This window comes from Pituophis catenifer, unplaced genomic scaffold (assembly GCF_029215685.1).
Source record: "Pituophis catenifer annectens isolate HBS135680 unplaced genomic scaffold, rPitCat1.0.hap2 SCAF_4, whole genome shotgun sequence".
Taxonomy (NCBI): Eukaryota; Metazoa; Chordata; class Lepidosauria; order Squamata; family Colubridae; genus Pituophis; species Pituophis catenifer.
Window position 1 is genome coordinate 123,196,604 of NW_027256884.1, and position 237,990 is coordinate 123,434,593.

Sequence of the window (237,990 nt, forward strand, 5' to 3'; positions counted from 1 at the left end):
TTGAAAGCCTCCAGTGATGAAGCTTCCACAACTTCCAAGGGCAACTTTTGTTCCATGGGTTGATTGTTATCACTGTCGGAAAATTTCTCCTTATTTCTAGGTTGAATCTCTCCTTTATCAGTTTCCATCCATTATTCCTTGTCTGGCCTTTGGGTGTTTTGGAAAATAGCTTGACCACCTCCTCTCTGTGGCAGCCCCTCAAATATTGGAAGACTGCTGTATTGGAAAATTGCTGACAGGTTTGACATGAGGGTCTCTCTTTGCCGTAATAAAGTCCCAACTTGATGGATTTTGATTCCCGTTATCCTTGCGGGAACTAGGATTGGAGAAAGTGGAGAAAAGAATAACAGTATCTTCACACTTCTGGCACAAAACAGAGTCATTCCAATGTTTTTGGAGTTAGATTAGTTCAATGACCTGGTCCAAGAAACTTCCCGTTGCAAAACAGGCAATAAATATGTGAGCACCATAAAAAAAAACGGCATGCCTCTTTATGACCATAAATGACTTTGTATAAATATACAAAAGTATGAAGGCTATTGCTTAACGCATTGTAAGCCACCCTGAGTCTCCAGAGAAGGGTGGCATATAAATCAAATTAAAAAAAAAAAGTCACTTCTGTAAAATATGATGGAGTCATTTCTTAGCCAGCTCCATCCACTTCACGATTCGTTTTTTTCAATGTAAGTATATCAAATCTTTCCACCCAGTGGTGGGTTTCAAAAATTTTTACTACCGATTCTCTGGGTGTGGTTTGGTGGGCGTGGCATCACTTGGTGGGTGTGGCTTGGTGACGCCGCTGTGATGACGTGGGTTTGACACCCCTGCAGGCCTGAAATTCTACTGGTTCGGGCCGGTTCGCCCAAACCATTAGTAAAAAATGCTACTGGTTCGCCGAACCGGTAGTAAAAAAAATTTTTTTAAAAAAGTTCTCACGATGAGCTGAGCGATGCGCGATCGTCGGAACTTTTTTTTTTTACTTTTTAAACATTTTTTAGTACCGGTTCAGGTGAATAGGTAGTAAAAAAATGCTTTAAAAAAGTAAAAAAAAAAAAAAGACTCAGACGATTGCACGGCACAGCTGTGATTGTCCAAGCCTTTTTTTTTACTTTTTAAAACCATTTTTGCTACCTATTCACCCGAACCGGTAGTAAAAAATGCTTTTAAAAACTTTTTTAAAAGGTTCCCAAGATCACGCACCACAGCTGATTCCCCCCACTTGCTGTTCTACTTACCTTCCCAAGCCTTCTTTTGGCGTGTACTGTGCATGTGCGTGCATAGCGTGCGCTTGGCGCGCAATGCTCATTCGCGGCCAGCAAACCGGTAACAAACTGGTTCAGATTTCACCACTGCATCCCTGACATAGAGCAAACAGAAATTTTGGGCTTCTCCATTACCAGGGGATACTCAATCATTGTTGTGGCCCGCCAGCGGCCTGCATGGATTGTTCCTGATCCCGACGAGGAGGAGGCTGGTATGGTGTCGCGCCAGCAGCCTGTGCAGCCGGTTCTCGAGTCGGACAGTGAGGAGGCAGAAGAAGATGTAGTGCCACATCTTATAGTGCAGGGATTCAACCAGGGCCTTCAGAACCTCCAGAGGCTCCTTTAAGTGAAGAGGATGAAGTGGAGGAGCCTCTTCTCAATGCACGGGCATGCAGAGCTGCCAAAAGGCAGGAGTGGTTACTCAGGAGGAGGTCTTCTCGAGAGTAAGGCTTGGGGCTAATTGGCCACTTCCTTAGCCTATTTAAGTTCGCACACAGCTTGTAAAAAGCTGCAGGAAACAACGTTCGTTCGTTCGCTGATCATTGAGTTTGGATTTTCTCTGCAAACCTGGCTTCTGGGCTTTCTGCCAACTCTTGTAAGACTCTATCTTATCTGTAGAATTTCTGTCAGGTTGTTGAGAACGTTTTATTAACAGCCTGCATTTGCAAAAGACTGTGTTTTGAAGTAAACTGAGTTTTGTTCGGAGTTTGTGTGTGTTACATTCTTTGGGATCCGTAGCTGGGGCAGAACAATCATCCAGGTCATGGTTGTCCCAAAGGTGCTTTTTGAAAAGGCAACTGGACTTCTTTTTTTCTTTGAAAACATTTCGCTTCTCATCCAAGAAGGTTCTTCAAGTTCAGGTTCTGAACCGAAGAAGCTTCTTTGGAGGAAAAGCAAAGAAAGAAAGAAAAAAAACCCAAGAAAGTTCAAGTATCTTTGGGACTACCAGGTGACTTCTACAATTTGCTAAAGCTTTTTTTCCCCTCTTTTTTTTAACTTTTGTTTCTCTTTTCAGTGTGTCCCGCTGTTTTTATAGAAGAAAATATTATTCTGTCGTTGCAACAACATTGGTTTTCTTTGTGCCTATTCAAATAATGGAATGTGGGAATTTCAGCCTGAAGAACAGAAAACTTAGGACAGACATCATAGCTGTGTTCAGATACATAAAGAAAAGCTCTAGGAAAGATAGACAAAAATTATTGTCCATGGCAATAGAACAAGGGTCAGCAACCCGCGGCTCTGGAGCTGCATGTGGCTCTTTCATCCCTCTGCTGCGGCTCCCTGTCACCGGTCGGCTCCACAATTGATAGGGCTTTCGGTTAGGACAGGTAGAGGAAAAAGGACGCCATGCTAGGAGGAGACTCTATGGTGGAGGAACGGACTTCTGGTCATCAAAGAAAAAAGGATGCCATGCTAGGAGGAGACTCTATGGTGGGGGAACCGGACTTCTGGTCATCAGAGAAAAAAGGACGCCATGCTAGGAGGAGACTCTATGGTGGGGGAACCGGACTTCCGGTTGGCTCCAGAATTGAATGAGGGGCTTTTGGTTAGGACCTTTGTGGCTCTTTGAGTGTTTAAGATTGCCGACCCCTGGCCTAAAAAAAAAGGGGGGATCAGAAATCATAGATATCAGTTAGAACTGCCGATATTTTATCTAAATATAAGAGTAAAACTTTAGGACAGTAAATTTGTACAAGCCTAGAACAATTTGTCAATGCAGCTTGTGAGTTGTTCATCCCTGGTGTATTTTTTTTAAAAAAAAGAATTTATCTCTTATGAATGGTATACAGCTAGTCAGCAAATCACAAAATTGTAGGGCTGGAAGGAACCTTGGAGGTCTTCTAGTCTGACCCCCTGCTCAAAAGGCATTTGACTATTTTTCACACAACCATTATGGCACAAGATCAAAATTTGGATGCCTTGCAGCTGGCATGGATTTAGGACCGGGTCATACGATAGGCTTTTGTAACTTTCCAATAAGCAAAGTCAATGGGGAAATCCAATTCGCTTAGTCACCGTGTTGCTAATTTTAACAACCGCGGTTTTTCATTTAATGACGGTGGCAAGAAAGGTTGTAACATGGGGCAAAATTCACTTCAACGGTCTCGCTTAGCAAATGAAATTTGGGGCTCCATTGTGGCCTGTAATTGATTCCAGCTTTGGCTATACTATAGATTTAACAGCTTAACAAGTGTTTTCATAAGATCTAGGTAAAACCTGAAACCCAAAGACTTCAAATGAATTTTTTTGCCTGAGGAACTTTGAAAGCCAAACCAAGTCAAATATTGGCACAAAATCCCATCTTTGCCACCTGGAACAGAATGTGGCAATGACGAAGGCTTTAAAAATTCCATGGTTAGCTAACATCTATTGTAGGAGATGAACATGCCAGGGTTTGCCAGATTCCAGGGGTACCAGCTTCAGCACGTTGAATCACCAAGATAGCAGAGAGATCTAATTTGCCAAATGTAGGTTCAACATCTGGCTCAGCCCAGCAAAGCTGTTCCATGGGTTGATTGCTGTCACTGTCAGAAACTTTCTCCTTATTTCCAGGTTGAATCTCTCCTTGTTCAGTTTCCATCCATTATTCCTTGTCTGGCCTTCAGGTGCTTTGGAAAATAGCTTGACCCCTTTCTCTCTATGGCAGCCCCTCAAATATTGGAAGACTGCTATCATGTCTCCCCTGGTCCTTCTCTTCACTAGACTAGCCATGCCCAGTTCCTGCAACCGTTCTTCATATGTTTTAGCCTCCAGTCCTCTCATCATCCTGGTTGCCCTTCTCTGCACTCTTTCTAGAGTCTCAACATCTTTTTTATAGTGTGGTGACCAAAACTGAACGCAGTATTCTAGATGTGGTCTTACTAAGGCTTTATAGCATGAGTCCTCAAACTACGGCCTGCAGCCTGCCTGCAGCCTGCCAAACCCATTAACCTGGCCCACGGAGGACCACGAGACTGCCCCGCCCACATTGCCCCACCCACCCTTTGGCCAAACACAGGACTTTCCTTCCCTAGCCCTGCGGGCTGGAACTGAAAGCTAAGGCCAACAATTTTGGCCTGCAGAGACGTTCTGGAGGTAGGGAAGGTGAAAAACGGGGTGCACAGATGCCCTAAGAGGCCAAAAAATGGGTGAAAATGGCCTGTTTTTCACCTCTCCCACCTCCAGAAGATAGATAAAGAGAGATAGATAGACAGAGAGAGAGAGAGAGAGGGAGGGAGAGACAGAGAAACAGAAAGAGAGGGAGAGACAGAAAGAGAGACAGAAAGAGAGAAAGAGAGAGAGAGAGAAAGAGGGAGAGACAGAAAGAGGGAGAGAGAAAAAGAAAGAGAGAGAGACAGAAAGATATATATATATATATATATATTCTGTATATATATATATGTATTTCTCAGGCTCCTTGGAGCTGAGAAGAATTGCTGCAAAACTGAGTTTCCTGAAGTGGACCACTAGACTCCTAAACAACTGAAAAAATGATCTAGTAAAAAGAAAAGTCAATCAAAAGAGCAACATGCAAACAGAAGCAAATAAAACACCCCCAGGAGCAAAACAAATTAAAGTTTAATTTGTGCGCATTGTTTAATGGATTGTTAAATTGGCCACGCCCATCTAGTCACATGACCTAGTCACACCCACCCAGCCAGTCCGGGCCCCCCCAACAGTCTGAGGGACCGTGAATTGGCCCCCTGTTTAAAAAGTTTGAGGACCCCTGCTTTATAGAGTGGTATTAGTACGTCATTTGATCTTGATCACATCCCTCTGTTAATGCAATTTAGGATTGCCCACTTAGGTTGGCAATCACGTGACCCTGGGGCATTGCAACTGTTGTACATACATGCCAGTTGCCAAGTTCCCAAATGTTGATCATGTGACTGTAAAGATGCTGCAACCATCACAAGTGCAAGGATCGGTCGTCATTTTTCAGTGCCGTTGTAGTTCAAATGATTGCTGAAACAAATGGTTGTACGCTGAACGCTCCCTGTATAGGAACTGAGTAGTGAGTACATATTGCTCAGGGGTGAAATCCAGCAGGTTCTGACAGGTTCTGGAGAACCGGTAGCAGAAATTTTGAGCAGTTCGGAGAACCAGCAAATACCATCTCTGGCGGGGTGGGAATGGGGATTTTGCAGTATCCTTCCCCTGCCACGCCCACCACACCATGGCCACCAAGCCACGCCCACAGAACCGGTAGTAAAAAAAAATGGATTTCACCACTGATATTGCTCCATCTCCATCTGGCCTCTGAATACCCAGAGCAATATCTGCCAAGCAAACACTTTCTTGGTGTTATAGATTGCAGGGCCCATAAATGCCAAACAATAAAAACCAATCTGAAAGGGAATTATTGGATGAGGTTGTCCGCCATTTCTGGAGGATATCAGAATGGAGAAATTGACTGGAAGATTCTATTATAGGTTTTTCCACAGTTGCTAAACAGGCCATTCAGAGCATTTTCCAAGATCAGAAAATTCAAGCCTCTGGAGAAAATCTATTTATGTGATTGCTAGGTGTCAAATATGACTTAACAGCACATAATTGAGAGCCAGTTTGATCTAGTGGTTAAGGCACCAGGCTAGAAACCAGGTGACTGTGAGTTCTAGTCCCGCCTTAGCCATGAAAACCAGCTGGTAAGTTTTGGCCAATCACCAGGAGACAATGAGTTCTAGTCCCGCCTTGTCAGCTGGGTGATTTTGGGCCTGTCATTCTCACTCTGCCCAACCTACCTCACAGGGTTGTTGTTGCGAGGAAAATAGGAGAAGGAAATAGGTCTGTCTGCTGCTTTGAGTTATTTGTAAAAACAATAATGGCAGGATACTAACACACAAAATCAATCAATCAATCAATCAATCAATCAATCAATCGATCAATATAACAGAAGGATTTCTGTACATGACCCCCAAATCTTTATTGTAGATATCTTTGGAGCTCACTCTGGCCACGTGTTCTAAAAAACAGTATATTTTTCTATTACTTACGGTTGAAAAATAAGCCCCAAACTAGACTTAAAGTATTTTTGTTAAATACTTTAAACACACACTCCAAACAATAATAACAAATGCAAAACATGGACTTGCCCACATTGCTATATCCACTACAGCTGTTATCGTCGTAAAAAGAAATGAGTCCATCTACCAGCTGTCCATCAAAAAGTTATCCAACTTCTAATATATGCCATCCATGTTTGCATAATTTAGTTACTTAATCATTAACTCTGAATTGGTCCCACTTACTTATTTAAGCATGTGTAATCTGCAAATCTGTAAATTCATTAAAAGCAGAATTGGTTTGAAATCACTGCATCAGAGATAAACGAACAATCATTAATAGCTAACGTCCCATAAAATGGAGTTAAAATACAATGCACACTTATTTTACACATGTCCACATTGAATTGAAAAGTTGGCACAATAAATCGCATATTTCTGCAAGAATTTACCGGGAATCTATCCACACAAAATCTACTTTTAAACATTATTTTTAAAACAGTTTACTTCAGATTTTGAAGAATTGTGGGTCGTCCCCCAATGAATATGCACAGTTTCTGAAATAGCTTCTGAAGTATGAAGGAAACTTAAGAATTTCAGATGTTTCCAAAAGGAAGGTGTGCGAATTTTGCTGTGGTTAATAAAGGTAACTAGTAACTTAAAACCAGTTTATTAAATTGTCTCTCTGAAAGAATACAGTAATATCTTTTTCTAGAATTCAATGACACTGGATCTTATTTGCATCCGTTAAATTAAAAAATCCTGGGGTAAATTTCTCCCATTAACATAGACAAACTGAGAGCATGGGTCTTTTATGGACTTTAGCCTAATCTTAAAACCCTTCAGCAAACAGTGAGATTCAATGCCTGAAAAGAACACACTCTCTTCCCCTATAGAAACCATTGGAGAAAGGACAGAGAAAGAAAGGAAATTAAGAGAAACGTGATTGTGGGGGATGCTGAAATGGTTTTAAGGGTGAAGACCGGTTGCAAATCACTTGTTTTAGTCCTGTTGTGACTTTGGATGGTCTCTAAACAAATAGTTGCGATGCAAAAAAAGGATCACGTTGAAAAGAAAGAACCAGACAGATAATATGGAACAATAGAGTAAAGTATTTTTTGGAGTATAAGATGCTCTGGAGTATAAGACGCACATTAGTTTTTGGGGATGAAAACAAAAAAAAATAAAATTCTGTCTCTGCCTACCAGCATCCACCAGTATTCATCTGGCTAGCGTCCTTGCAGCAAACAGCAAACAGTCTGGTCAGCTTTAACATGCTATTGCAGCCTGATTCAGCATGAGCAGCTGATTGGCGGATGGATAAGCCTCCCGGTATGCCACCGATCAGCTGTTCCAGACTGTGGGGATCGCCACAGCCCATCGCCGCCTCTGCGCGTCGTGTTTTTGACTTCCACCACCTGGAATATGATGCACAGAGGCCAAAAAGGAGGTCGAAAACGCGATGTACGGAGGCCGAAAATGCGACGCACAGAGGTGGCGATCAGCGGTGATGTGCTGTGGCGATCCCAGCAGCCTGGAACAGGTCGAAAATGGAGCATGCAGAGGCTGAAAACGTGACGCATGGAGGCCGAAAATGGTCAAAGGGTGGGGGCTGGTGGGTGGGCGGGGCTTCAGGAATATTTGGTATATAAGACGCACCACAATTTTCACCCATTTTTGGAGGGGGGAATTGCATCTTATTCTCCAAAAAGTAAGGTAAGTTTTGGAGTGTGAAATGAGCAGAGGTTGACCAAGGATAATAAAAAAAGAGATGCTTCAGACATAAGATCAAGGGATTTTAGTAAAGAGCACTGTGTTTAGCTAATTAAATAAATGCGGCCTGGGCGGGTTGAAAATTAAGTGGATACATCACAGGCTTAAAAATTACACTCATCACTGGTCCTTCATCAATCTGGAATGATTTGTCGAGTGGAGTGCCAAAGACTGGATCTGGTTTTACTAATTACTTCAATGAAGAAATGGAAGAATGCTTAACAAATTTGTGGATGACCTCAAATTTGATGAGATTGCTAATAACCTTGAAGACACAAAACTAAAAACAATCTTTATAGATTAGAAATGTCAGTTGAAAGTAACTCCCTTTTTGTGACCCTGTAATCCCTTTAATTCGGGGTAGAGTCGGGGCGACTGGATGGGGCTGAGCATTTACCGGTCGGATGCCCTTCCTGACACCACGTGGAGTTTGCAGCAGCAGATACGGTATTTTTTTTCTTTGTGCTCTACGAGAGAAATATCTGCCACTACCTAGGATTGAACTCTCAACCTTCTAAATGGGAGGTGAGCATCTTCCCCACTAGGCCACCATTCCACCTTTGCGGAGCCGGGGTGGGTGTGGCCTGCGTGTGATGCATCCAGCCCGCAGGCCACCATTTTGGCAGGCCTGCCCTATACCATTTCAGACAAACACTTTGATCTGGATTTCTCTCACTGAGCATGAACTTGGACTGGATGGAGTGATCAGTCCTTTCCAATTCTATAATTCTAAATTCGAGCCTGGTGATGTTGAGAAGCGAAAGACCAAGCCAGGAATCAGAGCCAGGAAGTAAAGTCAAGGATTACAGAAAGCCAAGTGTCAGAGCCAAAGAAACCTTGACGTGTCCTAGCAAATTTCCAACTTCAACAGAAACCCTCCATCTCCTTTTCCATTAAAGAGACAAATGGCCAGATTGGGCAGAGGACACTTTCCCAGGATAGGAAGAGCACCTGCGTTGCTTAAAGCAGACTTTCTCCAAGCTGGTGTTCTCCAGATGTTTTGGAGAACTCATAAGCCATATTGCCTGGAGGCTATGGGTAGTTTTGAAGTTTAATATGCATCTGGAGAGCAGCGAGTTGAAAACTCTGCCCTGGGGAAATTTTGGGTTGAAGATCTGAGGTGGTTTTAGCAATGGAGAAATTTCTTGGAGACAATGCTGAAGTGTGAAGATTCATCCAGATATTCATTGTCATAAAGAAGGAAGAAGTTATTGCAAGGTCTCTTCTGTCAAAGTGACATCTTCCCAAAAAGCAGCTGTCCAAATGCCCAATGCTTTTCAAAAACCAAGCACATATACAGGCAGTCCTTGATGTATGACCACAATTGAGCCCAACATTTCTGTCGCTGAGCGAGACAGTTGTTAAGTGAGCTTTGCCCCAGTTTACTTGCCACAGGTGTTAAGTGAATCGCTGCAGTTGTTAAGTTAGTACAGGTTAGCCCTCCACTTACAATCCACAATTGAGCCCAGAACTTACGTTGCTAAGTGAGAAATTTGTTAAGTGAGTTCTGCCCCCATTTTATGACTTTTCCTGCCGCATTTGTCAAGTGAACCACTGCAGTTGTCAAATTAGTAACGCCGTTGTGAAATGAATCTGGCTTCCCCGTTGACTTTGCTTGTGAGAAGATCACAAAAGGGGATCACATGATCCTGTTGTGGCCCGTCAGCGGCCTGTGCAGCTAGTAGCTGATTCCGACAGCGAGGAGGCTGGTGTGGTGATGCGCCAGCAGTTTGTGCATCTGGCACTTGAGTCAGACAACGAGGAGGCTGGAGAAGATGTGGTGCCAGAGGCAGGGATTCAGCCAGGGCCTTCAGAACCTCCAGAAACTCTGATAAGTGAAGAGGAAGAAGAGGAGGAGCCTCTTCTCGATGCATGGGCACGCAGAGCTGCCAAAAGGCAGGAGTGGCTCCTCAGGAGGAGGTCTCCTTGAGAGTAAGGCTTGGGGCTAATTGGCCACTCCCTTAGCCTATTTAAGGAAGGACGACAACTGAGGCAATTTGCAGGGAACAACTTCGTTCACTCTCCTTCGCGTCCTGATCTTAGTTCTCTTATCCGTTTCCTGCAAATTGCTTCTGGGCTTTCTGCCAACCATAGTAAGATTATGATTATTTATTCTTTGGATTCTTGTAGGCTGTTAAGAAAGTTAATTAACAGCCTTTATTTGAAAAAGACTGATTTAATTTAGTAAACTAAGGTTTGTACAGACTTTGTGTGTGCTGCGTTCTTTGGGGTCCGTAGCTGGGGCATAACAGATCCCTCGGACTCTGCAACCGTCAAAAATATGAGTCAGTTGTTAAGCATCTGAATACAACGGTCGTTCGTGTAAAATATGGTCATAAATCTCTTTTTTCAGTGCTGTTCTAACTTTGAACAGTCACTAAATGAACTGTTGTAAGTCGAGGACTACCTGTAACGTGGTTGTTAAGTGAATCTGGTTTCCCCCATTGACTTTGCTTGTCAGAAGGCCTCAAAAGGGGATCACATGACCCAGGACACGGCAACCATCATAAATATGAGTCAGTTACCAAGCATCTAAACCTTGGTCACATGACCATGGGGATGCTGCAATGGTCGTAAGTGTGAAGAATGGTCATAAGTCACTTTTTTTGGTGCTGTTGTAACTTTGAGCGGTCACTAAATGAAGTGTTGTAAGTCGGGATCCTCCTGTGGTATGATTTAGATTTTCTCAAAGTTCATCTATCTCCGTGGGCTTTTCACCACAACGTAAAGTGCCACCATATGTTTCTCAGATCTTTCTGGAACTGCTAGACGGGTCACTTTTGGTAACATAAATTCCTTAACTACCAGAATCGTGAAGTGTTTCTGGTCAGCCTCGGAGCGATCTTTTCCCCGTTTTCCCTCATTACGATTATATATTCTATCAATGTATTTATAAAAACTTGCCTTTCTTTATTCTTGGATCGCTGGAATCCTGGACTGGCCCTGTTGATATAAACAGCTCATTATTCTAAATAAATGAAGTTTACCTGCTGATGTCAAAGCAGTCAAGTTCCTTCATTGGCTGCCAGTTAGAAGTGAGGGCTTGAAGGAGATTCCTGATTAATCACTCACAAATTTTCCGAGGCTGGTGCCAAATGAGTTATGCGGAATTCCCCCACCTAAGTCTGTCTGGAATGAAAACAACCAGAATATTGGAACAAGCGTTTCTTTCATTACTAACTAAAGCAAGACTCCACCATTTATTGCTCATTCTGCCCCCCACCCCAACTCAAGCCACAGAAGTTGGTTTGAGTCGGGGGACCCCCAAATTCAGCCGATCTGTTCTACCACCTATCTAGAAGATAAGGGATGGGGAGAAACAGGCTCCGACTCAATCCTTCCAAGACCGAGTGGCTGTGGCTGCCGGCGTCCCGATATAGCCAGCTGACGCCATCGCTGGCTATTGGGGGCGAATCACTCGCCCCCACGGAGAGGGCTCGTAACTTAGGCGTCCTCCTGGACACGCGGCTGTCTTTAGAAGAGCATATGACAGCCGTGACCAGGGGAGCTTTCTATCAGGTTCGCCTGATTCGCCAGTTGCGACCCTTTCTAGATCGGGACTCCTTATGCACAGTCACTCATGCCCTCATCACTTCCCGTCTGGACTACTGTAATGCTCTCTACATGGGGCTCCCCTTGAGGTGCACGCGGAGGCTCCAACTGGTCCAGAATGCAGCTGCGCAGGTGATATTGGGAGCGACATGGTGCTCACATGTAACACCTCTCCTACGCGAGCTGCACTGGCTCCCGGTGGTCTTCCGAGTGCGCTTCAAGGTGTTGGTTCTTACCTTTAAAGTGCTCCATGGCTTAGGACCTGGGTACCTACGAGACCACCTTCTGCAACCAATAACCTCCTACCAACCACCACGCTCCCACAGGGTGGGCCTCCTCAGGGTGCCGTCACTAAAGCAATGTCGACTGGTGGTTCCCAGAGAAAGAGCCTTTTCTGTGGGAGCACCTACCCTTTGGAACAGGTTACCCCCAGGGATACGAATGATCCCAGATCTTCGTACTTTCCGTCGTGCACTTAAGACCTTTCTGTTTCACCAAGCCGGGCTGGCATAAATCTCTTCTAATTGTTCTAAATCTTTATGCTGAAGATTCTTAACCGATGAACCAAATTGGCTTAATCATCTTATATTCACATTTTATATGTATGTTATTTTATCTGTTCACCGCCCTGAGTCCTTTGGGAGAAGGGCGGTATAAAAATTAAATAAATAAATAAGGAAAATTGTCAAGATTGTTTAAATCAGGGGTGTCAAACTCAATTTCATTGAGGGCCATATTACAGTTGTGTTTGACTTCAGTGGGGGGGGGGCAGAGTGGGCGTGACAGGGTGGGTGTGACCAGCTCGATGTTACACATGTCGGGGAGGGGTGCCTGTGGCGGCCCGAGCGTTCTGCCAGTGAAAATGGGCTCCCGAGCTCTGTTTCGGCTGCGACGGCCTCCTGCAATTCTCTGCCAGTGAAAATGGAGCTTGAGAGTGCCACCTAAGGCTCTTGCGAGCTCCGTTTTCAGCTGCGATGGCCTCCTGCAACCCTCTGCCAGTGAAAACGGAACTCATGAGGGCCGCAACAGAGCCCTCCCAAGCGCCATTTTTGCTGGCAGAGGCACTGCAGGCCGGTCCTTCGCTGTTTCCAAGTTGGCCCCACAGGTCAGTTCTAAGCACCGCACAGGCTGGATCCCAATGGTGGGATTCAAAAATTTTTACTACCGGTTCTGTGGGCGTGGCTTGGTGGGTGTGGCAGGAGAAGGATACCGCAAAATTTCCATTTCCACCCCACCCCACTCCAGGGGAAGGGAAAGATACTGTAAAATCTCTACTTCCATCCCACTCCAGGGAGAAGGATACTGTAAAAATCTCCATTTTCACCCCACCCCACTCCAGGGAAGGGAAGGATACTATAAAATCCCCATTCCTTCCAGTGGTGGGTTTCAAATTTTTTTACTACCGGTTCTGTGGGCGTGGCTTGGTGGACGTGGCGTGGCTTGGTGGGCATGGCAGGGGAAGGATACTGTAAAATCTCCATTCCCACCCCAATCCAGGGGAAGGATACTGCAAAATTCCCATTTCCTCCCAATCAGCTGGGACTTGGGAGGCAGAGAATAGATGGGGACAGGGCCAGTCAGAATTTTTACTACCGTTTCTCCGAACTACTCAAAATTTCCTCTACCGGTTCTTCAGAACTGGTCAGAACTTGCTGAAATCCACCTCTGATTCCTTCCCCACCCCACTAACCTACCTTCCAGCTCCATGTGCAGGGCAACAAAAGAAGACTAGACAATCAGCTAGGACTCGATCAGCTGGGACTTGGAGGCAGTGAATAGATGAGGGCGGGGCCAGCCAGAGGTGGTATTTGCCGGTTCTCTGAACTACTCAAAATTTCTGCTATCGGTTCTCCAGAACTGGTGAGAACAGGCTGAATACCACCTCTGCTGGATCCGCACCCCCCACAGCCTGGAGTTTGACACCCCTGGTTTAAATCATCCCAGGAAAGATAAGAGCTTCTTGGAGGGTTGTCGAAGTCTTCAGAAGAAGTGGCATGCAGGGGAGGGAGGGAGGGAGGAAGGGAGGGAGAAGTTTCTGACCCGCTTCCACTTGTGTTTTAAGGGGTGTTTTGTGTTAAACATTAATTTTGAGGCCATGCAACTTTCAAAGCCAAGCTAGTTATGGGGTTCATCCAAAAGTCAAGGCCAACAAAAGACTCTGAAGAGGGACAATCTGGAACTGAAAAGCCAAATCATTGAGTGAGATTATATTTCATGGGAGGAGGAGAAGGGAAAACAATAGTACAAAAATAAATAATAATATATTAAATTTGCATTGTGAGACCTGGGGAAATCCGAATAGTTTTCTCCCTCCTTCTTGTACTTCCTTCTGGAGAGGCCAATAGATACTACTTTGAGATGCTTGACAAGTTCACAAGGCACTTTTCCCCCTTCAAGGTTGAGAATTGTGTAGCCCTGGACTTGTGTCTACCTACGATGCAGAACTGTGAAGTCAACAGAGTTGGAAGCGGCGGGTGCAGTGGTGAGTTTCAAATTTTTTTACTACCGGTTCTGTGGGTGTGGCTTGGTGGGCGTGGCATGGCTTTGTGGGCGTGGCAGGGGAAGGATAGTGTAAAATCTCCATTCCCACACCACTCCAGGGGAAGGATACTGTAAAATCTCCATTCCCTCCCTACTCCAGGGGCAGGATGCTGCAAAATCCCTATTTACTCACAATCAGCTGGAACTCGGGAGGCAGAGAATAGATGGTGGCGGGGCCAGGGGTGAAATGCTCCCGGTTCAGACCGGATCGCCTGATCCAGTAGCGATGGCGGTGGGTAATTCAGAGAACCGGTAGCAAAAATCCCTGCCCCCCACCCATGCCTAGGTGAGCCACGCGATCATCAGAGGCTTTTTTTTTTACTTTTAAAAACATTTTTTCTATAACTTTTTCGGCAGAAAAAATGCTTTAAAAGTAAAAAAAAAAGCCTTTGATGATCGCGCGGGTCAGCTGGGATTGTCAGAGGCTTTTAAAAGCATTTTTTCTACAACCTCTTCAGTGGAAGAGGCTGTAGAAAAAAAAATGCCTTTAAAAGCCTCTGGCGATCCCAGCTGAGTTGCTTGATCGTCAGAGGCTTTGAAAAGCATTTTTTTCTGCAACCTCTTAAGGTTGTAGAAAAAATGCTTTTAAAAGTTAAAAAAGAAAAGTTGGCCACGCCCACCCAGTCACATTACCCCCACCACCACCAAGCCACGCCCACAGAACCGGTAGTAACAAATTTTACATTTCACCACTGGGCGGGGCCAGTCAGAATTTTTACTACCAGTTCTCCGAACTACTCAAAATTTCCGCTACCGGTTCTCCAGAACTAGTCAGAACCTGCTGAAACCCACCTCTGAACAGGTGGCCTACATTGCGTGATGGCCTTTCAGTCTCTCTGATTGAATATATATTAGAATGTAATGGGGGAACTTTGGGGCTCTCTGTGTTAAAAATTTGAAAGAGAAAAAGTTAGAAAGTTAGAAAGTTAGTTACTACTGCAATGCTCTCTACATGGGGCTCCCCTTGGGGTGCACCCGGAGGCTACAGTTAGTCCAGAATGCGGCCGCGCGGGGAATTATGGGAGCGACGGGGCGCTCACATATGACACCTCTCCTGCGTGAGCTGCACTGGCTTCCTGTGGTCTTCCGGGTGCGCTTCAAGGTGTTGGTGACCACCTTTAAAGCACTCCATGGCTTAGGGCCGGGGTATCCGCGAGACCACCTTCTGCCACCAATAGCCTCCCACTGACCGGTTCGCTCACACAGAGAGGGCCTCCTCAGGGTGCCGTCGGCCAGACAGTGTCGGCTGGCAACCCCCAGGGGGAGAGCCTTCTCTGGGGCAGCACCCGCCCTCTGGAATGACCTACCCCCTGAGATACGCACGATATCAGACCTCCGGACTTTTTGTCGGGCCCTGAAAACACACCTATTCCATCTAGCCGGGCTGGCTTGATCCCATCCTCTCAGTTTTTAATTGAATTCGGTTTTAATTGGGTTGTTTTTAATATCTTGGGCCGAAATTATTTAATTGTTTTTTAAATTGTTTTTAAATTTTATATGCAATGTTTTCTCTTGGCTGTACACTGCCCTGAGTCCCGCAGGAGAAGGGCGGTGTAGAAATAAAATAAAATAAATAAATAAATAAAAATAGAATGCTTCCACCCGTTTCATAAAAAATACATTTTGCACCCTCCAAACTGTGACCCCATTCCCCAAGCCCTTCTGCGCCTGTCTCCCTAATCATATCCAGCCCACATTGCGGTGAAGTTTACCTTCACATCACCTGTGTTTCCATTCCACTCTACAGAATACACATTCCTACCTCACCCTTCATTACTAAATTGCCAGCCAGGAAATGGCCTGAACTCATAGTTCCCACTCCAGAAGTCTCTTTTTTCAGCGTTATATTCATTAGCAAGCAATCAACCCAAACAAAAGGTTGATTGAGTCTTCCTTAGCAAACTGTTTCTTTAACCTATTAATTCAAAACAGGCCATTCTCTGATTAAGGATGCACGAGAAAGTTCCACAAATTCGTCATTTCAGGTTCCAAAATTTATTCTTGGAAATATCCATCATTCTGTGGGATGGCATGGATATTTCTGCTTGCCCAGTGTCTTACTTGGTTACATGTGGATGGTTGGATTGTTTGCCATCAAGCCATCATCTTGGTGACCACATAAATAGATCAGGGGTGGGTTCTAAATTTTTTTACTACCGGTTCTGTGGGTGTGGCTTATTTTGTGGGCGTGGCTTGATGGTCATGTGACAATTCTTTAGGATTTAGCAGTGGTACTGGTCTACCAGGCTTTTAACTGCTTGCAGAGCTGTACCGATCTACCCATTTATTTTTGCAGGCACTGATCTACTCATGTATTTTTGCAGGCACCAGTCTATTCATCTGTTTTCTTTTAACACTGATCAGCTGTAGGGCGGCCCTTTGAAGCCCCGCGGCAAGAGTTTAAACAGTTTTTTTCCCTCTAGCCATCAGCTGGGACTCAGGAGGCAGCAATAGATTGGGGGTGGGGCCAAATAAAAGGTAAGAATAACGCAGGGCGGGGCGCGGGGGGGCAGAACCGGTTCGGTGATGTCATATCGTCACTCGGGAGAACCGGGCCGAACCGGGAGGAACCCACCACTGAAATAGATGTTCTCCATGCTGATTTGTCCCTAACCTGGTCTTTCAGCTATTCCATAAGTGTATTTGTCTCTTCTGATAACTGAGTCTCTACACCGTGTTCTCTTTCTCTTCTCTTTACTTTCACTCTTCTAGGGTTAGAGCCTTATCCATAGACCTGGATGTTTCCATTTTTTTTCCATCAAGTTTTTTATTTTATAACATATAAAAATTCCATTTTCAATTAAACAGTGGGTTGTCTGAGTACAACTCAGTAGTTTTAGGAAATAGTAATCAAAATATTTACAACAGTGTTCATTACATTAGTATTGATTCTATAATAATAATAATAATAATAATAATAATAATAACAACAACAACAACAACTACTACTACTACTACTACTACTACTACTACTACTACTACTTAACGATTTCAACATACCTCCCTTATATCATTGATCCTTTTCTTATATTTCCCCGTTTCTAACTCCTGTTTTTATCAGCTAACCATTGATAAAATAAATCCCAGGTCAAAAAGTATTCAGTTTCTTCCTTGTCCTTAATTGTAATTGTTAGCCTGTCCATTTCTACACATTCTAATATTTTTAAAATCACATTTTCAACTGTAGGGATCTCTTCACTTTTCCATTCTTGTGCAAATACAATTCTAGCTGCAGTCAATACATGTAAAATCAGATATGCATTCCCCTTATTATATTTATCCGGTAAAAATGCCCAACAAGAATATTTCTGGATTCAAATCAATCTGTTGTTTTGGTCTTCACACAATGTTTCTGAAGCAGGATGGCTTGAGTGAGAACTATGGGTTCTTGGTCTATTTTGTCTCATGGTCCATTTGTTTGTTTTCTTGGCTGTCCACAGGCTTTTCAGGAATATTCTTGAATAGATCCCAGTAGAAAGTCAACTGAGAAATGGTCATGCCATTTTTTTTTCAGTGTCGTTGTAACTTTGAAAGGTCACTAAATGAGCTGTTGTAAGTCAAGGACTACCTGTGCTCCTTTCTGATGGATCATGGATTTCATCTCTTGTTTATTTTATTTTATTTATTTATTTTGTCAAGCATGTATAAGATAACAGGTAAAAATATAAACAGAATTTGAATACATGAAAAGAGTAAGTAAAAAGGAATATTAGGACAGGGACAGTAGCAGGGGTGGGTTCTAAATTTTTTTACTACCGGTTCTGTGGGCGTGGCTTATTTTGTGGGTGTGGCTTGGAGGTCATGTGACTAGGTGGGCATGGCTAACTGGTCAGAGTCATTTCTGGAAGGTCCTCGCACTTACGACCAGTCCTCGCACTTACGACCCAACTCATTTGTTTGCTTTTAACACTGATCAGCTGTAGGGCGGCCCTTTGAAGCCCCAGGGCAAGAGTTTAAACAGTTTTTTTCCCTCTAGTCATCAGCTGGGACTCAGGAGGCAGCAATAGATTATGGGTGGGACCAAATAAAAGGTAAGAATAACGTGGGGGGTGGGGGGGTGGGAGGGTGGGGGGGAGAACCGGTTCGGTGATGTCATATCGTCACCGCTACTGGCTCGGCCGAACCGGACCGAACCGGGAGGAACCCACCACTGGACGGTAGGCACGCTGGTGCATTTATGCACGCCCCTGACAGACCTCTTAGGAATGGGATGAGGTCAACAGTAGACAGTTTAAGGTTAAAGGTTAACCTTACTTTTTGTAAGTACTTTTTGGATTTTTCACCACAGAATTTCAGCCGGTTGGCTGATTGCTTTATTTTCTTTAATAATAGATGGAAAATTCCCATTATCCCTAGAACCCTGCGTTCCTTTTGTGACTTGGTTGGCCACTGACCATGAATTCTCTTTAATGCCAGCTGGGGAATGCTTGGGCAGCAGAGAGACAGAGAGTCACAGCTTAACCTGGAATTGTCTTGGTTGAGACTGAAGGTAAAATCTGCCCTCCATCCTTCTCATCAGATAACTGTGCCTCAAATGACAAAGGCATGTAATCATTTGCTAAATTGCTGCTTTATTTGCCATTATGCTGGGATAAGCAGTCTGGAAATGACTGCTTTTTTTTTTTTTTTAAACAGATCAGATACTACACCCCTATACAGTCTGCGCCCAAGGATTGCAAGCACTAACAAGCAGAATGTCATTAGAATGACATTTTTTAAAAAACTTCCTTGGTTGGCAAAGTTCAAGGCAGGGCAGCTTGAAGCAAGTCCAATATGCAATGGTTTCTCTTGGCATGGTCTTATTTTCTCATTGGCATCCATATGTATCCCTCTATCTATCTCAATATATACCGTATTTTTCGGAGTATAAGACGCACCTTTCCCCCCCCCAAAAGGGGGTGAAAAATTGGGTGCGTCTTATACACTGAGTATAGCCCCTCCCACCCACTGGCCCCCACCCTTTGGCCTCTGCCTCCCAGCAATTTACCTCCTTGCAGTAAGCAGCAAGAAGAAACAGCCCATTTCAGCTTCAGCACAGCCTAATTAGCACAAGTTGATTGTCCCCGACTATCAGCTGTTTCAGGCTGCAGGGATTGCCATTGCCTATTGCTGCGCAGGCCTCTGCTGCTTGCTGCAAGGAAGTAAATTGCTGGGAGCAGATTTTTTTTTTTCTTGTGCTAATCAAGCTATGCTGACAACAAAAATGAAAGTAAAGCAGGCTATTTGCTGTTTGCTGCAACGAGGCAAAATTGCTGGGAGGTAGAGGCAGATTTCTTTTTCTTGTTTTCCTCACCAAAAAAAGTAGGCATGTCTTATAGTCCGGTGCATTTTATACTCTGAAAAAGATGGTAATTCTGGGTGGTTCACAAACAATAAAAACAGTATAAAAAAGACCAAAACCGTACAATATTTTTTTAAGTATTAAAAAAAGATCCCAAGCCAATACCCAATAGTAGCTCTTCTGATATTTTTTGAAATGTTAGAAACATTATCTATGCTTCTAACATTTGGTGGTCTAGTGGTAAAGACACCCACCCCCGACTCGGAAGATTGAGAGTTCAATCCTAGGTAGCAACAGATGTTTCTCTCCTAGGGCACTACGAAAAAATATTTACTGCGAACTCCACGTAGGCATCAGGGAGGGCATCCAGCCAGTAAATGCTCAGCTCCATCCAGTCACCCTGACTCTAACCCGAATTAAGGGATTACAGTGTTGTTTTAAAAAAGGGAGTTAGAAGCATTATGCAAACTATATTAGTCCTAGATAGAAGCTGCATATAAAATAACATGAAGCACTAGACTGTTCATGACATTTAAATGTGTTGGATTTCCACATAGTGCAACTAACACAATCATACTGCTTAGAAGTTAAGATGCTGAGCTGTTTACCAGAAAGTTGGTAGTTTGAGACCCAAGCACTGTGTGAAGGGATGAGCTCCCATCCTTGCTCCAGCTCCTGCCAACCTAGCAGTTCGAAAGCATGCAAATGCAAGTAGATAAAAAGCTACCACTTTGGTGGGCAGGTAACAGCATTCCAGGTTCCTCAATGTATAGTCACATGAGTTGGCACATGACCACGGAAGCATCTTAAGAATGAATCTGGATTCCCCCTTGACTTTGCTTGTCAGAAAGTCACAAAAAGGTGACCCCCGGGACACTCTAACTGTCATAAATACGAGTCAGTTGTGGCTCTCGGCATTCCTAAATTTTACCAATGAAATTATTCATTGCATTAGTTTGACTCTAGCTTGAATATTGTGTCCAGTTCTAGGTATCATGTCTTAAGAAGGATTCCGTCAAAGTGGACCGGTGTCCAAGAATGGTGTGAGGATGAGCAACGGACTAAAAACAAATGAAGAGTTTGAAGAATCTGGGAAAGCTTCTCCTTGAGATCAAAAGGATGAGGAAGGGAGATAAGAGATATGAAGGGAGAAACTTCAAATATCTGAATGCATGTCATAAAAGAGAAGACCTACGAAGTATTTAACGCTTGTTCTCATGCAGTCAGTACTTGCTTATTCTCACTCCAAGAAAAGTACACAAGTGAGCCATTGCTTCTCTCATGTCTGGGAGAGGGAAGGAACACATTTGGACGTGCTAAGAAATTTTGATATATGACAAAGTCAGATGTTTACTCAGCATTCCTGCTAATGGATTTCCACAGAGGTTTATCTCATGTTTATGCCTTTTCTGAACTATCTACTTCACTTAATTCCCACAGCACTGTCTCATTTCTCATCTTTTCTCATCCTCTCATCTATCTTCTCCTATTGATGTATTACGATTTATCAGTTGTTATTTGTAACTTATGATTTATGATTTTTTTTGTAACTATGATTTATCATCTATGGCCTATTACTTGCTGTTTATATGTACACTGTGAGCTTATGCACCGGAGACAAATTCCTTGTGTATCCAATCACACTTGGCCAATAAAGAATTCTAGTCTAGTCTAGTCTAGTCTAGTCTACTCTAGTCTAGTCTAGTCTAATTCTAATTCTAATTCTAATTCTAATTCTAATTCTAATTCTAATTCTAATTCTAATTCTAATTCTAATTCTATAATTCTATTCTATTCTATTCTATTCTAATTCTAATTCTAATTCTAATTCTATTTTATAATTCTATTCTATTCTATTCTATTCTATTCTATTCTATTCTATTCTATTCTATTCTATTCTATTCCATTCCATTCCATTCCATTCTATTCCATTCCAGTCAGTGGTGGGTTTCAATTTTTTTTACTACCGGTTCTGTGGGTGTGGCTTGGTGGGCGTGGCACATCTTGGTGGGCGTGGCTTGATTGGTGTGGCAGGGGAAGGATTGTAAAATCTCCATTCCCTCCCCACTCCAGGGGAAGGTTACTGCAAAATCCCCATTTCCTCCCAATCAGTTGGGACTCGGGAGGCAGAGTGGGGTGGGGCCAGTCAGAATTCTTACTACTGGTTCTCCGAACTACTCAATATTTCCGCTACTGGTTCTCCAGAACTGGTCAGAACCTGCTGAAACCCACCTCTGATTCTAGTCCTCTATTCTAACAAGTCTCCAAAATTCATACGCAAAAGAAGAATGAGCATGTAATCCTGTGGCTAAAATGGCTCATGCCACTTAAACTACAGTGTGAAGGAAGTGAAATAGTTTGTCAAAACCAGGCAGTTCCTCTACAGGAGACATAATGCTCCTTTTCTTCTCTTGTCACGCGCTCCAAACAAATATGATGAATAGCCGGTTAGGTTTGTATTGTTACAAGGCTGAGGAGTTGGTGTGTGGGGCTGCTTGCTCAAAATTGTGGTCGGCCACAGCTCGCCGGGACGGAGCTGGTAAGATACCAAAGGGCTTAGCTCATCTTGTGGCTATTCAACTGTGTCTCAATGTTTTCTTCTTAATTGAGGCGGATTCCCATCAAGGGTTCCCTCAAGCAAAACACAGAAGGGTGGGCCAGAGGTCATGGGAGAGAGAGGAGTTGTCATTTCTCCCCTGGGCGTGAATGGAGATCTGATGCCTGCCCATACTTGGCAAACTCCAAGTGGCTGGGATGAAGGCAGCGGTGGTGATTATGCATGAACTCCAAAAGAAGAGATGGACCTCCTAAAAAAAAGGAAGATAAAACATAACATGATGGTGGAGGTTCGTTCTCGGAGCTTGTGGGTTGGCTTCCGAACGTTTCGTTACCAGGCTAGGTAAGATCTTCAGCAGAGTTTAGGGGATGGCACTGTCCATGTTCCTCTGCCTATAAGAGCTTTGTGTGGTGAGGAGGTCTTGTGATGGGGAGGTCACATCAGGTGAGGGTTCCTCACATAGAATAGAATAGAATAGAATAGAATAGAATAGAATAGAATAGAATAGAATAGAATAGAATAGAATAGAATAGAATAGAATAGAATAGAATAGAATAGAATAGAATAACAGAGTTGGAAGGGACCTTGGAGGTCTTCCAGTCCAACCCCCTGCCCAGGCAGGAAACCCTACACCACTTCCGACAAATGGCTATCCAACATCTTCTTTAAAAATTCCAGTGTTGGGGCATTCACAACTTCTGCAGGCAAGTTGTTCCACTGATTAATTGTTCTAACTGTCAGGAAATTTCTCCTTAGTTCTAAATTGCTTCTCTCCTTGATTAGCTTCCACCCATTGCTTCTTGTTCTACCCTCAGGTGCTTTGAAGAATAGCTTGACTCCCTCTTCTTTGTGGCAGCCCCTGAGATATTGGAAGACTGCTATCATGTCTCCCCTAATCCTTCTCTTCATCAAACTAGACATACCCAGTTCCTGCAACCCTTCTTCATATGTTTTAGCCTCCAGTCCCCTCATCATCTTTGTTGCTCTTCTCTGCACTCTTTCTAGAGTCTCAACATTTTTTTTCTAGAGTCTCAACATGATCTCTGTAATTCTGAAATAAAGGACGAACATCTGGATAAATAGGATAACAGAGTTGGAAAGGACCTTGGAGGTCTTCTAGTCCAACTTTTTGCTCAAGCAGGAAACACGATGCCATTTCGGACAAATGGTTGCCCAATCTCTTCTTTAAAATGCCCAGTGTTGGAGCACCCACAACAGAGCTGGGTTTCAGCAGGTTCTGACCAGTTCTGGAGAACCGGTAGCGGAAATTTTGAGTAGTTCGGAGAACCGGTAGTACAAATTCTGACTGGCCCCCATCTATTCTCTGCTTCCCAAGCCCCAGCTGATCAGGAGGGAATGGAGATTTTAGAGTATCCTTCCCCTGCCATGCCCACCAAGCCATGCCATGCCCACCAAGCCACACCCACGAAACCTGTAGTAAAAATTTTTGAAACCCCCACTGACCCACAACTTCTAAAGTCAAGTCCACCAGTTAATTGTTCTTACTGTTAGGAAATTTCTCCTTAATTCCAGGTTGCTTCTCTCCTTGATTAGTTTCCATCCATTATTTCTTGTCCTGCCTTAGGTTAGGTCCAAATTAATATAGTTCTAGGTTGCTTCTCTCATTGATTAGTTTCCATCCATTGCTTCTTGTTCTTACTTCAGATGCTTTGGGACATAGCTTGAATTGAGTGTATTTGAAAAATACCTAAATTCCAAAGCCAAAAAATGAAGAAGAAGTCATAAATATAAGATGATCCAATCAGATATTTATACAGTGTGAGCAATGATTGCTAAAACAATATGTTCTCCACACCTTCCTATTTTAAGCAGGATGTTGGCATTGAATTCAGCGATGATATCTTTCTGGTCCCATTTAATTTGGTAATTTTCATTATTTTTCTTGCTGGCTGCTCTGTATCCTGCTGGAACAGTTTAACCAAACCTATTGGGAAATCCAAATTTTGAGAGGGTGTTATTGTTTGTCATACCTTCCATTTCTGCATGCACTTTTTCCACCGACCTCCTCCATCTGTTTCCGCATCCACTTGGCGTTGGAGCAGTGGAATTGCATCCCACAGATCATTGTTAAAAGTTACAGTCTTAGCTGGCTCTCTGAAATTCCTGGGATTTTTCCTTATAAAAGTTCGCCTGGAAGCTCCACTGGATTTGAAAATGTGTCTTGGATGCAGTTCTTGGAACTGACTCTTTCTGACATAGGATGGCTTTAGGGAATCACTGGTTATCTACAAGCAAAGGCAGTTTTGAGTGCACATATTATTTTTTTCTTTGAGAATGAATTTCTCCAGATGTGTGAACATCAACTCCCAGAATTTTGAACAAGGGCCACGTTGGCTGGGAATTCTGGAAAAATAATTCCATACATCTAGAGATCAGCTATGTTAGAAAGAAGGGGACCAACCTAATGTTTGGAGCAATCACCACCTCAGAATGGATGGAAGAGAGTATTTGTAGCTCAGAGTTGGACTGTGTGGTCCTTGAAGCTCTCTGAGCTTGGCTGTTTTCTTGCAGATGTTTCATTGCCAAACTAGGCAACGTCATCAGTGCTAGTAAGGGAGCAGGGTTTGCTCTCATTTTCATATATTACAGCAAATAGTACATAACTGATCTTGTCATGCTGGTGAATAGAATAGAATAGAATAGAATAGAATAGAATAGAATAGAATAGAATAGAATAGAATGGAATGGAATGGAATGGAATGGAATGGAATGGAATGGAATGGAATGGAATGGAACGGAACGGAACGGAACGGAACAGAATAGAATAGAATAACAGAGTTGGAAGGGACCTTGGAGGTCTTCTACTCCAACCCCCTGCTTAGGCAGGAAATCCTACATCACTTCAAACAAATGGTTATCTAATCTTTTCTTTAAAACTTCCAGTGTTGGAGCCTTTACAACTTCTGGAGGCAAGTTGTTCCACTGATTAATTGTTCTAACTGTCAGGAAATCTCTCCTTAGTTCTAAGTTGCTTCTCTCCTTGATTAGTTTCCACCCATTGCTTCTTGTTCTTCTACCCTCAGGTGCTTTGGAGAATAGTTTGGCTCCCTCTTCTTTGTGGCAACCCCTGAGATATCGGAACACTGCTATCATGTCACCCTTTGTCCTTCTTTTCACCAGACTAGACATACCCAGTTCCTGCAACCCTTCTTCATATGTTTTAGCCTCCAATCCCCTAAGCATCTTTGTTGCTCTTCTCTGCACTCTTTCTAGAGTCTCCACATCTTTTTTACATCATGGCGACCAAAATTGGATGCAGTATTCCAAGTGTGGCCTTATCAAGGCATTATAAAGTGGTATTAAGTCCAGGTGGAGCTATATTCTTGGCCTAGCATATTCCCTATACGGATACATTCTTTCATGCTTGTTAAACATATTTTTTCCTTCACCAGAAAATTTCATTACTCTATTATTACAAATTTGCCGTTGTAAACACACTTCACGTGATCTTGATGTTTTATTGGTCTGTGGGAACTGAAGTCCAATAAGATCAGGAAGATGACAGGTCTCTCAAACTTTGCTGTATATATCACAGAATGTAATAAAAGGATTTAGTTTGGTAACAGAAACGATTACAGCTGCCACATCTATCTCTGTCCATGAACATTCATTTAATCCCTTCCTTATCCTGGTGGTCTTCAGATCTGCTAGATTTCAACTCTCGGCTAGGAATTCTGAAAGTTAATGTCCAACTTATTCCAAGCTAGGAAAGACTATTCTCTATAATCGATGTTGCCCCCCTATGCTGTTTTGCACAACATTACAACAGAATAACCGAGCTGGAAGAGACCTTGGAGTTTCCTGCTCAAGCCGGAACCCTATACCATTTCCAACAAATGGTTGTCCAATCTCTTCTTAAAAACCTCCAGTGTTGGAGCCCCCACAACTTCTGGAGGCAAGCTGTTCCACTGATTAATAATTCTAACTCAGGAAATTTCTCCTTGGTTCTAGATCGGTTCTTTCCTTGATTGGTTTCCAAACCATCCTTCAGATGCTTTTGGAGAATAAGTTGGCCCCCTCTTCTTTGCGGCCTCTTCTTTGTAACCAGGAGTGTGCTGTGGGAAACTAGATCCAATGCAGAGATGGGTTTCACATAATTTTAACCACCGGTTTGCTGTGCACCGAAAATCTGTACGCGCGCCTACCACTCATGCACGCCGCCTTCTGTGCATGCACTTTGCTCATGTGTGAGGCTTGCACGCATGCACGGGGCTTAGAAAATGTGGCTAAATAGGATGGCAAAGTACCGGGGCGTGTGGGCAGGCCCACCCCCAGGTCGCCAGTACTGGTTCACCCGAACCAGTCCAAACCAGCAAGTCCACCTGCAGGTCGCCACTACCGGTTCACCCAAACCAGTCCGAACCAGAAGGCCCACCCGCAGGTCACCACTACTGGTTCGCCCGAACCGGTCCGAACCAGCAGATCCACCCACAGGTCACCACTGCCGGTTTTCCCGAACCAGTCTGAACCAGCAGGCCCACTTGCAGTTCACCACTACTGGTTCACCTGAACCGGTCCAAACCAGCAGGCCCACCCGCAGATCTCCACTACAGATTCGTCTGAACCAGTCTGAACCAGCAGGCCCACCCGCAGATTGCCACTACTGGTTCACCCAAACCGGTCTGAACCAGCAGGCCCACCCACAGGTCGCCACTACCGGTTCACCCAACCCATCTGAACCGGCTGAATACCACCACTGATCCAATGGTATTACGCAGCCCAATGAAGTCATGTTCTAAGAGCTGTTCTAGAACAGGAAAGGGGGAAACTGTCCTCTCTTCACCCTTCTTCTTCCAAACTAGACATTCTTATGTTGGTAGCAAACATCTAAAATATGCATTCTATTGCCAAGACTTTAAATCGTTAAAAATATTTCCATGGGAAGAAAACAGCTATAAGAATAAACATTTTATGACCCAGTGCTAAAGAGGAAGAATCACACCACTTTATAGTACTCTCTGAACTTTAGGCTGATGTGATTCACAATGATGACATGTTGGCCACAGTCCAGTGTGTACATAGGCCCCACCGAAAGAGATAATGCTTAACGTTACAAAACCCAGGAATTGCATAAAACTTTTCATGCTCCTATGTCATCTCAGGCTGTGTTTGCAAGTAAATTGGAATAGTATTCTTTGGGCCTGAGCTTCTTATTCAAGTATAGAAGGAATTTGATTATCACTCTATGACTGGTGGGCTATATGGAGACTGAAGTAGATAAACTTGATATAAGAAGCCTTATCACAAGTGAAGGCAAATATACGTGTCCCAGGATAATGTTGCAGGATCAGGGCTGGTATTCACTTACCTTCCCTACCGGTTCGCAAATGTGCGCACGCGTGTGCACTAGCTTGGCTCGCACACACCTTGTCCACGCATGTGCACGGCCTTCCACCCATGCGCTTTGCTCACGTGCGTGGCTTGCACGCATGCACACAGCTAAAAAACATGCCTAAATAGGATGCCATAGAATCTGCAATTTCCGCTACCGGTTTGGACAAACTGGTCCGAACCGGCTGAATACCATCTCTGTGCAGGATCCAATCTGGGTCAGTCACCAGGATCAGAGGTTTTGTCTTCTCCATGCTGGAGCCCATCCTCAGGGGACACAATAGGCACCATATAAATACTACACAAAGAACAGCCTAGAGCAGGGGTGTCAAACTCGATTTTATTGAGGGCAGCATCAGGGTTGTGTTTGACTGGCCAGCCAGCTTGACATCACTTGTGTTGGGGGTGCCTGTGGCGGCCCGAGTGCTTTGCCAGAGAAAATGGGCTTCCGATCTCCGTTTTAGGCTGCAATAGCCTCCTGCAACCCTCTGCCAGCGAAAATGGAGCCTCGGGAGGGCCGCTCCATTTTCACTGGCAGAGGCACCACAGGCCAGTCCTTCGCTGTTTCCAGGGAGGCCCCTGCGGGCCAAATTGAAGCACCAGGTGGGCCAGATCTGGCCTGTGGGCCTTGAATTTGACACTCCTGGCCTAGAGCATACAGAGAAGTTCCCTGAGGATGGGCTCCAGCACAAGTCTGGAGACTTGGAAGACAAAACCTCTGGTCCCAGTGACCAACACAGATTGGACCCTGCATGAAGGCTTCTCACTATGCCTGTTCAAGAGAGTTGAAGCTTCTTCTTGCTATGAGCACCAAGCAAAACTTCACAGATTTGAGGTTGGGGATCATATCCTCTCACTCCTGAGCAGTTCTTGCTCCGCAAAGACCAGAATGGATTCTGGCACTTACCTGTGCATAATTTCAGCTTTGGCATCTTTTATTCATTCCACATTTTTTTTTATCACTTGGTGATTGCTCGTGATGGTTTGAACCAGGGGTGCTCTTCAGCAGGTTCTGGAGAACCAGTAACGGAAATTTTGAGTAGTTTGGAGAACCGGCAAATACCACCTCTGGCTGTGTTGTGACTCCGACCCCCGAGCCCATCTTATCGGAGGGAGAAGACTCCGAAAGTGAAGGAGAGGAGTTGGCAAGGCCTCCTTCTCCAGGACCCTCCTCTCTGGCAATGCCTCAGGTGTCTTCCAAAGGAGAAGAGATAGGCCAGGAGCCAGGCACTTCCGAGCAGCCGCAGTTAGACAGCGACGGAGATAAGTCTTGGCTGGATCCCCGACAGCGTCGGAAAGACAAGCGCACGTAGCAGAGAAGGAGGCATGCCAGAGATTAAGCTGAGTCACTGGACCACACCCCACAGTTGATAAAAGGGGGTGTGGTGGCCATTCAGGCTTTGTGACGGACAAAACTGAACAGCTAGCAAGTCATACTGTGTTCCTGGAACTTCGTTATATGCCTTCCTTGGATTTATTATGGACTGGATTTGACAATTCTTTGGCTTTGTGAACTTATTTTGGTTTATCTGACGGAGGAGGAAAACCTCCCTTTGTGAGTAATGTCTTTGGCAGGCAGCTACTGGGTTGCTGCCAATGGTGTTATCTCAAAGAAATTCCTGACTGCTGGTTTTATTAACTCCTGGCTGACTGTTTGTGTGCATGTGTGAGACGGGGACAGAACAGGCTGGCCCCAGAGTGGGGTGGGAATCAGGGGTGGGTTCTACTTACCTTTACGACCGGCTCGTTTCGCTCGCTTGCGTGTGCACCTTGATTCTGCACAGATTGCTGATGACGACATCCAGGGCGGTGGGTGGGGCCTCCCGCCAGTTTTACTACTGGTTCTTGCGAACTGGTCCGAACCGGGGGCAACCTACCATTGGTGGGAATGGAGAGTTTGCAGTATCCTTCCCCTGCCACACCCACCAAGCCACACCCACACCACACCTACCAAGCCACGCCCACAGAACCGGTAGTCAAAAAATTTGAATCCCACCACTGGTTTGAACCAATGTGGGTGATCTCAATAATGAAATTTGATTGAGAAAGGAGGTCATTGAAAGAAAATTGGAAAAATTCTTTCTGAAGGTTGAGTTGCGGCAACTGGACTTATTTTCTTGTTAGTTTGAGATGTTTTGCTGCTCATCCAAGCAGCTTCAGCAGTCAGACCAAGTTAGTTAGGCAGATAATTGTTGGAATCTACCAACTCCTCCTGCACAAACCTCAGAAGTTTCTTTCCCCAAGTCTGTTGCAATATGTCAATGGAGATTGTCACTCATCTAGGTAGAGTTGTCTGAAAGTTGAGTCATGGCAAATGGGACTTATTTTCTTGTTAGTTTGAGGCATTTAATAAATCCAGCTGCCATGACTCGGAATAACTGAATGACCGAGTTGGAAGGGACTTTGGAGGTCTTCTAGTCCAACCCCCTGCTCAAGCAGGAGACCCTATACATTTCAGACAGACAGCTGTCCAATCTCTTCATAAAAACCTCCACTGTTGGAGCACCCACAACTTCTGGAGGCAAAGTCGTTCCACTGATTCTAACTCTAGGAACTCTCTCCTTAGTTCTAGGTTGATTCTCTCCTTGATTATTTTCCATCCATTGCTTCTTGTCCTGCCTTCAGGTGGACTCAACTTTCAGGCAACTTCGTCTGGATGCCTGAGAATCTTCATCGACGTTGGAAAAAGTTGTTTGGGACTCTTCCATATTGTGCCTCCAAGAAATAGTGTTCTGGTGTTCTGTTTTTTGATCTTTCCTCTCCAAGCTAGAAATTTATGGGCAGAGAAAGTTTTCTAGTTCCCACAGTATGGGATGTGGGAACTGCAATGTGAGCTTGCAATGTGTCAAGCTCTATTAAAAGCCACCGCCCTGTCCCCATCTCTCTAAACGTCCATCATATGATTCAATCACATTGTATTCCTTCAAACTCCGTCTTTCCAGGCTCCTCTTGGCTCCATTATTTAGTCTCCAAACCAAGTCCACATGCTTCTCATTGAATGTGTTCAATTTCCTTTCTCGCTTTGGACTATTATTTGCATGCATTTCTCCATGCTCATTTTGCTGCATGAATAATAATGAGAGCGTGGCCAGATTTCGCACATTTTTCCATCCGTTTCTGAGCAGTTTGAAGCCAGGGAGAAGTGTTATGGAAATTGTGCAGAAGAGTTGAAATGAATTTAAGGAGTACGTCTGCCATGGCAATTTCTTAAGAGAAATTGAATTGTGAAATATCAGAAGTTGTTCCAACACTGTTGACAATAATTAGCACCAGCTGTCCAGGTTTGAGAATGAATTTTTCGAGTGCTAGGCAGAAGGGGCTATTAGATTTGAAGGCTCCAGATAATGCCTCAGTCGGGGACTATATAGGTAGTCCATGCTTTACAACTAGTGGTAGGATTCAGTTGGTTCGGGACAGTTCAGGCGAACCGGTTGATAAATTGCTGGCTTACCTTGCCCCTTCTAGGAGTCTGCATGTGCCCTGTTTTGGCTCTCAGGAGGCTACAGGGAGGCCAACTAGGCCCAAAATGGGGCAGAGGGTGCGGTGCAGGGCCCCGCGGCCCTTTTTTGCTCCATCAGCCTGCCGCAGCAGACGCACACCAACCGCTGGGCCATTCCGGATGGCGAGGAGGCCTGTTGCTGCCAGAAGGATGCCAGACCTGGTGGTTACCATGGCAGCCAGACAGGCACGGCCCCAACAACGATGGGCACTGGATGGTGGCTACCAGTGGGCGTGGCAACCGGATAGACAGGGGATGGGGCCTAAATACTTGGTGCTGGGAGGTGGATGCTCCTAGTGCTGACTTTACAAGGAACCTATTACCTACTCATCACGTTCTGAGGCTCTGGCCTGTTTGTGAGGATTAAAGCTCGGTTTTGCCGCTTTTGAAGTCGTGTCCTGGCTCTCTTGGTTCCCATCAGGCCTGGCCTAGACAGGCTGAGACCCCAAGAGATGAGCATTGCTGGAATAATATGTCCAGTTTCTTGCCAGGTGTTCCCGTCCCATCCATCCTGACCTCTGATCTTGGCCTTGACTTTTAGATTCGTCTTTGGACTTTATTTGCATTCTTCTTGGATTGAGTCTTGCCAAGTGTTCATGCCGTGCCAGATCCACTCAACATGGGAATTACCTTGGAACCTGCTTGAATAAAAAACCCTTGAACTCTCTGCTGTGTCAGTGGGACAGCCCACAAAGTAACCTCCCTAACGTCTCAAGTTGTAAAAAGAGATGGTGGGAGATTTGTACTTTCAGAGATTCAAGATCCTGTTACATTAGCCTTACAATAAAGTACAGTTAGCTCATCTGGTTAGCGTTTCCTGTCTGGTCTACCTGGGAAGACTGACAAGTGGTAGAGGCACCAGGCTAGAAACTGGGAGACGATGAGTTCTAGTCCTGCCTTAGGTACAAAGCCAGCTGGGTTACTGATCTTGGGCCAGCCCTTGTCTCTTACGCATGGGAAGAAGGCAAGGGCAAACTGTTACGTTCTGACAGAAGACGCATGACGAACGAGACACGCCAGAGAGTGGCACTGTAGCCGGCGGGAAAAAGACTCGTTCCCATTGGTTAAGACGCTGACAGCTCGAGTATAAAAGAGCTGTCAGATCGTGAGGTAGCGCTCGCTCTCACTGTTGTTAGCTGACAGAGCGAGTCACAATTAGTGTTTACTGTTAGCTAAATAAATGGTTGATTACTGTTAACCTGTCTCGCCTCAGTCCTTGCCTGCCTGTTCCAAGAATTGAACACAAACCACTTCTGAAAGTCTTGCCAAGAGAACTGCAGGGACTGGTCCAGACAGTTGCCAGGCGTCAACACTGACTCATATCTCTCCTTCTATCCATCTTTCGATATGCCACTGGATTTGATGGTTGTTTCCCTTTACTATATGTTGCCTAAGGCAGTGCCTGATCTTGGCCTGCCTCCAAACTTCTCAGTTATTCATTCTTCACTAAGCGAAGATGTGCAAACCATGCAGTTCTCCCATAAATAACCAGTGATCTTTCAGAATAACAGAATAATGAAGTTGGAAGGGATCTTGGAGGCCTTCTACTCCAACCCCCTGCTCAAGCAGGAAAGCCTATAACATTTTAGACCAGGGGTCACCAACCTTTCGAACCTCAGGGACCACTAAATTCATAATTGTAAATCCCGTGGACCACTAATATGAATTTTTAAAAAGATATTTAGCGCAATATTTAAAAAGGCAAATAATTTTTCTGCGGACCACCGAAGTTTTCTCACGGACCACCAGTTGGTGACTGCTGTTTTAGACTAATGGTTGTCTAATCTCTGAATAGACTAGACTAGACTAGACTAGACTAGACTAGACTAGACTAGACTAGAATAGACTAGAATAGAATAGAATAGAATAGAATAGAATAGAATAGAATAGAATAGAATAGAATAGCTTTATTGTCACTTTGAATGTACACTAATTGGCATACATTAAAATCAAATTACATTGCATACAGCTCTTAAAAACCTCCAGTGTTGGAGCACCTACAACTTCTGGAGGTAATTGTTCTAACTTTTGGGAAATTTCTCCTTTTTTCTAGGTTGCTTCTCTCCTTGATTACTTTCTATCCATTGCTTCTTATCCTTCCTTCAGCTGCTTTTGGAGAATAGATTGAAACCCCGCCCCCCATCTTCTTTGTGGCAGCCCCTTAGATATCAGAAGACTGTTATCATGTCACCCCTGGTCCAGTAGTGGGTTGCCCTTGGTTCGGACCAGTTCACAAGAACCGGTAGTAAAAGTGGCGGGAGGCTCCGGCATCTGGCTCCACTGGGAACAGGAAGATAAACCCTAGCAAACAGGTTTTCATGCAGATTATATTTATTTCGGGTATCCTCAAAACATAGACTTACAATCATGGTGAGTCAAGGTGAGGTTCATCCAAATATTTCATAATCTACCCCATTTCCTAGTGTAAAATGACGGTAGTTCTGTCCCCCTGTTCAGAAAGCATGCTTCTCTCTTCTGTGGTAGTTCAAAATGCCCGGGTCTTTGTTCTGCACCCAGGCAGAGAGCCTCAGTGGCCAATCAGACACACAGATGTGGTCACATGTCATGGACTACATTTCCCATAATGCAATCTCTCTCTACATCTCCCACAATGCAATCTCTTAAGGAGACAGCTCTTAATCCTTAAGGTAACTAATTCACTATAACTCACTATCTGAAACAGCACAGTAAAGGTAAGTATAACGCACCTGTGTCCTGGTCCTTCTTTTGATTAAACGAGACATACCCAATTCCTGCAAACGTTCTTCATACGTTTTAGTCTTCATATGTTTCAGCCATTCCTCATATGTTTTAGCCTCTAAAATGGTCTTCATTTTTCAAGCCTGAAAGAATAAAACCGCTTCAAGTTGTGCGTATACAGAGCAAACTTCATGAATCATAGAACAGACATCCCAGTGAGAAATTCCTCCAGGATCTTAATTTTTCATGTTGGACTAAAATGAGCCTGGGCTTGATTTAGAAAGGTTGTTCTTAAGTTCATGGATATTTGGATTCTTAGCTGGAACTGCCACGGGTTGAATCTGGGATCTTCTACAAGCAAATCAGGGAGTCTCCCTAAAAGAGACCTGTTGGATCAGGCACTTGGTGCATCTCATCCAGCCACTTCTTTTGTGGCAACCACATCATATGACACCCAACCCCTTAACTTAATTACGAGAGGTGTGAAGAAGCTCTTTTTGAAGTTTTAGTTGCAATTCAATGTTCAGGCATGTTTTTTTTTTCCTTTTCTTTTTGCAAAGTTTGCCAGAACAATGAATTTTTGGATGCAGTCATATATAGCTGAGTGAAGAAATATCCATCTGATTCAGTTCCAAGCTGGGAGAAAGTCACTGGAAACATGGTGGCTGATTGGAAAGATCAATTTTACACATATTGACAGCTGCAAGGATTATATTCGCTAAATACTGGAAAAATGAGAACACCCCGCCAGATGAGGAAGTAATTCGAAAAATTTGAGACTGTGCTGAAATGGATGGGCTAACTTTAAAAATAAAAGATAAAGAATATTAATTTGATATGGAATAGATTTTATGAGTGGTTAGAGAAAAGAGGTAGAAATTAAAGGAAGAAAGGCTACAAATGTTTGTATCAGAGGTGGGTTTCAGCAGGTTCTGATCAGTTCTGGAGAACCGGCAGCAGGAATTTTGAGTAGTTTGGAGAACCGGTAAATATCACCTCTGACTGGCCCCGCCTCCATCTATTCTCTGCCTCCTGAGTCCCAGCTGATTGGGAGGAAATGGGGATTTTGCAGTAACCTTCCCCTAGATTGGGGAGGGAATGGAGATTTTACAGTATCCTTCCCCTGGAGTGGGATGGGAATGGAGATTTTACAGTATCCTTCCCCTGGAGTGGGGTGGGAATGGAGATTTTACAGTATCCTTCCCCTGCCCGCCCACCAAGCCATGCCATGCCACGCCCACCAAGCCACACCCACAGAACCGGTAGTAAAAATTTTGAAACCCACTACTGGTTTGTATGATTAATAGAGAAGGTTTATAACTACAATCATTATAATTAACAAAAATATAAATAAGCCAATATAAAAAGGAACTCAGTTAAAACTATTTGGTTATATTATTACTATTATTCTCAGTACAAGTGTTATTATATGATTATTGTTGTGATTAGTTCATGTGTTAATATCTATTACTATTTTCTATTCGGCCTTTTTTTCCCCTTGTAAATGGTATACCCTGATAATACACTGTATTCAAAAATGTTTATGAATAAAATAATAATAATAATAATAAAAATTTTAAAAAAAGAAAAGATGGTTTAATGATGAAGCAGAACCACATGGATGGTCCTGGGCAGCTGACCACATGGAGTTGAGAGTGGGTGGGTTTTTATACCTTCTCTTGGGCTTTGCACTTGAGCTTCCTGTTCCTGTGCAAGAACATGTATTCTATTGGCTGTTGTAGGGGTTATGTAGGGGTCACAACTGGCTCTATAGGCAAAGTACAAATCCTAGGTGTTTGTCTGAGCTACGTTTGGTTGAGGTTTCTGAAAGTGGTGCAGTGAAGGGGCTTATGTTCGGAAAGGATGCTGGGCAATTCCTATTATGGCTTAATATCTTTGTCCTGGTTTGGATCTTGAAAGTGAGGGCTAATCCTATCACTCTGCCTTTGTTCAGACTTTGCTGCAAGGAATTTCAAAATATCCTGTCTTGAATGGATTTCTACCTGCAGGATTTGTTTTGCCTATGAATAGAGCTATCTATCTCTTTACCTCTTAAGTGCTGACATCTACTGTGGGCTATTAAGAAAAGGTGGGGGCCTCTTTCTCCCTCTAAAAAAACAACATGTTTCTTCATGTCTCATCCAGAGAAATATAATATTCTTCCTTTTTTACTATTTCTCAAAATATTTCATTCTCCTAGGAGAGGGGTGAGTGCTAAACTTTCTACATAGCTCAGGATGGCCAAGATCCATGTTTATATTATGGATTTCTTGAAGAAGTCTCTGATTTTTGTGGGGCACTAAATAAATTGATTCCACATGAGATATGACTTATTTCATGGCACATTTTATGCACTCCGTGGCCTCAGCAGGGGATAAATTATCAAGAGTAGGCAGCACCAAGAAATGTTAATACACTCCCTTCTGGATCTCCAAAGGGTTTTTATAACAGTCATTTGGTTTGCTAATGAGGGACATTGAGAACAGAAAGGAAAACATACAGAAGCCAACAGCGGTCAGTAGCTCAGCTTGTTCCTTCTTATCTTCTCCTAAGAGGAATGGCTTCACTATTTGCTCATGGGAAACAAAAGAGAAGCCTTCTGGCTGCAAATGTTTCGTGCAGATGTCACTGATGTCAGACCTGGAAGCCATCTTTTGCATTGGGCCACATTTACTGCTGTGGGAAACTGGGAGGGAGGATTGTATGGAGCAGGGGTGAGATGTAGTCATAATAACATTCCTTTCTTAGAGAGTCAAGGACATCTTGCCCTGCACCTGGAGGGCTGGAACTGGGAGGCATCTCCAGTTGGGACGATGCTTGGATTGGACCATGTGATGGACCTGTGGGTGCTGGGCAGGGACTTGGACTTTCCTTTGGGTGGGGAAAACCTGGAAGCTTTCAGATTCGGGTTTCCCCAGATGTGCCAATATGACACCTCTGATAAAATGTAACTTTAAGGAAACTCAAGCCTCTGAGTTTTCTTTCATTGGGGGGTGTTAATTGGAAATCTGACTATTGGTCAGTCTTCAGATATAGTTTGATCGACATGGATTTTTATACTGGGACAAAAGGGACAGTAAAGATCTACTGTTCTTTTCCTTGTGGAGCAGAAGCAGACAATGGTGGTGGGGGGGGGGAATGGAAGTTGTGGTGGCTGTATTTTGAGTTTGCTTTCTTTTGCGGTTGAGAATTGTGGGGCAAAAAAGGACGATGCACAGTAATGGCAGGAGCAGAGACACAGAATAATAGAATAACAGAGTTAGAAGGGTCCTTGGAGGTCTTCTATTCCAACCCCCTGCTCAAGCAGGAGACCCTGTACTATTTCAGATGAATGGCTGTCCAATCATCTCTTAAAAACGTCCAGTGATCGAGCACCCATAACTGCTGAAGGCAAGTTGTTCCACTGGTTAATTGTCCCCACTGTTAGAAAGTTTCTCCTTAATTCCAGGTTGCTTCTCTCCTTGATTAGTTTCCATCCGTTGCTTTTTGTCCTTGTCTTCAAGTGCTTTGTAGAATAGTTCAACTCCCTCTTTTTTTGTGGCAACCCCTGAGAATAAGAGGATGTTCTGTTCAGATTTTCCCCTTGCGGTGTGAATGAACCTGAACCGATGCATTAATTAGCCTAACGTACAGATAATCCTCGACTTACGACCACAACTAAGCCCAACATTTCTGCTGCTAAGCAAAACATTTGTTAAGTGAATTTTGCCCCATTTTACAAATGTCCTTGCCACTGTTGTTAAGTGAATCACTGCGCTTGTTAAATTAGTAGCATGGTGGTTAAGTGATCCTAGCTTCTCCAAATTCTCATCACATGACCACGGGGATGATGCAACGGTCGTAAGTGTGAAAAATGGTCCGAAGTTGTTGTTTTTTTCAATGCCGTTGTAACTTTGAACAGTCACTAAATGAACTGTTGTAAGTCGAGGTCTACCTGTACTAATTCACTAATGGTAATTGGTGGCAATTCATACTGCAATTGGCATTTCGCTGCTAATTTTGGTGACGCAATCGAGGGGGAACGGTAACATTTGCAGAAACAGCTGGGAGATCTCAGGGGACCAGGGGTGGGTTGCTGGAGGTTCGCAGAGGTTCAGGAGAACCTCTAGCTAAGATTCTGTGCAGTTTGGAGAACCCCCAAATCACACTCCTGGCTGGCCCCGCCCACCCCGCCCCTCCCAGGAGACCCCACGCGACCCATTTTGGATGCAGGTAAGTGGAGGGTACGCGTGGAGGCTCGGGGAGGGTGAAAAACAGGCCTACCGGAAGTTCGCGAAGGCTGGAAATGCACCCATTTCCGGCCTCCAGAGGGCCTCCGGAGCCTGGGGAGGCTGTTTTTTGCCCTCCTGGAGGCTCAAGAAAAGCCTCCGGAGCCCGGGAAGGGCAAAAACGCCCCCTCCACTGTGGTTCAGGAGGTCGACTAGGCCATGCCCACCGTGGCCACGCCCACCCAGCAACCGGGCAGAGAACCCCTTGCTAACATTTTTGAAGCCCATCCCTTTATGGGACTCATGGACCAGATAATATCCAGCCCCACTGCCCAGCATTATGGGCATGGAGCGTCTACTGCGCCTTTTCAACAAAAGATCCGATTCATGGTTTTATCATCTCCTGTCTTAGTTCTGGCAGTACAATTTATGACTGAAAATATTCTGACTATAGACCTCCACAGAAGAATTAATGGCAAATAAGTCTTTATTAAATATAAGGGCAACAATTTCAAGAAATGATGAATCCTCAAATACAGTGGAATGTGGAAAGCAAGCCAGCAAGCCAGCTGGTCAGGAAGGAAGGAAGGAAGAGAAAGAAAGAAAGAAAGAAAGAAAGAAAGAAAGAAAGAAAGAAAGAAAGAAAGAAAGAAAGAAAGAAAGAAAGAAAGAAAGAAAGAAAGAAAGAAAGAAATGCTTTTCCACACGGCATCTATACATACCCAGCTATACCAACACTTCCCTTTTGTGAAAACTAAGCTCAGTGGTGGGATTCAGCCAGTTCTGTCTGGTTTTGTCCGGTAGCGGTGACTGTGGTAGGCTCCGCCCACCTGCCCGGATGTAATGATGTCCTATTTAGCCATGTTTTCAAGGCCGTGTGCATGCGTTGAAGGCGCACACACGAGCAAAGAGCATGTGCAGAAGGTGGCGCTTACAAGCGAAGCGACCGCCTACCCCCGCGCACTCACATTTCCAAACCAGTAGGGTTTGCACCTCTGATTAAGCTGCCTGACCAAACAATTTTAGCAGAGGTGGGTTTCAGCAGGTTCTGACCAGTTCTGGAGAACCGGTAGCGGAAATTTTGAGTAGTTCGGAGAACCGGTAGTAAAAATTCTGACTGGCTCCGCCCTCATCTATTCTCTGCTTCCCGAGTCCCTGCTGATTGGGAGGAAATGGGGATTTTGCAGTATCCTTCCCCGGAGTGGAGTGGGAATGGAGATTTTACAGTATCCTTCCCCTGCCACGCCCACCAAGCCATGCCCACCAAGCCATGCCACACCCACCAAGCCACGCTCACAGAACCGGTAGTAAAAATAATTGAAACTCACCACTGACTTTTAGGTAGGAAGAAAATCATTGCAACACAGTGCTTCCCTCTCCTCCCCAAACCTTGATGGTTGTCCAGAAAAATATAAAAGATGGCATTGAAACTTGATGGGATATCAAGGAACCTCAGGAGGACTGCCTTTCTCCATCCCAGTTCCACCAGAGATCATCCATCAAGGTCACCTCTGTCCTGTGCCCAGGTCTGAAAGACAAGTGATGTGCTATTGAATGGGTACAAAGTTTTGTAATTTTTCCCCCTCATTTAATATGGGCTCACTCCAATGATTTTAAATTTGTCTATTTGATCATCCCCTCCGTTATGCGTTTAACATTCTTGTTCTGTTAGAAAAATTCTAACTTACATTAAATTAGCATTTGGCGAACTTGTTTTGGCTAATGCTATGTTAGGCATCCATCCAAAGAATAAAACATGGACTTAATTCACTTAGTTACATTTTTCTTCCTTACGCACTGGAGTTTTTTTTTTAAGCTGCCCAGCGTGATGTTGATGCATTCTTCTTTTTTAGTTTTTTTTCACTTTTGACTTGCAGGAAGTTGAGGTCAAAAACAGTGCATTAAGACTGGGTCACCGAGTAATGAACTTAGCATAATCAGTTCATCAAGGATAAACTGTTATAGGATGAACAAATGAACGAATGCATGATGATGACATAGGCTAAAAATGTTGGCCATGACATAAAGTGGAACAATGGGAGAAATACATAAGTGGATGAAAGGATAGAAACTCATACCATGTTATGATCTGAAAGAGAACATTATAAAATGATGCATTGTTGCATCTGGAAAAATTGTCTAAAATGTAGTATAAAGGTACTTCAAATTTATGCTGGAAATGTGAACAAGCAGGGACTTTTTATCATGCTTCGTGGACATCTTTAAAAGTCTAAAAATGGGCTCATATATATTACTGTAATTAAATTAAAGATTAATATACAACTGTAGCCAAAGATGTTGCTTTTGGGGCTGATTGATAACATGTTGGAGATATCTCATGGAACTTTGTTTTTTATACATGATAGCAGCCAGATTTTTGCATGCACAAGAGTGGAAAGATTTGACATTACCCACAATGGAAGCATGGGTGGTGAAGACGATGAAGCTTGCTGAGATGGCGAAATCGACAGTTTTGATTAGGGAAAAAGATATTAATGAATGTTAATGGTGATTGGAAACCTCTTTTGGATTTTTTGTGTGAAAGAGAAAAAAATGAGAATGTTCTAACAACTCTAACTTTAGAGTAAGAAGTCAATTTAAATTTTTAACTATTGTAAAAGAAAATCACACAAAGACATTTCTTTATATTTCTTTTTTCTTTCTTTTTTCCTGTACTTTTAGGAAGGAAGGAAGGAAGGAAGGAAGGAAGGAAGGAAGGAAGGAAGGAAGGAAGGAAAGAAAGAAAGAAAGAAAGAAAGAAAGAAAGAAAGAAAGAAAGAAAGAAAGAAAGAAAGAAAGAAAGTTTTTTTAAAAAAAAAGAAGGAAGGAAAGAGGATATTCTGTTCAGATTTTCCCCTTGGGGTATGAATGAACCTGAATCGATGTGTTAATGAGCCTAATGTACAGATATTCCTCGACTTACAGCCACAATTAAGCCCAAAATTTCTGTTGCTAAGTGAAATATTTGTTAAGTGAATTTTGCCTGATTTTACGACCTTTCTTGTCACAGTTGTTAAGTGAATCACTGCACTTGTTAAATTAGCAGCATGGTTATTAAGTGAATCTGGCTTCCCTGTTGACTTTGCTTGTGAGAAGGTTGCAAAAACTGACCATTGGACACTGCAGCCATCATAAATACAAGTCAGTGGCCAAGCATTCAAATTCTGATCACATGACCATTTACAATGGTTGTAAATGTGAAAAATGATCATGTTGTTTTTTTTGAAGGGAGGGAGGGAGGGAGGGAGGGAGGGAAGTAGAACTCAGTACTTTAGTAAATGTCATATAGATCAGGGGTGGGTTCTACTTACCTTTACTACTGGTTCACAACGGGAGCGCACAATCATCTATAATGACGTCCGGGCAGGTAGGCGGAGCCTCCCACTGGTTTTACTTCCGGTTCGCAAGAACCAGACCAAACCGGGGGCAACCCACCACTGATATAGACCACCTTGGCTGAAGATGGACAGAGAGGCTGAATAGCATATTCTAGAGAATGCTGTAATGGTGCCTCCTGCAGTGGCAATTGACTAGATTGGACGTTCCCAATATTTTTGTCACTCCTAGCCCTTTCTGAACCTCGCTTACCTCTGTGACCCTCCCGCACAGTCACAGTTACCTGGAAAAAAGGTACTTTACCACCTTCACTGGGAGCCCCTAGGAATATGGCACGGATCCTGAGGGGCCATATGGCTTATGGTAACAACCAGGGGTGAAATGCTACCAGTTCGGACCGGTTCGGCCGAACCGGTAGTAGAAAATGCTGCTGGTTTGGGTGAACCGATATTTCCAACGATCAGCTGTGACGCGCGATTTATATTGGCTAGAATCATCGGATTTCCAGCTTTCTAGTTAATGTAAATCATGTTGCACAGCAGATTCTCACCCCCTTGCTGTTCTACTTTCCTTTGAAGACTCGGAAGGCTTCAAAATGTTCCTTTTTTAGCGCTGTGCGCTCGGTAGCAGACTCACAGAACCGGTAGCAGACTTCAGAGGATTTCACCCCTGGTAACAACCATTAGTCCAGAAGTCTTTCAAGACCTCTTATAATCTTCTGTTCTTTGAGTTTATCACCATGGGGTCCTTGGTGCTCTCTGAGCTTGGTGGTTTTCTTGCAGACGTTTCATTACCAAACTAGGTAACCTCATCAGTGCTGGACCCCACATTTCAACTGAACTACAAATATTCTCTTCCATCAATCTATAATTCCAACATACAACAGCAACATACCAACAGCCAGTTCAAAAATGAGTTGAACATTCAAACAACCAGATCCCTCACTTCATTGTAGAGTCAGTCCTGCTTGGCTGAGAGTAGGAAAAGAGAAAAAAAAATCAGGGCTTACCATTCCCTCCCCCCAAAGGTCTTGATTAATTCAATTCAATTCAGAATAGAGCTGGAAGGGACCTTGGAGGTCTTCTAGTCCAGCCCCCTGGTCAAGCAGGAGACCCTATACCATTTCAGACAAGTGGCTGTCCAGACTCCTCCTCCTCCTCCTCCTCTTCTTCTTCTCCTCCTCCTCCTCCTCCTCCTCTTCTCCTCCTCCTCCTCCTCCTTCTCCTGTTCCTTCTCCATCTCCTCCTCCTCCTCTTCCTCCTCCTCCTTCTCCTCTTCCTCCTCCTCCTTCTCTTCCTCCTCCTCCTCCTCCTCCTCTTCCTCCTCCTCCTCCTCCTCCTCCTCCTCCTCCTCCTCCTCCTCTTCTTCTTCTTCTTCTTCTTCTTCTTCTTCTTCTTCTTCTTCTTCTTCTTCTTCTTCTTCTTCTTCTTCTTCTCCTCCTCCTCCTCCTCCTCCTCCTCCTCCTCCTCCTCCTTCTCTGCCTCCTCCTCTTCTTCTCCTCCTCCTCCTTCTCCTCTTCCTCCTCCTCCTCCTCTCCTCCTCCTCCTCCTCCTCCTCCTTCTCCTATTCCTATTCCTTCTCCACCTCCTCCCCCTCCTCCTCCTTCTTTTTTTAAAAAAGACATGGTTTGACTTCTCCAGTTTAGACATTTTCATCAAGTTTTACCTTGCAACAGATACACTTCCTAATCGCTAAACAAGTTTATACTATTTATCACATTTCAAACACCTAAGTGCTTTAATCTGTGAAGGTTACATCAATACCATTCCTATCTGTCACAGAAAACTAACAGAAATTTCTAAACATCCAACTCATCAATAATCCTTTATCCTGGCATTCCTCCTCCTCTCCATCCAATAATAAAATTTATTCCAGATTTCATAATACTCTGTTTCGCTCTTATCGTTGAGTTCCAGAGTCAACCTGCCCATTTCCGCACAAGTTAATATTTTAGCTAATACTTCAGTCTCTTCTTAAAAACCTCCAGTAATGGAGCACCCACAACTTCTGAAGGCAAACTGTTCCACTGGTTAATTGTCCTCACTGTTAGGAAATTTCTAGGTTGCTTCTCTCCTTGATTAGTTTCCATCCATTGTTTCTTGTCCTGCCTTCAGGTCCTTTGGAGAATAGGTTGGCCCCCTCTTCTTTGTGGCAGCCCCTCAAATACTGGAATACTGCTATCATGTCACCCCTAGTCCTTTTCTCTACATGCCTTTTTTAAAAAAAAAATTCCATGCTATTTTATTAAGCCTTTGCAGGTCTTCTGGTGCAAATCCCCCACCCTAAGATATTTCTGTGGTTTCTCTACTTTCTTTTTTCCTCCAGTTTTCACATCAGCAGCAGGGGCATTTCCCTACCCCAGCCTATAATTTATGCCAAACAAACAAGCAATAAAGATCTTCTGAAGAAAGAATGACATTTGTTTTCTCTTCATGCAAGTTTGGGGTTTAGGCCTTTATTGCCGTATTTTTCGGAGTATAAAATGCTCCGGACTATAAGATGCACCTACCTTTTTTGGGGAGGAGAACAAGAAAAAAAAAATCTGTCTCTGCCTCTCAGCAATTTGCCTCTTTGCAGCAAACAGCCCGTTTCAGCTTCAGCTTCAGCACAGCCTGATTAGCAGAAGAAAAAAAAAATCTGCCTCTGCCTCCAAGCAATTTGCCTCCTTGCAGCAAACAGCCTGTTTCAGCTTCAGCTTAGCCTGATTAGCACAAGAAAAAAAATCTGCCTCTGCCTCTCAGCAATTTGCCTCCTTGCAACAAACAGCAAACAGTCTGTTTCATTTTCATTTTCATCACAGCCTGATTAGCACAAGAAAAAAAAAACTCTGCCTCTACCTCCCAGCAATTTGCCCATTTCAGCTTCAGCTTCAGCTTCAGCACAGCCTGATTAGTACAAGCAGCTGATTGTCGGTTGGATCGGCCTCCCAAAGATCAGCTGTTTCAGGCTGCAGAAATTGCCATTGCCTATTGCCACCTCCACGCACTCCATTTTCGGGAGGGATGGACAGGGAGCTACATTCAGTGTATAAGACGCACCCAAATTTTCACCCTCTTTTTTGGGGGGGGAAGTGTGTCTCGTACTCCAAAAAATACGGTATATCATGAGAAGGATGAAATGCATTGAATATTCTATCTTTCCTTCTTCTTCTTTCTTTCTTTCTCTTTCCTTTTTCTTTCTTTCTTTTCTTCCTTCTTTCCTTCCTCCCTCCCTCCCTCTCTTTCTTTCTTTTTTTCTCTTTCTTTCTTTCGCTCTTCTATCCTCAATCTCCTTTCTCCCCATCAAAATCCATCCTTTCAACAAAAGAGGGGCTGAGAATTGCAAAATGTTGCTGCCGACCGGCCAAAGGATTAAAGAATCAGCCAGGAGGAAGAGAGGAACACCACGTCCCTGTCTCCCAGCCAAATTGCTGGGATGCAACATTCAAGATTTACCACAGAATTTGAGATGGTGGATAGCGACCACCTACGCATCACTTCTCCATGTGAATTTCCCAACTCCTTTCCTCCCCCCCCGGCTCAGATATTTCTCAGTCATGAATAATAGCCTCGCACTTTCACAGATTGGCTCACTCAGAATCTAAAAGTTTTTGCAACGTATCACCATCTCTGCTGTGGCCATCAACACGCCAAATTGGAAAATACATAAGTGGTTAGAAAAGAGGATAGGAAAATATGTAGATTTGAAACCTGAACTGTTTTTATTAGGCATAACATCAGTAAAACCAGGAGGTGGAGATTAAGAATGTAATCTGTATTGTTAAGCAAATTAAATAACCGAGACAACATGATGTTTATTAAGCATTAACAAAATGTAAACAATAGAAAATCAATAAAATCTATTACAAACACACACACACACACACCCCAAAACTTCTGGGGTAGGGCACGAGGTATTAATTCGGCTCAACAGACCGAAAGCTAGGGTTTTCTATTCCAGCTTTTCCATCTTTTTGCTTTCTAAAGATATTGGACTGCAACACACATCCCTTTCTGATTTTTTGAAAAGGACTTTTAAAAAAAATATACCGTATTTTTCGAAGTGTAAGACGCACCTTAGTTTTTGGGGAGGAAAATAAGAAAAAAGCTGCTTGGTGGGTGGATCCGCCTCCTGGAATACCCCCAATCAGCTGTCCCCAGAGGTGAATTTTAGCAACAGATTCGTTGGTTGTGAGCTCTGTGCCTTGCTTTTTTTTCTGCCTCTGAAACTTCTGAAACTCTATTTCAGAAAACACCTTTTTTTCTGCCTCTGAAAGCCTCTGAAACAGAGCCTCAGAAAAAAAGGCTTTTTTTCCTGAAGCTCTGTTTGGAGGCTTTTTTTCTGAAGCTTCTTTCAGAGGCTTTTTTTTTTCTGAAGCTTCCTTCAGAGACTTTTATTCTGAAGGACTACTTGTACTCTGTTCAATCTCCTTTCTTTGGTATTGGTACATAGATTAACCTCTTCTGATCTCTTGGTTATTGTGTCATTCTCCAGATTTGTCATCATAGTTTGGTTAGAACCTTTATTGATTCTTCTTTTGTTGCTTGCCATATTATTTTAGATAAAAGCCTTTCGGAGGGTTTTTTTCTGAAGCTTCTTTCAAAGGCTTCTTTCAGCCTCTGAAATCTCCGTTTGCAAGGCTGGGCGGGGCTACATTTGGAGTATAAGACGCACCCAGATTTTCACCCTCTTTTTGGGGGGGAAAAGGTGCATTTTATACTCTGAAAAATATGGTATGTACGATCGTCCTTCATTTGGACACTGTTGGGGTCATACATTTCAATGATTGACACAACAGCCTGAAAAAGGTCAGATAAAGACCTAGGAAATGCTAGGGAGTCCTCGACTTATGACCATAATTGGGACAAAATTTCCATTGTTAAACAAGGTGGTTGTTAAGTGAGTCCTGCCTGATTTTACAATCTTTTTGCTATGGTTAAGTGAAACACTGCAGTTGTTAAGTGAATCACACCATCATGAAACAAATCTAGCTTTCCTGCATTGACTCTGCTTGTCAGAAGACAGCTTGGGAAGGTCACAAATGGTGATCAGGTGACCCTGGGATATTGCAACCATCATAAACACATGCCCATTTTAATTAACAAGTTAATTAAAATTTAAACAAATTTTCAACAAAATTAAACTAAAATATTAGAAAGCAATGACCAACCCCTTTTCTGTTATTGTCCAAAAAACACACAGCCCTTCCAGGAAATCTTAGAATATATCTATATATATAAAAACGGATGTGTGTGTGTGTGTGTATGTTCCAGCATAACTCTTGAATGCCTTGAGCAATTTCAACCAAACTTGACACCCCTAAGAGCCCTCGGGGTGTGTGTTCTGTTAAGATATAGCCTGTAGTGCCTTAAAATGGCTTCTACTGGACTGTCTTAAAATGGCTTCTACTGTACAGCACAGTGGAATTGCCATGGTAACGGCTTCACAGTACTCCACAAGGGGGCTCCCTCTGGTAAGGGGGAAAATCCAACATTAGAAATTACATTTGGTCCAGACATTTTGAACAAGGCGTACATAAGAGAAAAGAACTACAACATCCCACAGCTTATTGCATATATCACAGACAAGAAGCCACTGCTAAATCAAGATCAGAAAAAAGCATACCAAATGATCATGGATCAACTAGCAAAACAACAAGGTGGTATTTTAATTGACGCTTCTGGGGGCACAGGGAAAACATTTCTAACTAATTTAATTCTCGCTGAAATCAGGGCTCAGGGTGAAGTTGCTCTTCCTGTCTAATACAGGATTGGGATAAATAAATGCCCGGTTATCAGCTAGTTATAAATAAGGTCTCCTTTAACTTGACCTGGTTTCCAGTTCATTTCATGGGCCACGGCAAGGAACGGATTCGCTATTGATCTCTTCCAAAGTTTTGCACTTTTCTGTCCAGCCTATAGCCCTAAAATAATTTTCCATCCAATGGTCAATCAAACCTGATCCAGCATCATTTCTGAGATCAGCTAAAAGCCTACTAAATACCCCCATCTGCCGAAGACTGGAATGGGTGACTGGAGACAGAACAATAATTGATATTTAACTGCCATAACCAACAATCTGCAAGATAAACTGTCCTAAGGTCTATTTTTATACTTTTTTTTTTTTTTTTTACACTGAACCAGAGGCCCTGAATGTTATCTTCTCCTTTGAACTTTGTCCAAGGTACACAATATGAATTATCAGTGGATAAGGACTTCTACAGAACTCTTCCAAGCACCAAAATCTTTTCCAGTCATATAAAAGCCACTCCCATAAAAGCTCTTTCACCTTTCTAACCTTCCTGAGCCACTTCACACTTTCAATTTGTTTGTTCTTGTTATCAGCTTCTTATCTTGTTTTCCCGTCCTCTGGACTGTTTGCTTTTCAGGTTGCGGCAAAACCAAGATACTTTTTGTAGATGGGCTGCATGTACAACCTCCTTGGTAGAATCCCTTTCATTCATCAACAATGAGAGACCACAGACTGAATGCCTTATCATTTTAGAATAGAATAGAATAACAGAGTTGGAAGGGACCTTGGAGGTCTTCTAGTCCAACCCCCTGCTTAGGCAGGAAACCCTACACCACTTCAGACAAATGGTTACCCAACCTCTTCTTAAAAACTTCCAGTGTTGGAGCATTCACAACTTCTGCAGCAAGTTGTTCCACTGATTAATTGTTCTCAATGTCAGGAAATTTCTCCTTAGTTCTAGGTTGCTTCTCTCCTTGATGAGTTTCCACCCATTGCTTCTTGTCCTGCCCTCAGGTGCTTTGGAGAAGAGCTTGAGTCCCTCTTCTTTGTGGCAGCCCCTGAGATATAGGAAGACTGCTATCATGTCTCCCCTAGTCCTTCTCTTCATTAAGCCAGACATACCCAATTCCTGCAACCCTTCTTCATTTTTACAGCCCTGATACGATAAGGTAATATGTTGTGTAACAATGTCATCCTGCCAACATTGGGAGAAAAACAATATGGTCGTTGATCTTTGATTCAGCATTGTTCATGTACAGGCTATGTTATGACCTTCCATTTAACAGAATAACAGAATTGGAAGGGACCTTGGAGGTCTTCTAGTCCAGCCCACTGCCCAAGCTAGAGATGTACCAGTGATGGTTAACCTTTTTGGTGCCAAGTGTCCAAAGCATGCGTGTGCGCTTGCAAATGTGCGCACATTTGCCCGAACCCCAAAATGCAATGCAAATGCCCCCTGTGCATGCGCCCCTCCCCCACGCATGCACGCGTGCCGTTTTGGTTTCCAGGTTGGTGCAGGAGACCTTCCAGGCCCAAAATGGGGCATGGTGTGGGGGGGGGGGGGCAGATGTGCAATGGGAATGCCATGGGGCATGTGCCCCACCCCTGCGCATTCATGCCCCTCACAGGCCCCCCGCCTCCCATGCATGCACGGCAGAGACCCGTTGACCAGCTGGCCAGCAGGAGGTGCATGTGTAAGTGCGGTGAAGCTGGACTGAGGCAACGGCTGGCGTGCCCGCTGAAAGGACTCTGCGTGCCACGTGTGGCACGCATGCCATAAGTTCGCCATCATGACCCTATACTATTCCAGACAAACGGCTGTCCAGACTCTTCTTGAAAATCTCCAGTGTTGGAGTATTCACAACTTCTAGAGGCAAGCTGTTCCAGTGATTAATTGTTCTTTGTCAGACCTGGAAGCCATCTTTATACCTTTGAGACTTCAGGCCTGCCACAAATTCTACTGTGGGAGGGGGATTGCATAGAGTGAAGAGGATATGTAGTCAAAATAACATTCTTTCTAGAAAGTCAAGGCCATTGTGCCCTGCAGCTGTGCTGAGAAGAATGAGGAGGTATCTTCTGTTCCGGAAGATATCTAATTGGTTCATGTGATAGATGTGGGTGAGGGGCAAGGACTTGGATTTCTTTTGGGTGAGGAAAACCCAGAAGCTCTCAGATTCAGGTTTTTCCAGATGTGCCAATATGACATCTCTAATAAAAGTTAGCTTTGAGGAACTTCAAGCCTCGGAGTTTGATTTCGTTGGGGGTGTTACTTGGAACCCTGACATTCTCACTGTCAAGAAATTTCTCTTTAGTTCTAGGTTGCTTCTCTCCTTGATTAGTTTCCATCCATTGCTTCTTGTTCTGTCTTCAAGTGCTTTGGAGAATAGGTTGACCCCACTTTTCTTTGGCAGCCCCTGAGTTATTGGAACACTGCAATCACGTCACCCCTACTCCTCCTCTTCGTTAGATTAGACATATACAGTTCTTGGTTTATTTATATATTTATTTATTCATTATTTTATTTTTATACCTTTATATATAAAGGATAAAGCAGATCTCTGTTGCAAAGAATCTATTATTCTGGTGCAGAAAATTCCTTATCAGGCATACAGGCAGTTGCACAATAATGTGAAAACTTTATATAATGAAATAGGAGATATGTAAATTGGTATATAGATTAAGGAATTTATTACTTATTAACTTGAATTTGACGCAAATGTTAGAAACAAGAGACGTTGAGCAATGTCCATTGTTTTACTTTTAAGACTAATAAAATATTTTTTAAAAAAATAATAAGGTGAAAACTTGGAAAATATATGGGCAAAACCACATCTAGGTATAAAACTATTAGGTTCTTTTTTAAATATTCTCTTCAATTGTGTTTGATTCTCAGTGACTGCCTGCAGTTTTCTTGGTGAAGTTTTTCAGAAGTAGTTGCCATTGCCTCCTTCCTGGGGCTGAGAAAGAGTGACTGGCCCAAGATCACTCATCTGGCTTTGTGCCTAAGGTGGGACTAGAACTCACAGTCTCCTGGTTTCTAGCCGGATATCTTATCCACTACACCAAACTGGCTCAGTGGATTGAAGCCCCATCTTTTATGTAAGGAGTTGTTGTGGTCCGCCAGCAGCCTGCGGAGCTGGCAGCGGAATCAGACAGTGATGAGGCTGAGGAAGAACATGGGCAAGTGCTGAAGGCTTGGGAAGGCCCGGATGAGGGCTCTGCGTCGGAGGCAGAGATGGGGCCAAGACCATCGGGGAGTGATGTGCGGACTCCGGAGCCTCCAGAGGCTGACAGTAGAGAGGCAGAGGAACAGGAGGAGCCTGTTCCTACTGCACGTATGAGAAGAGCTGCCAGAAGGCAGGATCAGATAAAGCAGAGAGGACGACTCGGGAGTAGGGCCAAGAGATGATTGGCACCTCCCATAAGGCTTAAAAGACCAGCAACAGCTCTTGGCCTCTTTGCCGGAAAACAACGTTGAGAGATTTGCTTCTTGTTTCACTGTATTCATTTCTTGTCTGCATCTTCTGCTTCTGAACTTTTGCCAAGAAAAGCCTTTTCTTTGCCTAATTATCCCAAGGTCGGTGATAAACTGAGGAATGGTATTTTGAAGAATTTGCTTTAATTTGGTTTGGACTATGCTGAGAATGAGTTAATTCTCAGCTGTTCTAATAAAGTCTGTTTGTTTTTGAACTGTTTGTATTTAATACTAACCACTTGGGCCTGGGTCACAACAGGAGTTTGAAAGTTCATATTGCTACAAGCACTACAATTGCCCCACAATAATAACAATATATAAAGCACTACAATCGCCCCACAAAAACAGCAACCTTTTGAGGTAGATTGGGCTGAGAAGACACCACTGAATTGGACTGAGGGACTTTGCTCCAAAGTCCCTCAAGAAAATGTCTGTGTTGAAGAATAGACTTGAACCTGGTTGTCACCAATCCTAACTCAACGCCTTCATCGCCGCACTTCGCTGGCATTCTCTCAAGATTAAGGAAGATCCAGATAATTTTAAAATAGGAGCAGCTATTTTGGAGGCCAAGAAAACCTACTGGCTGAATGGAAGTGGGAAAATAAGTCCATGGTTTAGGAGCTGGTTATTTACGGGACCGTCTACTACCACAAGCAGCCTCCCACCGGCCGGTACGCTCTCATAGAGAGGGGCTCCTCCGGATGCCGTCAGCTAAACAATGTCGACTGGCGGCCCCCAGGGGGAGGGCCTTCTCTGTGGGGGCACCCACTATCTGGAACGAGCTCCCCCCAGAGATACGGAGGATCCTGGATCTACGCACTTTCCGCGTGCTCTTAAGATTCTCCTATTCCAGCAAGCTGGCCTGGCCTAATTTTCTCCCCTGTTTTAAAATTCTTTTAAATCGAAATTTTAATCTGTTTTAAATTATTGGGATTTTTTAATTGTCTCGGGCTAAATTATTTAATCTGGTTTTAATTATGTCTTTTAACTTTTGTACCTATGTATTTTATTCTGTGCCTGTTCACCGCCCTGAGTCCTTCGGGACTAAATCTAATAAAACTAAACTAAACTAAGCTGCCCTTTATGCAGACTTGGGCTGAAAAGAGCGTTAAAACTGTGAGGGATTCGGAAGGCTTTGGTTACACAGTAATCCGTCACCTCCTGCAGAATTTGTTATGGTCTGGAGTCAGAAATACACACCATCTTCACAAACACAAGCCCAGGGAGCAGGAGCCCCATGAATGCTTTCTTTGTTCTGCTGAAGGACTAATTAGATAATGCCTTGCGACAGTGATAAATTATAAGGTTGGCCAGCTGTTAATGGGCAGTGGGCCGATGTTCACATAGCGCTTGGGGGTTTTCATCCCACTAGAAGTTTTGTAGATGCTGGCCACATCTTCAGATGCAACGGACAGACAAGGTCATTTATACCAAGATACAGAATAACGAGAGTTGGAAGGGATCTTGGAGATCTTCTAGTCCACCTCCTTGCTTGAGCAGGAGACACTATGCCTGTGATGGCGAACCTATGGCACGCGTGCCACAGCTGGCACGCTGAGCCCTCTCTGCGGGCATGTGAGCCATCGCCCAGCTCATGTCCACTGTGCATGTGCATGTCCCTCCCACCAGCCAGCTGATTTTTGGGATGCGCAGGGGGCGGGGCGCCTGCAAGAGATGCGTGCGCATCAGAGGTGGGTTTCAGCAGGTTCTGATCAGTTCTGGAGAACCGGTAGTGGAAATTTTGAGTAGTTCGGAGAACCGATAAATACCACCTCTGACTGGCCCCGCCCCCATCTATTCTCTGCCTCCCAAGTCCCAGCTGATCAGGAGGAAATGGGGATTTTGCAGTAACCTTCCCCTGGATTGGGAGGGAATGAAGATTTTACAGTATCCTTCCCCTGGAGTGGAGATTTTACATTATCCTTCCCCTGCCACACCCACCAAGCTACGCCCACCAAGCTATGCCACGCCCACTGAGCCACACCCACAGAACCGGTAGTAAAAAAATTTGAATCCACCACTGGTGTGCATTCACGGGGGTCACGCATGCATGCATGGGGGACGGGGGAGAGCGCGGGAGGAAGCGGTGTGCACATTCCGGAAGTGTGGAAACAGGGTTGTTTCTGGTCTCTGGAGGGCCTCTGGAGCCCAGGGGAGGCCATTTTCACCCTCCCGGAGGCTCGAACAAAACCCTCCAGAGCCTGGGGAGGTTGAAAACTCACACACACATGCCGTGGTGCAGCTTGCTAAAAGTTTTTAATCCCACCCCTCGTGCACATGCGTGGAGGGGCAGGGATTGCATGGGGGATCGCGTGCGCATGCATGCGGGCAGCATGAGAGGGGGGCACACGCATTGCATTATGGGTGCCGGCACACCCAAACACTGTTGTGCGCACTTTTGGCCCTTGAAGAGAAAAATGCCAGCAGTCCCCAATCTTTTTGGTATCAGGGATCGGTGTTGTGGAAGACAATTTTTGCAGCTCCCCCCGGAGATACGGAGGATCCTGGATCTGCGCACCTTCCGTCGCGCATTCAAGATTTTTTTATTTCATCAAGCTGGCCTGGCCTAAATCTTTTCCCCTTTTAAATGTAAATTTTAATTTGTTTTTAAATTATTGGGTATTTTAAATTTGTCTCAGCCAAATTATTTAATTCTTTTTTATTCTATTTTAAATTTTTGTATTTATCTTAAAAACAAAACAAAAACAAACAATTTTTCCCACAGAGTTCTTAAGGTTGAGAAACACTGGATTAAGGTGTTTTGTTTTTTTTTTTAATTTGATTTATATGCCGCCCTTCTCCGAAGACTCAGGGCGGCTTACAATGTGCTCAGCAATAGCCTTCATCCTTTTGTATATTTATACAAAGTCAGCTTATTGCCCCCACAAACTGGGTCCTCATTTCACCTACCTTAGAAAGGATGGAAGGCTGAGTCAACCTTGAGCCTGGTGAGATTTGAACCCTGCAGTAATTGCAGGCAGCTGGTCTTAATAACTAGCTTTAATAACAGGGTGCCTTAAACCCCTATACTACCAAGGCTATTGGTGTTCAGTGATACAGATATGAAATTAGGGTAGGAGCACGTTTTGGTAAACATCTATTTCTAGGTTGGAATGATGTCCTTGGACACATTTCCCGGAACTCTCTGGAACTTGCTTTATGGATTTCTTCCTGGGATGACAGTTCCTGGTACCTGAAAGGTTATTTTATATTCTAATAGCCTGAAGCAACCGAAGGTTTAAAATAGGTGTGAAAAGCCAAGACCCTTTGGGAGAAAGAAAATATATCTCTGGGCAAAACAAGTACTGGATACTCTGATTGCTTAGAGAAGGTGGAAACCAAGCAGGAGAAACCCAACAACTTGAAGTTTGCAGTCTTCTGCCACCCTACTTGGAACCAAGATTAGGGGACTGGAGACTAAAACATACGAAGAACTGTTACAGGAACTGGGCATGGCTAGTCTAGTGAAGAGAAGGACCAGGGGAGACATGGTGGCAGTATTCCAGTATTTGAGGGGCTGCCATAGAGAGGAAGGGGGTCAAGCTATTCTCCAAAGCACCTGAGGGCAGGACAAGAAGCGATGGGTGGAAACTAAACAAGGAGAGAACTAGAACTAAGGAGAAATTTCCTGACAGTTAGAACAATTAATCAGTGGAACAACTTGCCTCCAGAAGTTGTAAATGCTCCAACACTGGAAGTTGCATAACCATTTGTCTGAAGTGGTGTAGGGTTTCCTGCCTAAACAGGGGGTTGGACTAGAAGACCTCCAAGGTCCCTTCCAACCCTGTTATTCTATTCTATTGGACTGCCATTTGTCAGAAATGATGTGGGGTCTCCTGTTTAGGTGAGGGGTTGGACTAGATGACCTACAGGGTCCAACTCTGTTAATCTTTTAAATCCATTAAAGATTGGTATGTTTCAAAATGTTGGGTTACATTTCTGGAGCACATCGTTTGGTTTAGAGTTAATCTTTGCAAAATAAAAGAAGTCCAATTCATCATTATTGCTTGCCCCTTTTAATTGTTGTGTCTGTATGCTGCATTTTTTGGTGCATCTTCCTCTAAATTAGGGGCGATTTTCTGTGAAGCTTGGATATTGCCCGAGATCAGGCAGAGAAAGAACCCCTTAAAAGAAAGTCCAGTGGCATACAGAAAGATAACTGGTGGATAAAACTTTCTCCTAGTTTACTTTACTTTTATTTGATTTGTATACCGCCCTACTCGCGAAGGACTCAGGGCGGTGAACAGCCAACAATAAAATACATACATACAAAATTTAAAAAGCAGAAATAAAATCGAATTAAATAATTTGGCCCAGACAAATTAAAACCCCAATCAATTTAAAACAAATTTAAACTTTAAGTATTAAAAATATTAAAAATATTAAAATATTAAAATTGTTTAAAAAGAGGAGAAAGTTAGGCCAGGCCCGCCTGGTGAAATAAAAAGGTCTTGAAAGCGCGGCGGAAGGTGCACAGATCTGGGATCCTCCCTATCTCCGGGGGGAGCTCGTTCCAGATAGTAGGTGCCCACACAGAGAAGGCTCTCCCCCTGGGGGCCGCCAGTCGACATTGTTTGGCCGACAGCACCCGGAGGAGCCCCTCTCTGTGAGAACGTACCAGCCAGTGGAAGGCTATTGGTGGTAGTAGGTGGTCCCGCAAGTACCCAGGTCCTGAGCCATGGAGCGCTTTAAAGGTGGTAACCAAAACCTTGAAGTGCACCCGGAAGACCACCGGGAGCCAGTGCAGCTCGCGCAGGAGGGATGTTACATGGGAGCGCCATGTCGCTCCCATTACCACCCGCGCGGCTGCACTCTGCGCCAGTTGGAGCATCCGGGTGCTCCTCAAGGGGAGCCCCATGTAGAGAGCGTTACAATAGTCCAGGCGGGAGGTGACGAGGGCATGAGTGACCATGTGTAAGGAGTCCCGATCCAGAAAGGGACGCAACTGGTGAATCAGGCGGACCTGATGAAAAATCCTCCCGATCACGGCCGTCAAGTGCTCTTCTAAAGACAGACGTGAATCCAGGAGGATGCCCAAGTTGCGCGCCCTCTCCGTGGGGGCCAATGATTCGCCCCCAATAGTCAGTGATGGCACCAACTGACTATATCAGGACGTCGGAAACCACAGCCACTCGGTCTTGGATGGGTTGAGCCTGAGCCTATTCCTCTCAACAACCTACTAGTTTATTCCGTCTGAAGTCTCACATCCTCCAATTACGAAAACCAGGTTAATGCTTTGTACGAAGCTGATGAGTTTGGAAATGGATGTTTATATTATATTACTTGATTCCCCCCCTCCCCCTTTAGAGCTGCAGAAAGAAAATCTGTATGAGCTATTATTCTCTTTCAGAAAATTAGCTACTGTGATTCTGTGGCGGCTAAATTCTTAGCTACCCGTTTCTTTCATCTACTGTATATCTCACGTCTGGTGCATTCAAGGGCATTTTCACGTTGCCTACTTGGTAAAAGAGGTAGTCCTCAACTTACAACCACAACTGAGCCCAAAATTTATGTTGCTAAGTGAGAAATTCGCTAAGTGAGTCTTGCCCCATTTTACAACTTTTCCTGCCACATTCGTTAAATGAGTCACTGCAGTTGTTAACTTAGTAACCCGGTTGTTAAGTGAATCTGGCTTCCCCATTGACTTTTGCTTGTCAGAAGGTATCAAAAGGATACCACATGACCCCGGGACACTGCAACCGTCATAAATAGGAGTCAGTTGTCAAGCATCCAAATGTAAATCACGTGACCATGGGAACCTTGCAACGGTCGTAAGTGTGAAAAATGGCCATAAGTCACTTTTTTCAGTGCTGTTGGAACTTCGAATGGTCACTAAGAGAACTGTGGTAAGTCGAGGAGTACCTGTACCTTTTGAGACGTTTCTTCAATTTTTTAGTCTTCTCCACAGGACATCCTAGATCCGTGATGGCGAACCTATGGCACGCGTGCCATAGGTGGCACACATAGCCATATCAGTGGGCACACCAGGTAAGCTCTGGCGCACAAGCACGTGCCGGCCAGTTGATTTTCGGGCCTTCTGGGCTCACCAGAAGTAGGGAAACAGGCCATTTCAGGCCTCTGAAGGGCCTCCGAGGGAGTGGGAAAGGCTGTTTTCGCCCTCCCCAGATGCACAGAGAGGATCTGGAGCAAGGTGAGAAAGAAAAATGGGCCTACCCATTCGTGTGCCAGGAGCGGGATGGGGGTTGCGTGCGCATGTGCAGTGTGGGGCAAATAGAATTATTTTTCTACTTGCATTTTTTATGTGCTTTCGAACTGCTAGGTTGGCAGAAGCTGGAACAAGTCACGGGAGCGCACCCTGTTACACGGCACTAGGGATTCGAACTGTTGAACTGCCGACCTTTCGATCGACAAGCTCAGCATCTTAGCCACTGAGCCACCGCATCCCTCAAAAAATACATACTAGGTTAAGCTAAAATACATAATAGGTTAAGCCTGAAAGTAAATAATTTTTTCCACAACTGTAATTTAATTACATTGCTACTCGATGTATACAGTGCGTGACACAATATTAACCAATTTTCCAAAAGAAGCATTAACCATAATGCTTTTTCCGATTTAATAAATGATTTATAAACTTGTAAAGAAATATCCTGGTGTTAACAAAATCTTATTTTGTTCAGCTTTGGCTTTTATTCAGCTTCATTTTTAAAAGTAATGTAACTCAGAGCCTACCTCCAGAATTTAAAAACTCTGTACCGTGTGCAATTTTTCATCATTTTCTTTAAATTATGTCTCATTTCGTGGCGGCTCCGGTATCTAACAAACACAGGATGTGTTAATAACTCCGAGGCCTCTAAGAACATTTTTGTCATCCTAATTTTAGCTTGGCCGAGATGATAACCAATAACTCTCAGGCAGAGAGATGCATAAGAGGCTTTAGATTTCGTTCATTCTCTGAAGCCTGTCCTGGACTCGGTTTGACTGGATGACCTTGGACATTGGCCAGCTTTCCTTTTTAAATCAGTTGCTGCTTCCACTCGCTTATCTTGCCTAATAAACATAATAGATGTGTTTCAAATGAAGCATGCAGTTTTCAGAAGATTTACACAAGCGTGCTGCCTTTTTCATCAAGATAATGATTTTCTTTCAGGAACAATCTGACAGGTAAACCCAGGAATAAAAATCCCGACTGGCATGAAGTTTTTCTCCTGCCAAATTTTACAAACCCAGTTTGTTGTTGTGGACAATGGAGAATTTATTTTTCGCCTGACCAGTTAGAAAGGAGCTCTGCTTATGGATGATAGCAATAAAATTGAATTATTATTTTTTTAAATTTGATTTATATGCCGCCCTTCTCCGGAGACTCAGGGCAGCTTACAATTCGTTAAGCAATAGCATTCATACTTTTGTATATTTATACAAAGTCAGCTTATTGCCCCCACAAACTGGGTCCTCAATTTACCTACCTTAGAAAGGATGGAAGGCTGAGTCAACCTTGAGCCTGGCAAGATTCGAACTTACTAATTGCAGACAGCTGGAGTTAAATTACAATGCATTAGTCTGCTGAGCTATCCAGGCTCCTATTTCTTTATTAATGGGATGAAACCTATGACTGGAATCAGTGATGGAATTCAAATTTTTTAAACTACCGATTCTGTGGGCATGACTTGGTGGGCTTGGTGGGCGTGACAGGGGAAGGATGTTGCAAAATCTCCATTCCCACCCCACTCCAGGGGAAGGATATTGCAAAATCTCCATTCCCACCCCACTCTGGGGCCAGCCAGAGGTGGTATTTGCCAGTTCTCCAAACTACTCAAAATTTCTGCTACCGGTTCTCCGAATTGCTCAAAATTTCTGCTACCGGTTCTCCAGAACCTGTCAGAACCTGCTGAATAGCACCCCTGACTGGAATGGACTGATGGATGGATACAAATTGTTCAAAAGAATCTACAAAAAGAGGAGTTGCACTATATGTACCCTTTTCCCCTGAAAATAAGACCCAACTGGAAAATAAGCCCTAGCATGAATTTTTTCCAGGATGCTTGTAATATAAGCCCTACCCCAAAAATAAGCCCCAGTTAAGATCGTCAACCAGACGGAGGCATTTAGTAATGTATTTCCCTCAAAATAAGACCTAACCGGAAAATAAGCCATAATGCGTCTTTTGGAGCAAAAATTAATATAAGACCCGGTCTTATTTTGGGGGAAACACGGTAAGAGATTATTACATATCTACAGAAATGCACATGATCAAAGATAAAACCCCTCCAGAATGTATATGGGTCAATATAAAAGGGGGGAAAAGAGTGACATTGCCAGTGTCGAGCGTCAAGCAACACTCGACACCCTGATGTCTTGACAGGAGGACAATAGGCGATGCGGGAGGGGGGGGTCGATGGGCACGGGTGACCGTGAGGGTGATATTATACGGCTAGGTATTATATGCACTGGTTGTGGGAATTAGAAGGGCTCGTGTCGGGACCTCCAGAAGCTCGTGTCGGATAGCAGCCAGCCAAAAACAGCGGAGCCCCAATGATGTCATAACCCTGCGACCACACTGATTGCACCGGCGGCAGATTCAAAACAAACGCCCTCCAGCTGGAAATGGTAACGGATATGCGCACACTGGCAATTAGCATGGGGCGGAACTATAAAGAGGTGCTGAGCGGCAGATGCCCTCAGCGCCGACTTTGTTCATGTTATCGATCCGGCGTCGACTAGAAGCTGTTGTGTAGCAGGAGAATAAACCAGGTTTGTCGACTGAAGCGTTGGCGTCTTGTCTTTCCCGGGATTCTGCACTGGCAGCCTAGCGGAGCCAAAAGCCAGAAGTGTATATTACAGGCCACCCAACCAATCAGAAGAAACATGAACTCTTTGCCAACCAGTTAACAAATGTATGCAGGAAGCACACCTACATTTAACTACCCAGATATCAACTGGGAGACAAACTCAGAAGCAAGTGGGAGATCAAACCGATTCCTAACCAACCTAGCCAACAATGTTGTCATCCAAATGTAGAGGCGGGAACTAGAAGTAAAGCTAAAGCTGTATCAAATTTATATAGCCACCCATCTCACAGAATGCAATTCTGGGCAGTGTAAAACAATCCAATAAAGCAAGACAAAGTTGTTCTATTAGTTGTTTTTAATTTTTATCTATTTTTTTCCTGATGTTTAGAACATAGATAGAGCCTTGGTGGCGCAGCAGATTAAAGTGCTGTTAAGTAACACCAGCTGCCTGCAATTACTGCAAGTTCGAATCTCACCATGCTCAAGGTTGACTCAGCCTTCCATCCTTTCGAGGTAGGATGGAAGGTAGGATGGAAGGTAGGATGGAAATGAGGACCCGGATTGTGGGGGAAATAAGCTGACTTCGTATAAAAAAGAACACCGCTTAGGTGGGCCCGAAAGCCCTACTAAGCAGGTATATACAAAAAGTATGAAGGCTATTGCTTAACGCATTGTAAGCCGCCCTGAGTCTCCGGAGAAGGGCGGCATATAAATCGAACCAATAAATAAATAAATAAATAAATATTCATGCTCCTTCTGACCTACTTCCAATCAATCAGTCAGTCAATCAATCATCTGCTGCCACTTCCCTTCATTTCCCTCTAGCACAATTAGCCCAGGTTAAATTGGCAGCATCCTCAACCCGAGACCTCCCAACCTGTCCTGAAAAACCCACCTCCCTGTTTTCTGAGAACACACTCTGCAACCCCCCACCCCCACCCCACCCCGTCCTCACAGGATGAAGAACAAACCAGAGATGATGCTCCAGATCCAGTCAAGCAGTCCTTCCCTTCATCACTGGCTCCCAGTGGTCTTCCGGGTGCGATTCAAGGTGTTGGTTACCACCTTTAAAGCGCTCCATGGCATAGGACCCGGGTACCTTTGAGACCGTCTTCTGCCACCAATAGCCTCTCACCGACCAGTCCGCTCCCACAGAGAGGGTCTCCTCAGGGTGCCATCGGCCAAGTTATGTCGGCTGGCGACACCCAGGGGGAGGGCCTTCTCTGTGGGAGCCCCTGCCCTTTGGAATGAATTGCCCCCGGAAATACGCAAGATCTCCGACCTCCGGGTGTTTCGTTGCGCATTGAAGACCCTGTTGTTCTGCCAGGCCGGGCTATCAACTTAATAATTTTAAATTGGGGTATTTTAAATTTTTGGGGTTTTAAATCGGCCAAATCTATTTAATTATTTTAATTTTTAATTATTGTTGTGTCTTGTGTTTTTAAATTGGCTGTACACCGCCCTGAGTCCTTCGGGAGAAGGGCGGTATAGAAATAAAATTATTATTATTATTATTATCTTGACCCCCCCCCTTTCCCCTCCCCCGCCCGTCCAGGCCAAATCTGGGGAGCTGCTGCTTTCCAGCTACAGGCCGCGGTGGACCCCAGATTCCTCCATCTCCTTCCAAGGCAGGGCCCGGCTGACCATCCGTGGTCCATCGGAGGTGGGAGGGGGGGGGACGTTAGCAGCGCTTTTGCAGATGTTGCAACCCGGGGGGGGGAACTAGATCTCCCTCCCCCTCCCCCTCCCCCCCCACCCGCCTTCTTCCCCTCCTTCCAATTTTTTTTTTCCAAATTCGGGTTCTCTTCTCTCCCTCCTGCAGATCCAAAGTAGATCCCGCCGTCCTTTTCACCCGATCACCGGATCGCTGGGGGTGGGGGAGGTGCGAGGGGGGAAGAAGAAGAAGGCGGGGATTGTGAGCGGCGGAGGGAGGAGGAGGAGGAGGCGCCCTCCGGCTGCCAGTGCCAGTCTTCGGGTTGCCAAGATCGGCGGCCGATCTGCTTCCTGGGGTTTCCTTTCGCTTTCCGAAGATCGCCTCCAGGCTGCTTATATTGGGCGCGCTCTTGACGATCCGGCCAAGGGAAGCTTTTAGGAACGGAAGTAAGAACGCCAGCTCTTCTTTTGCTTTGACTGGGCTTTTAGGTGGGCTGGGTTGCTTTGAAGATGACCCGTCCTCCCTTCCTTTGAGCCCCCTTCCCCTTCTCGCGCTGGTGAGAACCCCCATCCCACCCCACCTCTCTCTCTCTGGCTTTGGCTCACCTCTCTTCCCTTTTCTCACAGGTGCCAGATCTCCTCCTCAGCAGGACCATCCATGATGCTGAAGTCCTTGAGAAGCAGAGGCGGTGGCAGCCTCTTTCGACTGCTGGGGGTCACGCCCGGGCTCCAAGTTGGCAGTTTGCCCCCCAATAGGTCCTGCTCTTCCAGAGAGTGCCCTCCTTCAGCCACCAAAGTGATGGGGATTAAGAAGAGGGGCTATGACATCACCAGGAATCCCCAGCTCAACAAGGTTTGACCTAACTCCCCGGCTATATGACCTAAACTTCAATGAGCTTCATTACTCCAGGTGTCCTCTGGATGGCAGCAAAGAGTTAGTGAAAACTAACTTTTTTTCCCTGCCCTAGAGGCCCTCTGGATTTCTGCAGTCTAGAACAGGAAGGTGTACAATGGACTTTTTTTGTGCTAAAAAATGCCCACAACACAATTATTTATAGAACCATGAAATTCACATAAAATTATCCCATTGTTCACATAGGTTATTCTCCATGGATTTCCCCAAATAGTGTGTTTGCTGACCCCAGCAGACTTAAAACCTGAGAGGGAGACCCCCCCCAAACTTTGCTTAATACTATCCAGTTATCACTATTGTACAAGAAGACCTCACAATGGGTTGTTGCTCCCAGATTCAGTTTTGTCCTCTAAAACAGTGTGGATTTTACATTTCTCATCTGATTTTCAGGGCAATGCATCTTCCTTGGCATTTGTTTTCCTAAGGTCCACTTAGAAAGGCCACCAAGTCTTTCAGGATCAGAGACCCTCTACAGTTGACCCACGTTCTCATTATCCTATTATCCTCCATTGGACCTGAAGATACATTATAAAATGTCCCACTGGTTCATTTGCCCTGGTAACTATTTACATAGCAGACCTCCTTGGTTGCTACAATCATGGTACATTCCTGATTGGAGATTCAGTTGAATACACCTAGAGGCACAAGCTTTGGAAGGGGCGCAATGGAATGGAATGGAATGGAATAGAATAGAATGGAATAGAATAGAATAGAATAGAATAAGGAATGGGATGGAATGGAATAGAATAGAATAGAATAGAATAATAGAATAGAATAGAATAGAATAGAATAGAATAGAATAGAATAGAATAGAATAGAATAGAATAGAATAGAATAAGGAATGGGATGGAATGGAATGGAATGGAATGGAATAGAATAGAATAGAATAGAATAGAATAGAATAGAATAGAATAGAATAAGGAATGGAATGGAATGGAATAGAATAGAATAGAATAGAATAGAATAGAATAGAATAGAATAGAATAGAATAGAATAGAATAGAATAGAATAGAATAGAATTAATGGAATGGAATGGAATGGAATGGAATGGAATGGAATAGAATAGAATAGAATAGAATAGAATAGAATAGAATTTTTTTATTGGCCAAGTGTGATTGGACACACAAGGAATTTGTCTTGGTGTACATAAAAGAAAAGATACGTTTATCAAGAATCATAAGGTACAACACTTAATGATAGTCATAGGGTACAAATAAGCAATCAGGAAACAATATCAATATAAATCGTAAGGATACAAGCAACAAAGTTACAGTCATACAGTCATAAGTAGAAGGAGATGGGTGGTGGGAACGATAAGAAGATTGATTGTTGGGGGCAATATGCTATTTAGTATACTGTCTTTGGTGTAAGCCGTCCAGAGTCCTCGGAGAGTGGGCGGCATAGAAATATGACTAATAAATAAATAAAGAAAGAATAGTAGTGCAGACTTAGTGAATAGTTTGACAGTGTTGAGGGAATTATTTGTTTAGCAGAGTGATGGCGTTTGGGAAAATACTGTCCTTGTGTCTAGTTGTTCTGGTGTGCAGTGCCCTATAGCATCGTTTTGAGGATAGGAGTTGAAACAATTTATGTCCAGGATGCGAGGGGTCTGTAAATATTTTCTTAGACCTCTTTTTGACTCGTGCAGTATATAGGTCCTCAATGGAAGGCAGGTTGGTAGCCGTTGTTTTTTCTGCAGTTCTAATGATCCTCTGAAGTCTGTGTCTGTCTTGTTGGGTTGCAGAACCAAACCATACAGTTATAGAGATGCAGATGACAGACTCAATAATTCCTCTGTAGAACTGGATCAGCAGCTCCTTGGGTCGGATTCTTTTTAAATTGGTTGATCTCATGAAATGAAGTTGGTGGGTGATGGTGATGATTTAGTTCTTAAGCTAGAAAAGACTGATAATCTTTGTCATAGTTTTCAACTAAAAAAAACAACAACCTTGCACATGTGGCTCATCTTTATAATTCTAACGTAGTGAATGGATTCTGACAACGCTCTATTGTAGGCTAAAATAGGATTGGGTGGTTTGTGATCCGGTGTATTGTGTCTTGGCATGTACTGCAAATCTGGGTATCAATGTTTATGTGCAGTCACAGATCAAAAAAACCCACCAATGTTACAATACAAAACATCCAATAAAAAAAATCCCACCCAGAGATGACTCAGTATATCTAGATTTTTGTACTTGGCAGGAATCAAAAACAGCTTGATGAGACATAATCAGTTTAGATCTAGTGGCTTTTCAACAGCTATTGAATTGGCCGAAAAATTTGGCCACTCTTCTTTTAAAAAAAATTGCATTTCTAGGCATTTTATAGGAAATACACAATTGCCTGTTGGCACCCGTCTGAATACTTTATAATTAATAGGGAGGTCAGAGGTCAGATAACAAGAAACCAGTCTTGTTATCTCATGATAAAGTATATTCATTAGTGCATAGCAGTGGTGGGATTCTACTGGTTCTAACCGGTTCGGGCGAACCGGTAGTGGCGGTGGCGGGAGTCTCTGCCCACCTGCCCAGACGTCATCATAGACGCTGTGCGCATGTGCAGAAGGCTCTGCGCATACGCAGAGCAGGCGCACGTGCTCATATCTGTGAACCAGTAGCGAAGGTAAGTGAATACCACAACTGGTGCATAGCATATGCATTCCATATATATATATATATATATATATATATATATATTTGTTTTCTCAGGTTTTCGCGGGTGTTTGTATGTAGGTCTTTGGTTATTCGGGTCTTCTCCCACGTAAAATTGGAAGTGTCTTGGCGACGTTTCGACAAAGTCGAAACAATTGCTCCTGGAAGCACGAAGCCGAGAACACCAGCCTGAAGATGACGAATGAGACTTTGTCGAAACGTCGCCAAGACACTTCCAATTTTACGTGGGAGAAGACCCGAATAACCAAAGACCTACATATATATATATGTATATATATATATAAAGAAAATAAAACATATATATCTATATCTAATTCATTATTTAAAATTTTTTATTTTAAAACTTGTGCTAAGCTTTTAAACTTTTAAACATTCCGGAGATCGTGATGTCTATCGCCTCTTCTATAACTATACCTGGAACTCGCATTTTTAGGACAATTCTTAACATATATATATATATATAAATATATATATATGTAGGTCTTTGGTTATTCGGGTTTTCTCCCGCGTAAAATTGGAGGTGTCTTGGCCATTTAGCTTCCTCTGTCGCCAAGAGGTTGCATACGAGTAGTCCTCAACTTACAACTGGTTATTTAGCGATTGTTCAAAGTTATGACGGATCCCCAAAGAAGAGACTTGTGACCCAGATATACACACCCCATTGTGGTTATGTGACAGCATTTTGGGCACCCATCAACTGGCCTGCATTTATGGCCGTTTGCAGTGCCCCTCCAGTCATACGACCTCCATTGATGAAGCTTTCTTTCCAGCGAAAACTGTCCCATAGTGAACGTTGGGTTCGCTTAACAACCGTGGCGTTTGCTTTACAAACACCGTATTCATTTTATGACCTCTGCGAAAAAAGGTTGTACAATCTTTTGTATGTGGGTTTTACAACCGTCACAACCTAGAACCGAAACCGCAGGCTCAATTACGGTCATAAGTCGAGGACTACCTGTATTTATTTATTTTATTTATTTATTTTTTTGCACACTTCTGGTGATGATTTAACGGTAGTTGTGTCGTTAGTTATATAGAAAGAATAGTGTGTGTAAATATTATATGTACTTTGGAGTGAAACTTCCCCTATCTTTTGGAAAAATGCCTCTGCAAGCAAGGCAGATTGATAATTCATTAGTCATCAGTTTTGTTTTATTTTTTTTCAAGAAAGGGGAAAGATACTTCTGACTTGTCAGTGCTTTTGAATAACTTTTTTGTGTGTGTGTGCAATGCAGCAAGCATGCAATGCAAAACTAAAACTTGGGCTGGGATTTTATCTTCTAAATCTTGTGGACCACTCGGTGTGTTTTGCAAATTCATGTATCTTCTACTCAGGGTGGCAACCAAACTGAAAATAAATCAATCAAGCCAGTGCAATATTTTACAAAGGAGCAAATGGTTTTGCCAGGTTTTTCCTTACAAATAACTTGTACAGTTCATTTGCCAGCATCTGAAATTCAAGTTATGCTAAAAAAAAAAATACTCTTGAAGACTTAAACATATGCGAAGTGTGGAATACAGGTAGTCCCTGACTTACAACATTTTGTTCAAAGTTACAACAGCACTGAAAAAAGTGACTTATGACCATGTTTCACACTTTTTTTTTTTAATTTGATTTATATGCTGCCTTCTCCGGAGACTCAGGGCGGCTTACAGTGCGTTAAGCAATAGCCTTCATACTTTTGTATATTTATACAAAGTCAGCTTATTGCCCCCACAAACTGGGTCCTCATTTAACCTACCTTAGAAAGGATGGAAGGCTGAGTCAACCTTGAGCCTGGTGAGATTCGAACCTGCAGTAATTGCAGGCAGCTGTGTTAATTGCAGGTAATCTTGAGGTCTGAAAGTAATAGAAAATTAATTGCAGGGTGCTTTAAACCACTGTACTACCAACACTTATGACCGTTGCAGTGTCCCTACGGTCATGTGATCAAAATTTGGGCACTTGGCAACTGACTCATATTTATGACGGTGCAGTGACCGGGGGATCATGTAATCACCTTTTGTGACCTTCGGACAAAGTCAATGGGGAAGCCAGATTCACTTAACAACCAGGTTACTAACTTAACAGCTGCAGTGATTCACTTAACAACTGTGGCAAGAAAGGTCGTAAAAGGGTCAAAATTCACTTAACAAATGTTTCCCTTAGCAACCGAAATTTGGGGCTCAATTGTGGTGGCAAGTCAAGGACTTGTAACTTATCCATCACGGTAAAGTTTGGCTTAGTGAGCCAAACTAGCACAAGTTTTAGCTCTGCATTGCGTATGAGCAAAGGAACATTATGGGAAGTTGGTTTGGGACTTTTGATAACAGAGCTAGGGAGAAAAACTAGGATTGAACCCACCTGTAACAGATACTCATATACATGTTTACTGTACATACACACTTTATAGACCAGACCAGGGGTGAAATGATCCCGGTTCACCCGATCCGGTAGCGATGGAGGCGGGTGATTCAGAGAACCGGTAGGAGCCTGGATAGCTCAGCAGACTAATGCATTGTAATTTAACTCCAGCTGTAATTAATTTAACTTAATTCGAACTTAATTAGTAAGTTTGTCAGCCTCAGCTTTGCCTGCTTCAGCTGCCATAAGAAACGGGGGAGGGATTAGTTATGGGGCGAAGGGAGGGGAAAGATGCAGGAGGTGTTTTTTTTCTTTCCACTGTAGGAATCTTGCCAGGCTCAAGGTTGACTCAGTCTTCCATCCTTTCTAAGGTAGGTAAATTGAGGACCCAATAAGCTGACTTTGTATAAATATACAAAAGTATGAAGGCTATTGCTTAACGCATTGTAAGCTGCCCTGAGTCTCCGGAGAAGGGCGGCATATAAATCAAATTAAAAAAAAAATAAATAAATAAAAATCCCTGTCCAACCCCCTATGCCCAGCTGAGCAGCATAATCATCAGAGGCTTATTTTTACTTTTAAAAGCATTTTTTCTACAACCTCTTTGGCCGAAAAAATGCTTTTAAAAGTAAAAAAAAAAAAGCCTCGGATGATCGCGTGGCTCAGCTGGGATTGTCAAAGGCTTTTAAAAGAAAAAAACCTCTTTTTTCTTTGCATGAGTTGCAAGAAAGTTGAGTTGCATGATTGTCAGAGGCTTTTTAAAAAAGACTCTGCTGATCAGGCAACTCAGCTTGGATCGTCAGAGCCTTTTGAAAGGATTTTTTTACAACCTCTTCGCCAAAGAGGTTGTAGAAAAAATGCTTTTAAAAATTAAAAAAAAAAATTGGCCATGCCCACCCAGTCACATTACCCCACGACCACCAAGCCACGCCCATCGAACCGGTAGTAACAAATTTTATATTTCACCACTGGACCAGATGTGTCAAACATGCGGCCCACAGGCAGGATCTGGCCAGCTATAAGCTGTGGAGTTGGCCCACAGGACCGTCCCGGATGCAGTGAGAGACCAACCTGTTCCGCCCCAGCCCTGGCCATGCCCACCCAATCGGCTGCGATGACCAGGCCACACCTACCCTGGCCCCCCAAGGACAAACAAAATCCCGACACAGCCTGCGATGGGATCGAGTTTGACACCCTGTTATAGACTGTTCAGGCAATACTCTGGGGAAGATTCTATGTCTTTGTATGTGTGAATGAGAGAGAGAGAGAGAAAGAAATTGGTGCGTATGTGTGCCATTCTGGACCATCCGTTCTCCCCCAAAGGCCTATTCAACTTGGGAAGATTTGCAAAAGCACGTAGAAGTTTTATTTTTATTTTTATTTATTTATGTAATCAATTAAATCCACCCACACCCTTCTTACCTCCTGTGGAATGAAGACCCAGCATTCTACCTTCAAAGATCACACAGGACAGGAAATATCTGGACAGGAGATGTGGTATGGTGGACGTCTGATTGATACGATTGTTGATAACCAGTCTTTTAGTTTGACCTTGAAACAAACCAGGATCTTAAGCAGCAACCACAGTGCAGATACAACATTGCTACCCGTGTTTTCCCCAAAATAAGACCTCTCCGGATAGTAAGCCCAATCGGGCTTTTGAGTGCATGCATTAAAATAACACACACCCCGAAAATAAGCCCTCCCCGAAAATAAGCCCTCCCTGAAAATATTTAACCACATGCACAACTGGTCCCCACCATTTCTTCTGGTTAGGGTTAGGGAGACAGAGCTGGAAAACAGGTAAGATGGCAAGGGGAGCCCCGTCTTGCTCCATGCGCCCCAAAATAATAAGACCTCCCCGAAAATAAGGCCAAGCGCTTATTTAGGGGTTCAAAAAAATACGACAGGGTCTTATTTTTGGGGCAACACGGTAAATCTGCTACCCCTATTTGCAAAGAGGCCTCTGCATTTTGGAATCATTCAAGCTTCCCAGGTGTCTTCAACAACAGCTTTATTGTAGACGTTTCAAGGAAATGAAACGCAAGAGCAAGAACTTTGCTCTTTAGATACTGGGTCTTATCATGAATGTTTCAGTTCTGTACTTTTTTTCCCATGTAGTGCTTAAAATAGGGATCTCTGTCAACTAGGATGATGGATATCCAAAGCTAGCTTCAGCCATGGAAAATCAATGGGTGACTTTAAGCCGATTAATATGTTAGCCCAGCTTTACAATTATACAGATAAAGAGAAACCAGATGAAGAGGAAATATAATATTTATCTTTCTTACAGTTCCCATAAGAAACATAATGGTAACTTAGTTCCTTACATATATCTTTTAGTAGGGGAGCACAATGACTCAGTGGTTAAAGGCGCTGAGCTTGTCAGTTGGAAAGCTGACAGTCTGGGTTTGAGACCCGAGTGCTGTGTGATGGGGTGAGCTCCTGTTCCTTGCTCCAGCTCCAGCCCACCTAGCAGTTTCAAAAGCATGCTAATACGAGTAGATAAATAGGTACCACTTTGGTGGGAACGTAACAGCATTCCGTGCATCTCAGTATATAGTCATGCTGGCCATATGACCCACAGAATCATCTTGGACAATGCTGGCTCCCATGGCTAAGAAATGGAGATGACCATCCCGTAGAGTCGGACACAACTGGACAGGCAAAAGCTATTTATCTTCTTGTATCAGAGATATGTTGTACTTTTATATGGAAGTTCTAACCTAGCTTTTATATTTAATAGGCATTTCTAAATCTTCCTTTTCTTTTTCACTTGACGCTTGTTTGCCAGGATCAAACTGTAATTATATTAGACAGGTAACCATCTTCAAATAAGGCTGTATTCCATTTATAAACTGCGCATAATTTCTGCTTTATCCTAGATTATTGTGAATGAGGAATGTATTAAAACATGCCTTTTTATTGAATTCAGCTGGGCTTAATTCCAACTCCCCACTTACTTGAGTGTAAAAGGCTTAGTTTTAAATTAAGAGTAATTGTGTATAGGATCAAACGAGCAATTTTAGATGCTTATCTTGCATGTCATAATAATAGAAGCGGAGGGCAAAACAATTAGACATACGGCAATTTGAAATCCATTGTTGCATAATGCAACTTTTTTTTTCGTTCCAAAGTGCAAAAGTAAATTATTTAATAGGTTGTCCTTAATTCTATACGATGCTTCCCCCCCCCCCCCCCCCGTTGTTTGTCTTTTCTTTCGTTTTCTATGTAAATTCACTGAGGGGAATTACGGATGAGCAGTACAGTATGTCAATCCATAAATGCACTTCTAAGCACTGGTTATTGGAAGAAATAGCAAGTCTATATAATCAGTGCTAAAGTACACAGTATGCTTTGGCTGCCAGGCAATCCACGTTGTTTTCTTTTAGAGATTATGTGTGATTTTCCTCTGCGTTGGGTGATTGTGCTACCATGAATGAAGGGATTTGAAAGCAGTTTTAGAAAATGTAGAGCTTCGGTTTCAGAGGCATTCCCTTATCCAAACACTCTTGTGTATTTCATTGTCTACTTTTCCACCATATGGTTGAGAGTTGTCTGCAGGTGTAGTAGGAAACAAAAAATGAATCGACTACCAGGTTTGGATACAAGCGTTCATGCAGGGGTGAAATTCAGCCGGTTCAATCCGGTTTGGGTAAACCGGTAGCGGTGGCTGCAGGAGGCTCCACCCACCCACGTGGACATCATGACGTTGCTTTTTTGCGATGATTTTAAGCCTCTGTGCATGCACAGAAGGCTTTGCGCATGTGTGGATGACGGCACGAACACATTTGAGAACCAGTAGGGACTGTAAGGGAATTTCACCCCTGCCTTCATGATAGTTCAGGCTAGAAAACCAGGAATACTAATACGGGTAGTATTTGACTTACAACAGTCCATTTACTGACCGCTCAAACTTACAAGGGCACTGAAAAAAGTGACAGGACCATTTTTCACACTTACAACCACTGCAGCATCCCCATGGTCACGTGATCAAAATTCAGACCCTTGGCAACTGACTCATATTTATGACAGTTGCAGTGTCCCGGGGTTGAGTGATTCCCTTTTGCGACCATCTGACAAGCAAAGTCAATGGGGGGAAGCCAGGTGTTGTGGCTCCGTTGCCTGAGCCTGGGCTATCGACAGATGCAGACTCTGAGAGTGAGGGAGAGGAGTTGGCAAGGCCTCCCTCTCCAGGACCCTCCTCTCTGGCAATGCCTCCGGAGGACACCAAAGGCCAAGAGATAGGCCCAGAGCCAAGCACGTCCCCGCAGCCACAGGTGGACAGCGACGAAGGAGATAAGTGCTGGCTGGATCCTTGGCAGCGGCACAGGGAGAAGCGTGCGCAGCAGAGGGGAAGGTGTGCCAGAGATTAGCTGGGTCACTTGACCACACCCCACAGGGTATAAATGTGGGTGTGGTGGCCGGTTCAGTTTGTGACGAGCAAAAACTAGAAATAATCCATGATCTCTGCGTTACTGGACTTCTGCCTGCCTTGTCGGACTGCATTTGGACTAATCTTTGTATTGCTGAAACTTTGCCTGCTTTATCGGAATGCTTGCAGTCTAATCTTTGTTTTGTGTGAGTAAAGTCTGAATTGGCAGCTAGCCACTGGGTTGCTGCCAGCTTTATCTTCAAAGATTTTGTCGTGTGGCTTATTAACTCTGGGCCATCTGTGGGGGTGCGTGTGTGGGACGGGGACAGAACACCAGGTTCACTGAACATCTTTCTAGCTAACTTAACAACAGTAAGTGATTCACTTAACAACTGTGGCAAGAAAGGTTGTAAAATGGGACAAAATCAGTGGTGGGATTCAGCCGGTTCTCTCCGGATCGCGCGAACCTGTATTGGCGACTGCGGGAGGCTCCGTCCACCCGCCCGGATGTAATGTGCGACTACTGCGTATGCGCAGAAGGCCGTATGCATGCACAGAGGTGGCACGTGTGCTTACATTACAGTTGCGGCCCTTTCTGAACCGGGACGCCTTGCGCACGGTCACTCATGCCCTTGTCACCTCCCGGCTGGACTATTGTAATGCTCTCTACATGGGGCTCCCCTTGAAGAGCACTCGGAGGCTCCAACTGGTCCAGAATGCGGCCGCGCGGGTGGTTATGGGCGCAACTCGTTGTGCCCGCGTGACACCCCTCCTGCGCGAGCTGCACTGGCTCCCAGTGGTCTTCCGGGTGCGATTCAAGGTGTTGGTTACCACCTTTAAAGCGCTCCATGGCATAGGACCCGGGTACCTTCGAGACCGTCTTCTGCCACCAATAGCCTCCCACCGACCAGTCCGCTCCCACAGAGAGGGTCTCCTCAGGGTGCCATCGGCCAAGTTATGTCGGCTGGCGACGCCCAGGGGGAGGGCCTTTTCTGTGGGAGCCCCAGCCCTGTGGAATGAACTGCCCCCGGAAATACGCAAGATCTCCGACCTCCGAGTGTTTCGTTGCGCACTGAAGACCCTGTTATTCCGCCAGGCAGGGCTATCAACTTAATAATTTTAATTGGGGTATTTTAAATGTTTGGGGTTTTAAATTGGCCAAATCTATGTAATTATTTTAATTTTTAATTATTGTTGTGTGTTGTGTTTTTAAATTGGCTGTACACCGCCCTGAGTCCTTCGGGAGAAGGGCGGTATAGAAATAAAATTATTTATTTATTTATTTATTTATTTACATTTGCGAACCGATAGGGAAGGTAAGGGAATCCCACCTCTGGACAAAATTCGCTTAAATCTTGCTTAGCAACAGAAACTTTGGGCTCAATTGTGGTCGTACGTTGAGGACTACCTGTACTATTATTATTGTAAGATTATAGTGAGGGAACTCTGCACATCTGAAAGTGTTCCCCCTCCTGCTTTTATGATCCTGAGGGAGAGAGAGTTGAATTCTGAGATGCTTTTTCCACCACTTTTCATGGTTTGGACTCAGATTTCTCTGACCAGACTATTGTCTAGGCTGTGGTTGTTTTTCTGTCTTTCAAGATGATTTTCACGGCCCGTTACAGGTAGTCCTTGACTTACAGCCATTCATTTAGTGACCGTTCAAAGTTTCAATGGCACTGGGGAAAAAAAGGACCTCTGATTGTTTTTCACACTTAAAACCATTACAGCCTCCCCTATGATCATGGGGCTACCCTGGAAACAGCGAAGGACAAGCCTGCAGTGCCTCTGCCTGCGAAAACGGAGCTCGGGAGGGTTGCCCATGGCCATCCCAGGCTCTGTTTTCAGCAATGACGGCCTCCTGCAGCCCTCTGCCAACAAAAATGTAGCTCGGGGCTCCGTTTTCACTGGCAGAGGGCTGCAGAAGGCGGTCATGGCCACAAATGGGGCCCAGGAGCCCATGTTCGCTGGCAGAGCACTCGGGCCACCACAGGTACCCCCCCCAACAGGAGTGACATCATGCTGGCCACACCACGCCCCCCGCCCTCCCCGAGGCCAAACACAACCCAGATGCAGCCCTCAATGAAATCAAGTTTGACACCCCTGTTGTAGAGTCACATGCAAGTGAGATGGGCAGCTATATGCTGTAAATTCAATAAAATAAATGAATGATTGGAGTCTAAATAATTCCATCCACTTGTTGTGGCCCGTACGCAGCCTGTGCAGCTAGTAGCTGATTCAGACAGCGAGGAGGCTGGTGTGGTGCTGTGCCAGCAGCCTGTGCATCTGGCACTCAAGTCAGACAATGAGGAGGCTGGAGAAGATGTGGTGCCAGAGGTGGGGATTCAGTCAGGGCCTTCAGAACCTCCAGAAGCTCCTTAAGTGAAGAGGACAAAGAGGAGGAGCCTCTTCTTGATGCATGGGTGCGCAGAGCTGTCAAAAGGCAGGAGTGGCTCCTCAGGAGAAGGTCTCCTCGAGAGTAAGGCTTGGGGCTAACTGGCCACTCCCTTAGCCTATTTAAGCAGGAACGCTTACTGAAGCAATTTGCAGGGAACAACTTCGTTCACATACTTTCGTGTCTTGTCTTGCTTATCTTATCATCTTCCTGCAAATTGCTTCTGGGCATTCTGCCAACCGCAGTAAGCTTTCAGTATTATTCTTTGAATTCTTGGCGGCTGTTAATGCAGTTAATTAACAGCCGTTGTTGTAAAAAACTGGTTTATTTAGTAAACTAAGGTTTGAACGGACTTTGTGTGTGCTGCGTTCTTTGGGGTCCGTAGCTGGGGCAAAACACCACTGCAGTTTTGTAATGAAATTACAGAGATCTAGAATTGGAAAGGAACATTCAGAATTTGAGGTCTTTTTAGATTCTGAGATGATACCACACATTAACTCCCCACTTCTAAGTCTGCGTTCTAGTAAATTTATTTGCTTATCAAATTTAGACATTGCCTGTCTGGGCCTATTCCCATGATGGCGAACCTATGGCATGCGTGTCACAGGTGGCACACGGAACCCTCTCTGCGGGCACGCGAGCCGTCGTCCAGCTCAGTCCACCGTGAATGTGCACACCCTCCCGCCGACCAGCTGATTTTCGGTTCTCTGGTGCAGGGGTGGGACATGGGAGATGCGTGTGTGGGGGTGGGGGGTCACATGTGCATGCGTGGGGGGCGGGGGAGCACAGGGGGGTCACACGCGCATGCGTGGGGAAATTGGAGGGGTCGCACGCACATGCACGGGGGGCATTGCATTATGGGTGTGGGCACGCACATGCACGACCCCCCGCGTTGCCCCCGCTTTTGGCACATGATGGCAAAAAGGTTAGTCATCACTGGCCCATTCAGTGATCCACATAAGACATTTGCTGCAAAACTAAGTTAAGAAAATTCCATAAAACAAGTTTCCCGTGATATTTTTTTTTTCACCTTTACACCACTGTACAGGCAAATAAATCAATGAGAGATGGGATCTAGGAAGCTAAAAGTTCAGAGAAAAAGATGGAAAATTCCATTCTTATGTTATTTTAAGATCTAAGCTGTTATGATTAATAGGTTATCAAAATTTCAGCACCATTAATTGATGAATGCACATATACCTGCAGTATTCCTTTTTTTTAAATAAAGCTCCCAATGATATACTGAATCTTTTTTCATCATCTCAGCTTTTTCTTCTGTCCGCAGAACGGTTTCATCATGCAATTTTAAAAATTGGATCAAATTACCTGTAATGTCCTTTCTTTTCGGGCATTTCAAGGTAGGATGTGAAAGGCAGGACAAGACTGACTGCCATTAATTCAGCATGCATCTTTTCTTCCTGGAAAAAGGGATGTTTAAAAGACTGGAATGGAGTGGACATATCCAGGTCCTTCCAGTGCTTTTTTTTTTTTTTAATGAAAATTCAAAGTGACCCCAAAACTCTGTGTTAAGTAATGCCTGCATGCAATTATAGACATGTGGAAATTTGGTATATAGCCATGTGCAAATGTAATTAATTAAAGGTGAAGGAGATAGCAATAGCACTTGCATGGGGCTACCCTTGAAAAGTGTTCGGAGACTACAGTTGGTCCAGAATGCAGCCGCGTGAGTTATAGTAGGTGCACCTAGATACACCCACATTACACCAATTCTCCGCGAGCTGCACTGGCTCCCTATTGGTCTCCGGGTGCAATTCAAGGTGTTGGTCATTACCTTTAAAGACATATATGGCTCAGGGCCAGGCTATCTTCGAGACCACCTTCTACCACATAGCTTCCAGCAACCGCTAAGATCCCACAGAGTCAGTCTCCTCCGGGTCCCGTCAGCTAAACAATGTTGGCTGGCGGGCCCATGCGGGAGGGCCTTCTCTGTGGCTGCCCCGGCTCTCTGGAACCAATTACCTCCTGAGGTCCGGACCGCCCCCACCCTATTGGCCTTCCGCAAAGCGGTGAAGACCTGGCTCTTCCGGCAGGCCTGGGGCCGTTGATCTCGTTATAATGATCTTGCAAGACCCGGCCACCAATTGGAGTGCATGTGTTTTAACGTTTTTAAAGATTTTAATGTTTTAATGTTTTTCTTTTTAACATTTTTTATGGGATTGTTCGCATTGTTTTATTCTTTGTTGTAAGCCGCCCAGAGTCCCATAGAAATGCGTCAAAATAAATAAATAAATAAATAAATAAATAAATAAATAAATAAATAAATAAATAACTTCAGACTTATATACCGCTTCACAGTGCTTTCCAGCCCTCTCTAAGCGGTTTACAGAGTCAGCATATTGCCCCCAACAATCCTCATTTTACCCACCTTGGAAGGATGGAAGGCTGAGTCAACCTTGAGCCCGTTCAGGATCGAACTGCTGGCAGTCAGCAGAGTTAACCTGCTATACTGCATTCTAACCACTGCACCACCACAGCTCGCTCCTTCTTCCTTCCCTCCCTCCCTCCCTCCCTCCCTCCCTCCCTCCTTCTTTCCTTCCTTCCTTCCTTCACAATTGCACTTAAATTTATATACTGCTACAGTGCTTTACAGCTCTCTCTAAGCAGTTTACAGAGTCAGCCTATCGGCCCCCAACAATCTGAGTCAGTGGTGAAATCCAAATTTTTTTACTACCGGTTCTGTGAGCGTGGTGTGGCTTTGTGGGTGTGGCAGGGGAAAGATACTGCAAAATCTCCATTCCCATCCCATTCCAGGGAAAGGACACTGCAAAATCCCCATTCCCTCTCCATTCCTACGGGAAGGATATTGCAAAATCTCCATTCCCACCGCACTCTGGGGCCAGCTAGAGGTGGTATTTGCCAGTTCACTGAACTTCTCAAAATTTCCACTACTGGTTCTCCAGAACTGGTCAGAACCTGCTGAAACCCACCTCTGAGTCTTACTATGGATTTATAGAGTAGAGCACCTAGAATCCTGCATCCAGTTTTGGTCACCACACTATAAAAAAAAGATGCTGAGACTCTAGAAAAAGTGCAGAGGAGAGCAACCAAGATGATTAGGGGACTGGAAGATAAAACATACGACGAACGGTTGCAGGAACAGGGCATGGCTAGTCTAGTGAAGAGAAGGACCAGGGGAGACATGATAGCAGTCTCCCAATATTGGAGGGGCTGCCACAGAGAGGAGGGGGTCAACCTGTTTTACAAAGCGCCTGAAGGCCAGACAAGGAATAATGGATGGAAACTAATCAAGGAGAGATTCAACCTAAAAATAAGGAGAAATTTTCTGACAGTGAGAGCAATCCACCCATGGAACAGAAGTTGCCTTCGGAAGTTGTGGGAGCTTCATCACTGGAGGCTTTCAAAAAGAGACTGGACTGCCATCTATCAGAAATGGTGTTGGGTCTCCTGCTTGGGCAGTGGGTTGGTCTAGATGACCTCCAAGGTCCCTTCCAACTCTTTTATTCTATTCCACATTCTAAACCAAAACGTGCAGAGTTGCAGCATCTCCAAGAGGAGAGAGACGGCACCTGGGTGCGACCCGATCCGAAGCCTGTGCCATTTTGAGCTTATCTGTTACAGCGGCTAAATCTTATGTAATAATGAAAAATCTCATGAAGATCTTGGCAGGAACAAAAATCACACAGCTGTGTTTGCATTTCATCGGAGACTGAAGCGTGACTCAGATGCTCGGGGTGTGTGGTGGGGGGCAGAGTGGGGAGATAGCTAATTACAGGTGTAAACCAGCCAGAAAGCACTCTGGATTTCATGCCAGTTCAAACCTCTGTTGGGAAATTTTTCTCGGCTGATGCAGTTTATGGATTTTAAAGGCCTGCATGTGCTGCTTGCGTTTAACAAGCCAACCCGAAACCCATTTTCCTACAAGTTAAATTTCAGAGTTCTGTCCAAAAATCAACAACCTCCACAGTTGCCAAAAACTGATAAGCATATCGGCTTAAAAACGGATTGTAACACCTGCATCTTTTTAGGAACTGGAAATCTCTTGGCTGTTTTCCAAAACGGAAAAAAATATATGCCGTAAATGTTTAACAGATTAACAGATTTAACAAGAGTTGGAAGGGACCTTGTAGGTCATCTAGTCCAACCCCCTGCCCCAAGCAAGGAGACCCTACACCATTTCTGACAGATGGCAGTCCAGTCTCTTCTTGAAAGCTTCCAGTGATGGAGCTCCCACAATTTCCAAAGGCAACTTCTGTTCCACTGGTTGATTGTTCTCACTGTCAAAAAATCTCTCATTTCCAGGTTGAATCTCTCCTTGTTCAGTTTCCATCCATTATTTCTTGTCTGGCCTTCAGGTACTTTGGAAAATAGCTTGACCCCCTCCTTTCTGTGGCAGCCCCTCAAATATTGGGACACTGCTATCATGTCTCCCCTGGTCCTTCTCTTCAGTAGACTAGCCATGCCCAGTTCCTGTAACCGTTCTTCGTATGTTTTAGCCTTCAGTCCCCAAATCCTCTTGGTTGCTCTTCCCTGCACTCTTTCTAGAGTGTCAACATGTTTTTTATAGTGTGGTGACCAAAATTGGATGCAGTATTCTAGGTGTGGTCTTACTAAGGCTTTACAGAGTGGTATTAGTACCTTCCTTGATCTTGATTGTATCCCTCTGTTAATGCAATTTAGCTTAATGTTGCATAATTTCTCTCTACACTGAAATTAATAATTGCTCGCTTGTTTTTAATTATTCATGAATGAAAGAAGAATTGTTTAATATATATTTTACCGTGTCTTGAAGGTATTATAGCAATTTATTTTTATTTTATTTATTTTATATCAAATTTATATACCGCCCTTCTCCCTGAGGACTCAGGGCAGTGTACAGCCAAATAAAAACATAAACTACAAACATTAAAATACTATTAAAAAGATATATATAAATTTGGCCCCGTAATTAAAAACAATGACAAACTAGTTAAAAACATTTAAAAGTGTTAAGCCAGCCCGGCTTGCTGAAAAAAGAAAGTTTTAAGGACACGGCGGAAGGCACCGATCTATAACTCGATCTATAAACCAGTTTGATCGAATGGTTTTAAGTTCCAGACTAGAAAGCAGGAAACCGTGAAAACGAGGGGATTGAGGGGTTTTCTAACAAAATTTTTAGTCAAATTTTTAAGGGGTCCTAGGGAGGGGGAGGGTCAGATTGGAATTCGGGCTGTGGGTATGGGGGATAACCCACAAGGGGGAGGGTCGGGTCTGGCAGTGAAGCGTGGCATGGGGGATGGGGGACCCGGGATCGAGGGGGGGGTTAGAGCTTGTCCGGATAGTTTTTTGAACATCAGTACTGTAGGTGGGAGGGGTAGATATGGCGGGAGCAGGGGGCCATATCGTGTTAGGGGAGTGCGCACTCGCTGTCTACGAGCGGTGGCGTGCTCCGGCCCCCAAGGCTCTACTCGCTCCTCAGGTTGCATAGACCCTCAGGACCCAGGCCTTCGGCTGATGCTGTGCAATGCCAGGTCCGTAGTAAATAAAGCCCCCCTCATCTGTGATCTTGTTCAGGAGGGGGGTGCGGACCTGGCAGGTATTACGGAGACCTGGTTGGGCCAGGAGGGGGGGGGGGTTCCCCTCGTTGAAATGTGCCCGCCAGGTTTCCAAGCATTCCATCAGCCGAGGTCACAGGGGAGGGGCGGGGGGGGTAGCGGTTATCATTAAAGAAGGTCTGAGACCGAGGGAGGCCACTGTTCCTCAGACGGCCGGCTGTGAATCCCTTTTTGTGAAATGGGGTCATGGGGTTCAGATGGGTTTGCTGATCACGTACCTGGCTCCCTGCCACGTGGCAACAGCCCTGCCCGAGCTACTCAACATCATCGCCGCGGTGGCGGTTGATACCCCTAAGCTTATGGTCATGGGGGATTTCAACCTGCCGTCCGTGGGTGAGACGTCAGAGATGGCTCGGGAGTTCATGGCTTCCATGACAGCTATGGACCTGACCCAGTTAATTCATGGCCCTACCCACACAGGGGGAAACACGCTGGATCTGGCTTTTGTCTCTGGACAGTGGTTGAGGGATCTTGATATAGGGGATATAGTTACTGAACCCTTGTCATGGTCAGATCACTCTCTCCTTCATCTCGACTTTCGAACCGCTGCACCCCGCCGCAGGGAGGCGGAGCCGGTCAGATGGTTCCGCCCCAGGCGCCTGATGGAACCTGACAGATTCCAGACGGAGCTTGGGCCATTTCCTGAGGTTCTGGCACACGCCTCGACTGGAGACCTGGTGGCCGCCTGGGATAGGGCGGCTGCTGGTGCTCTGGATCGGGTCGTGCCTTTGCGGCCTCTGACCCGGCGCCGATCTCAATTGGCTCCTTGGTTTACCGAGGAGCTGAGGGAGTTGAAGCGCCGGAAAAGACGCCTAGAGAGTAGTTGGAGGGCCAGTCTTCTTGAATCTGACCGGACACTAGTAAGATCCCACATTAGGAATTACTTAGTGGCGATAAAAGCAGCGAAATGTAGTTATTTTGCTGCTCTTATTGCGTCATCAGATAATCGCCCGGCCGCCCTCTTTAGGGTGACCCGCTCCCTGCTCCACCAGGAAGCGCGGGAGGACCCCTTGGATGGTAGAGCCGAGGATTTTGTTCAGTATCTGTATGACAAAATCACTCAGATTCGGGAAGATTTGGACTCCGACTGGGTAGTCTCAGGGGGAGAGACAGGGGCAGGTCTTGAGAATGTTATCTGGGATGAGTTTGATCCTGTGACCCCTGAGGACGTGGACAGGATTCTGGGTAGACTGAACGCGACCACTTGTTTATTGGACCCGTGTCCTTCCTGGTTAGTACTGGCTTCCCAGGAAGTGACACGAGGCTGGCTCCAGGGGATTATAAACGCTTCGCTGAGTGAGGGTGACTTTCCCGCCGCCTTGAAAGAGGCGGTGGTGAGGCCTCTCCTCAAGAAGCCTTCCCTGGACCCGGCAATGTTGGTAAATTATCGTCCGGTCTCCAATCTTCGCTTTGTTGCGAAGGTTGTTGAGAGTGTGGTCGCGCAACAGCTCCCCCAGCACCTGGATGAAACGACGTATCTGGATCCGTTCCAGTCGGGCTTCAGGCCCGGGTACAGCACGGAAACGGCATTGGTCGCGTTGGTTGATGATCTCTGGAGGGCTCGGGACAGGGGGTGCTCCTCTGTCCTGGTCCTGTTAGATCTCTCAGCGGCTTTTGATACCATCGACCATGGTATCATGCTGCACCGGTTGGAAGAGTTGGGGGTGGGAGGCACTGTGTTGCGGTGGTTCTCCTCCTTTCTCTCTGACCGGTCGCAGTCTGTGTTGACAGGGGGACAGAGGTCGACCCCGAGGCCCCTCATATGTGGGGTGCCGCAAGGGTCGGTCCTCTCGCCTCTCCTGTTCAACATTTATGTGAAGCCGCTGGGCGAGATCATCCGTGGTTTCGGGGTGGAGTACCATCAGTACGCTGACGACACCCAGCTGTACATCTCCACCCCGGATCACCCCAACGATGCCCTTGAAGTGATGTCCCGGTGCCTGGAGGCCGTACGGATCTGGATGGGGAGGAACAGGCTCAGGCTCAACCCATCCAAGACTGAGTGGCTGTGGTTTCCGACGTCCCGATATAGTCAGTTGACGCCATCACTGACTATTGGGGGCGAATCATTGGCCCCCACGGAGAGGGCTCGCAACTTGGGCGTCCTCCTGGATTCACGGCTGTCTTTAGAAGAGCACTTGACGGCCGTGACCGGGAGGATTTTTCATCAGGTTCGCCTGATTCGCCAGTTGCGTCCCTTTCTGGATCGGGACTCTTTACGCACGGTCACTCATGCCCTTGTCACCTCCCGCCTGGACTATTGCAACGCTCTCTACATGGGGCTCCCCTTGAGGAGCACCCGGAGGCTCCAACTGGCGCAGAGTGCGGCCGCGCGGGTGGTAATGGGAGCGACATGGCGTTCCCATGTAACACCTCTCCTGCGCGAGCTGCACTGGCTCCCGGTGGTCTTCCGGGTGCGCTTCAAGGTTTTGGTTACCACCTTTAAAGCGCTCCATGGCTTAGGACCCGGGTACTTGCGGGACCGCCTACTACCACCAATAGCCTCCCACCGGCCGGTACGCTCCCATAGAGAGGGGCTCCTCCGGGTGCCGTCAGCCAAACAATGCCGACTGGCGGCCCCCAGGGGGAGAGCCTTCTCTGTGGGGGCACCTACTATCTGGAACGAGCTCCCCCCAGAGATACGGAGGATCCCGGATCTGCGCACCTTCCGCCGCGCCTTAAAGACCTTACTATTTCACCAGGCCGGCCTGGCCTAATTTTCCCCCTCTTTTATAAAAGATTTTTAAAATTTTAAATATCTTTTAGTATTTATATATTCAATTTTAAATTGGTTTTAAAAGTTTGGGGTTTTAAATTTGTCGGGGCCAAAATTATTTAATTTGATTTTATTCTATTTTTTAAATTTTGTATTGTATGTGTTTTTATTGTCTGGCTGTGCACCGCCCTGAGTCCTTCGGGAGTAGGGCGGTATAGAAATCTAATGAAAAAAAAAAAAAAAAAAATTCAGCTCCCGCCTTAGGTGTGAAAGCCAGCTGGATGACCTTGGGCCAATCACGAGGAACCTGTGAGTTCTAATCCCGCCTTAGGCATGAAAGTCAGCTGGGTGACTTTGGGCCAATCATCAGGAGACGGTGAGGTCTACTCCCACTTAACAGTGAAAGTAGGCTGATGGACTTTGGGCCAGTCATTCTCTCTGAGCCAAACCCACCTCACAGGGTTGTTGTTGTTGCTGTAGGGAAAATTGGTGTTCTGACCTAGGCTTCCCAAGAGCATGAAGCAGACGCCTTGTCCCGACAAAAACCCCTTTTCATTAAGTTACTGAGAATTCCTCTCATTCACATCCAGCAAAGTTTTTCAAGGGAGAATTTACAGTCACAGACCTTATCTGGCTTGGAGAGCTGCCAGGCCGATATCTTCAAAACTTGGCAAGAAGTCTCTGAGAGTCACAAACCAATTAAGCAAACTAATTGTCTCCTGCAAACTCCACTCCCCTTTCGCTCCTCTTTTATTCCCTATGGGAAGGGCCCTTCATTGTCCACCTGTGGCTTTACTCCTGAGTCGACCCTTGTTCTTTAGCTGTTCCCTTCGTCTGGCAACTCAGCGCATGCACACACTGGGAACAAGCTCCAACTGTTTGTCTGCCTCACTGATCTCTAACTCCAAAGGCAACTGATAACTGGCATACGGCCCTGGCCCCCTCTCTGCCTCTGACGCAAAGCCCTCATCAGAGCCTTCCCCAGACTCCAGGACTGGCCCATGTTCCTCCCTAACCTTCTCACTGTCCGAATCCGCTGCCAGCTCTGCTGGACGCTTCACCGCTTTGAGTTATTTTTAAAAATAATAAGGGCGAGATACAAATAAACAAATAAATATGATCAATTCCTAATGCAGTTCAGTATATTGAAAAGGACACATTTTGCTTCCTAACTGATATATAGAGCTGGCCCTATCTTTACCTTTGGTGAAGCCATGCAGATTTGGGGCAATATGAAAGAATAGCATATGATTGATTCATATATCTACAGAGTAAAAAGTATAATCTTGAGTGAAAGTTCCTGGTGACCGTATGGAAAAAAATCATGATTTTTTTGGTAATATCATGAAAGGAATTTATCAGGATTCTCTATTTTTTTTTTTCAACAACTGGAGTTTAGTTCAGATACAAGCAATCCTCAACTTACAAGAATTCATTCAGTGGCCCTCAGAAGTTACAGTGGCATGGAAAAAAGTGACTAACGTTACAACCAGTCCTCACATCACAACTGCCATAGCATCCCCACAGATTACACAATCAAAATTCAAGCACTTGGCAACCAGCAAATATTTATGAGGGTTGCAGCATCCCAGGGCCCTATAATCACTATTGGTGACCTTCCCAGCTAGCTTGCAACAAGCAAAGTTAATGGGGGAAGCTGGATTCACTCAGTGACCACATAATTCACTTAAAAAACTGCAGTGATTTGCTTAACAACCATGGCAAAAAAGCAGGGGTGAAATCCAGCAGGTTCTGACAGGTTCTGGAGAACCGGTAGCGGAAATTTTGAATAGTTCAGAGAACTGGCAAATACCACCTCTGGCTGGCGCCAGAGTGGGATGGGAATGGAGATTTTTGCAATATCCTTCCCCCAGGAGTGGGGAGGGAATGGAGATTTTGCAGTATCCTTCCCCTGCCAGGCCCACCAAGCCACGCCCACAGAACCGGTAGTAAAAAAAATTGGATTTCACCACTGCACAAAAAAGGTCATAATGTCAGGCATCACTCAACCGCATTGCTTACCAACAGAAATTCTAGTCCCAATAATATTCGTAAATTGAGGACTACCTTTATTTCCTTGTGGTCTCCCATCCTAATTCAATATGGAGTAATTTTGGGAGATCAACCCAGATGGTCTACCACCTGCCGTGAGAGGCAACCTGGGGATGTTTCCGGCAATCATTTGTTTGCAAAGAGAACAAGCATATCAAAAACAGGGATGTTTGGCAGTTGGATGTTGTCTAGAGTTGCTTGATGTTACAGGAACAAAGAACCTGCATTGAGTAATGCGAAGAGACAAAGAATTGCACTGCCAGCACGGAGTCAGAAGATTTAAGAATAAATTAAATACTCATGGTTGCTATACAGGCTGATACACCTATTTCAAAGGACTCTGGGCATAGCCCGAGATCGAATTATTTGGTGGCCTACATCATGATATAGTACGGGTGGTTTTGGTTTAAATCATTCTGTGAATCTAGTCCTTATGGTTTGCAAATCATAGTTTATGACTTGGTGCAACATAGGAATTAGTACATGGTGCAATATGAGAACACTGGTATGTCTTAGTCTAGTGAAAAGAAGGACTGGGGTGGACATGATAATAGTATTTCAATATTTGAGGGCCTGCCACAAAGAAGAGGGGGGGGGCAACCTATTTTCCAAAGCACCAGAAGGCAAGACAAGAAACAATGGATGGAAACTAATCAAGGAGAGAAGCAACCTAGAACGCAGGATAAATTTCTGGACAGTTAGAACAACTAATCAGAGGAACAACTTGCCTTCAGAAGGTGTGGGGGCTCCATCATTAGAGGCTTTTAAGAAAAGATTGAAGAGCCATTTGTCTGAAATGGCATAGGACCGTGATGGCGAACCTATGGCACCCATGCCACAGGTGGCACGCGGAGCCATATCTGTGGGCATGCAAGCATTGCCCTAGTTCAGCTCCAGCCTGCATGCGTGCTCTGGCCAGCTTATTTTTGGGCCCTTTGGGCCCATTGGAAGTCAGGAAACGGGCCATTTTTGGCCTCCAGAGGGCCTCCGGGGGAGTGGGGAAGGCCGTTTTTGCCCTCCCCAGACTCCTAGAAAGTCTCTGGAGCCTGGGGAAGGCAAAAAGTGGGCCTACCGGGGGCCAAAAGCAGGGGTCACGCAGGGGTGGTTGTGCGTGCATGCACAGGGGTGGGGCACATTGCATTATGAGTGTAGGCACATGTGTGCTCGACCCCGCCCCCCCATTTTGGCATGCGACGGCAAAAAGATTAGCCATCACTGGCATAGGATCTCCTGCTTGAGCTCGGAGTTGGGTTAGAAGACCTCCAGGCTCCCATCAGTCTGTAGGTAACCGTTCCAGGTGGGGTTTATTCAACAATTCACGAATAATCAAACAATGTCTTGACTCTAAAGAGTCCTATATGATTTGTTCTGGCCCTTGGGATCCGTGCTCTTTTATAGACTCATATCCCCCCCAGTTCCTATTTTGGATCATGCTAAAAATGCTTGGATCCATCCATGCCTGTTGTCTTTGGGGAGTAAAGAGAACAAGTTTAAGATTCTATGAGCGCTCACTTCCCAAAAACTGTTTTTGGCCAATCCTGTGTTGCCAGGACCTCCTCGGAACTACATTAGACCTCTGAGCGATCTAAGAATAGGCTCACGGGAAGTTCATGAGATGTTTTCCAAATAATTCTTATGATCTCCACTCATTGGCCAACTTCTCCCAAACTTTTCTACTTTAACATATGAAAAGGAAAGAAGCCAGGATATGTCACTGGGGTGGGGGGGGTGGGGGAATCCGGTGCCACCAGGGACAACTTTGGAGAGAGGAGAGCTGTTTCTTGGATTCTCAACTCCATTTTAATTTTGGAAGCATTGGGAAATGCATTTTGCAATATCATATCATACTGAATGTTGTTTTGTTGCCAAACAAACAGAGCTGCCGGCTTGTCAGCCAGTAAATGAAATAGTAGACCTTAGGGACTAATGACTTAAATAGCTTCACATTTCAGAAAACCTGGCGCACGAATCCAAGACAGTGTGATCCAAGTCTTAACTTGAGGATCTCCTCAGGGTGCCGTCGGTCAAGCAATGTCGACTGACGACCCCCAGGGGGAGAGCCTTCTCTGTGGGGGCACCTGCCCTCTGGAACGAGCTACCCCCAGGAATACGACTGATCCCGGACCTCCGTACTTTCCGCCGAGCGTTAAAGACCTTCTTATTCCAGCAAGCTGGGCTGGCTTAAAATGTTAATGGGTTATTTTATGGGGAAAGGGTTTTAAAATTTAGGGAAGCCAAATTGATTTAATTCTGTTTTAATTCTTTTTAATTTTTATATTGTATGTGTTTTAAATTTTGGCTGTTCACCGCCCTGAGTCCTTCGGGAGAAGGGCGGTATACAAATTTAAATAATAATAATAAAATAATAATAATAACTGTTTTGTAGGTGAGCTGATTTGTCAGGCGCGTACAAAAGTGCAGCTTTTTGATTGTGCTATTGTGCTCTCGATCTTACCTGTTTTGATCCAGGCAATACTCTGTGTCCCTGAAAATAAGCCCTATCCCAAAAATAAGCCCTAGCATAGAATTTTTCTGTGCGCGCCTAATATAAGCCCTACCCCAAAATAAGTCCTACTTAAGAGTCCAGTCAGCCGCCCATTACGTTTGGTTGCTCGTTATGCTGTGGCCACGAGGCAGTGGATGGAGCTGCCCCGCACGGCCCGCACTGGCTTATCTCAGGGCCCCCACAGCCAGGCCATCCACTCTCCAACACCTGCCATGTGGCGGAAGCACCACCAACCATGTGCAGCAGGAGCCCATGTGGCCATCTGCCCACTTTTTCTGCTTGCTCGTGGCTGCAATGGAGCAGGAGGCCAAGCGGTGCACCAGTACCGCAAGGCAAGGCAATTGTTCGGCATGAATGGCCTGGCTGCAGGAGCCCTGAGATAAGCCGGTGTGAGGTGCGTGGGACAGCTCCACCCCCTGCCTTGTGATGATGTCACTGGCACACCTTGCAGCCTCGTGCCCCACCCCGAGCAAGCAGAAGAAGTGGGCCTCCTGTACATGGAAAATAAATAGGACACCCTCTGAAAATAAGCCCTAGTGCTTATTTGGGGGGCCAAAAGAAAATAAGACCCGGTCTTATTTTCGGGAAAATATAGGTAGGTACCCCTGTACAGAGGCATCTTTGGGGTATTCAGATGATGAAAATGATCTTACACCTTCGTGCTGCAAATTCTGCCTGTATTGTGCACATACTGTACATGTATGAAAGGGGTAGAATTTGAGACACAACAGTCCAGTGCTGTTTTTGTTGTTTTGAGAAAAATATCAGATCCAAAAATACTTCTAGTCACGGTGGTGCAGTGGTTAGAGTGCAGTACTGCAGGCTACTTCTGCTGATCACTGGCTGCCAGCAGTTCGGTAGTTCAAATCTCACCAGGCTCAAGGTTGACTCAGCCTTCCATCCTTCTGAGGTGGGTAAAATGAGGACCCAGATTTTTAGGGGCAAGAGGCTGATTCTGTAAACTGCTTAGAAAGGGCTGTAAAGCACTATGAAGTGGTTTATAAGTCTAAGTGCTATTGCTATTGGTATTCTAGTTGTAGGCAAGCATGCAGTATTCCAAGTGTGTTCTTACCAGTGCAGTATAAAGTGATACTGATACTTCATGTGTTCTTGATGCTATTCTTCTGTTAATGCAGCCTAGGATTGCGTTGGCTTTTTTTGGCGGCTGCTGCACACTGCTAGCTCACATAGAATAGAATCAGGGCCGGATTTTCCTATAGGCTAACTAGGCTTCAGCCTAGGGCCTCAAGATCAAGAGGGGCCTACATTCAAATTGTTAGCAAAATTAAAATTACACTTTCACTATAGGTGAAAGGGCCTCATAAGTGGAATAGCCTAGGGCCTCTTTTCATCTAAATCCGGCCCTGAATAGAATAGAATAGAATAGAATAGAATAGAATAGAATAGAATAGAATAGAATAGAATAGAATAGAATAGAATAGAATAGAATAGAAGTGTCCAAGTGTGATTGGAAACACGAAGAATTTGTCTCTAGTGCATAAGCTCAGTGTACATAAAAACAACAAAGTGATAAATGGAATGGTTATAAATCATAAATCATAGTGACAATCATTAATCATAAGATACAAACAACAAGTGATCAATCATAAGATACCAATAGGAGAAGATAGTAGGAAAGATGAGAAAAGATGAGAAATGAGAAGATGAGAAAAATGAGAAGATGAGAAGGAAAATAGCAATACAGCCTACTACATGGGCAAATATTGTGAGGCATAAGACAGTGCTGTGGGAATTAGGTGTTCAGCAGTGATGGTACAGGAGAAAAAACTACATGAAATGAACATAGCATTGTTACAGCTTTTATAGCTTTTTACCACTTTTATACCTTTAACTACCTCCATGCAATTTACTTCAATGTATAGGAGGGTAATCTAATTCTACCATTCTCTATCTACTAACTGGCTGGTCAATGAGACCGGAACAAAAGATCTTGACTTTGTACATAGGAGTGATATGATGGCAGTGTTACATCACTGGGGGTTTTTAAGAAGAAATTGGAATAACCATTTGCCTGAAATGTATAGGGTTTCTTGCCAGAGCAGGGGATTGAACTAGAAGACCTCCAAGGTCCCTAGAGTCCTAGTGGACAACCATTTAAATATGAGCCAGCAATGTGCAGCAGCTGCCAAAAAAGCCAACACAGTTCTAGGCTGCATAAACAGAGGGATAGAATCAAGATCACGTGAAGTGTTAATACCGCTTTGTAAGGCCTTGGTAAGGCCGCACTTGGAATATTGCATTTAGTTTTGGTCGCCACGATGTAAAAAAGATGTGGAGACTCTAAAAAGAGTGCAGAGAAGAGCAACAAAGATGATTAGGGGACTGGAGGCCAAAACATATGAAGAAGGATTGCAGGAACTGGGTATGTCTAGTTTAATGAAAAGAAGGACTAGGAGTGACATGATAGCAGTGCTCCAATATCTCAGGGGCTGCCACAAAGAAGAGGGAGTCAAACTATTCTCCAAAGCACCCGAGGGCAGGACAAGAAGCAATGGGTGGAAACTAATCAAGGAGAGAAGCAACCAAGAACTAAGGAGAAATTTCCTGACAGAACAATTAATCAGTGGAACAACTTGCTTCCAGACGTTATGAATGCTCCAACACTGGAAGATGTTGGATAACCATTTGTCTGAAGTGGTGTAGGGTTTCCTGCCTAAGCAGGGATTAGACTTCCAAAGTCCCTTCTAACTCTGTTATTCTATTCTATTCTATTCTATTCTATTCTATTCTATTCTATTCTATTCTATTCTATTCTATTCTATTCTATTCTATTCTATTCCCTTCCAACTCTGTTATTCTGTACTTACCTGAGACATATCTCAGGAGCATGCTTGAACTCTACATGGTTTATTTGGGAAATTGCATTGTATGTCTCTTTTAACTTTCAAGAACTTGGTGTGGTCCACATTTGTTTTGACTACAACCCCTATGCTTTCCAGCTGGCATGGCGAAAGAAAGAATTATGATTTTAACACAGCTGGAGAACATTAGGTTTGGGTGTGGGTCAGTAGCATTAATAGACAATAGTCATATTCTTGGACTTGTCTCTCTCTCTCTCTCAACCAACACATAGAAATTCCTGTTCCATCTGTTATTAGGCAGCTGATTTTAAACTAAATTTTGGAATGAATTTTGGAAGTTCTTTTGCAATAAGGTTGTTTCAAAAGAGAGAGATAAATTCATGTATTCCTGACTAAGCATTGACACACATTTTTGTCACATCAGCTCAATTCTTTGAAATGTTTTAAACGCCAGTCATGGCTATTTATAAGAGAATTACTTCAAATATGCATGACTCAGTTTCTCTTTCGCCAAGCGATGAGTCTAACTAAAACATATTCTTTTCTTCCAAATTGTACCTCTGAAAGCAATTTGGTAAATGAAGATCCCACATGCAATGAACTCCAGTGTTCAAAATTGTTTAGCAGAAATAGGGATCAAGATTTTGGACCAGTTGATTTTCAAGTTTTTTTTGTAAAGATGTGGAGAGGTTGTGTATTGAACATGACTTAATGCACTTCCATATATTTGCGATGATGTATTCTTGGCATATCTCTTAATGAAATAGCATCACCAAGATTCTTTAGCAGCCTATAAGATACCCAGAGTTTTAGTATTTTTAAGAGATGCAGCACTTCAGTGGAAACCAATTTTGTAAAGAATTGGAAAGTAAAGTGAAAGTTAGTTAGATAGAAGAATTGGAACGACCAATTGCTTGCTAAGATGTTTCCGAACAGTTCTCCAACGTGTTGGAAGTGTAAAAAAGTATATGGAACGTATTACCATCTATGGTGGACATGTTCATCTGCAAAAAAATATTGGGCCAAAATCAGAAAATGGTTGGAAGAGATAACTGACCAACCCATAGCACTGGAAACCGGAGACTTTTCTGTTGGGAATACTTAATAGGAAATATAGTAAAGAAATAAGGTATCTAATTTTACATATAATAACAGCTGCAAGAATATCTTATGAATAGAACTGGAAAAATGAGAATATACCAACGGAGGAAGAAATGATAAGGAAAATTCTGGACTGTGCAGAGATGGATAAATTAACAAAGGAGATAAAAGAAAAGGAAGATACAGAATATTATGTAGTATGGAATAAATGATATAATTGGATAGAGATTAGAAATGGTAAATAAGAATAAAGGGGGGAATGTCAGAAAAAATGCAATGCATGTAAGAAAATGTATTATTATAATGATAGGTATGATGGAATATATCTAGAAATAAGGGATAAAGGGACAAAAAGATAAGTATAATCAAAGAAAAATAGAGGGGAAAATGTAAATTTTCCCCTCTACTATGAGACCGCCTCCTGCCACCAGTAGCCTCTCACCGACCAGTACACTCCCATAGAGAGGGGCTTCTTAGGGTGCTGTCGGTCAAACAATATCGACTGGCGGCCCCCAGGAGGAGAGCCTTCTCTGTGGGAGCACCTGCCATCTGGAACGAGCTCCCCCCGAAGATACGGAGGATCACTGATCTGCGCGCTTTCCGCCGTGCCCTCAAAACATTCCTATTCCAGCAGGCCGGCCTGGCCTAACCTCTTTTTTAAATTGTTTTTAAATTTTTTAAATTTTAAATTTGTCTTATAAAATTGGGGTTTTTAAATTTTGTTTTCTGGGCCAAATTATTTAATTGTATTTTAATGATTTTTTAACATTTGTATTATATGTATTTTATCTTTTGGCTGTTCACCGCCCTGAGTCCTTCGGCAGTAGGGCAGTATATAAATTCAATTAATAATAATAATAATAATAATAATAATAATAATAATAATAATAATAATAATAATAATAGATGATTACCATTACGAAACTGTTGTAAAGAAGGAGTATATGTTTTATGTTTGTGTTTGTTATGTCTTGTTATTTTAAAAAATAAAAAGTATTTAAATTTTTTTTAAAAAAGAAGAATAATTGGAACGACCAGTTTTGGAGAATTAAGGAGTCCAGGTGAGACTCATGTGCCTGTTTTCTTAATTATTCGTAGTATTTTACCAGTCCTCTGTAATAGCAATGTTAAAAAAAAAATTTAAAAACTCTTTCTCTACTGCTTCTTCAAAATCCCAATTTTGCCTTCCTAGAGTGTCACCGGAAATGTTGTGGCTTGCACCATTCTGATCTTTGTGGATCTAGACCGGGTGTCAGCAACCCGCAACTCTGGACCTCATGCGGCTCTTTCGTCCCCCTGCTGTGGCTCCCTATTGGCTGAACCCACCACTGGCAGGCCTCACCCCTCGCCCTCCACTTCCAGTCACTCCTTGCCTGGCCTAGGAGAGAGGCGAGAGAGACAGAGACAGAGAAAGACACACACAGTGAGATACCTGTTTCCCACAGAAAACACTGGGAGCCACAAAACCTGGGTAGGCGTGGCTGGAGGGGGTGTCATGTGACTGGGTGGGAGTGAGTGACATCAAGTTGGCCACACCCACCCAGGTTTTGTAGCTCCCGGTGTTTTCTTTTCTGTGGGAAATGGGTCCAAATGGTTCTTTGAGTGTTTAAGGTTGCAGCAGGGGTGGGTTCTACTTACCTTTACTACCGGTTTGCAACAGGGCCGCAAGCGCAGAAGCTTCTGCGCATGCGCAGAAGCATTTTGATGATGTCAGGGTCGGTGGGTGGAGCCTCCCGCCGGTTTTACTACCGGTTCTATAGAACCGGTGTGAACCGGGGGCAACCCACCACTAAGTTGCAGATCATTGGTCTAGACATACAAAATATCTTTTCTAATGCCTTCATGGTTGCTCTACCAAGTGCTCTTCTGTAGAATATTTCTTGTCTTCTTGTTCCTTTCTGTTGGTTTTTTTGCCTTCTGTTCAGCCATGTTCAATTTTCGGACTCTAGAAAGAGTGCAGAGAAGAGCAACAAAGAAGATTATGCTTGAACTCTGTATGGTTTATTTGGAAATTTGCATTGTACAGGTAGTCCTCGATAGCTGAGCCCAAAATTTACATTGCTAAGTGAAACATTTGTTAAGTGAATTTTGCCCCATTTTAGGACCTTTCTTGCCACCGTTGTTAAGTGAATCACTGCAGTTAAGTTAATGACACGGTTGTTAAGTGAATTTGGCTTCCCCATCGACTTTCCTTGTTGCAAAAGGTGATCACATGACCCTGGGACATTGCAACCGTCATAAATATGAGTCAATTACCAACCATAGGAATTTTGATCATGTGACCATGGGCCTGCTGCAATGGTCGTAAGTATGAAAAATGGTCATAAGTCACTTTTTTCAGTGCTGTTGTAAATTCGAACAGTCACTAAACGAACTGTTGTAAATCGAGGACTACCAGTAGGGAATTATGTTGGTAAACCAGTGACTATTGATAAGTGTAAAATAGGGTAGTATATGTTTTCTTTTCCTTCTTAGTTTGTATTTTTCATTTGTATCTTTAATTTTTTTAAGCTTCTTTTTTTAAGTTTTGTTACAAAAATAAAGATATTAAAAATAAATTTTAAAATGCTTTTGAAAAAGAACTCTTTTTGAACATAGCTGTAAATCTGTAATGGGGTTTTCCACGCTTCAGAAGCAACTAATACAGAAACCCTACTGTAGATGTCCTAAAATAGAGTTAAATATTTTTTTTTAAATCCTATTTCCTCCTTTTTCTGTCTCCTTTCTTCTCTATATTAGGTAGGCAATATTGGCTATCCAGCAAATTGAGCGCAAGCTGTGTTTTTTCCACAGCATGTTAGTTGGACAAATAGATGTATTGAAAATCCGTATTGATTCTCCACTGTTCTCCTGATTCCCTCAAGCTTGGAAAGGAAATCTTTTAAATGGCAGAAATGATGCAAACTTAAATCAACTCCACTTCTTCCACCGTGAGAAAGTCGGGCTTTCTTAAATTAAAGTTAAAAAGCTAGTAGCATATTGTTGGAAGAAATGTCCATCTGGGTTCAGTTCCAAGTGGGAAGAAAGACACTGGAAACATGGAGACTGCTTGGAAAGATGGTTTATTTATTTATTTGTTTGTTGTTGTTGTTATACTCTGGCCCCTTCGAGACTACCAAAAATGTATTCGAATGTAAGTCCAACTTGCTGAAAGTGCAAGCAGGCGCAAGGCACTTTTTTCCATGCCTGGTGGCTTTGCCCAAAAATTAGGAAGTATTGGGAAAAAATAAGGGTTTGGCTAATAAAAATAACATCGGAAAAAATAGAACTCAAAGCAGAATTTTTTTTACTAGGGATTATTAAAGAAAATTATAAAAAAGAAATAAAGTATTTAATACTACATATAATCACTGCGGCCAGATTGGCGTTAGCTCAGTTTTGGAAAACTGATCAACTGCCAACAGAACAACTGAAAATCCAAAAAATCTATAATTGTGTGGAAATAGATAAATTAACATTCGAATTGAAAGATAAGGTAGACTCAAAATATTATATAGCATGGAATAGATGGTATGATTGGATAAACCGGAGAAATGAAGGCAAATGTAAAATTCTGAATGATAACAAAAACTAAAAACTTTGTAGCCAACTTTGTAGACTGTCTATGTCCCATGCTTGGTTGAGCCTTGCTGGGTGATGTAATGTTCCCATGTGGTGAGATGGGTAGACGGCTAATCCTATCATGTCCTGAGGGCCATGTCTTAATCCCTGGAGCTGAAGTGGGGGGAAGGCAGGGAGCTGCAGGAAGCTGCTTTGTCTTTAAAAACATGTTTCTCCCTTTCTCATCCATGGGAAACATAATATTCTGCCTTTTTAATATTTCCTAGAATATTTCATTCTTCTAGGAGGGGGGTTGGATGCTAACTTCCTACAATATTAAGGCTGGATTTTTATTATTTTTAACAGTTTTGGATTGATGGAGGGAAAAGCTATTGCCATTATAGAGATGGAGGCTGGTTTGAAAAATAGCTGGGACAGTGTGCTATTTTGGAAGGTCAACGAAGCAGAACATATTTCAACCTTATTAGGTGATTGTAGCTCAAGGGAGACTTTGGAGTTGGGTTTTGTTCTACGTTATACAACTCTAAATTGCGATGTCCTGGTGGAAGGCAGCTTAATAATTCAGTGATTTATTAAGGAGGAAAGATCCAAGTATCTCTAAGTTACTGACATTTATTAGAATGCAGCAGCAATTTCAGTATTAACACTGGGAATATATGCATTTTTGGGGGAGATTGTGTCAGAATGAACACGCTGCTTTGGCATTTTAAAGAAATAAAAATAATAGGGAGTGCCAGTGCTTTGATTGGAAATGCCTGCTTTACTGCCTGCCCAAAGAAAAAGACAAAAATAATATGGAATGGAATGGAATGGAATGGAATGGAATGGAATAGAATAGAATAGAATAGAATAGAATAGAATAGAATAGAATAGAATAGAATAGAATAGAATAGAATAGAATAGAATACTTTATTTGGCCAAGTGTGATTAGACACACACGGAATTTGTCTCTGGTGCATATGTATACACGTATTTATGTTTTATGCATATGTATATGAAAAGGGGCGTGATGTCTCAGTGGCTAAGACGCTGAGCTTGTCGATCAAAAGTTCGGCAGTTCAGCAGTTCGAATCTCTTGTGCCGCGTGAGGGAGTGAGCTCCCGTTACTTGTCCCAGCTTCTGCCAACCTAGCAGTTCGAAAGCACGTAAAAAATGCAAGTAGAAAACTAGGGACCACCTTTGGTGGGAAGGTAACAGCGTTCCATGGGCCTTTGGCATTGAGTCATGCCGGCCACATGAGCACGGAGACGTCTTCGGACAGCGCTGGCTCCTCGGCTTTGAAACGGAGATGAGCACCGCCCCCTAGAGTCGGGAACGACTAACACATATGTGCGAGGGGAACCTTTACCTTTACCTATATGAAAATAGTCCATATGTCAAAAAGCATATGGGACAATGGGATAGAATGGACAAGTCAATGCCATTTTACTAATTTTCCCAATCATCTTGTCAACCTTATGATGGAAGCTAAGCAGGGTCAGCTGCGGTTAGTATTTAGATGGGCAACACCAGGTTATATCAAGGCAGTGGCTGGGAGAAGGAAATTCTGGGAGAAAGAAATAGCAGATAATTTCTATACAGGTAGTCCTTGACTTACGACCATAACTGAACCCAAAATTTCTGTTGCTACGTGAGACCGTTGTTAAGTGAGTTTTGTCCCATTTTATGACCTTTCTTGCCACAGTTGTTAAGTGAATCGCTGGAGTGGTTAAGTTAGTAACACAGTTCTTAAGTGAATCTGACTTCTCCATTGACCTTTGCTTGTCAGATCACAAAAGTTGATCACGTGACCCCGGGACATTGCAACCGTCTTAAGTATGAGCCAGTCACCAAGCATCTGACTTTTGATCATGTGACTGTGAGGACACTGCAATGGTCATAAGTGTGTAAAACGGTCATAAGTCACTTTTTTCAGTCCTGTTGTAACTTCAAACGGTCACTAAATGAATGTCAATCTAGGATTTCCCGTACTGCTTCTATGCTTCTGTTTATACAACCAAGGATTGTATTAGCTTTTCTGGCAACAGGATGCGGCAGCAGCCAAAAAAGCTTTCCAGCCCTCTCTAAGCTGTAAATAAGTTTACAGAGTCAACATATTGCCCCCAACGATCTGGGTCCCCATTTTACCCACCTCGGAAGGATGGAAGGCTGAGTCAACCTTGTGAGTTTCGAACTGCCAAATTACAGGCAGCCGGCAGTCAGCAGAAGTAGTCTGCGGTACTGCACTCTAACCACTGCACCACCGCAGCTCAAAATTGAGCCAGTGAGGATTGAACTCCTGGCAGTGAGCTGAATTTGCCTGCATACTCATTCTAACCACTGCGCCACCGCGGCTCCTAGTACCGCTTTATAAAACCTTAGTAAGGCCACACCTGGAATACTGCATCCAGTTTTGGTCACCACATTACAAAAAAGAAGTTGAGACTTTGGGAAAAGTGCAAAGAAGAGCAACTAAGATGATTAAAGGCCTGGAGACGAAAACATATGAAGAACAGTTGCAGGATTTGCATTTGACTAGTCTAGAGGAAAGAAGGACTAAGCGTAACATGATAGTAGTATTCCAGTATTTGAGAGGCTGCCACTTTTAGATCTGATTTTCTGGAGGTACTATGGTGGGAATTAATAAAATATTTGCTGCTCATTGAAACCGTCATGTACCGGTAGGTTTGGGGGAATTTCTGGGAGTTGAAGTTCACACATGCTCATGACTGATCATTCCTGGGCTAGTTAAATGGTTAGTACAGGTGTTATAACCTTCAGTATTTCAAGACAGTTCCAGGAACTGGGTATGTCTAGTTTAAGGAAAAGAAGGACTAGGATAGACATGATAGCAGTGTTCCAATATCTCAGGGGCTGCCCCAAAGAAGAGGGAGTCAAGCTATTCTCCAAAGCACCTGAGGACAGGACAAAAAGCAATGGGTGGAAACTAATCAAGGAGAGAAGCAACCTAGAATTGAGGAGAAACTTCCTAACAGTGAGGACAACTAACCAGTGGAGCAGCCTGCCTTCAGAAGTTGTGGGTGCTTCATCACTGGAAATTTTTAAAGAAGAGACTAGGCAGTCACTTGTCTGAAATGGTATAGATCTCCTGCTTGAGCAGGGGGCTGGACTAGAAGACCTCTAAGGTCCCACCCAGCTATATTCCGATTCTGCTTTCAAGAAAACTACATGGAGTTGAGCCTGATGCCGGGTTCGAACTTTCTGTGGTTTCAAACAAGTAACATTCAACCAGTGGTGGGTTCCTCCCGGTTCGGTCCGGTTCGGCTGAGCCGGTAGCGGTGACGATATGATGTCACCGAACCAGTTCTCCCCCCCCCTCCCACCCCCCACCCATGTTATTCTTACCTTTTATTTGGTCCCACCCCCAATCTATTGCTGCCTCTTGAGTCCCAGCTGATGACTAGAGGGAAAAAAAACTGTTTAAACTTGCCGGGAGGCTTCAAAGGGCCGTCCTACAGCTGATCAGTGTTAAAAGCAAACAAATGAGTCGGGTCGTAAGTGCGAGGGCTGGTCGTAAGTGCGAGGACCTTCCAGAAATGACTCTGACCAGCTAGCCACACCCACCTAGTCACATGACCTCCAAGCCACACCCACAAAATAAGCCACGCCCACAGAACCGGTAGTAAAAAAATTTAGAACCCACCCCTGCATTCAACCATTTTGTGAGAGCACCTACGACATGTTGTCACAGTTTTGGGACAGTCCTCAAAACCTTGCCTATCTTTGCCTTACAAAGAATCAGCCCCTTAGACCCAGCGTCACCAACTGGTGGTCTGTGGACCACTGATGGTTTGCAAGAAAATTTTGGTGGTCTGCAGAATAATTATTTGCATTTTTTTATATTGCACTAAATCAGGAGTCCTTAAACTATGGCCCCTGAGCTGGATACGTGCAATGAACACTTGTGTTGCTGCAGAGAGTCTCCCTCTTTTGGGGTCTTTTTGTGTGGGTCGGAGGGGGGCAGAAATTCTGACTCGGGGTCTGCTTCAGCATCCTGGTGTGGGGCTTTGGGCAAAGGCTGGAGGGAAGCGCCGCTGGTGGCGAAGATGCAGTGGGACTGCATCATGGCCTGGAACTGGCTGACCATCTCAGCCCGCTGAGCCTCCAGGCACCGGAACCTGACCTTGCACTCCTGCAGGTCTTCCCTCTGCTTGGAAAGCCTATGCTCCTAGTCCTCAGTGAGGTGCTTCTACTAAGCCTCCTTCTCGGCCAGATCCAATTTGAACTGAGACAGCTGTTTTGCCAACTCTTTCTCATGCTCCAACAACTGCTTCCTGTTGGGGCCCTAAAGAGCCCGGGTGGGGAGGGGAGGAGGGGAGGGGCATGTAGAGGCCAGCAAGGCGCCCCTCGACATGAGTGACATCGAGTTGATCACTACCACCCAGTCACATGACCATCTAGCCACACCCATCCAGCCGATCATTAAGCAGATCATATTAGTGGTCTGTGGGATTTAAAATTATGATTTTTTTGGTTGGTGACCCCTGCCTTAGACAGTCCTTTTTTTAATTTATTTATTTTTAAAAAGTTTTTTATTAATAATACAAAATTTAAAAAACATTGGACATAGATATGACATTACTGGTTCCAAACATCTTCCATCACTTTACAATAATATTAGTGCTCGTATAAACATATAGTTCTTAAGCTTTGTTCACTATTTAAGCATAATATGATATATTAATACTTTTTCCCTTATTTCTGTATATTTATTTATCTCTTAAACATACATTTATCTATAATAACATCTATATTTTTGTTCTAACACTATACATTTGTCTTGGCTACTCTCTTGTTATCTATCCAATCATAAAATTGTTCCCAGATTTTGTAGTACTTAGTTTCGCTTTTATCCTCGAGTTCCAAAGTGAGTCTGCCCATTTCTGCGCAGTTAAAGATTTTCAGTAATATTTCCTCTTCAGTTGGAATATCTTTCTCTTTCCATTTCTGAGCGAAGGCTATTCGTGCCACTCGGGTGGGTGTTCTAAAATTTTTTACTACTGGTTCTGTGGGTGTGGCTTATTGTGGGCGTGGCTTGATGGTCATGTGACAATTATTTAGGATTTAGCAGAGGTACTGGTCTACCAGGCTTTTAACTGCTTGCAGACCTGTACCGATCTACCCATTTATTTTTGCAGGCACTGGTCTACTCATGTATTTTTGCAGGCACTGGTCTACACATGTATTTTTGCAGGCACTGGTCTACTCACTTGTTTTCTTTTAACACTGATCAGCTATAGGGCGGCCCTTTGAAGCCCCGTGGCAAGAGTTTAAACAGTTTTTTCCCCTCTAGTCGTCAGCTGGGACTCAGGAGGCAGCAATAGATTGGGGGTGGGGCCAAATAAAAGGTAAGAATAACGCGGGGGGCGCGGGGGGGCAGAACTGGTTCGGTGATGTCATATCGTCACCGCTACCGGCTCGGCGGAACCGGGCGGAACCGGGCGGAACCCACCACTGATGCCGCTGTGAGTATATACAGTAATAAATAATTTGTATCCTGCCTTAGACAGTCCTGAACTTGGCCCAATGATATTCAACCAAGGAGAATTCCCAAATACAAAATATATTCAAAGTATGATGATTATTCCAAACTCCCTGTATTTTTTTTTTTAAAAAAAATAAGCGGTTAGAAAAAAATTAAAATAAATATATATTTTTTAAAAAAGTCTTCTTGGTACACAATGTATGTTTAGGTTTGGCAAAAGCATCCATTCTCTTTTAGTCCATTTTATAAAGGGCGTTGCACAAATAGACTTGGTTTAATGTTACTTTTTTAGTAATAACAGGAATTGGCGAAATTGGGAGGCTTTTTTTTTTTTTGCCGTGAGGCCTGTATAACCTACCAGCGTTAAACTGCTCGCCGCACCTCTGTGGTTTGTATCCGAAGCCCAACCCTGTGATAAATTAAAAACTGCCCTGGAAAGAATAAATGAGAAACAACGGATGAAGTAGTTTTTCTCTTGATCATCCCATAAATCTGATGGAAATGAGTTTCTTGTGTCATCGTATACTTCATCCCCTGCGAAAACCTGTGGTCCTTTTGATTCTCTTTTTTTGTTCTTTATTGAAAATATCCTGCTTTTCTATCCTTTGGGGGGGGGGTCTCTAAATCACAACGTTGGATAACCAAAAGCCCTGGGCTGCATATTAGCTCCCCACCCCTCCTAATCTCTCTGCCTCTTTTTTTTTTCCTTTGCTCAAACACTGGATTGCTTCCAATCACAATTGCTGAAAATTGGTGATGTGGTTTTTCTCCTGCTCTTTTTGAGGCAGGAAACAGAAAAATAATAGCATGTGTCCACGGAATTTACAGACCTTCTCATTCCCTCACTCCCCCCCACCCCATATACACACATCCCCAAACCAACAACAATTTAGGAGAAATATACAGATACTCCTCAATTTACAATAGTTCATTTAATAGCCATTCAAAGTTACAACAGCACTGAAAAAAGTGACTTATGACTATTTTTCACACTTGCAACTGTTTGAGCATCCCCATCGTCATGCGATCAAAATTTGGATGCTTTATTTATAAATTTATGTACAAAAAGTTATTTATAAAAATAAGAGGAAGAAGAAGGAGAGGAGAACAGAAGAAGAAGAAGAAGAGAGGGAGGAGGAGGGGGAGGGGGAGGGGAGGAAGAGGAGGAGGAGAAGGAGGAAGAGGAGAAGAGGAAGAAAAGGAGGAAGAAGAAGAGGAGGAGGAGAAGAAGAAAGGAGGAAGAGGAGGAGGAGAGGAAAAAAAGGAGGAAGAAGAGGAGGAGGAGAGGAAGAGGAAGAAGAGGAGGAAGAAGAGGAAGAGGAGGAGAAGAAGAAGAAAGGAAGAGGAGGAGGAGAGGAAGAAAAGGAGGAGGAAAAGAGGAAGAGGAAGAGGAGGAAGAAGAAGAAGAAGGAGAGGAGAACAGAAGAAGAAGAAGAGAGGGAGGAGGAGGGGGAGGAGGAGGGGAGGAAGAGGAGGAAGAGAAGAGGAAGAGGAAGAGGAAGTAGAAGAGGAGGAGGAGAAGAAAAAAGGAGAAAGGAGGAGGAGGAGAGGAAGAAAGGAGGAAGAAGAGGAAGAGGAGAAGAAGAAGAAGAAAGGAAGAGAAGGAGGAGGAGAGGAAGAAAAGGAGGAAGAAGAAGAGGAAGAGGAGAGGAAGAGGAAGAAGAGGAAGAAGAAGAGGAGGAGGAGAAAGGAGGAAGAGGAGGAGGAGGAGGAGAGGAAGAAAGGAGGAAGGAAGAAGAAGAAAGGAAGAGGAGGAGGAGGAGAGGAAGAAAAGGAGGAAGAAGAAGAGGAGGAAGAGGAAGAAGAGGAAGAAGAAGAGGAGGAGGAGAAGAAGAAAAGGAGAAGAGGAAGAAGGAGAAAGAGAAGAAGAAGAAGAAATAATGAACGAATTCAGTTACTGTATGCCTCTTTCCCAGGTACAAGAGGCAAATGAAAACCTGAAGATTACTGGGTTGTTCATGTGAAGGAAATTAACTAGGTCAAACAAAAAAGAGAGACAGAGAATACACATTGATCAAACGAGACTGAATGGGTGGAACATCTCAGCAGATTCTGGTATCAATGAACTTTTAGAATAACAGAAGAAGAAGGAACCATCTGTTTTACAGTATCTGGCCAAATCAGAAAAATGTGTGCAAAAGAACATTGACCCTGATGAAGGACCATGTTGCACAATATTCTATCTGAAAGTACAAATTTGACTATAACAAGGGATGTGAAACCGTGTAATGTTCTCGTCAGTCAGTCAGCTAAAGCCGGTCCAGTTCTGTGATGAACAAGATTAATCCGGAATTGCCAAATCTTTCATGGTCATCCAGCTCCCAGTGCATCAGGCATATCTTTTCTATCATGCAGTAGAAGAGTGTTTTTCAACCTTGGCCGCTTTAAGATGTGTGGACTTCAACTCCCAGAATTCCCCAGCCCGTAGTCGGGGGAATTCTGGGAGTTGAAGTCCACACATCTTAAAGCAACCAAGGTTGAGAAACACAGCAAGCTTGCAAATCTTTTCCTCAAAATTGACACTCATTCCCGAACATGACTAGGAGACGGAATGATTGATGAGTAAAAAGTTCAATTGGTGTTCAGCGATCCACGCAGGCAAAAATTTTACAGCTGACTCAGTTTATTCTGAAAGAGCTCCATTCTGCTTCAAAATAGGTTTTTTTTAAAAAAATTGACTGTTCTTTTCTCATGCTGTCACTTTCAACCTTTACTGATTATTTCCAATGTAGTCATTGTATTCTCTTGAGTAATATACTACAGGTAGTCTTTGACTTACAATCATTCATTTAGTGACTGTTCAAAGTTATAACACCTGTCAGGCCTCAAAGCCATCTTTTGCATTGGGCCTTCAGGCCTGCCACATTTACTGCTGTTGGAAACTGGGAGGTGGGATTGTATGGAGCCAGGGTGATATGTAGTCATAATAACATTCCTTTCTCAGAGAGTCAAGGACATCTTGCCCTGCACCTGGAGGGCTGGAACTGGGAGGCATCTCCAGTTGGGACGGTGCTTGGATTGGACCATGTGATGGACCTGTGGGTGCTGGGCAGGGACTTGGACTTTCCTTTTGGTGGGGAAAACCTGGAAGCTTTCAGATTTGAGTTTTCCCAGATGTGCCAATATGATCTCTCTAATAAAATGGAACTTTGAGGAGCTTCAAGCCTCAGAGTCTTCTTTTGTTGGGGGTGTTACTTGGAACCAGGGTGGATAAAAATCAATGATTTTTTTAAAAAAATCAAAAAAACCAGATTTTTTTTATTTAAATCGGATTTTTTTTATTTTTATCAAAAATTTATTTTAATAAAAAACTTTTGGGGTAAAAATCTATCGTAAGATAATTTTCTATTTAAGATACATAAATAATTTAGTTTATTCAGCATGAAATGGAGCTTAGTTATGTAGCATGAGGCTGTATATTCTGCAACACTGGGATTATCAGTGAGTCAACAGTGGGTCAAAGTAGCAGAGATGACAGTTGCTCTTTAAAAATTATGATTTAAATCGAGTTGATTTAAATCAAGCCTTTTTATTAGTGATTTAAATCATGATTTAAATCGTGATTTAAATCAACTCGATTTAAATCAAATCCACCCTGCTTGGAACCCTGACAATAGCATTGAAAAGAATGACTTATGACGGTTTTTCATACTTAATGACGGTTGCAGCATCCCTGTGGTCACGTCATCAAAATTCAGACACTTGGCTCATATTTATGACGGTTGCAGTGTCCCGTGATCCCATTTCGTGACCTTCTGACAAGTAAAGTCAACGAGGAAGCCAGATTCACTTAACAACCGTGTGACTAACTTAACAACTGCAGTGATTCACTTAACAACTTTGGCAAGAAAGGTCGTAAAATGGGAGCAAAATTCACTTAACGACTGTCTTGCTTAGCAACAGAAATTTTGGGCTGCGTTGTGGTCATAAGTCGAGGATCACCTGGTATATATGTATGTATGTATTACGTTTTTATGCTGGCCATTTTCCTTACAAGGTGACTCTTTCAGGCATAAGATCAAGATTTAAACCTCTTCATTTCTGCAGACATCAAGGAGAATTGAAAACAATTGGAGAATGGTATTAAAATTCCACTGATGCTCGGGTGCAGTCCTACCACAACACTTTCAGATGAATTTTAGTTGTGTCAGTTTGGGAACTGATGTTTGGCTATAAGCAGAGGCAGAGGAATATAAAACAAATAGAAATTTCTGAATCGCTGATTGAATAGATTGAAATGTGTGGATGCATAATTGATGAATTTTATTCGTCCTTCCCAGGAGTATTTTTTTTTTATTAATTTGATTTATATGCCATCCTTCTCCGAAGACTCAGGGCGGCTTACAATGCGTTAAGCAATAGCCTTCATCCTTTTGTATATTTATACAAAATCAGCTTATTGCCCCCACAAACTGGGTCCTCAATTTACCCACCTTAGAAAGGATGGAAGGCTGAGTCAACCTTGAGCCTGGTGAGAATTGAACTCGCAGTAACTGCAGGCAGCTGGATGTTAAATGCTGCCTTAATAGGAGGCATTAGCCTCCTACGCCACTCAGGCTCCACTTAAAATAAGTGGAAACATGGATGCTGATTGGAAAGATGGTTTAGTGGTGAAGCAGAAGCACATGGGTGGTTCTGGGCAGCTGACCACATGGAGTGGAGAGTGAGGGTTATTTGTACCCTCTCTTGGGCCTCGCCCTTGAGCTTCCTGTTCCTGTGGCAAGGGCATGTATTCTATTGCTTGCTGTCAGACTCCCATGGGACTATTCAGGGGTCATAGCTAACTTTGACTGAGCTCCCAGGTTTGGTTGAAACTTGGAGGGTGATGCAGGTGGTTGTGCCATCTGGTGAGCTCTGTTGATAGATAATCTTATTATGTCCTGGAGGGTCATGTCTTAATCCCATCACCCTGGAGCTGAAAAGGTCTTTTGTCTTATAGATAGGACGGCCCAGTCTTTTTCAATGGGCACCAAATATCTGCTGGGGGCAGGGAGCTGGGCTCTGAGTTTCTATCTTCCCTTCAGATTTTTATTTCTCATTTAGGGGAAAGATAATATTCTGCCTTCTAAATATTTCTCAAAACATTTCATTTTCCTAGGAGAGGGCTGGGTTCTAACTTTCTATAAACCCTAACTCACCTTGTTTTAACAAGCGCAATAGCAATAGCACTTAGACTTATATACCGCTTCACAGTGCTTTTACAGCCCGCTCTAAGCGGTTTTACAGAATCAGCCTCTTGCCTCCAACAATCTGGGTCCTCATTTTACCCACCTCGGAAGGATGGAAGGCTGAATCAACCTTGAGCCTGGTGAGATTTGAACTGCCGAACTGCAGCTAGCAGTCAGCTGAAGTAGCCTGCCGTACTGCACTCTAACCACTGCACCACCTTGGCATCACACTAGGCTGCCAGTCCTGAATGACTCACTTAACAATAGAAATTTGGGGCTCAATTGTGGTAGTAAATTGAGGACTACCTGTAATTCAAAAAAAAAAAAAAGAGGTTGAAATGGTCAGAAAAGCGCTCTGATTTGTTTTGTTTTGTTTTGTTTTGTTTTGTTTTGTTTTGTTTTGTTTTATTTTAATGTGCAAATCTGAGCCGGATAAGTTTCCTTTGCCTGTTTTAAGTCTTATATCCTTCAAAGAGTACTTTTAATGTGGCTTTTCCAGCAGGCATCTGCTTTCTATAAGGGCAAAAACAAGGCAATCAGCTAGTGCATCTTAAATCAAGAGTTTTATTTTTCAGAAAATCCTGTAGTTGGGAGCAGATGAGGTGCTAATTATAAGTGGTGTTTTTCTTAAAGCTGAAGTGCTGCTCTCTTCTGGGGTTTAAAATTATTGTTTTCTTCCCTGTTATAGCTTCTCATTCAGCGGCACACTTTAAAAAGCCTGTGAAGTAAAGATGGTTAAGTATATTTGAGTCTGTCCATCAGCTTCACATACACAGGCCTGAAACTGATCAATTATCAGTTTCTGAGGAGAAGAATGAAAAGAGTGGCACCATAGAGTTGAACTCAAGGCACACATTTTGTCCAAAATGATTCAGACAACTTCCTTGCCATTGCGTACAAAGTACGGTTGTGGGAATTGGGTATGTCTGGTTTAATGAAAAAGATTAGGGGTGACATGATAGCAGTCTTCCAATATATGAGAGGCTGCCACAAAGAAGAGGGACTCAAGCTATTCTCTAAAGAACCTGAAGGAAGGACAAGAAGCAATGGGTGGAAACTAATCAAGGAGAGAAGCAACCTAGAACTAAGGAGAAATCTGTTGACAGTGGATTATTAAAGAGGCTTATTCAACTTATCTACAATTTAATTCTAGATTCTAACTTAACCTATTTGCAAAGCTTTCCTAGAACTCCTGAGCCCCACCAGACAAATTAATATGTGTCAGAAACCCTATTACACTGTCCTCAATGACAGCCTCATATCACCATTTGCTGGCTGGGATCATTATCCATCAAAAGATGAAGTTCTCAGCAGCCAAATGTTTCCAATGTTTTTCTTGGGTCCACGGTCTTTATGTCGAATATGAATGACAACAATATGTTTGCCACGTTTTTCCCATGTAGAAGAAGTGTTTTAGCAGGCATTTTACCGAGAACATGGTTTTTAATAGCGCCAAATTAGAAAGAAGGGCTTCCTATTTACCTCCACACATAAATTTCTTTTATTTATGCCTGCCCTTTGTAAACCTGCCAACCTTCTGTGGGCTGCAAGTAATCACTAATTATCTGTATTATTATTATTTTTTTGACCAAAATCCACAATCAGGATGTCTAACACTCCCACATAAATTATTGCTCCTCGGTGCTGAAATAAGACACAAGAGTGCTGAAACTTCTGGCAACGTGCAGACATAATTCACATTGTTGGAAAACATTTTTGTGCTGATTGTGAAGGGCTGCACTGTGGATTGTCTTTCTGATACACCCAAAACAACATTTCCTGCCATTTTTTCATTTGCTTTGTGAGTTCTAAACTTTGACATCCTCAGGAGAGGACGAGTGTCAGCACTAGAGTAAATGCAGCTTGACAACGAGTTGGAATGCTTTGAAATTAACCTGGAATAGCCAGGGAATCGTAATCAGCTTCTCATTTGACCTCTTGACTAAACCCAGGGTAGACTTCCTGACTTCCCGTATTTTTAGCTCAAGAGTGTGCAAAACTCCAGATTTGAATATGCCATGTCCTTCGGTGTCCATAAAATTCTTTACTGGAGTTTCCTGCAAAGGTTTGTGCGTTCTCCAACATGGGAGGCTTTTAAGAAGAATAACAGAATAACATAGATGGAAGGGACCTTGGAGGTCTTCTAGTCCAACCCCTGCTTAGGCAGGAAACCCTACACCACTTCAGACAAATGGTTGTCCAACATCTTTTTAAAAATCTCCAGTGTTGGAGCATCCACAACTACTGGAGGCAAGCTGTTCCACTGATTAATTCTTCTAACTGTCAGGAAATTTCTCCTTAGTTCTAGGTTGCTTCTCTCCTTGAGAAGGAGAGAAGTTTCCATCCATTGCTTTTTGTCCTGCCCTCTGGTGCTTTGGAGAATAGCTTCATTCCATCTTCTTTGTGGCAGCCCCTGAGATATTGGAACAATGCTATCATGTCACCCTGAGTCCACCTTTTCATCAAACTAGACATACTCAGTTCCTACAACTGTTCTTCATATGTTTTAGCCTCCAGTCCCCTAATCATCTTTGTTGCTCTTCTCTGCACTCTTTCCGGTGTCTCCACTCTAGAAAGAGATTGGACAACTTTTTGTCTAAAATGGTACAGGGGTTCCTGCATTCCCCCCCCCGTTTTGATTGGTTATAATATATTTATTTATTTATTTAGCATATGGTTGCTTATAATATAAAATATAAAATACAAAAGTACAAAAGTAAATGGAAAAATAAGGGAGGGAAAAGGGAAAAGAAAGGAGGAATGTAGAAAAGAAGAGGGAGGGGGGAAAGAAGGTGTTGACTACCGACTCTCTCTGGTGCAGTAGAATAAAACAGTAACTCCAAGCCTTAATTTTTTACATTTACATAATAGTATAAAATAGCCATTTCTATAACAACAAATCTATCTAATCAGTAAACCCCCAAATCAAAGTTTCAGCCCAAAGTCCAGAAGCACAAAATCCAGAAGTGGTTTCCAAGTAGAAATAAAAGTATTTGTATTTTTCTTTTTTCTTTTTTTTTTTTTGATCAGACCAGTCAATTTAGCCATCTCTGCTAACTCCATCAACTTTTGCAGCCATTCATCCATGGTGGGGATCAAAATATCCTTCCAATTTTGTGCATAAGTCTTGCTGCCATCCACATATATAACATCAAAGTTCCAAATTTGTTTCCGAAGACTTTTTCCATCAAACCCCAAAGAAAAGTTTCTGGTTTTATCTTTAGATTCCTGCTTGAGCAGGGGGTTGGAATAGAAGACCTCCAAGGTCCCTTCCAACTCTGTTTTTCTGTTATTGGTATTCGGCTAGGTTGAGTACAGAGCAGTGGTGGGTTCTACTTACCTTTACTACCGGTTTGCAATGAGGCTAAGCACACGCTCTCACTTTGCTTGCACCATGCGAGCGCTAACATTCTAAGGATGTTGGGGTCGGTGGGCGGAGCCTCCCGCCGGTTTTACTACCGGTTCTATAGAACCAGTCCGAACCAGGGGCAACCTACCACTAGTACAGAAGTGGTATTCAGCAGGTATTGACCAGTTCTGGAGAACCGGTACCGGAAATTTTGAGAAGTTCAGAGAAGCAACAAATACCACCTCTGACTGGCCCCAGAGTGGGGAGGGAATGGGGATTTTGCAGTAATCTTCCCCTAGAGTGGGGTGGGAATGGAGATTTTACAGTATCCTTCCCCTGCACACCCACCAAACCACGCTCACCAAGCCATGTCCACAGAACCGGTAGTAAAAAAATTTGAATCCCACCACTGCTTGGGTATGTTGTGCAGACTGCCATGGATTCTTTTGTTAGTTCTGAATCTATGACAACAAATGAAGCCATAATCTTCATCTTCTTCTACTTTTAGATCTGATTTTCTGGAGGTACTATGGTGGGAATTAATATAATATTTGCTGCTCATTGAAACTGTCGTGTACCGGTAGGTTTGGGGGAATTTCTGGGAGTTGAAGTTCACACATGCTCATGACTGATCATTCCTGGGCTAGTTAAATGGTTAGTACAGGAGTTATAACCTTCAGTATTTCAAGACTCTAGAAAGAGTGCAGAGAAGAGCAACAAAGATGATTGGGGACTGGAGGCTAAAACATATAAAGAACGGTTGCAGGAACTAGGTATGTCTAGTTTAAGGGAAAAATTGCTATCATGTCTACTACGGTAGACATGATAGCAATGTTCCAATATCTCAGGGGCTGCCACAAAGAAGAGGGAGTTAAGCTATTCTCCAAAGCTCCTGAAGGCAGGACAAGAAGTAATGGGTGGAAACTAATCAAGGAAAGAAGCAACTTTTGAACTAAGGAGAAATTTCCTGACAGTTAGAACAATTAATCAATGGAACAACTTGCCGCCAGAAGTTGTGAATTCTCCAACATTGGAAATTTTTAAGAAGATGTTGGATAACCATTTGTCTGAAGTGGTGTAGGGTTTCCTGCCTAGGCAGAGGGTTGGACTAGAAGACCTCCAAGGTCCCTTCCAACTCTGTTATTCTATTCTAAGTTAATAACATGCAAAATGGAATGGTTCCGTGATACGACATTACTCTGGAGATAAGCACTAGTGGGGAATACGTAGATGAAAAAGAATGAAAATGAATAGTTGGCGATTCAACTATGAAGGAGATGCTGCTATTTTCCAGAACTAGAGTTTTGGAGATTGCAAAATATTGCCGTTTTGAAGCAATGAATGAATATTTTGGTCAAGAGTATGAAAATAGGCAGACCCTCATGAAATGATCTTTTTGTTCAAGTTTTATACAGCTGGTAAGCAATTTTCCCCACCGCAGGTAACCATGCAACTGTTAAGCACCAGTACACAAAAAGGAGCATTTTATGATTCAAAGAAAATAAAAGAACAGCGGAATGATGAATATAGATGTTGGAAAATATTAACACAAAGAACAGAGATGGAATTCATTTCTAAAGTGTACCATGTCTGAGTCATACCGTAGATATGCCAGAGGCAACAAGAATAAAACAAGTATGGGGAGGGGGGTTTCTCTTTTTTATGGGTTTAATTAAATCATGGAAGTATTATTGTGTAAATCTTGAATGGAACCAGAACTTTTAAAATGTGGTATTTTAGATGAAGGGAAGAATGTGCTTTGTGAATAAGAGGTTGGATTCAGTGAGAACCCTTTTTTTTTTTGCAAGGAAATGAAGTAAAATCTTACCATTTATTTACTTACTGTTATTTACTTACTACCTTGGGGTTTTTTTTTCTGTTTGTTTTTGTTTTTGTAATTTGATTTATATGCCGCCCTTCTCCGGAGACTCAGGGCGGCTTACAATGCGCTAAGCAATAGCCTTCATTATTTTGTATATTTATACAAAGTCAGCTTATTGCCCCCACAAACTGGGTCCTCAATTTACCTACCTTAGAAAGGATGGAAGGCTGAGTCAACCTTGAGCCTTGGCGAGATTCGAACCTGCAGTAATTGCAGGCAGCTGTTCTTAATAACAGGGTGCTTTTCAGGGTGTTTCCCTGAAAATAAGACCCAATTAGAAAATAAGTCCTAGCATGATTTTTCAGGATGCTCGTAATATAAGCCCTACCCCAAAAATAAGCCCCAATTAAGATTGTCAGCCAGATGGATGCATTTAGTACCGTATTTCCCTCAAAATAAGACCTAACCAGAAAATAAGCCCTAATGCATGTTTTGGAGCAAAAATTAATATAAGACCCGGTCTTATTTTTGGGAAAATATGGTAATAATTTACTTTCACCCAGCATGCTAAGTTAGAATGTGGCTTATTTGATTTTAGCAGAGTGCAATCTATGAACTAAGCCATTGCATATCATCTTTCAGATGATCACATCACAGAGTATGTCTGAAGAGTTGCCAATTGTTTCGTGAATCCAGGTTCAACATTTTATTGTAATTTCTGTGATGGTCGTGAGCCATCCCGAAACACTGAACACAAAGAACTTTAATAAATTATGGTTGGTCACATAGCCAGCCAGATGTTTAGGGTGGGTTTGGCATTTTTATCCACCTATCGAGTCCTTCCCAAGAACCTGGAATAGGCAGATGTGGATGTTTGATGGTATTAAAGGTATCATTACAGGATATTATTATTATTGGTAAATAATGGATAAGAAAGACAAAAACTGTCTGGACAACAGATGGCAGTATTTGGAGATAGCAGAATAGTAGAGAAAGAACTGGAGAAAATAACATGCAAAGCGGGTGCGAAATCCACTTACTTTGCTACCGGTTTCCAAATGGGAGCGCACACATGTGTTCGCTTGCGCACGCATAACACCTCTGAGTATGTGCAGGACCTTATGCACATGCACAGGACCTTCTGCCCATGCGCAGAGCATCAAAAATGGGATGTGATGACCTCCAGGCGGGTGGGCGGAGCCTCCCGCTGCCGGCGCTACTGGTTCGCTCGAGCTGGATAGAACCAGCTGCATTTCACCACTGCAAAGACCTGCAAACAGAAGTAGAATGACTATGGCAAAAGAAAGCAAAGGTAGTACCAATAGTATTAGGCACCTTAGGCAACTTACAGCAAACAGCACTCTTTACTGATGATGTTACCTAGTTGGGTAATGAAACGTCTGCGAGAAAACAAGCAAGCTCAGGAAGCAGCAAGGATCCTCCATTTCAACCCTGAGTTACAAATATTCTTCTTTATTGGAATCTCCATTTAGCTATTGATTAGTTGGTTCTCTGGGAATTGGGTGGTTCTCGACTCATGACCATTCATTTAATAATGATTCAAAGTTATGACAGCCTTGGAAAAAGTGACATATGACCTGTCCTTTTAAGTTGCAACCATAACACCTATGTTATGTGGTAACCATTTGGCTCACATTTCCGACAGTTGCAATGTGTTTGCAAATTGGCAACCTTCCTTAGCTGGCATCTCACAAAGCAAAGTCAATGGGGGGGAGATTGGATTCGCTTAATGACGGTATGATTCGCTTACCCACCATAGCAATTCATTTAACAACTGCAATAAAAAACGGTCATATAGTTAGGCCCTTTTGGTACTGTCCATGGGGTTTTTTAAAAGACGCTTGCTCCTGGGGAGGAAAGCTATGGCAAATCTAAAAAGCAGAGACATCACCCTGCCAACAAAAGTGCATATAGTCAAGGCTATGGTTTTCCCAGTTGCAATGTATGGCTGTGAAAGTTGGACCATAAGAAAGGCTGAGCGCCAAAGAATTGAGGCCTTTGAACTCTGGTGCTGGAGAAGACTCCTGTGAGTCCCTTGGACTGCAAGACGATGCAACCGGTCAGTCCTAGAGGAGATCAACCCTGACTACTCTTTAGAAGGCCAGATCCTGAAGATGAAACTCAAATCCTTTGGCCACCTAATGAGAAGGAAGGACTCACTGGAGAAGAGCCAAATGCTGGGAACGATGGAGGGCAAAAGAAGAAGGAGACGGCAGAGAGCGAGGTGGTTGGATGGAGTCACTGAAGCAGCTGGCGTGAGCTTAAATGGTCTCCAGAGGATGGTAGAGGACAGGAAGGCCTGGAGGAACGTTGTCCATGGGGTCGCGATGGGTCAGACACGACTTTGCAACTAACCACAAGTTAGGCCCAACCAAAATTCCAGTCCCAATTGTAATTGTACATCGAGGACTACCTGTATCTAAAAAAATTTTTCTACCCAGCCATTAGGCTTTCTTGTGCTTCTAGAAGTAAAAAAAAAAAAAAAATCTCCCAAGTGCCTTTCTGTTCTAATGACACTGAAAAATGATTTTGATTGTAGGCAGAGTCCAGCCGTAGGACCAAGACTCTATGGCACATATTAGTTACAGCTAATTTTGTTCCAGTGAGAAAGAGAAAATAGTGCAATGTTTGTATGTGGAATATAAAGGGAGAAAGAGGAGAGGTATTTGCTACTCGTTTCTAAAAAAAAGCCAGATGAACAGAAAAACATCAATTTATGTCCAAGGGAGCAAAATGGGAGTGGGGGTGGGGAAAACCCACCCTATTGAAAATCATTGTAAAGGCCTGTCCCTTTTTTAAGTGCCTTCCTTACTAAACAGAAATGGAAAAAAAGAGTCTGCAGGGAGAAACACACACACAGACACAAAATCACAGGGTAGATTTTTCTTTTCAAAAAAGAAGTTGTTTTCGGTTTATTAACCCTTTACAGAATTTGGCAGGCACCAGGGGAAAAAAAAAAAAACCCAGAAAGGGTTCCCTTTGTTATTATGAATGACCAGGAATATTTTTCCCTTTTATTGGTGTAGGAAGTTAGCACCCACCCCTCTCCTAGAAAAATGAAATATTTTAGGAAATATTAAAAGGGCAGAATATTTTCCTCTAAAAGGGAGGCAGAAACTCAGCCCACCCACTCCCACAAGGTTTGTTAATGGGCCATTAAGGCCTGGGCCAGTCCATTCTACATAACAAAGATCTACCTCCTTCAGGCAGAACCATTTAATTGCCCTTCATTGCATCACCCAACAAGATTCAACCAAATTTAGCACACAGACAACCTACAAAGCTAGCCATGACCTCTGACAGCAACCAATCAGGATACTCTTCCTGTGCCCCAGGAAGTTCAAAGTCAGAGAGGGTATAAAACCCAGGCACTCTCAGCATCTCTGCCCCTTTTCTGCCCAGGATCTCAAGCCATGTGATCCAGGGGTGAAATGCTCCCAGTTCGGACCGGATCGCCCGATCCGGTAGTGATGGCAGCGGGTGGTTCGGAGAACCAGTAGCAAAAATCCCTGCGCCCCCTCCACCATGCCCTGCTGAGCCACACGATCATCAGAGGCTTTTTTTTTTTTACTTTTAAAAGCATTTTTTCTACAACCTCTTTCCACGAAAAAATGCTTTTAAAAGTAAAAAAAAAAAGCCTCTGATGATCGCACGGCTCAGCTAGGATCGTCAGAGGCTTTTCAAAGCATTTTTTTCTGCAACCTCTTGGCCGAAGAGGTGGTAAAAAAAATGCTTTGAAAAGTCTCTGACGATCCCAGCTGAGTTGCCTGATCGGCAGAGGGCTTTTCAAAGCATTAGAAAAAATGATTTGAAAAGTTTAAAAAAAAAAAGTTGGCCATGCCCACCCAGTCACATTACCCCCCCCCCCACCAAGCCACGCCCACAGAACCGGTAGTAACAAATTTTACATTTCACCCCTGATGTGATCCTGTTCATCAATAAACCTTTCCAAGCAACTTCCATAAATCCAGTGTTTTTTTCCCCACTTGGAACTGAACCCAGATGGATATTTCTTCCAACATTGGCAAAGTAAATAGCCTGAAAAAAGCTGAAAGTCTTGGTCAGTGAAGGCATCCTTCTCCAAAGCGATGGGGTGATTGTAAGTCCTCCTTTACTCTGTCTTGGGGTCATGTCTTAGTAATTCAAAGAATTCCAGCTGAAAGCCTTTGAAAAAAAATCCCTCGGGCTTCTGCAACAGCCGATAGGTGGATCCAGTCTTCTATATCTCAGCTGGGATCATCAGTCTCTCTACTGCATATGAATTATGGGGGAGTCCTACAATTCTTGGAAGAAATGTCCATCTGGGTTCAGTTCCAAGTGGGGAAAAAGACACCGGATTCATGGAAGTTGCTTGGAAAGAAGATTTATTGATGAACAGGATCACATGGGCAAAAAAAAAAAAAGGGAAGAGATGCTGAGAGTCCCTGGGTTTTATGCCGCTTTGAATTTGAGCTTGTGTTCTGATTGGTTGTCAGACTCCCATGGGGCCATGCAGGGGTAACTGTGTAGGTTGTCTGTGTCCCAGGCTTGGTTGATTCTTGCTGGGTGATGATGTAATGAAAGGACTTTGGGCAATTTCTACTATGGTTCTGCCTGAAGGAGGTAGATATTTGTTATGTAGAACAGAGTGGTCCAGGCCTTAATGGCCCATTGACAAAAGTGGGGGTGGGGGGGCTGAGTTTCTGCCTCCCTTTTAGGGGAAATATTCTGCCCTTTTTAATATTTCCTAAAAAATCTCATTTTCCTAGGGGAGGGGTGGGTGCTAACTTCCTCCGGAAGGAAGGAAGGGACATGCTCTCCATTATTTGTTATTTGCCTTGTTTAATTTGATTTAATGCTGCCCGGACTCCATATGATTCTGGGAGGCTCGTAGGACAGTTGTATAAACACAACCATGGAGTTTTAAGTGTGCATCTCTTGTCTTTGTGTTTGCATAAGAATTCTTCTTGTCTTTTCCTGAATTTGATTGACAGGGGTCATTAGGAAACAGGCATGCAGAGGCTGTGAAAGCTCACCGTCTGAATAGATTGGAGACAGATAACCTTGGGATTGTTTTTTTCATTCTTTCCATCCCTTTGTTGGCATCTCCATGCTGTCTTTTTCCCAACCTGGGTATCGGAAATCGGCACTGAAGCCGGCTTTATCAATATTCGAAAGAATGGCTGGATCGAAAGTTGGCATTTTGGACCTCAAGGTCAAAAGAGAGCAAAGTTCGCCCCACAGGCTTTGGCCTCCTGTCTCACTGACGCACAAACACTTCACGATTCAGATTTGCTGGACTTAAATAGCGACATCAGGAAATAATCACACAGGAAAACGGATGCCTTACGGCTAGCCATGTTTCCTTTGGCATTAGCAGGCAATTTGGATGCAGCCGCCAGAATTTTCTCATCCTAGAAGTTAGTTAAAAACAAAGAAAAGAAAAAAAACACTATTAGGGAATAATAATCATTGCTGACTAAGAAATCTCCAGAGGCAGACAGAAAGCTAGAAGATTTTGATTTGAGAGCCAGCTCTGAGAAGAACGTTGCGAGGGTGTGATTGTAAATAGGTTTTCAGAAAAGCAGCTAACTAGTCAGTGATCCTATAGAATAACAGATTAACAAAGTTGGGAAGCAGATCTTGGAGGTCTTCTTGTCCAACCCATGCTCAAGCAGGAGAACCTATACTATTCCGGACAAATGGTTGTCCAATCTGTTCTTAAAAACCTCCAGTGTTGGAGCATCCACAACTTCTGGAAGCAAGTTGTTCCACTGATTAATTGTTCTAATTGTCAGGAAATTTCTCTTAAATCCTAAATTGGTTTTCTCCTGGATTAGTTTCCATCCATTGTTTCTTGCCTTGCTTTCTGGTGCTTTGGAGAAGAGGGTGTCCCCCTCTACTTTGTGGCAGCCTCTCAGATATTGAAACACGGATATTATGTCACCCATAGTCCTTCTTTTCATTAAACTAGACATACCCAATTCCTTCAATCGTTCTTCATTAGTCTTAGCCTCCAGTCCCCTAATCATCTTTGTTTCTCTCCTCTCCTCTCCTCTCCTCTCCTCTCCTCTCCTCTCCTCTCCTCTCCTCTCCTCCTCTCCCTTCCTTCTTTCTCCTTTCCTGTCCTGTCCCCTTCCTTCCTTCTCCTCTCCTCTCCTTTCCTCTCCTCTCCCTTCCTTCTTTCTCCTTTCCTGTCCTGTCCCCTTCCTTCCTTCTTCTCTCCTCTCCTCTCCTTTCCTCTCCTCTCCTCTCCCTTCCTTCTTTCTTCTTTCCTGTCCTGTCCTCTTCCTTCCTTCTCCTCTCCTTTCCTTCTTTCTCCGGTCCTGTCTCCCTCCTTCCTTCCTTCCTTCCTTCCCTCCCTCCCTCCCTCCCTCCCTCCCTCCTTCCCTCCTTTTCGTCTCCTCTCCTCCCTTCTCCTTTCCTCTCCTCCCTTCTCTCCTCTTCCTTCCTTCTTTCTCCTGTCCTGTCTCCCCTGTCTCTCTCCTTCCTTCCTTCCTTCCTTCCTTTCTCTCCTCTCCTCTCCTTTTTTTCCAGAGGCTCAACATTTTTTTTTATATTGTGGTGACCAAAACTGGATGCAGTATTACGAGTGTGATCTTAGAATACTGCATCCAAAGAACAGTGGAAGGATGGTAAATGCAGGTAGACCTCGATTTACAATTATTCGTTTAGTGACCGTCCAAACTGATAATGGACTGAAAAAAAGTGACATGATTCACTTTGCAACCGTTTTACTAACAGTGATTTGCATAAGAACTGTGGCAAGAAACATCGTAAAATGGGACAAACCTCACTTTACAACGGTCCCGCTTAGCAATGGAAATTTTGGGCTCAGCTGTTGTCCTGAGTCAAGGACTAACTGTGGATACAAGGGAATCCCTTGCTGACATCTGATTTAGGAGACTGATCATCCATCAAGAGAAAGTCCCACCTATGCAGCTATCAGAAAATGGCTTGGAAACTATCCCACAAGCCACGTTCTCCATGCTTTGTTATTCTTTCCAAACCTCCGAAATGTTGGAAAGAAATTTTCTCAAGCAATGTGGGGCTTTCTCTGTTTATTTGCCTAAATGTATTTCCAAAACTTAAACAGAATAGGACCAATTCTGGTGGATTGCGGCGATGAAGCTGGTGGAAGAATGATTGAGTTTGAAAAGGATTAGGATCTGCAGAGGAAAATATTCCAAAATTAATTCCTGCAGTGGATACGTATGGGAGACGCAAATGGCCAGTGGCTTAATATATCTGTCAAACCTGAAGCTGGCCTGACTGAGGCCATTTTGAGACTTCAGCGTTGACACACTGGAGAAGAGGGATAGGGAAGGGGGAATAGAGATAGTTGGGGTGTTGTAGTCGAAACAAAATACTTTCTCTTGGGACCCAAGGTCATTCCTGCAGGTGCTCGGAAGGAGGGGACTGGAGTCACCCAGCAACTGGACAGTATCCTGATTGGACTATGTGACTGATCGTTTTGAAAAAGTGACAAACTTTTACTTTTAATTAGGTGAAAACTGCAGGAATATTCAGAGTCGGTTTTCACCAGCCTGTGCCAATATGACATATCCAATAAACCTATTCTTTGAGGAATTTGCCCACCTGCCTGTTTGCTATGGATATGTTACTTAGAACCCTGACAATATCTGCATATCTTTCATTCCAAATCCCTAACACTTTTCTTTTCTGATTGTATAAATCAGAGCAAAGGTATTTACAAGAAGTTCTCCACTTACAGTCATTCATTTAATGATCGTTCAAAGATACAACGAGCTGAAAAAAGGGACTTAGGATCAGTTTTCACACTTACTATCGTTGCAGCATTCCCGTGGTCATGTGATCAGAATTCGGACACTTGGCAACTGGCATGTACTTATGACAGTTGCACTGTCCTGGGGTTCCAGTGGTCACAGTTTGTAACCTTCTTAGCTTGTTGTTTCTGACCATGGGAGGAAACCAGATTCACTTAACAACCGCATGATTCATCTATCAACTGCAAATGATTCGCTTAACAACTGTGGCAGAAATGTCATAAAATGGGGCGAAACTCACTTAACAACCGCCTTGCTTTGCAACGGAAATATTTGGCTCAGTTGGGGTTGAGGATTACCTGTATTAAGGATCTGGAGAGAATTCCAGAAATCTTGCAGACTTTCCTTGCCCGGAGCTGTTTGGCTGACTTAACAAACGCTGCATATCGCTGAAGAACCTTTTAAACAAATAAACGTTGATGACTGTACAGTGGAGTTCCTGGCTCACCTTTTGCTTAAATTTGGCAAAAACTCTACCATCTTCAATAACGTTTTTGCATTTCCTAATCTTTGGAAGAAGGAAATTGCTTTCTTGGCAGATTTGAATGACACAAAGTCTTTTTTGGAGCCATTGCAGTGACTAAACGGAGTGGATTAAGGACGTTCCTGCCAAAAATAATTGTTTTCATTTAAGTTATTGCAACGGGGAGAATTTTTTAAAAAACGAAACGCGCACATTATGTAAAACATCCCATTTTGGAAGTCGCCAAGGGAGGATGGGTGACTCATGGCTCCCACATAACAGCAAACAAATTCAGCTATCTTAAATAGCATGTGGAGATATATTGGGGCGAGTTGGAAAAAAATATATATTTTTTTTATTCAGGCTTGGCTTTCTTTTCTGTGCCTTGGAAATATTTTCAATGTCTTTTTTTTAAAAAAAAAAAAACAATCTTTGCTATTAACATAGAAGCACAATATATATATATTTTCTCAGTTTTCTCTCGTTTCTAATTTTATTACCCCTGGACTGGAGCTGTGCAGCAATCCAAATTCCAAGGCTAAAATATGCTTTGGGGTGGATGTTGGCATCGTCTTATAGAAATTATAGCTTTTCCCAAGCTTACACTATTGTGTAGTGCACGAAATAGACACATTTGGTGTAAAGGTATGCCAATGGATGTGAGGTGGGCAGCTATGCGCACTCCAGATCCCCTTTTCCACATCTTTGATCCCAGATTTACTGCACAATTCCATTCACCGTCATAACCTACCTGTACTCACAATCATCTGTTTAGTGATGGCACTTTTAGGCACTTTTAATCAAGGATGTGATCAATATATGGAGAATGAATCTGTGAATGGGACTTAAATTTTAGTGTTTCCAGATGCATCTCACTTTGTATTGTTGGAAAGAGAACCAATTTGGTCTAGTGGTTAAGGCACCAGGCTAGAAAGGAAAAGACTGTGAGTTCTAGTCCTGCCTTAGCCATCAAAGCCAGCTGCGTAACTTTGGGCCAATCACCAGGAGGCGGTGCATTCTAGTTCCACCTCAAGCATGAAAGCCAACTAGGTGACTTTGGGCCAATCACCAGGAGATTGTGAGTTCTAGTTCCGCCATAGGCATGAAAGCCAGCTGGGTGACTTTGGGCCAGTTCTTCTCCCTCAACAGAATCCACCCTACAGGGTTATTGTGTGGGAAATAGGAGGAGGAAGGTGAATTGGATATGTTCACCACCTTGGGTTATTTGTAAAAATAACAAAGGCAGGATACAAATAAATAAACTAAGTAAGTGAAATAAATAATGGACAAATTGATCGCTTGGCAAGATTTGAAAAACCTAAATTTGAAAAACACATTGCCTGCCACAAGGAGCACAGTTATGGATTAAAGGGATTTAAAATTGCACTGATTTAGAATCAATCACCAGATTGCTTTTTAACAATCTAAATTTATTGTAGAAACAACACTGGGGTTATACCGGGAGAGATGTCGGTTATACCGACAGAGAGTCTTGGGCAGTGGTGGGATTCAGCCGGTTCAGGCCAGTTTGGACGAACCGGTAGTTAAATTGCTGGCTGATCCCACCCTGCCCCACCCCTTCCAGGAGTCCCCACGCGCCCCATTTTGGCTCCCAGGTAAGTGCAGGGAGGCCTACTAGGCCGAAAACGGGGCACAGAGGGTGCGGCAGCCCCCCCACCCCATGGCCCGTTTTCGCTGCAGGGAGACCTACTAGGCCAAAACAGGGCACGGGTTGCAGAATGGTCCCCCCGTGGCCCAAAACGGGGCATGGGTGTGTGTGGCACCCCCACCCCCACCTCGTGGCCCGTTTTTGCTCCCAGGAGGCTGCAGGGAGGCCTACTAGGCCAAAAACAGGGCTCGGGGGGGAGGCGCCCCCCCGTGGCCCCTCTTTGCTCCCAGGGGTGTGCAGGAGGCTGGGTGCTACCTGTCACACCCCCTAGCCACACCCACAATGGCCACACCCACCCAGCTAGTCATTAGGGCAGAGAACCGGTTGTTAAATTATTTGAATCCCACCACTGGTGTTGGGACTAATTAATATAAGATACCATTCTGCCAATGCTCCTACAATCTGTGCTGTATGTTTGCTACACCAAGTTGCTGGATTGCTTAAATCATATCTTCCTCAGCTGTAAATTAGTGAACAGTAACTACAGAACTCATTGTTGCTCTGTCCTCAGCTACTTTGCTTTTAAATCGATCTTCTGCACAAGTTTAAAGTGAACTTGGAAGGTGAGATCAATTGTGCTACTGCTCTTTACAACATCCCTTTCTTTGCAAGAGTTTACCAATTTAGAAAGCTAATACAGCTAGTCCTCGACTTACAAACATTCATTTAGTGGCTGTTCGAAGTTACAGCGGCACTGAAGAAAGTGACTTACCGCATGACTGTTGCAGCAACCCCGTTGGTCGTAGGATCAAAATTCCGATGCTTGACAACTGGTTCATATTTATGATGATTGCAATGTCCCAGAGTCACGTGATCTCGTTTTGCGAACTTCCAACATGCAAAGTCAATGAGGGAGCCAGATTCACTTAACAACCGTGTTACTAACTTAACAACTGCAATGATTCACTTAACAACCGTGGCAAGAAAGGTCATAAAATGGGGCAAAACTCACTGAACAACTGTCGCGCTTAGCAACATAAATTTTGCACTCAATTTGGTAACCTGTAATACTTTTTTCTTTTAAGAGACAGGGTTCTGTTCCAGGGGTGAAGTGCTCCCGGTTCGGACCGGATCGCCCGATCCAGTAGCGGTGGAGGCGGATGGTTTGGAGAACCGGTAGCAAAAATCCCTGTCCCGCCCCCCACATACCCAGCTGAGCAGGACAATCATCAGAGTGTTTTTTTTTACTTTTAAAAGCATTTTTTCTACAACCTCTTCGGCCGAAAAAATGCTTAAAAAAAAAAAAAGCCTGTGATGATCGCACGGCTCAGCTGGGATCCTCAAAGGCTTTTAAAAGAGCCTTGATAGTACAAGGGTTTAGTGCACCCTGTTATTAACACAGCTGCCTGCAATTTCTGCTGGTTCGAATCTCTCCAAGGCTCAAGGTTGACTCAGCCTTCCATCCTTTCTAAGGTAGGTGAAATGAGGACCCAGTTTGTGGGGGCAATAAGCTGACTTTGTATAAAAATATACAAAAGAATGAAGGCTATTGCTTAACGCATTGTAAGCCGCCCTGAGTCTCCGGAGAAGGGCGGCATATAAATCAAATTAAAAAAAAAAAGCCTCTGAGGATCCCAGCTAAATTGCCTGATCGGCAGAGGTTTTTTTCTTTTAAATGCCTCTGACGATCCAAGCTGAGTTGCCTGATCGTCAGAGGCATTTAAAAGAAAAAAAGCCTCTGCCGATCAGGCAATTCAGCTGGGATCGTCAAAGCCTTTTGAAAGCATTTTTTTTATAACCTCTGAGGTTGTAGAAAAAATGGTTTTAAAAGTAAAAAAAAAAAAATTGGCCATGCCCACCCAGTCACATTACCCCCACCCCCCACCAAGCGACGCCCACAGAACCGGTAGTAACAAATTTTAGATTTCACCACTGTTCTGTTCCATTGTTTTAACACACCCATTCCTCTTTTCCATCCTAGGGTATGGCCTTCACCCTTCAAGAGAGGCTCCAGCTGGGAATACATGGTCTTCTTCCACCTTGCTTCCTGAGCCAAGATGTCCAAGTTCTACGGGTCCTGAAAAGCTACGAGACCAAATCCAATGATCTAGACAAGTGAGCAGAAGTGAGCTGGGGATGCCTGCATAAATCTTATGTTTGGAAGTAGATACTCTGGAACTTGGACGTTGACCCTTTTGGGTGGCCTTCTGCGGTTGTGGAGAAACTGCCAATTCGCTGGCATCTCACCACGCATTTTGTCGTAGGAGTCTAGCTGTTCCCAGATCAGTCTCAAAAGTTTCTCTGCTAGCTTTGTTTCGAGTTCCTGTGAAGGTATCCATCCAACAGAAATAGTAAACTGACCCCAGCTTATCCCCCACTGTGTCCAGACATTTTCCCACATAGATAAGGACTTCCTTGCACTGTTATTATGACATGACCTCTTGTAGTCTCTTCTTTGACCCAATATTCTTCTCCATGCTGCAAACGTGGCAGACACTTTTGAACTGTTCACAGAACTGTAGGATCTTTTTTTAATGTAGTATCCCTACAGCATTTGCAAAAGGAAGAGCACACCCTTCCTCCCTAAAACCTATAGAGAACGGTTGCTGGAATTGGGTAGGTCTAGTTTAATGAAAAGCAGGATGAGTTAGAACAATTAATCAGTGGAACAACTTGCCTCCAGAAGTTGTGAATGCTCCAACCCTGGAAGTTTTAAAGAAGATGTTGGATAACCATTTGTCTGAAGTGGTGTAGGGTTTCCTGCCTAAGCAGGGGGTTGGACTAGAAGACCTCCAAGGTCCCTTCCAACCCTTCTATTCTATTCTATTCTATTCTATTCTATTCTATTCTATTCTATTCTATTCTATTCTATTCTATTCTATTCTATTCCATACCATACCATACCATACCATACCATACCATACCATACACCTAGGGGTGAAATGCTACTGGTTCGGGCCGGTTTGCCCAAACTAGTAGTAAAAAATGATTTAAAAAGTAAAAAAAAGAAAGTTCCAACGATTGTGCGTCGCACAGCTGATCTTTGAGAGTTTTTTTAAAAAAAAACTTTTTAAGCATTTTTTTACTACCGGTTCTCTGGAACCGGTAGTAAAAAAATGCTTTAAAAAGTTTTTTTAAAAGTTCAGAAGATCAGCTGTGTGATAGTCAGCTGTGCCGTGTGATTTATATTCGCTAGAAAGCAGGAAATGCAAATCTATATCGCACAGCAGAGCTGTCCCCCCCCCCCGCTCTTCTACTTACCTTTGCAGACTCAGAAAAGGCTTCTTAGCGGATTGGTGCGCTTATGCGCAAAGCGTGAGTTTGGCACGTATGCACATGCAAAGCCAACCGGTAACAGACTTCAGAGCATTTCACCCCGACCATACCGTACCGTACCATACCGTACCGTACCGTACCGTACCGTACCGTACCATACCATACCATACCATACCATACCATACCATATGAGGCAGCAGTGTGCAGCAGCAGCCAAAAAAGCCAACACAATCCTAGGCTGCATTAACAGAGGGATAGCATCAAGAACACATGAAGTATCAGTAACACTTTATACTGCACTGGTAAGAACACACTTGGAATACTGCATGCTTGCCTACAACTAAAAGTATTTTTAGATCTGATATTTTTCTCAAAAGGACAAAAACAGCATCCTATTCTATTCTATTCTATTCTATTCTATTCTATTCTATTCTATTCTATTCTATTCTATTCTATTCTATTCTATTCTATTCCATTCCATTCCATTCTATTCTATTCTACTAACAGTGACTTGATAGCAATGTTCCAAATTCTTAAGTTTTGCCAGAAAGAAGAGGGAGTCAAGCTATTCTCCAAAGCACCTAAGGGCAGAACAAGAAGCAATGAGTGAAAACTAATCAAGGAGAGAAGCAACTTAGAACCAAGGAGAAATTTACAGACAGAACAATTAATCAGAATTGCCTCCAGAATTTGTGGGTCTCCAACACTGGAGGTTTTTAAGAAGAGATTGGGCAATCATTTGTCTGAAATTGTTTCCTGATTAAGCCAGTGGATAAATCCAATTTTTTTTTACTACCGATTCTGTGGTGGGCGTGGTGTGGCTTGGTGGGTGTGGCTTGGTGGGTGTGGCAGGGGAAGGATACTGCAAAGTCTCCATTCCCACCCCACTCCAGGGGAAGGATACTGCAAAATTCCCATTCCCTCCCCACTCCTGGGGGAAGGATACTGCAAAATCTCCATTCCTACCCCACTCCAGGGGAAGGGTACTACAAAATCCCCATTCCTATCCCACTCCAAGGGAAAGGTACTGCAAAATCCCCATTCCCACCCCACCCTGCAGCCAGCCAGAGGTGGTATTTGCCGGTTCTCTGAACTGCTCAAAATTTCTTCTACCGGTTCTCCAGAATCTGTGAGAACCTGCTGGATTTCACCCCTGGATTAAGCAGTGGGTTGGACCAGAAGACCTCCAAGATCCTTTCCAACTCTGTTATTCTGTTATTCCCTGCTGGTCCTTGGGGAAAATAAACCTGGAAAAAACACCAAGTTAACTTATTATTTATTTTATTATTTTATTTGTAACATTTATTAGCTGCCTCTTTTGCCACACCGTAACTCTGGGTGGCTTATAATATTAAAGATAAGAGCTGAGGTGGCGCAGTGTTTAGAGTGCAGTACTGCAGCTACTTCAGCTGACTGCTAGTTCAGCAGATCAGCGGATCAAATCTCACCAGCTGAAGGTTGACTCAGTCTTCCATCCTTCCGAGGTGGGTAAAATGAGGACCCAGATTGTTGGGGGCAATATGCTATTTAGTATACTGTCTTTGGTGTAAGCCACCCAGAGTCCTCAGAGAGTGGGCGGCATAGAAATATGACAAATAAATAAGTAAGTAAGTAAGTAAGTAAGTAAGTAAGTAAGTAAGTAAGTAAGTAAAACTGTTTGAAACCTAATAAAACAAATGCTATAAAGATCAACCTAGCTAAAAAAAAATGGGCTGGAAGTATGATGAGAAGGTGGAAAATTAAAAAAACAATGCAAAACAACATAAAATAATGATGTCTCTTGTTTTGCATCATTTATTCTTCCATGGTTACTATTCTGGGTACTATACAATCATTTACTTTTTAGTGTAATGGGAAAAAGATGGGAGCTATTTCACGGAGAATTTAGCCTAAAGCGTTAGGATGAAATCCAGCTTCAATCCTTCTCTAAGTAAATTTATTAAAAGCAATGGCAATAATTTTTTAAAAAATCAAGAAGTTGAACAATGCTCCCTTATGTGCTTCCCTTCGTTTCTAGGGAAAAATCCCTGCCTTCATTGGGAAGAACTTTATAATTATAGTCTGGTCTCAAATATTCCATTCTTGGTGCGTGGTATCGGAGAAACTGACATTGTAGGTTCAAATAAACCTGGATGAAACTGACTTTCTTTAGTTGTTTAAATCAGGGTTTCATCTGGGATAGGTTGTAAGTTGAGGTAGTGAGCATTCGACCATTTAGTGCCCATTCAAAGTTACAACAACACTGAAAAAAAGGAAATTATGACTTATTTTTCACGCTTATAACTGCTGCAGCAACCTTATGATTGTGTGATCAAAATTCAGATGCCTGGCAACTGATTCATATTTATAACGGTCCAGAGATCATATGATCACCTTTTGTGACCTTCTGACAAGCAAAGTCAATGGGGAAGCCAGATTCACTTAACAACCGTGTCACTAACTTAACAACTAACAATTTATCAACTGTGGCAAGAAAGGTCGTAAAATGGGGCAAAATTCACTGAGCAATTGTCGTGTTTAGCAATGGAAATTTTGGGCTCATCGTGGTCATAAGTCGAGTTGTAATACTGAATTTTGCTTTGTCATGTTGATGGATGGTCCCAATCCAAAAAAGCTAAATGGAAGAAATGTTGATAGAGATCTTGCATATCTCAACAGCTTTCAGTATTCGTAACTTGGATACACTTAACAGATTAACAGAGTTGGAAGGGACCTTATAGGTCATCTAGTCCAACCTCCCGTTCAAGCAGGAGACCCTATACCCTTTCTGACAAATGGCAGTCCAATCTTAAAAAGGGTAAAAAGGCGAGGATAAAATTAAAATTGTTGCAAGATGCTAGAATAAGAGGAGGTTTTGGATTGCCGGATTGGGAACTATATTATTAAGCAACAAATTTGATGTGGATTAAAGAATGGATAACCTTAAGAAATATTAGGTTGTTGACTTTAGAAGGACATGACTTGTTGTTGGGCTGGCATGCTTTCTTATGGTACAAGGGTACAAAAACACAGGGGTATTTTAGAAGACATGTTATTCGAGAGTCTTTGATATTAAATTGGGAGAAGATTAAAAGACAACATTATTTAAAAATTCCAGTCTGGCTATGTACTATTGAAGCATTCTCATACTCAATAACATTTAGAAAGGAACAAATTGTTAGATATAGTGAAATATTGAATGAAAAGGGTGAACTTAAATCGAAGCAAGAATTAGAAGAACAGGATATAAAAATGGATTGGTTTTCGTTTATGCAAATACATTCTAGATATGACAAAGATTTTAAGACAGAAGGTTTCTATAATAATTTGACTAATTTAGATAAAATTTTAATAGGATCGGATGACTATATAATTAAAAAACTGTATGGTTACTTGTTAGAGGTAAAATTGGAAGAAGAACAAGTTAAGGAAACAATGATTGCATGGGAAGCTCCCATAACTTCTGAAGGCAACTTCTGTTCCAGGGGTTGATTGTTCTCACTGTCAGAAAGTTCCTCCTCATTTCTAGGTTGAATCTTTCATTGGTCAGTTTCCATCCATTATTCCTTGTCTGGCCTTCAGGTGCTTTGGAAAATAGCTTGACCCCCTCCTCTGTGTGACAGTCCCTCAAATATTGGAACATTGCTATCATGTCTCCCCTAGTCCTTCTCTTCACTAAACTAGCCAGGCCCAATTCCTGCAACCGTTCTTCGTGTGTTTTAGTCTCCAGTCCCCTAATCATCCTGGTTACTCATTTCTGCACTTTTTCTAGAGTCTCAACATCTTCTTTATAGTGTGGTGACCAAAACTGGATGCAGTACTCTAGGTGTGGTCTTACTAGGGCATGTCTTCTGGTTTTAAGAGCATTTTTTTGTCATAATTCTGGTTTTGGGATATGCCCAGAAAGTGATTCTGGGTGAACTATTGCTCAGCACTTAAGTTATTTCCTATTGGTGTCCTTATGTTGTTTTAACATTTACATGAAACCTCAAGATGAAGTCACTTGGAGCTCTGGAGTGAGATATTATAAGTGATTACATCTAGGTACACTGCTCTCCACCTTTAATTTCTTGAACATAGAATAATAGAGCTGGAAGAGACCTTGGATGTCTTCTAGTCCAACCCAATCTCAAGCAGGAGACTTTACTACTTCCGACAAATAGCTGTCCAGTCTCTCTTTGAAAGCCTCTAGTGGTGGAGCACCCAAAACTTCTGAAGGCAAGCTATTCCATTGGTTGATTACTTTCACCCTTAGGAAATTTCTCCCTAGTTCCAGGTTGCTTCTCTCCTTGGTTAGTTTCCGTCTATTGTTTCTTGTCTTGCCTTTTGGTGCTTTGGAAAATATTTTGACACCCCCCCCTCGTCTTTGTCTTGAATCAGACGTTTCTTTGATTCTTGCAGTTTGTATTGTAACGCTCTCTACATGGGGCTCCCCTTGAGGAGCACCCGGAGGCTCCAACTGGCGCAGAGTGCGGCTGCATGGGTGGTAATGGGAGCGACATGGCGTTCCCATGTAACACTCCTCCTGCGCGAGCTGCACTGGCTCCCGTTGGTCTTCCGGGTGCGCTTCAAAGTTTTGGTTACCACCTTTAAAGCGCTCCATGGCTCAGGACCTGGGTACTTGTGGGACCGCCTACTACCACTAATAGCCTCCCACCGGCCGGTACGCTCCCATAGAGAGGGGCTCCTCCGGGTGCCGTCGGCCAAACAATGTCAACTGGCGGCCCCCAGGGGGAGAGCCTTCTCTGTGGGGGCACCTACTATCTGGAACGAGTTCCCCCCGGAGATACGGAGGATTCCGGATCTGCGCACCTTCCGCCATGCTGTTAAGACCTTTTTATTTCACCAGGCGGGCCTGGCCTAATTTTCTCCTTCTTTTTAAACAATTTTTAATATTTTTAATATTTTCTAGTATTTTTAAATATTCAAAGTTTAAATTTGTTTTAAATTGATTGGGGTTTTAATCTGTCTGGGCCAAACTATTTAATTCGATTTTATTTCTGCTTTTTAAATTTTGTATGTATGTATTTTATTGTTGGCTGTGCACCGCCCTGAGTCCTTTGGGAGTAGGGCGGTATATAAATCAAGTAAAAGTAAAAGTTTGAAGCATTCCCTTGATTCCCTGCAATTGGTTAAATGAGAAAGAACAAGTTGAAATGTCTGTGGAGAGTCTCAGTCATCCAAGTCATGGTTGTCCCAAAGGTGCTTTCTTTTTCAAGAGGCGAGTGGACTTTCTGGTTTTTCTTTGAAGATGTTTCGCTTCTCATCTGAGAAGCTTCTTCAGCTCTCATCCAAGAAACTTCTTCAGAGGTGAAGAAGGTGTTGTGGCCCGCCGGCGGCCAGCAGAGGTGGCAGCAGAGTCGGACAATGAGGAGATCGGGGAGGAACTTGGGCCAGTCCTGGGGGCTGGGAAAAGCTCAGATGAGGGCTCTGCGTCGGAGGCAGAGAGGGAGGTAGACAGCAGCGAGGCAGAGGAACAGCTGGAGCCCGTTCTCAGCGCGCGCATGCGCAGAGCTGCCAGAAGACATGAACAACTCAGAAAGCAGGGTCGACTCAGGAGTAAAGCCACACCTTGGAGTTGATTGGCCCCTCCCATAGGAAATAAAAGAGGAACGAACAGGGAGGTGGGCTTTAGCAGGAAACAATTCCTTCATTCCGTAACTCTGAGAGACTCTGTGCCAAGTTTGGCCTTGTACTGCAGTTGGAAACAAGTTAGATGGCAGCTTGCCAAACGAGATAAGGTGTTGAGAAATATTCCTTTGAAAAACTGTTTGGACAAACAGTTGCTGACTGTGAATGAACGTAATTCACAGTTGTGTAAATAAAAGAGGTTTTGCTGGGATCAATTTCTGCCTCCTTCTTGTTAAGGGAGCTTAGGTCAGAACAGAAGCTTCTTGGATGAGAAGCAAAACATCTTCAAAGAAAAACCAGAAAGTCCAGTCATCTCTTGAAAAAAAGCACCTTTTCAGATCATTCTGAAGTGCAATGCTTGTGTTAACTCCTCTTTTCATCTCTTCCTTTTCTATTGTCCTTTTTTTCAGGTACATCATCCTCATGACTTTGCAGGACAGAAACGAGAAACTGTTTTACCGGGTGCTCACATCCGACATAGAAAGATTCATGCCAATAGTGTACACGCCGACTGTTGGATTGGCTTGCCAGTTGTATGGCCTGGCCTTCAGACGGCCTCGGTGAGTGGACAGAATTATTTCTCGCTTTCCTTCTGCTGTCTGCTTCTTGCTCCAAAGGTTCTCGTTGGTATTAAATGCTCCCCTTCTTAATTGCTCCCTAACTTTCCGTGGGTGGTCTGGTCTCCACAAGAAGGAAACAATTCTTGGTGCAATTGTCAAATAACTTGGTGTGCATCTGTATTCCCGTAATGGCAAATGGGAAAAGCCTTGTAAGATGAATAAAAACTGTTTTGTGTGAGAACAATACAGTACAATACAGCTCGCTCTGCCTGAGGTCAATAGCAAAATGTTACCCTGAATTCTCATTTAAACTTCCTCTATCAAATCTATAACTTTTAAATTTCTAATAATCTTGCATGGTAACTGCTAGTAGGAACTGTGGTTACCCTTTCTTCCTTCCTTCCTTTCTTCCTTCCTTCCTTCTTTCCTTCCTGCCTGCCTGCCTGCCTAGGGTTTCCTGCCTAAGTAGGGGGTTGGACTAGAAGACCTCCAAGGTCCCTTCCAACTCTGTTATTATATATTATCCTTTCCTTCCTTCCTTCCTTCCTTCCTTCCTTCCTTCCTTCCTTCCTTCCTTCCTTTTTTTTTTTTTTTAATTTGATTTATATGCCGCCCTTCTCCGGAGACTCAGGGCGGCTTACAATGCGTTAAGCAATAGCCTTCATTCTTTTGTATATTTTATACAAAGTCAGCTTATTGCCCCCACAAACTGGGTCCTCATTTCACCTACCTTAGAAAGGATGGAAGGCTGAGTCAACCTTGAGCCTTGGAGAGATTCGAACCAGCAGAAATTGCAGGCAGCTGTGTTAATAACAGGGTGCACTAAACCCCTGTACTATCAAGGCTCAGTACTATCTTCCTTCCTTCCTTCCTGCCTCCCTCCTTCCCTATCCTTCCTTTTTTCTTTCTTTCCTTCCTTCCTTCCTGCCTAGGATTTCCTGCCTAAACAGGGGGTTGGACTAGAAGACCTCCAAGGTCCCTTCCAACTCTGTTATTATATATTAACCTTTCCTTCCTTCCTTCCTTCCTTCCTTCCTTCCTTCCTTCCTTCCTTCCTTCCTTCCTCCCTCCCTCCCTCCCTCCCTCCCTCCCTTCCTTCCTTCCTTCCTGTATAACACTCAACACTGTCGAACTATTTACTAAGGCTGCATTACTATTACTATTAATCTTCTCATCGTTCCTATCACCCATCTCCTCCCACTTATGACTGTAACTTGCTGTATCCTTACAATTTATATTGTTTCTTAGTATGATTCCATTGCTTATTTGTACCCTATGACCATCATTAAGTGTTGTACCGTATGATTCTTGACGAATGTATGTTTTCTTTTTATGTACACTGCACCGAAGACAAATTCCTTGCATGTCCAATCACACTTGGCCAATAAAGAATTCTGTCTCTCTCTCTCTCTCTCTGTATCAGTGGTGGGTTGCTCCCAGTTCGCACCAGTTCGCAAGAACCAGTAGTAAAAATTTTTAGTAGTTTGGAGAAATGGTAATAACATTGGCTGGCCATGCCCCCGAACCGGTCTCCGGCCCAGTCGCCACTCGCTTACCCCGCCCACCTCATCAGAGGCTTTTTTAAAAAAAACTTTTAAAAGCATTTTTTCTACAACCTCTTCGGCTGAAAAAATGCTTTTAAAAGTTAAAAAAAGAAGCCTCTGATGATCACGCGGCTCAGCTGGAATCTCAGAGGCTTTTATTTATTTATTTATTTATTTATTTATTTATTTATTTATTTTATTAAATTTCTATACCGCCCTTCTCCCGAAGGACTCAGGGCGGTGAACAGCCAGAAGATAAAACATAGAGATACAAAAATTTAAAATAGATTAAAAACAAATTAAATAATTTGGCTGAATTTAAAATACCCCATAATTTAAACAGATTAAAATTTGTATTTAAAATTTATATTTAAAAGGGGAGAAGATTTAGGCCAACCTCTTCAGCCAAAGAGGTTGTAGGGAAAAAATGCCTTTAAAAGCCTCTGGCGATCCCAGCTGACTTGCCTGATCGTCAGAGGCTTCTAAAAGCATTTTTTTCTGCAACCACGTAAGGTTGTAGAAAAAATGCTTTTAAAAGTTAAAAAAAAAAAGTTGACCACGCCCACCCAGTCACATTAACCCCCCACAAGCCACGCCCACAAAATAAGCCACGCCCACAGAACCGGTAGTAAAAAAATTTAGAACCCACCTCTGCTCTTTATCTATCATTCTATCTACCTATCTAATCCCAATTTGCTATTTCCATACATTATAGGTGGCCTTCCCATTGATTGGATGCAGCCAGGAATAAATCGGCACAAAATCTTCCTGGTGCTGATGAAATCCAACTGCTTTTCTTCCCAGTGCTAGGGAAACCACTTTGTGTATTCCACCTGTCCTTCCACAGACAGTGGGGGTTTTTCCTCCGACCATCCAATGGAAATCTGGCCCTGGTTTGATCCCAGACCGCAAATGAGAAGGTTTCAAATTGCTGTTTGATTTTTTTAATTCACAATGGAGACCAAACCTTTGTAAATCCTCTGTAAATAGTTACAGACAAATTCCAACTCCCTTTGAAGCTGGATTCCACTGCATATTTTTTCAATTATCTCTTTCTTTCTTTCTTTCTCTCTCTCTCTCTCTTAATCTCCAGCCCTTGGAAAGTTTATTTTTTAACCATTATTAAAAGTGATGAATATCACATGGGGAAATAACATTCTTTTTTGCAAAGTGTATTTCTTTTTCTCTTTGGAAAAAGATCTTGTCCGGTCAGACTGAGTAGGCAAGCAATCACCTCTTCTTAACCCTTGTTTACCATAGTTCATAAATCAGATGTTTTGGGTGTATCCTTCCTTTGGGCTTTTCTGGTTCCTTGAAAAAAAAAAAAAAGCTTCATATGCTCCTGGACCAAGAAATAGAGAATGGCACACATGCTCCTAAAACAGTTTGTTTTATCTTCAGGGGTAAAAAAAAAACCCTGTACAGTAACAACTTGGAAACAAGAGACTATTTGTAGCCCAGAGTTGAACTGCCGAGTACTTAGTGCTCTCTGAGTTTGGTCGTTTTCTTGCAGACATTTCTTTACCAAACTTGGTAACGTCATCAGTGCCAACAGTCATTCATTTAGTAGCACTGATGATGCTACCTAGTTTGGTAAAGAATAGAATAATAGGAAACGGGATGGAATGGAACAGAACAAAACAGAACAGAACAGAATAGAATATCAAGTTCTTGAAGGTTAAAAGAGACATACAATGCAATTTCCCAAAAAAACATATAGAATTCAAGCATGCTCCTGAAATATGTCTCAGGTAAGTACAGAATAACACAGTTGGAATGGAATGGAATGGAATGGAATGGAATGGAATAGAATAGAATAGAATAGAATAGAATAGAATAGAATAGAATAGAATAGAATAGAATAGAATAGAATAGAATAGAATAGAATAGAAACAGGAATAGAACAGAGCAGAGCAGAGCAGAGCAGAGCAGAGCAGAGCAGAGCAGAGTAGAGTAGAGTAGAGTAGAGTAGAGTAGAATAACAGAGGGAAGGGACCTTGGAGGTCTTCTAGTCCAACCCTCTGCTTAGGCAGGAAACCCTATAGCATTTCAGACAAATGGTTATCCAATCTCTTCTTAAGAACTTCCAGTGTCGGAGCATTTACAACTTCTGGAGCCATCTTGGTACCTTTCTTGACAGCTGTTATCAAAAGAAGATGCCATTACCTTATTTTATAATATATATTTAACTTCCCAGCCTATCCTAACCTTAGTATTTCCTAATAGTTGCCTTCCAAATACCAAACGGGCCAGCCGTGTTTAGCTTTGGAGCTCAGAAAACATGAGTTACCTACTAAGCATAAACTGAAAAGCACTTTGAGAAAGAAAGAAAGAAACAACTAGGTTATTGTGTTGTTTAAAACCTCTGCGACAACCAAGTCTTTGCTCTAAACAAATCTATTCAACCATTGACTGGTGAATGATTCTTCCACCTCGGATAAATTCCTTGCAGCCTCAAATGAAGTTTGATTGTCCAGGCTCTTTTGTAAGATGATGTGTTTGTTAGTTACATTTTTTTCCCCAAAGAAACTAATTTTGAATGTTTGATTTCTAAATTTCAAAGCCTAACACAGTTGCCACAGCAATAACAGAAATAGGATCTGCAAACACAGCAGATGGTTGGGAGGTTCCTTAAAAAAGGATCTCAGGAGGCCTATGCATCATATGCTGGAGTTATTTCTGGAAATAAAACGTTATATTCATTAAATTAAATTTTATTGAATGCATTCATTCAATCAAATCCTGACTCATAGAATGCAGAGTGACCTGGCATTCCCCAGATGTGTTGGAAGTGAAAACCCGGGATGGGTAAAATAAGCCCACATGAACCATGTTGCGCCTGATATCATCATGGCTAGTATCTTCTGCTGTTTGTGATTGAAATATCACAATTTTTCCATCCAGTGATCCCAACACATCTAAAAAACACCAGGGGAAAATCTAGTCTAAAGAAAAGAAGGACTAGGGGTGACATGATAGCAGTATTCCAGTATTTGAGGGGATGCCACAAAGAAGAAGGGGTCAACTTATTCTCCAAAGCACCAGAAGGCAGGAGAAGAAACATTGGATGGAAACTAATCAAGGAGAGAAGCAACCTGGAATTAAGGAGAAACTTCCTAACGAAACAATTAACCAGTGGAATAGCTTGCCTTTAGATTAGTTGTGGGTTCTCCATCACTGGAAGTTCTTAAGAAGAGACCGGGCAACCACTTGTCTGAAATGGTATAAGGCAGTGATGGCTAACCTTTCTGCCACCGTGTGCCAAAAATGGGTGTGTGTGTGGGGGGGTCGCGCACGTGCGTGCCCACACTCACAATTCAATGCGCCCCAGGCCATTTCCTGGCTCTGGAGGGCCTCTGGTGGGGGGGAGCTGTTTTCACCCTCCCCAGGCTCCTATAAAGCCTCTGGAGCCTGAGGAGAGTGAAAAACGGGCCTTCTGGTCCCACTGGAAGTTGGCAAACAGGCCGTTTCTGGCCTCTGGGGGAGGGTGGGGAAGGCCGTTTTTGCCCTCCCTAGGCTCCTAGAAAGCCTCTGGAGCCTGGGGAGGGCGAAAACCTCCCTCACCCTCACCCCCACCCCGGAGGCTGGAAACAGCCTGTTTCCTGACTTCCAGTGGGCCTGGAAGGCCCGAAAATCAGTTGGCCAGCACGTGCATGCATGCTGCAGCTGAGCTAGGGCAATGCTCACGTGCCCACCGATATGGCTCCGTGTGCCACAGGTGGCACGCGTGCCATAGGTTCACCATCACGGGTATAGGGTCTTCTGCTTGAGCAGGGAGTTGAACTAGATGACCTCCAAGGTCCCAACTCTGTTATTGTGGTGACTCCGACCCCCGAGGCCGACTTATCGGAGGGAGAAGGCTCCGAACATGAAGGAGAGGAGTTGGCCAGGCCTCCCTCTCCAGGACCCTCCTATCTGGCAATGCCTCAGGTGTCTCCCGAAGGAAAAGAGATTGGCCAAGAGCCAGGTATCTCCTTGGAGTCAGACAGTGATGGAGATAAGTCTTGGCTGGATCCATGCCAGCGTCGGAGAGACAAGCGCACGCAGCAGAAAAGGAGGCGTGCCAGAGATTAAGCTGAGTCACTGGACCACACCCCACAGGGGATAAAAGGGGGTGAGATGGCCATTCAGACTCTGTGACGGATAAAACTAACTACTAGCGAGTCACGTTGTATCTTTGAAACAACGTTATCTGCCTTGGATTTAATACGGACTGGACTTGACAATTCTTGAACTGTGTGTATCTTGTTTGGGTTTATCTGTCGGAGGAACAACCCCTCCCTCTATGAGTAAAGATCTTGGCAAGCAGCTACTGGGTTGCTGCCAATCCTCTTATCGAAAGAATTTGTTGTCTGCCAGTTTTATTTAACCCCTGGCTATCTGTTTGTGTGCGTGTGTGAGACGGGGACAGAACAGTTATTCGTTATGAATGAGAGTAGAATATCTCTTCTAAGATGATACCTGATGATTTTGTTCAATGACATTACAAGGTCAATTATTCAGCAGTGCCTGGCCATTTTAAGTGAACCTGTGAACTGGGTATTGTAATACTTGTTGGCCATCCCACCTGGAACATTTAGCATTGCTACAAAAGAGAGCTTTGTGCAGGCAGTCCTTGACTTACAACAGTTCATTTAGTGACTGTTCAAAGTCATAACGGCACTGTCAAAAGTGACATGGGGCTGGGTTTTTTTCACGCTTATGACCGTTGCAGCATCCCCACCATGGCCCCATGATCAAAAATTCAGACACTTGGCAACTCACTCATATTTATGACGGTTGTCTCCGGGAGGTTGAGGGGTGTCATGCGATCCACTTTTGCAACCTTCTGGCAAGCAAAGTCAATGGAGAGCCGGATTCACTTAAGAACCAGGTTACTCACTTAACAGCTGCAGCGATTCGCTTAATGACTTTGACAAGAAAGATCATAAAGTGGGACAAAAGTCACTCTTGGGGGCTCAATCGTGATCGTAAGTCAAGGACTTTAAAGGCGAGCCCTGGTTACTCATGCTTCTCATTTGCCTGGATTGCTTCTGCACCAGGGTGGGCTGCTGGGGGTTTTCAGGGTTCGGGAGAACCTCTAGCTAAGAGTCTATGCAATTCAGACAACCCCTAAATCTCACTCCTGGCTGGCCCCGCCCACCCTGCCCCTCCCCTCCCAGGAGTCCCCACGCGGCCCGTTTTGGATGCAGGTAAATTCAGGGCACACACTGAGGCTTGGGGAGGGCGAAAAACGGGCCTACCGGAAGTTTGGGGAGGCCAAAAATGGAGGGCCGTTTTCACCCTCAAAAGAAGCCTCCGGAGCCCAGGGAGGGCAAAAACGCCAACGCCGCCATGATGCAGGAGGCTGACTAGGCCACACCCACCATGGCCACGCCCACCCAGCAACCAGGCAGAGAACCCCTTGCTAAAATTTTTGAAGCCCACCCCTGTTCGCACACTAATTCACAAGTGTGTTAAAATCCTATGCTTCCTATTTTGCCTGGGATGCTCCTTTGAAGAAATTTAAACAAGCTTTCAGAAATCTGCTGAGGCGCTCCATTTTTTTGCACGCCAAACTATTTTTTCCATGCCGTTCCACTCGGTGCCCAGCCTTTTCTTGCAAGTCCTACTTCTCTGTCCTGCTCAGATTAGTTTTCCTCTTTTTTTGTAATTTATCCTTTTTTCTCTCTCTCTTTCCCCAGTGGCCTATTCATTACCATTCACGACAAAGGACACATTTCCACAATGCTGAATTCCTGGCCTGAAGACAACATAAAGGTAATGGGGCTGATTGATTCGTTTTTAATGGGGAGGGGGGAAAAAAACCCCACTTCTATTTTTCGTGGAATCAGAAACCTATTACAAATGAGCTACCTTTTTAAAGCCGGACTGCTGTAGCTGCAGGAAGCTTATTAGGACTAATTAAAGATTGCCCTTGATCTTAGGTTCAAGGCTCAGGCCTTGGATGAGGTCTCTTTTCACGCTCGTCAGCACGAGAGGACAAATTAGTTTGAGAAGACGAGGCAATGTGACACCACTTTCTTGGGTGAGGCTGCCTGCCTACCTACAGCTAGGTTTTTTTAAAAAAAGTATTTTTTTTATTTTTTAAACAAACAAACATTTAATACATCAGTCACTCCTTCCACGTGACATCTCGGTGTTGTCTCCAATTGTTCCTCTTTTTGATATTTCTTCTGTCTTAGTTCTCAAAATATTCTGATTATAGCATTTTTATACATAACTATTAATTTACTTATTTGTATCTCTTTTCTAACCAATAGTAGAATTGATTCCATATCTTAAAGTATTCTGAATCTTCTTTCTTTAATCATCAAAGTCAATCCCTTCATTTCTGCACAATCTAATTTTTTTTTAATTACTTCTCCTTTCAAAGGTAATTTCTCTGCTTTCCAATGTTGTGCATAAACAATACCTGTGTCAGCACGTCAAGATGCATTTATCCTAGTGCTGACATAAGAAGGAGAATGCAGGCGTCTGCAACAGATGGTTGCCTTTCACCTACTTATTTCCTCTGGAGATAATGTCCCCTAGGAGATGGATGGGAGGGGGAATTCTTTGAATTGGAGTAGTAGATTAGGGATGCATGATTGGGAAGATGGCCAATGAATGCAGAGGAGTGGGGGAAGGAAGAGGAGGGGTTTTGGGCAGCACGTCAGTGCCGGCTGCAACAAGTCGATGTAAAAAGTGCTGTGCTTAATAAAATGAAAGTTTGTTTTATAAAAGACTTCGTTTGCGATGCAATTTATTTGAAGACAGCCTGAAACCTGACAACTTGCAGCTGTTATTACATGTATAAACAAATAAATATTTTCTTTGCTAATTTTTTCTGGCATGCTACCCAATAGGAACAGTTCTGGTTTTAAATCAATACGTTGTTGTATCATTTCTTCCAGCCATATCTTAATTTTATTCCAATAATTTTTAGCTTCTGGACATGTCCACCACATATGATAATAAGAACCTGGTAACTGTGTGAGGGTGCCTGCCTGCCTACCTACAGTAGATTCAGGTTGGATCAGTTACTCTCAGTTCCACCCACCTCATGGGGTTGTTGTGGGGAAAATAGGATGCAGAACAGTGGTGGGTTGCTCCCGGTTCGGCCCGGTTCGGCCAAGCCAGTAGCGGTGACGCTATTACGTCATCGAACCGGTTCTCTTTCTTCGAGAGCTGGGCCCTCCCACCCACCCCTGCGTTATTCCGACCTTATATTTCTTCTTTTTTCACCCAGCTGAGAGGTGCGGCAGAGCGGATTGCCACACCTCAGCTGGGCAGATTCCCAACGCGCTTGCGCAAGAGGCGATCGCGTGCGCACAAAGAGAACTGGTAGTAAAGCCGGTTAGAACCCACCCCTGACGCAGAAGTACGTTTGTTTGCCACCTTGACCCAAAGGTGCTTTTTTAGGAGGCAACTGGACTTCCTTGTTTTTTTTTCTTTTGAAGACATCTCGCTTCTCATCCAAGAAGCAGGACAGGACAGTGGGGAATAGAAGGATTTATATTCCTTGCAAACAACTGGTCATTTGCATCCTTTTGGAAGGTCGTTGAGGCCACTTGGAGGTTTATCTGTGTCCTCAGGGTCACCTGAGTAGTGCAAATGGTTCCTGTAGTCTGCAATTTTTTACCTCTGGAAATCCTTTCCTACTCCCACACCATTCCAAGGGTATTCATCCCAAATTGTATAGCTAAAAGTCCATAGAGATTCTCAGTCATCCAGGTCATGGTTGCCCCAAAGACAACTTTGGAACATGACTTGGATGACTGAGAATCTCTACAGACTTTTAGCCACCTTGAGGTATTTATAAAAATAATAAAGGCAGGATTAAAATAAATTTAAGATATAATGAAGATTCCACTTCTGAGCATGTATAATTGTGGCTACATTCTTTTTTAAAAAAAAACAATAACTGAATCTCTCTTGTCTACATTTAGTGATATAGAATCGTGGTTTCCAGGCAAAGTTGCTTTCCTCCAACACCCCCCCCCTTTTTCTTTCTTTCTTTCTTTCTTTTTTTTTTTTTTTTTTTGCATTAGAAGTTCAGCATTTCCATAGTAACATCTCTCCATTGTGCTCCGAAGGAGATGGAACTCATCCACAGGCCCCTCAGAAAGATTGGCAGCCTTCACATGCCGAATTAATTTGAAAGAAACCAGTTCTAGCTTTTGTAAATGAGAAGTTTGCATAATTAAACAAGAACTTTTCAGAATCTAAGCCAATCAAGCTAAAACCAGTCATGTGGTTAAGTTGGGGTTTGTTTCTTTTCAAACAACAGGGCAGGATTGGGCATATAGTTTGATTTTATCAGGATTTAAGATCAAAGAGTGACGCATCGCTTTTTGATTCCATGGCTGCCCCGTTCCTGACCACAAATGGAAGACCAAAATTCAGTTCAAAAACCACACCAAAGCAAACTGGGTTAGAATTCAGACATCTTAACCTTCATTGCAAAAATACAGGTGGATATCTAAAATTCAGAAATGGAACATATGAAGCTGTTGCCCTTATTTATTTATTTAGCGTATGGCATATCATACATGGACTAGCAATATATATGTTGTGGCTCCGTTACCTGAGCCTGTGTCATCGGCAGGAGAGGACTCCGAGAATGAAGGAGAGGAGTTGGCAAGGCCTCCCTCTCCAGGACCCTCCTCTCTGGCAATGTCTTCGGTGTCCGCCGAAGGGCAAGAGATAGGGCCGGGGCCAAGCACGTCCACGCAGCCACAGATGGACAGTGATGAGGGTAATAAGTCTTGGCTGGACCCACGCCAGCGTCGCAGAGATAAGCGCGCGCAACAGAAGAAAGGGTGTGTCCGAGATTAGGCTGAGTCAGTGGACCACACCCCACAGGATATAAAAGGGAGCGTGGTGGCCAGTCAAACCTTGTGACGAACAAAGCTGAAAGCTTCCACACCATTCTGCATTGCCGGACTTTTGCTTTAAGACTTTGCTGGAAGTATCTCTGGACTTGATTTAATTCCGTAATTATTGAACTGCTTTCCTTTGATGTATTAGAAGTGGGGAGACGTTATCTCTCCTCTTTGTAAATAATAATCTTTTGGCAGGCAGCCACTAGGTTGTTGCCAAGTTCCGTTATCATAAGGAAAAGGATTTTGCCGGCTGGTTTGGTCTTTAACTCCTGAACGTCTGTTGGTGTGTGTGCGTGGGGTTGAGGACAGAACAATATATTAATATTTTACCTAGATTAGTAAAACATAATAAAATATAAATTTTAAAAAGATCTATTAAAAAACTGGGACGCGGTGGCTCAGTGGCTAAGACATTGAGCTTGTCGATCGAAAGGTCAGCAGTTCAGCGGTTCGAATCCCTAGGGCCCCGTAACGGGGTGAGCTCCCATTAGTTGTCCCAGCTTCTGCCAACCTAGCAGTTTGAAAGCACGTAAAAAATGCAAGTAGAAAAATAGGGACCACCCTTGGTGGAAAGGTAACAGCGTTCCATGCGCCTTTGGCATTTAGTCATGCCAGCCATAGGACCAAAGAGACGTCTTTGGACAGCGCTGGCTCTTTGGCTTTGAACAGAGATGAGCACCACCCCCTAGAGTCAGGAATGACTAGCACATATGTGCGAGGGGAACCTTTACCTTTCCTTTTATGTTCAAATACCAATGTCTAGGTCAGGGCTGGGGAACAATGGCCCGTTTATGACTTGTGGACTTCAACTCCCAGAATTCCTAAACCAGCTCAGGAATTCTGGGAGTTGAAAAGAGCCATCGTTTCCCACCTCTGGTCCAGACCATCTAACCATTGAAGCACAGCATCATTTATATTTTAAAAAATCAGATACTGGATCAGTATATGCCCTCAGCTTACAACCGGTTGTGATCAGAGGTGGGATTCACATAATTTACCTACTGGTTCGGCCAGCACCGAAAATGTGAGGTCGCCCGCATGTCCACCTCCATGCATACGCCCGACATTCCGCGCATGCGCTTTGCTCGAGCATATGCCTTTCGTGCATACGGCCAGCCCCAAAAACATGCCTAAATAGGACGACATAGAGCCGGAGCGGGTGGGCAGGCCTACCCACGATTTCTGCTACTGGTTCGCTCAAACTGGTCCGAACCAGCTGAATACCACCTCTGGTCATGATGTGATCTACAATTTGACATGGGGCACCACATCAAATTGTGAAGGGAGGTTACTATGCCCATTTATACAGAGTCCCGGAAGATACCATGTGAGGTGCAAATGAAGATGTGCGGACTTCAACTCCCAGAATTCCCCAGCCAATTCTGGGAGTTGGTCCTCACATCTTCAAGCGGCTGAGGTTGAGAAACACTGCCAGTTGAGTGTTGGCTACTGGCTGATTGTGCCTTTTTACAGCTCTTAATCTTTTCCACTTCTCTTCAAGATGCCAGTTTCCTGGGCTTAATTGTATGCGCAAAACAGACTTGTCTATCGTCCGTGATTCTTCCTTAAAAATGATTTTGACACATCCGTGGGTTTGATGACTCAAAGGATGGCTGTCATAATCCATCCATTCCAAAAGGAAATAGATACGGTGTTACTTCACCTGAAAAGTTCTCCCTTCCTCCACACATGGACCCACATATATAGTGTAATTATAACCAAGATACTTTTTAGTGTCCATACACCTGGTCTTCTTCAAGTTGAACTTGAAGTTCAATTGAGTTTATAGGTGTATTACACGGTTTTCTTGCAACAGTACAGAAGTGATTTACCAATACAGGGTCTCCTCGACTTACGACCACAACTGAGTCCAAAATTTCTGTCGCTAAGTGAGACAGTTGTGAGTTTTGCCTCATTTCATAAGTTAGTAACACGGTTGTTAGGTGAATCTGGCTTCCCATTGACTTTGCTCATCAGAAGGTCACAAAAATTAATCGCATGACCCTGGGACACTGCAACCGTCATAAGTATGAACTGGTGCCAAGCACCCAATTTTGATCATGTGACCATTGGGATGCTGCAACGTCAGAAGTTTTGGACGCCCCATCACTGGAGGCTTTTAGAAAGAAACTGGATAGCCATTTGTCTGAAATGGTATAGAGCAGGGGTGTCAAACTTATTTTATTTTTATTATTATTTTATTAGTCATATTTCTATGCCACCCACACTCTGAGGACTCTGGATGGTTTACACCAAAGACAGTATACTAAATAGCAAATTGCTCCCAACAATCTGGGTCCTCATTTTACCCACCTCGGAAGGATGGAAGGCTGAGTCAACCTTGAGTCGGTGAGATTTGATTCCGCTGATCTGCTGAACTAGCAGTCAGCTGAAGTAGCTGCAGTACTACACTCTAACCACTGCGCCACCTCGGCTCCAATGAAACTTTATTTCATTGATGACCGCATCAGGGTTGTGTTTAACCTTGACATGGCCAGGGGTGGGCGTGGCCATGGTGGGCGTGGCCAGCTCGATGTCACTCATGTCGGGGGCACCTGTAGTGGCCAAGTGCTAAGGCAGGACTTCCTTCAAACCCTCCCTCACTCTCATAATCTTCCTTCCTTCCTTCCTTCCTTCCTTCCTTCCTTCCTTCCTTCCTTCCTCCCTCCCTCCCTCCCTCCCTCCCTTCCTTTTCTTCTTTTTCCTTCTCTCTTCCTTCTTCCTTCCCCTCTTTCCTTCTTTTTCCTTCCTTGCTCTCTTCCCATCTTCCCTTCTGTTTCTTTCCTCTTCTTTCTTTCCTTTTCTCCTTTCCTGTCCCTTCTGGCATGCTCAAATGCAAAAGGGGAAACGTTTCTCCTTTTGTTTTGTTTTGAATTTGTTTTGCTAGCCCTCTGCCAGCGAAAATGGAGCGGCCTCTGTTTTCACTGGTAGAGGGCTGCAGGAGGCCATCGCAGCTGAAAACGGTGCAGCCCTCCTGAGCTCCTTTTTCACTGGCAGAGGTACCACGGGCTGGTCCTTTGCTGTTTCCAGGCCTGCCCCACGGGCCAGATCTAAGCACCCTTGATCTGGCCTGGAGTTTAACACCCTTAGTACAGAGTCTCCTGCTCAAGGACGGTGTTGGACTAGAAGACCTCCAAGGTCCCTTCCAATTCTATTATTCTGTTATTCTGAAAGGTTAAAGGTTACTAGAGAGCAAGACTGAGACAACTGCTCTGAGGATGAAAATACTAGAGGATATTTGACATTGCTGGGATAGTGATTGATTGCCCACATCTTAAAACAAAGAAATGCACATCAGTTGCAAGGTTTTCACTGCATCTGTAGCATGTTTAATAAGGTCAGTGAGACTCAGACTCCCCTAAGCTAGGAAATCCAAAATATTCAGACCACAAACATATATTCAGGTCAGTGTTGTTTTTTTGTATGTAAAGGGAAGGACTTTTTTTCTGCCCACAGCCCAGGCCACAAACAATTATCGGTAGATACATTCTTCTGGAATTGATTTCTTCAGTTGAAAACAACAGAGTGATCTAAAGAAATGGAAAAGTTTGATTCTCATTCCTGACTTCCATTGTTTTCTATCAAACAAGCGATGCCCGTTCGTTTTCAGCAGAAAAAAGAAACCGCAAGCCATATGGCACATGTTTAAAACCCTCCTGGGATTTCTGCCTTTAATCATCTGTAATATGTTAATATTTTAAAGGAAATTCCTTGTCATCTAGAGGGGGGGAAAATCCCAACGAAGTCTATTTCTAAGTAAACCAGCATCTCTCCTTATCTTCCAACCAGTCCCTAAAATAGGTAGATCTTTTGGCTTGGTGGGCACGGCATGGCTTGGTGGGGCATGGGTGGGTCTCCATTCCCTCCCCACTTCAGGAGAAGGTTACTGCAAAATCCCCATTTCCTCCTGATCAACTGGGACTCGGGAGGCAGAGAATAGATGGGGGCGGGGCCAGTCAGAGGTGGTATTTACCGGTTCTCCTAACTACTCAAAATTTCCGCTACCGGTTCTCCAAAACTGGTCAGAACCTGCTGAATACCACCTCTGGAGTGAAGCTATTCTCCAAAGCACCTGAGGGTAGGACAAGAAGCAATGGGTGGAAACTAATCAAGGAGAGAACCAACTTAGAACTAAAAAGAAATTTCCTGACAGAACAATTAATCAATGGAACAAGAAGTTGTGAATGCTCCAACACTGGAAGTTTTTAAAAAGATGTTGGACAACCATTTGTCTGAAGTGGTGTAGGGTTTCCTGCCTAAGCAGGGGGTTGGACTAGAAGACCTCCAAGGTCCCTTCCAACTCTGTTATTGTATTATAAATCCAATGTTTCAGAACATGGCCTTATCAGAGAAAAGCTCCATTGGTTGTGAAACAATTCAGTTGTCTTTCCAAGCCGCCTGGTTTAACACTCCTGCTTAACAAAAGCAACATTTCATTGAATGCTTCTTTCTTCAGCAGATTCCTCTCTTCACTTTCAGGCTGTTGTGGTGACGGACGGAGAAAGAATTTTAGGCTTGGGCGATCTAGGAAGCTACGGGATGGGCATCCCAGTAGGAAAACTCGCACTCTACACCGCTTGTGGTGGCGTTCACCCGCAGCATTGCCTCCCCGTTCTTCTGGATGTCGGCACAGACAACGAGGTGAGGTGGCTCGCTTATTTTCTTTTAGATCTCTTCTACAACCTTAAAGGTATGGATCAGAGTTGCTTGAATATACCTGTCTATGGAGATTCTCAATCATCCAGGTTATAGTGGTCCCAAAGGTGCTTTTTCAAAAGGCAACTGGACTTTGTTGGAAGAAAATATCCATCTGGTTCAGTTCCAAGCCGGGAGAAAGACAGTGGAAACATGGAGGCTGATTGGAAAGATGGTTTGATGGTGAAGCAGAACCACCAAGCACATGGTTCTGGGCAGCTGACTGTTACAGTGGTTATGTCTGCTGTGTACAAAGCTTTACTTTGAGAGGCATTTCTTGCCTCTCTGGGAGTTGCCTTCAGCTGCTCCTGTGAGGTATTTCCAGTTCCTGTCATATGTATGTATGTATGTATGTATGTATGTATGTATGTATGTATATATGTGTGTGTGTGTGTGTGTGTGTGTGTGTGTGTGTGTGTGTGTGTACAGTTAATATTTCGGGTTTCTTCCTGTGTAATTGTAAACATATCCTTAAAAGGGTAGTAGCGACGTTTCGACGAAATCGCATTCGTCATCTTCTGGCTGAAGTTCTCGGTTTGGTGCTTATGGGCAAACTGTGTGATCGTAACTGACGTTTTTCTATGAAAAGAGGCAAAGATGTATTCTGATTGGTTGACAGTGTTGTTGTATTCTGATTGGCTGATGACGTAGCTGTATTTTGATTGGGTGGAAGCGCTGTTGCTTGGTTGTGGGTTAATGGATAAGTTATGCTGGAAATGGTGGCAACATAGCCATTTTGATGAATCTTTGATCTATGGTTTATATTTTGTGTTAAGATTCGTCTGTCTATGAGAGCAGGTTTCCAAATAGTAGGCAGATGGGAAGTGTCATCACATTTATTCATACAATATGGTATGAATTTCATACAATATTGAAATAGAGAAAAGACCATAACGAATCTTAACATACCCAATCAAACGTCAGTTACGATCACACAGTTTGCCCATAAGAACCAAACCGAGAACTTCAGCCTGAAGATGACAAATGTGGTTTCTTTGAAACGTCGCTACTACCCTTTTTAAGGATATGTTTACAATTACACAGGAAGAAACCCGAGATATTAACTGTACACACACACACACACACACACACACACACACACACATATATATACACTCCTAATGATGGCTTATCACTGTTAACTGCATTTTGATTAAACTTCTTGAAACACTGACCACCTGGAATTGAGAGAGTGGGGTGGCTTTTATACCTTCTCTTGGATTTTGAACTTGAGCTTCTTGTTTCTGTGCAAGAACATGTGTTCTATTGGCTATTGTTAGACTCCCATGGGGCCATGTGGGGTCATGTTTGTTTGAGTCAAGTTTGGTTGAAGTTTGCTGGGCGATGCAATGAACGGGTTTGTTGGGCAATTCCTATTGTGGCTGAAGGCTAACCCTACCTTTGTTCACAGCCAGACTTTGCTGCAGGCAGTAATGGATTACCAAATCTTTCTAAAGTTGCCCCAGCTCAGTATCTGCTTGGGGGTAGGGGGTGGGCTCTGAGTTTCTGTCTCCCTTAAGATTTTTATTTCTCTTTTAGGGGAAATATTTTATCCTGCCTTTTTTAAATATTTCTTAAAAGATTTCATTCTTCTAGGAGGGGGGTACCTTCCCACAATTTATAATACCCTCACTGTATTTCAGACATCAATACATTAAAGAGGGTCCAGAGAAATTTTACTAGATGAGTACTCAAATCTTCTGCTTGAAATAAAATTCCCTATCCCACCAGGCTTGAAATTTTAGGCCTGTATAGCCTCAAACTACGCCATCTATGTTCCGACCTAAGCTTAGTTCATAAGATTATTTACCAAAATGTCCTACCGGTAAATGAGTACTTTAATTTCAACCGTTATAACACAAGGGCTATCAATAGATTGAAAGTCAATGTAAATCGCTCTAATCTTGATTGAAGGAAATATGACTTCTGCAATAGAATTGTAAATGTCTGGAACACTCTACCTGACCCTGTTGTTAGTCTCTCTAATCCCCATACCTTTTACCTTAAACTGTCTACCGTGGACCTTACATGTTTCTTAAGAGGTCCCTAAGGGGGCGTGCATAAGGCGCACCAGCGTGCCTACCATCCCTATCCTACTGCCCCCATTTATATGTACTCATTTTATGTGTTTTATGGCTATGTTTTGCTTATTTATATCCATTTGTTTGTGCCAATTTTTTTTCATGTGTCCATGTCTATGTCTATACTGTTACTTGTTTCCTTGTACTTGTTGACAAATAAATAAATAAATAAACTTTCTTGGGGGTTTTCCTTGAAAACGTTTTGCTTCTTAACCAAGAAGCTTCTTCGGTTCTGACTGAATGTGTGCGACTGCAAAGAATATAAATCCTTCTATTCCCTGCCATTCAGTCAAAACCGAAGAAGCTTCTTGGATGAGAAGCAAAATGTTTTCAAGGGGGGAAACCAGTGGTGGGTTTCTCCCGGTTCGGTCCGGTTCGGCCGAGCCTGTAGCGGTGACAATATGACGTCACCGAACCGGTTCTCCCCCCCCGTCCTCCACCCACCCACCCACCCACGTTATTCTTACCTTTTATTTGGTCCCACCCCCAATCTATTGCTCCTGAGTCCCAGCTGATGACTAGAGGGAAAAAAACTCTTTAAACTCTTGCCGCGGGGCTTCAAAGGGCCGTCCTACAGCTGATCAGTGTTAAAAGCAAACAAATGAGTTGGGTCGTAAGTGCGAGGACTGGTCGTAAGTGCGAGGACCTTCCAGAAATGACTCTGACCGGCTAGCCATGCCCACCTAGTCACATGACCTCCAAGCCACACCCACAAAATAAGCCACGTCCACAGAACCGATAGTAAAAAAAATTAGAACCCACCCCTGGGGGAAACCCCCCCCCCAAAAAATTCTAGTTGACTTTTGAAAAGCACCCATGGGACAGCCTGAAGATATCATTAGACTCCATGTACAGTATCTTAAGATATGTTGGAGGGTGTCAACAGTATGTTTATTTGAAAGCTAATCTCTTGATTAGAACTCTATCTTGAACATGCTAGGCTTTGGTTTCACTTATGAAAGATTGCCCAAAACATACCAGAACTGAATGACAGCCTCCTTAGTGCTTGCAGGAAATGCTGAAGGTAGCACAGATACAGCAAAGTCTGTGACCTAGTCTGAACTTAAGACCATTAGGGAGAAGCCTACATTTTGGCCATTGCATGCCATCCAGTGCAGGGGTGAAATGCACTTACCTTCGCTACCGGATCGCAAATGTGAGCATGCGCGCCTCCTCCACGCATGCGCAGTCTGGGTTCTTCCTAGGCCATTCCAGCAGTGGAATAGGATTATCTTGAAACTGCAAAAAAAAAAAAAAAGTGGTGTTACTAGCCATCAAACCTCAAAAATACATTTTTCCCAAAAGGTTTCCACAATTTTGGCCACTACTGTAAATACAACTCACAGAATAGCACATATTCAGTAGAGAGAAGTTCCCTGAAGATGGGCTCCAGCACGAGCCTGAAAGCTCAGAGCAGTAAATCTCTGGTCCCAGTGACTGACCCAGATTCAATCTTGCAAGCCTAAATTGACCATCATGGCTGGTGTAGGTCAATGTCTATGATCCTAATGAAAATGTCAATGCCTATGATCTTAATGAAAAGAAGGACTCGGGGTGGCATCAGAGCAGCGTTCCAGCATTATTTTTTTTTAATTTGATTTATATGCCGCCCTTCTCCGGAGACTCAGGGAGGCTTACAATGCATTAAGCAATAGTCTTCATACTTTTGTATATTTATACAAAGTCAGCTTACAGCTTATCCACCTATTCTCCAAAGCACCTGAAGGCAGGACAAGAAGCAATGGATGGAAACTAATCAAGGAGAGAAGCAACCTAGAAATAAAAGAGAAATTTCCTGACAGTGAGAACAATTAATCGGTGGAACAACTTGCCACCAGAAGTTGTGGATGCTCCAACACTGGAGGTTTTTAAGAAGAGACTGGACAGCCATTTGTCTGGAATAGAATAGGTTCTCCTGCTTGAGCAGATGGTTGGACTAGAAGAATTGAAATTGTCTAAAGCATTTCAACAAGTTGTATGATGGTTAACTTACTGCAGCCAAAAGGGGTCATCTCAATCTTTCAGCATGAAAGCTTCCGATAAAAACTTTCCAGTCGATCAGAAAGATTTGACTTTTCCTGTGCTAGTCAGAAGGAAATGCACACATCCCTTTGCGTGACCAGAGGAGATCATATTTCGCCAAATAAAGAATTCAAGCCTAATTAATTTCAGTGTTTTGTCAGTTTGCACACACCCTAATGTTTGCGATGATACGAGAACGGGTTGCATCTGTTAGCAGTTTTCTGGTCTTCAACTGCAAAAAGGATGCAATCCAAACAGCTGAAGCCCATGCCAGAAGTGACATCTGTATCTTTCCCTTCACCCCCTTTGTTTTTGGCCAAGAAATACCTCGTGCTATTTGATGTGATCAACTTAGCTAACAAAATGCTCTTCATTAAAATAAAGCGTTTTTATTTAGTAAACATGGGTCGCTTACTGATTGAAACAATAAGACGACACATCAGCACGTCAAGATGCATTTATCCTAGTGCTGACAACGACAAAGCAAAGGTTGAGTGTTGTGATTTACGCATAATTAAATAATCGCAATTTTATTTGGAGCCACAATCCAATTTTTATTACGATTCTATCAAGCTTTTTCTCCAGAGATCTTACAAAGAGCTTATTATGGTCTCACCACCCTCTAGTAAGAAAAAATGAGAAACAGTGTCAGCTGGAATATCTCTCAGAATTTCAAAAACTGGATATATATTTAAACTATATGGAGGCCGCAGGGTGATCAGTTAGTTCTCCTTCCTGATCCTCATCCAGCCCTCCCATATGGGGGACCAAGCGGGGTGGGAAGCAGACAGAAAATCTATGGGGAGCCATCAAGATGGGAGGTAGGCCCAAATGCCCCATTTGTGTCCTAAGGCTGTTACTCCTTAGAGTCCAGGGGTCAGCAACCCGTGGCTCTGGAGCCGCATGTGGCTCTTTCATCCCTCTGCTGCAACTCCTTGTCGCCAGTTGGCGCCACAATTTTGAGAGACGCTTCCGGTTGGGGGGGGGAAGCATAGTGTGCCAGGAGGAGACTCTATGGCAAGGGGCAGGTTTTCCAATTGGCTCTACAATTGATAAAGATTTTGGTTAGGACAGGTAGAGGAAAAGGGACGCCGTGCTAGAAGACTCTATGGTGGGGAAAACAGATTTCTAGTCGGCTCCAGAATTGAATGGGGGGCTTCTGGTTAGGACCTTTGTGGCTCTTTGAGTGCTTAAGGTTGCCAACCCCTGCCTTAGAGGAAAGATGTCTCAGGTCTTAAACATTTAATTCATCAATTTCGCCTTAACCCAATACCTCCCCAAATATTAAAAAGGGTCCAATTTTGTCCTTTAAGATTCCTTTGAACTTTAGATAAAAAGGAGAATTTAATCTTCCCTCCTTGAGAGGATTTTGCAAGCCATTAATTCATTGCGATAGGCCCCAGTTATTCCATTATTGCTGATTGTTCATTCATCACATCATCTATAATGACTCACAGCTCTTCCTAGACTAATCCACCATGAATTTGGAAAATCCTCAGTTTGGTTTAGTGGTTAAGACACTCTCAGCTGGAAAGCAAGAGACTGTGAGTTTGTGTTAGAAATTCTGTTTATATATATAGCACCACAGAGCAAACAAAGAATACAGTCACCATGTGCTTTCCTGCTCAACTGTTTAACTGTAACAGGAAACGGGAAATTCTACTTTAGAGCAAAAGAACATAGAGTATATACCATAAATCCAAAGTTATAAACACTGCCATCTACTGGCTGAATACTTCTTGTAGTTGTTTCAATGCAAAATACATTCCAACATGTATTCCAACAGTTTAAGTCCTGCCTTAGCCATGAAAACCAGTTGGATGACCTTGGACCAGTCCCTCTCTTTTGGCACAACTCATCTCACAAGGCTGTTGCTGTGGGGAAAATAGGAGGAGGAAAGTATATTGAATATGTTTGCCATCCTGAGGGCGGGATGGGAAGGAAGGAAGGAAGGAAAGGATGGATGGAAGGAAGGAAGGAAGGAAGGAAGGAAGGAAGGAAGGAAGGAAGGAAGGAAGGAAGGAAGGAAGGAAGTCAATCTAAGTTTGTGGTCTTCCCATCTGCAGCAGCAAATTCTACAAAGTAATACTGTGTTTCACAAATTAATACTTTTTTTCTGGAAGTTTTGTTGGCTATTTCATGATATTTAGTCTTGGGAGATTGTTCCTCTTAGTGTATCCATTTCTATGTGCTGTGCAGATGTGTGGAGTTTCAACTCTCCCAACTCACAATCAACCGAAAGTATGGGAGCTGAAGTCCACAACATCTGGAGGACACCAAGTTGAAGGAGGTTGCTCTATTCAAGTTCTCCACACCAGATTTTATTTCCTTAATCTACCTGGTAGATTTGATCTGTCTCTGCATGAGATCCACGTGTTAACATTTTAGCAGATCCTGGGAAAGCCAATAAATTCAGGACCTCTTCCAGTTCAACCTTCAACAGATCAAAAGAACGATTCCAGCTGGATAAGAAGAACTTCTACTTTTGCAACTTTAAAATGAAAATAAACCAACATGCTCTTGTCTCTGTTTTGAGCAGCAGAAAGCAGAAAATTATGTACTTGTAAGAATCAAAGGCCATTTTCCCAAAGCACAAAATGAAACAGTGACTCACCGTAATTGACAAGGTCATACAGTTTTCTTAATGGCTTTTTCTCATTTATTTTTTTGTGAAATGTTTAAATACGGTGGGTAATGTTCAGGTTATTGTGAAGAAGGGGCTGAGAAAAGAAAATTCCAATTGGAGAACAGAACTCAAGGCTGTTAATAAGTGCAGGAAAGCAGAGCCAGAAATGCATCATTTATTAACAACTGAGAAATGCACGCAAGTTTGCATGTACACAGGAAACGGAGTCTATCCATAAAAAAACACTCCTCACAGTATGTAACAGTGCAGTTGTCAGTGTTCTTCTACTTCTGGACTTTAACTCCCAGAATTCTGGGAGTTTTTTTTTTTTTTAAATTCGATTTATATGCCGCCCTTCTCCGGAGACTCAGGGCGGCTTACAATGTGTTAAGCAATAGCCTTCATACTTTTGTATATTTATACAAAGTCAGCTTATTGCCCCCATAATCTGGGTCCTCATTTTACCTACCTTAGAAAGGATGGAAGGCTGAGTCAACCTTGAGCCTGGTGAGATTTGAACTTGCAGTAATTGCAGGCAGCAGATGTAAGTGGATGTTAATAATAGTGCTTTAGTCTGCTGAGCCACCAGAGCTCCTTTCTTGTGGACTTCACCAGAGTTGAAATCCACAAGTCATAAAAGGACTATCGTTCCCTACCCCTGTACTAAAACAACAGCATGCCAGATAGATGTGAGCTTGGCTATTTATCAGGTTTGATGGTAAATAAAGTAAAAATCAGCAACCTTGATATTGGGACAAAGTTTACTTGGGTCTTAAAATTGAGGAAGAGAAAGCAAGGATCAAGATTAGGTTCATCTATATCAGGGCTGTCAAACTCACGGCCTGCAGGCTGGATGCATCACTCGCTGGCCACGCCCACCCCCGGTTTAGCGAAGGGGGGAAAAGTCGCGATATGTCATGTGACAACGCCGTGTCACATGACAAACGATGCGAGTTTGACACCCGTGAGCTAGATCAAAGTTTCTTAACCTTACCAACTTTAAGAGGTGTAGACTTCAACTCCCAGAATTCTCCAGCCAGCATGGCTGGCTGGGGAATTCTGGGAGTTGAAGTCCACACCACTTAAAGTTGGCAAGGTTGAGCAACACTGAGTTAGCTATGGTTGTGGCAAATAGGGAGGCCATTACAGATAGAGCTCATCTTACAACCATAATTGGGACCATAATTTCCATTGGGATTTGAGATTGAGCTGAGGACCACGCTGACTCATCCCCAACAGCCTGCGCCTCTGTTCGACAGTGAAGGGACCCAAGATAAAAAAACATCCTGCAAAAAAGCACAGCTCCACAACACAGTCCTTTCAGCAATTCCAAGAAGGCTTCACACCCATTTGTACCACTCAGGTGACTCCAAAGGACACGGTAAAGGTAAAGGTTCCCCTGGTACATATGTGCTGGTTGTTCCCGACTCTAGGGAGCAGTGTTCATCTCCGTTTCAAAGCCGAAGAGCCAGCGCTGTCCAAATACGTCTCCATGGTCATGTGCCTGGCATGACTAAATGCCAAAGGCGCACAGAATGCTGTTACCTTCCCACCAAAGGTGGTCCCTATTTTTCTACTGGCATTTTTTACCTGCTTTCAAACTGCTAGGTTGGCAGAAGCTGAGACAAGTAATGGGAGCTCACCCCCATTATGAGGCACTAGGGATTCGAACCGCTGAACTGCCGACCTTTTGACCGACAAGCTCAACGTCTTAACCACTGAGCCACCGCATCCCTCAAGGACACATACAAACCTCCAAATGGCCTAAGCGACTCTCTAAAAATACAAATGACCAGCTATCTGCAGGGAATATAAATCCTTCCATTCCCCACCGTCCAGTCGGAGCTGAAGAAGCTTCTTGGATGAGAAGCGAAACATCTTCAGAGAAAAACAAGAAAGTCCAGTTGCCTCTTGAAAAAAGCACCTTTGGGACAACCATAGCCTGGATAACTGAGAATCTCTACAGATTTCTAGCTATGCAATTTGGTGTGGGAGTGTTGGAAGAAATATCCATCTGGGTTCAATTCCAAGTGGGGAGAAAGACACTGGAAACATGGAGACTGCTTGGAAAGATGATTTAATGGTGGACAGGACCACATGGGTTTTTTGGATCCTGGGCAAAAAAAAAGAGCACATGGAGTCGAGAGAGGGATATATTTATACACTCTCTTGGGCCCTGCCTTAGAGTTTCCTGTTCCTGTACAAGAAATGTATCCCATTGGCTATCAGGGGACGGGAGGTCTTTGCCAACTTTGTAGGCTGTCTGTGTCCCAGGCCTGGTTGAATCTTGCTGGGTGATGATGTAATGAGGGTGCTTTGGGCAATTCCTATTATGGCTTAATGGCTTTGTCCTGGTTTGGATCTTCAGTGAGAGCTAATCCTATCATGTCCTAAGGGCCATGTCTTTTGTGTTGTAGATAAGCTGGCCCAGCCTTTTGTCTTGTAAATAACCAGAGTATCTGCTAGGGGCAGGGAGCTGAGGCTCTGAGTTTATGTCTTAAGATTTATATTTCTCTTTTAGGGGAAATATTCTGCTTTTTTAATATTTCCTAGAATATCTCATTTTCCTAGGAGAGGGGTGGGTGCTAACTTCTTACAGGAGTATGAACATTCATACAGATTACAGATTGCAGATTACAGGAACCATTAGTACCACTCAGGTAACCCCGATGACACAGATAAATCTCCAAGTGGCCTCAACGACTCTCAAAAAACCCCCGCAAATGACCAGCTGCTATCTGCAAGAAATATAATTCCTTCCATTCCCCACCATCCAGTCGGAGCTGAAGAAGCTTCTTGGATGAGAAGCGAAACGTCTTCAGAGAAAAATCAGAAAGTCCAGTTGCCACTTCGGAAAAAAAAACACCTTTGGGAGATTGCGGAATACTTATTGACTTCCTGCAGTAATTGCAAGACTAAATCCCCTTAATCAATGTGAGGGTTTTGTCAAATTAGGCAGCTGGTAGTGTTAAAGGTAGTGTTAAAGGGGGACATGGTAGCTCAGTGGCTAACACGCTGAGCTTGTCGATTGAAAGGTTGGCACTTCAGCGGTTCGAATCCCTAGTGCTGCGAAACAGGGTGAGCTCCCGTTACTTGTCCCAGCTTCTGCCAACCTAGCAGTTCGAAAGCACGTAAAAAATGCAAGTAGAAAAATAGGGATCACCTTTGGTGGGAAAGTAACAGCATTCCATGCACCTTTGGCGTTTAGTCATGCCGGCCACATAACCACAGAGACGTCTTCGGACAGCGCTGGCTCTTCGGCTTTGAAATGGAGATGAGCACTGCCCCCTAGAGTCAGGAACAACTAACACATATGTGCGAGGGAAACCTTTACCTTTACCTTAGTGTTAAAAAAAATCCTAGCCTTGTCTTCAGTGGACGTCACAGCAGAGAGGACCTTTGAATTTCAATCCAGGGAATCCCCTTCTAGGTTTCCTGGTGTAGAAACACAGCTGTGCCTTTCGCTGTTTGGGAAAACAACGACCAAAACGATGTGAAATGTCAGCGAGAAACTGTGGGAACAATGTGTCACTTGGAAAGATGTTTTCACCGTCCCCCGTTTTCGGTGCGGCTGAATCAGCCTATTGATTGAGACCCAAATCGCTTTCCTCTTAGTCATCCAGTCTGTTTAATTGTCCCCTGGTCTTTGCATCTGCTTCTGTTTCCATGTATGCGGTCCAGAATCCTGTTTCCCACCGAGCTAAACTAAAAGTGCTTCCTATGAATCATTAGTTAATGGCCGGAGTTATGGCTGTCTTGGAAAAAATAATATTTCAGTCAAAAGTATGAATTATGCGTCTGTGTACATAGACTGGGATTACAAGACAAAGCCTTGTGGAGTGGTGTCTGGGGCTTGGGTGTGTATGTGTCAATCAAATGAGGCAAGATAAGGGACAGGACTTCAGCGTCCACTCCAGAGGTGGGATTCTACTGGTATGGACTGGTTCGACCGAACCGGTGGCTCCGACGATCAGCTGGGAGCGAACCGGTTTGCTCCGACGATCAAGTTGGCCCGCCCCCCTGCCCCTGCACTTTACTGACCTTTATCTTCTCAGCTGATTGGTGTGGCAGAGCAGATTGCTGCGCCTCAGCTGTTGTTGTGACCCAGGCCCACGTAGTTAATTTTAAATGCAAAACAGTTCCAAAAACAAATAGATTTTATTAAAACAGCTGAGAATTAACTCATTCTCAGCGTATTCCAAATTAAATGAAAGCAAAGTTCTCAAAACACCATTCTTCAGTTTATCTCTGATCTTGGGATAATTAGGCAAACTGCCAAAAGCTTTTCATGGCAACAGTTCAGGAACAGAAGACACTGACAAGAAAGAAATACATCCAAACACAAAGCAAATCTCTCAACGGTTGTTTTCTGGCAAAGAGGGCAAGAGCTATTGCTGGTCTTTTAAGCCTTATGGGAGGGGCCAATCAACTCTTGGCACTACTCCCGAGTCGTCCTCTCTGCTTTAGCTGCTCCTGCCTTCTGGCAGCTCTTCTCATACATGCACTAGGAACAGGCTCCTCCTGTTCCTCTGCCTCTCTACTGTCAGCCTCTGGAGGCTCCAAAGTCCGCACATCACTCCCCGATGGCCTTGGCCCCATCTCTGCCTCCGACGCAGAGCCCTCATCCGGGCCTTCCTCAGCCTTCAGGACTTGCCCATGTTCTTCGTCAGCCTCCTCACTGTCCGACTCTGCTGCCAGCTCCGCAGGCTGCTGGCGGACCACAACAGCTGTGTTACTCCCAAGTGGTAACACAGAAGGTTTGTATTTCTAAAACTGCGCACGTGCACGATCACCGAACCAGTTGTTAAACCGGCAGTATCCCACCACTGGTCCATTCTCCATCCTTTGGTTGATTTGAGCATAGTTGACACATGGACAAAGCATCTGGCATCTCTCGCGTATCAAGTACACGACTTAACAACCATTCATTTAGGGAGCATTCACTGAAGTTACAACGGCACTGAAAAAAAGTGATTTATGTCCGTTTGTCACACTTATGACCATTGCAGCATCCCCATTCACACTTAATCAAAATTTGGACGCTTGACAACAAGTTCCTATTTATGACAATTGCAGTGTCCCGTAGTCCTGTAATTCCCCCTTTTTTCGACCTTCTGACAAGCAAATTCAATAGGGAAGCCAGTTTCACTCTAACAACCGTGTTACTAACTTAACAACTGCAGTGGTTCACTTAACAACTGTGACAGGTAAGGTCATAAAATGAGACAACACTCACTTAATGAATTTTGGGCTCAATTGTGGTCATAAGTCGAGGGCTACCTGCAATGGAAACTGAGCTCGGATCGAAGCATTTCTTTTAAGCAGACATTCTTCATATTTAAATTTTGACACTAATTAAAATCTGTTGGGTCCTTGGTATTCCCTGAGCTTGGTTGTTTTCCTGTAGACATTTCATTACCCAACTAGGTAACATCATCAGTGCAATGATGATGCTGGGTAAGGAAACGTCTGCAAGAAAGCAACCCAGATGAGAGAGCACCAAAACCTTACAGTTCAACCCTGAATTACAAATATTATCTTCTATTGCAGGGGTGTCAAACTCGATTTCATTGAGGGCCACATCAGAGTTGTGCTTGACCTCAGGGGGGTCCGGAGGAGGGCAGGGTGGGCGTAGCCAGTTCCACATCACTCATTCAGGGTCCATGTTTGGCCACGGCGGCCTTCTGCAGCCCTCTGCCAGCAAACATGGAGCTCGGGGAGGCTGTGTGCGGCCTGCCCGGGCTCCGTTTTTGGCCACAATGGCCTCCTGCAGCCCTCTGCTAGTGAAAACAGAGCCCCGGGGAGGCCATGTGTGGCCTACCCGGGCTCCATTTTTACTGGTAGAGGCACGATGGGCCGGTCCTTCGCTGTTTCCAGGATGGGCCCACAGGTCAGATCTAAGCACCTCACGGGCCAGATTCTATTGGGTCCTTGGTACTTCCTGAGCTTTGTTGTTTTTCTGTAAACGTTTCATTACCCAAGTAGGTAACATCCTCAGTACACATTCCTCCCACATGGTCAAAGGTTGGTCTTATCTAGTAAATTGCTAATTGCCTGCTCTTATTATTCAAGGCAAGAGAGGAATGGAAAGGCATGAAATGCATGGAAGGATAATATTTCCACAGTTTTGTTGTTACACTGAAATCTGAACAGAGGATTAATATTACTCTGTAACCGAGACACACATTTGCCTTGCTTTGTGAGGGAGCTCTTTTATTTACACAGAAGCAAGGACGACTGTATACACAGTGGCCATATTTTCTCAGAAAAACATAAAAGGACCAGCCTCAAAAAAGGAGCAAATCTGAAAGAGGTTAATAAGGATTAAAAGTTTCAATTGCTTATGCTTATAAACGTTGCTTTACAAAGGAAAAATTCAAGAGCAACATCAAGAAAAACGTATCTTCTCATCAATCTATCTAAAATCAAACGGTACATTTCACAAAGGCAATTCCCATTTTCGTATTTTACGCAGGAACGTGAAAAGACTGTGCATTAAACGGTACCATTTGTACGGTAAAAGTCAAAGGACTGAAGCGGAAAATAAATACACCTGAAGGACAGCTTTCATGAAACGAAGGACCTCTTTGTAGTTCATCTTTAGTATGGCTGCGCAGGACTTCAGAGGCTCTAAAAAATGTTTTAAAACATGAATGTTCTCTGCCTGCATCACTTTAAAGCTGATCTCTATCCAGATGTTGACACCGCAGCACTAAATTTGCAGGAATATTGCCTCAAAAGTGCTTTTCCAGGAGACAATTGGACTTTCTTGTTTTTTCTTTTTTTCTTTTGAAGACGTTTTCGCTTCTCATCCAAGAAGCTTCTTCAGCTCTGACAGGACAGTGGGGAATGGAAGGATTTATATTCCTTGCAAATCCTTCCTGGAAGGGACCTTGGAGGTCGTCTAGTCCAACCCGCTCCTCAGGCAGGAAACCCAATTCCATTTATTCCCAGGAAAAGACAGAGGTGTTTTATGAGCCAGGTTCCTGTTCTCACATTCTCGATGTCACCAAACCTGAGCCACCACACAAAACCTTACTATTTGGGGTTAACTGAAGAAAAATCATCAATTTTTCCTGCTAATGCAGGAATAAGGGTTGTATCCGGAGCAGGAGAAAAATATCCCGCTGCTTTTTCAAGCAGACATTGTTTGTTTTCTCTTCCTCTATTTTAGGCGCTCCTGAATGACCCGCTCTACATTGGCCTCAAACATAAGCGAGTTCGTGGGAAACAGTATGATGACTTGCTGGATGAGTTTATGCAAGCGGTTGCTGACAAGTGAGTAGCCTTCTTCTCTCCGTTAGCTGCTTTACCGTGAGAGATTGAGGCATGTAAACAAACCAGCTTTCAGCTTGCAGATTTAAAGCGCACGGATGCCCCCTTGGGTGGTCTCAGAATGACCCCTTTGGATGTAGGCCCTCTTAAGTCTTGTTTATTTATGTGGTAGAGCAGGAACTGTTTCCTCTCCGTGGGGCAGGACATCCCGATGTGAAAAATGTTATCTCGCATGGATTTCTGATGTTAACGCGAGGCCAAGAATTACTACTTTTTGTTAAAGTAACTGCTCACAGTTCAGGTGTATGGGAATGATCTTGGGGAAGAGTCACAGGCAAGACAACCGTCATGGAACTGTTAGAAAAATAATTTGGGGTTCCCACTCAAGCCAAGGTTGTGCAAGAATATATATATATAGTGGCTAAGACGCTGAGCTTGTCGGTCGGAAGGTCGGCAGTTCAGCGGTTTGAATCCCCAGCACCGTGTAACGGGGTGAGCTCCCGTGACTTGTCCCAGCTTCTGCCAACCTAGCAGTTCGAAAGCACGTAAAAAATGCAAGTAGAAAAATAGAGACCACCTTTGATGGGAAGGTAACAGCGTTCCGTGCACCTTTGGCGTTTAGTCATGCCGGCCACATGACCACGGAGACGTCTTCAGACAGCGCTGGCTTTTCAGCTTTGAAACAGAGATGAGCACCGCCCCCTAGTGTCAGGAACAACTAGCACATATGTGCGAGGAGAACCTTTACCGATAGATAGATAGATAGATAGATAGATAGATAGATAGATAGATAGACAGACAGACAGACAGACAGACAGACAGACAGACAGACAGACAGACAGACAGACAGATTAGCCTATGGTCCATATCAATGTACAAGTTTAATACCACTCTATAAAGCCTTAGTAAGACCACACCTAGAATCCTGCATCCAGTTTTGGTCACCATACTATAAAAAAGATGTGGAGACTCTGGAAAAAGTGCAGAGAAGAGCAACCAGGATGATTAGGGGACTGGAGGCTAAAACATACGATGAACGGTTGCAGGAACTGGGCATGGCTAGTCTAGTGAAGAGAAGGACCAGGGGAGACATGATAGCAGTCTTCCAATATTTGAGGGGCTGCCACAAAGAAAAAGGGGGTCAAGCTATTCTCCAAAGCACCTGAAGGCCAGACAAGGAATAATAGATGGAAACTGAACAAGGAGAGATTCAACCTAGAAATAAGGAGAAATTTTCTGACAGTGAGAGCAATCAACCCATGGAACAGAAGTTGCCTTCAGAAGTTGTGGGAGCTTTATCACTGGAGGCTTTCAAGAAGAGACTGGACTGCCATTTGTCAGAAACGGTGTAGGGTCTCCTGCTTGAGCGGGGGGGAGGGGTGTTGGACTAGATGACCTATAAGGTCCCTTCCAACTCTATTAATCTGTTAAATCTGAGTTTGACACCCTTGTGCTAATGTATCTTTACAATATAGTTCAATTAGGCCTTCTGGGTCTTACTTTTGTCTGGATTACCTTGCTAGGCTAATATCACAGTGCAAGTGATAGCTCACATCTTAATGATCTCTACATTTATTCAAGAAAGCTTCATCAAGTGAAATCTCATGTCTGCATCAGGGGTGGGTTCTAATTTTTTTTACTACCGGTTCTGTGGGCGTGGCTTATTTTGTGGGTGTGGCTTGGAGGTCATGTGACTAGGTGGGCATGGCTAGCTGGTCAGAGTCATTTCTGGAAGGTCCTCGCACTTACGACCCGACTCATTTGTTTGCTTTTAACACTGATCAGCTGTAGGGCGGCCCTTTTCATCAGCTGGGACTCAGGAGGCAGCAATAGATTGGGGGTGGGACCAAATAAAAGGTAAGAATAACGTGGGGGGGGTGGGAGGGCGGGGGGGGGGAGAACCGGTTCAGTGACGTCATATCGTCACCGCTACCAGCTCAGCCGAACCGGGAGGAACCCACCACTGGTCTGCATGATCCCCCGTAGTCACATTTCTTACTTGCTCACAAGTAGACCCATCTACAAAAGGTTTCCTCCTTCCCTTGACTAGAAAAAGACAGTACCAGACTAAAGTTGCTTTAACTGGTGTCAAATTTAACTTGATCCCTTCGGTTCGCTATGGAGGTACCGAGGGTCCCCTATTTATTTCTTCATTATTTCATACGTTATCTTTCTACACAAAAAAATGTCTAATCAGCGGTGAAATCCACTTACCTTCGCTAACGGTTCGGGAATGGGAGTGTACAGGCCTCTTCTGCGCATGCGCAGAGGATCAAAAATGGGACGTAATGACATCCCAGTGGGTGGGTGGAGCTTTCCAGCACCGGTGCTACCGATTCACACGAGCCGGATAGATCCAGCCGGATTTCACCGCTGGTCTAAATCAGTGTTTCTCAACAACTAGAAACTGGTTGAACTTCAACTCCCCAAATTGTAGGCGTTGGAATCCACCCATCTGGAATTTGCTGAAGTTGAAGAACTCTGGTCTACTAAACCCACAAAAAATGATTGCAAATAACCTAGCCAGAGGATAATTAAAACATTAAATGTCAACAGTTAAAATATAATTGAATTTAAAAAATGACAAAATTAGAAATGAAATAGGGATTTGGTGAAGCAATACATCAATTGAAATTTAATAAACTAATTAAAATGCTACTTAGCAGTAAATCAACTGGAAAGCTTCTTAGCAAATAAAAAAGGCCTCTGCCTGCCAAAGCAAGATACAAAAAAATTGGTCTCCCAATTGGGCAGGAAGCTGAGCCAGGAGCCACCCAATTTTTGCCAAATGTGCTTCCAGGAGTAGAAAATAGACTTGCCTTTCCTGAGAAACTTCAATCTAAGTTGGTTTATTTGGGATTGTATCCTTCAAAAGGCTCCATCCCACGTCATAGAAGGAATTTATATGTCCTCAAGTTGGTTCCCGCCAACGACATTCCTCAGCTGATGAGGAGGAAGTGCTCAAGTTAAAATAGTCTCTTTCATGTCAAGTTCAGTTCTACAGCTCCCCAATCTTGGTGGACAACTATATAATTATCATTATTATCATCATCATCAATCACCATCATGTATGGGTTTGGGATTTCCAAGTGGTCCTCTATCCGGTATTGACCTTGTGTCCCCTCAAGATTATAATCTTAAAAGGATTTTAATAGATACCATTAATTAAATGTATCGAACCTGCTATTACTGAAACGGTATCATTAGAGGCACAGTAGCAGCACCAGTTGTAGCATTTGCAGCCAAATAATTAGAACCAAAGCACATAACAGATTAACAGAGTTGGAAGGGACCTTGGAGGTCTTCTAGTCCAACCCCCTGCTTAGGCAAGAAACCCTACACCACTTCAAACAAATGGTTATCCAATATCTTCTTAAAAACTTCCAGTGTTGGAGCATTTGCAATTTCTGGAGACAAGTTGTTCCACTGGTTAATTGTTCTCACTGTCAGGAAATTTCTCCTTAGTTCTAAGTTGCTTCTCTCCTTGATTAGTTTCCACCCATTGCTTCTTCTCCTGCCCTCAGGTGCTTTGGAGAATAGCTTGACTCCCTCTTCTTTGTGGCAGCCCCTGAGATATTGGAAGACTGCTATCATGTCTCTCCTAGTCCTTCTTTTCATTAAACTAGACATACCCAGTTCCTTCAACCGTTCTTCATATGTTTTAGTATCCAGTCCCCTAATCATGTTCGTTGCTCTTTATGATAATTTATGCATCTTTCTGGAATAGCTAACTCAGCTGGTGAGGGAGAACAGGGATGGAGACACAAGAAGAGTGGGTTGGAAGGGTAAAGGGTGCAGAAGTGGAGATATTTTTACAGAAAACTTTTGAGGATCGATATTGATCCTGTCAGAGGATCAGCTGCCTACAAAATGAAGAGTTTGAAGCAGAGGTGGTATTCAGCAGGTTCTGACCAGTTCTGGAGAACCGATAGCAGAAATTTTGAATAGTTCAGAGAACCGGTAAGTACCACCTCTGACTAGCCCCGCCCACATCTATTCTTTGCCTTCCGAGTCCCAACTGATCGGGAGAAAATGGGGATTTTACAGTAATCTTCCCCTGGAGTGGGGAGGGAATGAAGATTTTGCAGTATCCTTCCCCTGCCACGCCCACCAAGCCAAGCCACGCCATGCCCACCAAGCCACACCCACAGAACCAGTAGTAAAAAAAATTGAATCCCACGACTGGTTTGAAGAATTCCTACAGGTAACAAGATTCACCCTTAATCTTGGCTTTCCATAGCAATCTTTAGACCCAAAGCTATACAGGTAGTCCTCGACTTAACGAGCACAATTTATATTGCTAAGTGAGAAATTTGTTAATTGTGTCTTCCTCCATTTTACAACTTTTCTTGCCACATTTGTTAACGGAATCACTGCAGTTGTTAAATTAGTAACTGAACGGTTGTTAAGTGAATCTGGCTTCCCCATTGACTTTGCTTCTCAGAAGGTGGCAAAGGGAGATCACCTGATGCTGGGACACTGCAATAGGAGCCTTGGTGATGCAGCAGACTAAAGTGCTGTTAAGTAGCACTTAGCTGCCAGCTGCCTGCAATTACTGCGAGTTCAAATCTCACCAGGCTCAAGGTTGACTCAGCCTTCCATCCTTTCAAGGTAGGTAAAATGAGGACTCGGTTTGTGGGGGCAATAAGCTGACTTGTATAAAAAAGAACACCGCTGGGGGGGGGGCAAAAGCCCTACTAACCAGATATATACAAAATTATGAAGGCTATTGCTTAACGCATTGTAAGCCGCCCTGAGTCTCTGGAGAAGGGCGGCATATAAATCAAACCAATAAATAAATATAAATCGAACCAATAAACCGTCATAAATGTGAGCCCGTTGTCAAGCATCCCGAATATAAATCACCTGACCATGTGGGATGCTGCAATGGTCATAAGTGTGAAAAATGGTCATTAAGTCACTTTTTTCAGTCTAACTTCGAACGGTCACTAAATGAACCATTGTAAGTCTGAGGACTACCTGTAGTTTAAATCCACATTTTGAAAAGATGGAAGAAAACTCACTAAAGATCTGCATCGGAGCAACTGTTCAGCAAGTGAATAACATGCCGCTCTCGGTTTTCAGCTTAATTCGGTCTTGTTTGGTGAGTTGCCCAGTCGTCTCTCCCGAGACAGAACATTGGTGAGTGATAAAATCAAGACGTCCTCACACACTGTCCTTTCAGCCTCATCAATTCAGGACTTAAGACGGAAAGAGATTGATACCTCCTTCCCTTGCCGGGGTCTTTTGCATAGGTGGCGATGTTAATTGGCCTGGAGATGCACCTCAAGTGATGGTGCCATATTCTCTGGTTGACTGCCAGTCTTTGATAGGTGATGATGTGACAAACGGCAGGACCAGACAGAGCACCTGGGATGATGTACCTGAAGCCAGATTCAGCCGTCGTGTTAAAAGCCCAGGATAAGTTTATATGTCAGGAAGGGTATCCCAGGCCAGCCTTTATCTGTCTGTTTTGGAAACGTACTCCCAACAAAAGATATTTGTTGATGTCCGTTTTGCTGGAGTCGAGAATATGTTGCAGATTTTTTATCACTATGTCTTTTTGGCTGCCTCTGCCGGTGGGCAATCTTGGGAACTGGAAGTGGAAGGCGTGATGTAGGTGACTTAAAAATACTGTAAACAGAACAATAAACAGTGACTCTTAGTTCCTGTCTCAGGCACAAAGCCATCTGGGTGACCTTGGGCTATTCAGCCCTAAGGAGCAGGCAATGGCACGTCACTTCTGAAAAAGTTTGCCAAGGAAAATGGAAGAATCTGTCCAGCGGGCACCGGGAGTCAACAAAGGAGGGAGGGAGGGAGGGAGGAAGGAAGGAAGGGAATTGTATGTTCATGAAACAAAGAAAAACTTTAGATCTTAGAAGGTTATAGATAGAAGGTTGTGTGTTTGGAACTGATGAAGGAGAGAGAGAAGGAAGGAAGGAAGGAAGGAAGGAAGGAAGGAAGGAAGGAAGGAAGGAAGGAAGGAAGGAAGGAAGGAAGGAAGGAAGGAAGGAGAGGGATTGGTAGCGCAGCAGACTAAAGTGCTGTTAAGTAACACCAGCTGCCTGCAATTACTGCAAGTTTGAATCTCACCAGGCTCAAGGTTGACTCAGCCTTCCATCCTTTCGAGGTAGGTAAAATGAGGACCCGGTTTGTGGGGGCAATAAGCTGACTTTGTATAAAAAAGAACACCGCTTAGGGGGGGCCGAAAGCCCTACTAAGCAGGTATATACAAAAGTATGAAGGCTATTGCTTAACGCATTGTAAGACGCCCTGAGTCTCCGGAGAAGGGCAGCATATAAATTGAACTAATAAATAAATTGTGTGTATATGAAACAAAGAAAAACTTTAGATCTAAGGATGTTATACATATGAATGAAGGTTGTCTAATTGTTTGGAACTGATGAATGAGAGAGAGCAGGAGAGGGAGGGGGAAAGAGAGAGAGAGGAAAAAAAAGAAAGAAAGGAAAGAAAGAAAGAAAGAAAGAAAGAAAAAGAAAGAAAGAAAGAAAGAAAGAGAAAATATTTTTAAAAATGTAATGGCTAGAATCTCTAGAAGTTTTCAAGAAATGATTCGACAGCCATATGTCTAAGATGGCAAGAGGGTCCTTGCCCTGAGCTTGAGCCTGGGGGTTGGATTAGATGACCTCGAAGATCCCTTTCAATTCTGTTATTCTGATTCTGAAAGCAAAACCCAGCCTTTAGCTCCATCTAGCAAAATTTAGCCCAGAAATAATGGCGTGAGGCTTAAGTAAAAGATTAATTTAAAACCCCTTGATCTCAGGAAAACAAAGGCCTGGTACTTTGTGAGGTAATGAAGCCTCATCAGAGTACAAGTAGAAACTTGCAGATCGCGCTCTCTCTCCTTATGGAAGAATTCCATTTGGATCACACACAAAAAGATTCTATCTGCCCATCTTCTTGATAGGCGCAATCTGGTTTGCAAAAAAATGTTGAGCTCGGATGAAAAAAATATGTGGAAATTAAGAGTTCCCGAGGCAAATTCTCCCTGAAGTAGATCTCAACCCTTGACATGAAAATCTTCTTCGCTCTCTGGACATGTCCATACCAGCGGAATTGACCTTCTCTCATCTTCTCTATAATTGGTGCCACACCCAAATATTGTTTGAATGGTGTCATTTGTGATGTGGTCAAGATGCCCGATATCCAATGGAGCATTCGCATTTCCAAGGCATGGAAAGAGATTTTGGTCCCTGTGGTTGCTGCTGTGGTCATTTAGTGCCATACAGTGCAACAGAGCGGATGGTTGTCTTGTAAATCTTAGATTGGAGATGCTTGGCACTCGTCTGTCACATAACACACTGGTGAGTTCTCGCCAACGCACCCAGCCTGCATTCACCCTTGCTCGCACCTCGCTATTGACGTCGCCATTGCCTTGTAGGTGGGATCCCAGATACCGAAAAACATCCACCTTCTTTAGGTTTTCTCCATTGATTGGAAGCAGGGGTGGAGCCTCTTCTCGATGCACGGGCGCGCAGAGCTGCCAAAAGGCAGGAGTGGCTCCTCAGGAGGAGGTCTCCTCGAGAGTAAGGCTTGGGGCTAATTGGCCACTCCCTTAGCCTATTTAAGGAAGGACGACGACTGAGGCAATTTGCAGGGAACAACTTCGTTCACTCTCCTTCGCGTCCTGATCTTAGTTCTCTTATCAGTTTCCTGCAAATTGCTTCTGGGCTTTCTGCCAACCGTAGTAAGATTATGATTATTTATTCTTTGGATTCTTGTAGGCTGTTAAGAAAATTAATTAACAGCCTTTATTTGAAAAAGACTGATTTAATTTAGTAAACTAAGGTTTGTATAGACTTTGTGTGTGCTGCGTTCTTTGGGGTCCGCAGCTATGGCAGAACAAACTATGATCCAGTTGCCAAACATCCAAATTGTAGTCATGTGACCAAGGGGACTCTGCAGCAGCCGTAAGTGTGGAAAAAATGGTCATAAGTAACTTTTTTTTAGTGCCCTTGTAGCTTTGAACAGTCACTAAATGAATTGTTGTAAGTCGAGGACTATCTATGTTTGTGTGCTGATTCCTGATTGTACTTATTTGGGAATAATAAAGATGCATACATTTTCTTGCGTAGTCTTTGTCAACCATTTCGGGTTTTGCAAACAGAAGTCGGAAAAATGACTCTCGTATTTCATGGCTTTCTGCCACAATTTCTACCCAAATTTGGAGCAGACAAAACAGGCCATCCAATCCAGTTTAGCAGTCTTATTTATGCTCGCTTGCTGGTAATGAGGCCCTTAAACTTATTATTACGCATGATGAAATTAGGTTCCTCCAATCTCTCTGTGTATTTATAAGAGAAAGAGAGACAATTTTAGCATGTATATTTTTCCAGATGCTGCGTCATATTTCATAAACTGTTCATTTTAATCCTTAATAAAACTTTATTTTTGTCCTGTCTGGACTTCTTTAGGAGTATGTGTATGTCATTACAATATTTATATACTTGCCAGATTTATGCCTTGCCTTTCTCCAGCCCTTCTGGGTGGCAAACGGAGAATTTCCACTGCTGTGCAAGTAAGTCAGGCTGCAAAGAACGACTGGGCCAGTCAGTAGCATAACTGCGGTCTCTCATCCTGGCCTATCCCCTTAAACCAGGGGTGACAAACTCGATTTCATTGAGGGCCACATCAGGATTGTGTTTGACCTCAGGGGGCCGGGGTGGGCATTTCCAGGGTGGGCGTGGCCAGTATGTCACTCATGTTGGGGCGGTGCCTGTCGCGGCCCGAGCGCTCTGCCAGTGAAAATGGCCTCCCGAGCTCCATTTTCGGCTGCAACAGCCTCCTGCAACCCTCTGCTAGCGAAAATGGAGCTCAAGGAGGGCCACGAGCGGACCTTGCGAACTCCGTTTTCGGTTGGCAGAGGCACCATGGGCCAGTCCATCACTGTTTCCAGGGCAGTCCCACGGGCCAGATCTAAGCACTCCGCTGGCCGGATCTGGCCCCCAGGCCTTGAGTTTGATGCCCCTGCCTTAAACACTGTACCAGCTTTTTGCAGGCATGCATTCAACTGTATCAGGGATGCAGTGGCTCAGTGGCTAAGACGCTGAGCTTGTCGATCAAAAGGTCGGCAGTTCAGCGGTTCAAATCCCTAGTGCCGCGTAACGGGGTGAGCTCCCGTGACTTGTCCCAGCTTCTGCCAATTTAGCAGTTCGAAAGCACGTAAAAAATGCAAGTAGAAAAATAGGGATCACTTTGGTGGGAAGGTAACAGCGTTCCGTGCACCTTTGGCGTTTAGTCATGCTGGTCACATGACCACGGAGACGTCTTTGGACAGCGCTGGCTTTTCGGCTTTGAAACTGAGATTGAGCATCACCCCCTAGAGTCAGAAACGACTAGCACATATGTGCGATGGGAACATTTACCTTTACCTTATTCAGGTGTATGAATAATCAATTGGGAGGGAAATCTCTTCCAGACTGCTTTCTGTGGGATTTGACGAGATGGTAAGACAGGCGGCATACAGAATACTCCGTGTGCATTTTACATATGTCTGTTTTCCTTTTATGTCCCATCTAAGCTTTCTTTAGATGGGGAGCTGTCTTGTATTCACAGTTATTTTCTTTTGGGGGATAAATACAGTAATTTGCAAGAAATTGCTAGCAGCTGGAATTGTCCTCCGTTTTCATCTTAAAATTAAAAAGGAGGCCACAGGGAAGCTACTGCTGGGGCCAATTTAGAGAACGGTACTCCTTTCTTCAAATTTACATGAAAGCTGGGACATGACCACTGAAGTGGAGACAAGGACAGAGAGAGCTCGAACAGCATTCTTCAAAATGAACGACATAAGCCTAAGATTGAAAATCAGGCTTGTCTTTTCTATCCTGCTCTACAGAGTGGAGAGTTGGTCTTTGACAGAAAGCCACTTGAAGAGACTAGAAGCATTTGAAATGTGGATTTACAGGCGGCTGTTACGTATAAATTAGGTTGACAAAATCAGAAATGAGGAGATGATAAGCCACCTGGGAAGGCCAAGGGAAGTCATCAAAAGTGAAAGTTAGAATATTTTGGACATGTGATGCGACACCCGGAAAATACGGCATCCTTCACTTTAGAATAGAATAGAATAGAATAGAATAGAATAGAATAGAATAGAATAGAATAGAATAGAATAGAATAGAATAGAATAGAACAGAACAGAACAGAACAGAACAGAACAGAACAGAACAGAACAGAATTCTTTATTGGCCAAGTGTGATTGGACACACAAGGAATTTGTCTTGGTGCATACGCTCTCGGAGTACGTAAAAGAAAAGATACATTCGTCAAGAATCATAAGGTACAACACTTAATGATAGTCAAAGTCAATATAAATCTTAAGGATACCGGCAACAAGGTTATAAGTGGTCATAAGTGGGAGGAGGTGGGTGATAGGAACGATGAGAAGATTAATAGTAGTGCAGACTTAGTAAATAATTTCACAGTGTTGAGGGAATTATTTGTTTGGCAGAGTGATGGTGTTCGGGAAAAAAATGTCCTTGTGTCCAGTTATTCTGGTGTGCAGTGCTCTATAGCGTCATTTTGAGGGTAGGAGTTGAAACAGTTTATGTCCAGGATGCGAGGTGTCTGTAAATATTTTCACAGCCCTCTTTTTTACTCATGCAGTATACAGGTCCTCAATGGAAGGCAGGTTGGTAGCAATTGTTTTTTTTTTTTTCTGCAGTTCTAATTATCCTCTGACGTCTGTGTCTGTCTTGTTGGGTTGCAGAACCAAACCAGACAGTTATAGAGGTCCAGATGACAAACTCAATCATTCCTCTGTAGAACTGGATCAGCAGCTCCACGGGCAGTTTGAGCTTTCTGAGTTGGCGCAGAAAGAAAATTCTTTGTTGTGCTTTTTGATGACGTTTTTGATGTTGGGTGTCCATTTTAGGTCGTGAGATACGGTAGAACCTAGAAATTTAAAGCTTAATCCTCCAAGGAAAGATTGAAGGCAAACGAGGTCCAGGCAGAAGAACATCACGGCTTCAAAATCTAAGGGATCGGTTTGGACAAAACTCAGCAAACTTTTTCGTGTGGCTGTTGATCAAAATAGGATTACTAACATGATCGCCAATGTCCAATGACGGATATGGCACAAGAAGAAGAAGGACCCCTTTCTTATAAGTGGTTACACCTAGCTAACTTTGCTTGATTCATGTCCAGGTAAATCATTAGGAATTGAGCTCTGAATACATTGTAATAGTTACTAGAAGTTTAGAGTTTGGGGAATTTTCTTATAGGTGGTTACATCCAGCCAATTTTGGTTGACTTTGTCCAAGAAATCATCAGGAGTTGGCTCTGAATATAAGTAGTCCTCGACTTACGACCATAGCTGAGGCCAAAATTTCCATTCCTAAGCAACATCGTTGTTACATAAGTTGCGCCCCATTTTTCGATCTATTTTACTGGTTAAGTAAATCAGGTGGTTATTAAGTGAATCTGGCTTCCCCATTGATTTTGCTTGTCAGAAAGTTACAAAAGGTGATCGCATGACCCTGGGCATCTGCAACTGTCATAAATACATGCTAGTTGCCAAGCGCCCAAATTTTGACCATGGGGATGCTGCAACGGTCGTAAGTCTGAAAACTATTCACAAGTCAATTTTTTTCAATGCTATTGTAACTTCCAAGGCCATTAAACAAATGGTTGTAAGTCCACTATCTGTACGTCGATGTGGTCACACTACAAGTTGAAATCAATCTACTACAGGTAGTCCTCGGCTTACAACAGTTCATTTAGTGACCGTTCAAAGTTACAACGGCAATGAAAGAGGTGACTTACGACCGTTTTTCACACTTACAACCATTGCAGCATCCCCATGGTCACGTGATCGAAATTCAGAGTCTTGGGCAACTGACTCGTATTTATGACGGTTGCAGTATCCTGGGGTCATGGGATCCCCTTTTGCGACCTTCTGAGAAGAAAATCAATAGGGAAGCCAGATTCACTCAACAACCGTGCTGCTAACTTAACAACTGCAATGATTCACATAACAACTGTGGCAAGAAAGGTCATAAAACGGGGCCAAATTCACTTAACAAACGTTTCACTTAGCAACAGAAGTTTGGGGCTGAATTGTGAGGATTACGTGTACTCCATTTTTCTGGCAAGCTACATCCAGAAAGTACCATATTTCCTCGAAAATAAGACCCTGTCTTATATTTTTTTTGAACCCAAAATAAGTGCTTGGCCTTATTTTCGGGGAGGTCTTATTATTTTGGGATGCATGGAGTGGAGCTCCTCTTGCCATTTTACCTGATTTCCAGCTCCTGTCTCCCTAGCCCTAACCAGAGGAAATGGCGGGGACCAGCTGCACATGTGTTTAAATATTTTTGGGAAGGGCTTATTTTCAGGGAGGGCTTATTTTGGGGGAGGGGAGGGGGTTATTTTAGCGCATGCGCTCAAAAGCCCGATTGGGCTTATTATCAGGGGGTGTCTTATTTTTGGAGAAACAGGGTAGGTGCAGTAAGAATTGTAGCCTCCTGACAGGAATTTGATGCTCCCTTGTCAGATTTATTTTTTTTAATTCTTTGTACGGCATGGACTGTAAGCTCTTTAACAACAGGTGCCCATCTAAAAAAAACAGGTGAGATGGAAGGGCCCTCGGAGAGGTAAATCTTTTCTTCTTTTCTCGTCTTTCTTTCTTTCTTTTTTTTTAAATCAAGGAGCAAAATAGGGACTGAATTACTTGTCTGAATGTCTAGCAAGAGGCCACAAAGGCAGCTGCCTTTGTCTTCTTGCTGACAGACACATTTTAGCAGGGCAAAGAGGAAAAAAAAATCCTGACAAATAGCAACAAGAAAAAAAAATACACCTGGGAGACACTAACAAAAACAGGAACCTTTTTAATACAGTGATGAATGGAGCTTTCAGTAGCTTATGTAGAAATAAAGCTTGATTTTCCTGGTGTCAGTTTCCGATTGGAAGCCGTCCGTGTTATCCTGGGCTTGTTCACCGTCAGGCTTCAGGAAGAGTCGGAGGTGCTGAATGGAAGGTTGTTTTTCCATGCCAAAGTTATATAGCTTAGCTTGGGACCCAAAGGCAATATATTCTCTTTTCATTAGATGCTCCCTCGGCCACTTATTCAGAAGGGGTCTATTCATCACGTTTTTCTTTGAACATAAGTCTCCGCACATCGGCACCGTCTCTCCCGATTATTCGCTTTATATATTCAAAGCGCTGATTGTTTAACCGTGTGCTTTTAGAGAAACATTTTTTTTCCATGCGTGGGTCTTTCAAAGAATCCTCCGAGGGTCTGCCACATAATCCAGAGCTTGTGTGTGCTGGGTTTCACACAGCCTGTTAAACAAAAACCATTCTCACGGACGAAGGCGCGTATACGTTTCCTAGGATAATGTTGCAAGATCCAATCTGGGTCGGTCCACAGGACCAGAGGTTTAATCTTCTGACGTTTCAGACTTGTGCTGGAGCCCATCTTCAACTCTCTACCGAAATATGGGCTATTCCAGTGATGGTGAACCTTTTCGGCACTCTGTGCCAAAAAGGGAGTGCATGCATGTGCGAGCTTTCAATGCGTGCTTTGCGCTCGTCTCGTCCGGAAGAGGAGCTGCCCTGGGTGCATGTGTGCACCCAAAAATGAACTTCCGGTTTCCGCCGTGCACATGTGTGCCGTCCAGCTAGTCTTCCAGTTTTCTGGTGTGCAGGCGCACTTGACGATCAGCTGGCCGGCGCGCATGATCACACAGGAAAATGGAAGACGAGCTCTTCCAGTTTCCAGCACTGTTGCATACATGAAGGCCAGCTGATCGTCGTGCGCGCATGAGCGCCAGAAACCCGGAAGAGGAACGGGCGATGCCATACGTGCCAGGCAACATGGCTCCGCATGCCATTTCAGGCACGCGTGCCATAGGGTTGCCATCACAGGACTATTCTATGAGCTGTATTTATGTGGTGCCTTCCTATTGGTTGATTGGTGTGTTGATGGCTGGCTATTATTGGCTGTTGTTTCCTTGTGCTGCCAATCCATCGGCTTCTAAGTACCTGATAAGCTTGGGGTAAATCAGCACCCCGGTTGAAACATAAATACAATTTATAGAATAGCCCAAAGCATATATTCCGGTAGAGAGAAGTACCCTGAGGATGGGCTCCAGCATGAGTCCAAAAGCTCAGAGAAGTAACTGATCCAGATTCAATCTTGCAAGCCTAAGTAGACCACCATGGTGGTAGAATGATCCTTGTGAAAATGTCAGTGTCTATGATCCTAATGAAAAAAAGGACCAGGGATGACATCAGAGCAGTGTTCCAGTAGTTATTGTGACCTAGGCCCAAGTAGTTATTACCAGACACAATCAGTCCTAAACAAACATATTTTATTAGAACAGCTGAGAATTACTTCATTCTCAGCTTAGTCCAAATTAAGTCCAAAATTAATCCTTCATAAACAGGCCTTTGGCCTTATCACCAACCTTTGTCTTCTTTGGCACCCTGCCAAAGGCTTTTCTTGGCAAAAGTTCAGAAGCAAGAGACACTGACAAGAAACAAATGTAGCAACGTTGCTTTCTTACAAAGATCCCAAGAGCAGTTGCTGCTCTTTTAAGCCTTCTGGGAGGGGCCAATCATCTCCTGGCCTTACTCCCGAGTCGTCCTTTGTGCTTTAGCTGCTTCTTGCCTTCTGGCAGCTCTTCACATGCGTGCACTAGGAACAGGCTCTTCCTGTTCCTCTGCCTCTGCTGTCGCCTCTGGAGGCTCCGGAGTCCATGCATCGCTCCCAGATGACCCTGGCCCAATCTCTGCCTCCGACGCAGAGCCCTCGTCTGGGTCTTCCCCTGACTCCAGGACTGGCCCATGGTCCTCCCCAGCCTCCTCATGTCTGACTCTGCTGCCAGCTCCGCAGGCTGCTGGCGGACCACAACACTAGTTGAGGAGCTGCCACAAAGAAGACGGAGTCAAGCTATCTTCCAAAGCACCTGAAGGCAGGACAAGAAATTCATAAACACAGCTGTTGCGCAAGCTCCACTGGTTGCCAGTCTGCTTCCAGGCCCAGTCCAAGGAGTTGGTTACGACCATTAAAGCCTTTTATGGCATGGGTCCAGGCCAGTGGTGGGTTTCAAAAATTTTTGCTATTGGTTCTGTGGGCGTGGCTTGGTGGGTGTGCCATGGCTTGGTGGGTGTGGCAGGGGAAGGATATTATAAAATCTCCATTCCCACCCCAATCCGTGGCCAGGGGTGCCTTTTATCAGGTTCGCCTGATCCGCCAGTTGCGTCACTTTCTGGATCGGGACGCCTTGCGCACGGTCACTCATGCCCTAGTTACCTCCCGTATGGACTACTGTAATGCGCTCTACATGGGGCTCCCTTTGAAAAGCACCCGGAGGCTCCAACTGGTCCAGAACGTAGCTGCGCGGGTGATTATGGGCGCAGCTCGTTACGCCCATGTAACACCTCTCCTACGCGAGCTGCACTGGCTCCAGGTGGTCTTCCGGGTGCGATTCAAGGTGTTAGTTATTACCTTTAAAGCGCTCCATGGCTTAGGACCTGGGTACCTACGAGACCGTCTTTTGCCACTAATAGCCTCCCACCGATCAGTTCGTTCTCACAGGGAGGGACTACTCAGGGTACCGTCAGTCAAATTATGTCGACTGGCGACTCCCAGGGGGAGGGCCTTCTCTGTGGGGGCTCCAACCCTTTGGAATGAACTGCCCCCGGAGATACGGAATATCCCTGATCTCCGTGCTTTCCGCCGTGCCCTCAAGACCCTGATGTTCCAACAGGCAGGGCTAAACATACAAACATGCGAATGATTTTTTAAATGTTATCTAATTCTGGGTTTTATTTAATTGACCAAACTAAGTAACAATTTTAATTAGCAATTTTATGATGTTTGTGTGTCTATATTTTTCTTGACTGTACACCGCCTTGAGTCCTACGGGAGAAAGGCGGTATAGAAATATAATAAATAAATAAATAAAATAAATAAATCCAAGGGAAAGTTACTGCAAAATCCCCATTTCCTCCCGATCAGCTGGGACTTGGGAGGCAGAGAATAGATAGGGGCAGGGCCAGTCAGAATCTCTTTTAATTTAAAATGTTTTAATGATTTGTACTTTTTATATGATGTTGATAACCATCCAGTCCAGTGGTGGGTTTCAAATTTTTTTACTACCGGTTCTGTGGGTGTGGCTTGGTGGGTGTGGCATGGCTTGGTGGGCGTGGCTTGGGCATGTTAGGGGAAGGATACTGTAAAATCTCCATTCCCTCCCCAATCCAGGGGAAAGTTACTGCAAAATCCCCATTTCCTCCCAATCAGTTGGGACTTGGGAGGCAGAGAATAGATGGGGGCGGGGCGGGGTGGGGCAGAGCGGGGCGGGCCAGTCAGAGTTTTCACTACCGGTTCTCCGGACTACTCAAAATTTCCGCTACCGGTTCTCCAGAACTGGTCAGAACCTGCTGAAACCCACCTCTGATCCAGTCGCTTGACAAATTTAATAAATAAAAAATTACCATTACTGTTGGCTTAAATGATGTGTTACAGCTCTATTTTCTAAAATGCAATGAAAATGGAGTTTCAATCCATACAGGTAGTCCTTGACTACCGTAACTATCACAATTCATCCCTAAAGTCCTGTTGCTAAGCAAGGCAATTCTTAAGTGAGTTTTGCCTGGTTTTATGATCTTTTTTGGCCATGGTTCTGAAGCAAATCACTGCATAAAAAGAATCATATGGTCATTAAGTAAATCTTGCTCCCCCCCCCTTGCTTCTGTTGGTTGGAAGCTGTCTGAAAAAGTTATAAATGGTGATCATGCGCAACTGTCATAAATACATACAAGTTGCCAAGTGCCCGGATTTTGATCACATGACCATGGAGATGCTGCAACGGTTGTAAGTGTGAAAAACGGTCATGACACTTTTTTCAGTGCCATTGTAACTCCAAACAGTCACTCATCAAATGTTGTAAGTCAAGGACAATCTATATTTGTCTCTGTGGAAGCCTATCAATGCCAACATTTCTCTGTCTCAGATTTTCCTCAGTTTGGTGTCCTCCACAATTTTTGCATTACAACTTCCAAGATTCTTGTACTGTACAACTTCAGAAAGTCATGCTAGCTTTTATTATATTGGTTTCTGAAGAGGGTTTCCTATTTCTTCCTGGAAACAAGTTGGTGGTCATGCAAAGAAGTAAAACATTATTAGGTGAAAATGCAGACATGGTTAGAGGGAATGTTGCAGCAACGTATAGTTAAAACCAGAGATATTTTTATTGGGAATTTTACCGGAGAATTTTAGTAAAGAAGATACACAGTTGATTATTCATATAATAACAGCAGCTAGAATTGTATTTGCACAAAATTGGAAAGCAGACAAAATCCCATTGGAAGGAGAAATTATAAAGAAAATTCTAGAATGTGCAGAAATGAACAGATTAACACTGAGAATAAAAGATAAAGAGGAGTCGATGTATTTCAAGACATGGGATAAATTTTATGATTGGTTAGAAAGGAAATATGAATAAGGGAAAATGAAATAAGGGTATGGAGCAGGGGTGAAATCCAAAATGTTTCCCTACAGGTTCTGTGGGTGTGGCTTGGTGGGCGTGGCAGGGGAAGGATATTGCAAAATCCCCATTCCCTCCCCACTCCTGGGGGAAGGATACTGCAAAATCTCCATTCTCGCCTCACTCTGGGGCCAGCCAGAGGTGGTATTTGCCGGTTCTCCGAACTACTCAAAATTTCCGCTACCGGTTCTCCAGAACCTGTTAGAACCTGCTGGATTTCACCCCTGGTATGGAGATAAAATAGATGGGAAAAGATGGGGGGCGGGAATTAGAAGAATAGAAACCCAGATGATGCCTTGATAAAGGAAGAATGGCGGGCGGGGTAAAAGGAAAAAAGTGAGATTATTATAAATGTTGTAAATCAAGCACTATCTATATTTGTCTCTGTGGAAGCCTATCAATGCCAACATTTCTTCGTTTCAGATTTTCCTCAATTAGGTATCCTCCACAATTTTTTGCATTACAACTTCCAAGATTCTTGTACTGTAAGACTTCAGAAAGCCATGCTGGTTTTATTACATCGGTTTGTGAAGAGGGTTTCCTATTTCTTCCTGGAAACAGGTTGTCGGTGTTTTTCCCATTAGTTCTTCTGCCAATGGTTATTATTCTTGATTATTATTCCTTTTTCACTCTGCAGGTACGGAATGAACTGTCTCATTCAGTTTGAAGACTTTGCCAATGCCAACGCGTTCCGACTGCTCAACAAATATCGCAACCGTTACTGCACTTTCAACGATGACATTCAAGGTAAGGCGTCCAAGAGTTCATTGATAAAATGGAAGGTGGCAACCTTGCATGGAGTTTTCCATTAGGTTCCTTTGCAACTGACTCCTTATCAGTATGTACCTCCGAAGGTCTCCTGCGCGTCACTAGGAAGAAATTTTCAAAAGGTAAGTAGAGGTACCACGTTTTTTGGGGTTGAGTTACATATTCTGCTCTTCATCCCAGGTTTACATAAAGTTTCGTAGAGATATCTGGAGATGTTCCTTACAACCAGAGGCAGCCACTTATAAAAAGTAAAATAGGAAAAATGTGTTTCCTCACAGTTGGAAGTTGGATTTAACCTTCATAAATACTTGCATTTGAATCTTTCTCCTTCATGTTTTTACACATTTTCCCAAGGGTGGGCTGCTGTGGGTTCACAGGGGTTTGGGAGAACCTCTAGCTAAGACTGTGCAATTTGGAGAACCCCCAAAACCCACTCCTGGCTGGCCCCGCCCACCCCTCCCCTCCTGACCCAGGAGTCCCCATGCGGCCCATTTTGGATGCAGGTAAGTGCAGGGTGTGTGCGGAGGCTTGAGGAGGGTGAAAAACGGGCCTACCGGAAGTTCAGGAAGGCCGGAAACGGGCTCCAGAGGGCCTCCGGGGCCTGGGGAGGCCATTTTTGCCCTCCTGTAGGCTCAAGAAAAGCCTCCGGAGCCCGGGGTGGGAAAAAATGTGCCCCCCCTGCCGTGGTGCAGGAGGCTGACTAGGCCACACCCACCATGGCCATGCCCACCCAGCAACCAGGCAGAGAACCCCTTGCTAAAATTTTTGAAGCCCACCCCTTCATTTTCCCTGTAGAAAAGTTATTTCTTATTTCACTGATATAGATTTTCCTTCATCACCACCCCTCTTTCTCTGTTCTCTCATGAAACTGGGAAGAACAACAGAGTTAATGACATTTTTACTGAGACTGAGAGATTTCAATAGGGGAGAATATTTATAGCTTAGAGTTAAAAGGAGGGGTCCTTGGTGCTCCCTTAGCTTGTCTGTTTTCTTGCAGATGTTTCATTACCAAACTAGGTAATGTCATCAGTGCTAGTAATGAGTGGAGTTAGTTTGCTCTCATTTTATATTGTAGTGGCTTGCCCTGTCAACACTGCTGTTGGTTAGGTTGCTCTTTACTGTTAGTTTATTCAGCAGTTCCTTGATTGAGCTATTGTTTGCCTTTTGATTGTTAATCTAATGTTGCCAGGCTTCCAGGAACCCTCTAGAATTTTTGGACTTGGCTTGATCCAAGCTTGGCACTCTGACAAATCGGCCATCAACAGACACATAGACATGCACAACATCTACATACCATTTAAAAGATACAATCAACAAGCCAAAAAAGGAACAAAAAGACCAGAACACCTCCTTACCAGCAATCAACCTTCAAATGAGTAGAAATGGACACCAAGATTAAATATAGACCAATAATCAAGAAGTAAATAATTTCCCTATCAAGGAACTGCCAAACAGACAGGGGAATTCTGGGAGTTGAAGTCCACAAGTTTTAAAAGTTGCCAAGACTGGGCATCCCTGTGTCTAATTCATGGGTGTCCAACCTTTTGGCTTGCCTGGGCTGCATGGTGTGGAGACAAATTGTCTTTCTTATATGGTTGCATATAAAATATACAATATAGTTAATGTACATAAATCACATCATAATGTTAAAAGTTTGCAGTCTTGTGTGGCCATATTCCTTGCCAGGGCTCATGGATTGGATACGTCCATTTTAATTAAATAAATTAAACAAACATAAATATTTGGCAATGAATTTAAAGCCACCAATTGAATAAATGGATTCATAAGTTATCATTCATAAAAGTATGAATTTTATTATTTTTTTGAGTTGGCAAATTACCCTGAGCAGGAAAAGATTGATTTCTATTTGTTTTGCAGAATGACCTTTTGGTATTAAATGAACATTAAATAGCCAATTGCTTACTTAAAAACATCTGTGGGCTTCTCCTTTGAGATTAGCAGAGCCTAATTTTCATAATAAATCTTTGTTCTTCACGTCTGCCATATCTGGGATTACATAACTAGAAAGCAAGGGAACAATTAATAGAGCTGGGGCATATGAGAAACATTCTTTAAGAAAAAAATTATCATATCAGGTATTTATTATTGCAACACCTTCTTGCAACATTTTGGTGATTTTAGTCATTAGACTATAGAGATTTCTTAAAACCACATACCAAGAAAGGTTGAATCATACCATCTTTTAACATTCTTTCCTTCCTTCATCTCTTTATAAGAATGTTTTGTTTAAAAAACGTGAAGTGTTTCTTTCAAAAAGTTGCGTGCCATGTACTGCATGGAGTTCATTCTTCCGATGCTGATAAAAAATTAATTCCTAGCTCCCTCAAGAGGACAGAAGAGTGCACTGAACTTTGTTAAATGTGAATATTTTTTTTAGAATAGAATTCTTTATTGGGCAAGTGTGATTGGACACACGAGGAATTTGTCTTTGGTGCATATGTTCTCAGGGTACATAAAAAGAAAAAGAATCATAAGATACAACACTTAGTCATAGTCATGGGTTACTAATAAGCAATCAAATCGTACTAGGAAACAAATAAAACAATATAATCGTAAAGATACAAGAAACAAGGTTATAAGTAAAAGGAGATAGGTAATAGGAAGGATGAGAAGAATAATAGTAATACAGTCTTAGTAAATAATTTGACAGTATTGTTGTTTAGCAGAGTGATGGCATGTGGGAAAAAACTGTCCTTGTGTCTAGTTGCCAACAGTTCACTATGGGACTGGTTTCACCAAAAACTAGAAGTACCCGCCAGTTTTCAGCAAAACTGTTGTAAAATGTGGTCACATGACCACAGGATGTTAGAAGCAGTCCTGAATGCAATAACTTTGAATCCGGATCAAAAGCACGCCCCCAGATGAGTCCGTCTTAAATTCAAATGGTTGCTAAGCAATCTGGTCGTAAGTCGAGGACTACCTGTAGCGAAGGAATCCAACTGAAATATGAGAGGAAAACTATGCTCGGTTACGCTTCGTGGACGATCCTTTTCATTATCTCTTCCTCCAGCTTCGCCACTTTTATTTTTTATTTTTTGCTACCCGCCCTTGATACATTCTGAAAGTGACCAAGTGTGGTCCTTAACCCAAAACAAGGTTACCCAATCGTAATTTTGTATAGAGTGAAGTGGAGATGGAGTATGCAACGATTCTAGGAGACTGATGTCACTAGAATGTTTTTTTCCTCCATGATTTTGTCTTAAAATGATCTCTGTAGAAATTAATCCTCGGTCGCATTAAACAGAACATCAAGTCAAGATGATGTGAAGTGTTAGTACCAGTGGTGGGATTCAAAATTTTTTACTACTGGTTCTGTGGGTGTGATTTGGTGGGCGTGGCAGGGGAAGGATATATAAAATCTCCATTCCCTCCCCACTCCAGGGGAAGGTTACTGCAAAATCCCCATTTCCTCCTGATCAACTGGGACTCGGGAGGCAGAGAATAAATGAGGGCGGGGCCTATTAATGGCCTTTGGCTTAGACAATTAAATAAGCCAATCAGAGAGCAGCTCCTGGCTTTGAATCTCCCGGGCTTTTCTATGCCCTCCCCTAACTGCCACTGTGACAGTATAAAAGGAGATGCTTGCCAGCAGACATTTTGGGCTCTTCGGGATCAGAGGCAGAGCTGAAGTCACTAAAGCCTCTTCCTTCTGAGGAAGAAAAGCCCGAACTCCAATCGCATAGAGCAATTGCACCCGAGAGCTGACAGGACACTTAAGAAAGAGAATGACATCTCATATTCTTTTTGAATAGACCTTGTTTTATTTTATGTAAATAAAAACAAATGCTCGTTTGGCTCATTTGTTCTAGTAGATTGTAAAAGAGATAAGGTTACAGTCCATCGAGGTCGCCTCCGTAACAGGGGCCAGTCAGAGGTGGTATTTACTGGTTCTCCGAACTTCTCAAAATTTCTGCTACTGGTTCTGCAGAACTGCTCAGAACCTGCTGAAACCCACTTCTGGTTAGTACTGCTTTATAAAACCTTAGTAAGACCACACATGGAATACTGCACCCAATTTTGGTCACTACATCACAAAACAAAATGTTGAGACTTTGGAAAAAGTTGAGAGGAAAGGAACTAAGATGATTAAGGGCCTGGAGACTAAAACATATGAAGAACAGTTGCAGGAATTGGGTATGTTTAGTCTAGGGAATCCCTCGTGCGGGGTGAGCTCTCGTTACTTGTCCCAGCTTCTGCCAACCTAGCAATTCGAAAGCACGTAAAAAATGCAAGTAGAAAAATAGGGACCACCTTTGATGGGAAGGTAACAGCATTCCGTGTGCCTTCGGCGTTGAGTCATGCCAGCCACATGACCACTGAGACGTCTTCGGACAGCGCTGGCTCTTTGGCTTTGAAACGGAGATGAGCACCGCCCCCTACAGTTGGGAATGACTAGCATATATGTGCAAGAGAAAGCTTTACATTTACCTTTAGTCTAGAGCAGGGATCAGCAACCCACGGCTCTGGAGCCACATGTGGCTCTTTCATCCCTCTGCTGTGGCTCCCTGTCGCTGGTCGGCACAACAATTTGGAGAGGCGCTTCCGGTTCAGGGGGGGAAAGCATGGCATCCCAGGAGGGATGGGATGGCAAGGGGCAGGTTTTCTGGTTGGCTCCACAATTGATAGGGCTTTTGGTTAGGACAAGTAGAGGAAAAAGGACACAGGGCTAGGAGGAGACTCTATGGTGGGGGAACCAGACTTCCGGTCAGCTCCAGAATTGAATGGGGGGCTTCCGGTTAGGACCTTTGTGGCTCTTTGAGGGTTTAAGGTTGCCGATCCCTGGTCTACAGAAAAGAAGAACTAGGGATGACATGGTAGCAGTGTTTCAATATTTGAGAGACTATCACAAAAAAGAGGGGGTCTATTTATTTTCCAAAGCACCAGAAGGCAAGACAAGAAACAATGGAAACTAATCAAGCAGAAAAGCAACCTGGAATTAAGGAGAAACTTCCTAGCAATGAGAACAATTAACAGTGGAAGAGCTTGCCTTCAGACATTGTGGGTGCTTCATCACTGGAGTTTGTAAAGAAAAGACTGGACAGCTACTTGCCTGAAATGATACAGGATCTCCTGATTGAGCAGGGGGTTAGACTAGAAGACCTCCAAGGTCCCTTCCAACTATATTCTGTAACTGAAATTTCTTCAGTACACTGAACATATTTCTCTGTTCTTGTAGTCAAGGGGAAAAAAACTATGGACCCTCTTCACTTCACAGGCCACCAGATATTCATTAAACGGTGTTTGTGTGTGGGTGGTATGTGGGTGTATTTGTGGGTGGTTATAAATTGCAAAATTGGGCTCATTCTGGAGCCTGCAATCAATTCTCTTTAAATACTGTGTCACCCTTCCGCCTTTGATGTAAGATAATGCAACGCATCGGCCTCTCTCCTCTGTGGAACACTTCATTATATTTTCTCGTCTGTAGCTGAGGAGGCACAAAACCCAGCTTTTAACACCTAGCTGGAAAATGCCGTTTAAAATGTGAATTGGAAAACTTTTCCTTTTCATCAGAATGCAGAACAGAGTAGGTTTATTTTACAAGATTGCAGGGCAAAAAAATCGAAAACACCGTTGGCCTTAGACAACTCCCAAAACAGGTCAATAAACTGGTTTTGTGGGACTGCAATTTTTTTTTTTTTTTTGAAATTGTACATTGTAAAATGGGTCACGAGCATCAATGTCATAGTTACAGGCGACAGACCATACCAGGGGTGTCAAACCAGGGGTGAAATCCAGCAGGTTCTGACAAGTTCTGGAGAACCGGTAGTGGAAATTTTGAGTAGTTCGGAGAACCGGCAAATACCACCTCTGGCTGGCCTCAGAGTGGGGAGGGAATGGGGATTTTGCAGTATCCTTTCCCTGGGGGGGGGAATGGGGATTTTGCAGTATCCTTTCCCTGGAGTGGGGTGGGAATGGAGATTTTGCAGTATCCTTCCCTTGCCACGCCCACCAAGCTCCACCATGCCCATTAAGCCACAGATAGTAAAAAAAAATTGGATTTCACCACTGTGTCAAACTCAAGGCCCAGAGTCAGGATCTGGACTGCGGGGTGCTTAGATCTGGCCCGTGGGCCTACCCTGGAAAAAGGGAAGGACCAGCCTGTGGTGCCTCTGCCAGTGAAAAGGGAGCTCGGGGAGGCTGCGTGCGACCTTCTTGAGCTCCGTTATCACTGGCAGAGGGCTGTAGGACTGTCATGGCCAAAAATGGAGCTCGGGAGGCCGTCGTAGCCGAAAACAGAACCCAGGAGTATTGATGTGGCCGAAAATGGAGCCTCAATGAGTAACATCAAGCTGCCCTGCCCTGCATCCACCCTGCCACACACACACCCCGGCCCCCTTGATGCGGCCATCAATGAAATCGAGTTTGAGACCTCTGGACCATACCATTTATCCAAATGTTTGCTCCATCTCCTCAAAACTAAGCCAGCTTTGACCCTGAGGATGGAAGGTTATCCTAAATTATCCACTGTTTCCAGAGCAACCATGTAACTTAACACACTTCCTGACTCGAGTTACCATGATTGATTTAGGAGATCTACCTTCCTTTTCAACCATTCAGATTGATTCATGCTTCATCAGAAATGTAGACAATTTCCTCTTATTATCGGCCTAGCTAAACACCTGGCAAGCACAGTCCCCAGGTTCATCTATAATGCAAAGGTGCGATTGTGTTGCTTCGGTTTTGCAGTCGTAGAAAAGGTGAAGCTCATTACAGCTGAGCATCTTGAACAAGAGCCTCTTGTGACTGAGTGATGCGTTTGGCTTAATGGTCCATAAATTGCACAGTGCAGCTATGTACTATGTTTGATAGTGTGAGAAGAATTTATAAATTGACATAACTGTGTTAGAAATATTGTGTAGGGAATCCTATCCCAAAGGTGCTTTTTCAAGAGGCAACTGGACTTTCTTGTTTTTTCTGTGAAGACGTTGCCTCTTGAAAAAGGACCTTTGGGATATTGGACACACAAGGAATTTGTCTTTGGTGCATAAGCTCTCATTGTACCTAAAACCTATAAGTCATAAATCATGATCATAGTCATCATAAAAATACATTCATCTTAAATCATAAGATACTACACTTAGTGATAGTCATGTTGTGGAATGGAAGGACTAAAAAACATTTCCAGGTCAGTCAGAGACAGCTTTATTGCGCAAGGTTCAGAGCCAGATTTATACCTGAAGCTTTGAACAAAGAAAGAACTCTGATACAATGGTTTTTATACATTTCTAAGACAAAGGATTCGGTGAGATCATACATTTTCCATATATGGTTAATCATGAGATCATACATCCGATTTTCCTTATATGGTTACATACACTGGATAATAAGTTCATCTAATTACTTAAAGCATTAATCTTAATTTACAAAATTATCTTAGCCGCACAACTTTTCTTAAGTACTCGGAGTTGTTAATGGGAGAGTTACTACTGTCCTTGGGTAAATTTATTGGATTAAGTAACTCTTTGTAACATATAGGTCTTTGTGTCATTCACAGTGAGGTCACTCAGATGTTTTTCCATATGTCAGTTCTTTCCGTGACATCTAGGTCTCAGAAGATATATTACCACTTAAAGGGGTTTAACTGTTTGTTAATGTAATTTCCAACAAGCACTTTCCTCTCTTATAATAATGTGAATAGAGAGGGTCTCTCAGAGTTCATGTATCCAAGCACGTCTTCCCCTTATAATAATGTGAATAGAGAGGGTCCCCCAGAGCCCATATATCAGAGCCCGTATGATTCCTATTTTATTCACATTATTTCTTTTATCTACATTATTCTTTATTTGCTATATTTACCTCAGTCATAGGATACTAAATAAGCAATCAACAAAAATCATGCTAGGAAACTAAATAAAACAATATAAATCATAAAGATACAAGTGACAAAGTTATAGTGATAAGTAGAAAAGGAGGCAGGTAATAACAAAAGGAGATAGGTAATCATGTCTATTCAGTCATCAACATGGGAATATGGAGGTCCCAGCTGCATTGACTAATGGATTTATCCCTTCGGTAATGCTGGTACTGTTATGGTGCCAGAACAGCTTCTATAGCCACTGCAGAAGTTTCTGAAGAAGCCCCTTGACAAAGAACTGAGAAAAATGGATGGTAAGAGTCTTGGAGCATCTCTGCCCAAGTTGTAAACTGCAAACAACCACCAGGGAAAATCTTAATCTTAGGGGTTCTTGTTGGTCATGGACTTCAGTAAACACCATGTTGTTGTTGTTAGTCGCAAAGTTGTGTCCGACCCATCATGACCCCATGGACAACGTTCCTCCAAGCCTTCCTGTCCTTTACCATCCTCTGGAGTCCATTTAAGCTCACGCCGACTGCTTCAGTGACTCCATCCAGCCACCTTATTCTCTGCCATCCCTTTCTTCTTTTGCCCTCAATCTTTCCCAGGCTCTTCTCCAGTGAGTCCTTCCTTCTCATTAGGTGGCCAAAGGATTTGAGTTTCCTCTTCAGGATCTGGCCTTCTAAAGAGCAGTCAGAGTTGATCTCCTCTAGGACTGACCGGTTTGATCACCTTGCAGTCCAAGGAACTCGCAGGAGTCTTCTCCACCACCAGAGTTCAAAGGCCTCAATTCTTTGGCGCTCATAGCTTGTTGGAAAAAGACACCAAGTTCTTTGTATCACCAGTATGCACCTCAGGTCCATCCATACCAATGATACGATTATTTTGTTTGTTTGTTTACTTTTTGCAGGAACTGCCTCTGTTGCTGTAGCCGGAATCTTTGCAGCCTTAAGAATTACAAAGAACAAGCTTTCTGATAATAAATTTGTCTTCCAAGGAGCTGGAGAGGTAAGATTCTGGTTTGATTCTGAAACCCAAAGATGCTTTTTCAGGAGGCAACTGGGATTCCTTGTTTTTTCTTTTGAAGACATTTCGCTTCTCATCCAAGAAGCTTCTTCAGCTCTGACTGGATGGTGGGGAATGGAAGGATTTATATTCCTTGCAGACAGCTGGTAATTTTGGAATGCGAATGCTCCGTTGGATATCGGGCGTCTCCCTTCTTGACCACATCGCAAATGACACCATTCGACAACATTTTGGTTTGGCACCAATTATAGAGAAGATGAGAGAAGGCCGACTCCGCTGGTATGGATATGTCCAGAGAACAGCACCTTCCACCGTGGCCAAGACTGCCCACCAAGTAGAAGTCAATGTCGGGCAACTTTGCGGGCGCCCAAAACAGAGATGGCACGATACCATCAAGTAAGATATGCAAGCTGCAGGCCTGTGTCCTGGAGACGCAGGTGACCGTGCAAAGTGATGTTCGATGATCCAAAAAGTGGACTCAGCACCTGTGGGAATACCCTAAGAAGAAGAAGCAGACAGCTGGTCATTTGCATCCTTTTAGAGGGTTGTTCAAGCACTTGGAGGTTTATCTGTGTCCTCAGTCACCTGAGTAGTGCAAATGGTTCCTGTAGAACAGCAGTTCTCAACCTGTGGGTCGTGACCCCTTTGGGGGTCGAACGAGTCTTTCACAGGGGTCGCCTAACACCATCAGAAAACACATATTTTCGATGGTTTTAGGAACCGAGACTCTGCTCCTCTGTCCGTCTCCAGGCAGGTCCAATCACGTGGCTCAGCTGGGATCATCAGAGGCTTCCAAAAGCATTTTTTTCTGCAACCTCTTCGGCAGAAGAGGTTGTAGAAAAAGAAATGCCTTTAAAAGCCTCTGGCGATCCCAGCTGAGTTGCCTGATCATCAGAGGCTTTTAAAAGTATTTTTTTCTGCAACTTCTTAAGGTTGTAGAAAAAATGCTTTTAAAAGTTAAAAAAAAAAAGTTGGCGACGCCCACCCAGTCACATTACCCCACACACACACCAAGCCACACCCACAGGGTCACCACAACATGAGGAACTGTATTAAAGGGTCGCGGCATTAGGAAGGTTGAGAACCACTGCTGTGGAACCAGGAGCACCACTCAGGTGACCCTGAGGACTCAGATAAACCTCCAAGTGCTTCAACAACCCTCTAAAAGGATGCAAATGACCAGCTGTCTGCAAGGAATATAAATCCTTCCATTCCCCACTATCCTGTCAGAGCTGAAGAAGCTTCTTGGATGAGAAACGAAACATCTTCAAAAGAAAAAAAACTCAGAAACTCCAGTTGCCTCCTGAAAAAGCACCTTTGGGACAACCATGACCTGGATTAACTGAGAATCTCTACAGACTTTTTTTGCCTCTGAGAGTTACAGGGTTTGGGGGAACCAACTCTCAGCCTTGCGAGGTAGTCCATGAATTTCCCTAATCTCCTTTTTGGAGTTCGCCAAATAAACAGCCATCACCATGTCTTGTAGTAAGGAGTTCCACAGCTTAGTCACTTCCATGAAGAAATACTTTCCTTTTTTGTTCTGAAATCAGTTTCATTGGATGTTCCTACTGGTCCTACTCTTTCATTCCTTCTGTTATAAGGAATTAATTAATTAATTAATTTTTATTTATTTATTTGCGTCTTATGCAGGCTGCTTTGGGTATTGCTCACCTCATAGTGATGGCACTAGAGAAAGAAGGAATTCCCAGAGAAGAAGCTGTTAAGAAAATCTGGATGGTGGACTCCAAAGGACTCATTGTCAAGGTAATTGTCAGGCCCTTAAAACAGGGGCCACAAGGATTCCAGGGATGGTACAGCACCTGTAATTGGGATTGGTAAATCTGTTGCTAAGGATGCAATCATAAGACCCAATGTCACCTGACTGTAACATCTTATGATGGCAGTTCCAGTAGTCCAGTAGTAGTTCAAGATCAAGTGGGGTACTAATACCACTCTAGAAAGCCTTAGTAAGACCACACCTAGAGTACTGCATCCAGTTTTGGTCACCACTCTATAAACAAAGATGTTAAGACTCTAAAAAGAGTGCAGAGAAAAGCAACAAAGATGATTAGGGGTCTGGAGGCTAAAACATACGATGAACGGTTGCAGGAACTGGGCATGGCTAGTCTAGTGAAGAGAAGGACCAGGGGAGACATGATAGCAGTTTTTCAATATTTGAGGGGCTGCCACAGGGAGGAAGGGGCTCAAGCTATTCCCCAAAGCACCTGAAGGCCAGACAAGGAATAATGGATGGAAACTGAACAAGGAGAGATTCAACCTGGAAATAAGGAAAAGTGAGAACATCTGTTAATCTAAACCATTCAGCATTGAGTGAAGAATTTACCCACTCTTAGAATCCCATCGTTCAAACTCTTTGGAAAATTTGCATCCAGATCCCAAAGGCTTCTGAATAAGACAAGGATTATGGGTTCAGATTCGGTCTTTTTTTAAAAAAAACTTGGAAACATGTTTGCCTGTGCTTTTCTTGTTTCCCAGGGCAGGAGTCACCTGAACCACGAGAAGGAGATGTTTGCTCATGACCATCCCACTGTGAAGACACTAGAGGAAGTGGTGCAGACAATAAAACCAACAGCCATTATTGGTAACCCTTCCTCCTTCCTTGTAGAATTTTCTCTGTTGCTTCCATCCTGTTTTCAGGCCTTCTATGGTGAATGCTGATTCTCACTTTCAAGCTGCAATTACTGACTAATTATTATTTGTTAGATTTTTTTTTTATCCCACCTTTATTACTACAGAAATAACTCAAGCTGGCGAGCATAACTAATACTCCTTCATCCTTCTGTTTTTCCCACAACAACCCTGTGAGGTGGCTTGGGTTAAGAAAGAATGAGTGGCCCGAACTATCAGTCTCCTGGTGATTGGTCCAAAGTCACCCAGCCAACTTTCATACCTAAGGTGGGACTAGAGCTCTCAGTCTCCTGGTGATTGGTCCCACCCAGCTGGCTTTCATGCCTAAGGCAGGACTAGAACTCTCAGTCTCCTGGTGATTGGCCCAAAGTCACCCAGCTGGCTTTCATGCCTAAGGCAGGACTAGAACTCTCAGTCTCCTGGTGATTGGTCCAAAGTCACCCAGCTGGCTTTCATGCCTAAGGCGGGACTAGAACTCTCAGTCTCCTGGTGATTGGTCCAAAGTCACCCAGCTGGCTTTCATGCCTAAGGTGGGACTAGAACTCTCAGTCTCCTGGTGATTGGCCCAAAGTCACCCAGCTGGCTTTCATGCCTAAGGCGGGACTAGAACTCTCAGTCTCCTGGTGATTGGCCCAAAGTCACCCAGCTGGCTTTCATGCCTAAGGCGGGACTAGAACTCTCAGTCTCCTGGTGATTGACCCAAAGTCACCCAGCTGGCTTTCATGCCTAAGGCGGGACTAGAACTCTCAGTCTCCTGGTGATTGGCCCAAAGTCACCCAGCTGGCTTTCATGCCTAAGGTGGGACTAGAACTTCTTGTGGGGAAAACAAGAGGAGGAAGGCGTGTTCCGTATTTTCCTTGAGTTATTTGTAAAAATAATATAGGCGGTATGCCAATAAATAAACACTTAAGTGGTTTAAGACATTGCTTCACATCATGTTCTAAAAACATGCTTAATTGGCTTGTGGTTTTTATGGGTGGTAGATTGCACAAATCCAGGCTGATTGTTTAGCTTTCACTTCATTTGTGTGAATCCAAAAAGAAAGCATAGACAACAAGCGTAGACAATAGTTAGCAATAGCAATAGCACTTAGACTTATACAGGTAGTCCTAACATATGACCATAATTGAGCCCAAAGCTTTGGTTGTTAAGTGAAACATTTGTGAATTTTGCTCCATTTTACGACTTTTTTACTGCCAGAGTTATTAAGTGAATCACTGCAGTTGGTAAATTAGAGACACGGCTGTTAAGTAAATCTGGCTTCCCCATCGACTTTGCTTGTCAGAAGGCTGCCAAAGGGGATCACATGACTCAGAGACACGGCAACCGTCATAAATGTGAGTGAGTTGCCAAGCGTCTGCGTTTTGATCAGGTGACCATGGGAATGCTGCAAGGGTTGTAAGTTTACCAATAAAGGAGAATATTTGTAGCTCAGGGTTGAAATGAGGAGTCCTTTGGTGCTCTCTAAGCTTGCTTTTTTTTTTTTTTTTAATTTGATTTATATGCCGCCCTTCTCCGGAGACTCAGGGCGGCTTACAATGCTTTAAGCAATAGCCTTCATCCTTTTGTATATTTATACAAAGTCAGCTTATTGCCCCCACACACTGGGTCCTCATTTCACCTACCTTAGAAAGGATGGAAGGCTGAGTCAACCTTGAGCCTTGGAGAGATTCGAACCAGCAGAAATTGCAGGCAGCTGTGTTAATAACAGGGTGCACTAAACCCTTGTACTATCAAGGCTCTTTATCAAGGCTTGTTTTCTGGTTTGCATTACCCAAACAAGGTAACATCATCGGTGCTAGTGTAAGTTATAATTTCAATTTCAATTTAATTCAATTTATATGCCGCCCCTCTCCGAAGACTCAGGGCGGCTCACAATACATTTAAAATCCTAATAAAAAACATTTAAAAATTAAAAACATTAAAACTCATTCATACCATATCGCAAGAGCGAGATCAACGGCCCCAGGCCTGCCGGAAAAGCCAGGTCTTCACCGCTTTTTGGAAGGCCAATAAGTCTAAACAATAGTCATAAGTCACTTTTTTCAGTGATGTTGTAACTTTGAACGGTCACTAAATGAACCGTTGTAAGTCGAGGGCTACCTGTATGCCTGTTCATAGTGCTTTACAGCCCTCTCTAAACGGTTTACAGAGTCAGCCTATCGCCCCCAAAAATCTGGGTCCTCATTTTACCCACCTCGGAAGGATGGAAGGCTGAGTCAATCTTGAGCCAGTCAATTCATTCCCGTCCAACTTTTGTTTTCTTCCTTTTGTTCTCTTTCTTTTTTTAAAAAAACAAAAATTATTACAGGGGTGGCGGCTGTGGCAGGTGCTTTCACTCCCCGGATTTTGAAGGACATGGGGACCTTCAATGAGAAGCCCATCGTGTTTGCCCTCAGCAACCCAACGAGCAAAGCAGAATGCACTGCCGAAGACTGTTACCGTTTGACAGACGTAAGACTGCTCTCATAATTGAGTCCACCATTACGTTCATAAGTTGAAACGTTCACGAAGTGGATTATCATGTGACTGTGCAATCTTTTATTTACAGCGGGTGTTAAGCAAATGCCACGGTCATTGTTCACGGGGCTGGTGTCAGGTTTCCAAGTAATACACCCATTGCAAGCAAAACTCCGAGGCAGGCAAATTCCTCAAAGAATAGTTTTATTGCAGAGGTGGGCAACTGTGGCCCTTTTATGACTTGGGGACTTCAATTCCCAGAATTCCTGAGCTAACATGGCTGGCTCAGGAATTCTGGGAGTTGAAGTCCACAAGTCATAAAAAGGTCATAGTTGCCCACCCCTGTTTTATTGGATATATCATGTTGGCCAGGGGTGGGTTCTAAAATTTTTTACTACCGGTTCTGTGGGCGTGGCTTGATGATCATGTGATAATTCTTTAGGATTTAGCAGAGGTACTGGTCTACCAGGCTTTTAACTGCTTGCAGAGCTGTACTTGTCTACTCATTTGTTTTTGGAGGCACTGGTCTACCCATTTGTTTTTGGAGGCTCCGGTCTACTTATTTGTTTTTGGAGGCACCAGTCTACTCATTTATTTTTGGAGGCACCGGTCTACCCATTTGTTTTTGGAGGCACTGGTCTACTCATTTGTTTTTGGAGGCACCAGTCTACTCTTTCGTTTTTGGAGGCACCGGTCTGCTCTTTCGTTTTTGGAGGCACCGGTCTACCCATTTGTTTTTGGAGGCACTGGCCTACTCATTTGTTTTTGGAGGCACCGGCCTACCACCACACTGCCTTTTAACACTGATCAGCTGTAGGGCAGCCCTTTGAAGCCCCACGGCAAGAGTTTAAACAGTTTTTTTCCTTCTAGCCTATCAGCTGGGACTTGGGAGGCAGCAATAGATTGGGGGTGGGGCCAAATAAAAGGTAAGAATAACACGGGGGGGGGGAACCAAACTGGCTCCCGAACAAAGAGAACCGGTTTGGTGACGTCATATTGTCACCACTACCGGCTCGGCCGAACCGGGAGGAACCCACCACTGTTGTTGGCACAGTCCTGGTGAAAACAGACTCTTAAAAACTCCCGTGGTTTTCACCTAATTAAAAGTAAAGGTTTGTCTCCCTTCCCCAAACAATCAGTCACATGGTCCAAAAAACCCCAATATGAATAAAAATTAAAAATTAAAATAAAATAAAATTATGCAGCTCCTTGGCTTCTTGCCGGCTATGGCTGGACTTTATCTTGGATTTCTTTGGACAGGGCCGTGCCATATTTGCCAGCGGGAGCCCGTTTCCAAAGGTAACCCTCTCCGATGGACAGACCTTCTTCCCTGGCCAAGGGAACAACGCCTACGTTTTCCCCGGAGTTGCTCTAGGAATCATCGCTTGTGGAGTCCGTCACATCACCGAGGAAATCTTTCTCGCCACAGCAGAGGTTCGCATTCTTCTCTCCCACTTAACTACCATTTTAGTTCCAAGGACGGGAAAGCAGGGGATGTTATGGGTCCCATCGATTGGGGATTTGCTGTTTCAGATAGTGAGTTATAGTGAATTAATTACCTTAAGAATTAAGAGCTGTCTCCTTAAGAAGGCCAAATTTATATATATCTTTTAATGGTATTTTAATATTTGTACTCTATGTTTTTATGTTTTTATGTGGCTTTACACCGCCCTGAGTCCTTAGGGAGAAGGGCGGTATACAAATTCAAAAATAAATAAATAAAAATAAATAAATAAGAGATTGCATTGTGGGAGATGTAGAGAGAGATTGCATTATAGGAAATGTAGTCCATGATATGTGACCACATCTGTGTGTCTGATTGGCCACTGAGGCTCTCTGCCTGGGTGCAGAACCAAGACCCGGGCATTTTGAACTACCACAGAAGAGAGAAGCATGCTTTCTGAACAGGGGGACAGAACTACCGTCATTTTACACTAGGAAATGGGATAGATTATGAAATATTTGGATGAACCTCACCTTGACTCACCATGATTGTAAGTCTATGTTTTGAGGATACCCGAAATAAATATAATCTGCATGAAAACCTGTTTGCTGGAGTTTATCTGCCTATTCCAGTGGAGCCAGGGGAGGTTTCTCTGGTGGGACCACCAAAAAAAGGCCTTCTCAGTGGTGGCCCCTTCTCTACGGAATGTCATTCTCCCCAAGGTATGGTTTGGCCCCGCCAAGGTGCTTTTCGGAAGGGCCCTAAAAACATGGTTTTGTCAGTGGGCCCAAGAAGACGGAGCCGATCGAGTGGTTGATTTGATTGTGTTGTTGCCATGGGAGGGGGAGTTATGAGATTTTATGTGGTGGATTTTTAAATATTGTAGGCCGGTGGTGAAGCCACACACTCTCTTTTTTCTCTTCCAGGCAATTGCACAAGAGGTGACAGAGGAAAACCTGGCTGAAGGAAGGCTCTATCCACCTTTGAGCTCGATTCGAGACGTGTCCTTCAAAATTGCAGTTAAAGTAAGACTATTGTGAAGTTCTTGGTATGAGAGGTAGAACAATTCTGACAGTTAGAACAATTAATCAGTGGAACAACTTGCCTCCAGAAGTTGTGAATGCTCCAACCCTGGAAGCTTTTAAGAAGAGATTGGACAACCATTTGTCTGAAGTGGTGTAGGGTTTCCTGCCTAAGCAGGGGGCTGGACTAGAAGACCTCCAAGGTCCCTTCCAACTCTGTTATTCTATTCTAGAGATTGAAGTTCTTACTCTTGAAAACAAACTCCTCTTTCCTCTACGTTCTTAAACAATGAATGTTTCAGCAACCGGTTACAAGTCACTAAATACGCATCAAAAGAAATCTACCTTGCAGGTAGTCCTCGAACCTATGACCGAAATGGAGCCTTCCCATTATGGCTGAAAGTCATGATAGTCATAAAATGAGTCGGTCATATGATAGACAATTTTATGACCTTTTTTTTTCGCGGTGGCTGTTAAGCAAACACTGTGGTTGTATTGTGGATGCCACATGAATTAAGCAACATCACAGTTGTTAAGCGAATCAATACAGGTAGTCCTCAACTTACAACAGTTCACTTAATGACTGTTCCAAGTTACAACAGCACTGAAAAAAGTAACTTACGACCGCTTTTTCACACTTATGCTTGACAATTGACTCACATTGATGACGGTTGCAGCATCCCGAAGTTGCAAGATCCCCTTTTGCGACCCCCTGACAAGCAAAGTCAGTGGCGAAACCAGATTCACTTAACAACCGTGTGACTAACTTGACAACTGCAGTGTGATTCACTTAATAAATGCAGCAAGAAAAGTTGTAAAAATGGGGCAAAACTCACTTAACAGATTCCTCACTTAACAACGTAAATATGAGGCTCAATTGTGGTCATACGTTGAAGAGTACCTATAGTTCCCTATGGGCATGGTTTTGCCCAAAACTGGAAATATGTTTTCATGACTATGGGATGCTGAAAATGGCCATAGCAATAGCATTTAGACTTATATACCGCTTCACAATGCTTTACAGCCCTCTCTAAGCGGTTTACAGAGTCAGCTTATTGCTCCCCAACCAGAGGTGAAATGCTCCCGGTTTGGACCAGATTGCCCGATCCAGTAGCGATGGAGGCGGGTGGTTCAGAGAATCAGTAGCAAAAATCCCTGCCCCCCCCCATTGCCCAGCTGAGCCGCGCAATCATCAGAGGCTTTTTTTTTTATTATTTTTAAAAGCATTTTTTCTGCAACTTCTTTGGCCGAAAAAATGCTTTTAAAAGTAAAAAAAAAAGCCTCTGATGATCGTGCAGCTCAGCTGGGATCATCAGAGGATTTTAAAAGCATTTTTTCTACAACCTCTTCAGCCGAAGAGGTTATAGAAAAAATGTTTTTCAAAGGAAAAAAAGCCTCTGCCGATCAGGCAAGTCAGCTGGGATCATCAGAGGCTTTAAAAGCATTTTTTACAACCTCTTCAGCCGAAGACGTTGTAGAAAAAATGGTTTTAAAAGTAAAAAAAAAAAAAGTTGGCCATGCCTACTCAGTCATATTACCCCACCACCACCAAGCCATGCCCACAGAACCGGTAGTAACAAACTTTACATTTCACCACTGCCCCAAACAATCTGGGTCCTCATTTTACCCACCTCGGAAGGACGGAAGGCTGAGTCAATCTTGAGCCTGGTGAGATTCAAACTGCCAAATTGCAGGTAGTCGGCAGATGTAGCCTGCAGTACTGCATTCTAACCACTGTGCCACCACGTAAATGCAATAGTGTTACCGAACACCCGAAATTCAGTCACATGAACAAGGGGAGGCCGTGGTTTGATCTTCAAATGCAGGTTGTAAATAGCCCCAAGGTAGATTTGCCGTGACTTCAAACCGTCACTAAGTGACCAGTCGTAAGTGGAGGACTACCTGTAGTAGCATCCATAGAGCAAATGAGAAAATGGCCAAGTTGTCTACAACACCTATCATAGCGTCGTTGGCTTTGGAGGTTGGGAGTTATCTAGATCAGTGGTTCTCAACCCCTGGAGGCCACAATATTATCACAGGAGGTTTGCAAAGGTTTGAAGAAATGCTATGATTCAAATCTTAAGTCTTGGTTATCCCTGGCCACAAAAGGTATTTAATGAGGTTCCTTGGTGAAGAAAAGGTTGAGAGCCACTGATCTAGATCAGGAGTCTCCAACCTTGGCAACTGTTCAGTCCCCGTCTCACACACGCACACAAACAGACAGCCGGGGGTTAAATAAACTGGCAGACAACAAATTCTTCTGATAAGAGGCTTGGCAGCAACCCAGTAGCTGTTTGCCAAGAACTTTACTCATAAACATACACACAGTTCAAGAATTGTCCAGTCCGTAATTAAATCCAAGGCCGATAATGTTGTTTCCAAAGATGCAATGTGACTCGATAGTAGTTAGTTTTGTCCGTCACAGAATCTGAATGGCCACCTCACCCCCTTTTATACCCTGTGGGGTGTGGTCCAGTGACTCAGCTTAATCTCTGGCACGCCTCTTCTTCTGTGGTGTGCGCTTATCTCTGCGACGCTGCCGAGAATCCAGCCAAGACTCATCTCCCTCATTACTGTCCACCTGTGGCTGTGTGGACGTGCTTGGCCCCGGGCCTATCTCTTGCCTTTCGGCGGACACCGAAGGCATTGCCAGAGAGGAGGGTCCTGGAGAGGGAGGCCTTGCCAACTCCTCTCCTTCACTCTCGGAGTCCTCTCCTGCCGATGACACAGGCTCAGGTAACGGAGCCACAACAGCAACTTCAAGACTTGTGTACTTCAACTCCCAGAATTCCTCAGCCAGCTGAATTCTGGGAGTTGAAGTCCACAAGTCTTAAAGTTGCCAAGGTTGGAGACTCCTGATCTAGATGGTATCTGGTTGGAACAAATGGCTTTATCCAATGTTTATTTTTTTCTTCTATCTCTTGTTCTTAGGTGGTTGACTATGCCTACAAACACAACTTGGCCTCCTGGTATCCAGAACCAGAGGACAAAGAAGCATTCGTGAAAAACCTCATATACAGCCCTGACTATGATTCCTTCATTATCGATAATTATCAGTGGCCGCAGGAAGCCATGAAGACTCAAAATATTTGATGTTTCTTTTTTGTGAAGGAGGGCAAGAAGAATCTTCAAGCAGCTGTGAACCTTAAGGATGCTAAGGTGTCTTGATCTTCAAACCTTGTAGGATCTTCAGTTATTTTTTATGAGCAGCTTCCTTTTTTAAAAAAAAAAAAAAGCAAAAAAAATCTGAGCCGGAAATCATACAGAGTAAACAAGGACCAATTATGCCATCAGCGCCCAGTGAACGGATATGATTAGATGAAATTTAGAAGGTTCCGTACTCTTGAATCTCCTTTCGCAACTCAAACTGACCTTCCCTAATCTGGTCCTTTCCCAATGTATTAGAACTTCCGCTCCTCAAATTCCCTATCGGCATGGTTCCCTTCCAGGTTGAAGAAGACTGGATTAGGAATTTCTGCAGAGTTCATAGAAAATACTTTTGCTAGATGACTTCATATCTATTAAGATGTTGTAATTCAGGGGTGAAATCCAGCAGGTACTGACAGGTTCTGGACAACCGGTAGCAGAAATTTTGAGCAGTTCGGAGAACCGGTAGCGGAAATTATGAGTAGTTCGGAGAACTGGCAAATACCACCTCTGTCTGGCCCCCCAGAGTACGGTGTGAATGGAGATTTTGCAATATCCTTCCCCCAGGAGTGGGGAGGGAATGGAGATTTTGCAGTATTCTTCCTCTGCCACGCCCACCATGCCACGTCCACCAAGCCACACCCACAGAACTGGTAGTAAAACAATTTGAATTTCACCTCTGGTGTAATTGCTATGGCCTTTCTCAAGGTTACCATTCATGGGTTTAGGAGAATGTAACTGTTTCATAATGACCATGGAACGGCCATCGGGCATACAGTTCAGAAGTGACTTCTTGCCCAGAGTTCTGCATGGCTTCTACCAGTCTTAGCAACTATCCCCAGGGCCAATGGTGGGTTTCACTTACCTTTGCTACCGGTTCACTCGCACATGCGCAGAGCGTATTTGATGACATCCGGGCGGACATCCGTATTTGATGCCCAGGGCCCTGATTCTAACCCTGATCCTCATTAGAGATCTGGATGGTGGTATTTTAGCAGTTACGCAGAATTCTCACTAACCCAATTTACTGAAAAATTTCCAGGTAACTGGGATTCCTTTATCCAGCTTATATCTTGTTACCATACAACAATGAAAGTTCTACCAAACTCACTATGTTTTGGTTGGCAGCACAGACTAACTCAAGAAGCACTCCAAGTGCATGTTGACACAATAATATATATCCATGGTTAATTAAGTCCTGATTTACTCAAGTATCCCAAATGTGTAAATTGCTGAAAGATTATAATAGCATAGGGTGGATTCATGCAACATATAAAAATAGAGTTAACCATTTCATGCTCCAGTGTTCAATACAGGTAGCCCAGGGGTGAAATGCTACCTGTTTGGATCGATTTGCCCGAACTGGTAGTAATAAAAGCTACCGGTTCAAGTGAACCAGTAGTAAAAAAAATGCTACCGGTTTGGATGAACTGGTATTTCCAACGATCAGCTGTGCCTCGCGATTTATATTCACTAGAAAGCAGGAAATCCTGCGAATCTAAATCACGCGGCACAGCTGTTCCCCCCCCCTTGCTGTTCTACTTACCTTAGAAAAGACTTCTTAATCCTGCTGCGCGTGGAGCATGCATTTGGTACACCCACGCACGTGCACCGAACCGGTAGCAAAGCGAACCGGTAGCAGACTTTGGAGCATTTCACCACTGAGGTAGTCCTCAATTTACAACGGCAATTGGGGCTGTCATTTATCTCACTAAAACAGGACCTCATAGTTTAGCAACAGCAATCCCTGGAGTCCTGGTTGCCTTTGTTAACCAAATCTCACAGTTGTTAGATGAGACAATTTCCTGCCAGTTTCCCGCAACCAAAGTGAGTAGGGAAGCTGGGAGGGAATTGTAAATCCTGGGCCAGCAAGCAGCTAAGAGGCTTCTGCTGAGTAAAAGGAGATGTTGGAAGGATGCCTGGGCCAGGGAAATTTAACCCAGCAACTTGCAACCCTTCCTGTTGGCTTCCCCATTGACTTTCTGGGGAAGCCAGCGGGGAAGGTTCCAAATGTCAATCGTATGATTGTGCGCTCTGCAACTGGTTGTAAGTGCAAACTGGTTGCCGAGGGCCCAGATCATGATCATGTGACTGTGGAAAATGCTGGAACAACCAGAATTCTAAGGATCCATCATAATCACCATTCATTCAGCGCTGTTCAAACTTCAAACAGTTGCTGAATGAATGAACCTAAATTGAGGACTATCTGTAGCTAACACAATTTTAAAAAGGGGCTTACAGGGGGTTTTGATGGTGACTATAGACTAGAGTTTCCCAACCTTGGCGACTTTAAGATGTGTGGACTTCCAATCCCCATCAAGGCTGGTTGGGGAATTCTGGGAGTTGAAGTCCACATGTCTTAAAGTTGTCAAGATTGGGAGACACACTGCTATAAATTATAGCTTTTTTTCCCAGGCCTGTTCTGTAGAAATAGCACTCAAGTATCTGAAGAGTTCCGGTTAGATCTTAGGATAGAGTTAAGCGTGAGGATTTTAAGCTAGTCTTCAGACCTTCCCATTAAGGATGATCCAGTCTTAAAGAAATGGATGTAACCTTTCTAATAAAAAATGAATCGCAATTTCAACCTTGAGCATTGAGAAAGAAAAGCGAAGTCTTTCTCCAAATTTCATTTGTATTTTATTTTGGTAGCCAAGGAACCCATAGGGAACATCCTGCAGAGCTCCCCTTAGCTGTGTCAAGCTTAAACCGTGAGATAATCACTACTATGCCTTGGGAAAAAAAATTCATCTGTTAATTCTTATGCCTCTCCATCAAACACAACCAAGAAATTGTAATCTCAGGGACTATTTTATTTCATTTTTTGCTTTAATGGTATTTATTGTATTTAAAACCATGAGCGGCATGGTGGCCTAGTGGTGAAGATGCTCGCCTCCCACTTGCAAGGTTGAGAGTTCCAATCCTAGATAGCGGCAGATATTTTTCTCTCTCTGGGCGCAAAGAGAAAATATCTGCTGTGAGCTCTGCATAGGCATCAGGAAGGGCATCCGGCCAGTAAATGCCCAGTCACCCAGATTCTACCCTGAATTAAGGGATTATAAGATTGTAAAAAGGGATTGTTGTATTTAAAATCATAGAGTTAGAACACTCTAAGTTCAGGGCTCTAAATCCACCCCCTGACCAAAACAGGAATCCAGATTAGAGCACTCCAGACAGATAGATGTCCAGCGTCTCCTTGTACTGTATACCCTTAACCCAAAGTGCCACCATGACTTCTCTGGTTGGCTGGACCCCATCAGAGGAAATATGCCTGTGAAGAAGTTTTCTCCAACTTTGGCAACTTTAGGATGTGCAGACTTCAACTCCCAGAATTCCCCAGCAGATTGCTGGGGAATTCTGGGAATTGAAGTTCACAAATCTTAAAGTTGCCAAGATTGGGTGAACCTGCTATAAAGGAAAAGAAGCAGCAGGTACTTCTGCCAAAGCTAAAAGCTTTATGTGTCCTCCTCAGGTGATGCTTCACCTCATTGGTCATTCATCAAATATTGATTGTCATTCCTTCCAATGGATCTTGCTGAATCAGGCCCAAAGTCCATAATATCTAGCTAATATTCTGTATTTAACCATCCTAGGCATGGCGTTTTAAAAGAATTGTTTTTCTTCACATGCAGCTACTGTAATCAGCAACTGGTCTTCCATTTTTGTTCTATTCCTGAAGTGATAAAAAGACCACAGGAAGCTCAAAATTGTCTGCCTGCATTCTTATTTGTTTTAAAAACAATAGGATACTTTTCTTGGAGGACAATTTCATGGGATTTTTTTTAAAAAAGCAGGGTTTTGTATCAGTGGTTTCAGCCTTTGAAGTCTGATGCATTGTTTTTTTCATTGAAGAATAAAGAATAGAATAGAATAGAATAGAATAGAATAGAATAGAATAGAATAGAATAGAATAGAATAGAATAGAATAGAATAGAATAGAATAGAATTTTTTATTGGACAAGTGTGATTGGACACACAAGGAATTTGTCTTAGTGCATACGCTCTTAGTGAACATAAAAGAAAAGATATGTTCATCAAGAATCATAAGGTACAACACTTAATGATAGTTATAGGGTACAAATAAGCAATCAAGAAACAATATCAATATAAATCGTAAGGATATAAGCAACAAAGTTACAGTCATACGGTCATAAGTGGGAGGAGATTGAAAAAACAGTGGGGGAACAACAGTGGGATTCAACTATCAAGCAGCTTGTTCTTGCCTTGTTAAAATGTGAATTTGGTCCCTAGGGGGCAAAAAAGTTAAGATGGCATCCCTGGAAGGGTAAATGAAGCTCCACCTCCTTTGTTTGATAGATGTAAAGGAGGTGGAGCTTCAGTGGTGTCATTGCATCTTATTTTTTTTTAATTTATTAAAGATTATAACTGCAGTAATAAAATCTGATACAAACTCAAAAAAGGGGAAAAAAGGAAGAATAGTACAAACGGAATAAAAAATGCAAAGAAAAAGAAGGAAGGAAGGAAAGAGAGAGAGAAAAAGAAAAGAGAAAGAAAAAAAGAAAAGAGGAAGAAAAAAATATATAAAGAAGGGACTTCCAACCTTCATCACAAATATAAACAATTTTAGTATGTCACCTCCTTTTAATTTATAAACAATAATCTATCCAGTGATCCAGCTCTTATAAGAGACTGTAGTATAATCTGTAAAATCAGACAATATTTTCCTTGTAACTGCAGTGAGATCACATCACACTCATGTCGGAATCCCTAGGAAGAAATTATGATTACCAAATCCTTCAACTATTATTAAGACCGGTACCAAATATTTAGTGAAATAGCTGCTGGTACTTGTGAGGAGGGGGCAAGTGTCCCCCTTGCTATTTTTTTTCCTTAATTCCCCTCTCCCCATACTCTTGAGATCCCACCAAACGTGATCTCCACACAGAAATGCTTCCAGTTCTGCTGAATCCTATTATCTTTCCTGCATCTTGAAGACCTCAAATGCTAAAGATCTAAACGAGTGCCCCTTTGCTAAAGAAATTGCAAATCGTCTCCTGCCCGCGACAGAAATTAACACCCGATGAAATTATACTTGAGACGTATTCATTCCTTACCTAAATTGCAGCGGACAAGAACAGATGTCAATGCTACCGTGAGTCTAAAAAGGACAACCTGTATTTTGAAACAGATGGTAGTTTTCTACAAAAACCGGAGCATGGGCATATCCAAATTCCTTTTCAGCTTTGAGAGTTAGCTTATTCCCAGCAAGCGTTTGCTCCCTGTTGTAATAATATTGACCATTTTTAACAGAATTAAAAGGCAGGTTATGAGAATACGGGTTGGAGAGATTTCTTACTTTTTATGACAAGTGATGAAGCTATTTCCCTAAAATTACCAGTTCGGTCTGGTTCGCCTGAACCAGTAGTAAAAAAGGCTACTGGTTCGCCAAACCAATAGTAAAAAAGGCTACTGGTTCACCGAACCAGTAGTAAAAAATGTAAAAAAAAAAAAAAAAAAGTTGACGATCAGCTGAGCGACGCATGATCGTCAGAACTTTTTTTTTACTTTTTTAGCATTTTTTTACTACCGGTTCTCTGGAACCAGTACTTAAAAATGTTTCAGAAAGTAAAAAAAAGGCTCCAACGATCACAGCTGTGCTACGCGATTGTCAGAGCCTTTTTAAAAAAACTTTTTAAAGCATTTTTTTACAACCTATTCAATAAATAGTTTGTAAAAAAAATGCTTTTAAAAGTAAAAAAAAAAGGCTCTGAAGATTGTGCGCCACAGCTGATCACTCCCCCTCTGTGCACTCTCCTACTTACCCCATGCCTCCTTTTGGTGTGCACTGCACACACACGTGCACCTCGCATTTGGTGCATGGTGCACGCTATGCATGCACACGTGCAGTGCACATTTGGCACACAGAATGCATGCGCAGCTAGCAAACCGGTAGTAAACCGGTTCAGATTTCACCACTGCCTAAAACATTTTTTTCATAAGTGAAGTTTTTTTTTTTTTTTTGGTTTTAAAAACAAAACTTTATTAAACATATAAAAGTAAAATACTATACTATGTATATACAAGATACATATATATTAATACAAACGACAATACATAAAAAGAAAAAGGGACACGTCCATTATCTTATTAACGGTGCATATTTGTTAATTATTATTATCATACAAAATTTTTCATTTACTCTCATTTCTACGAGTTATCCAATCATACCATCTACCACGCTATATAACATTTTGAGTCTACCTTGTCCTTCATTTCCAATGTTAGTTTGTCCATTTCTGCTCAATTATAGATTTTTTGGATTATCAATTGGTCTGTTGGCAGTTGGTCAGTTTTCCAATATTGGGCAAGTGCCAATCTGGCTGCAGTGACTATGTGTAATATTAAATACTTTATTTCTTTCCTATAGTTTTCTTTAATCATCCCTAGTAGGAAAATCTCTGGTTTGAGTTCTATTTTTTCCGATGTTATTTCTATTAGCCATAAGTGAAGTCTCACTTCACTTCACAGTCTTCCTGTGGCAGCCAAAAGACTTGAGGTAATTTGTGACTCAACGGGATACCTCTCACATTTAGTAAAACTTCCCAGTGTGGTTGTGCATACACACTTATGGGTGTATCTATCGCTTTTATGGAAGGGGCAGTATCAAATAAAAAAGAATCCACCACTCTCTTTTGTCACAGGTAGTCCTCAACTACAACCACCGGTTTAGCAACTATTCATAATTAAAATGGCTCCAGGGGGTGGGGGGGAAAGGTGACGTACAAATGGTCTTCACACTTATGACCATGGCAGTTACATAATCAAAATCTGGGTGTTTGACAACCAGCATGTATTTAGAAGAGTTGCAGTATGCCTAAGTCAAGTGATAGCCATTTATGACTTTCTCAGCTGGCTTTTGACAAGCTACGTCAGTAGGGGAAGCTGGGTTCACTCAATAGCCATGGCAACAAAGGTTGTAAAATTGGGTTTGACTCGTTTAACAACTGCCTTGCTTAACAGTGGAAATTCTGGTCCCGATTGTGGGCATAAGTTGAGGACTACCTGCATAATAGAAAACCCTTTTCCCTACAGTCGTTCATTTGATTTATTGGATACATGGAGAGAACACTAAACTCTTGCCGTGAACGGTTGAGTTTGCTTTCCTCAACTACAACATTAAATCCCATCTTTTACCTCAGAATATCAGGTTTTTACCCTGCTTTACCTCAGTAGGAATAAAGTCATTGGTGAGCTTTAAACTCCAAATCGGGCAATGTCCTCTTTACTAAATATATTCAACAGTTCTGGTGGCGCAGTAGTTAGAATGCAGTATTGCAGGCAAACTCTGCCCACAGTCTGGAGTTCGATCCCGACGGGGTTCAAGGTTGACTCAGCCTTCCATCCTTCCGAGGTCGGTAAAATGAGGACCTCCAGATTGTTGGGGGGTGATATGCTGACTCTGTAAACCGCTCAGAGAGGGCCGTAAAGCATTATGAAGCGGTATGTAAGTCTAAGTGCTGTTGCTGTTGTTATATTTGTAACTGCTGCTTATTCTTCATATTTAATACCTAGAGCAATTGCATACTTTCTATTTACTGTACCAGGCACATTAAGGGATCTAGAAAAAGAAGGGACAAAATCTGTAAGAAAGCACTGAAACTTTGGCACTGAAACTCACCCCACAACCACGTCTCCCAAATGAAGGGACAGATTCACTTACCGTTGCTACTGGTTTGCAAATGTGAGTGTGCGCAGAGCATCAAAACCAGGATGTGATGACGTCTGGGCGGGTGGGCGGAGCCTCCCGCAGCAGCCGCTACAGGTTTACTCGAACCGGATAGAACCGGCTAAATACCAGCACTGGACAGATTGACTCTGTATTCCAGAATTTATCTAAATACTAAATTAAGATTTGTTGCACTAATCTTGCTCACTCTGAATTTTGATAAGGAAATGAGTGGGTTTGAATACAGAGGCCACCCTCAAAGCAATAGTCATTTTCCAAGGGAAATTGCAAGAAAATAGTATTGGGTTGTTGATGCAACTGAAATTGTTTTTATATACAGTACTGTCATATAAATACAGAGACTTGGTGAGGAGGTCTATGCTAGTAACTGGGATGCTATTTTTTATTATTTTTAATTAAGATGTCTCCATGATCCTTCGCCTGCCTCATTCTCTGAACACACGTCCAACCATTTTATTTTAGACTACAAGTAGTCCTCCATTTGCAACAGTTCATTTAGTGACCGTTCAAAGTTACAACGGCACTGAAAAAGTGACTTAGGACCGCTGTGCACACTTAACGACTGTGGCTGCATCCCCACGATACATGATCAAAATTGAGACGCTTGGCACCTGACTCATATTTATGACGGTGGCAGTAAAGTCAACGGGGAAGCCAGATTCGCTTAACAACCGTGTGACTAACTTAACAGCTGCAGTAATTCAACTTAACAACGGTGGCGGGAAAGGTTGTAAAATGGTTGAGTTCACTTCACAATTCTCTCGCTTAGCAATAGAAATTCTTGGCTCAATTGCGGTCGTAAGTCGAGGACTACCTGTACCTTAAAATGTTCTTTTTCAATGTTCTTGAAAAGTGATCGAGCCAGCTCAAGATCACTACAAAAACGTTAAGAGTGAGATGCTGCATAGCCAAGAACAAAAGAATTCCCAAGTGATGTTGTGTAGATCTCAATCTTCTGAAATGGTATAGGTTCTCCTGCTTGAGCAGGGGGCTGGACTAGAAGACCTCCAAGGTTCCCTTCCAACGCTTCTGTTATTCTGACCCAATGAGCTGCTTGAAGATATTGGATTAGGTCAGGGATCAGCAACCTGCGGCTCTGGAGCCACATGTGGCTCTTTTACCCCTCTGCTGTGGCTCCGTTACTCAAAATATGTATCACAACCGCCAATGTGCAACACCCGCCAGCGCATGATTTATTGAGCTTTTCAACCCCCGGTAGGCCAACCATGGATAAGTCCAAGAAAAGAAAAGTTTCAGAAGAAAACAGAACATTTAATTCGTCTACATACGCCACTTAAGAAATAGTCAGGCACGGGAAGGGTTTTGTGGCTCCCGAGTTTTCTTTTCTGTGGGAAATGGGTCCAAATGGCTCTTTGAGTGTTTAAGGTTGCAGACCCCTGGATTAGGTGATGGGAACCAAACTGAACTTGCCATGGAAGTTGGATCCTGCACTTCTCCATGATTAATGCACTTTCTAGATATCATAAGGGGCCTTAAGATCCAGGTTAGATGTAGGCTGTTAATCTTCCGATCTACTCAACAATAAGTCTATCAAATGTCTATGGAGATTCTCAATCCTCCAGGTCATGGTTGTCCCAAATGCGATTTTTCCAAAAAGGCAACAGGACTTCCTTGGTTTTCTCCCTGAAAACATTTTGCTTCACATTCAAGAAGCTTCTTCGGTTCTTCAATTCTTCTGCTAACGGCCAGATGATTGCAAAGAATATAAATCCTTCCCTTCAGTTAGAACTGAAAAAGCTGCTTGGATGAGAAGCGAAATGTTTTCAAGGAAAAAAAACCCAAAAAAGTCTAGTTGTCTTTTGGAAAAGCCACCTTTGAGAAAAGGGTCTATTGAATGTTTTCCTGGGGCAGATAACGTAGCAATTAGACGTCAACCGATTCTCATTTATGTGCTCTGTGTCACCTGCAGTCAAACATCTAGACCCATGATGGCGAACCTATGGCACGCGTGCCACAGGTGTCATGCAGCGCCATATCTGTGGGCACGCGAGCGTTGCCCTAGCTCAGCTCCAGCACGCATGCGTGTGCCGGCCAGCTGATTTTTGGGCCTTTGGGGCCCACCGGATGTCAGGAAATGGGCCATTTACGGCCTCCAGAGGGCCTCCGGGGAAGGGGGGAGGCTGTTTTCGCCCTCCCCAGGCTCCTAGAAAGCCTCTGGAGCCTGGGGAGGGCAAAAATAGGTCTATGGGGCCCACCAGGCCATCACGTGCCAAAAGCAGGGGGAGCGTGGGGGGGAGGTCACGTGTGCATGCACGAGGGGTCGGGGCGTATTGAATTATGGGTGTGGACACGCATGCACGTGACCCTCCCGCGGTCCCCCCACTTTTGGCACGCGATGGCAAAAAGGTTAGCCATCACTGTTCTAGACTCTAGATTCTAGAGTGTGTGTCCTCAATTGGTTAATCCAAACCGTCCAAAAGGAATGTGTTGTTTCTAAATAACTGAGAAAGCACAATATCAATAAATGCCTGTGCTGTGACTTTCGCATTACAAAATTGCTGTGTATGTCCTGTGATGAAATCTTCCTGTGCTCTTTTGCTCCTATTAAAATCTACTTCCGCAAAGTCCATGAATCTAGCACTGTTAATAGTCCTGGTTTGGTATGTATTAGCTAACGCTAGAATAAAGATTTTCACCTAATAAAGAACTATGACTAATTGTCTTATTTTAGCTAAAGATGTCGTGAGACTGTGAGATTCAGCACAGCAGCCATTTCTTTGTGGGACACACTGAAAGCAGGAGGAAAATACCTATTGATTGGTTTGTTAACTCACCTGTATTATTTTTACAAACATCTCAAAGTGGAGAACGTAACTAACGCATCTTCTTCCTCCTATTTTCACCACAACAACCCTGTGAGGTGGGTTGGACTGAGAGGGAGTGACTGGATCAGTCACCCAGCTGGCTTTCATGGCTAAGGCGGGATTAGAACTCATAGTCTCCTAATGATTGGCCTAACATCTTCCAGAATGGCTTTCATGGCCAAGACGGGACTTGAACTCATGGTCTCTGGCTTTCTAGCTTGGTGCCTAGACCAAACTGGCTCTCTGAGCTAGAAAAGATTTCATAGTTCATTTAGTCTGCTGTGCCTTGGTGGCGCAGCAGACTAAAGTGCTGCTAAGTAGCACCAGCTGCCTGCAATTACTGCAAGTTCGAATCTCACCAGGCTCAAGGTTGACTCAGCCTTCCATCCTTTCGAGGTAGGTAAAATGAGGACCCGGATTGTGGGGGCAATAAGCTGACTTTGTATAAAAAAGAACACCACTTACGGGGGGCCGAAAGCCCTACTAAGCAGGTATATACAAAAGTATGAAGGCTATTGCTTAATGCATTGTAAGCTGCCCTGAGTTTCCGGAGAAGGGCGGCATATAAATCGAACCAATAAATAAATAAAACAATAAATAAATATAATAAAGAACCATGTCTAATTGTCTTATGTGAATGCAGTGTTAAAGGAATTGATTAACCATTAAAGATATTCTTAAGATTATATCTTTGTAAGTGGGTTATGCAAACATTTTTACTGTGGGTGTGGCTTGGTGGGCGTGGCATGGCTTGGTGGGCATGGCAGGGGAAGGATACTGTAAAATCTCCATTTCCACCCCACTCCAGGGGAAGGTTACTGCAAAATCCTGGAGGCTTGAGGAAAGCCTCTGGAGCCTGGGGAGGCGAAAAACAGGCCTCCTGGAAGTTCCAGAAGTCTGGAAACAGGCCCATTTCCGGCCTCCAGAGGGCCTCCAGAGCCTGGGGGAGGCTGTTTTCACCCTTCTGGAAGCTCAAGAAAAGATTCCGGAGCTTGGGGAGGGCGAAAATGTCCTCCCCTGCCATGATGAAGGCCAAGTAGGCCACTCCCACCTTGGCCACGCCCACCCAGCAACAGGACAAAGAACCGGTTGCTAAAATTTTCGAATCCCATCCATGTCTAACTGGCTACCTGACTATCAAAATCCTCTCTCTTCTCTCAGTCCCAGGTCCTTCGCTGTATTTGAATTAAAGATTGATGCTTTAAAATACAAAAAAAAAAAAAAAAGACAAATATACAAAAAGGCAGCCAGTCCCTATAAATAAAATATGCCACCTGTCAACTTGCAAAGCTTTCAAGTTGCCATGAGCAGGAGGGAGGGAGAACTGAAGTGAATTCCATACATTCTTTCTGACCGCAGTCAGAAGGAGGGTGTTGGGTTTCACAGCCAGCCAAAGTGGTGAATTGGAGAATGTGATTTATGACATGGCCAGAGAGGAGGGGAGAGACAGGGTCATAGGGGAACGTAAATCTACGTGGGATCAGTCCTGACTGCATCCGAGTATTGCCGGAATGTTGCTCCTAATAAATGACTATATTTCCTTTGAAATTTGGATCATGGCTCATGAATTAATTAGGGCATCTTTCGGAAACTTGACACCACCCTTGCATTTCTGCCTGAGAAAATCAACCCGTCCACTTTCTAAAAAATAAGAAAGATGCATGTTTTATGGAATGTGAGGGGGGGGGAGTATATTCCATAATACACACTCATACATACATATCTTTAATTCAAAAAAACATATTGTCACCAGAAAAGAAAAAAAAAATATTAGAAATTTATATCACAGGGCTACAAGAATCAAATCATAAGCACGTTCACACAATCAGATTTTCTTTCTTTTCAAAAAAAAACCAATTTCAAAAGCACTTATAAGAAAAAAAAGGAAGGCATAAACAAATGGTGCTGCTTCAAACGATTAACCGAGATCCAGGGATATATTTACTGTCTGTCCATATCTTGTTTTCCCCGAATTTGTTCAGGCCTTTCTTGCACTGGTAACAACGACGATATCTTGCACACTGATCCAGGAGCATAAGTTTGTCTCCAGCCCTGCAGTTCAAGAAGAGAGAAATGTTTTTTTTTTTGTTTTTGTTTTTAAAAACATCTTGGGAAGAAAGACCAATAATTCGCTTTTTTTCAAAGGTTTCTTTGTCAAGGACCAAGGAAACCTTGGAGATTCAAGCAGTTCAAACGAGTATAAAGATTTATTGCCAGGTTAAAGCTCTCTACAAGAATCTAAGCTACTAACAGTCAAGGCAATTGAGCGGGAGATAAGAAAGACTAATCAACTACAAATGTGTGTTCTGGCCAGGGGTGAAATCCAGCAGGTTCTGACAGATTCTGGAAAACCGGTAGTGGAAATTTTGAGTAGTTCGGAGAACTGGAAAATACCACCTCTGGCTGCTCCCAGACTGGGATGGGAATGGAGACTTTGCAATATCTTTCCCCCTGGAGTGGGGTGGGAATGGAGATTTTGCAGTATCCTTCCCCTGCCACGCTCACTAGGCCACGCCCACAAAACCACACCAGGCCCACCAGGCTACACCCACAGAATCGGTAGTAAAAAAAAATTGGATTTCACGACTGGTTCTGGCCTATTGTACACTTTACCATTCCAGCTACTAAGCTCAATATCCTAACAGATTTTATGGCGCTTGTGCAAAAATTTTCCCCCATAAGGTATTTGTGTTGACTGTCTATAGAAGGAAGTGACAAGGGCCAAATAGCATCCTTCCCCACTTACATCTTACCAGCTCAGAAATCCAAGGATTTGTCCCAGATTTCCAACTTTGAGTCAAAGATGGGAGGTTCTCCAGATCAGGGGTCCCTCAACCCCTGGGCTGTGGACCACTCTTGAGCCGTGAGCCATTTGGAACTGGGCTGCAGAAGCGGCGATTGAGCATGCATGCAAATGGAGTTGCATGTGTGCATGCACTTGGCTATTGCTTGCGTGGAACTATCCTTTCTCCCCACCACCCACCACCGGTCTGCAAAGCCAGAAAAGTTAGAGCACTCTGCTCTAGATGGTGTTGTTGTGGCCCGCCAGTGGCCAGCGGATCTGGCAGCAGATTCAGACAATGACGAGGTTGGGGAGGAACATGGGCCAATCCTGGAGTCTGGGGAAGGCTCTGACGAGTGCTCTGCATCAGAGGCAGAGATGGGGCCAGGGCCGTCTGACAGTTGTCAGCTGCCTTTGGAGTTGGACATCAGTGGGACAGAAGAACAGCTGGGGCCTGTTCCCAGTGTGCGCATGTGCAGAGCTGCCAGGAGAAGGGAACAGTTAAGGAACAAGGGTCGACTCAGGAGTAAAGCCACAGGTGGATGATGAATGGCCCCTCCCATAGGGAATAAAAGAGGAGCGAAAGGGGAGTGGAGTTTGCAGGAGACAATTAGTTCATTCCTGCATTCTTGCCAAGTATTGTCGGTTACAGTGTGGAGTCTGAAAGATATCGGCCTGGCCACTCTCCAAGCCTGATAAAGGTCAGTAATTGTGAACTATCTTGAAAGACTGTGGGAGAGGAAAGACTTTGCTGGAAAGGAATTCACTGTAAATTAAAAAAAGGGGGTTTATCGGGACGAGGACTCGGCTTCCTGCTGCTGGGGAAGCCTAGGTCAGACCAGATGGATGCTCACCGCTGGAAGAGCTTCTCCTCGTAATCTCGCTGTCGCTTCAGCCCTGCGCTTTTCCGCCAGTCCTCTTGAATAGCCAAGTTCATCTGGAAGAGCCTCTCCATTCGCTCACCCTTCTCCACCATCCACCTAGAAGAATATCAAAAGGGTTTTAAGGCAAGGAGAATTACAGGTAGTCCTCGACTTAACAACAGTTCATTTAGTGACCGTTGGAAGTTACAACGGCACTGAAAGAAATGACCCATGACCATTTTTCATGCTTACGACCATTGCAGCATCTCCCATGGTCACATGATCAAAAATTCAAATCCTTGGCAAACTGGTTCAAATTTATGACCGTGGCAGTGTCCTATGGGCCATGTGATCCCCTTTGGCAAACTTCTGACAAGCGAAGTCAAAGGGGGAGCCAGATTCACTTAACAACCATGCTACTCACTTAACAATTGCAGTGATTCACTTAACCATTGTGGCAAGAAAGGTTGTAAAACGGGGCAAAATTCACTTAACAAATTTCTCACTTAGCAACAGAAATTTTAGGCTCAATTGTGATCGTAAGCCGAGGACTATCTGTAGGTCCATCCGTGTACTGCTGTCATGATTCTCTGTATCGCCTTTTTGCCTACTTCTGTTCTGCCCCAGCTACGGATCCCTAAGAACACAGCACACACAAACTCTTCTTTGGGGCAGACTCTTAGATATTGTAACACTAGATATTGTAACCCTGAAATTTTCTTTTCTAAACTAGACATACCCAATTCCTTCATATGTTTTAGTCTTCTAATTATCTTGGTTGCTCTACTCTGCACTCTTTCCAGAGTCTCAACATCTTTTTTTTATGTCACGGCGACCAAAACTGGGTGCAATATTCCAAGTAGGAGCCTTGGTAGTACAGTGGTTTAAAGCACCCTGTTATTAAGACCAGCTGCCTGCAATTACTGCAGGTTCAAATCTCGCCAGACTCAAGGTTGACTCAGCCTTCCATCCTTTCTAAGGTAGGTAAATTGAGGACCCAGTTGTGGGGGCAATAAGCTGACTTTGTATGAATATACAAAAGGATGAGGCTATTGCTTAGCGCATTGTAAGCCGTCCTGAGTCTCCGGAGAAGGGTGGCATATAAATCAAAAAAATTTTTTTTAAAAAAGTGTGGCCTTACCAAGGCATTATAAAGTGGTATTAACCCTTGACAGTTTCCATCTTACTTGTTTCTTTGGCCACCTAATGAAGAAGGAAGGACTCCCTGGAGAAGAGCCGAATGCTGGGAACGATTGAGGGCAAAAGAAGAAGGGGACGACAGAGAACGAGGTGGCTGAATGGAGTCACGGAAGCAGTCAGCGTGAGCTTAAATGGACTCCAGAGGATGGTAGAGGACAGGAAGGCCTGGAGGAACGTTGTCCGTGGGATCGCGATGGGTCGGACACGACTTTGCAACTAATAACAACAACCATCTTACTGTTTCTTAGCTCTTTGAATCATGTCGGTAGCCCTCCTCTGATCCACCAGCTGGTTAAGAATGGCCGTCCTCTTGCGGTCTGCGACGGCCTGCAACTGATACTTAGAATATTCCCGAGCACGTTTCTTTCTCTCCTCCATTTTCTCTTCACTCATGTCGTTCTTCCCAAAAATGACCTCCGTTGAATTAGGCACATACTCAGGCAAGGGAGCCGGCCTTAATTTTATCTGGGTACAAAAAAAGGAGAGGGAGTTTAAATAAAAAAAAAGACACTTTGCTCCCAGCAATTCATTCTTAGGAAGGCTGTTTTCTGCAAAGGTGGTCCTCAAGTTATGACCACAATCGAGCCCCAAATTTCTGTTGCTAAGTGAGACATTTGTTAAATGAATGTTGCCCCATTTTATGGCCCTTCTTGCCCTAAGAATAACTGAACCACTGCAGTTGCTAAGTCAGTAACGCGGTTGTTAAGTGAATCTGGCTTCCCAATTGACTTTGCTGGTCAGAAGGACGCAAAACGGGATCACATGACCCCGGGACACTGCAACCGTCGTATATACATGCCGGTTGTTAAGCAGTTGAATTTTGATCACATGACCACGGGGATGCTGTAATGGTCATAAGTGTGTAAAATGGTCATAAGTCACTTTTTTCAGTGCCACTGTAACTTCAGTCACTAAACAAACTGTTATATGTCGAGGACTTCCTGTATACATCTTTTTCTCCCTGCCCAGAATCTTTGTGGAATGAAGTAGACCAGGAGTGTCAAACTCGATTTCATTGAGGGCCGCATCAGGGTTGTTTTTTACCTCAGGGGGTGCAGGAGGGGCGTGGGCGGGGGGGGCATGGCTAGCATGACATCATACATGTCAGGGGGGTGCCTATGGTGGCCTGAGTGCCCTGCCAGCGAAAATGGGCTCCCGGGGCCTCCTGCAACCATCTGCCAGCAAAAACGGAGCTCAGAAGGGATGCACGCAACCCTCGCGAGCTCCGTTTCCGTTGGCAGAGGCACAGCGGGTCGGTCCTTCGCTGATTCCAAGGTGGCCTCGCAGTCCAGATCTAAACACCCCATGAACCAGATGCAGCCCCTGGGCCTTGAGTTTGACACCGCTGAAGTAGATATAAATATTGGAAATAAATAAATAAGCCACCACAAAGTTGCCGTCCCAGACATCTGGAAAACACAAGGCTGATGATTGTATTACAGATATCTTTACGAAGGAAAAACATCCCCATTTTAAAATCAAGCACTTAAATAAGAACATGAAAAACTGAGAGAAGGGAAGGTTGGTTTTGCGTAGCGAATATTATGATCTTAAGCAAAATAATTAAAACAAAAGCAGGGGTGGGCTGCTGGGGGTTTGCAGGGGTTCGGGAGAACTTCTAGCTAAGATTCTGTGCAGTTTGGAGAACCCCCAAATCCCACTCCTGGCTGGCCCCGCCCACCCCACCCCGCCCCTCCCAGGAGTCCCCACGCGGTCCATTTTGGATGCAGGTAAGTGCAGGGTGCACGCGGAGGCTTATGGAGGGCAAAAAACAGGCCTACCGGAAGTTCGGGAAGGCCAGAAACGGGCCCATTTCCAGGCTCCAGAGGGCCTCCAGAGCCTGGGGAGGCCATTTTCGCCCTCCCGGAGGCTCAAGGAAAGCCTCTAGAGCCTGGAGAGGGCAAAAATGCCCCCCCCGTGGTGCAGGAGGCTGACTAGGCCACACCCAGCATGGCCACGCCCACCCAGCAACCGGGCAGAGAATCCCTTGCTAAAATTTTTGAAGCCCACCCCTGAACATAAACCTCTTTAAGTCTAGCAGTGTCTACTTCCAGACAAACTCAGTTTGGATTACATTGTACTCTTACACCAATGTAATGCCTGCAAATATTCTGATTGTACAGGCCAAAACAGGCTTCGAAAGAGTTTTAAGATCATCTGCCTCCTCTTTTACTACTACTGACAGTCTGAACATCTGGGCTGGATCGTGATGGGGCTTCCTTCCAAGATTTGCTAATTAAATTTCCGAGAATTAATTCATCAGCTAGTCTTACCCTCCGAGTCCGCATCCTTCTTGGTTCCACTCTAAAGGAACTTTTAATTAGCAATGGTAAACCTATACAGGTAGTCCTTGACTTACAATGACAACTGAGCCCAAAATTTCTGTGGCTAAGTGAGACATTTGATAAGTGAGTTTTGCCTTTTACGACCTTCCTTGCTGCATTTGTTAAGTGAATCACTGCAGTTAAGTTAGTAACACGGTTATTAAGTGAACCTGGTTGATTTTGCGTGTCAGAAAGTCGCAAGAGAGGATCCCGGGACATTTGAAACCATCATAAATAGGAGTCAATTGCATCTCAATTTTGATCATGTGATGCTGGAGATGCTGCAGTGGTTCTAAGCGTGAAAAATGATCATAAGTCACTTTTTTCAGTTTGAATGGTCACTAAATGAACTGTTATAAATCAAGGACTACCTGTGTTTGTTCAATAAATATATGCGGAACAGGAGAGACAAGAGATGTCAAAAAAACAATGAAGTTTGAATGCTCTGATAAATTATATTTTTCTTTACATTCCACATTTAATCTTCAGTTTTGTTGTGTTTCCTAAAGGGGAACATCCAATCAGGGGTGAAATGCTCCCGGTTCGGACCGGATCGCCTGATCCAGTAGCGATGGTGGTGGGTGGTTCGAAGAACCGGTAGCAAAAATCCCTGCCCCCCCCCATGCCTAGCTAAGCCGCACAATCATCAGAGGCTTTTTTTTTTTTTTACTTTTAAAAGCATTTTTTCTACAACCTCTTCCGACGAAAAAATGCTTTTAAAAGTAAAAAAAAAAAGCCTCTGATGATCGTGCGGCTCAGCTGGGATCATCAGAGGCTTTTCAAAGCATTTTTTTCTGCAACCTCTTGGCCGAAGAGGTGGTAAAAAAAATGCTTTGAAAAGTCTCTGACGATCCCAGCTGAGTTGTCTGATCGGCAGAGCGGCTTTTCAAAGCATTTTTAAAAAAGCCTCTTTGACAATCCCACCTGAGTTGCCTGATCGGCAGAGGCTTTTCAAAGCGTTAGAAAAAATGCTTTGAAAAGTTAAAAAAAAAAAAAAAGTTGGCCACGCCCACCCAGTCACATTACCCCACCAAGCCACGCCCACAGAACCAGTAGTAACAAATTTTACATTTCACCCCTGCATCCAACCACTTTGTCTTCAGCTGCACAACTTATAACTGATCGTGAATTGTCAGTTATTGCTGTTATGATTCACTCTTAGGCTGTGTTGCTACAGTTGCTTGTGTGTCTGTCTGTCTCTGTGTGTGTGTGTGTGTGTGTCAGTAGTGGGTTTCAAAACCCATCGCTACCGGTTCGCTCACACGCATGCATGCATGATGCTTCTACGCATGCACAGAAGCGTCCAGGTAGGTGGGCGGAGCCTCCCACCACCGCCGCTACCAGTTTGCCAGATCCAGGACGAACCGGTAGCAACCCACGACTGGTATGTGTGTGTGTTAGAAAAGAGACTTCCTTTCATGATCACAAACTCATACACACTTGTTCTAGGCTGAAACTGCTTGTGTTTGTGCAATTTACCTGTGTATCAAGGGCCGTCTTGTAAATTTGGTTTTCTTCCAGCTTCTCTCTTAAATACTTTGCTCTTTGGGCAACTAATCTAGAAAAGTAGACAGAAGACTAGGAATCAGCCAGTATGATTTCATAGATTTAGTCCTGGATGGTCATCAGCATAGTATGACATCTTGTTTGATTTGATTTTTAGGTTAGCCATCACTGACTCAGCAGGTACTCTATCTAAAGCAAGTGGATTAGGATTGGGCTGCCCAAAACTATAGCATTTTTTTTTAAAGTTTGATTTATATGCCGCCCTTCTCCAGAGACTCAGGGCGGCTTACAATGCGTTAAGCAATAGCCTTCATACTTTTGTATATTTATACAAAGTCAGCTTATTGCCCCCACAAACTGGGTCCTCATTTAACCTACCTTAGAAAGGATGGAAGGCTGAGTCAACCTTGGGCCTGGTAAGATTCGAACCTGCAGTAATTGCAGGCAGCTGTGTTAATAACAGGGTGCTTTAAACCACTGTACTACCAAGGCTCAATTTCCCTTGGATCTTGAAAGCCCCAGTTATGTTGACAGCTGAACTCCTACAGGTAAATCTGATTTAGTGAGTGTGTTGGTGATGACAATTTGGTCCTTAAGCAAAGCAGTCACTAAGTGAAAAAGCATATGAATGCAATTGTGCTAACAATTTTACATCGGCTTCAGAATATGACCCCAAATATCTGGGTGAGCCTAAATGGTGGAGAAGATTTCTAGAATTCAACTCATAAGAACACTGGGTAAAAGGGCAAATCTTATAGTCCTTTTTCCCCAATCCCCCACCCTTTTGAATACTCACCCCAGTGCTGGGATAATTAGCAAGAAGATAAATATTTGTAATCTATTATTCTTATATAAGATTTGTATTATATTCATTGGAGAAAAAGGGATCACAAGAGAATAAGATGACACACAATGGAGAATACACTTTGAAAGGAATGCCCTGTTCCCTATTATGAACTGCTTAGGGGGGTCGGGGAGAAAGGTGTCAGTGTAAAACTGATTAGAGTCTTGTCCATTTTAGGCAGCAGCTGTGAGCCACTCAGCATTCTAAACAATTAAATATGCCACAGAGCTGAGTTTGTTAACTTGGGGTTAGCATTTTTAGGGAACTGCTGGAGGAAAGCAACTCAGAAAGAAATAGTTTGTTTAGGCAATTTCTCTACTCATGAGGTGTGAAAAAGAAAAAAAAATGGACCAATATGTAGTAAAAGAAGTGTAATGGCAAAAACATGACTGAAAGAGAAAGATACTATAAAGGTTGTAAACGTTAATATAGGACAGTGATGGAGAACCTTTTAGACACTAAGTGTCCAAACTGTGTGTGCGCATGCCCAAAACTGATGGACATGCACGAACATACATATGTGTGAATGAGCACATGCTCAGTCATGCACAGACGTGGACATGCGTGGACATGCGCACATCACAGCAGAGACCCGAAGACCAGCTGGCCAGTGGGAGGCGGTGGAATCCCAACACTGGCAGCGTGGCAAGAGGTAAGATCTTTTTCTTTCGTAAGCTTGTTTCGTTTGCAGAGAAACAGAAGCTCACGAACGAAACGCCACGGAGATCTGACCTGGGGCGAGGGCGCGCGTACCAGCAGAGAAGGCTCTGCGTGCCAACTCTAGCACACGTGAGCCTTGGTGGTGCAGCGGACTAAAGTGCTGTTAAGTAGCACTTAGCTGCCAGCTGCCTGCAATTACTGCGAGTTCAAATCTCACCAGGCTCAAGGTTGACTCAGCCTTCCATCCTTCCGAGGTAGGTAAAATGAGGACCCGGATTGTGGGGGCAATAAGCTGACTTTGTATAAAAAAGAACACCGCTTGGGGGGGGGGGCAAAAGCCCTACTAAGCAGGTATGTACAAAAGTATGAAGGCTATTGCTTAACGCATTGTAAGCCGCCCTGAGTCTCCGGAGAAGGGCGACCTATAAATCGAACCAATAAATAAATAAATAAATAAATAAATAAATAAATAAATAAATAAATAAATAAATAAATAGGTTTGCCATCATGGATGTGTATTCCATGATAGAGTTCAGGTTTTGATGCTACACTGTGATTAAACTATACTCTGAATCTGCAGTCAAAAGCAACATGAGAATGAATACATGTAAGGAAGAAGTTGAGTGAAAGAAGCTTCCTAAACTCTAGATCCCTCTGAATGAGTCTGCTTATAACTCCCATCATTCTCATCTGGTTGAGAATAAGGGTAGTCAAATATATCTACAATATTCCAAACTTTTAGTAGCGTTAATCTAAACAATTCAACTGTGAAAATCTGAATCTGAATCACCAGCACTTCCAACCAGGTGACTCTGTGGATTCTGTAGGACTTTCAGACTCATAGTTATGACCATTAGAAGGCTGGGGAAAGAGGCATTTAAAACTTGGAATCATCAATAAATACTGAAGAAGGAGACCAACTTCTCCCAAAGGTCTCACTCTTCTGCCAGTTGAACTTGCTGCAAGCGGTCAATGAAGTCCTGTTCCTGTTTTTGCTTTGCGTCTCTGGCTCTCCTGCACTCCAGCTGCTTATCCAAATGCTGGGCATATTCCTCTTGTTTCTCATGAGGGGTAGAACTGGGCGGCCTCTTCTCAAAAATGAAGGACCTCTGAAAAGAAGCACAAACCTTTACATGAATAAAAGCAACATTTGAATAGGGGCAGTGGTGAGAGCCTATCGGTTTAACAACCGGTTTGGTGATTGCGCAATTGAACAAAAAAAATCACCTTCCGCGTTAGTGTTAGGAATTAAAACAGTTGAAACGCAGCAATCCGCTCTGCCGTGCTAATCAGCTGCGAAGATATATCGGAGCTACCGGTTCACACGAACCGGTCCGAACCAGTAGAATCCCACCCCTGAATAGGGGGTGTTTATCAAGACAGGGAGTGTGTGCTATCTGATGCTCCTAGAACATAAAATCATAGAGTTGGAAGGGACCTTGGAGGTCTTCTAATCCAATCCCATATCCATGGTAGGAGATCCTATACTATTCAGGACAAATGGCTGTCCGGTCTCTTCTTGAAAACCTCCAGGGATGGAGCAATCATAACACTAGGAGGCAAGCAAATCCATCGATTAATTGTTCTCACTGTCAGAAAATTTGTTCTTACCTCTAGCTTAGATGTCTCTTTAACAAGTTTCCACCCATTATTTCTTGTCCTGCCCTCTGGTGCTTTGGAGAATAGATCAATCTCCTCTCTTCTCTGACTGTCCCTCAAGTACTGGAAGAGTGCTATCATAACATCCCTAGTTCTTCTCTTCAATTGTCTAGACCAGGGGTGTCAAACTCAAGGTCCAGGGAGCGGATCCAGCCTGTGGGGGTGCTTAGATCCAGCCTGTGGGGTCGCCCTGGACACAACAAAGGACTGGCCTGAGGTGCCTCTGCCAGCGAAAACACGACCACATGTGGCCGTTTACACTGTTGGAGGGTTGCAGGAGGCCATCATGGCTGAAAACGGAGCTCGGGGGTCTGTTTTCTCTATTAGCGCACTCTGGCCACCACAGGCACCCCAACACAAGTGACATCGAGCTAGCCACACGTACCCTGGCCATGCCCACTCCGCCCCCCCCCCAAGGTCAAACACAACCCTGATGTGGCCCTCAATGAAATTAAGTTTGACACCCTGGTCTACAGTGGTGTATTAACCATTAAGCAGACCAAGCATGTGCCTAGGGCACCAGGCCCAAAGGGGGCACCACGAAGTTGAGAAAGAAAAAAAAAACCAATGAAGATTTGTAAAAAACAAAGGAGGGGGGCACCAAGATTTGTCAGTGTTTAGGGCACCAGTGAGCCTTAATCCACCACTGCTGGTCTAGACACACCTAGGTTCCTCAACTGTTCGTCATACAATTGAGATCATGGGACTCGTAGTTGACAGATCCAAAAAGCCTAGATAGAGAAAAGGGCAACGTATAGTTTTGCAGAGGATGGGAATGGGAGGTCTTACAAAAGGTTCAGCCAGCTTCTCGTTCTTCTGTTTCCGCATGGCTTCCGCTATGCCCAAGTTATAAGATGCCACTTTCTGGTTCTGCTCACGCGATGCCGCCATTTTCATCTGTAGTTTGGAAAAAGAATTAAATGTTTTTTGAGCAGGAAACGATGGAAAAAAAAGAGATGAACCGGACCAAATTGGAGAAACCACGATTCAGAATCAATAATGTCCCATGCTCTGTAAATGGTACATATCACTCTTGGAAACATCTTCTATACAGATAGTCCTCAACTTAGCACAAGGGTCAGCAACCTGCAGCTCTGGAGCCACATGTGGCTCTTTCACCCCTCTGCTGCAGCTCCCTGTCACTCAAAATGTGCGTCACAACCACCAATGTGCGACACCCGCCAGCACGCGATTTATTGAGTTTTTCAACAACCGGTAGGCCGACCATGGATAAATCCAAGAAAAGAAAATGTTCAGAAGAAAACAGAACATTTAATTCAACGACATATGCTAGTTTTGTGGCCGCTCAAGAAATAGTCAGGCCCGGGAAGGGTTTTGTGGTTCCCAGTGTTTTCTTTTCTGTGGGAAACGGGTCCAAATGGCTCTTTGAGTGTTTAAGGTTGCAGACCCTTGACTTAGCAACATAAATTTTGGGCTCAGTTGTGGTTGTAAGTGAGGCATTTGTTAAAGTGAGTTTTGCCCCATTTTGCAACCTTTCTTGCCATAGTTGTTAAGTGAATATCTGCAGTTGTTAAGTTAGTAACACAGTTGATAAGTGAATCTGATTTCCCCATTGATTTTCCTTGTCAGGGGGTTGCAAAAGGGGATGACGTCACCCCGGGACACTGCAACCGTCATAAATATGAGTCAGTTGCCAAGTGTCTGAATTTTGATCATGTGACCTTGGGGATGTTGCAATGGTCATAAGTGTGAAAAACACTTACAAGTCACTTTTTTTTCAGTGCCATTGTAACTTTGTACCATCACTAAACGAACTGCTGAACGTCAAGGACTATCTATAGCTGTGATGGCACTTCCAGCACATGTGCTGGAAGTGGCACATAGAGCCATCTCTCTGGACACATGAGCTGTCGCCTGTTGCTCTTCCAGGTTCCAGCATGCCAGCCAGCTGGTCTTCGTGTGTGCATGCACATGTGCACCAAAAACTGGAAGACCAGGTGTTTGGTGCACATGCGCAAACCAGAAACCGGAAGAGTATCTTCCCAGCGTGCACATGTGCAGTGGGCGGCTGCTCTTCCGGTTTACGGCATGCGGGCACGTGCCTTTCCCCTCCATTTTGGCACTAGGTGCCGAAAAGGTTCACCAACACTGATCTATAGTCACTAGAACTACAGGAATACCCAAAGATATCATTCCAAATGCTTCCACGAAGCCAGGACTATTAGAAAAAATAATAATTTGGGGATTCTCCTTTGGCAGAGAACTCTTCCACTTGACTTCAGACAACTCATTCAGTCACATGAACGAATACTGACAGACCTGGGATTAGGAAGGGAAGAAACAGGAACATGTGAATTCATCATGACTAAAATGAACATGGCCCTTCTCGTCCCAAAAGTCCTGCTCTTCTAGAACGAAAGCACAAAAATCAATTTTTTTTTCAGTCCTAATACCAGTTCCTTCTGAAGGGCTTCGTGATCTTTTATGGCTTGATACTGGGCCAGGATGCAGTCTTCCTCTTTTTCCTTCCTCCTTTGTTCGTCACCCAAGTAGACAGGGATATTCCTCTGAGCACGCTGCATGCATACGTAGCACATCTCCTGCAGGCATATAAGGCAAAGAATATACCGTAACCTCTATACCTGACTGCTGCCTCCCTATTCTAATTCTTCAGCAGAGGGCAAATCAGATGTGGGCTGCTGGGGGTTCGCAGGGGTCCCCGAGAACCTCTAGCTAAGATTCTGTGCAGTTCGGAGAACCCCCCAATCCCACTCCTGGCTGGCCCCGCCCCGCCCACCCCACCCTGCCCCTCCCAGGAGTCCCCACGTGGCCCATATTAGATGCAGGTAAGTGCACGGAGGCTCGGGGAGGGCAAAAAACAGACCTACCAGAAGTTCAGGAAGGCCTCCAGAGGGCTTTCGGAGCCTGGGGAGGTCATTTTCACCCTCTTGGAGGCTCGAGAAAAGCCTCTGGAGCCCAGGGAGGGCAAAAACGCACACACACCCGCCGTGGTGCAGGAAGCCAACTCGGCCACGCCCATCATGGCCACGCCTACCCAGCAACCAGGCAGAGAACCTCTTTGCTAAAATTTTTGAAGTTCACCCCTGGGGCAAATTCCTTGTTTCACAAATGTGTAAGAAAATCTAATCGATCGATCAAAATCCACCTAAATGCAATTTAGAACTTTTTGTTTTTCTTTTTACTTGCATCTGATTGCATGCCTAAATGAAGGGCCGATTAGTCAGAATAGGCTACCTGTAGAGCAGGAGTGTCAAACTTGATTTCATTGAGGGCTCCATCAGGGTTGTATCTGACTTTAGCGGAGCCGGGAGGGGCATGGCTGGGATGGCCATGGCCAGGGTGAGCATGGCCAACTCGACAACACTCGTGTTGGGGGCACCTGTGGCGGCCCAAGTGGGCCTGGGGGGGATCCATTGTCTCCAGCGGAGGAAGGCAAGGCCAAAGCCTTGTCCTCCAGAGGAGCCTCGTCATCCCTCTCAGGCCACGCGGAGGACCCCCAGGTGGTGGCACAGGCTGTCCAGAGCCCTAGGCAGCAAAGCGCCCAGCACGGCCCTCCCAAGCTCTGTTTTCCCTGGCAGAGGTACTGTCAGTCGGTCCTGTGTTGTTTCCAGGGCAACCCTGCAGTCCAGATCTAAGCACCCCACAGGCCAAATCTGGCCTGCAGGCCTTGAGTTTGACATCCCTGCTGTAGAGGGAATGGTGTTGAAAGACAGGAGAAAGAGTCAATACAGAGGCTATAATTAGATAAGCAGGGCTTGAGCTCAGACCAAGAAAATCAGTGAGGGAAGGGAAAACATATTTAAGGTTGCAAAATTCTGTTACTATCTGTTATAATACAAATAGTCTTGGCGTATAGGGCACTGGTTTCTTAAACTGGACTGACATGATATCTATAGGAAGAGAGAAAACTGATAGTTTCCGATCTATAAACAATAAAAAGAAACCCTCAGTGCTATATGTAAATCACCCCCATGAGAAGACCAGGTTATTCTATCCATTTTTTCCATATAAATACTGGATGGGTGACAAGTGGGTCTACATATCAGGATTGGGAGATGGTGAGTTCTAGTCCTGCTTTAGATATAATAGCTAGTTGGGGGACTTGGGCCAATCATCAAGAGATTATGATTCTAGTCCCGCCTTAGGCATGAAAACTGACTGGGTGACCGTGTGCCAATCACTAGGAGATAATGTGATCTAGTCCCACTTTAGGCATGAAAGCCAGCTGGGTGACTTTGGGCCAATCCCTAGGAGATGGTGAGTTCTAGTTCCACCTTAGGCATGAAGGCAGTGGTGGGTTGCCTCCGGTTAGGACTGGTTTGCAAGAACCAGTAGTAAAACCGTCAGGAGGCCCCGCCCACCATCCCGGATGTCATCATCAGTGATCTGCACATTCGCAGAAGCAAGGCGCACATGCGAGCAGAGCAAGCGTCCCCGCGCAATCCCGGTAGTAAAGGTAAGTGGAACCCATCTCTGCATGAAGGCCATCTGGGTGGCTTTGGGCCAATCCCTAGGAGATGGTGAGTTCTAGTTCCACCTTAGGCATGAAGGCCATCTGGGTGACTTTGGGCCAATCCCCAGGAGATGGTGAGTTCTAGTTCCACCTTAGGCATGAAGGCCAGCTGGGTGACTTTGGGACAATCCCCAGGAGATGGTGAGTTCTACTTCCACCTTAGGCATGAAGGCCAGCTGGGTGACTTTGGGACAATCCCCAGGAGATGGTGAGTTCTACTTCCACCTTAGGCATGAAGGCCAGCTGGGTGACTTTGGGACAATCCCCAGGAGATGGTGAGTTCTAGTTTCACCTTAGGCATGAAGGCCAGCTGGGTGACTTTGGGACAATCCCCAGGAGATGGTGAGTTCTAGTTCCACCTTAGACATGAAGGCCAGCTAGGTGACTTTGGGACAGTCCCTCTCTCTTAGCTCACCTCACCTCCCAGGGTTGTTATTGTTGGGGAAATAGAAGGAAGGAGGTTTGTTGGATATGTTCACCACCTTGCTTACAAAAATAAAGGATATTAAATGAAATTGTCTGGAGCTCAGAATCGTCTCTCAATGGCTAAATACTTGTAGGGAATGGTGGGCCAAGAGCCAAGCATGGCCAAGGGATCACCAGCCACCCAGTTCTATCTAGTAGCAAACATCATTTCCAGAGTTCTTATAACCAACCGCACAAAGCTACAGTATAGCTAAAAATACAAAATGAACTACATCTGATACCTGTCCCGCCCTACCATGCTCATCACAAATTGGGGATGAAGTCTGCGATCTGGATGCAGGAGTTTGGGTACGGCTCACTTCCTGTTCTGTCTTCAAGGCATCCGGAATGGGTGTTGGTTGCCTGCAGAACGCAATAGGCAGTGTATGAGTGTGCAACAAAGAGCACAGAGTTTCAAGTTTGCCACTGTTGATGTCGGAGAAGAGCAGGCAGAGCTGGAAGGAGGAGTTAAATGTGTCATCAGTGTAGAGTCTTTGCGTTGCCAAAAGCAACGCCACAACAGACTGTTAGTTGACTAGATTCTTGCGTATAGGCTGGAATAATAAATCCTTTGTGCTTGAACGCAACATATGATCCTGATTCTTTGCACCCGTCTAGTCAACTGATGGTCAGCATTAAATCAGTGCTAGATAAGGGTCAACGGAGCTGGATTTGGGTCTCTTGTGGCGACGCAAGAACTCTAAACCGATGATGCATTTAACTCTGCCTTCCACCTTTGTATGCTCTTCTACAGTTCCCTCATGCTACAGGATATTATAGATAGTCCTCGATTTATGACTGGTCATTTAGTGACCATTCAAAGTTATGATAGATCTGGCAGAAGGTATTTACCACTTGGTCCTGAAGTTGTGCTGACTGTCTCCATACCACCACCCAAGGTCACGTGACGATATTTTGGTTTGCTCAGCAACTGGCCCGCACTGACAGACATTGGAGTGACCCATTGTCACATGACCACGATTGACAACACTTGTTCCAGAAGCTGGCTTTTACTTCTTGCCCATAGCCCTGTTGTGATCTAGGCTTCCTGAGTCATTAAAACACACAAGTAGTCCCAAAAACCTCTTTTATTGCAACAGCTGTGAACTAGCCAGGTAAGTACAGGGCTCGCGCGGAGTCTTGGGGTGGGCGAAAAACGGGCCGTTTCCGGCCTCGGAGAGCCTCTAGAGGGCTGGGGAAGGCCGTTTTCACCCTCCCAGAGGCTCCAGGAAAGCCTTCGGGGCCTGGGGAGGGCAAAAAACGGGCTTACCGGAAGTACCGGAAGTCCAAAATGGGCCGTTTTCAGCCTCCAGAGGCTTCAGGGCGGCCTGCTAGGGAGGCCTTCAGGGAGACCCCGTGCACACTTTCGGCACCCGAGGAAAAAAAGGTTAGCGATCACTGGCATGTAGCCATGTTGGCCACATGACCGTGGAAAATGTCTTTGGACAATGCTGGCTTCCTCGGCCAAGAAATGTAGATGAGCACCGTGCCCTACAGCAGGGCATGACTGACAGAGAAACCTTTACCTTTTACCTCCTTTTAGAAAGGTGTGCCTCAAACTAAACACCCAAGTTGCCCCTACATATTGAATGGCGTGCAAGTCAGCTTTTCGGAGATCGTTTCCAACAGACAAAAGATCAACAGTTGGTAGGCTCTGTTACTCAAGACGATCCTCTAAAATATTTAAAAGCCAACCGGCACACAAGATATTGGCTCAATAATTGCTTGCAATGAAGAGGAAGGATAGAGTTCAGTTGGACTTCATTAATAATGCTAATCACTACCAAATTTGAATTGAAAAGCAACAAAGGAAAATAAATTATGCAAGATGAAATCTGTGACTCCAAGCCTTGTCTGTCTGATCAACCAGGATCTGACTTGGATGGCTCAAACCATCAGAGCTAATTATTTTTACAGATTAATATTATTTCCTTACTTTTAAATATACCTCTTCCTGTCTGTTCGCCATCCTAAATAAAATACAGTAATGTCAAAATAATGTGACCACCAGGCCAGAAAGGATGAGAAGCAACAGCATCTCCCAGTGCAAGGTTGTTTTCTTTTTTATTATTCAAAAAATTATTAGTTTATCCAACTATGATATAAAATACCAAAATACAAAAGAAAATATTGGGAAAATAGGGGAGAGAGAAGGGAAGGGAAATGTGTAGGGCAAAGGGAAAAAAGAAAGAAAAAGAATTGACTCCCAATTCTTTAATTAAATTAAAGCAAAAAAAAAAATCCCTTTTGGTGCAGTAGAAAAAGATAATAACATCAAACCTCAACTTTTTAATTTTATATAATAATATAAACTAGCCATTTCTATAACAACAAACCTATCTAATTCTCTGCTAACTCCATCAACTTTTGCAGCCATTCATACATTGTGGGAATCGAAGTTTTTTCACCCTCCCCAGGATCCGGAGGCTTTCCTTGAGCCTCTGGGATGGCAAAAATGGTCTCCCCCGGGCTCCAGAGGCCTTCCAGAGGCCGGAAACAGGCCAGTTTCTGGACTTCTGGAACTTCTGGGAGGCCTGTTTCACCCTCCCCAGGCGCCAGAGGCTTTCTCCAAGCCTCCGAGTGGACAAAACCAACCTCCCCCGGGGCTCCGGAGGCCCTCTGGTGGCCAGAAATGGGCCCATTTCCAGACTTCTGGAATGCATGTGTCGCTGCCTCCACGCTCCCCCTCGCGCGCCTCCCGCACATGCACATGTGACACCCATGCACGCGCACCATCTCCCGCATACGCCCCGCCTCCTGCGCATCCCAAAAATCAGCTGGCCAGCGGGAGGCATGTGCACATGCGCAGGGGACGTGAGCTGGATGATGGCTTGCATGCCCACATGCATGCCAGCATAGGTTCACCATCACGGGACTAGAGCATAATGACTTTGAGAAGTCTCAGTGGTGCCTACAGCAAGAATTCTTTATGTAGAGAGGTAGAAAGATGCGTCAATCCTTCAACAGAAGAATGGATGGGAAAAGTGATGGAGCTAGCAGAAACGGCAAAATTGACTTTTAATTAGAGGAAATAAGATATCCAGCAATATTTTTTTTTTAAAAAGAAAAAAGTCTCACCAATGCTCTCAGATCTAAGATCTCACCTTGAAGAAGAAGGGGGTGGTTTGGGCTTCAGGTTTTTCTCGAGTTCCTCGGTCAAACTGATCCCGCTCACTTTGGCTGGAAAAATTGCTTGGCGGGAGAGAAAACGTTTGGAGAACGTATTTTCTGTAAATAAAGCAGAGGTGATCTGAGAACGTTAGGACACAACTGCAAGTTGTCAATGGAAGAGCTTTCAAGCTAACCATGGATAATGTCCCACCTTTTCTGAGGACCTTCTAGCTCTAAGAAACACAGAGATGAAACAAGGATGAGAACTTGCTTGAGAAAAGCAAGCTTTTCTTCCACAATTTGCCCACAACACCTCTATATGATTTCCTCTTTTATCCCAGTCTTCTTCCAACCCAACCAGTGCCAAGGTGGCCCACTCTGGAACAGGTGTTTTGGAACTGGGCTACCATTTTAAAATTCAAATATTGTCTGAGTCTCTCAGCATCACTGGTTCTCTTCTAGTGCCAGATATTTCCATCACTCTTCTACAAAAGAGTGTCATTAGAAGGGGACTTCAGGGGCAAACATTTAGGACTCCCGCAACAAAAAGGTGTTCCATAATTAATTACTTTACAATTGTGATAAGGAAGACTTTTAAGTAAAGTAAAGTGACTTTTGTTGTGTGGAAACGGTCTGGACTATTTAAATGGAATTGATTAATAACCCTGAGATGTAAAGAGCTATGATTATTGAACTCTTTGATGAGCAAAACTGGAACTGAATATATTGCTTGTGGCCTTGACTAAAAGTGAACTTATGAAACTAAAACAAGATGCCTTTTCAGGGGCAAATGAGTGAAACCTCAAGAGAAATGGTGTGGATGTTTCAAAGCATCAGGGATGCTATGATAAAGAACTAAAGAGAGATAAAAGACTGACTCCAAGGCATAGGTGACAAAGTTGAAAACATGATACAACTGGCAATGAATGAAGATCAAAGAGTCCAGGAAAGAGAGGAGGCGGCGGAAAGAATGGAGGAAAAGATAGAACAGACAAACCACCAAATAAAACAAGAGGAGAAAAACTTTTTGAGAGATATAAAAGTGGAACTGGAATTGCATAAACTGGAAGATGCTTTTGAAACGGAGATAGGAGTATGGGTGGATACTCTGGAGATATGGCAGCCTAGGAGGATAGAAACAGGAGAAATCCTATTCAGGTGGCTGATTCGCCTGAATGACAATTTTCCAGGAATTCCCTAGCATTTTTGGATTTGAATGGGTTTGGATGCTTACAGTTTCCTAGTCTATCAAGACCAGTACACATCCCCTCCAGTAGACAATACCCAGATAAGCAGGGATTAACACCAGACAAACAGGCAGAAAACAATATCCTAATCATGGAACTACCAAGGAGAAAACCACACACTCTATTAACACTGGCAGGGCAAGTTATAGTATATAAACAGGGTGCAAACCCCCGTCACTAGCTTTGATGATGTTACCTAGTGAGGTAATGAAACAACCGAGTTCAGTGTACCGAGAACATCACTGAGTTACATATATTCTCTTCTAGTGACATTTTATTCTCTTAAGTAAAACAGCATATTTGGTAACTGAAATACTTCAAATATTTTATTTTTCCTTAAATCTTCCAATAAAAAGAAGAGCACACCAGAAAAGAGATCACTTATTCCTCGCCGCGCGTCACAGCCATGATTTAGGTCAGAAATGGTAGAGAATATTCATAGCTTGTGTTGTAGATTTAGGCAAAGATTTGTCCTCTGAGCTTGCTGCTTGGTTCCTGGAGGTAACATCTTTGGGGAGGGATTAGGTGAAGTGTCTCGTTTGTTTATATAGATCCTGGGTGGTTGGCTGGTCTTGGGACATGTTGAATCACAAGACTGATTAAATCACAAGGCTGGTTGATTCATAAGACTGGTTCTGGTCTTGTGACTTCTGACTGGTTGCTGTGAGGCGAGGAATTCCACTGGTGAGGGGGAGGTCGGCTCTGTCATGGATTGGGAGTTCAGATGGTCTGCTTCCTTATTGGTTCATATGCTAGTTCTAAGTTAAGGTGTTTATTGATTTAGGTTGATGATTTAGGTTTTTCAGAGATTTCACAAGAACTTACTTGATTTTCTCTGCAGCCCAGTTCCAAGCAGATCTCAGAAAAAGAGCATCTACACCAGTGGTGGGTTTCATAATTTTTACTACCGGTTCTGTGGGTGTGGCTTGGCGGGTGTGGCATGGCTTGGTAGGCGTGGTAGGGGAAGGATACTGTAAAATCTCCATTCTCACCCCACTCCAAGGGAAGGTTACTGCAAAATCCCTATTTCCTCCCGATCAGCTGGGACTTGGGAGGCAGAGAATAGATGGGGACGGGGCCAATCAGAACTTTTACTACCCAAAATTTCCGCTACCGGTTCTCCAGAACTGGTCAGAACCTGCTGAAACCCACCTCTGATCTACATATGCTTATCCTTACTACTTGTGAAGTAAAAAATATAATAATAACACAGCTCACAAAAATGTACATTCTCACCCAACCTTTTTTAGAGCTCTCTTTGTCCAGCTGCTCCTGCTCTTTTCTCGACTTTTCGCCTTCTTCAGCAATGGTTTCCATTTCTTTGACCTCAAGCCTACCAGGAAAAAAAATGAGTCAATCAAACTAAAAAGGTTCAGGGGCTGCTTTGTCTCAAAATATGATATCTACAAGATGGATCAGGCAAACAAACTAAAGTCGTGTATGTTAATTTTTCTTTTTATGACCTTCAATCCCTTTATGCAGGAGTCAGGATGACTGAAGGGAGTTTGAGCATTTACTAGTCTGAGGTCCTTCCTGATGCCTTCTTGGAACTGATGAAAGGACTGAGTTGTAGACTGGAGATAGATGATGTTGTATCCCTGACCCTCTGTTGAGAAAGGGCTGTTCAATTTTGACATAGATGGACTCTTTGACTCCTCTTTCAAACCAGCGGTCCTCTCTGTCCAGAATGTGGACTTTGCTGTCTTCAAAAGAGTGGCCTTTGTCTTTTAAATGCAGGTGGACTGCTGAATCTTGTCCTGATGCATTTGTTTTCCTATGTTGTGCAATGTGGTTGTGAAGTGATTGTTTTGTGTCCCCAAAGTACAGATCTGCACATGTCTCACTGCATTGTACTGCATATACCACGTTGCTCAATTTATGTCTAGATGTTTTATCCTTGGGGTGGACAAGCTTCTGCCTTAGTATATTCTGGTCAAAATTAAACAGCCTTCTCTCAACAGAGGGAGAGGGATATGACATCATCTATCTCCTGTCTATAACACAGTCCTTTCAGCAGTTCCAAGAAGGCTCCACACCCATTAGCACTACTCAGTGACCCTGAGGATACAGATAAACCTCCAAGTGGCCTCAACTATTCCCTAAAAGAATACAAATGACCAGCTGTCTACAAGGAATATAAATCCTTCCATTCCCCACCCTCCAGTCAGAGCTGAAGAAGCTTCTTGGATGAGAAGTGAAATGTCTTCAAAGAAAAACAAGAACGTCCAGTTGCCTCTTGAAAAAGCACCTTTGGGACTTGCCTGCCAGTCTTATTCTGCAGATGAATTTGTAGGTTAGACAATTTGTGGACTGATTATTAAAGTACACCCACCTTGGAAACACTGCAGTGTTGGAAGAGGAAAATGGTAAAGTGGGTGTATCCCTGGATGACAATACAGAGTCCACAGTTCCTGGCCTCTGTTGAAGAAAAGGAGAATCAACATGGCATCCAGAGAATGATAAAAACTACAGTTAGCCTTACAGGATAGACTAGACCGCAAACATGACCAGAAGAGCTCATTCTACTTTATTGTAAAGCTACTTTAACAGTGTTGGTACCACTTTATAAGGATGGATGGATGGATGGATGGATGGATGGATGGATGGACAATCTTCCTCCCTCTAGTATTGATGCAAAACAGGAATATCCTTAAATAGTTATCCAAAAATAACACATTGCCACTGTCATTCTCTTTATTTACAGTAGTGGCCAAAATTGTGGAAACCTTGCGGGAAAAGTGTATTTTTGAGGTTTGATGGTAATCACACCACTTTTTTTTGGAGTTTCAAGTTAATCCTATTCCACTGCTGGAATGGTCTGAGAATAGCCCAGACCTTAACCCAATGGAAAATCTATGGAGCCGACTAAAGAAACTTGTTAGTCAGAAGCGACCCAGCAATAAAACCCAGTTAACAGAAGCCATCATTCAATCTTGGTTTCACATGATAACAGCTGCAGAACTAAAAGACTTGGGTCACTCCATGGGAAGACGTTGTAAAGCTGTCATTCATGCTAAAGGTTACCCAACTAAGTATTAACTGACATAGTGATCATTTTTGTACAGTATATCTCGTTTTTTCTATGGTGATCATTTTTGTATATCTCATTTTTTTCTATGCATTTCACTTTTCTTCTTTATCCTGTAACTACTCTTCTAATAGCAAATCCTTCCTAAAAGATAGTGCATTACATTCTTGATTAAATTATCTCTCCATTGATATATAATTTTATGATACTAGTTCCCAAAAAAAGTGGTGTTATTAGCTAGTTTTAGAAAATACACTTTTCCCAAAAGGTTTCCACAATTTTGGCCACTACTGTATTTAATTTTTATGGCTACCTATCTCAGGCATGTGAGTCTAGGTAGCAAACAAGTCTAAAACTATTGAAAACAATTACAATATAATAGAAAAATAAACATACATGGCAGCCGAGAAAAAAATCTAACATGGTATTTGTAAACATAACAAACATGCTACAGTATGTTAATTTCATTAATTTTATATTTGTAATTATATATGTATGTGTGTGTATGATATATATATATATATATACATATACATATATATATACATATATATATATATATATACATATATACATATATACATATACATATACATATACATATACATATACATATACATATACATATACATATACATATACATATACATATATATATATATATATATATATATATATATATATATATATATATATATATGTCTTTTTCTTTTTCGTAGGCTTTTATGTGCATATTCTTTCTAGCCAGGTTTTACCTACGTAAACTAAGTTGTTTTGCAGCTCTGGTTGTGTGAAATCTCATTCACAAGCTTCAGGGCTTTTTTTCTGTTGGTAAAACCTGGCTAGAAAGAATATGCATATATATATATATGGGTGTGGCTAGCCGATGAAGCCAAATAAGGCAGAAATAGATATATTCTAGTCTCCCTTAAGTCTTGCAGCAGACAACATAATGCTGCTTAAATGTCTGATAAAGCCTAGAAAATAGTGATTTGGGATGTCACTTAACTATGGCTATACAAACATCTTGATTTACGTAGGAAAAACCCTGGCTAAAACAGTAATGCACATATAGACCTACGAAAAAAAGAACTATATATATATATATATCAGAAGTGGGATTCAAATTTTCTTACTACCGGTTCTGTGGGCGTGGCCTGGTGGGAGTGGCTTGGTGGGGGTGGCAGGGGAAGGATACTGTAAAATCTCCATTCCCACCCCATTCCAGGGGAAGGTTACTGCAAAATCCCCATTTCCTCCCGATCAGCTGGGACTCGGGAGGCAGAGAATAGATGGGGGCGGGGCCAGTCAGAGGTCAGGGGTGGGTTCTACTTACCTTTACTACCGGTTTGCAAGGAGGCCACACGCACGTGCTTGCTTCGCTCATGCGCGCACACGCTCTTCTGCGCAAGCGCAGAAGCATTTTGATGACGTCGGGATCAGTGGGCGGAGCCTCCCACCGGTTTTACTACCAGTTCTATAGAACCGGTGCGAACCGGGGGCAACCCACCACTGATATATATATTATACACAGATACACAGTACAGGCATCTCAGATTGATAGTGGTCCTGATTTGCTTGAACTTATCATTTGGTCATTTTGGTTCCATTGCATTGCTGAATTTATCATTAGCAGGTTTTTATTAAGATAGGCCATCTAGTCTTACTTAGAACATAATGAATGCCGAACCAACTTACATTTGTCAGGGCTTTTAAAAGTGTCCCACTTCCATCCATGGTGTGAAGAAAATCTTTATAAAACTTCATTTTCACCTTGTTATCTCGGACAATCAGGACGCCAATCCCTTTGAAAGTGAACTCGACCGTCTGTTTGGTGGCAATGGACCTCGAGAAAGACATGAGGGTCTCCCGGACACATCCTTCTACCATCTCCCTGTTGAAGGGGCTGTCCAGGGACAACACAATGAAATTCAGCTGGACAACTGGGATATCACCTAGGAAAGTATAGAAAGGAAAAATGCTCTACAGGCAAGCTGATATCATAGCAATAGCACTTAGACCACAGGTATCAAACTCACCGCGTCACGCTGCCGCCACATGACTTTTTGTGACATTTTTCCCCTTCGTGGATCTGGGGTGGGCGTGGCCTGCACTTGATGCATCCGGGCCGCAGGCCGCCAGTTTGACACCCTTAACTTAGACTTCTATATCACTCTATAATGCTTTACAGCACACTCTGAATGATTTATAATGTCAGCCTATTGCCCCCAACAATCTGAGTCCTCATTTTACAGACCTCGGAGGGATGGAAGCCTGAGTGAACCTCGAGCCCATAGGATCGAACTCCAGACTGTAGGCAGAGTTAGCCTGCAATGCTGCATTCTAACCACTTGCGCAACCACGGCTCCTTGTTAACATACAGGCAACATGTTAGCAGAATATGTTGTCCCAAAGGTTCTTTTCCGAAGGGCGGGTGGACTTTCTTGGGGTTTTTTTTTCCCCTCGAAAACGTTTCCCTTCTCATCCAAGAAGCTTCTTCAGGGTTTTTTCAGAACCGAAGAAACTTCTTGGATGGGAAGGGAAATATTTTCAAGGGGGAAAAAAAACTAAGAAAGTCCACTTGCCTTTTGGAAAAGTATCATTGGGACAATCATGACCTGGATAATTTCGAATCTCTGTAGACAATAACATTATTCATTCATTCACACAATTCTCCCAGGTAGTCTTAGTCTAGACAGCTTCTGGATATGGAACCGTGACAGAATCTTGCTCTTGACTCAGGCAGGAAGATATCTTGAAACCCTCTTAATACTTCAGCAACTGACATCATAAATATACCAACACCATGCTTGATGTTGGAGGATGATCCAGGAGTTGTTCTGGAACCAAGATGTAAGCAGTCTAGGGGCCTGTGTCAAAGGTGTGGTTTTGTTTCAAAAGGCAACTGGACTATTTTTTGAGGAACAAGAAAACGATGTTTCACTTCCCATCCAAGAAGCTTCATCCATTGTGAGGATACCTATCCTTCCATCCCCCCACCATCACAACGGATGAGGCATCTTGGATGAGGAGCGAAATGTCTTCTTCTTGTTCCTCAAAATAAAAACCCAGTCTAGCTGCCTTTTGAAAAAACAAATTTGAGGCAACTATGACCTGGATGACTGAGAATCTCCATAGGGGCTCTAGGTGTCAAGGAATTGCGCAGCAGGTGTCCAAATGAAGTCACAGACTCTGACACGAACTTGTAGTAGTTTTATATAAATAAATACATTTACAGCTATATTTACGTCAGTCAAGATAGTCAAGGCAAATAGAAGCATTGTGAGGTAAATCCTCACAGGAAAATCATCGTGAGGTAAATTACAGAGCACACAGAAGAAAAAGGCGGGAAACAAGGACAGTCCCCCTTTAACCCACAGCAACCAATCACAGCATAGATTGCCTCACACCGGAGCCAGCTCTTTCTCTCCAACAAAACAACTGCGTGTTCTGACTCATCATACCACTCCACTGTTTCAGCTACTAAATTTAAATATCGTTACAGACACCTAGAGCCCATAGGGATCCAGTCAATCAATAACTGTAATGGTATGCAGGAATGGCCTTGGGAGACAGAAACAGGAGCCATAACCTAGACGACAGTCTGATAAAATAAATAAGTCTTTTAAAATGATTTATGTTGTTTGGTGGGTAACTGGATTGTATAAAGGGTTTGGATTTGAATGCCTATGGAGATTCTCAGTCATCCAGGTCATGGTTGTCCCAAAGGTCCTTTTTCAAGAGGCCACTGGACTTTCTGGTTTTTTCTTTGAAGAGATTTGAAGATTTACATTTGAAGGAAGAGGAAAACCTTGAAACTGAATTTCTCACCCGGAATGCGTATTTTGTTGAATTTTAGTCCATGGATCTGGGCGAGTTTCTCCGATAGAAGGAAGACAGGCCGCTGAAGGAGGACGCATTTGTTGGTGCCAACGTGCAGTTTCTCTCTAAGAAAGGAGAATGTCCCAAGGCCAGGAATTTGGACACCCTGCAAAAGAAGGAGCCCTAAGTAAGAGCTGGAACAGCAACACGGTGAAGGCCCCTGAGTCCCAACCTATGTTACGGGTAGTCCTTGAATTACGACAACAATTGAGCCCAAAATTTCAGCTGCCAAGCAAGACAACTATTAAGGCAGTTTTGTCCCATTTTATGATCTTTCTTGCCACAGTTGTTAAGCAAATCACCGCCGTTGTTAAGTGAATCTCTGCAGTTATTTAGCAAATCTGGCTTTCCCATTGGTTTTTCTTGTTGGAAGCCATCTGGGAAGGTTACAAATGGTGTTCATGTGACCCCAGGACGTGATTAACTGCCATAAAGCCAGTTGCCAAGTCCCCCAATTTTGATCATGTGACCATGGGGATGCGGCAATGGTTGTAAGTGTAAAAACCGGTCATAAGTCAGCGCCTTTGTAACTTCAAATGGTCACTAAATGAATGGTTGTATGTTGAGGGCTATCTGTACAGTACAAGCTGAAGAGTCAGAATATGTATCTTATTATTAGGCACAAATGTAACTCAGCACCACCAGTGTTGTCCTCTACAAACATCAGCAAAATAAGGATATGAACAGAAGTGGGTTTCACATAATTTTACCACCGGTTCACCATGCACTGAAAATGTGAGCGTGTGTGTGTGCGTGCGCGTGGCCTTCCGCGCATGCACTTTGCTCGCTCACGTGGTTTGCAAGCATGTGCATGGCTTAGAAAAGGTGGCTAAATAAGACGACACAGGTTGCCACTACTGGTTCACCTGAACTGATCCAAACCAGCTGACTAACACCACTGGATATGAACTTTAGTCCAGTGGTGAGTTTCAAAATTTTTTACTACCGGTCCTGTGGGCGTGGCCTGGTGGGCATGGCTTGGTGGGCATGGCAGGGGAAGGATATGGTAAAATCTCCATTCCCACCCCACTCCAGGGGAAGGATACTGCAAAATCTCCATTCCCACCACACTCCAGGGGAAGGATACTGCAAAATCTCCATTCCCACCCCAATCTAGGGGAACGATACTTCAAAATCTCCATTCCCACCCCAATCCAGGAGAAGGATATTGCAAAATCTCCATTCCCACCCCACTCCAGGAGAAGGTTACTGCAAAATCCCCATTTCCTCCTGATCAGCTGGGACTTGGGAGGTAGAGAATAGATGGGGGAGGAGTTCAGCGGTTCAAATCCCTAATGCCACGTAACGGGGTGAGCTCCCATTACTTGTCCCAGCTTCTACCAACCTAGCAGTTCGAAAGCACGTAAAAAATGCAAGTAGAAAAACAGGGACCACCTTTGGTGGGAAAGGAACAGCGTTCCGTGCGCCTTTAGCGTTTAGTCATGCCGACTACATGATCACGGAGATGTCTTCGGACAGTGCTGGCTCTTCGGCTTTGAGATGGAGATCAGCATCGCCCCCTAGAGTCAGGAACGACTAGCACATATGTATAAGGGGAACCTCTACCTTTACCTATAACTAAAAGTAATGAATACGGTACCTAGTTCTGAAGAATGTAAGTAGAAAAATTGACAAAAAGTCCTACCTTATTCATTGATAGTTGCTTCTCAACAAACTCAGAAACGGTGTCCCAAATATTAACAACATCTGAAATGTAAAGCACACATATTTTTGAACACACTTTTTACACAATTCTAAAAAGAGGAAGAATCTCTTAGGTCTTAGGTAGAAGTTCACTGAACTGATTTATTGCTGGATAGATTTGATTTACATTCATGACAATCAGTCAGACTCTTGATGGTTTATATAAGTACAGGTAGTCCTTGACTAATAACCACAGTTGAGCCCAAAATTTCTGTTGTTAAGCAAGACAGTTGTTAACTGAGTTTTGCCCCCGTTTACAACTTTTCTTGCCACGGTTGTTAAGTGAGTCACTGCCCTAAATTGTTAAGTGAATCCGGCTTCCCCATTGACTGTGCTTGTCAGAAGATCACAATAGGTAATCACATGATCCCAGGACTTTACAACCGTCATAAATACAAGTCAATTGCCAAGCATTCAAATTTTGATCACGTGACTATGGGGAATCCTGCAACCTTCATAAGTGTGAAAAATGATCATAAGTCACTTCCTTCAGTGCCGTTGTAACTTTGAACAGTCATTAAATGGACTGTTGTAAGTTCAGAACTACCTGTATACCTAATGACAACTCAATACAATATTCATGGCAAAAACAGCATTAAAAAAACGCAGCGATCAACCAGTTTTCTCACTGGTGTCTTCTCAATCACCACCGACTCTATGAAACAATTTGGTATTTAAGTTTCCAGATGGTCAATCATGTGGGAACAATCGCAACTACACAAGGAGACTGTTCCACATAGCAGGGACTGAACTTGAAAAAACAGCCCTTGCAATCTTCACAGGAGGTAAGCTCTTCTGAGTAAATCTATGTTTTGCAATTGACCGGTGGTGATTTTTGTCAATGCCGATACTGTTCAAGTGGTGCTCCAGTTGTTTTGGGATTGCAACAGTGGTGAAATCCAAATTTCTTTACTACCGGTTCTGTGGGCGTGGTATGGCTTGGTGGGCGTGGTATGGCTTGGTGGGCGTGGTATGGCTTGGTGGGAGTGGCTTGGTGGGTGTGGCAGGGGAAGGATACTGCAAAATCTCCAATCCCACCCCACTCCAGGGGAAGGATACTGCAAAATCCCCATTCCCACCCCACTTTGGGGCCAGCCAGAGGTGGTATTTGCCGGTGCTCCGAACTACTCAAAATTCCCGCTACTGGTTCTCCAGAACCTGTCGGAATCTGCTGGTTTTCACCCCTGGATTGTACCCAAGGTGCCTATCACCATTGACACCAGTGGTGGGTTTCGACATTTTTTACAACCGGTTCTGTGGGCGTGGCTTGGTGGGCATGGCATGGCTTGGTGGGCGTGACTTAGTGGGCGTGGCAGGGGAAGGATACTGTAAAATCTCCATTCCCACCCTACTCCAGGGGAAGGATACTGTAAAATCTCCATTCCCTCCCTACTCCAGGGGAAGGTTATTGCAAGATCCCCATTTCCTGCCGATCAGCTGGGACTCGGGAGGTAGAGAATAGATGGGGGCGGAACCAGTCAGAGGTGGTATATATCGGTTCTCCGAACTACTCAAAATTTCCACTACCGGTTCTCCAGAACCGGTGAAACCCACCTCTGATTGATACTATCTTTGCTCTCTTTTGCTAGTTACATATAACAGTAACAGAGTTGAAAGGGACCTTGGAGGTCATCTAGTCCAACCCCCCTGCTCATGCAGGGGACCTGTACTAGGGGATTCGAACCGTCAAACTGCCAATCTCTCTGATCGACAAGCTCAGTGTCTTAGCCACTGAGCCACCTAGGCTAATTAGAAGTGGTGGATCCAGTTATTGGTCTTCTATTTTGCAGGCCTTCGTATTTTATTACTTTCTCCAATTATGATGATGATTAGGGTTCATTGCAAAGTCAGCCAGATCTTTAAACTGGATCTGGCCTTTTTATCCGCCCGATGACTCCTTC

General features: G+C 43.7%; 2 protein-coding genes across 3 annotated transcripts in view; one reads left to right on the forward strand and one right to left on the reverse strand.

Moving 5' to 3' along the window:
- Window positions 1-61,286: 61,286 nt before the first annotated feature.
- ME3 (malic enzyme 3) lies at window positions 61,287-199,153 on the forward strand. Of its 2 annotated transcripts, XM_070942925.1 has the most exons (14): window positions 61,287-61,504; window positions 121,367-121,500; window positions 128,682-128,831; window positions 136,060-136,135; window positions 143,722-143,883; window positions 157,841-157,944; window positions 176,095-176,204; window positions 184,952-185,049; window positions 186,718-186,831; window positions 187,564-187,669; window positions 190,028-190,170; window positions 191,437-191,610; window positions 192,547-192,645; window positions 195,574-199,153. In XM_070942925.1, exons 1-14 carry the CDS (start codon window positions 61,310-61,312, stop codon window positions 195,733-195,735), a joined length of 1,827 nt encoding a protein of 608 aa, XP_070799026.1. In that variant the 5' UTR covers window positions 61,287-61,309; the 3' UTR covers window positions 195,736-199,153. The 2 variants fall into 2 exon arrangements, with proteins under 2 accessions (XP_070799026.1, XP_070799027.1); XM_070942926.1 differs by lacking the exon at window positions 61,287-61,504 and having other exon boundaries at window positions 121,473-121,510.
- Window positions 199,154-208,229: 9,076 nt separating this feature from the next.
- The window catches only part of CCDC81 (coiled-coil domain containing 81), a 33,452-nt gene continuing 3,691 nt past the window's right edge, over window positions 208,230-237,990 (reverse strand). Inside the window, exons 2-15 of the mRNA XM_070944031.1 lie at window positions 236,031-236,092; window positions 234,335-234,491; window positions 232,202-232,458; window positions 229,808-229,893; window positions 228,717-228,808; window positions 226,222-226,345; window positions 223,360-223,480; window positions 220,572-220,718; window positions 218,947-219,054; window positions 217,438-217,607; window positions 214,968-215,046; window positions 211,403-211,629; window positions 209,956-210,081; window positions 208,230-208,371 (exon numbers count right to left, since the gene is read on the reverse strand). Of these exons, the coding sequence (XP_070800132.1) occupies window positions 208,230-208,371; window positions 209,956-210,081; window positions 211,403-211,629; window positions 214,968-215,046; window positions 217,438-217,607; window positions 218,947-219,054; window positions 220,572-220,718; window positions 223,360-223,480; window positions 226,222-226,345; window positions 228,717-228,808; window positions 229,808-229,893; window positions 232,202-232,458; window positions 234,335-234,491; window positions 236,031-236,092 (1,898 nt within the window). The remainder of the gene's footprint in view (window positions 208,372-209,955; window positions 210,082-211,402; window positions 211,630-214,967; window positions 215,047-217,437; window positions 217,608-218,946; window positions 219,055-220,571; window positions 220,719-223,359; window positions 223,481-226,221; window positions 226,346-228,716; window positions 228,809-229,807; window positions 229,894-232,201; window positions 232,459-234,334; window positions 234,492-236,030; window positions 236,093-237,990) is intronic.

What these genes read in the sequence shown, in the direction of transcription:
- ME3 (XM_070942925.1), top strand. Translation starts at nt 61,310, where the DNA reads ATGATGCTGAAGTCCTTGAGAAGCAGAGGCGGTGGCAGCCTCTTTCGA. An exon ending in ATGTCGGCACAGACAACGAG is followed by an intron (nt 143,884 to 157,840) that starts GTGAGGTGGCTC and finishes CCTCTATTTTAG; the next exon opens with GCGCTCCTGAATGACCCGCT. An exon ending in TTTCAACGATGACATTCAAG is followed by an intron (nt 176,205 to 184,951) that starts GTAAGGCGTCCA and finishes TACTTTTTGCAG; the next exon opens with GAACTGCCTCTGTTGCTGTA.